General features: G+C 41.0%; 11 protein-coding genes and 1 long non-coding RNA gene across 21 annotated transcripts in view; 4 read left to right on the top strand and 8 right to left on the bottom strand.

Moving 5' to 3' along the window:
* The window catches only part of LOC124119082 (chitin synthase chs-1-like), a 40,896-nt gene extending 7,063 nt beyond the window's left edge, over positions 1 to 33,833 (bottom strand). The window contains exons 1-8 of one of the 3 annotated variants that reach the window (XM_046481486.2): positions 33,543 to 33,833; positions 14,420 to 14,666; positions 13,267 to 13,636; positions 11,314 to 12,320; positions 11,026 to 11,131; positions 4,172 to 4,308; positions 1,252 to 1,331; positions 255 to 363 (exon numbers count right to left, since the gene is read on the bottom strand). In XM_046481486.2, the coding sequence (XP_046337442.2) occupies positions 255 to 363; positions 1,252 to 1,331; positions 4,172 to 4,308; positions 11,026 to 11,131; positions 11,314 to 12,320; positions 13,267 to 13,636; positions 14,420 to 14,610 (2,000 nt within the window). In that variant the 5' untranslated portion in view covers positions 14,611 to 14,666; positions 33,543 to 33,833. Of the gene's footprint in view, positions 1 to 254; positions 364 to 1,251; positions 1,332 to 4,171; positions 4,309 to 11,025; positions 11,132 to 11,313; positions 12,321 to 13,266; positions 13,637 to 14,419; positions 14,667 to 23,202; positions 23,228 to 23,332; positions 23,483 to 33,542 lie in introns of those variants that run through there. The other 2 variants (XM_048389370.1, XM_048389371.1) reach the window with 2 other exon arrangements.
* Positions 33,834 to 38,377: 4,544 nt separating this feature from the next.
* Positions 38,378 to 61,054, bottom strand: LOC124119103. Of its 2 annotated transcripts, XM_048389186.1 has the most exons (17): positions 60,926 to 61,054; positions 58,519 to 58,829; positions 57,413 to 57,570; positions 56,664 to 56,916; positions 55,678 to 55,783; positions 53,470 to 53,566; positions 52,182 to 52,277; positions 50,586 to 50,636; positions 49,051 to 49,135; positions 48,405 to 48,464; positions 46,304 to 46,480; positions 44,499 to 44,640; positions 43,556 to 43,667; positions 41,501 to 41,573; positions 40,449 to 40,607; positions 40,003 to 40,145; positions 38,378 to 38,654 (listed from the first exon to the last, which is right to left on the bottom strand). In XM_048389186.1, exons 1-17 carry the CDS (start codon positions 61,011 to 61,013, stop codon positions 38,423 to 38,425), a joined length of 2,343 nt encoding a protein of 780 aa, XP_048245143.1. In that variant the 5' UTR covers positions 61,014 to 61,054; the 3' UTR covers positions 38,378 to 38,422. The 2 variants fall into 2 exon arrangements, with proteins under 2 accessions (XP_048245143.1, XP_048245144.1); XM_048389187.1 differs by lacking the exon at positions 55,678 to 55,783 and having other exon boundaries at positions 56,813 to 56,916.
* Positions 61,055 to 64,253: 3,199 nt separating this feature from the next.
* LOC124119104 lies at positions 64,254 to 88,946 on the bottom strand. The gene is made up of 10 exons (XM_048389229.1): positions 88,652 to 88,946; positions 80,289 to 80,373; positions 79,904 to 79,963; positions 79,503 to 79,679; positions 77,221 to 77,356; positions 74,732 to 74,840; positions 72,878 to 72,950; positions 72,646 to 72,792; positions 71,654 to 71,793; positions 64,254 to 64,518 (listed from the first exon to the last, which is right to left on the bottom strand). The coding sequence occupies exons 1-10, from the start codon at positions 88,780 to 88,782 to the stop codon at positions 64,254 to 64,256; spliced, it is 1,323 nt and encodes a 440-aa protein (XP_048245186.1). The 5' UTR covers positions 88,783 to 88,946.
* Positions 88,947 to 93,810: 4,864 nt separating this feature from the next.
* LOC124119084 lies at positions 93,811 to 155,007 on the bottom strand. The gene is made up of 17 exons (XM_048389188.1): positions 154,891 to 155,007; positions 154,216 to 154,532; positions 152,814 to 152,968; positions 151,359 to 151,611; positions 151,094 to 151,199; positions 149,507 to 149,603; positions 149,115 to 149,210; positions 148,501 to 148,551; positions 147,221 to 147,305; positions 146,843 to 146,902; positions 146,396 to 146,572; positions 115,999 to 116,137; positions 113,098 to 113,206; positions 111,204 to 111,276; positions 110,972 to 111,118; positions 109,985 to 110,124; positions 93,811 to 94,402 (listed from the first exon to the last, which is right to left on the bottom strand). Exons 1-17 carry the CDS (start codon positions 154,943 to 154,945, stop codon positions 94,171 to 94,173), a joined length of 2,292 nt encoding a protein of 763 aa, XP_048245145.1. The 5' UTR covers positions 154,946 to 155,007; the 3' UTR covers positions 93,811 to 94,170.
* Positions 155,008 to 158,626: 3,619 nt separating this feature from the next.
* LOC124119101 lies at positions 158,627 to 173,003 on the bottom strand. Its single transcript, XM_046481507.2, has 18 exons — positions 172,948 to 173,003; positions 172,632 to 172,694; positions 171,401 to 171,717; positions 170,250 to 170,404; positions 167,884 to 168,136; positions 167,467 to 167,572; positions 166,511 to 166,607; positions 166,178 to 166,273; positions 165,504 to 165,554; positions 164,396 to 164,480; positions 164,000 to 164,059; positions 163,477 to 163,653; positions 162,884 to 163,022; positions 162,215 to 162,323; positions 161,577 to 161,649; positions 161,312 to 161,458; positions 160,205 to 160,344; positions 158,627 to 158,905 (listed from the first exon to the last, which is right to left on the bottom strand). The coding sequence occupies exons 1-18, from the start codon at positions 172,955 to 172,957 to the stop codon at positions 158,674 to 158,676; spliced, it is 2,310 nt and encodes a 769-aa protein (XP_046337463.2). The 5' UTR covers positions 172,958 to 173,003; the 3' UTR covers positions 158,627 to 158,673.
* A 1,369-nt stretch (positions 173,004 to 174,372) lies between these two features.
* Positions 174,373 to 188,959, top strand: LOC124119081 (L-proline trans-4-hydroxylase-like). Of its 2 annotated transcripts, none has more exons than XM_046481484.2 (10): positions 174,373 to 174,465; positions 174,867 to 174,895; positions 176,220 to 176,298; positions 177,306 to 177,387; positions 178,928 to 179,038; positions 180,253 to 180,344; positions 180,863 to 180,953; positions 184,849 to 184,978; positions 185,773 to 185,924; positions 187,766 to 188,959. In XM_046481484.2, the coding sequence occupies exons 2-10, from the start codon at positions 174,883 to 174,885 to the stop codon at positions 187,865 to 187,867; spliced, it is 852 nt and encodes a 283-aa protein (XP_046337440.2). In that variant the 5' UTR covers positions 174,373 to 174,465; positions 174,867 to 174,882; the 3' UTR covers positions 187,868 to 188,959. The 2 variants fall into 2 exon arrangements, with proteins under 2 accessions (XP_046337440.2, XP_046337441.2); XM_046481485.2 differs by having other exon boundaries at positions 174,421 to 174,533.
* Positions 188,355 to 198,167, bottom strand: LOC124119080 (L-proline trans-4-hydroxylase-like). 4 transcript variants are annotated; one of them, XM_048389146.1, is made up of 10 exons: positions 198,062 to 198,167; positions 197,584 to 197,662; positions 196,609 to 196,690; positions 194,879 to 194,989; positions 194,596 to 194,687; positions 193,219 to 193,309; positions 191,827 to 191,956; positions 190,794 to 190,905; positions 190,597 to 190,636; positions 188,355 to 189,689 (listed from the first exon to the last, which is right to left on the bottom strand). In XM_048389146.1, the coding sequence occupies exons 1-10, from the start codon at positions 198,072 to 198,074 to the stop codon at positions 189,585 to 189,587; spliced, it is 855 nt and encodes a 284-aa protein (XP_048245103.1). In that variant the 5' UTR covers positions 198,075 to 198,167; the 3' UTR covers positions 188,355 to 189,584. The 4 variants fall into 4 exon arrangements, with proteins under 4 accessions (XP_048245103.1, XP_048245104.1, XP_048245102.1 ...); XM_048389147.1 differs by lacking the exon at positions 190,597 to 190,636 and adding an exon at positions 190,200 to 190,239; XM_048389145.1 differs by lacking the exon at positions 190,597 to 190,636 and having other exon boundaries at positions 190,754 to 190,905; positions 198,062 to 198,166.
* A 5,530-nt stretch (positions 198,168 to 203,697) lies between these two features.
* On the top strand, positions 203,698 to 211,439 carry LOC124119102 (lectin BRA-3-like). The gene is made up of 5 exons (XM_046481508.2): positions 203,698 to 203,846; positions 206,106 to 206,390; positions 209,319 to 209,477; positions 210,191 to 210,370; positions 211,243 to 211,439. Exons 1-5 carry the CDS (start codon positions 203,813 to 203,815, stop codon positions 211,332 to 211,334), a joined length of 750 nt encoding a protein of 249 aa, XP_046337464.2. The 5' UTR covers positions 203,698 to 203,812; the 3' UTR covers positions 211,335 to 211,439.
* A 2,691-nt stretch (positions 211,440 to 214,130) lies between these two features.
* LOC124119105 (C-type lectin lectoxin-Lio3-like) lies at positions 214,131 to 240,938 on the top strand. Of its 3 annotated transcripts, none has more exons than XM_048389685.1 (5): positions 214,131 to 214,286; positions 216,208 to 216,495; positions 219,122 to 219,277; positions 219,795 to 219,846; positions 220,545 to 220,641. In XM_048389685.1, coding segments are annotated over exons 1-5 (543 nt in total). In that variant the 5' UTR covers positions 214,131 to 214,240; the 3' UTR covers positions 220,546 to 220,641. The 3 variants fall into 3 exon arrangements, with proteins under 3 accessions (XP_048245642.1, XP_048245641.1, XP_046337461.2); XM_048389684.1 differs by lacking the exons at positions 216,208 to 216,495; positions 219,122 to 219,277; positions 219,795 to 219,846; positions 220,545 to 220,641 and adding exons at positions 236,339 to 236,626; positions 239,410 to 239,565; positions 240,066 to 240,168; positions 240,842 to 240,938 and having other exon boundaries at positions 214,140 to 214,286; XM_046481505.2 differs by lacking the exons at positions 214,131 to 214,286; positions 216,208 to 216,495; positions 219,122 to 219,277; positions 219,795 to 219,846; positions 220,545 to 220,641 and adding exons at positions 234,270 to 234,426; positions 236,339 to 236,626; positions 239,410 to 239,565; positions 240,066 to 240,168; positions 240,842 to 240,938.
* Positions 240,939 to 243,092: 2,154 nt separating this feature from the next.
* LOC124124973 lies at positions 243,093 to 257,043 on the bottom strand. The gene is made up of 6 exons (XM_048389543.1): positions 256,690 to 257,043; positions 248,990 to 249,077; positions 247,856 to 248,046; positions 246,223 to 246,308; positions 245,154 to 245,349; positions 243,093 to 243,551 (listed from the first exon to the last, which is right to left on the bottom strand). The coding sequence occupies exons 1-6, from the start codon at positions 256,981 to 256,983 to the stop codon at positions 243,429 to 243,431; spliced, it is 978 nt and encodes a 325-aa protein (XP_048245500.1). The 5' UTR covers positions 256,984 to 257,043; the 3' UTR covers positions 243,093 to 243,428.
* Positions 257,044 to 263,760: 6,717 nt separating this feature from the next.
* LOC124124967 lies at positions 263,761 to 270,152 on the bottom strand. The gene is made up of 3 exons (XR_006859579.2): positions 269,970 to 270,152; positions 264,634 to 264,807; positions 263,761 to 263,992 (listed from the first exon to the last, which is right to left on the bottom strand). It is a non-coding gene; the product is annotated as an uncharacterized LOC124124967 (long non-coding RNA).
* Positions 270,153 to 270,695: 543 nt separating this feature from the next.
* Positions 270,696 to 283,615, top strand: LOC124119092. Its single transcript, XM_046481499.2, has 17 exons — positions 270,696 to 270,842; positions 271,620 to 271,948; positions 272,302 to 272,456; positions 272,844 to 273,090; positions 273,423 to 273,528; positions 274,126 to 274,222; positions 276,911 to 277,006; positions 277,874 to 277,924; positions 278,047 to 278,131; positions 279,340 to 279,399; positions 279,771 to 279,947; positions 280,067 to 280,208; positions 280,512 to 280,620; positions 281,427 to 281,499; positions 282,310 to 282,456; positions 282,773 to 282,912; positions 283,300 to 283,615. The coding sequence occupies exons 1-17, from the start codon at positions 270,788 to 270,790 to the stop codon at positions 283,532 to 283,534; spliced, it is 2,304 nt and encodes a 767-aa protein (XP_046337455.2). The 5' UTR covers positions 270,696 to 270,787; the 3' UTR covers positions 283,535 to 283,615.
* The last annotated feature ends 4,743 nt before the right edge of the window (positions 283,616 to 288,358 follow it).

Genomic DNA, 288,358 nt, shown 5'->3' with positions numbered 1-288,358 from the left:
AGCGTGTTCGTTATAACCGTAGTTTACTGTAGGCTGATAAGAACTACAATCCTGACACATGCATCCATCTATTAGTCCGATTAGAACTATATATCTGACTCATGCATGCCTATTAGTCAGATTAGACCTATATACCTGACACATGCATACATCTATTTGATCTGTTTCTTGTGTGACATGCCACGAACTAAAAAGGCCTTCAGTCCACGGCACAGTCCTTCTTCACAAAACAAAAGCTGACTGTACACTCCTACCTCACTGCCTGATTGATGCAGCTGACAAAATCCTTCACCCACGTGTTCACCAAATATTTGTCTTCGCCATTACTTTGGTTGCCGAATGCATTGTCAAAAATGATATGAGCTAAAAAAAGAAAAGTACTGTATCAAATAAACAGTAAACACATCATGTGGAGGACATTGCCAAATTTGACACAAATGATGTCCTATGCAGTGCCCTATTTTGACTTTACCATATGTTCCCGTGTTTCTTTATGCGAACAATTGACTTGCCTTTGCGTGTGTTTATAACGAATTCCACCAGCGAATTCCACACTCACCTTTTGGCGAACTCCTAGTATCATCCCTATTTGATAGTGATTCATTAACACATGCTTATGAATCGTACAATGATTATAATAAAATGTTTTATTGAAATTGGAATTAGTCCTGATTCGTCAAATGTTAGTGAAACATTTCAGACTGGTAATAAATTCCCCGTTCCTGCATTACATGAGTTACTTAAGCCAAATATGGTCACATATCTAAATACTGGTTCATGTTCTTCCAGAAGGCACTTTTTTGTAAATATTTGTTACCCAGACGCGAAATGGGGGTATGAAATGGGGTTTAACGTCGCGCACAAGATTATTTCATTTCTATAACAACGTGTGTGTTTGCAGCTTGTGCTAGTAGGGCCTAATGCGGATTTGATAGCACTCGCCCACTGAGATGCCTTGCCGCAGTTTAATATGAATTCCCCGCTCAGACACAGTATACTGACTCAGATCCGACCAGTCTTTGTTTAAGCCCCTTCATGCCGAGACGTCAGACAGGGTAACAACAAGTACCATCTTTTTATGAATTTTGGTATGACGCAGCCGGGATCGAACCCCCGACCTTTCGCCCTCCAGGCGGACGCTCTACCATTAGACCACGGACCAGTATGTTCGACTTGTACGCAGCAAGCAGGTTCTTATATTGACTAGTATCATAAACAGTCGCTATACGTAATTCGTTATATTCTGGCTACCTTCCATATTGTAAAAATCAGTATCCGGTTCACCAAATAGTTGCTGAACATGCGCACGTGATGCGTTGTCGAGATCCATTCTGAAATGAGAAGTTTGGATGTATTTCTCCAGAATTACCACACAACTCTGTTTACTCTTTATCGCGCTTAACAGATATAAATATACTTGTCTAATAAACATTGGACATGGTGTTTTAAAGATAAGAATTGATTCTCGAGAAAACGTGATTATTTGACCGACATCTCGTCCACCTGAAAAGCCTTACACAGAGAACCCCACCCAAGTGTCTTTAGATATCATATGTATCAACAGTCCAGTCAGTAAAAGTTTAAAACTCCGAGATTTGATACATTTGATGTCAAAAGACACGGGGCTGAGATACTATTCTACCATGAATTTTAAAGTTATTCGATTCTGATTGGTCAATCAGATGTTGTAAAATATACGACTGTGACGTCATATCTTTTGCGTCACAATGAGCGATATGACGTCATAATGGTATCGAACGAAAGCTTTGCAAAGCTTGCTTAGTTTTCTAAAGGGGTGCCCACCTCATGCTCGCTTACCAAGTTGCCGTGCTTACATGCTTTCAATGCCTGTCATATGTTCGAGTGACGCATTACGGTGTAAACAAACTGCTTGAGCCATATTTTGTTTACAGGCTGTTGTCGGTGATTCCGTAATTCAGATCGACAACCCACTCAAAACACTGGACTCAATCCATGCCACTGCACTCAATATATTTGCTAACACCAAAGAGTTCGCGTTTTATATAGTCATGGTACATGTATGTAGTCCTATAGTCAGCGTGAAATTAGCGCGGTTAAATCTACAGGTAACCTAGCTCTACAGTGAAAACACAGTATGTATATTTCATAAGTGTAGCATTGTTCAACACTTGTGTCAATCCAGGAAAAGCCAAATCAACATGGTTCCATTTTCGTTCAACCACATCCGCCTTTGCTTTGTTAGTTTATATTCATACTTTGAAGTTTCTTTTATTTTGAGATAATAATAATAATGATAATAATATACTCAACAACAAAAGTTCTTATGACACCAATATTTTAGTGTATTTTTCAAAAAAGTAAAGTTTGTTTTTCAATATTGTAGTATATGTATGGAATCAAGTCACAAAAACGCAACTGCTACAGAAAAGCATGCATTCCAAGCAGAAGTTGACTTTTATGCAAACCCCATGTATTTCACTGCCAAAGAATGGGTATAAAAAAATGTGCGTTAACAGGAATCCATATGCATTGTTTAGCATCGTGCTGACAATAACCACTCAGAAAAACAACAAAATTACGCAATTATTCAACATTACGAAATGCGACTCCTTTCCGAAAATGAGCGTCTGCGAGCCATTGGTATGCTTGAAGCAGGATCGAGTCAACGTGATGTTGCAAGACGATTTAACGTCCACAGAAACACCATTTGGTGTTTATGGCAACGTTGGCAACAGACGAATGCAGTCAGAGACCATCCTCGGAGTGGCAGGCCACGCGTAACCAATAATCGACAAGACAACTGGATTCGAACAACACACCTACGATTCCAGCCAGCAACAGTGACTACAAGAAGCATCCCTGGCCTTCGACGAATATCTTGACAAACCGTACGTCGTCGCCTCAGATGTGCAGGGATTGTCGCCAGAAGAACCGCCAGACGTCCCATTTTGACAGGCAACCACCGTCAAGCACGTCTACAGTGGTGCAGACAGTGTCTACGCTGGACGGCCATGCAGTGGGGACAAGTTCTATTGACTGACGAGTCTCGTTTCAACCTCAGCCACAGCGATGGAAGGATTCGATGGTACCGACGTCATTGTGTCATGGAAGAAGATCGGTTTGGGGGCGGCAGCGTTATGGTATGGGGTGGGATTACAGCAAGACAGAGGACCCGTTTGATAGTGGTAGAGGGAAATCTCAATGGACAGCGCTACCGCGAAGAGATCATCGAGATCACCAATGCCCGAGGCATTACCTTTCAACATGACAACGCCCGGCCTCATATTGCTCGACTTGTTCAGGATTCTCTTCAACAAAACAAGGCGAATGTCATCCCCTGGCCGGCTCGCTCCCCTGATCTCTCACCAATCGACCACATGTGGGATGAGATGGATCGGCGCCTTCGACGTCAACCACGTGTTCCACAGACACTCCAGGAACTTCGAAACATGCTCCAGCAGATATGGACAGATATCCCACAGGACTGTGCGATGCCTGGTCCATTCCATGAGACGAAGATGTGTTGCTTGCATCGCAAGCAGAGGTGGACACAAACGCTACTGATTTGTAAATTGACATTTTGGCACGTTCATGTTTTTTTTTTATGAAATCACGTATTTCTGAAGTCGGTATGGCAAATTGAACCATTTGAACACTTACAGGGGTCTTTTATCTGTTGCAAACAGAAATTGTTTCAGATTTGGTAAAAAACGACTTTGCATTAAGCCTTATTCAATGTCACAGGAACTTTTGTTGTTCAGTATAAATGCATTTGCATAAGTGTTCTGTGCGCTGAGATCAAACTATACATTTACGCAAAACATATTGAAGAGTGATTCTGGGACCAAAGTTCTTAAATCATAATCAATTTCGCAAATAATACTGACTAATAGAGGGATGAGTTTGTTGCGGGGGGGGGGGGGGGGGGGGGGGGGAATTAAACATTTGAAAACTCACACTGCGCGTTCGGTTCCAAATTCAATTTGGTCGCGGTTTATTCTAAGTTAACCTAGCTCCACGTTGAAAACACAGCATGTTTATCTCCTAAGCAGCCAGCTTCAGTAGCAGGGGGGTCATTTGATTGTGACATCATGGTAACCAAGGACCTCACAATGGTCTGCAAAGTGATTCAATTTAATCCAACTGAATAATACATTGCAGAAACGTTAGTAGAAACACGCATTCTTACTTGAGTATCGACTTGAGGAGTTGCAGCATCTCAACCTTCGTTTCATGCCACATGGTGACGCAGATGTACACAAACGGGATTCTGCTGCTTTCCCGGTACAGATTCTGCTCCGGTGTATTGCTCAGGTATATCTTTTCCTGGAAGAGGAAAACATCAAATGCAGAGGACAAAGAAAGAATGTTTTTCACCTCGAATCTATTGTTACATAGAAACAATTATGGAAAAGAAGGTTCACTTGATAAAGAATGCGCCTTTGTATATCTTGCTTAACATTTCCTACTGGGACTTTTCTTTTTCACCCATAGTAAAAGAAAAGAGGTTTTCAGCTGGTGACGAATAGGCGCCTCGGCACTGTTGCTCACCTTGTTATTTTTATTTTGAAATTGAAGCAGTCGCTTTGCCTAACTGATGTTGTCCTAATGGTCAATCAAAGCACTATGATAATGTTCTTTGAAGCTGTAAACAACTGTATTATGACCATGCTGTACAGTCAAACCTCGCTGTGGTCAGATCTTCTCCAGGAATAAAAACATATTGTGACACGGGGAAAGAGATTTTCGAGGCCAAGTCTCTCCCCTTCAGGATTTCTTCAGATGAAACATTTTATTTCTCGTTTGGGGAAACTTCCTCTTTCTCTATTTATCTGAAAATATTTTAGATATTGTCCCACAATATTGAGAGGTTTGTGTTTTTATAATTATGGAATATGATCAATGCTAATTGATGATTGGCACGTGCACAGCTTCTCTACTGTAAGTGATATTCAGGCTGTTTCTAAAACGTTTTAACTCATTTTCTTCATAATTCTCGAATGGTTCAATTAAAGTACAAAAATGGAAATATAATGTAACTCATGTACAGGAGAAGTCTGCTTAAATACATATTTGTAGCGTGCTTTGACAAAGGAATATAACCACTAACTAGGTCATGAAATAAAGAGATTGCAAACAAATTAAATGTAAATCAGCAAAACCAGATTTTTTACTGAATTTCCCCCGTTTACTATGATGAAAATCCAGTTCGATATTCGTCACAATAGATATGTAGACATGGGTGGTGAAGAACTGGCCTCGGACACTCCCTCCCCAGGGAGGGTTTAGCCCATGCTATTTCGTCAGCGGGGAAGAGCTTTCGAAGACAAAACCATCACCGGGGAAGAGCTGTCCAAGACAAAATCATCATCGGGGAAGAGCTGTCCAAGACAAAATCATCACCGGGGAAACTGTCCAAGACAAAACCATCACAAGAGAAGAGCTGTCCAAGACAAAACCATCATCGGGGAAGAACTGTCCAAGACAAAACCATCACTGGGGAAGAACTGTCCAAGACAAAACCATCACCGGGGAAGAAGTATCCAAGATAAAACCATCACCAGGGAAGAGCTGTCCAAGACAAAACCATCACCAGGCGAAGAATTGTCCAAGACAAAACCATCACCGGGGAAGAGTTGTCCAAGACAAAAAACATCACCGGGGAAGAACTGTCCAGACAAAATCATCACCGGGGAAGAACTGTCCAAGACAAAACCATCACAAGAGAAGAGCTGTCCAAGACAAAACCATAACCGGGGAAGAACTGTCCAAGACAAAACCATCATCGGGGAAGAACTGTCCAAGACAAAACCATCGGCGGGGAAGAACTGTCCAAGACAAAACCATCACCGGGGAAGAGTTATCCAAGACAAAATAATCACTGGGGAAGAACTGTCCAAGACAAAAAACATCATCGGGGAAGAACTGTCCAAGACAAAACCATCATCAGGGAAGAGTTATCCAAGACAAAACCATCACCGGGAAAGAGTTGTCCAAGCCAAAACCATTACCAGGGAAGAACTGTCCAAGACAAAACCATCACCTGGGAAGAGTTGTCCAAGCCAAAACCATCACCGGGGAAGAACTGTCCAAGACAAAACCATCACCAGGAAAGAGTTGTCCAAGCCAAAACCATCACCGGGGAAGAACTGTCCAAGACAAAACCATCATCGGGGAAGAGTTATCCAAGACAAAACCATCACCGGGAAAGAGTTGTCCAAGCCAAAACCATCACCGGGGAAGAACTGTCCAAGACAAAACCATCACCTGGGAAGAGTTGTCCAAGCCAAAACCATCACCGGGGAAGAACTGTCCAAGACAAAACCATCACCAGGAAAGAGTTGTCCAAGCCAAAACAATCAACGGGGAAGAACTGTCCAAGACAAAAAACATCACCGGGGAAGAAATGTCCAAGACAAAACCATAACCGGGAAAGAGTTGTCCAAGCCAAAACCATCACCGGGGAAGAACTGTCCAAGACAAAACCATCACCTGGGAAGAACTGTCCCAGACAAAAAACATCACCCGGGAAGAATTGTCCAAGACAAAACCATCATCGGGGAAGAACTGTCCAAGACAAAACTATCACCGGGGAAGAACTGTCCAAGACAAAACCATCATCGGGGAAGAACTGTCCAAGACAAAAACCATCACCGGGGAAGAACTGTCCAAGACAAAAAACATCACCGGGGAAGAAATGTCCAAGACAAAACCATAACCGGGAAAGAGTTGTCCAAGCCAAAACCATCACCGGGGAAGAACTGTCCAAGACAAAACCATCACCTGGGAAGAACTGTCCCAGACAAAAAACATCACCCGGGAAGAATTGTCCAAGACAAAACCATCATCGGGGAAGAACTGTCCAAGACAAAACTATCACCGGGGAAGAACTGTCCAAGACAAAACCATCATCGGGGAAGAACTGTCCAAGACAAAAAACATCACCGGGGAAGAACTGTCCAAGACGAAACCATCACCTGGGAAGAACTCTCCAAGACAAAAAACATCACCCGGGAAGAACTGTCCAAGACAAAACCATCATCGGGGAAGAGTCATCCAAGACAAAACCATCATCGGGGAAGAGTCATCCAAGACAAAACCATCATCAGGGAAGAGTTATCCAAGACAAAACCATAACCGTGAAAGAGTTATCCAAGACAAAACCATAACCGGAAAAGAGTTATCCAAGACAAAACCATCATCAAGGAAGAGTTATCCAAGACAAAACCATTACCTGGGAAGAGTTGTCCAAGCCAAAACCATCATCAAGGAAGAGTTATCCAAGCCAAAACCATTACCGGGGGAAGAACTGTCCAAGCCAAAACCATAACCGGGAAAGAGTTGTCCAAGACAAAACCATCATCAAGGAAGAGTTATCCAAGACAAAACCATTACCTGGGAAGAGTTGTCCAAGCCAAAACCATCACCGGGAAAGAGTTGTCCAAGACAAAACCATCACCTGGGAAGAACTGTCCAAGACAAAACCATCACCTGGGAAGAACTGTCCAAGACAAAACCATCACCGGGGAAGAACTTTCCAAGACAAAAAACATCACCTGGGAAGAAATGTCCAAGACAAAACCATCATCGGGGAAGAGTTGTCCAAAACAAAACCATAACCGGGAAAGAGTTGTCCAAGCCAAAACCATCACCAGGGAAGAACTGTCCAAGACAAAACCATCACCGGGGGAAGAACTGTCCAAGACAAAAAACATCATCAGGGAAGAGTTGTCCAAGACAAAACCAAAACTGGGAAAGAGTTGTCCAAGCCAAAACCATCACCCGGGAAGAACTGTCCAAGACAAAACCATCATCGGGGGAAGAACTGTCCAAGACAAAACCATCACCTTGAAAGAACTGCATGAGACAAACCCATCATCGGAGAAGAGTTATCCAAGATAAAAACCATCACCGGGGAAGAACTGTCCAAGACAAAACCATCATCGGGGAAGAGTTATCCAAGACAAAACCATCATCAGGGAAGAGTTATCAAAGACAAAACCATAACCGGGAAAGAGTTGTCCAAACCAAAACCATCATCAGGGAAGAGTTATCAAAGACAAAACCATAACCGGGGAAGAACTGTCCAGACAAAATCATCACCGGGGAAGAACTGTCCAAGACAAAACCATCACAAGAGAAGAGCTGTCCAAGACAAAACCATCACCGGGGAAGAACTGTCCAAGACAAAACCATCATCGGGGAAGAACTGTCCAAGACAAAACCATCGGCGGGGAAGAACTGTCCAAGACAAAACCATCACCGGGGAAGAGTTATCCAAGACAAAATAATCACTGGTGAAGAACTGTCCAAGACAAAAAACATCATCGGGGAAGAACTGTCCAAGACAAAACCATCATCAGGGAAGAGTTATCCAAGACAAAACCATCACCGGGAAAGAGTTGTCCAAGCCAAAACCATTACCAGGGAAGAACTGTCCAAGACAAAACCATCACCTGGGAAGAGTTGTCCAAGCCAAAACCATCACCGGGGAAGAACTGTCCAAGACAAAACCATCACCAGGAAAGAGTTGTCCAAGCCAAAACCATCACCGGGGAAGAGTTATCCAAGACAAAATAATCACTGGGGAAGAACTGTCCAAGACAAAAAACATCATCGGGGAAGAACTGTCCAAGACAAAAAACATCATCGGGGAAGAACTGTCCAAGACAAAACCATCATCAGGGAAGAGTTATCCAAGACAAAACCATCACCGGGAAAGAGTTGTCCAAGCCAAAACCATTACCAGGGAAGAACTGTCCAAGACAAAACCATCACCTGGGAAGAGTTGTCCAAGCCAAAACCATCATCGGGGAAGAACTGTCCAAGACAAAAAACATCACCTGGGAAGAACTGTCCAAGACAAAAAACATCACCGGGGAAGAAATGTCCAAGACAAAACCATCACCGGGAAAGAGTTGTCCAAGCCAAAACCATCACCGGGGAAGAACTGTCCAAGACAAAACCATCACCTGGGAAGAACTGTCCCAGACAAAAAACATCACCCGGGAAGAATTGTCCAAGACAAAACCATCATCGGGGAAGAACTGTCCAAGACAAAACTATCACCGGGGAAGAACTGTCCAAGACAAAACCATCATCGGGGAAGAACTGTCCAAGACAAAAAACATCACCGGGGAAGAACTGTCCAAGACGAAACCATCACCTGGGAAGAACTCTCCAAGACAAAAAACATCACCCGGGAAGAACTGTCCAAGACAAAACCATCATCGGGGAAGAGTCATCCAAGACAAAACCATCATCGGGGAAGAGTCATCCAAGACAAAACCATCATCAGGGAAGAGTTATCCAAGACAAAACCATAACCGTGAAAGAGTTATCCAAGACAAAACCATAACCGGAAAAGAGTTATCCAAGACAAAACCATCATCAAGGAAGAGTTATCCAAGACAAAACCATTACCTGGGAAGAGTTGTCCAAGCCAAAACCATCATCAAGGAAGAGTTATCCAAGCCAAAACCATTACCGGGGGAAGAACTGTCCAAGCCAAAACCATAACCGGGAAAGAGTTGTCCAAGACAAAACCATCATCAAGGAAGAGTTATCCAAGACAAAACCATTACCTGGGAAGAGTTGTCCAAGCCAAAACCATCACCGGGAAAGAGTTGTCCAAGACAAAACCATCACCTGGGAAGAACTGTCCAAGACAAAACCATCACCTGGGAAGAACTGTCCAAGACAAAACCATCACCGGGGAAGAACTTTCCAAGACAAAAAACATCACCTGGGAAGAAATGTCCAAGACAAAACCATCATCGGGGAAGAGTTGTCCAAAACAAAACCATAACCGGGAAAGAGTTGTCCAAGCCAAAACCATCACCAGGGAAGAACTGTCCAAGACAAAACCATCACCGGGGGAAGAACTGTCCAAGACAAAAAACATCATCAGGGAAGAGTTGTCCAAGACAAAACCAAAACTGGGAAAGAGTTGTCCAAGCCAAAACCATCACCCGGGAAGAACTGTCCAAAACAAAACCATCATCGGGGGAAGAACTGTCCAAGACAAAACCATCACCTTGAAAGAACTGCATGAGACAAAACCATCATCGGAGAAGAGTTATCCAAGATAAAAACCATCACCGGGGAAGAACTGTCCAAGACAAAACCATCATCGGGGAAGAGTTATCCAAGACAAAACCATCATCAGGGAAGAGTTATCAAAGACAAAACCATAACCGGGAAAGAGTTGTCCAAACCAAAACCATCACCAGGGAAGAACTGTCCAAGACAAAACCATCACCTGGGAAGAGTTGTCCAGACAAAACCATCACCGGGGAAGAGTTGTCCAAGACAAAACCATCACCAGGGAAGAGTTGTCCAAGACAAAACCATCACCTGGGAAGAGTTGTCCAAGACAAAACTATCACCTGGGAAGAGTTGTCCAAGACAAAACCATCACCAGGGAAGAACTGTCCAAGACAAAACCATCACCGGGGAAGAACTGTCCAAGACAAAACCATCACCGGGGAAGAACTGTCCAAGGGAAGGTTTAGCCCGGTACACAGGGATCTTCAACAACCCATGTCTGTCGTAAGAAGCGACTAATGGGGTCGGGTGATCGGGCTCGCAAAGAAACAAACATTGCTTGATCAGACAAGATTTTCAGAATAAACATGCATTGGTATGTATGTAAAGTACTCAGATTTACACATATATTTACATAAAGCATGTCTTCTACGTATCTGAATTACAAAGATTAAGAAGCGTCTTTACGTAAACATAAATTGCCAATGCAAGAGATTAACCAGTCTTGATTATGCGCCGAAACACATTGCGTTTGGCGTAAAGCGTGCCAGAGCGTGCCACTACGTGCCACTACGTGCCAGTACGTGCCAGAGCGTGCCAGAGCGTGCCAGTACGTGCCAGTACGTGCCAGAGCGTGCCAGTGCGTGCCATTTAGTGCCAGTACGTGCCACGGCGTGCCAGTACATGTACGTGCCACTACGTGCCAGTAAGTGCCAGTAAGTGCCAGTACGTATTTTAATGAATTAAGATGTGCACATATTATGAGGTAAAACATACGGTCCTTGAATCGTTCTTTTGGATGTTGATGTTGTCATCAGACCTCCTGTTCATCATCAGCGAGGTATCGAAGAAGGCACCACAATAAAGAGGGCGGTTGAACAATCTACAAAAATAGACGAGCCACACATTTACTATTTCTATATCAATTACACAATCACTGACTCTCCACTTTCTAAGAAAACCTTTTTTTGTAAATATCATAATTATCAGCACATGTTATGAAAAGAATTAATATGAAGGCAAATTGTATATATAGAGGATAAAAGACAGACAAATGATACATACTTGTCAGTTGCCGCAACTCTGCCTGCCTTGGGAACCCATATATGAGCACACACCAGCAAAATCGACAGGAAACCGCCACAAATGATTGGAAAATAATAGCTTTCAGTGTCTTGCTTAAGGATTTTGAATAACTGGTTGTGTGAAGATATCCAAGCAAGGTCGCAGCCTATGTTTTCAATGGAGGTTGAAGATATCGTAGCCAGCAGCACCACACAGGATAGCGGCGTACACAGGGCCAGTGGAAGGGAGAAACACCACAACTGAGATCGGATCTTGCATGCTGACTTGGCCATTTTGTATCCAATTCCACTCAGTATTACGGACGAAGCAGCTACAATGTAGGGGGTGTAGTATCCACAGTCTGTGCTGAACTGGTTGACAAGCGTCAGATTTTTTAAGCCAGGGATCACGCCACATCCCACTCCGCTTTTGCTCTCAAACATTAACGTGTCCCAACACTCTCCTCCACTTGAACCGAACAATATAACTAGAATTATACACGTTAAAACTATTTTCCACACTGAAACCAACAGATCTATTTTAACTCTGTTTGTGTCGATGCGTTTGAGTAAATCCGTAAAGGATTGTGGTTTGTCGAATCGAGTAACTACTTTCTGTTTTTCAGATTTGGGGGTGACTGACTTCTTTCTCTGTATGAAGTTGTCCCACCATCGCATTGAAATCAGAACAAGAGACAACGGTAGCAAAATTACCGTCGCGGAAGGTCTAGCTGTTTTGACATATCCCTTCCAAGTTGACACACCTATGAAAACTCCTTGAAGTATAAAAGTTATTACAGATACTGACCTCCAAAATGGAGACGCAAATGCTTCGTGGCTATTTTCTTTGTTTGCATTTTCTTTTCGAGTCCAAAATATTTTGTTGAATGCGGGCACGAACCCCACTCCCTGACACAACAGTAAGACCATGACAGGATCGAAGGTTGGAGCAACCAAGAACACGAATATGCACAGACCGAGAGTGTGACAGGTCTCAAACAGCATGACCTGTTGCAAAAAAACGAAAAGAAATTGAGATCGATTGTACGTAATTGTACCAACTTTCATTTGCCAATATCATCTATACATACTTAATTGATCGGTTCTGCAGTGTTTCGGATAAATGCAGACAGACAAAATATTTCATGAGAGTGAGGTGAGGTGAAATTGGGTTTAACGTCGCGTCCAAGATAATTGCACTTATATAGTGACGTGCATGCACGTGTGTGTGTGTGTGTGCCTGCTTGTACTAGTCCGGACTGATGCCGATTTATAGTGCTAGCTCACTGAGAAACCATGCCGCAGTTTAACATGAATACCCCACTCAGACACAGTATACTGACTCCGAGCAGACCAGTCCTTGCTTTAGCCCCTTAATGCCGAGCGTCAGACAGGGTAACAAGTACAATCTTTTGGCAGACGCGGCCGGGGAGCGAACCCCGGACCTTCCACGCTCCGGGCGGACGCTCTACCACTAGACCACGGAGGCGGTCTCCATGAGAGTGAGTGAGCTGGGATTAAGGCCCCGAGAAACATAATTTCAGAAATATCAGGGCGTGTCAGATTGGTGTGGGAGGAAAGAAAGATGTAATGCAAATCTTACAGTTTTTCACTGTGGTAAAACCCCGGAGCATGAGTATGGTGTGGACAAACATAGAAACCTAATCATGACGAACGGGGCTCAAACCCAAGATCATGGCACGCCTTACGGACGGAACTTAAAGACGTCAAAATTGGCTCGACACAGGCTATTTTAATAGTGCATGAAGTTAACCACACCGGTATCGCTCCAAACCAGGCCACTGAGGCATTCTTGAATTGAATTTGGGTCAAGTAACCATTGAAAGAGACTTTGGCCCGGATGTTTTTAAAACCTTAATAGTTAATCTCAATGCTGACAATGGAGAGACTGCAAAACTTATCTACGATCTTTGCAAAATCAACATCTTCTCACCACAAGGAAGGGAATTATCTGCAGCTGCTTCTGCTTCTTGAAGATGACTCTGAAAATATTTCTCAAAATGGTGAAGACATAAGGCGCTGTGATAAGGATTAGCATCGACCAAATCCACGCTACTCTGACAGTCACGTCCTCTGCTGCACCTGACAGGGCGTCTCCCCCGGCGGCGTGGTGGTAGTTCATGTTGTAGGCAATGAGGAGGAAGCAGAGCTTGGTGAATGTCCCAGTACCCAGGACAAAGAGGAAAATAACACCGCATAATGTGATTCGGACACCCACATACACGCGGTTCCAGAAACGGAGATTGCGTACATGTTCTTCCTTCCGGGGCACTACCCGGAACACATCCCAGTTCATTTGAGACCTGCAACATAAGGGCATCAAAGATAAAAGTAAAATCAAACCGTTTAAATCTTTGAAATCTGACATACTTGCACATATCGATTAAATATTTAAAGCAGTACGAAAACACAAAACAGAAAATGTATAGATATATCCATGCATGACATACTGTCATCTTGTCACACACTAATACTTTATGTATACATGCTTTTCTTTTGTACTCTTTTGTACCAGCGACTGTGTTTTGGGGAGAATAAACTGTTTCTATTTCTAAAAAGCTTAGCTTCCGCGATGGTGCGACCGTCGAATGGGATGTTTTAATCAGAGAGGGGGTTTATTGTGATTTGATGACCTCTGTAATTGACCAATCAAAATCGAATATTTTCCAAATTCATGGTAGAATGTGTTTTAAATCATGGCTCCTTTGTCTTTGACCGAGCATATACCAACTGAATTGTTAGTAAACACACAACTTTTCATATTTTCCCCCTATCATTTACGTCGATGAACAGTTTCACGAAAGACGCTTGTCGCCAGCGGGATTCGAGCGAAAGAATGAGAACGAAAAGCTCAGCGAACACAGTTCACGTGCATCTCTTAGTATCGACCCACATAGTGTTAGCACAGTTAAGGATTGAACTCTTCCAAGCCATGAACCCCAACTAACAATTTCACCGATTAGGCCTCGTGCACTAGCCTATACATAATTTGAAATTGTGAGAAATTCTGTGAGATCCGGTATATTTGCAGGAAGGCTGCATGTACAAATGTCCGAGTCGAATGTGTTTCGAGAGCCACAACTTACGTCTCATGATCCTCCTCCTCGAGGTCATCATGGCTGACTCGGTCCTCCTCTCCCTCCTCCGCATCTTCATCAAACGTATCATCCAGTCCATGGTTACTCTCATCGTACGTCATGTCGCTGTCACAATATGAACGGTTATCGACCCCTTGGCCCGGGACATCCCCGTTCGGCAGATATGGTGCTCGGAACATCGTTAGTTCAGATGATATCTCTGGACAAGAACAGTGTATGGCTCCGTAGTAACCAACTGAAATGACACAGTACAAATTAATGGCAGCCAAAAACGAATTGAAATCTCTAAAAAGTCGGTTTAATTTGTTTCTTGTTAATGGTCGTGGTCAGCAATTTTCTTGTACTCACGAGGACCTATAATAAACATTAGACAAAAAATGGAAATGGTGTTTAAAGGGGAAGTGTACACGCAAAAATCATTTTCTTTCTTTTTCTAAACAAAACGCAATTTTAGAATTAATTAGTATCTGTGTTTGAAAATATACACTCATTTTTTTCACAGTGAAAGTAGGAAGCTCACAATAGTGTAAAAATGATATGCCGTTATGAGGCCTTCGTTTTTCGAGCTAAACAGGCCTGAGTTATCCCCCTTAGATTATGACGTAATTGGTGCCAATTCAACTGGGTCCCTGTCTATTCTCAACGCAAAAGATATCAAGTACCAGTTTGCGGTAAAACAACATGGCCTACGACACACTCCGGCGCAGTGGTGACTCAGCATAACACTATGCTGGCTGGCATCTGAGACGCTAGAATCACACACCTAGACCTACACCACGTGAAGCGGCTCTAACAAAGCATGATGACGTCATAATGTTTATCAATTGGCACCAATGACGTCATATTGCAAGGGGCATAAGCCATGGTGTTTTTGTTGTGGAAATAGAACACTTGGTAAAGGTGAAAAATATAAATCGTTTTAATGCGAAAAATATGTTAATTAATTGTGATATTTTTATATTTTTGTCTATGACACTTCTAGGTTAACACTTTTAATGTGGAAAAAGTACAAGAAAAATAGGTTAATTTCCGTGTGAACTTGCCCTTTAACGTCGGGTCCCAGATTACTGAACTTGTATAGCGACTTATGTGTGTGTGACTGCCTGTACTAGTCCGAGTGAGTGTGAGTGAGTTTGGTTTTACGCCGCTTTTAGCAATATTCCAGCAATATCACGGCGGGGGACAGCAGAAATGGGCTTCACACATTGTACCCATGTCGGGAATCGAACCCGGGTCTTCGGCGTGACGAGCGAACGCTTTAACCACTAGGCTACCCGACCGCCCCTGTACTAGTCCGAACTCATGCCGATTTAGAGTCCAACCCACTGGGATGCCATGCCGCAGTTTAACATGAATACCCCACTGAGACACAGTATACTGACTCCGAACCGACCAGTACATTAATGCCGAGTGCCAGACAAGGTAACAACAAGTACCATCTTTCAACGTCTTTTGGCATGAAGCGGACGGGGATCCAACCCCCGACCTTCCGCTCTCCGGGCGGACGCTCTACCACTAGACCACGGAGGCGGTGAATTAAAGAATAACATACAAAATACAATTATCATACCTCTATGTCAGAATGATGAGATCTGATTGGTTCACGTGATCTTGATAAAATAGTTTTTATCCCGCCTGAGCGGGAAATTATTTTCTCAGTTGAGAATAGATATAAATACTCAGCCACGAGCAAGTCAGTCCGCAGGTGGATTTGTGAGGCAGAATAAATCCCTTTTATCCTTTGAAACAGAAAGCCGCACGTCCCGGTCCGTGGTATAAACCCTAACGCGGGACGTATAAAAGACCCAATGTACCACGACTGGTTCTGCTACAACTTATATTGACGAAAGAACATAACAATTAAGAATAGTTCTGCACGCTATATATGATCAAGACAAAATTTAGCATGTCTTTCCACAGGTCAATACTATAAATGTAATAATCACAGAACGTGCGCGGACTTTGCTCTCAATTTGAACAATAATTCAAAATGATACTTTGTTTTGGGACTTGCTGATCAACTGCTAGATTAAAATAAGTGTTAGATATGGTATAAATGTCCAAACACACCCCTAAAGCACCGTGATCATTATATAGCTAAGGTTAAAAACAAGAAGAGGTATAAATGTTCAAATCGAACCCTGGTGATTCCGCCTTGGAGACAAATCAAGACATTCAGAGAATGACGAACATTAAACAACCAGTATAACATGCATTATAACAGTCCTTAAACACCGTGATGATTGTATGATTTAGTTTTAAACAATACACATTCCTAGAGCACCGTGATGCTTTATTTTTTTTTATTAAACAACACACACTGTGTTGATTGTTTAGGTATTTAACACACACCCCATAAGCACCGTGTTGATTTCGTGAGTATTTAACAAAAAACACTCCTTAAGCACTGTGTTGATTGTGTAAGTATTTAACAACACACATTCCTTAAGTACCTTGGTGGTTGCATACTATAAGTATTAAACAACACACATTCCTTAAGTACCTTGGTGGTTGCATACTATAAGTATTAAACAACACACATTCCTTAAGTACCTTGGTGGTTTCATACTATAAGTATTAAACAACACACATTCCTTAAGGACCTTGGCGGTTGCATACTATAAGTATTAAACAACACACATTCCTTAAGGACCTTGGTGGTTGCATACTATAAGTATTAAACAACACACACTCCTTAAGTACCTTGGTGGTTGCATACTATAAGTATTAAACAACACACACACCTTAAGTGCCTTGGTGGTTGCATACTATAAGTATTAAACAACACACATTCCTTCAGTACATTGGTGGTTGCATACTATAAGTATTTAACAACAAACACTCCTTTAGTACCTTGGTGGTTACATACTCTAAGTATTAAACAACACACATTCCTTAAGTACCTTGGTGGTTGCATACTATAAGTATTTAACAACAAACACTCCTTAAGTACCTTGGTGGTTACATACTCTAAGTATTAAACAACACACATTCCTTCAGTACATTGGTGGTTGCATACTATAAGTATTTAACAACAAACACTCCTTAAGTACCTTGGTGGTTACATACTCTAAGTATTAAACAACACACATTCCTTCAGTACATTGGTGGTTGCATACTATAAGTATTTAACAACAAACACTCCTTAAGTACCTTGGTGGTTACATACTCTAAGTATTAAACAACACACATTCCTTCAGTACATTGGTGGTTGCATACTATAAGTATTTAACAACAAACACTCCTTAAGTACCTTGGTGGTTACATACTCTAAGTATTAAACAACACACATTCCTTCAGTACATTGGTGGTTGCATACTATAAGTATTTAACAACAAACACTCCTTAAGTACCTTGGTGGTTACATACTCTAAGTATTAAACAACACACATTCCTTCAGTACATTGGTGGTTGCATACTATAAGTATTTAACAACAAACACTCCTTAAGTACCTTGGTGGTTACATACTCTAAGTATTAAACAACACACATTCCTTCAGTACATTGGTGGTTGCATACTATAAGTATTTAACAACAAACACTCCTTAAGTACCTTGGTGGTTACATACTCTAAGTATTAAACAACACACATTCCTTCAGTACATTGGTGGTTGCATACTATAAGTATTTAACAACAAACACTCCTTAAGTACCTTGGTGGTTACATACTCTAAGTATTAAACAACACACATTCCTTCAGTACATTGGTGGTTGCATACTATAAGTATTTAACAACAAACACTCCTTAAGTACCTTGGTGGTTACATACTCTAAGTATTAAACAACACACATTCCTTCAGTACATTGGTGGTTGCATACTATAAGTATTTAACAACAAACACTCCTTAAGTACCTTGGTGGTTACATACTCTAAGTATTAAACAACACACATTCCTTCAGTACATTGGTGGTTGCATACTATAAGTATTTAACAACAAACACTCCTTAAGTACCTTGGTGGTTACATACTCTAAGTATTAAACAACACACATTCCTTCAGTACATTGGTGGTTGCATACTATAAGTATTTAACAACAAACACTCCTTAAGTACCTTGGTGGTTACATACTCTAAGTATTAAACAACACACATTCCTTCAGTACATTGGTGGTTGCATACTATAAGTATTTAACAACAAACACTCCTTAAGTACCTTGGTGGTTACATACTCTAAGTATTAAACAACACACATTCCTTCAGTACATTGGTGGTTGCATACTATAAGTATTTAACAACAAACACTCCTTAAGTACCTTGGTGGTTACATACTCTAAGTATTAAACAACACACATTCCTTCAGTACATTGGTGGTTGCATACTATAAGTATTTAACAACAAACACTCCTTAAGTACCTTGGTGGTTACATACTCTAAGTATTAAACAACACACATTCCTTCAGTACATTGGTGGTTGCATACTATAAGTATTTAACAACAAACACTCATTAAGTACCTTGGTGGTTACATACTCTAAGTATTAAACAACACACATTCCTTCAGTACATTGGTGGTTGCATACTATAAGTATTTAACAACAACCACTCCTTAAGTACCTTGGTGGTTACATACTCTAAGTATTAAACAACACACATTCCTTCAGTACATTGGTGGTTGCATACTATAAGTATTTAACAACAAACACTCCTTAAGTACCTTGGTGGTTACATACTCTAAGTATTAAACAACACACATTCCTTCAGTACATTGGTGGTTGCATACTATAAGTATTTAACAACAAACACTCCTTAAGTACCTTGGTGGTTACATACTCTAAGTATTAAACAACACACATTCCTTCAGTACACTGGTGGTTGCATACTATAAGTATTTAACAACAAACACTCCTTAAGTACCTTGGTGGTTACATACTCTAAGTATTAAACAACACACATTCCTTCAGTACATTGGTGGTTGCATACTATAAGTATTTAACAACAAACACTCCTTAAGTACCTTGGTGGTTACATACTATAAGTATTAAACAACACACATTCCTTCAGTACATTGGTGGTTGCATACTATAAGTATTTAACAACAAACACTCCTTAAGTACCTTGGTGGTTACATACTCTAAGTATTAAACAACACACATTCCTTCAGTACATTGGTGGTTGCATACTATAAGTATTTAACAACAAACACTCCTTAAGTACCTTGGTGGTTACATACTCTAAGTATTAAACAACACACATTCCTTCAGTACATTGGTGGTTGCATACTATAAGTATTTAACAACAAACACTCCTTAAGTACCTTGGTGGTTACATACTCTAAGTATTAAACAACACACATTCCTTCAGTACATTGGTGGTTGCATACTATAAGTATTTAACAACAAACACTCCTTAAGTACCTTGGTGGTTACATACTCTAAGTATTAAACAACACACATTCCTTCAGTACATTGGTGGTTGCATACTATAAGTATTTAACAACAACCACTCCTTAAGTACCTTGGTGGTTACATACTCTAAGTATTAAACAACACACATTCCTTCAGTACATTGGTGGTTGCATACTATAAGTATTTAACAACAAACACTCCTTAAGTACCTTGGTGGTTACATACTCTAAGTATTAAACAACACACATTCCTTCAGTACATTGGTGGTTGCATACTATAAGTATTTAACAACTAACACTCCTTAAGTACCTTGGTGGTTACATACTCTAAGTATTAAACAACACACATTCCTTCAGTACATTGGTGGTTGCATACTATAAGTATTTAACAACAAACACTCCTTAAGTACCTTGGTGGTTACATACTCTAAGTATTAAACAACACACATTCCTTCAGTACATTGGTGGTTGCATACTATAAGTATTTAACAACAAACACTCCTTAAGTACCTTGGTGGTTACATACTCTAAGTATTAAACAACACACATTCCTTCAGTACATTGGTGGTTGCATACTATAAGTATTTAACAACAAACACTCCTTAAGTACCTTGGTGGTTACATACTCTAAGTATTAAACAACACACATTCCTTCAGTACATTGGTGGTTGCATACTATAAGTATTTAACAACAAACACTCCTTAAGTACCTTGGTGGTTACATACTCTAAGTATTAAACAACACACATTCCTTCAGTACATTGGTGGTTGCATACTATAAGTATTTAACAACAAACACTCCTTAAGTACCTTGGTGGTTACATACTCTAAGTATTAAACAACACACATTCCTTCAGTACATTGGTGGTTGCATACTATAAGTATTTAACAACTAACACTCCTTAAGTACCTTGGTGGTTACATACTCTAAGTATTAAACAACACACATTCCTTCAGTACATTGGTGGTTGCATACTATAAGTATTTAACAACAAACACTCCTTAAGTACCTTGGTGGTTACATACTCTAAGTATTAAACAACACACATTCCTTCAGTACATTGGTGGTTGCATACTATAAGTATTTAACAACAAACACTCCTTAAGTACCTTGGTGGTTACATACTCTAAGTATTAAACAACACACATTCCTTCAGTACATTGGTGGTTGCATACTATAAGTATTTAACAACAAACACTCCTTAAGTACCTTGGTGGTTACATACTCTAAGTATTAAACAACACACATTCCTTCAGTACATTGGTGGTTGCATACTATAAGTATTTAACAACAAACACTCCTTAAGTACCTTGGTGGTTACATACTCTAAGTATTAAACAACACACATTCCTTCAGTACATTGGTGGTTGCATACTATAAGTATTTAACAACAAACACTCCTTAAGTACCTTGGTGGTTACATACTCTAAGTATTAAACAACACACATTCCTTCAGTACATTGGTGGTTGCATACTATAAGTATTTAACAACAAACACTCCTTAAGTACCTTGGTGGTTACATACTCTAAGTATTAAACAACACACATTCCTTCAGTACATTGGTGGTTGCATACTATAAGTATTTAACAACAAACACTCCTTAAGTACCTTGGTGGTTACATACTCTAAGTTTTAAACAACACACATTCCTTCAGTACATTGGTGGTTGCATACTATAAGTATTTAACAACAAACACTCCTTAAGTACCTTGGTGGTTACATACTCTAAGTATGAAACAACACACATTCCTTCAGTACATTGGTGGTTGCATACTATAAGTATTTAACAATAAACACTCCTTAAGTACCTTGGTGGTTACATACTCTAAGTATTAAACAACACACATTCCTTCAGTACATTGGTGGTTGCATACTATAAGTATTTAACAACAAACACTCCTTAAGTACCTTGGTGGTTACATACTCTAAGTATTAAACAACACACATCCCTTCAGTACATTGGTGGTTGCATACTATAAGTATTTAACAACAAACACTCCTTAAGTACCTTGGTGGTTACATACTCTAAGTATTAAACAACACACATTCCTTCAGTACATTGGTGGTTGCATACTATAAGTAATTTTACAACACACACTCCTTAAGTACCTTGGGGGTTGCATACTCTAAGTATTAAACAACACACATTCCTTAAAGGGCAAGTAAATTGAAACAATTATTATTGTTATTATTATTTATCAATTTTCGTAGATGCATTTAGTTAGTTTCTGAGAAATTCATAATATTTATTTATTTAGTATTTAAATGTTCGAGTGAAAGTGTTGAAATCATACCTCTCGTAACTGGCTTCCAACTCAAAGCTATTTGGGGGCGTGGCCTACAGCTTCCGGCGCAGTGTTGACAGCTGTTTTCATTGGCTGATTTGTTTGCCGCGTTTATCTATTTATCTATATATTTTTCTATTTATCTATGTTGTGATTATCAGCCGTTATGCATATCATGTTTCTGCTATTTCTGTAAATCCCACAAAATAACTTTGATCCTGACATTGTACATAATTAAAATAACAAAATGACAATTAACAATCGGTAACTTGCGTTACTAACATCCTGTTTAGGTAATAAAAGACCAGATTCCCTCAGCCTGATACCACTCAATAAATGCCTGTCAGTGATTAATCCCCTGAGTAAACAACTGAAGGGATCTTCAGTGTTGTCACTGAAGTGATAAAAGGTGTGGACACGATAACAACTGCATAAGCAGACAGAAAAAAGGCGAAATGTATTAAAAACTCCGAAGCAGAAGCAGGCAGACTGGGCGTCATGATCACCGGAAAGTTGTGTTCACACCAGTAAGGGGATTCGTTACTGCCACTTGTGTGGCATCATATCAACATGCCACGACCTACCTGCGAGGATGAACAGGTTATATACTTGACCTGGCTTATAGTGATTCTGTGTGTCACTTAATCAATGCACAGCTGTGAAGTGAATAACAACGAATACAACACTGTCTATCGGGTGGGGAGACAGTCAACTGAGCCGTCAATCTACGTATGTCCAGATATCATGTTATCATACTTCTTTTATTAGTTCTGCGAAGATTTGTCTGAACTTGATCACTCTGTATCTCAGTTTCTTTATATATTAACCATTCTTGTGAAAACTTTTGTTTTGTGTGTCTTAAATTGAATGTTTTTATCAGATGAAGATTCCGTTAGCAGTCTGAAACTCGGCAAGGCTCCCGGGGAGTACGAAATACTACCGGATTTGAGAACATGGAAACAATGATTTGATTTTGGAATGTCAAACTGGTTCCTGCTCTAATTATTTGACTATTGATAATATGTACAATTTACGTTCATTGCTCTCGAACTGTATATAACAAACTGGATGGTGGCATTATGCTTTCATTAATTTCAAGAAAGCCTTCGATTTGGTGGATACAAATAGTTATGGTACCTACATGTACATATTCTTGTAAAGAATCGAGACCGGTGTTTCCGAGACCTTCGGGCTTTCCTCCTACATTAAGCTGACACGCCGTGATATAACTGGAATAATATTAAAAGCGGCGTTAAACCAAACTCACTCACCTCATGTTAAATAATACCCCTGTTTGTCGGTCTGTCTGATATGCCCCTCGTGTCAGGATGGTCTGGTGACGTGAAGTAGATGAGCTTTCAATCTACCGTGTTTCCAGATAGCACGTTATCATACTTCCTTGATGGTACTGATGTGCCTGGCATGACTCATACAACTCACGTTTGTACAAGTAAGGTGCTTGAATACATCCCACACGGTGAAATGATTGGGTCTGTCCGAGATATAGAGAGCTACAGAGTAGATATCATTGTAGGTTACATGCAGATAAAAGGGACAGGTAGACAAGATTAAAATATACTCTTAAAAAAAAGAAACTTGACACTGAATTTCAAAATGTAATATAATGCGATTGTTTCAAAATGGGACACAGAAACCATAATTGAAACACTGTTTGAAGATCAATGTACACAATGTTCAAAACATTAATCGTGTCACCTAGACAGACACTCGTACACGATACAGTTAATGTCATAGGGGTACAGAAAATGTCAGTATCGGTTGTGCCCACCACGTGCATCAATCACTGCTTGACACCGACGACCCATAGATGCAATAAAGTTGTCAATAACACGCTGTTGGATGTGCAGCCATTCATGCTGAAGTGCATCAGGAAGCGCCGGAAGTGTTTGGGGCGGTGGATTCCTTCTGCGAACGCGTCGATCCAACTCGTCCCACAGATGCTCAATCGGGGACAAATCTGGTGACCGGGCTGGCCAAGGTAATGTCTGGATGTTGTTGTGCTGTAAGAAGTCCTGAAAAACACGTGCAATATGCGCTCGAGCGTTGTCCTGCTGGAACTGTCCGCCATGAACGTTGACGTGAGGAAGAACGTAAGGCTGTAGGATCAAGTCTGTGTAACGCACACCTGTCAATGCACCTGCCACATGCACGAGAGGCGTCCTACCACCGTGATGAATTCCGGCCCATACCATGACACTCCCGCCGCCAAATAGGACAACCTGCTGCACACAGTTGGGGGCGTAACGTGCACCCCGACGTATGTTACACGTGCGCGCCCATCAGCACATGTGAGTAGGAAACGGGACTCGTCAGTAAACAGTACATTTCTCCAACTTGCACGTGCCCATCTAACCAGATGACGTGGGGTCAATACATGAGGTCGAACAGGGCTTCGTGCAAAAAGTCCAGCCTCCCTCAGTCTGTTGCGTACCGTTTGATCCGATATTCTGCGTACCCCAGTGATCTGTGTGGTTGTAGACGTGGCTGTGGTAGTGCGGTCTCGGAGGTGTCGCAGCCGGATGTAATGATCTTGTGCTTGGGTTGTCACCCTTGGTCTTCCTGACCTTGGTCTGTCGTCAACTCTGTTGGTGTTGTTGTATCGGGTCCACAGTGCGGAGATTGTCTGTCTGGATAGCCAAAGTGCCTGGCCACTTCTTGCTGAGTTGCTCCAGCTTGTAATCTCCCAATGGCGTTGTTCAGTTGAGCTGCATTCAGTCTTGGCATTCTGTCACCGCCTCTACTGCCGTTATAAGGACTGTATGAACAGCCGTTGATGTGGAGTTTTATACCCATTCAGCAGGGGGGCCTGCATGCCTAAATGCAGGATCCTGTGCTGCACGTCTTTTACAGGCGGTTGCGTTTGGATGAAGCTGTAAAATTGATCCCCAAACGCTACGTTTATGTGCTTTGCATGTGTTTTCGCGAATTATAGACACATCATCTTTCTGTTTGACTTTTTTGGTTCTCATTTAATGTAATTATTTTAGATATTTGGCAAAAAGTGGTTTTACATCTATGTCAAGTTTCTTTTTTTGAAGAGTATACATACATTTGAGTGAACTCCCCGTGTTTGTGATCTACATGATGGCAACAATACATGATACATACTGACCCGTGAAGATCCAGGGTAGAATAGGTCTTTCGTAACCAACACGTGTCGTAAGAGGCAACTAACGGGATCGGGTGGTCAGGCTCGCTGACTTGGTTGATCCATGTCATCGTATCCCAATTGCATGGGTTGATGCTCATGATGTCAATCACTAGATCGTCTGGTTTAGACTGATGGAATATTTCTGAGTGCGGCGTTGAACAACAAACAAACAAACAGATCTTATATACTGTTCTAATTGGTAACATGTATGATTAAAGAGGGAACCACTATGAATGTTGGTGACTGTCCAGTACAAGTGATACATGGGTTCTCTAGCAAGGATTATATTTTGACCTTTGGCTGTAGGTGAAGTCTTTCATTACAGTAACTACTATTCGAACATGACACGATGGACTGCATACACATCATGACTCACTTCAGTAAAGATAAACACAACTTCAGCTCCACCACTTGTTATATTGTGCCCTCTATCTGGGATATCTGAATGATTCATTTGATAAGCTGTATCTAAATATGTTAACGTTGCAGTTTTTGTAGTCAGTCATGATTTGAAAATGCGTGTACTTTGAAACGGGATTACCCAAAGAAAATTGCAAATGCTGCTTAAACTTAGTGATGATTCATCCCAATGACCACATCTTCCGATATTATACTGATTACATACATTTGTAAAATATGTACACGCACTGCATCTTATTCAATTATATAAAAAACCCAACAACATTCGTCTGTAATGTATATGAAATATGAAGTGTATTGAAATCCATCAGTTTTGTCAGTTATTGACCAGAAACCAGTTGACTTTGGTCATTATCTTATGTATTGAACATTTGCCGATTTTGCAGGTTTTCGTAACGAAAACTTATCTTGATGCCTGTCAAAATGTGTCATCTGAGTGAACTTGAATCAGCTATACAACACTTTCTCCATAATCTAAAACACACCCTTGCTATAAATAGAGTGGGTTGAACACGACGTCTCTGCAGCAATCATCAATGTCGACAGTTTAGAATGCACGTTCAGGCAGACATTTTACCACGTGACCAGACACTGATTGACTATCGAACTTGTGGTAAAATCGCCAAACGTGCATCTATCAATGCCATCTCTAATCTGAGACCATAGATTTGAACTGATTATAATTCTGAGTTACACGAGGGACTATTTTCACATCGACATAACCGGAATCACATATCTTGATGTTACCTGCCCCTATATAAGTAATTAAGCCATATACAGAAAACTACGGTTGTAACGAACACCCTTATAACGAACTTACGGATATAACGAACTAACTTTTTAGTCCCGACTAATTGCTGTAGTTATACTGTATATATGCTTATAACGAATTACGGTTATAACGAACTAAAATTAGTAGTCCCTTTGAGTTCGTTATAACCGTAGTTTACTGTAGCTCAATAAGAATCAGTTCATGTGTACGGGACATTGGGGGAACATTGACAACAAACGGCGAGTTAAGAAATAACATTCATAATCTACAAACTTGAACCCATTTGATACGTTTTTATTAACGAATGTATGCACGAGAAATATTCTTATGTGCAAGGCCACTGTCCTATGGACTAGTCGGAATGCAAGGACACAGAGTGTGACAGACGGATATTTTACCGTAACATTTCATTTCTGAGAGAGCACTAGCATTATGTGGGGGCACGGGTGGCCTAGTGGTCTAAGGCGCCGCGATTCGCTGTGCAGAATTGCGTCCCTTGGGCACGCCAGTAACCTATGATTGTAGGTTTGATTCCGGGTGGCCCCGATTATGTTTCTAGGTTTGTCAGCACCATACCCGTGCTCGTGGGTTTCACCGAAGTGGTAAACGTCTGAGACCTGCATCACTTCGGGCTTTCCTCCCACACTAAGCTGACACGCCGGGATATAACTGGAATAATGTTAAAAGCGGCGTTAAACCAAACTCACTCACCTCTTGATAAATAATACCCCTGTTTGTCGGTCTGTCTGATATGTCCCTCGTGTCAGGATGGTCTGGTGACGTGAAGTAGATGAGCTGTCAATCTACCGTGTTTCCAGATAGCACGTTATTATACTTCCTTGATCGTACTGGTGTCCCTGGCAAAAGCGGCGTTAAACACAACTCACTCACTCACTCACTAAAATTATGTACACATCATATCTTCTCCGTCTATTTAACAAACAACAAGCGTGCATCGCTGAAGTTATTATTTGTGTACTGATGTCACCGTTTGTATTTGAAATAGAACTGTTTTGGCAAGATTAAATATCTTTCTTTTTAAAATGTTGATATATATAAGCCTCTATTTCTAGAACCTATTGTACGATGATAGTTTTGGTAGAATTCAGCGGAATCATAATATCTTGCTAACGGTTACAATAAGCCGGTATATGTTTGACTGATGGACAACGGTTCAGTGCAGACTTCACCTTTCAGCTGCTGACCATGGACATTCGTGTACACGTTCGTATCCATCGAGGGGCGTGCTCATCGCAACTTGCGGGTTAGTGAAGGGGAGGCAAATTGATACAGGATGAAGTCCGAGGTCGCTGTTTCGTTTTTTGGGTACATAAGAAACCCAGATATTAGGGAACGTTTAGAATTCAGCACCACACCTTGTCGTAAGGAGAATCGCTGGCGTAGGTCACATGTCATTGAGAGAAGGATTCAGAATGGAATCTACAGTGAGACGGCCACAAATTTTAAGACACAGTAGGTTGATCATAATTCTACTATGACACTGAAAATTGCTTGATTATGATTGGTGAATGAGGAAATACCACTCAATGAAGCCTTTTCGTACACATTTTGCGTATGAACACATCGTGACCTACATATCGATCCAGACAAACCTGTGGGCCGATAACCCTGAGATACGTAGAGTGTATATCGATGTGATGTGTTTAGTGATGATTTTGATATCCTTGTCCATAACCCTAACGGGTTTGGTGATGAGATGACAAACCTAACGAACAAATACGCAAATGATAGCGTTCATAAAACGTTTCGGGACATTTTCGTCATTTTCTTATTGAAACAGACGATTTTAACAGCAAAATGTAACATTCGCAAAATGTGAAACAAAAATTTGTTCACAACAATATATTGTTAAAAAAAATTATGACGGATATTCAACGTCATATTGGTCAAACACTATTTAAGCGTCCATTCAACTTGGGCTAGCAATTTGCTAGCGCGAACAATGTCTTTCTGGGGATACTTCGAATGGTTTTTTTTAAAATTGGTATTGATGTAGTGACTCACTGAGACTGTTGCGGGGAAGGATTGGGTGAACATACGAAAGACTGATCAACAAATGATTTAGTTAGCCTTTACAAGAAGATTTGGCATTCGATGCCTGTATTTGATTTTGTTATTGTTATGTTCGTTTTTTTTTTGCACCGCACTCATCATATGTGTCAGCTATATGACGGTGGTCTGTAAATAGTCGAGTTTTGAGTATTAAACTGCTTTTGAGTATTACACCTTTATAAATAAATCTTTCGATTACATTATTCATCCGACATGCTTCTATTCTGTCATTTTCTTTGTTTTATCGACCCATGACCTCTTTTGCGTAATTTCACTTATCTGATCTCATTTGATAAAGCTTAACATCGTCAATGCGAGCTGACGTTACAGCACCCCGTCCGTCCCAGGACACAAACAAAAGGGGTTTCATCTTGGAAAAAAACCTATTTTAATCTCTTCTTTTCAAAACTTTTTTTCTTTTTATGACTTTTAACACAAGTCTCCTGAACATTATTTACACATGTATCTTCACAATAAAAGTGGGTTTTGAAGTTCTGTTTTTATTTAACTTTAATGGACAATCAGTCAAAAAGTGAGTCGTAATTTTCATTTCACACATTAAAAGTATTAACTGTTGTAGTTGTTATTCAATATACAAATGTGTTTTCAAACATTTGAATATTCTTTTAGAGAGTATAGACGGGGTGTGACTTTTCAAATAGTTTCTTTAATGGTGAGCACAGTGCAATACAAAAAAGCATCTTTGCTTCCAGTTTTGTTCATTACGGCGGTGTGGGCGAAGTCTCTTTTCTTGTCTGTTTCTTTCCCTCTGAAGTCTTTGTCCTCGTATGACTTTCCTAGTGATATCTGTGTCCTTGTCTCTTTCTTTCCTTCTGAAGTCTTTGTCTTCGTATGACTTTTCTAGTGATGTATGTATCCTTGTCTCTTTCTTTCCCTCTGAAGTCTTTGTCCTCAAATGACTTTCCAAGTGATGTCTGTTTCCTTGTCTGTTTCTTTCCTTCTGAAGTCTTTGTCTTCGTATGACTTTTCTAGTGATGTCTGTATCCTTGTCTCTTTCTTTCCTTCTGAAGTCTTTGTCTTCGTATGACTTTCCTAGTGATGTCTGTTTCCTTGTCTCTCCCTCTCCCACTAATGTCTTTGTCTCTGTCTTTTACACTTAAGTATCTGTACGTATTTTTGTCTTCCCCGCTGAAGTCTCAGGCATTGTCTCGGTCTTTCCCAGTGAAGTGTTTGTCCTAGATACGGTCGTTCCCACCGCTGTCCTTGTCGTTGTTTCCCACTTTAGTAGCTGTCCCCGTATGTCGTTCCGACTGGTGTCAATGTCCTTGTTCCATTGTCATTGTCGTCTCTTTGTCTTCGTCTTCGTCTCTGTATTTTCCACTGAGGCATCGCATTGTGTCTCTATGTCCTTGACTCTTTCGTTCCAACTGATGTCTCTCGGTTTTCGTGTATCCCCTCCCATCCGAAATATCTGTCCTGTTTTCGTGTATCCCCTCCCATCCGAAATATCTGTCCTGTTTTCGTGTATCCCCTCCCATCCGAAATATCTCTCCTGTTTTCGTGTATCCCCTCCCATCCGAAATATCTGTCCTCGTGTCGATCTGTCACTATCTGTCTTTGCCTCTACCTAAATATTAGAAGTATTTTGTCGTGTCTTTCCTTCTGAACTAGCTGTCCTTTTCTCTGTATTTCACACTGAAATGTCTCTCTTTCCAACCGAAATATCTGTCCTCGTGTCTACCTGTCTCACCATCCGTCTTTGTCCTTGCCACTACCTAAATATCAGCAGTATTTTGACGTGTCCTTCACACTGAAGTCTCTGTCCTTGTCTGTATTTCACACTGATATCTCTGTCCTCGTGTCTATCTGCCTCACTAAATTCTCTTTCCTTATCTCTATCGAAATATCAGCAGTATCTTTTCTTGTCTTTCCTTCTGAAGTCTCTGTCCTTGTCTGTATGTCACTCTGTCCTCGCGTCTGTCTCACGAAAGTTTCTGCCCTTATCACTACGCAAATATCAGCAGTATCTTTTCTTGTCTTTCCCTCTAAGGTCTCTGTCCTTGCCCTGTTTTTCCCATTGAAATCTCACGTTCAGTTGTATAATGATCATGACCGGATTACAATGTATGACAGTAAATGTTGACCACCAAAGATCTTATAGGACGACAAGGGTAGTGCGGGAAATTTCAAAGCTGGTATTTAGATAAGTAGCGCGTAATACAGCCACGAATTGTCAAACAAACGTGGTCGGCGACCTATGACGTTGACGCACACGCCCCCTATCATGTCCCATACGTGTTCAATTGGGAATGGTCTTGACTCATTGATGGCCATTGAATTCCATGGATGTTGTGCGGCTGGAGGTGAGTATTGGCGGCTCGTGCACAGTGAGCACGGGCGTTTTCGTCCTGAAAAAAACGTCGACCCACACGCCTTGCAAAAGGGACAACAAAGGGTGGTCAGTATGTTGTCCTAATAGTATTGTCCAGTGACGCTTCCTTGCATAATACGGAGCCCTCAGTCACAGTGATGTCACCCCACAACGTAACCGATCCAACGCGAAATCTGTCTTGAGATCTCAGGTTGACATTGGTTTGACGTTCATATCGACGTCGCCACACACGACTACGCCTATCACGGAAGTGTAAAGCGAACCTGGACTCATCCATCTTTCCGAGGCAAGAGAGTTAACTGACTATAAAAGTCCAGTTTCCACCCTTGCCGAACTAGGCTGGTATTATGGAGTTACATTTTGGCTGGACTATCGAGTCTTTGCATAGTCCTATCAAAATCGCGCACCGAAATCGAAATCCGGTTCGTAAACCGTCGGGCAGATTTCCGTCGATTGCAGGATTTGCATAGCATGCGCACCGCCAACTCGTTGTCAACAGATATTTTCCAAATCTTTTCAAGATTTTAATCAAGGTGATCACGTGATTTGATGCACTTCGCGATGTAAGACCCGTTTTCTCACAATATAGATCTTGATTATCAATCAGATCGCCTTGACTGGGCGCCGCCATTTTGTTTGAAGCAAATACAAGTGATACGAGAGGTGGAATCTGATTGGTCCATAGGAGAGGCATAGAAGGGACTAAACTCGTAACAGCCATTGGTGGCGCTACGATCGAGTCCAGGAATTCCAGCCTAGTTCGGCAAGGTGGAAATTACGATTTGTAAGGGGCGGCACAAAACGTGGACGTCGGGCATGGAGATGAACTGCATGGAAATCTCAAGTATTCCCATAAAAGTTTTCAGCAATTTGATTCGCTGTATGAGCTCGATGTCACAGAGCCTGGTTCGGATCAATCGATCCTGTACTCTTGTCGTTGACCTGTGACGCCCTGAACGGGATCGATCGTTAACATTTTGGGTTTCATGGTACCTATAAGTCTGGTTGTCTTCTAATCACAGACTGTGAATCATTGAACGATGTATCAATGCACGCTGACTTCTGCCATTCCCATGTTATGAGTCCATAGACGCTCTACGAGTTCATACACAAACAATGAATGAAACCAAGAAAATTCCAACTGAATGATAAGCAGAATCAATAAGCTTGACATAAATAATGATCCACAGATATTAATAGGCCTTCCTTGAAAGAGTCAAAACAGGAATGGCACCCTACGCACGTGCCTGACGTCGACGCTATTGCGTGAGGCACGTGCAAACTATCGGCTGTGTTTTGGTTTTAAGTTTTACAGACATAAACGTCCTTGCATAGGATGTTTGTCGTCAACCTATATCTTTGTTTTCCCTGATCCCCTACTTTTTAAGAGACGTGTAACCATACACTGACAGATAACTCGTGACATTGTTTCCTGCAATATGCAATGGCGACTCACACAGTATATAAAGTTAAAGAGTTTTGGTATATTTTTCGAATATTTCCTACAAAAGCCTTTACAAACTATGTCATATTTATCTGGAGTGATTGAACTGGGTTATCAATATTCCAGAAATATCACATCGGGGAATACCAGCAATAGGCCTCACGCAATATACGAGTTCCCCATCTACAGTCGTGGTTTCTCATTACGTATTCTCGATTGAAACCTAAACAGATGTACCATTCCTGTACCCTTACACCAGTCAATGTCTGAATATGCGGTATGACCATATGAAGACAGACACATGTTTATCTTATCAAAGAAATTGAATCACTTAACTGAAATGTATGACCTACTGTTAGTGTATTTCTTGATAATGGGCAAATAATTGGCCTCCTTCCCGATCAAAGGTCCTGCTCTTATTTTATGTCTAGAAAACGTAATTGTTATATAGGTATAATTTTCTCAGTTGACGACTTGCTTATATAGAACCATGTAAAACATTAGGATGTGTGTGATATGATGGCTGTAATATTGTGTTAAAATCGTGTTAAAACCATGTTTTCTTGTAGCGACTGTTTAAGCCACAAATCGTCTCGGCACTGACGGAACCAGGGTTACCAGATGTCAACACCTGTAACCTGTATCCCTACTATTTAAGAGACTTGTAACCATACACTGACAGATAACTCGTGACATAGTTTCCTGCAATATGCAATGGCGACTCACACAGTATAAAGTTAAAGAGTTTTGGTTTATTTTTCGAATATTTCCTACAAAAGCCTTTACAAACTATGTCATATTTATCTGGAGTGATTGAGCTGGTTTTTACGCCGTTGTTATCAATATTCCAGAAATATCACATCGAGGATACAGTCGTAGTTTCTCATTACGTATTCTCGATTGAAACAGATGTACCATTCCTTATAAGGTAATATCTATCTCGTCAATTAATTAAGGTAAAATCGCTTGTCGCCATCCAAAGATTTCATGCGCGAGATTTTTTCTCGGGTATTTGTATTCTTCACACATTTATTTGATTGATGTGGCCTTATCTCTCCCTCTCCCTCTGATGTCCTTTCATACTTGATGTAGTAAAAGGCTGGCGAGCTATAGACTCGTAATACGCACAAGCTGTTTATAAATGTTCAACAAGATGCAAAAAAAAATGAGTTTGCAGTACCAAACAATGACATAAGACTTTGACCATCACCCTTGATAGTCTTTAGCACTATGGTCACTATTCTTACCCTAAAGTTTGTAAAGTGGAGCGGACGTCCTCCCAGCTCGAGGTCTCTGCAGCTGCTTTGTGTAATCTGTGACACCGTCCAGAACAGAATGGCTGTTATAGCGATCGGTCTCCACTGTCGCTGACAATACCTCAGTCACAAAGTGGACTTTTGTCCAGATAACCCAGCGTTATATCCTCCTGAAGTGGTCACGAAGCACTACACTGATAATCACATTGTTACTCCCCTACTTACTCCAATGTTCCCAGATGACTGTATACCAGTACGCAATGCATTTAGACACGTGCGTGCATCACACCAGTCAATGTATGAATATGCGGTATGACCATATGAAGACAGACATATGTTTATCTTATCAAAGTAATGTAATCACTTAGCTGAAATGTATGACCTACTGTTAGTGTATTTCTTGATAATAGGCAAATAATTCGCCTCCTTCCCGACCAAAGTCCTGCTCTTATATCATGTCTAGAAAACGTAATTGTTATATAGGTATATTTTTCTCAGTTGACGACTTGCTTATATAGAACCATGGAAGGCATAAAGATGTGTGTGATATGATGGCTGTAATATTGTGTTAGAACCATGTTTTTTTTGTAGCGACTGTTTAAGCCACAAATCGACTCGGCACTGACGGAACCAGGGTTACCAGATGTCAAAACCTGTACCCGGATCCCCGCCTATGACGACACGCCCTGCCTCTTATACAAGATGCCGTATGCATCGTCGTCGGTCATTTAAAATTGAATTTACAAAATGGCCGACCCTTCACAAAGATTTATGTATCTTGAAATAAGGTCACACACAATGGCAGAGCCAAAAATATATCCTGTTGACAAGACTTAAATGCCTGCTGACATAAATAATGCATGATTATCTATCAGGCTGTGTAAATGAACACAGCATGATTATATATTATATTGCGGACATCACAGACACATGATTATTCACCAAGCCACTGACATCATAATAATAGACTATAAATGTCCACCCTTGCCGAACAAGACTTGCAGTTAGATCCGATATTTGTCGTAGATCTCCTAAAGCCAAGAGATGCAACAGCAAAGGCCAAACTGACTCTATTTCTGAGAGATAGACAGCTACTCGAACGTATATTAGTAGAGCAGCCAAAAATAAAAAAATGAAATTACATCAAAATACGAAAATAGAAACCATATCACTACAAAAACAGAAATTCTGTGAATACCATATCACAGTAGATACGTGTACCCTGCTCACACACATGAGTCCCAAAAAGGGACTGGTCAGCCGAAATTGCAAAGGCAGAAGGCGACCTCTTAAACACTTAAAGCAACAACAACAACGAACTAGGCAGGCAATTCCGAATTCGTCTGCTTCGGCTGGACTAACGAGTCTATGCATAGTCCAATCAAAATCGCCAAACGGAATCGACATCCGGTTCGTAAACAACGTTAACGCGGCAGATTTCAGTCGATTGAAGGATTTGCATAGAATGTGTACCATCAACTGGGCGTCATCAGATATTTTCAAAATCATTTAATATTTTTTATCAATGTACTCAAGTGATCTGATGCACTTCGCGAGGTTTTATTACGATATAGCTCTTAATTATCGATCTTGACTCGGAGCCACCATTTATTTTGTCTCAAGCAAATGCAAGTGATGTGAGAGGTTGAATCTGATTGGTCAGTAGGAGGGACATAAAAGGGTGGTAAGCGGACTTTTATAGTCAATTAACTCCCTTGCCTCGGGAAGAGGCGGCTGGTGCGAATAGCCATCATACTGTTAATATCACTGTTACATGACTATCTCTCAGACAGCTGAGTCCACTGATAAACAATTATCGCGTAGATGCTGACGTCACTGAGATTACATTGGGCTGCATTCGTGACCAAGCCAAATAGCTACTCGTTCTCATGTCGTGGTTGTTGTTATGACTGGGTTCCGTCTAAGCGCACCGGACATAGATGAAGATGTAATGATTTATGTATATCTCCCCCATATATCACGTATATCCCAGATGCTATTGAAAACACAGTGGGACTGACGGTATTATACAGTATTATTGAACACCGTAACCGTATCTTGGGTATATTTTAGATGCAAGACGTATGTAAAATAAAAACTTATTCACTGTTACCTGATTATCGATCGGGCTGCTGACGTTACTGTTATATGGTTATCCAATTGGCTGATGATGTCACTATGACATAATTATCCCTCGGGCTGATGACGCCACTGTTACGTGATTACCAATCGGGCTGCTGGTGTCCATAAAAAAGAGTACCGATTACGATTTCGATTCTGTTAATTGAATCCTAAATAAAACTTAATTAGCAAATTGTTCTCAATAAAATGATAAGTCATTTTAGCTTGAATCACATATTGTCCAGTCTATCGTATGTGTTACTGTTTGAATTGCATGGGGTAATTTGCATATTGTCTCTGCAGGGTAGTTAAAGTAAAGACAACATCTTTCATGGATGACATCTGATTTTATTCTTTTATGATGCGACGTTTCCCTATAGATCCTTATAACATTGTCCAGCAAGAGTGAAGTAAGACAGTACACTACAGGCTTATGAACGTTACAGTCAATGTTAAAAAATGACTGAAATTTTCTCTTAGGCAATTTAGCAAATGTCATTTAACTGCAACATATACATCTGGTAAGGAATAACAAAAACAATATCAGGGTATGCATGAAAGGAACTAACAACAACAATGGATAATGGTGGATTGATACAGCAACAACCATCTTCTCGAGGCAGGAAAGTTAACTGACTGTGGAGGTCCAGTTCAACCCTTGCAGAGCTGGGCCTGAATTTCTTGGTTCGATCGAAGTGGTTATTACCAGTTATGTTCCTTCTATGTCCCTCCTACTGACCAATCAGATTCCATCTCTCATATCACGTGCATTTGCTTCAAACAAAATGGCGGCGCCCAATGAAGACGATCTGGTCGATAATCAAGATCGATGTTGTAATTAAACGGGTCTTTCTTCGCGAAGTTCATAAAATCTCGTGAGCATTTTGATTATAAACATGAAAAGATTTGGAACATAGTTGTTGACCCGAAGTTGTCGGTACCCATGCTTTGCAAATCCTGCAATAGACCGCAATTTGCACGGCAGTTTACGAACCGGATGTTGATTTCGTTACGCGATTTTGAGTAGACTGTGCATACATTCTTCAGTCCAGCCAAAATATAACTTCATAATTCCAGCCGAGTTCGGCAAGGGTGGATACTGGACTATTATAGACAGTTAACTCCCTTGTCACGGGAACTACAGAATAACCAACTGTACATGACGGGGTACAGATACACAGTGCTGATAGGGTTATTAATTGTTTTATCAATTCGTTGTTGGCAGATTGGATGAGGTGTCCTGGATCCTTGTTTATTGAGGCTTGTGTCACCTGACTTGAACTATTCTACTAGTTTTCGTTTGGTGAAGTCATGGAGATTGTGTGATAGGATTTGTGCAAGGATTTGTGCTAGGATTTGTGGTTTATCCCACATGATATCATGATTAGAAGAGTTGATGATGTGGTTTGAGATGGCTGACTTTCGGTCTGACATAGTGGTAGATGTTTTATGTTATTTATTCTGACGTTTACGGGACGGGAAGTTTCACCTGCTTAGGCGTTACCGCAGTCAATTTATTTTGAAGACAATACCTTCAGGTTCTTGTTGTTGTGAAGGATTCCTGCCACTTGCTTCCAAACATGCCAATCAAACTGGATAGTGATACTTGACAACAAATTAATAAGTGAGAAATCAGATACTTATGCTGCTGAGAAACATCCCTCCCTGCCTTCCGAATGAAAAGAAAGTTTTTAGCTGAAAAGGCTTGAAGTAGGAAAAGTAAGTTCACAGGGGAGGCTGGACAGTGGAGTGCGTTCGGGCGCCTGGTTTCAATTCTGTGTTTAAGATTCGGAACAAAGTAGGAATTTGCACATTGTGTCAGCAGGATAAGTATCTAATATCATTAATATTAGATTGTCGAACATGTTTGTGTACCAGTGATTGATATTGTAAGCAAAGATCCTCTCCATCAGGGTAAGGTGACACACAATCAACCAAGTCACTGAGTCTGACCACCCACTTAATTGAGTCTCTTACGACCATCATAGGGTGCTGGGGACCTATAATCAGTTATTCTGACTCAGAATCGGAATTATTAGAAACAGATTGGCAATTCTCTGGTACAACATATAGTCATATACGGATATTTACATTCAATTACAGCATGAAAGGGTGTAAATGTTCGTCTGATGCTATAAAATATATTTAGAATGTAAAAACATGTTTATGTTCCAAGTAAGTGCAGATGTTTACTGGTCTGTCCCAATTTACATTGTCCTCGTCACATCCTGGTGTGAGGACAGGTGGCCCAGTCATCAAAGGCGCCGTCATTCGCTGGGCAGAGTTGTGTTCCTTTAGGCGTATCGGAGACCTTTGATCCATGGTTCGAATCTTGCTATGTGTCTTGGTTTGTCAACACCATACTCGCGCTCATGGATTTTACCAGTGTGGTAAAAGTCTAAGGCCTGCATTAGTTCGGTCTTTCTATTACATCAAACTGACTTTAATACTTTTCAAAGCCGCGTTAAACCAAATCACTTAAATACTCCTGGTGTATCTGTGTAGAGTAGCGTGTTTAAGTAGTTGATCCAGCCGATGGAATAACAATCAACATTTCAGTTGCCGATAAAGCAAATAACATGTTTTGTGTTTTTTGAAAAAAAATGTTTCAGACAGAATAGGGATTCGGTCAAAACTTCACATGTAATTCCCTACATCCAGCATCCCATACGAACAACTGGTTTTGTTTCTAAAACATGAGACAGTTTGGTTTCGGTAAATTCTCAATAACATTTTATTAGCAACCAAAGTTATTCGGGCGTACATTTGAGAGCCCTGGCGAGAATAGTAGCAAACCCTTTTGGGCCAAGGATGCATTTAACGGTGACTACTTGGTCATTAAGGCTGAACCAGAAGGTGACCACCTCACTGGGAGCACCGGTTATGCGGATACTGACATCAGTGTCCATTCTGATCCACACAACTCTCTGTGGAGACATCGGTACCCACTTGTCCAGTTCGCCCAGGACGACCACAACCGTGCTGGAAAAATGATATGAAACACTTCTATTACACACGTTATTCATGACAGGTATCGTGCACTCAACAACGCTGGACAGCCAACACTAAACAACACTGGGCATCCAACACTAAACAACACTGGACATCCAACACTCATCAGCACTGGACATCCAACGCTCATCAGCACTGGGCATCCAACACTCATCAGCACTGGACAGCCAACACTAAACAACACTGGGCATCCAACACTCATCAGCACTGGGCATCCAACACTCATCAGCACTGGACATCCAACACTCATCAGCACTGGACATCCAACACTCATCAGCACTGGGCATCCAACACTCATCAGCACTGGACATCTAACACTCATCAGCACTGGACATCCAACACTCATCAGCACTGGACATCCAACACTCATCAGAACTGGGCATCCAGCACGCACCAACACTGGGCATCCAACACTCATCAGCACTGGACATCCAACACTCATCAGCACTGGGCATCCAACACTCATCAGCACTGGACATCCAACACTCATCAGAACTGGGCATCCAGCACGCACCAACACTGGGCATCCAACACTCAACAACACTGGACATCCAACACTCATCAGCACTGGGCATCCAACACTCATCAGCACTGGACATCCAACACTCATCAGAACTGGGCATCCAGCACTCAACAACACTGGACATCCAACACTCAACAACACTGGATATCCAACACTCATCAGCACTGGACATCCAACACTCATCAGCACTGGGCATCCAGAATTACACAGCACAGGGCATCCAACACTCAACAACACTGGGCATCCAACACTCAACAACACTGGACATCCAACACTCATCAGCACGGGGCATCCAGAATTACACAACACAGGACATCCAACACTCAACAACACTGGGCATCCAACACTCATCAGCACGAGGCATTCAGAATTACACAACACTGGGCATCCAACACTCAACAACACTGGGCATCCAACACTCATCAGCACGGGGCATTTAGAATTACACAACACAGGGCATCCAACACTCAACAACACTGGGCATCCAGCACGCACCAACACTGGGCATCCAACACTCATCAGCACTGGGCATCCAGCACGCACCAACACTGGGCATCCAACACTCATCAGCACAGGGCATCCAGCACGCACCAACACTGGGCATCCAACAGTCAACAACACTGGGCATCCAACACTCAACAACACAAACGTGATCACATGCTAACCTCCTATATATTAAACAGACCTCAAATCAATGCACCGCCAACATTGTACCATAGGATAAAATTCCTACAATACTGAAAAACATGTCTAATTTCCAAACCCTTTTTTAATGAGATGCTTTATTCGACTTACTTGTCGCCCATGGCTATAGTAGGCGAGGTGTAGTGTAGGCAGTAGGCAACTGTTGAGCAGCCAGACAGAACCAGGGGGGTGTCATCAGTGAATATATCGATGCTGCTTGTACTGCTGTGTGAAAACACTCTGCTGGTCGGAAACTGCAGAAAAGAAAAACAATAATTTTACAAAAAACAATTATTTACTTTTTCCGTATTACTGTCTCAAGATACCTTAAGAGTTAAACTGTAGTTGTGTATCAACCGCAAGTGTTTATTACCTGAAGTTTACCAGTTATCAGTTAATGTGAATCAGCTGTCGTGGCCAATTTACCTGTAGTTGTGTTACCAGCAATTGGCAATTCCTTGTACTGGATCATCTTATGCAGTTGTGTATCAACCGTATTTGTGTATCACCTGTAGATTAATGCATGTAGATGTGCATGACCTTTGGTTGTGATTTACCTGTGGTAACTGTTGAAATCCTGCATCAGTTGGGGTTATCGTGTATCCTGCAAGGAGGTCGGCGGCCAGTATGATACCAAATTTCCACATTCCACCAAAGTCAGAATATGTTGTGTACACCTCCCCAGATGGGCCGTTGAAGTCAGCGCCAAACGCAAGCTGCAGTATAAATATGAATACTACGCCCTCCCCATTTGTACCAGTAAATCATTACCATAGAGCAGCAGGAAATACGTTTTAGAGTCATGTACTTTTTATTACTGTCATCTATAAAGCATCTGGCGCATGAAAACATAGCGTGGGAAGCCCTGTACATTGTCGTAGTAAGGTTTGGGGTATAATATTGATATATACTCTTCAAAATGTGAGACGCAATACGGATATTTTTGGCCATAAAAGCAAAATTAGCGGAGCAAGGGGTGCAAAATGAAGAGATTCATATTATTTAAGTGTCAGTGACAAATTTCCCGGATGAAAATGATCACAACAACATGAAAACCATTAGTCGGGAAACACCTACGATTCGGAAAAACGCCCCCAGTGCGTTAACAAAAGGACCTTGAGCTTCACGTTCTGTGCGTGCGGCAGCACAATGAACAGTATTAAAGTGACAGTTCAACAAAACTCAAAACCCGTCTTTTTACATTGTTGTTTGTGTCACGTTTTTCGACTTAAGCATGTCTCACATTCATTACCCGGGTCTTTTAGGATTGGCATCATTTCAACAGGGATAATTATCTATTAGTCCTAGCTTGTAGTCTATTGCAAAGTCTATATGTCGAACAAACAACAGAAATGTGGGATTGTCCCCGAGACTTACGTTCAGTGAGCACAGGCCTTTACTGTTAGCGAGACGCCTATACATAGTGTCTATGACACCATAATCTATTGTTTTCGACAGTGTGTTGACATGACGTCTTCGCAAACAAAAGTGTGTGAGACAATCAGCACGAAGCAAACATTATCATGCTCTTCAGAATTTCTGAAAATGGATTTGGACGATATTCTCGCTCCTTTATATAGAAGATAACTGATGCTGGGTCGTGAGTTACCCTTCGTATTTGGTTGTCTATGGCTGTGGCAGGCTTGGATGGTTTCAGTATCTTCCCGTCGGCATTGACACTCCTGCAAAACAACAAGGTACAGGCATCACACCCTTTGATTAACAAAAAATAAACGACAAAACCTTTTCAATCATAAAAGATATTAAACGTCAATCCAAAAGAATAGCCAATGCCGGCTGTCCAACGAAACAGATTCCATTCGGCGTGAAGGGCAATTGTACGATTCCGACTACATCATAGGCATGTGTTCATGAATCTCTACCAAATAGTGATGATACCAGGTGGTCGCGAAAAGGTCAGCTTATCATAACCCGCAGGTGGCACTGTCAAAAACACAAGAAAAGGCATGTTCACCTAAAAAAAAATGGTAATTGCTTTGGACATCATTTTTATCACTGATGCGTCAAATTGGGATATGACCTCCACGTGTCTACCATAGGAGGTCTGTAAAACTTTACTAAGGCCTTGAGACCGTCTCCGTGGTCTAGTGGTAGAGCGTCCGCCCGGAGAGCGGAAGGTCCGTGGTTCGATCCCCGACCGCGTCATACCAAAAGACGTTAAAAGATGGTACTTGTTGTTACCCTGTCTGGCGCTCGGCATTAAGGGGCAAAAACAAGGACTGGTCGGCTCGGAGTCAGTATACTGTGTCTGAGTGGGGTATTCATGTTAAAACTGCGGCATGGTATCTCATTGTGCTAGGACTATAAATCGGCATCAGTCCGGACTAGTACAAGCAGCCACACAAACACACACACGTACATGCACGTCGCTATATAAGTGCAATAATCTTGGACGCGACGTTAAACCCTGTTTCAACTCACCTTACTAAGGCCTTGAATGTTGAAACTATTTTGGAGCAAGAATCGTATTAAAAACAAAATCGTATTTCAACGCAATCCTTGCCTTTTGTTATTTAGGTGGGTGCCATTAATTTAATTCCAACATTGACGAGTGTTACTGTGATCCAGTTTCATATACTAATGTATGACATGGGAAATTTTAGAAGCACATAATTGACACTTCTTTTTTCTTTGAAGTTGTAAGTGTACAATTAATAAACATATTGATGAATATTAATATACATAGAAATGAACAAATTCATTCTAAAGGCATTAATGCATAGCTTTCTCATCAAGCAAAGCGTTTTTTAATCATATTGCACTTTCAGTGCAGTATCAATATTACATTGTGAACTAACACAGTCTTAACACAAAAGGTTACACGTGCATATAGACTGCCGGACAAAAGAAAGTGTACTCCCATGTTTCATGGTGACTTAAATGAAACAAACAAGAAATAGTTATTCGATATTGATGTACGGGTATCAAAGTGTGATTTAAACCTTCAAGCTATCGTGTTTCGGCAGTTTTCTGCCCAGTAACGTTATAATAACGTTTGTAATCTTAATCTTGCATCGCAACCAGAGGTGGACACACACGCTATTGATTTGTAAATTGACATTTTGGCATGTTCATGTATTTTTTATGAAATCACGCATTTTCTAAAATCAGTATGGCAAATTGAACCATTTGAACACTTACAGGAGTCTTTTATCTGTTGCAAACCGAAATTGTTTCAGATTTGGTAAAAAACTTATCTTTGCATTAAATTTTATTCAATGTCACAGGAACCTTTGTTGTTCAGTATATATACTTTCTTTGGCCCGCCAGTTAACACTGAACACAAAGTGTACATCACAGAACGAAGACCACATTTGGTGAGTCTGATGTCGAAGATGCAAGCATAGTAAATGCCATGAGACATCATGCTTAAATGATATAAAGTTTCGAACGTTGTCTGGTTCCATCCCCGAGATGTTCTGGCTTCTGAGGGATGCAACCCAACTCACTTTTCAGATTTCCAGCTGCTGTGTTCTTGAACAGTGAGAGGGGTTCGATTCCCGACATGGGTACAATGTGTGGAGCCCATTTCTGGTGTCCCCCGCCCTGTTATTGCTAGATAATTGCTAAAAAGCGGCGTAAAACCATACTCACTCACTCATACAGTGAGACATGTTTTGAGTACGTGGGGCATATTGCTTACTTCATTATTATAGATGCGTTGAAGGCCCCTATCATGTCCCCAGGTCCGACAGGGCCAGTGCTAAGGGTTGCTATGAGGGCATTCAGCTCCGTGTTCGGTTCTGACGTTCCTCCTGAAAAGATGAATATCTATGTGTGTCTGTCATCGTGACTGGGTGAGTAACTTCAAACAAAACCCACGATAAAGTCTAACAGAAGACTTACAGGATAACACAAACGTTGTGATAAAATAAATGTATTGATAAATAGTAATTGATTTAAAAAATGATAATTGCTATATAAGTGCAATAATCTTGGACGTAACGTTTAACCCCATTTACACACCAGACATATCAGGGTAGTGGGATACCCTTTTAATGAGTACCTGTCTTCAATTGCAAAGTCACACCTGAAATCCCCCTTTTTACCTGTTGTGTTATTGCGAGTGAAAATATTTGATTTTTTCACCATAACTTGTGCAAAAAACACACACATTGTGTGTCAGAATTCGAATTTGAAACTTTGAATATGCTTAGTTTTAATTAATAAAATGAAAAATGTGTGTAAGGTCAAAGGGGTCCTAACTCAAAGCAAAAGTACATATCGATACACTTATAACTTCAAAGAGGAGAATACTTCTGAATATCCACAGTATCATGTACATATACTAGTATATTAAGATACGGATAACATTACCAGTCGTCATATGTTTTTCATAACACAAAACATATCCATTTGAGTACCGCCCCTGATGTTACCTAATAATAAATAGCAGAAAATAATCTTTGAAAAGTAATCATTCTACTTTTTGAAATATTGGAAAATGCGTCACATATTTCTTTAGCTTGGTGTCGTTTGTTTGTAATTCAGAAACAAAGACACTTTGTCAGAGTAAACAGGCTGCGCGTAATATGACATCACTTCATTTGAGGAATGTGACGGGAACTTGTCCATTTTCGTCTTACCAATATATTTATTTCCTGGCTGATATCGCGTTGTCCAGAAGGTGTCCTTATATGGCCTGATTCCCATGGCGTGAGCGAATATTGATGAGACGCCGATCTTCCATTGTTCCAAGCCTGGGTGATAATCCATACTAACTCGAGCCTTTGGAAAACCAACAGGTACAATGAAACATATTGCTTAGATGTGAACTAACACAAAACATCATTTTCTACTAGAATATGAATGATTTTAAAGATAAAAGAACGAGGCAATATTATACTGATGGACTGAATACTACACAAGGTATATAAGACATGCAGCTTTCAAAGATAAAAGAAACGAGGCAATATTATACTGATGACCTGAATACTACACAAGGAATATAAGACATGCAGCTTTCAAAGATAAAAGAACGAGGCAATATTATACTGATGACCTGAATACTACACAAGGTATATAAGACATGCAGCTTTCAAAGATAAAAGAAACGAGGCAATATTATACTGATGACCTGAATACTACACAAGGTATATAAGACATGCAGCTTTCAAAGATAAAAGAACGAGGCAATATTATATTGATGAAATGAATACTACACAAGGTATATAAGACATGCAGCTTTCAAAGATAAAAGAAACGAGGCAATGTTATACTGATGGACTGAATACTACACAAGGTATATAAGACATGCAGCTTTCAAAGATAAAAGAACGAGGCAATATTATACTGATGGACTGAATACTACACAAGGTATATAAGACATGCAGCTTTCAAAGATAAAAGAACGAGGCAATATTATACTGATGACCTGAATACTACACAAGGTATATAAGACATGCAGCTTTCAAAGATAAAAGAAACGAGGCAATATTATACTGATGACCTGAATACTACACAAGGTATATAAGACATGCAGCTTTCAAAGATAAAAGAACGAGGCAATATTATACTGATGGACTGAATACTACACAAGGTATATAAGACATGCAGCTTTCAAAGATAAAAGAACGAGGCAATATTATACTGATGGACTGAATACTACACAAGGTATATAAGACATGCAGCTTTCAAAGATAAAAGAAACGAGGCAATTAGCCTTGAAGGAGTTACAACTGAACGTGGCATCGGCATTATTCAGCCATGTAGTGAAAAAGGAAGATAGGGTCCCCGAAAGATAATGGTGTCAACTAACTTTTATATAATCTTCATGGGGTCTAGCAAAATTAACTCTGATGTTCCCAAGGCGAAATATTCTCCCATGGCGTCCTTTGTCGGCCATTTTTGTCGGCCATATTGGATTTCCGACGATGTACACCATCGTTCGGCACATAAACACATGAGACCATTTGTGTGTGTAATGTGGACATGAGAAAGCTTTTGAATGGTTATTTCCCTGAATAAATTAGTCTTCAATCAAGGTGGGGACATTTATTTTTACTTTAATTTTGTATGGCGTGAACGGGGATCGAGACACCGAACGTCTGTTACCCGGGCAGATACGCTATACACTAGACCACGGAGGCGGTCTTCGTGATAGGGGGTAAGTTTGGTTTAACTTCGCTCAAACTGTATTTCAGTTATGTCGCGGTGTGTAAGCTGGATATTGGGCGAGGGGCTCAGGGAAACCCACGAGTTTCATAGACATATGAAGGGGTCGAATCTGGCCCAACGATCGTAGGTTTCTGTACAGAGAGTTCCGACGCCTTAAACGACCGGGCCTATATCGCCCCTTCTCGATACAATACATCGAGTCATCGAAGATACTATGACGATAAAGAAAGAGTCAGCCAAGGCAGGGAATGCAGGTATGTGCTTGTGACCTCACCTGTGTGACAGACGGGATCTCCAATGCTTGTAATATATGTCTTGAGTTGGACATGCAGTACTGGATGGTCACGTTGTTGTCTATACCTGCCTGGCCCATCTGCTTTAGCCACCTCTCCCCCAGAGACACATTGGTCTGCAGAGCTTTGACGTTCACAAATTCATGGTTCAGCCAGTCCTGGGGAATATTTGAAAAACGATCTGCTCAGAGACTAACACCCGAGTGTTTTTTATGTCAAATATTTTAAACGAGTCGACAAAAGTTTATCCACGAGTGGTGATATTTTTTTATATCAAACGACATGAGGATAAGTTTCTGTTTATCATCCAAAATAATTCTTCCATCTTTTTAAGTTTGTAATCAGTAATATGATGTGCCGTTCGGGTAAAAAATACAGCTGACCAGCGTCAGTAGCAGTGAAATTAGGGATGCCATCTTGGTTACCGATGACGTCACAATGGTCTGCATAGCAGTGTGATAAGATCACACCGAAACAATATCTCCTGGGGAAGCCAGTTTTGGAGGATAATAGTAAAAAACTCAAAGGGTGAGTGGGGGGGGGGGGGGGGGGGGGGAGGGTGAGGAAGTGACCTGCCTTTGCATGTGTTTAAGATAGGTGTCACCGGAAGGGCAGAATACACTCATCTTTTCGCGAACATCTAGCTATATAGTACTATCACTATTTGATAGTGATTTCAAAAACACATGTTCATGATTTAGACGGCGTCGTGTTTGGGAATTAATAAATCCGTTCATGGGAACACCCAACAATGTGCTGGATGATATACAGACACCGATGTAAACAATTTGCCATGACATCGTGTTACAACTGAAGGTTTCTCGACATGGTTTTCACCACAGTTAATAATATAAACACTGATTGGAGGCGAGGGTGCCCACTACATACACTCATCTCACCTCTTTTTGAGGAACTATTTTATTCTACGATGCAGCTGCTTGTTGTATGGCTGTCAGTGTAAACATGAAGTCAAAGGCACTTAATAAAATTGTGTATAGATCTAGACCTACACCCTTCGATGTAAAACACACTGATAAAACAAAATTATAAGAATTTACTTTCACTTTGTGTGAGTTTATTGGAACCTTCACTCAATGAAGGTTGATACTCCAATTAAAGTGAAAGTCAATTCAAGGGATGCTAATGCTTATCATTTCTCTGTACGCGAACAGGTGATAGTAAATGTGAATATTGACAGCACTGAATGGTCGGACATGAGGGTCGGAATGTCTAATATACTTAACATTTGAGTGAGTGAGTGAGTGAGTGAGTGAGTGAGTGAGTGAGTGAGTTGTGTTTAACGCCGCCTTTAAAAGTTATTCGAGTTATATCACGGCGTGACAGCTCAATGTGAGAGGAAAGCCCGAAGTGATGCAGGTTTCAGACGTTTACCACTTCAGTGAAACCCACGAGCACGGGTATGGTGCTGACAAACCTAGAAATATAATCGGGGTGAACCGGGATTCGAACCAAAAACATAGGTTTCTGGCATGCCCAGGGGACGCAACTCTGCACAGCGAATTGCGGCGCCTTAGACGACTGGGCCACCCGTGCCCCCTGCCGGCACGATAAACTTGAGGGGAGAGATTCCCGAAGCTGTAAATGAACCTGTTGTTATCATTGATCGGTTGGCCGATCATTGAAAGGTGATTATAAAAATGTGTCAAATATATGCGAACAAAGATTGATGTAGACTGTCACTGTCAGTCTAGCTTGATCAGATGGGTCGTAGCAAGGGTGTTAGTTAACGACCATGTAGTTAAACTCTCGGACGTTTTTCATTGTGTGCTGAAACGATTCAAGGTTAAAGGGTCCAAACGATCAGGAATAACGCCGCTGTTTGTATTCGTGCTTGGGAATTCCCGGGGGTTCCCACGGGAATGTGGAAGTAGTCTGTCGGTTTTTTTACGTCAGTTCAGGAATACCGTGTCGTGAAAAAGTATGGATGTCAAATTGTGTCGTTCTACGCTTATGATGTCAGTTCCGTTGTCATGTGACCTGCCTTTCGTCCATGGAAAAGCCGTATATCGTGCAAAGTTCACATGATAAGCTTACACCCTTCTACCGTTTGCTTCCACCTACCTGTTCATAAGTAATCAAACCCCATTCTCGTCCTGACTTAAGGAGATCGTCCCAAAATGTCTGCGGATAAAAATAATTATAACATTTAGATACGTTAAGTGAGTGAGTGAGTGAGTTTGGTTTTACGCCGCTTTTAGCAATATTCCAGCGATATCACGGCGGGGGACACCAGAAATGGGCTTCTCACATTGTACCCATGTCGGGAATTGAACCCAGGTCTTCGGCGTGACGAGCGGACGCTTTAACCACTAGGCTATCCGACCGCCCCTAGATACGTTAAGGATTTTCCAACATATTTTGTCGTTTCCCACCGCCTTACATGGCGGAAATATTGATACAAGAGGCTTAATAGCCTACTCACTCACTGACATACCAAGTCCAATATTATAACACTTGCACATGTCCCTGCATGTTCTTTGTATTAATTATAATCTTGTAAACTACGGTTATAACGAACTCAAAGTTAGCACTATCTTTAGTTCGTTATAACCATAGTTCGCTATAAGCATATATACAGCACATCTAAAGCACATATACAGCAAATTGACAGGGTCAAAACACATTTCGTTATATCCGTCAGTTCGTTATAAGCGTGTTCGTTATAAACGTAGTTTACTATATGTCCATATCTTAATGATCTTACTACCTGATCGTCGGGGACAGCTCTTGATCCTTCGATAATAAAGTTGTACTTTCCACCATTCTGTTTTGCATAAGTGGTGTCTCCTGACCTAGTCGAATAGAAATAGCCCCATGCTGAGTCTGTGACCTTTGGTGACTCTTAGATAATACATTGCAAAACGATTATGAGTGTTTGGTTGATAAAAGGCACATACTTGTCTCTCCTCGCAAATAATAACAACAGCAACAACAACGTAATACTACTACTACTACTACTACTACTACTACTACTACTACTACTACTACTACCAATAATAATGATAATCTCAATGTCGGTGTTGATTTTGTTGATGGTTCTGCCCTGCTGAACGGTACAGAAATGAGTGTCAACCAAGCGAAGTGCCATATTAAGGCGGCCCAGACTCAGATTTTCAAGGAGAGGCTTTCTGAACGACCACTGCATCGAGTTTCCTTCACCCGGATGAAGTCGGCTGGCCTGAAAAATGAAGCAGAAGGCTTTCTGTTTGCTGCTCAGGACCAGTCACTCCCAAATCGAAACCGTCAATGTGTGATTTTGCATTAAAGGGGGATATGAAATTTAGATCATGTAAAGAGACTGTCCAACACATTGCGAGTGGATGCCCAGCTTTGGCACAGACACAGTATCTTAAACAACATGGTGAGGTGGCTCGATCATTTTATTACCGTCTTCGCCATGCTTGTGGTTTTGACACAGAGATCCATCCATGGTACGACCCGGAATATGTGGAAAAATCCTTTGGAATAGGCCCGTATACAGCCTTAGACGTATCCAGGCCAACAAACCTGATGGTGTCCTTTTTGATAAATCCAATGAAATCATTTATATCATTGAATCTTCTGCCCCTTTTGACACCAATGTGATTGACAAGATTGGGGAAAAACATGGCAAATATGCAGACCTCGCTTTCGAAATGTCACGCTTGCATCCCAAGTACCAAGTTGTCCGACTCCCCATTGTTCTCGGTGCCTTAGGTTTGGTACCTCTCAATCTGTTGACTGACATCGGGAGAGTACCCGGGTTTGCTGCCAGGAATACGGCCCTTCTGACAATCTGGGTATTGCAGAAGGCTGCAGTGTTGGGGAGTCTCCACATTTTGCGAAAAGTTCTGGGTGGGTTTGACGCTTTGGGCGCTTCCTGGGAGAAGTCGCATTCGGTGTCTGGGCTGCGTGTAGAGGGGGCAAGGGCCCTGAGCTGATGATGAGCCTAACCAGCCTAACTGTGCTGCATTTTCTATTTTAATCTGCAACTACTACTACTACTACTACTACTACTACTACTACTACTACTGTCCATGGACCAAAATGTGGTCAATGCGTTGCGTGCCATCAGTCTATGTTCGTCTGTTCGAGTTTTGACCAAATGTTTCTAGGTTTGTAAGTACCACACTGAAGCTTGAGGGATTTCACAAAACGTACGCATTTCTCCCAGCTTTCCTACCACGTCAAGTTGACACACCATGATAACTGAAATACTGTTCAAAGCGGCGTAAATGCAAACTCACTCACCAAATCACTTACCAAAATTTATTGTGGGCTGACACCGGTAATCCAGTTTTATTGTACACCCATCTACAAAAAACCCATTCATTTGATAATTAGGAGCCAACATATTGAGCATGAAAATGAATTCTCAGCAGTCGTTATGGAGGGGTTGATAATGAGAAATAAAAGTATTCAGCAAACGTCTTTGGGGAGAACAGTTCAGGTGCATTTGGAATGAACCAGGTTATGCTCACAATGACTGCTACTTGTCACGTATTGCACGGGGACACGGGTGGCCCAGTCGTCTAAGGCGAGTTGTGCAGAGTTGCGTCCCTTGGACATGCTAGAAACCTATGATTGTGGGTTCGAATCCCGGTTCGACCCGATTATGTTTCTAGATTTGTCAGCACCATACCCGCGCTCGTCGGTTTCACCGAAGTGGCAAACGTCTGAGAACTGCATCACTTCGGGCTTTCCTCCCACATTATGCTGACACGTCCTTATATAACTGTAATACTGTTAAAAGCGGCGTTAAACCAAACTCACTCACTCACTCATGTATTGCACGTGTATGGGCTAAACCAGTGATCGCGATAAAAGTTTTGGGGTCGCCTTTTTCCATAACCTTTATTCCTGCACGTGTCATTGCCCTTGACAATCGCCGTCCATTGGTCCAGCTTCATAAAAGCGTCTAATCAGTGTGACAAAAGCCAAAACAACACGTTCTTCACCCGTTAATCACATTGTCAACCAACATTCAATAACGACGCTGAGTGTATCTAGATTATGCAGGTGATGGAAGGGTGTATATTGCAAAGTATTGAGGTGTTGGCTGGTGAAATTGGTCATCTAAAACAGGCGTTAATAGAAAACGTAAATGCCAGAGAATCACCAATCCGACGACAAAGGTTCCTTTCGGCGAAAAGGTTAAACAACGGTGATGTTTGTTCACTGGATCAGTGAAACTTACACTGGACAAAATATTTCTACCCCACAACTTTTCAATCTATCTTCATTGAATAAAGTTATTTCCGACCAAACATATATGTGAAGACATCCCAGAACAAAATGTATGGGTGCTTGTGACCGCCAACTCTGGGCAACTTCTGTTATCTTTTAATACAAATTGGAGTTAAATTGTGGTTATTGAGATAAATAAATATGGGTATTTTATTTTTACATACTCTTGTTATTGAATATCAGTAGGATTATATTTATATGCTCCGTTAGTGTCGTCGTACAGTTACCTGACACACACGGGGGCACGGGTGGCCCAGTGGTCTAAGGCGCCGCGATTCGCTGTGCAGAGTTGCGTCCCTTGGGCACGCCAGAAACCTATGATTGTGGGTTCGAATCCCGGTTCGCCCCGATTATGTTTCTAGGTTTGTCAGCACCATACCCGTGCTCGTGGGTTTCACCGAAGTGGTAAACATCTAAGACCTGCATCACTTCGGGCTTTCCTCCCACATTAAGCTGACACGCCGTAATATAACAAGAATACTGTTAAAAGCGGCGTAAAACCCAACTCACTCACATAGGAGGGACTGAAAAGCTTGAGGTAATCCCGCTGGGGCTGCTAATTGGCAAGCGGCCAGCCTCCTTTAATATACATCTTGTTGCTTGATAACTTACTGCATCCCATGGGGAAATACGTCAGGGCGGCCTACCCATGTCTTTACACCGTCCCCCAGTCCTTTGAAGTACCACCATGAATCATACTGTATGTATCTGGAAGATTTCAAATAACCTTTATGTTTATAGCAAAGTACAGATGAAATAAGATTAATATAATTTCTCCAATGGATTTATGTCGCCTCTGACGACCGTCATAGTATGCTAGGGATAAATTGTATCCCGGAATCCCGACGTTGATTCTGACGTTGGGGTTTCCATAACGTAAAAAACGTCATCGACCAACATGTATATGTTATACGAGCTGACACTCAATGATAAAACATATAAATTGTCAAGGCAAGAGGATAACCAGCCTATATTCTGCCGAGACAGATTCTACTTGGCGTAAAGGGCAAATAGCTGTGGTTGGTTTTGGTTGGTTGGTTTGTTGTTTAACGCCGCACTCACAATATTCCAGCTATAGGACGGCGGTCTGTAAATAATCGAGTCTGGACCAGACAATCCAGTTATTAATATCATGAGCATCGATCCACGCAATTGGGATCGATGACATGCATCAAGAAAGTCAGCGAGCCTGACCACCCGATCCCGTTAGTCGCCTTTTACGACAAGCATAGTCGCTTTTCACGGGAATAGCTGTGGAAATTATATAAAAGGACATGAAAATCAGGTAAAATGGTAAGTATGTCCTGTCCTTTTGGTGGCAGCCGCCATTCATACAATTTGCATGAAAAAGTAGGTATTTATTGCCTGACGCAGCACAGCTGTGCTCCTGCCTTGCGACGTCAGCCTCTAAACAAACCAGACAATCAAATGATTGATGAACCAAAACATCCAGGAGCACGACTTTGCTTGTTTGTTTGTATCTTGTTTCAACAATATTTCAACAGTATGACTGCGGTCTGTTAATAAACGAATCTGACCATCCGATCCCGTTAGTCGCCTCTGACAAGCACAGTCGCCATATACGACAAGCATGGGTTGCTGAAGACCTTTTCTACCCCGGATCTTCACGGGTCCAGTCACACGAGTATCATTACTGATTTTGTTTAACCTAATAAAAAAACGAGTGTTAATTTTTATTTATTATTCTGTGCTAATTGAACTGTTGTAATGTTAATTGAATTGAATTGTGAATTGAAGTGTTAATTTTTCATTTTGATTTTGATATTAATTTTGAAAAGGTAACACTTTAGTAATTTCGTAATCCAAACTGGATGGCTCATTATCGTGTACCTCACGAACGTTCGAATGTCATGTTTCTCTAGTCTTTACATGTACTTACTTGAATGGGATGCCTGTTTGTGGAAAATATGAAACGATGTCAAGCATTGTATCTTCATAGTTCTTCCCGGGCACAGTGTTGTAATAGTAGTAGGCCCCTGTGTAAACATAGGAATAGTCACAGGTAAATTGTGTTAAAACATCTACTTATGTACATTTACGGGTATGTTATCACAAATGTGAATTTTACGACAGTTCTACATCTTTTTTTAAAATAAATAGATAAACAGGGCTAAACAACATATTCATAAAATGTAAAGGGTGCTCTTATAGTCGTGATATGCTTGTTGTAAGAAGCGACTAAGGCAATCGGGTGGTCAGGCTCGATGACTTGGTTTGAAGCATGTCATCGATCCCAATTGCGTGGATCGATGCTCATGATATCAATCACTGGATTGTCTGGTCCAGATTCGATTATTTACAGACCGCCGTCAGATAGCTGGAATATTGTGAGTGCAAACACACAAACAAACAAATGATAGTCGTGAGGTTATTATGGTTGTCAATCGAGAGAGACGTGTTTATGGCCTTACAGTCACAATGAAGGAGCGGTTTGGTTGGAAGTCTAGTTATGAAAGTGTTCGCTCGTTACGCCAAAGGCCTGGGTTCAGTTCCCAATATGGTGCATTATGTGAAGCTCATTTTGGATGTCCTCCGTCGTGATGTTGCGTCTGATATTGTTCACATCGGTGTGAAACCAACCCACCCTCCCATGCACAAATGACGAAACCCATTGTCTACATTCACAAAGACGGTACTAATAATACTTTCTCCATTGTGTGTGTTGTACCGTTATCCGTCTGATAGTGTACTGGCGATGGGGTGTGTTGTACCGTTATCCGTCTGATAGTGTACTGGCGATGGTGCGTGTTGTACCGTTATCAGTCCAATAGTGTACTGGCGATGGGGTGTGTTGTACCGTTATCAGTCCAAAAGTGTACTGGCGATGGTGCGTGTTGTACCGTTATCCGTCTGATAGTGTACTGGCGATGGGGTGTGTTGTACCGTTATCAGTCCAATAGTGTACTGGCGATGGGGTGTGTTGTACCGTTATCAGTCTGATAGTGTACTGGCGATGGTGCGTGTTGTACCGTTATCCGTCTGATAGTGTACTGGCGATGGTGTGTGTTGTACCGTTATCAGTCCAATAGTGTACTGGCGATGGGGTGTGTTGTACCGTTATCCGTCTGATAGTGTACTGGCGATGGGGTGTGTTGTACCGTTATCAGTCTGATAGTGTACTGGCGATGGTGCGTGTTGTACCGTTATCAGTCTGATAGTGTACTGGCGATGGGGTGTGTTGTATCGTTATCAGTCCAATAGTGTACTGGCGATGGGGTGTGTTGTACCGTTATCAGTCTGATAGTGTACTGGCGATGGGGTGTGTTGTACCGTTATCAGTCCAATAGTGTACTGGCGATGGTGTGTGTTGTACCGTTATCAGTCTGATAGTGTACTGGCGATGGGGTGTGTTGTACCGTTATCAGTCCAATAGTGTACTGGCGATGGGGTGTGTTGTACCGTTATCAGTCCAATAGTGTACTGGCGATGGTGTGTGTTGTACCGTTATCAGTCCAATAGTGTACTGGCGATGGTGTGTGTTGTACCGTTATCAGTCCAATAGTGTACTGGCGATGGGGTGTGTTGTACCGTTATCAGTCCAATAGTGTACTGGCGATGGTGTGTGTTGTACCGTTATCAGTCCAATAGTGTACTGGCGATGGTGTGTGTTGTACCGTTATCAGTCCAATAGTGTACTGGCGATGGTGTGTGTTGTACCGTTATCAGCCCAATAGTGTACTGGCGATGGTGTGTGTTGTACCGTTATCAGTCCAATAGTGTACTGGCGATGGTGTGTGTTGTATCGTTATCAGCCCAATAGTGGACTGGCGATGGGGTGTGTGGTACCGTTATCAGTCCAATAGTGGACTGGCGATTGGGTGTGTGGTATCGTTATCAGTCCAATAGTGTACTGGCGATAGGGTGTGTTGTACCGTTATCAGTCCAATAGTGGACTGGCGATGGGGTGTGTTGTATCGTTATCAGTCCAATAGTGGACTGGCGATTGGGTGTGTGGTATCGTTATCAGTCCAATAGTGTACTGGCGATAGGGTGTGTTGTACCATTATCAGTCTAATAGTGTACTTGCGATAGGGTGTGTTGTACCATTATCACTCCAATAGTTGACTGGCGATGGGATGTGTGGTACCGTTATCAGTCCAATAGCCGATGTAGTTTACTGTGAGGTCAGACTTCACATAGCGGTCATCACGCCCGTAGTAGTGTTGCAGGAACGTGCCCCAGTCTTCCAAGGCCTGTGTTTCCATACAAAGATAACAGTACACTGTTGATATCAATGATTGGTGCACGAACGAGTGAGATAGATTTGACGATGATTTGAAAATTATTTCATTCATATATATCAGAACATGTCCACTCAGTGTTAAAGGGAAGTGCACAATGTCCCAAATCGGAGACGTTCATTTCTGTGATGTGTCTCAAAGGTCACATTATATAACATTACACTAATGGCATGACTTATTTGCATATCACGTGATTGGAATTGTCTCTTGTTTGTAAACAAACGCGCTTATTCTGAAATTAGAACAGAGAGGCAATTGAAAGCCTTTCAATGCGTTTTGCAGATTGTTTTGCTTTATGCTAGAGATATGCCACTTCTACCGCGACAGTGAGGAGTATGATCAAATATTTTTTCATATAAACGTGACCGTATCGATAATTCTCAATTGTGTTTTGATGTCTGCACGTACAACCATTGTAAGCAAAGGATAAATACGCAAATCCATATTTTCCTTTACAATTTCATAACATATTTTTGTCAACGTAAACAATGAACAACAAATGTGATGATTTGTGTGGTACAGGAAATAATTATTCGTCGATAAATAACCCAGAACATTTGCATCTACCACACGTATGATCAAGTTGGTAAACCAAGTTTCAATTCTATTTCAATCATAGAAATTTACAAATTCAAATTTTGGAAAAGAAAATTGGATAATAAAGATTATTGAGATAAACGTGTTCGTTTGTCACGCCGGATTCAATTCCAGAAACGTTTGCAGTTTGATGAGACTATGTTTGCAGCCTCTGGAGGGATACAGCTGGATATTGCTGAAGCAGCGGAATTGAAAACCCACTCGATCACTGAAGGGTCGTTATATTATTAAATACCTTGTTAATCCCCTGGCCCCCGCAATAGGCGATGGTCATCATTTCAAAGTCTTGGGGTACGTCGTCAACAGATCCTAGAAGTCCCCAGTGCGCTGCGCCCTGGACATTTAGCACTGACTTGTGCCACATCGATGCAATCATGAACTTACTGGCTGGAGAGATGACGAAAGTCGTGGCTGTTTGGTTTTTGTCAAATATTGCCAGAGGCCCATCTGTGATGCCCTGGTTATAATCAGTCATGACCTCTCCCCATCTGAAATAAAGTTCATCTCAAAGTATTCACTGAAATTCAAAACAGTTCTAATTGTTATATATGCAAAGTAGGCCGTTTTCTTAAGCTTTAGGTTGATAAAAGAATTGGTTTGTGTAATTGTCATAAGATGAGTGAGGTGAAATGGGGTTTAACGTCGCGTCCAAGATAATTGCACTTATATAGCGACGTGCATGTACGTGGGTGTTTGTGTGGCTGCTTGTACTAGTCCGGACTGATGCCGATTTATAGTGCTAGCTCACTGAGATACCATGCCGCAGTTTAACATGAACACCCCACTCAGATACAGTATTCTGACTCCAAGCTGACCAGTCCTTGTTTAAGTCCCTTAAAGCCGAGCGCCAGACAGGGTAACAACAAGTACCATCATTTAACGTCGTTTTGTATGACACGGCCGTCGGGCGGACGCTCAACCACTAGACCACGGAGGCGGTCTTTTCATGAGGTATGATATATAGTTCAGTTACGCAATACCAACTTCCCGAACTTCCTCCTCGTGTCCCCGGTCATCATGCCACCGTACGACAGGTAACCAAGGCCAATATCGGACTTGTCAACCACCTGGAAACTCGGGAACCCGGAAATTGTCTCATCTCTAAGCGTGGCACTTGCGTCATGCACGTCGTCCAGGTATTTCTGTAGAAAGTGAGAGTGAGTGAATGAGTTGGGGTTAACACCACTTGACGCAGTATTCCAGTTACATAACGGCGTGTCAGCTTAATGTGGGAGGAAAGCCTGAAATTATGCAAATCTTTGGCGTTTACCGCTTTTGCCAAACCCACGAGCACCTGTATAGTGCTGACAAAAACTAGAAACATGACAGGGGCGAACCAAGATTCGAACCCACGATCATAAGATCATGGTGTGCACAAGAGACGCCACTTCAGGCGCTTGCCCTTACATATATGTAGAGACATCATCTGAATATGACTATATATGTAAATGTTACGATACTGTACCCTTCTTCACGAACTATTAAAACATGGGCATAAGGTCACGGAGACGAAGGCTATATATACTATATCATATTCGAATTTTTAGATGATAAAGTACATTATTTGATATAATCGATTTGCGATATCAGTAAACATTTCATGATATAATAAAATCAAATCTGTGATATAAATTCATTCTTTGGTATCCATAAATGAATTATTGAAATCAAATAAGGAATAAATAGTCAAAAGGCGTCACGACACGATTGCATCACGGTTATAATGTTAATTGCTAGTCTTGTTGCTGCATCATAATTTCTTACACCATGAGTGGGTGAGTATGGTGTTACGCCGCTTTTAGCAATATTCCAGCAATATCACGGCGGGGGACACCAGAAATGGGCTTCACACATTGTACCCATGTCGGGAATCGAACCTGGGTCGTCGGCGTGACGAGAACGCTTTAACCACTAGGATACCCGACCGCCCTCTAACCATGAACAACTGTTAAAAATGAATATTGAACTATATGAATTTATAATTAACCATGAAATAATATCAACCCGACCTGCGTTTATTATTCTCTCTGTAACTATTATCGTTAACATGTGTCTACTTTTAAGTGTATATATTTATACCATACATCTACCTGTTTAAACAGCACCAGTGGGTAAATCGGCTGTATGTAATACATGACGCTTGTCTGCATCTGATGGGATCCTGCCTTGTACAGAAAGTCCACAGAATTCCATTGACCCATTCTATCCACGCCGCTCCTATTGGTGACGCTGATTAGGGTGAGCGTGCCCTCCTCCACTGAGAACATCCGGCCATCAGCCCTGAAGAACGTGCTCTCGCTGAACAACCAGGGCCGTCCATTGATATTTAGGTTATAGTCGTCATCATCCGTTATCGTCAAAGACAAGTCGGGGGATTTTGAAATCGGTATTGTGCGAGAAGCTGTAATAGAATACATTATAGCTAAAATGGATAGAATTATCATTAAACCGCCCGCACGTTATTAGAAATAAGCGGGCCACTGTAACTTGATTATGCCCTCATATTGCTTGACGACGGGCCATTATCAAGCCCGTTGTTCGGTGACGTCATAGGGTAGAGAAAATGACGTCACGTATTATAGTGACGTCATCTGGTTTGTTCTATGACGTTTCCATATTTGTAAAATGTGGTCAGTGACATTCGATTGCAGTAAATGTTTCAAAACTGATATTGTTGTTCTTTTAATTTGATAACAAATTCCATCCATTTTAGCTATAATAACGGTAACGCTCTCTTTCAGGGCATTATCACTGGCAGAAGCCCTCGTTCTTTTCAACTGCCCTCCTTCGTCGGGCAGTTAATGGAAGACCTCAGGCTTCTGCAAATGATAATGCCCTGAAAAATAGCGTTACCCTTATATTAGCAAGTTATTGAAACATTCTATGTGTAAGGGGCGTTATACTCGTTTCGCGGTTTCTGGAAAAAGAACGCAGTCCAAACAGTAAGTTAAACGTACGTTGTCGAGTCTTTTGTAACACAGCATGTGTATTTGTTGCTCCGAATGAGTGAAAAATAGTTCGCGGAACCCCCACCCCCACCACCAACAACAATAACATAAATAACAGACTGAATAATAATAATCTGAACGATCACTGGGTATGTGTTTTCAGAAGATCAGCAACCCCGCAGAGTCCTTCGCTTGGATGAAGTCGAGCGGCCTGCGAAGTGAAACAGAGGGTTTTCTGTTTACTGCTCAATACCAGTCACTTCCCACTCGAAACCGTCAATGTGTGATTTTTCATCAAAATGTAAATATGAAATGGAGATGCAATGAATTACATTGTCAGTGGATGCCCCGCTTTGGCACAAACATTGTATCTTAACCGACATGATGAAGTGGCTCGATCATTTTATTACCGTCTTCGCCATGCTTGTGGTTTTGACACAGAGGTCCATCCATGGTACGACCCGGAATATGTGGAGGGCGTCATGGATAATGATCAATACAAAATTCGTTCGAATAGGCCCGTATACAGCCTTAGACATATCCACGCCAACAAACCTGATCTTGTCTTTTTTAATAAATCCAATGAAATCATTTATTTTATTGAATTTTCTGTCCCTTTTGACAGTAATGTGATTGACAAGATTGACGAAAAACTTGGCAAATATTAAGACCTCGCTTTCGAAATGTCATGCTTGTATCCAAAGTACCAAGTTGTCCGACTCCCCATTGTTCTCGGTGCCTTAGGTTTGGTACCCCCCAATCTGTTGACTGACATTGGGAGAGTACCCGGGTTTGCTACCAGGAATACAGCCCTTCTGACAATCTGGGTAATGCAGAAGGCTGCAGTGTTGAGGAGTCTCCACATTTTGCGAAAAGTTCTGGGTGGGTTTGACTAGGCAGCGCTTCCTGGGAGAAGTCCCATTCGATGTCTGGGCTGCGTGAAGAGGGGACAAGGGCCCCGAGCTGATGATGAGTCTAACAAGCCTGACTGTGCCAGGATCACCCAAATACTCTTTGCTGCATTTTTTAGTTTAATCTGTAAATAATACTACTACTACTACTAATAATAATAGCAACAACAATCATTAGTGTTTCAGTTTCAGTAATTACAGTAAACTACGTTTATAACGAACACGCTTATAACGAACTGACGGATATAGCGAACTAATTTTTAGTCCCGACCATTTGTTGTATATATGATGTATGTATGCTTATAACGAACTACGGTTATTACGAACTAAAATTAGTGGTCCCCTCGAGTTCGTTATAACCGTAGTTTACAGTTCCTCTTTTGTGCTCGCCCTGACACTGATCATTGTCTCCCGACTTGTGATTCTTTACCCTGCCAAAGTGAAACGTATACGACATGCATCACTTTGACTTTTGTTCCACGTTGCGTAAAAATTAGCCAATGTGTCTAGGATAATCACGTACACTTGACGATGTAGGACTGACTCCCCTTTCTCAGCCTCTGTGCATTTCACATTTCTGGCAAATAGGTTTGTGTCGTCATTTGTTATAGAAATAACCATGCAGCATTATCACTTACCCAGTACGTAGCTGTCGACTGCGGTAATAAGAAGTATCGTTCGTAGAATAATGTGTCGGTAGGCGTCCATCTTGGCAAACCGTGGCATGTCATGTGTACACGGGTTATCAGAAGCCTGTCATTGATTGAGTCTTGACTGATACAGACCCTCTGAGGGCAGATCATGTCAAGAAGATGATACATGTCTGTGTAGCGTTATCAAAAGTGTTAACAGATAAACTTTATCACGTCGAGCAAGAAATATGAACTTTGTCCAGTAAGTATGTATAGCTGACTTCGTTGATCTAACGGTTATTAAAGGCACTTAGGACGCCCATCCATGTGAGCAGTTGGGACAACATTCAAGGCCTCAGCAAAGCTTTAAAAACATTTTATAGTAGACATTTGGAGGTCATTTCCACATAATGACGCATCAGTGACAAAAATAATGCCCGATGCAGCTACTTGTATTGACGTGAAGCCTATGTCCCAGTGTTTTTAAGGTGAACAATTGACTTGCCTTTGTATGTGTTTGTGATTGATGCCAAAGGTGGGGCAGGATACGCCAAATAGTGACAGAACTTAGACATTTCTGGTCCAGAAATAGTAGGTCGTGTATGATTTTCATAACTGTGCGTGTTCTGAAATGAATTTCATCAAGTTTCATAAGCTGTAACTTCAGTTTGGACATTGTTTTCGTGGACTTTCGAAGGGGAGTGTTTTCTGATGCACTTTCAAATCCCCTCCTGCCAAATTCTAACGGTGGTGGTTGACGGAGATGGCAATGGATATCGATCAGAAAAAGGTTTGTAAACACCATGTTGTCATGAATAAAATGTCTTCAAACACATTTTATTATGTTATATTTCACTTTCATTGTCGGTTGTTTCAATAATGAAATTACCTGTTCGTGGGTTTCAGAAAAAAGTTACCCAAAAAATGAACAACTATTATTTTCTCAACAAAATTTATTAGATATCACTCTTTCACTTATTTTGAATGTGTGAATCTTTGAATTATACCTCCTCCCCCTGAATTGAGAACCGTCCTAACGTGTCCCGGTTGTCAGTATATCTGCACTGAACTCTCAGTTATGGCTGCCAAAGAAATTGTTAACAGTAACAGTGCTGTTAAAGAATTGCAGGAAACCAGAAGACAACCCAGTACTGATGCACAGTGTGATGCTGTTCAACATTAACACGTTGACTAACTATCCCTGCTGGTGTGTTGTCAATTTTTTATAATGTTATATTTTACTTTCATTGTCGGGTGTTTCAATGAGGAAATAGCTTAAATTGTTCCCATTCTGGTCACCATAGAACATTTCTCTAACAGTTTCATAAACATTTCATTTGTATGCAAAAGATATGCCTTCGTTAAATCTTTTAATGTCATCATCGAAGTAGTCAGGGTTGCGGCCTAGATCGCCCCAAACATCCGATATCAAACTGCCGTATTTCCTCTATTTGACACTATACGCCGTCTATTAATTTCGCGAGAGCCCTTGACTCGGCGTGTATTAGAGACCTGGCTGGTGTTAGAGACCCAGCGTGTATTAGAGACCTGGCTGGTATTAGAGACCCAGCGTGTATTAGAGACCTGGCTGGTATTAGAGACCCAGCGTGTATTAGAGACCTGGCTGGTATTAGAGACCCAGCGTGTATTAGAGACCTGGCTGGTGTTAGAGACCCAGCGTGTATTAGAGACCTGGCTGGTGTTAGAGACCCAGCGTGTATTAGAGACCTGGCTGGTATTAGAGACCCAGCGTGTATTAGAGACCTGGCTGGTATTAGAGACCCAGCGTGTATTAGAGACCTGGTTGGTATAAGAGACCCAGCTTGCATTAGAGACCTGGCTGGTGTTAGAGACCCAGCGTGTATTAGAGACCTGGCTGGTGTTAGAGACCCAGCGTGTATTAGAGACCTGGCTGGTGTTAGAGACCCAGCGTGTATTAGAGACCTGGCTGGTATTAGAGACCCAGGGTGTATTAGAGACCTGGCTGGTATTAGAGACCCAGCGTGTATTAGAGACCTGGCTGGTGTTAGAGACCCAGCGTGTATTAGAGACCTGGCTGGTATTAGAGACCCAGCGTGTATTAGAGACCTGGCTGGTGTTAGAGACCCAGCGTGTATTAGAGACCTGGCTGGTATTAGAGACCCAGGGTGTATTAGAGACCTGGCTGGTATTAGAGACCCAGCGTGTATTAGAGACCTGGCTGGTGTTAGAAACCCAGCGTGTATTAGAGACCTGGCTGGTGTTAGAGACCCAGCGTGTATTAGAGACCTGGCTGGTGTTAGAGACCCAGCGTGTATTAGAGACCTGGTTGGTATTAGAGACCCAGGGTGTATTAGAGACCTGGCTGGTATTAGAGACCCAGCGTGTATTAGAGACCTGGCTGGCATTAGAGACCCAGCGTGTATTAGAGACCTGGCTGGTGTTAGAGACCCAGCGTGTATTAGAGACCTGGCTGGTGTTAGAGACCCAGCGTGTATTAGAGACCTGGATGGTATTAGAGACCCAGCGTGTATTAGAGACCTGGCTGGTGTTAGAGACCCAGCGTGTATTAGAGGAAATATAGATATGTTTTACAGTTCATATGGGGGTGATCGATCGGCAGCCATTTTCTGTGAATCGATATGTAGGCTATCTATGTATTCATACGCACATTTTTTTGTGATAAGGCTTAATATATTTGAAAGGGGTTTCCGTAGCAAAAAGGAAACCTCTTTTTAACCAATCAGAATCAAGCATTCATCAATGTCATGGTAGAATGTACTTTCACTGTCTCATGACAGCTCTTCAGTGTAACTGACAATGACATGTGAATGACGTCATGCTTATGATGACGTCATAATTACAACTGTGACGTCATAATGTAGTTACACAATCCAGCGACGACACCAAGTAATTTAACAATTGTAGGGAGACATTTGAATTCAAATATACAGTATTTGTAAAGTAGCAGTGTAACATTTACGATTGAAATGACAAATGTATTATAGTAAACTACGTTTATAACGAACACGCTTATAACGAACTGACGGATATAGCGAACTTACTTTTTTGTCCCGACTATTTGCTGTAGTTATACTGTATATATGCTTATAACGAACTACGGTTATAACGAACTAGAATTAATGGTCCCTTTGAGTTCGTTATATCCGTAGTTTACTGTAATACATTCTGGAGTTAAATTTGTGTTTCATCCATTGGATAAACATTTGTTCTTTTTCCAGTCTCTGCTGCTTGTTACTGGTATACAATCAATAAAACGCAAAAACACTACATTTCCCGTTTCCGCAATACTGTATATTTTAACTATTCTTGTTTTACTTTCTGATTGTAGATTTTAGCTCCGGTTTGTCGAACCGTAAATATAGGAAAAATTAAAATGTGGCTTCAAATATGGCTTCATTCTCCACGGCATGCTTGTTGACTGAAGCTGAGAGTGGCGCGGCCGCCTGGTCCGAGGGTGCAGGTCAAAGGGGAGGACGGTTTCTGCCGCTGCCCCTGTGAGGCTGATGAGGATGTCGTCCCCGATGCTGATGTCAGTCACTCTCTGCGGGGACATCGGGACCCACTTGGCCAACTCGCCCTGAACAAGCACCTTCTTCCTGTGATGATAAACCCACATCAGGTACTTGGGTCCACAGTAAGAGAGAGAGAGAGAGTGTATTTTATCTAAACTATTTCTTATAAACATTATTTTTGTCAAAATCAGGTTGTTGTACGAGCGAGAAATGCATGTCATGTTTCAAACTAGCATTCATTACTATGACAGCTGGGCGGTCAGGTAGCCTAGTGGTTAAAGTGTTCGCTCGTCACGCCAAAGACCCGGGTTCGATTCACGACATGCGTGCAATGTGTGAAGCCCATTTCTCGTTTCCTCCGCCATGATATTGCAGGACTATTGCTAAAAGCGGCTTAAAACCATACTCACTCACTCACTTCTATGACAGCTGCATACTTTGGTGAAAGAACAAGTTTTATACGTTTGACATTTTTTCACTTTAGAGTGGATTAAACGTTACTGGTAATACACAAGATGTCGACAGTCACTATTTGTATGTATTTAAAGGGGAGGACTGGGAGGGATTGGTTATTTACACCATCGATTTCAATAAGTCCTATATGAAGGTAAGGTGTTAATATGAGTGGGCGAATGTATGTGTATGTGATAAACAATTTGTGACAGGAGACACAGTTTTCTCATTGAAGCAAGTCCATGTTCATTATCAGATCCAATAACCTTTGTAATAACTTACGTTGATTTAATATCGTTTGTTAGTTTGTGTCACACCTCCGGACATATTAAATTAGGTTTGCGATTGCTTCTTACGCGAGCTTGTTGAAACCATTGGCTATATATGTAGACAGTATTCATGCGCATGTACTTTCATCAGACAAAAGTCTCTGTGTCAGACTGACTCGTATTGTGAAGATAGAAACAAGGCTCCCCAAAGAATAATGAACTCAACAACCAGTCCTGACACTGGAACAGATACAAATGAGGGTATATTCTCCCTTAGTGTTATTTATCTTATTGTATCCTTCCTGGTCATGTCCGCCAACGGAGTCGTCGTGCTCGTCGTCGCCAAGACAAAGGAGCTGCATATGCCAACGTTGTGGACCATCACTTGGATGGCTGTCTTTGATTTCTTCATGGGTCTGTATATCTTGGTTTTCGTCGTCCCCTCTGCTTTTCTAAACCGATTTGCCTACTCTGATACAATAGTCGGACTTGCTTCCTGTTTATTGACGTTTATAATTGGTCAAACGGTTTTCAACGTTGCCTTGACCGTCATGGAACGTTGCATTGCCGTGTGCTGGCCATTGAGATACATCCATATTGTCACGACCAAACGCTTCATCATAGCAGTAATCATCTCGATGTTCCTCAGTCTAATCCGTCTGGTCCTGATAACTGTGCCTGATGGGGATTTCTACTACCGCGAGGATGCTGCACTTTGTGTTGTTGACTTTAATACCGCTCCGTCTGTTTTGGCATCCATTGGATTTCCTATGGTATCACTGGCTGTGATTGTCATCTGTCTTGTGATGATTTTCATTAAGAAGCGACTCATGAAGAAGCAAGTAGTTCCTGAAGGTGTCTCCGTACGACAAGAGGTTCAGGTCAAATTTACAATGATGTGTCTGGTGTCTACAAGTGTCTTCTGCATTTCGTACGTTCCCTTTACATTTGGTATTATTACAAATTACATATCCGGAAAAGACAATGTACCCACCACCCTGGTTCGGATCCTTATGACTTTGCTTTTATCCAACAGCCTGTGGAATGTGTTCATCTATACTGCCACCTACCAGCCATTCAGGGAGGCTCTCGTCTACGTGTTCTGTAGGTCATACTTCAGAAGGAAAAGGCAACAGGAGATCATTTTAGTGCACTAATTACAATTTTAACGCTTATTCACTCGTTGTCGCGTTGTTATTGCTCTGTAAAGTTAAAATAATGCTGCAGAATAACTTTTAATTTCTTAAAGAGACTTTGAAATGTCCAATGTAAGTTTTTCAAATGCACATATTGTAGTCGACCAAAATGACTATTAATGATTAATGCTAATTTTATTCAGTTAATGATACGGTTATCAATTATAGCTCGATTTCCCAGGTGAACTGTGGTCTACAGCCCAAGAATTGGTATTATGTATTTGGTGATATGAAAGTGTAAAATGTCTTTACGTGAAAAAGGTGTCTACCAAAAGCACGTGCTAGTCTATGAAACAATAACGGCCTCTTATAAAGTGAAATACAACTAAGCGGCAATGTCCTCATCTGGGAGGGGCATTTCATCTCCAGGACAAAACGAACAAAAATAATTGCAGATACCATTTCCAGATAAATGGTAAATGCTTAAAAGGTGCAAATACATTTTGTTTTCCACTAGCTTAGTAAGCAACATGGCATGCTTTATGCAACGTCGTAGGCAATATTCAATGACATTGTTCTGTCTTATGCATGTGGCCAGCTAGACTGAAATAACTCGTTCATGTTGATAGATTAGCGTGTGATCAGCTGCCCGAATATACTAGTAATTAGTGTTTCCTTCTCCTATGTGGCATGTTTGTTACATTATTGGGTCCACATCTTCGGGGACACCAGTGAGAAAACAAGTCGACAACCAAGTCGAAGAAAAGAAAGGCCCCATGCTCTGCTGATACACAAATGAAGAATGTTGATGCTAACGAGAAGCATATTTCCAAATATACATGATCATAAGAAAAAGAAAAGTATGACTGCGTGAGAATAATTTTAAAACTCGTCATTCAGACTTTCTGTGGAAACAATTTGGACATCTTTCTCTATCGGGATGATCGGCGATATGTCATTGATAGCCTAGACATGAAATGTACTGACAACGTTGGAATAGCGAAGTCGATAAAGAGAAATCAACTGTCAACCCAACAACGAGGTTACATTGCAAGATACATTGTATAGGTTGAAAACAAGAAGGCTCCATGATCTGTAGTGGGGGACAAGCATTACGTTTATGGAAGTTGCACACTGTTGTGTGGTATATGCCCACACTAAACAGAAACTCTCAGTAAACTAAACTGATATTGCGCATTATCAGTGGTAGATTGTACATAGAATGGAGTGTAAAATGAAATATGAACCATACGGGCAGAACGACTTAGTCTTATAACTTAATTTTGTTTGCAGCGTGAATTTTTTCGATGCTCAATGCTGGTTGGTTAGTTAGAGCGATGTGACGTCATCAGCTGTTTATGACATCACAAATTAATAGTGTTTTGTCATATATCCGAACACAGAACACATCAAGCGTAATTACTCGTATGAGTTGGTTATACTTAGATGGTTGGTTATAGAAATTGCATAATTATTGCTCTTTCAGAAAATCCTTTTACTGGAAACCTAAACAGCCACACCCGAGGATTAGTTTGTACCACATTGAAATACTCAATGTTTGATATAAGTTTAGTTTGTTGACGACATGGAGGCACATTTTTCTGAATAGAAATTATGCTTGATTGTTCACCCTGATGTTTACTGATTGTATTGTGTTCAAGTTCAATCAATATTTTGACCAAGCCTTTCACATCATGTGTCAACGGCCGTATTTGTTCTCTCTGTCATGAGAACTGTTGTGGAAGTGATAGGGAACAGGCATATTTTGTTGGAGCTGAATATTGTTTTGCTGTGCATATATGTGCGTTGTACGTAGTTTTATCACATAATAAAAACTGTTAAATACCTTTTTTAAAGTCTTTCTTCAGATGAAATTTTGAGATGAGAACGAACGAATATTTTTGCATTCAACAGACGCTCATGGTATAGAGGCACAGTATAACTATCCGTGAATAATCGTACTATCAGTTACTTGTGAACACACTCATAATCAAAGTAAGATGATCGCTAATTTATTATAAGATTTTAAAAGAAAACAGAGACGGATCGAAACATGTATTTGCTTTATAAGGTATAAGTGTGTGTGTGAGTGAGTGAGTATGGTTCTACGCCGCTTTTAGCACTATTCCAGCAATATCACGGCGGGGACACCAGAAATTGGCTTCACACATTGTACCCATGTCAGGAATCGAACCCGGGTCTTCGGCGTCACGAGCTAACGCTTTAACCACTAGGCTACCCGACCGCCCCTTAAAAGGTATGAAGACTGGCTTGGTTGATAAGGTTTGTTTGTTTGTTTGTTTGTTGTTTAACGCCGCAATAGTAACATGAGATATAATGCCAGACATATAGTCATGTAACTTCAATTATTTGTCGATTTCTCATTGCCCTATCATAGCGTATCAGAGCATCCAGCCAGCAAGATGGCACACAGACATAGCTTTGACTTGGATGTACATTGTAGTCATGATATATGATCACCTTTTTGTGAGCACTATTTCTTGTAGATACATCTTACATATATGAGAAAAGAGGTAGGCAATAATGAGACGAGATCACTTACGTAAAAAGAGATTTCTGTGAACATATAGTGGTGATCATGTTCATGGCAATTCAGCTTCATTAAGTCTCAAGACACATTTGGCACAAGATGACCCTGAACTTTATGGAGGTGAGGTGAAATGGGGTTTAACGTCGCATACAAGATTATTGCACTTGTATAGCGACGTGCATGCACGTGTGTGTGTGTGTGTGTGTGTGTGTGTGTGTGTGTGTGTGTGTGTGTGTGTGGCTGCTTGTACTAGTCCGGACTGATAACGATTTTTAAGTGCTAGCCCACTGATATACCATGCCGCAGTTTAACATCAATACCCCACTCAGACACAGTATACTGACCCCGAGTCGACCGGTCCTTGTTTTAGCCCCTTAAAACCGAGGGCAAGCCAGGGTAACAACAAGTACCATCTTCTAACGTCTTTTGGTATGACGCGGCCGGGGATCCATCTACGTACCTTGCGCTCTCCGGGCGGCGCTCTACCACTAGATCACGGAGGCGGTCCCACTCTCCGGGCGGCGCTCTACCACTAGATCACGGAGGCGGTCCCACTCTACGGGCAGACGCTCTACCACTAGACCACAGAGGCGGTCCCACTCTCCGGGCGGCGCTCTACCACTAGATCACGGAGGCGGTCCCACTCTACGGGCAGACGCTCTACCACTAGATCACGGAGGCGGTCCCACTCTCCGGGCAGACGCTCTACCACTAGACCACGGAGGCGGTCCCACTCTCCGGGCAGACGCTCTACCACTAGATCACGGAGGCGGTCCCACTCTCCGGGCAGACGCTCTACCACTAGACCACGGAGGCGGTCCCACTCTCCGGGCGGCGCTCTACCACTAGACCACGGAGGCGGTCCCACTCTCCGGGCGGCGCTCTACCACTAGATCACGGAGGCGGTCCCACTCTCCGGGCGGCGCTCTACCACTAGACCACGGAGGCGGCCCCACTCTCCGGGCAGACGCTCTACCACTAGACCACGGAGGCGGTCGAACTTCATGGACGTTTCTAATCGCATACATTTGCATAACACATAATTACTTTGAAATAGGTCCGTTAAGATTATTAAGAAAAGGCCGAGAAGTGGGCCTTAATGACGGTTGACAGGAAGCTGCTGTATGAGGTAGACGTAGTAGAAATTGGTCAAATAAGTACTAGAATATGTACTTTACTAAGAAAGTATTATCCAAAATGTAACATGTGTTACTTTTTAAAAACTGTATCAATGACATTGTGTGTTCATTGCTATGGCAATTTACACATGTCAGAGGGGTACACAAAGTACGTGATCTTGACCACCAGTTATCGGACTTTCATTTTGTGGAAGCCTCGGTGGTTGGGTGGATTAATTGGCTGGACTTTGTGTCCTGGCGATTAGGTGCCTTACTTCTGTCAGTGTGGTTTCATATCCTGGCTGGGAAACTGTACTTTACAAAGAAATTGTTATCCGAAATATAACATTTGTTGCGAAAGTTAGTTAAGTCTCTGAAACGAAAAGATTTTGAAATTGTCTGTTAAATTGTATGTTAAATTATGATAATATAGAGCCCAGAGATTCCCTTCATTTTCAGAATGAAGACATCTAGACTTGTCTATGTATTCTAGACTTGCCTATGTATTCTAGACTTGTTTAAGACTATTTGCATGTTGTTGTTTAAAGGAGCAGGAGCCAGTTGAATTTCTAACTTCACTGAAGACATTGGGGAAGGATGGATGTCGTTGTTCTTAATATTTGTTTGAATAGAAGGCAACGGGGATCATTGTGTAACCAGCAGCTGTCTGGATGTAGGTCACTCACGGATGTTATTACCTAGTAATGATGTGACACTCAGAAGGGGGAGAAAGAGAGAGAAGGAAAGTTAGAAAAACGAAAGGGATAGATAAACAAAAACTAGAGAAGGTTTCAATACATATTCATACTGACTTCTAGTTCTTATTTGAAATATTTCTCTGGTTGAAGTGTTTGTTATATGGTAAACATTCCATGAATCGCGTCAACATGAATAACTTTGCTAATGACTATTTTTGCTCTTTAACCCGTAGGGCGCCGCGATTCGCTGTGCAGAGTTGCGTCCCTTGGGCACTCCAGAAACCTATGATTTTGGGTTCGAATCCCGGTTCGCCCCGATTATGTTTCTAGGTTTGTCAGCACCATACCCGTGCTCGTGGGTTTCACCGAAGTGGTAAACGTCTGAGACCTGCATCACTTCGGGCTTTCCTCCCACATTAAGCTGTCACGCCGCGATATAACTGGAATACTGTTAAAAGCTGAGTTAAACCAAACTCACTCACTCGCTCACTTTAACCCGTAGGACATTGTTCAGGTATAATTATTGACTTACTTTGATGCCCATATGATTTATATCATTTGCATCAAGCTGGAACGCGAGAAGGTCTTCAACACATAATTGTTTCAAGCGTTCGCTCGTCACGCCGAAGACCCGGGTTCGATTCCCGACATGGGTACAATGTGTGAAGCCCATTTCTGGTGTCCTCCGCCGTGATATTGCTGGAATATTGCTAAAAGCGGCGTAAAACCATACTCACTCACTCACTCACTACAATATGAAGCAAACAATAATGTTATTCGATGGTGATGTATTTGATACCAGTATCATAGTTGTGTCTTAAACCTTAAGTTGGCAGTGTGTCGGCCTAGTAACGTTTTGATAACGTTTGTAATGTTTTGGTCAAATCCAATACTTTCTTCTGCCCGGCAGTGTATTAGCGACAAACGGATATATACATGGCTATATACATGGATATATACATAGGCAACACTTCTGCATATTTGATATACGTACCCTTGAACTTGAAGGACAGGTGACACATAGAACAGACAGAAGTCCACTGTACCACAGCCAGTCATGGTAATGGGGTCAGCGTCTGTCAGAGGCTGGATCTTGCTGGGGTTGTTGTAAGGGAAGATCATGGAAGTTGGGAACTGAAACAGCAACCAGACATTTACACATGACGATCAACTATGCTTCCTGTTCGTTTCCAAATTTAGCATAGCCTTGCGCTTTAAGTGTGGATGGATGTAGAACGCATGTCACAGGTTGTGTTTGAAATACTGCAAGTATTTCACCGAGACAGCCAGAACTTATTTCCTTTTACGGTCAGGTTTTTCTTTCTCGTTTTAGGAAGATGCTTTAACGAAATTTATTTCTCTTCTTTCTTTATCTGCTTTACAGAATCACCATACAGTGATACCTGGCTCTTTCAAAGTAGGTCAAGTTATCGCCCTGAAACGTTGTGTGGTATCAATAACACTCCTTGTCCTGAAGCTATGCGTTGTTTGAGTACCACTAATGGACCACTAATGGACCACTAATGGACCATGGTGCCGATGATGACTGTGCCAGTACCAAGGTTAAGTCACTTATGACGCTTTTCATAAAATGAACCATGCGAGTTGGGGGACTCCAAGATTGGGCTTCACACATTACATCAATACTGAGAATGTCTAACCCACTTGCCTATCCCGCTATCCGTGTGACATGTTAATTGACGGTGAGGTGAAATGGGATTGAGTGTTCAAGATTAAAGATTATAGAGACGTGCAGGTATGTAGTGGTACGTGCGTGAATGCGCGTATGCGTGGATGCTGGTACTAGGTCAGACTTGAATGCCATGCCGTAGAGTTTAACAAAAGGCAGACTGGTGTCGCCCTGTCCTTGGTTTTAGTCTGACGTGGGGAAGGGGTCAAACTACCAGTTGTCCACTCTCTGGGCACTCTCCAGTACACCGAGGAAGGGGTCACATGTTAACTCATCAGTACACTGTGTTAACTTACTCCTTGGAAGCCAGCCATGCCGGGCGTCATCGTGTAATTACCAGTCAACTCCGCAGCAAGGATGATACCAAACTTGTTCTTCCCTCCAAAATCTGAATATGTTGACCACACCTCTCCGTCTGGTCCCTCAAAGTCTCCCCAGGCCATCTGTCAGGCAAGATCAGGTTTGTGACATATCTGACAAACGTTTATAGTTCATGATATATTTCTTCTGGACAAAATGGGAACTTACTCTTCGAATTGTATTGTCTATGGCAGTTGCAGGACGGGATGGTTTCAAAATAAGTCCGTCCGCATTTACGGATCTGTAAACATATGAAGAGGACAAGAGCGTTAGTTGCTGGGGGTGCAAGACAGTGTAGCTGTTATTGTAACTGTAGAGGACAAGAGCGTTAGTTGCTAGGGGTGCATGACAGTGTAGCTGTTATTGTAATCGATAGCCATATCAGTTTGTTCACATTTGTTTTCAATCTGGTGTCCTGTTCCAGATTGTTTGGTAACAGTGGAATATTGTTGACTGTGGCAACATTTGCACTGACTCACACGTGCTCTGTAGTGTGAAATACTGTTCATTGCGCTGTTAAGACAACTTACTCCCCAACCCTGTTGTGAGGTAAGACTGTTGCACTTACATAGCGCGCATGTTTGTGTGTGTGTGTGTGTATGTGTGTGTGTGTATGTGTGTGTGTGTATGTATGTATGTGTGTATGTGTATTTGTGTGCGTGTATGTGTGTGTATATATGTGTGTGCGTGTGTTTGCGTGTGTATGTGTGTGTATGTGTGTGTATGTGTATGTATGTGTATGTGTGCGAGCGTGTATGATTGTATGTAGGTTCATAACAATAACAATATATAAACAGTACGTACTTCATGCAAATACTTCACGAACATGAGCCTTGAAAGCTGACACGCCTGACATAACTGAAATACTGTTCAGAGCGCCGTTACACCAAATTCCCTTATTATGAATACGTCCCCGTCTAATTGTGAACGGATGTTGGCACATTAGGAATGTGTGGGTTACACTGTCCGTTCATTTACATTTAACTCGTGCTTGCTGTAAGAGGCCACCGTGCTTGTCCTTTAGGGGTGACTGACGGCATCGGGTGGTCAGGCCCACTAACTTGGTTGATGCATGTCATCATATCCTAATTGCGTAGATCGATGTTCATGATGTCAGTCACTGGATTGTCTCTTCTAGACCCGATTTTTTACAGACCGCTGTCCTTTAGCTGGAACACTGCTGAGTACGGCGTTAAACAAAAAATAAACAAACAAACAAACAAACAAACAAAACTGTCTGGATCCCTTGTGTCCCCTACTTGAACAGTTATTAGAAACTAAAGTACCCCATAAGTTATGTCATTATGGTGTCTTTTGTTGCCGTATACGGTATTATATTTAGTTAGCTCCAGCCTCGCCTCATATGATCCTGCGGGGGGCGGTCGGGTAGCCTTGTGGTTAAAGCGTTCGCTCGTCACGCCGAAGACCCGGGTTCGATTCCCGACATGAGTACAATGTGTGAAGCCCATTTCTGGTGTGCCCCGCCGTGATATTGCTGGAATATTGCTAAAAGCGGCGTAAAACCATACTCACTCACTCACTCATATGATCCTGCTGGCCTGACATGACACCAAATATGGCAACTAAAACACCATAATAAATGTATAATGCCGAAATGTTTTTACTGTCTGGTATCTCTGTTGTACATGTCAAAATAAATACTGGACACTTACAACTGTTGACGTTAAGGGTAATGGGAGACTACTCTTCAAACCTTGTTGAATTAACTGTAATCATGTATCAATAAAGACATGAAAGTTATTTCTTTCAAAATTAATGTCCTTGGACATCACGATTAATTATATAAAAACACAAAACAGTGTCGAATACCGAACTTTTGGACCAGACTTGTTGTGTGCAATATGTGAGGTGGGTTGAGATGGCTGTTGCTGCCGGTATAGGGTACAGGCCAGGAATACCAGCTTGGGTTTATACTGACGTCCTACGGGCACATGTGGGGTTAGTAGTTCTGCTTTCTGATTGGTCAATATCACTTTGAGGCATTATAAATTATATATATACTTCATGATCAAAGACTTGTTCGAGCCGCCGATCATATCACTTATCCCAACAGGTCCAGTGCTCAGAGTAGAGACGACTGCTAGTAGCGCTGTATTCGGCTCTGACGCGTCTGAAACGAAACATAGCACTTGAGAAAATGGGAAACTCGGGAAAAGAAAGGCTACTAAATTAGAACCAAATCTTTCCGTTGTATTTCTTGAAAACTGACAGGAACTGAAATTTATATTTAGAATTGTCCCCGGAAATACCAAATAAAGAGAACAAAGTGTTGTGAGTATTATTATTGTTATTACCGTAAAACATCCTACAAAGTGTGAAACGAAACATAGTACTTGAGCTGAATAATAAGCCACATTATACCCAAATCTACCTGTTGTATGTATTGACAGAAAATGAAAAGAATTAATATATAGTATTGTCTCAAAAAACACCAACTAAAGAGAACAGAATCTTGTCAGTATCAATATTGTTATTTCCGTAAAACTTGTAAACATCCTACAAAGTAGTTCATGAAAATGTACCACGGTAATGTGTTCTCCTACAAACTGTACACATAATGTCCTTCGTTTGTAAATTAGAAACGTCTCTTTTGCCTAGTGAATAGTTTGAAGATATTTCGATGAGGAGGTAATAGTAATCCTGAGTGCTGCTTCATGTAATGTATTGCCCACAACTGTTTTATGGCGACAAATAAAACAGCTTGAAATAGACAATAGACAATAGATGAGGCTATATGGCAAAAGACACGCATAAATGTCATAAGATGTTTCCGTTTCTGTAAGAAATTACAATAAAGGTTTCTGTTGTTGCAAAGGTCTTGTGACCCTGCATACAGATGATAGATTCCCCACGAAGCGTTCAATAGGCGATTTCACGCTTTTCAGACTTGATATATGAATATATGTTTGTTGCTAACAGTAGTATGTGCTGGTGTAATTTCGCAGTTTTCTTTTCTAACCAAACAGAATGGAAGATGCAGTCACATGAAACATATCTTGAAGGTACTGGTTAAATCGTTGTTCTAGTTCTCTCCAGCAACCAGTAATAACATCGCATTCGATAAAACATGGAACATATCTTGAAGGTACTGGTTAAATTATTGTTCTAGTTCTCTCCAGAAACCATTAATAACATCGCATTCGATATAAACATGGAACATATCTTGAAGGTACTGGTTAAATTATTGTTCTAGTTCTCTCCAGAAACCAGTAATAACATCGCATTCGATATAAACATGGAACATATCTTGAAGGTACTGGTTAAATCGTTGTTCTAGTTCTCTCCAGAAACCATTAATAACATCGCATTCGATATAAACATGGAACATACTTTTGCAAAAAGAAAACTTATCATCATGAACAAGTTTCATTTTACACAATTGCTTTTATGTATAAATAGTCTCTTATGCATAAATTTATACGGACATCATATAATTTTGTGTCTCGTGCACAAACTAAACTGTCTGTTGTCTTTGCCATGTAAAGCACACCCGGAGTACATTACCGGTTCTAGTTAAGATATCATGATATTGTCAACCTGTTTAACTTTAATTTTATGTTAATAATAGTGCCCGACATTTTCTTGGAACACGTATATGATAAAGGTTCATGTTGTGGGCGCTTTTATTACCTTGTCCTCCGTGATGGACGACATTTCCTAATCTAAAAACGTGCCCTTAATATTAAAGTTGTCCTTCAACTCCTGGAAATCCATGAAACCATTTTCGTTGCACGTGTATTTAATTTAATTTATCTCATTTTTTTTACCAAACTTTTTGTCTCAAAGTCGGAATCTTTAAAGTGATTGAAGTATTAAACCTCAGAGCTTCCACAATTATTTCATCAAAATCAGACACACCAGATAGTTCAGGCTTACTGTAGAACCTTACCCAATTATTTCAAATAGCTCTCTAAAATGGGTTAAAGAAATAATACTGCATATTGATACGAGCTCCATTATGTAAAAAAATGTGGAAATGGAAAATAGGATATTTTGTCTGTCTTTCCCTGATAACTCGTTTCAGAAATGACAATTTTAAAGAATGGTGAAAGGCATTGAGATATATCATTCGTGAGCCACCTTCTTCATGGGGCTTAATGAAATGTATCCACTTTATTTTATCAGGTTTGTCATTCCAGATGAAAACTATAGACATTATTATTTAGCGTTTTGTTGTAACTTTCTGGCGGATTCGTCATTGACGTGAAAACATGCACTATTGTTGACAAGGAAAGTGTTTTGATTAACGTAATTGTGTCAATTAATGTCTACTAATTCCATACATTTTTACATATTTGTCCGGGGATCTTTTGCGATACAAAAGTTGCGATAAGGCTATATCTTTGTAAATATACCGCAGTAAGTCGCAAACACAAAGTGGAAGCAGGAAAACGTGCAACCTTCCGCCATGCTCCTGCGGAACAGTACTGCAGTAACGAGGCAAACAGTCGTGACCAATACATGTAGGTGGTTTTAAAACGTTCCCTTACTGTATGTGTTGCCAGGTTGAACTGATGTCCAGAAATTGTCCTTATACGGAGCTACACCAATGGCCCAAGCCAAGAGTGATGACACGCCAATCTTCCAGTGGTCGTCGCCTGGGTGGTAGTCTCTGCTTACCCTTGCCTGAGAAAGTGAATAGTTATTCATAGCAGATGCATCAAATGCTGCTGTAAAGAGGGAAGTCGATGAGCACTAAATCTGCTAACAAGTGAGTTAAAATTACCATGTAAATGCACTTCTCGATGTCACTAAGGCAACATAGCTTCAATCTTACTCTGACTTATTATTGTTGGAAATGACCGCCTCCGTGGTCTAGTGGTAGAGCGTCCGCCCGGATAGCGGAAGGCCCGGGGCTCGATCCCCGACCGCGTAATACAAAAAGACGTTAAAAGATGGTACTTGTTGTTACCCTGTCTGGCGCTCGGCATTAAGGGGCTAAAACAAGGACTGGTCGGCTCGGAGTCAGTGTACTGTATCTGAGTGTTAAACTGCGGCATGGTATCTCAGTGAGCTAGCACTATAAATCGGCATCAGTCCGGACTAGTACAAGCAGCCACACAAACACACACACGTACATGCACGTCCCTTTATAAGTGCAATAATCTTGGACGCGACATTAAACCCCATTTCACCTCACCTATTGTTGGAAATTAAAAAAATCAAGAAAAGACATAGTTGTCAGTAACGGAGATAAGATAAAGTAACTTCGTCTGTAGTGTACCATATCATAAAAGAAACTAACTATCAATTTCGAAAATACGCACTTCTGAGTGTTCAATTAGAGGATTCAAATCAAATGAGCACTGATTGAAACGGCTGATTCGGAGTCTCCATCTCCATGCAATCTAACATTATTTTAAAATCTATAGAAATACTTGTACCGTAGTCGACGTAAAAAGCGCCCAGGGCGCACTCAAGTTAAGAAATAGGGGTCTCTTATTAGAATATGATTTTGTTGAAAGGGTTGAACGATCGTAAATTTCGTGGTTTATGCTGACAGTCAGAAATGATACAAAAGAAAGGTACATGTATGTGCGTATTATACACGACAGATATATTTTTCAAGAATTTAATTGCTCGTAATTAAGGGTGGATGTTGGTTACAAAATGCAGGTTTGGGGGTTACTGCAATTTTCAAAGTATGTGTGGGAATACATAAAGCACGATAGAAACCGAATCCTCGTGAGCGTTTTTCAAGTTTTAGGAACAATAGTTAACGTAACATTTTGGCGTCAAAATGGGCGTTTTTGGCGTTATTACTGTGACGTGTGATTTGGAACTAAACTAACTGAACGATGTTGAAGACTTGCATACTTTTCCTCAGACGCAAAGGGAAATATAAATATGTACACTTTGCATAGGGTTATTGCATATTTATCAAATGTCATTTTACGATTACAACTTCTTGTAGTTTTTGCGGTTGAGTCAGCGATCTAACCCATTCAGCCACCGAACCTTCCACAAAAGGAAGTCCTACAACTGGTTGTCTAGATCAGTACTTTGTGTACCCCTCTGACAAGTGTTAATTGGCACGCCTGCCATGACCGAAAGCAATGAAAACAGAATGCCATTTGCAAAGTGGACAGATGTAACAATTGTTATACTTGGGATTACACTTTCTCTGTAATCTCAGAGCGTTACACAAAGAACGTGATCTGGACTACTAGTTGTCGGACTTCCATTTTGTGCAAGCCTCGCTGGCTGAGTGGGTGAGGTCCCTGTCTTTATGTACTAGCGATTGTGTGCCTCACTTTGAGAGTGTGCCAGAGTTTGTACATACTAAGAAATGTAATCTCAGATATAACATTTGTTACATTTCTAAATAGCATTATGTGTTCACAAATTTTATCAACACTCTTTGGCTAGATACTGAACTGATTTCTTATCTCATTGCATACAACGACCAAATAAAAGAAGCATACCTTTGTTCAGTTCTTGAAGATTAATTTACTTTTCATAAAGAACAAGGTATTCTAAGCACCCTTTCAACCCTCTAGATTAGGCAGAAAATTGTGGACTCATCTAGTTAAGAGTTACGAAGTAAGTCTATGACCTGAGAGGACTTTTTAGGCATATGTGTTGAAGATTTAACCTGCATCTACATTGTCAAATATTAGAAAACGGTTAGGCCTTCTTGACACATTAAGCCCATCATTTTATGTTGCTATACTAAACAATCTGCATGTTTCAAATAAAATTATTTGATAAAATGCTTCTTGTTCTTTTCCTGTCACTTTGTTTTCATTAACTGACATTTGTGCACACCCACCTGTGTTACTACGGGAATTTCCAGCGACTGAAGGGCGTGGCGGGGGTAGGACATACAATACTGGATTCTCAAGCCATTCTTTGCTGCTCCATTACCCATCTCCTTCAACCACTGCTTGGCTAGATGCACGTCAGTGTGAAGCTGGGTCACCGAGTCAAACTGGGTGTCTAGAAAGTCCTGAAACAGAACGTGCTTCATTGAAGACATCTTGTATACATATATGAATAGGAACACACTGATACAGGTGCACAGTAAAAACTGTGACTTATGATTCACTAAAAAGAATATTAGAGTCAATTTTAATTCAATAATGATGGAATTCCTGCTTTAAAGTACTGATACCTGTAAATGTAAATTTTCTCAGAAAAATGTCAAATAGCTGCACTAAATGAAATGCGTACCTGTTCATAAACAAGCAGTCCCCACTGTCGCGCGGAAGACATGAGATCTGTCCAGAATCGCTGAAAGCAATGTGATCAGTTGTCATTAAAATTGATAATATAACATCAATATATAATTTGCTTGATTAAATCATGTTTGTGTTATGGGAGCCTGTACGTATCCCCATGCTGCTTCCGGGTTACAATAGGTCCCCAGCAAACTATGATGGTCGTATTGGACCGACTAACCGCTCAGTGACCTGGTTATATATTACATGTCAACGTATCCCGATGATGTTGATCGTTGCTCACGAGAGCACTAACTAGTTTGTCTGGTCCATACTCCGCTATGTAACTGGAATATTTCTGAGTGCAACGTTAATAAAAGAAGTAAAAAAGTGCTAACCTCTTCTGTTGGTAGTGCTTTATGTCCATCAATAATGAAATTGTAGTTTCCCCCATTCTGCTTGGCATATGTGTTATTGGATGACCTGGGAAAGGAAGTTAAAAGATTTTGCAGCTTCCTGAATGATGGGAAGACAAGGGTCTACATCCCTTCGAGCCTCACACGTCAAAGCTGTTCGAAGGTGTGTCATTTGTGATTTTTCACTCCAATTGTAAGTTATTTCGGCCACAGACTGTAATACAGAAGTTGTTCATCAATATATCGTATCCTTACTTATGCTGTTACACCTTGCTATTGTAAGTTGTTTACATCTTTCGTTATTTCAAGCAGATACTTACCAATTATGCTCGTGGGGTTATAGGGATGGACAATTGGTGCCATTATCCCATGCAGGTAACAACAGCCTGGTTGCTCTCATACAGCTAGATTATTCCTGGGTGGTTATGATTAATATACATAATCCAGATTGGTGAATGACTGATCGAACGCAATTTTCTATAATCGAACACTAATGATTTCGATTTCTCTCTCAATCCTGAGGAACATATGTTTACGGAGAAGAAACTCTGTAATTAGTGACTAGAAATGTGAAAATGCGTCGGTTTTTAAAGATAAAGATCTAAAACAATTATTTGTGTTTGTTTTTCTTAGGTGTTATCTGGTGTCACTGATCGCAAGATCAAATCAAATCTGTGATATAAATTCATTCTATGGTATTGAACAGAAGGATGACAAATCATTCAGAAACATTCGCGCGAACGCACCACTTGTTAAAGTATGGTGTTCTGGACAGCACGTGGCGCACGGGCTGCATGCGCAAATGTGTGCGGCGGGGAACTCTGTCCCTAGCTCTGTCACTTGTACAGTCATGCTTGGTAGAGAGCAGCCATGTAGACGGTGGCTGCCTCTGACAGTGTCAAATCAGGGCACAATGGTCGGAATTAAAGTCAAATGAGGACTTTAATAAAACCAAATAAGGGTTTTTTCGTAGTCAAATAAGGACTGAAATATAGTCAAATAAGGACTGAAATATAGTCAAATAAGGACTAAAACATTGTCAAATAAGGACAAATCGTGGTAAATAGTTATTTTAGAAATTGTTTCTGAAATCGTGGGTCAATTCAAATATGGTGTAAATTTGTGTTTTACTTATTAAACAGACATTAACTTTAAGTTTTGTTGAGTTATAATTTTAGACTTCCACTGCGTATCAAAATGGTAGCAGAGCGTGGTTACCATACCAATAGTTGATAAATCACATGTTGATGTGATTTGAACAGACAGTTTAGTTTCATTGTACATAGTTTCGATATGGCACAGTCAACTGGAAATTGGTTGTATGATAAACCACAGGTGGTAATTCATAGTGTTTATCCAACAACCGTTACCATAGTATGTATACACTGTATGTTTAACCGTGTACATTAGCGTTGGGTATTATGTTGAATTTGTATCAGAAAACTTGATCACGTGTTAGCTTACAAACATGTCCCAAACTAGTGTAATCTCTCTCATAAAAGGGAAAATGGACAAAACAGAGCTTACACTTGATACAATTGCAGACATACCTCTGCCTGAGTCTGATGGTATTTCAAACAAAACAGATTATGAATCTACAATGAACTCTCTGAAGAGGCAGAAAATGATAGTAAAATCAGCTTTCACAAAATCAAAAAAATGCTTTGGAGAAGCTAGTTGATCAAGGAGATATTCCATCACGAATGGAAGTTCGGGAAGCTATAGACAAATTAAACAGTTGCCAGCTAAAGGCTTTAGAAGTTATTGTGAACCTGTCAGAACTGTTTGAAGCTGTTGGTGATAAAAACAATATGGTCAAGGTCACACAGGAAGGTGAATTATTAGAAGAGGTAGGTACTAAAGCTCAAGACGATGCACAGGACTATCTCAGAAATAGGTCTGATGCTATTTCCAAATATTGTCTGTCACAAATGTTTAATTCTGAAAAGAAGGTAGATGTGAAAGATGTTCCTGTAAAAAACGCTTCTTGTCATACGAAATCAGTCGGTGGGCAATCATGTTATCAAGTAGAACCACATCATGAACCAGTTCAGATGGTGAGGCAGCATTCAGATAGTTGTTACAATCGTAGGACACCTACACTTTCACACAGTTATGATATTGGTAAAGACATGTGGAAACAGTTGAAGCGTGTGTCCATCCCTGTCTTTACTGGAGATGTCAAATCATATGAAGCCTGGAAGGCTGCATTTATTGCTTGTATAGACAAAGCACCTGCCACACCAGAATATAAGTTGCTTCAGTTGCGCCAGTTTGTTAGTGGTGATGCAATGAAGGTCATTCAAGACTTAGGTCACAGCGCAGCAGCCTATGGTGTAGCTCTTGAGAGACTGGAACGTAAATTTGGAGGAGTGAGACGTCATATTGCTCTCCAATTGGAAGATATTTCATCCTTCAAGCCAGTGCGACCTGGTAATGCAAAGGACTTTGAACGGTTTGCTGATATGCTGGATGTTGTGGTTGTAAACCTAAGGGAGTCTGATAGGTTAGAAGAGTTAGGCAATGGATGTTTGTATGTACAGATTCTGAAGAAAATGACGGAATCCATGATCAGTCAATACCAAAGATGGATATTTGAAACTCAACGACAGGAGTCAGTTGAAGCATTGCGTGAATGGGTTTTAATGGAAGCAGAATTCCAGATCATTGCTTCAGAAACCATCAATGGGTTAGCTGTTAAAGGAAAGACAATATATCATAAAGGTCCAAACAAATCCGGGTCTTTCTTTGGTAACAAACAGTCTGAAAGAGATCACAGATGTCAGTTGTGTCACATGGACAACCATGACATTGTGACATGTTGGAAGTTTAAATCAATGACAGTTCCCAGGAGATGGGAAACTGTCCAGCAGTTAAACCTTTGCTTCCGTTGTTTTGGTTTCAGTCACTATGGCAGAACCTGTAGACGCAACACCAAGTGTGGTATTGATAACTGTCCTGCATTACATAATCAGTTACTTCATTCAAAAAGAAGTGTAGCTTATAGTAACAGTGACAATACTCAAACACCACAGCAAGCTGTAACAAGTATAGAACATGATCATGAAGTTCCAAAGTTCACAACAATGTCGTCCACAAAATCTGATAAGCCTACGCTCCTTTCACTTCGGACTGTACCTGTTGTTATTAAAAATGGACCAAACAGAATTGTTGTAAATGCATTGTTGGACGATGCAAGTACACAAACCTACATTAATGAAGATGTAGCTTCACAGTTGGGGTTAGTAGGTAAAAGGCAAGATGTCTCTGTCAATGTCCTAAATGGACAAAGTGAGAAATTTCAGACCACAGCTGTTTGATTTGGTCTTGAAAGTATGGATGGGTCAGTGGATATGACAATGTCTGCGTTAACTACTACTCGCGTCACGGGTCAAATGCAAGTTGTCAATTGGCAAAAACATTGCAAGCAGTGGTCACATTTGCAACATATTCAGTTCCCAAAGGTGAAAGCCCCTCACATTGTAGATTTACTCATTGGAATGGATTACCTGGAATTACATCGATCTTATGAGGATGTTCCAGGTGGTGATGGAGAACCAATAGCCAGACTCACTCCTCTTGGGTGGACATGTGTTGGATGTATTCCTAGAGATTCGGGACATCAGAGATCTTATAGCACTTACTTCTCAAATGACAAAGAGCTTGAACTAAACTATATGCTTCACAAGTTTTGGGAAGTAGAAGAGTTTCAGTCATCAGAACCAATCTTGACAAAGCAAGATGAATCGATTGTTGAGTTTGTGCAACAATCTTTCACTTATGAGAATGGACAATACCAGATAGGTATACCTTGGAAGGCAGATTTCAAGTGTCTTCCTGACAATTACAACGTGGCCTATAAACGCCTCTGTAATACAGAGAAGAAGTTGTCAAAAGACAAAGCTGTAGCTGAAGCTTATGATCAGACTATTTCAGACTACCCTGCAAAGGGTTATATTCGGATTGTAACTGCAAATGAAGATACCTCTTGCAGTCAGTGGCTCTTACCACACTTTCCTGTAGTACGGCCAGATAGAAGTACAACCAAAGTCAGGGTTGTTTTTGATGCTTCAGCGAAATGTCAGGGTATATCATTGAATGATATCATACACCAGGGACCAAAACTTCAGGGTGATTTGTTTGAGATACTTCTTCGATTCCGCAAATACAAAATAGCTTTGGTTTGTGACATTGCTGAAATGTATTTACAAATAGGAATTCCATTCAAAGACCGTTCATACTTTAGGTTCTTGTGGAGATCATTAAAACAATCAGAAATACCACAGATATATGAATTCCAGAGAGTAGTCTTTGGCATGAATGCTTCTCCTTTTCTGGCACAATACATTTCTAGGGAAAATGCAAGGAGGTTTGAGCATCTCTTCCCAAAAGCTGCAAACACTGTTTGTAAATCCACGTACATGGACGATGGTATGGATTCTGTTCCAGAAGTGGATGATGGTATTGAATTGTACAAACAACTTACAGCCTTGTGGGGAAAAGCAGGAATGCGATCCAGGAAATGGTTATCAAATTCTCCAGAGGTCCTCAGACACATACCAGTTGAAGATAGAACATCCGAGGTCAACTTGACAAAGGATGAGTTACCGTCAGCTAAAACATTAGGTCTTGTTTGGCTAGCTCAAGATGATGATTTCTGCTTTCACAGTCCTAGGGTGGGAGAGAACTTGATACTTACCAAGAGAGGGTTTCTTAGAGAGATAGCAAAATTGTTTGATCCCCTTGGTTTTCTTGCTCCATTTCACATTAGGGCAAAAATTACAATGCAGAAACTGTGGTTGTCAGGTATGGACTGGGATGAAGTGGTTGAACATGATCTCAAAAAGGAAGCATCACAATGGCTCACAGAGAGAAGTCAGTTAGATGGATTACGGTTTCCAAGGTGTTTGAACCTTGATGACAAAACAACAAAACTACATGTATTTGTTGATGCATCTGAGGATGCATATGGTGCAGTCTTATATTCTGTCAATCTTAATGAAAACGGTGACAATTCAAGCCAGCTGGTAGCAGCTAAAAGTCGGGTTGCTCCTTTGAAGTGTGTAACCATCCCTCGACTTGAGTTAATGGCAGCTGTGTTAGGAGTTCAGCTGATGTTGGCTGTTTCGCATGCCCTTGAAATTAGTAGTTCCAATTCAGTACTATGGACTGATAGTCTTAATGTGCTGTGTTGGATCAAAAATCACAGCCGTTATTTCAAGTCATTTGTAGCCAACCGTATTGCTTTCATACAGGAGCATACTGATACCTCTCAGTGGAAGCATGTTCCATCAGAACTAAATGCTGCAGATATTATCACCAGAGGAACATCAGTTCAGAAATTGTCCACTGCATCTTGGAAAAATGGACCCGAATTTCTGCAGTGTGATGAAAGCAAATGGCCTGAACAAACTGTGAACTTCAGGACATCGCATGAATCTGAAATGAAAAAGAAAGATACAAAACAATCTGTATCCCTTGTCACATTTGCTGATTCAGTTTGGTTACTAGAACCTTCAAGATTTTCCGACTGGAAAAGGCTTACACACAGTACAGCATGGGTGTACAGATTTATCAACAATGCTTCTGTTAAATCAGATGAAAGACAGCTGGGTTGCTTAACCACAGAAGAAATTGCTGATGCTGAAAAGCACATCATTTGTAATGCACAAAAAGATGCATTCTCAAAAGATTATTTGGCGATAGCAAATGGAAAGCATGTTTCCAAAGGTAGCAAACTCATTAATCTTCATCCTGTTGTGGATGATGATGGTCTCCTTAGGTCTGGTGGCAGACTCAAACATGCAGATTATTTGCCCTTCCAAACAAAATTCCCAATTATTCTGCCTAGAAAACACTGGGTAACGAAGCTGATTGTCAAGAAGCATCATGAAGATGGCAATCATGTTCTTGGAACAAACCAAGTGCTTGCTGTTTTATCCTCTCGTTTTTGGATAATTGCCGGTCGTGAAGAGATTCGTGAATGGGAACGAGAGTGTTCACATTGTCGTCGACAAAAGGCAAAGCCAGCAGCTCAAATAATGGCGCCACTTCCAAAGATTCGTTTGAGGTACTCTCTTAGAGCTTTTGAGCAGGCAGGTGTTGACTATGCTGGGCCATTTCTAACGATTCAGGGACGTGGAAAATCCAGACAAAAACGTTATTTGTGCCTCTTCACTTGCTTAGCAACACGAGCAGTACATTTGGAGATGTCATATGCTCTGGACAGTGATTCGTTTCTTAACGCATTCTACAGAATGGCGAGCAGACGAGGGCTACCCAAGGAAATCCTATCGGATAATGGCACTAATTTTGTTGGAGCTACAAATGAGCTGAAACAACTTGTTGCTAAACTAAATACAGATACTGTGAAGTCATCTCTGGCGAACAGAGGTGTGATCTGGAAATTTAATCCGCCACATGCTCCAAACTTTGGTGGAGTTTTTGAATCAATGGTTCGGGCTGCGAAGCGAGCAATATATGCCATTCTTGGATCTGGAGATATAACAGATGAGGAATTGATGACATCATTTGTTGGTGCTGAAGGACTTATAAATTCTCGCCCTTTGACATATCAAAGTGCTCACCCAAATGATGAAGTGCCTTTGACGCCAAACCATTTTCTACATGGTCAAATGGGTGGAATCTTTGCTCCAGATTCTGTAGATGTTACTCCTTTTAATCCAAGAAGAAGATGGAGAAGAGTACAGGAACTTGTACGTCATGTCTGGAAACGCTGGATGAAGGAATGGTTGCCTTCACTTCAGACGAGAAAGAAATGGTTTTCACCCAGCCGGGATCTACAAGTGGATGACGTGGTTATCATCATATCACCAGAAGCACCTCGGGGAAGCTGGAAGCTCGGGATCATCACGAGGACATATCCAGGCACAGATGGTCATGTGAGAGTTGTTGACATTAAAACAGACAAAACTATAATAATGAGACCAGTCACAAAAGTTTGTCCTCTGGAATGGACACAAGGCGACAGACGGGAACAAAAGACAGAAAAGGATGAAGAGGATGGGACAAACAGAAAAGAATGAAATGGGAAGGACAGATGAACAATACAGAGGACTGAACAGAAGAGGATGAAGAAATCAAAAGAAAACAGATATAGAAGAGGAACAAGGACACACGTGAGTGAAAAGGACATTCTGATAACTGACATTTACAGGAAAATGTTTGTGTTTCTCAAGGACTTCAGATTACATTTGTGATCGTGCGATTAAAAATTGTTTCTTTTTCAGGATGAACTTTAATTGAACTTTGAATTGTTTATTTTTCAGAAAATTGAACATTAACGTGTGATTGTTGTCAATGTTTATTGCTTGAAAATTGTACCATGATGATTATTGTAGAATTATGATAGACTTTGGACTATCATAGAGAGGGGAAATGAACAGAAGGATGACAAATCATTCAGAAACATTCGCGCGAACGCACCACTTGTTAAAGTGTGGTGTTCTGGACAGCACGTGGCGCACGGGCTGCATGCGCAAATGTGTGCGGCGGGGAACTCTGTCCCTAGCTCTGTCACTTGTACAGTCATGCTTGGTAGAGAGCAGCCATGTAGACGGTGGCTGCCTCTGACAGTGTCAAATCAGGGCACAATGGTCGGAATTAAAGTCAAATGAGGACTTTAATAAAACCAAATAAGGGTTTTTTCGTAGTCAAATAAGGACTGAAATATAGTCAAATAAGGACTGAAATATAGTCAAATAAGGACTAAAACATTGTCAAATAAGGACAAATCGTGGTAAATAGTTATTTTAGAAATTGTTTCTGAAATCGTGGGTCAATTCAAATATGGTGTAAATTTGTGTTTTACTTATTAAACAGACATTAACTTTAAGTTTTGTTGAGTTATAATTTTAGACTTCCACTGCGTATCAGGTATCTATAAATGAATTATTAAAATCAAATAAGGAATAAATAGTAAAAAAGGCGTCACGACACGATTGCATCACGGTTATAATGTTAATTGCTAGTCTTGTTGCTGCATCATAATTTCTTACACCATCAGTGAGTGAGTATGGTGTTACGCCGCTTTTAGCAATATTCCAGCAATATCACGGCGGGGGACACCAGAAATTGGCTTCACACATTGTACCCATGTCGGGAATCGAACCCGGGTCGTCGGCGTGACGAGAACGCTTTAACCACTAGGATACCCGACCGCCCTCTAACCATGAACAACTGTTAAAAATGAATATTGAACTACATGAATTTAAAATTAACCAAGGAAATAATATCAACCCGACCTGCGTTTATTATTCTCTCTGTAACTATTATCGTTAACATGTGTCTACTTTTAAGTGTATATATTTATACTATACATCTACCTGTTTAAACAGCACCAGTGGGTAAATGGGTTGTATGTAATACAGGACGCTTGTCTGCATCTGATGGGACCCTGCCTTGTACAGAAAGTCCACAGAATTCCATTGACCCATTCTATCCACGCCGCTCCCATTCGTGACGCTGATTAGGGTGAGCGTGCCCTCCTCCACAGAGAACATCCGACCATCAGCCCTGAAGAACATGCTCTCGCTGAACAACCAGGGCCGTCCATTGATATTTAGGTTATAGTCGTCATCATCCGTTATCGTCAAAGACAAGTCGGGGGATTTTGAAATCGGTATTGTTCGAGAAGCTGTAATAGAATACATTATAGCTAAAATGGTTAGAATTATCATTAAGCCGCCCGCACGTTATTAAAAATAAGCGGGCCACTGTAACTTGATAATGCCCTCATATTGCTTGACGACGGGCCATTATCAAGCCCGTTGTTTGGTGACGTCATAGGGTAGAGAAAATGACGTCACGTATTATAGTGACGTCATCTGGTTTGTTCTATGACGTTTCCATATTTGTAAAATGTGGTCAGTGACATTCGTGTCGATTGCAGTAAATGTTTCAAAACTGATATTGTTGTTCTTTTAATTTGATAACAAATTCCATCCATTTTAGCTATAATAACGGTAACGCTCTTTTTCAGGGCATTATCATTTGCAGAAGCCCTCGTTCTTTTCAACTGCCCTCCTTCGTCGGGCAATTAATGGAAGACCTCAGGCTTCTGCAAATGATAATGCCCTGAAAAATAGCGTTACCCTTATATTAGCAAGTTATTGAAACATTCTATGTATAAGGGGCGTTATACTCGTTTCGCGGTTTCTGGAAAAAGAACGCAGTCCAAACAGTAAGTTAAACGTACGTTGTCGAGTCTTTTGTAACACAGCATGTGTATTTGTTGCTCCGAATGAGTGAAAAATAGTTCGCGGAACCCCCACCCCCACCAACAACAATAACAATAACAACAATAATATAAATAACAGACTGAATAATAATAATCTGAACGATCACTATGTATGTGTGTTCAGAAGATCAGCAACCCCGCAGAGTCCTTCGCTTGGATGAAGTCGGTGGCCTGCAAAGTGAAACAGAAGGCTTTCTGTTTGCTGCTCAATACCAGTCACTTCCCACTCGAAACCGTCAATGTGTGATTTTACATCAAAATGTAAATATGAAATGGAGATGCAATGAATTACACTGTCAGTGGATGACCCGCTTTGGCACAAACATTGTATCTTAACCGACATCATGAAGTGGCTCGATCATTTTATTACCGTCTTCGCCATGCTTGTGGTTTTGACACAGAGGTCCACCCATGGTACGACCCGGAATATGTAGAGGGCGTCATGGAAAATGATAAATACAAAATTCGTTTGAATAGGCCCATTTACAGCCTTAGACCTATCCAGGCAAACAAACCTGATCTTGTCTTTTTTAATAAATCCAATGAAATCATTTTTTAAATTGAATTTTCTGTCCCTTTTGACAGTAATGTGATTGACAAGATTGTGGAAAAACTTGGCAAATATTAAGACCTCGCTTTCGAAATGTCATGCTTGTATCCAAAGTACCAAGTTGTCCGACTCCCTATTGTTCTCGGTGCCTTAGGTTCGGTACCTCCCAATCTGTTGACTGACATTGGGAGAGTACCCGGGTTTGCTACCAGCAATACAGCCCTTCTGACAATCTGGGTAATGCAGAAGGCTGCAGTGTTGAGGAGTCTCCACATTTTGCGAAAAGTTCTGGTTGGGTTTGACCTGGCAGCGCTTCCTGGGAGAAGTCCCATTCGCTGTCTGGGCTGTGTGAAGAGGGGGCAAGGGCCCCGAGCTGATGATGAGTCTAACAAGCCTGACTGTGCCAGGATCACCCACATACTCTTTGCTGCATTTTTTTGTTTAATCTGTAAATAATAATAATAATAATAATAATAATAGCAACAACAATCATTAGTGTTTCAGTTTCAGTAATTACAGTAAACTACGTTTATAACGAACACGCTTATAACGAACTGACGGATATAGCGAACTAATTTTTAGTCCCGACCATTTGTTGTATATATGATGTATGTATGCTTATAACGAACTACGGTTATTACGAACTAAAATTAGTGGTCCCCTCGAGTTCGTTATAACCGTAGTTTACAGTTCCTCTTTTGTCCTCGCCCTGACACTGATCCCTTGTCTCCTGACTTGTGATTCTTTGCCCTGCCAAAGTGAAACGTATACGATATGCATCACTTTGACTTTTGTTCCATGTTGCGTAAAATTGAGCCAATGTGTCTAGGATAATCACGTACACTTGACGATGTAGGGCTGACTCCCCTTTCTTAGCCTCTGTGCATTTCACATTTCTGGCAAATTGGTTTGTTTCGTCATTTGTTATAGAAATAACCATGCAGCATTATCACTTACCCGGTACGTGGCTGTCGACTGCGGTAATAAGAAGTATCGTTCGCAGAATAATGTGTCGGTAGGCGTCCATCTTGGCAAACAGTGGCATGTCATGTGTACACGGGCTATCAGAAGCCTGTCATTGATTGAGTCTTGACTGATACAGACCCTCTGAGGGCAGATCATGTCAAGAAGATGATACATGTCTGTGTAGCGTTATCAACAGTGTTAACAGATAAACTTTATCACGTCGAGCAAGAAATATGAACTTTGTCCAGTAAGTATGTATAGCTGACTTCGTTGATCTAACGGTTGTTAAAGGCACTTAGGACGCCCATCCATGTGAGCAGTTGGGACAACATCCAAGGCCTCAGTAAAGCTTTAAAAACGTTTGGAGGTCATTTCCTCATAATGACGCATCAGTGACAAAAATAATGCCCGATGCAGCTACTTGTATTGACGTGAAGCCTATGTCCCAGTGTTTTTAAGGTGAACAATTGACTTGCCTGTGTATGTGTTTGTGATGGATGCCAAAGGTGGGCAGGATACGCTCACCTTTTCGCGAACACCTGTGTCATCACTCTTGGTGGCTGATTCATAAACACATGACCATGATATCTTCGGAATCTTACAATGGAGACTTCTTTAGAGAGACTTCTTATGCCCATAGAAAGGGTTTCGTGGCTGTTACTTTTGTGAAAAAAGGGTGAGAGGTCTGTGCCATTTGATGTTTCAAGAATGTCAAGGCTGATGGAGGATACTCCAACCTGCAGATTTCTTATGAATATATACTAGGGGAATATATGTGTATGTGTATATATATACACACATACAAAAATGAGGTAAATGTTCACTCGGTCTACATGTTATGTTTAATAAAATATTAAAGCCCATGTTAGTCCAACATCTTCTTTATATCAGTTTCAGACATTTAGGAGATAAACCTACTGTGTTTTGAAATTTGATGTAGTCCCACTGTAGAATAGATACCTCTTTATTATAATTTTGAACTGAGCGCTTTATCTAGTTAAAAGAAGCAAGATGACAACCCCGATCTATGATGTGGTTCAACATTTACCTGTAGATTTACTGGGATTGATCGAGCCTGCGGGTACATCCATATGATTACTAATGGAACTGAGTATGACTGAACAGCCGCTGTTTAGCCTGCAGACGAGCCGGATATTTTGAAACGAGGAATCTGCATGGTGTGACCTGTCAATTTCAAATTTTCACGGATCCAAAGCCAAATAGCGACAGAACTTAGACATTTCTGGTCCAGAAATAGTAGGTCGTGTATGATTTTCATAATTGTGCGTGTTCTGAAATGAATTTCATCAAGTTTGATAAGCTGTCACTTCAGTTGGGACATTGTTTTCGTTGACTTTCGAAGGGTTGTGTTTTCTGATGCACTTTCAAAACCCCTCCTGCCAAATTCTAACGGTGGTGGTTGACGGAGATGGCAATGGATATCGATCAGAAAAAGGTTTGTAAACACCATGTTGTCATGAATAAAATGTCTTTAAACACATTTTATTATGTTATATTTCACTTTCATTGTCATTGTTTCAATAATGAAATTACCTGTTCGTGGGTTTCAGAAAAAGTTACCCAAAAAATGAACAACTATTATTTTCTCAACAAAATTTATTAGATATCACTCTTTCACTAATTTTGAATGTGTGAATCTTTCAATTATACCTCCCCACTCTGAATTGAGAACCGTCCTAACGTGTCCCGGTTGTCAGTATATCTGCACTGAACTCTCAGTTATGGCTGCCAAAGAAATTGTTAACAGTAACAGTGCTGTTAAAGAATTGCAGGAAACCAGAAGACAACCCAGTACTGATGCACAGTGTGATGCTGTTCAACATTAACACGTTGACTAACTATCCCTGCTGGTGTGATGTCAATTTTTTATAATGTTATATTTTACTTTCATTGTCGGGTGTTTCAATGAGGAAATAGCTTAAATTATTCCCATTCTGGTCACCATAGAACATTTCTCTAACAGTTTCATAAACATTTCATTTGTATGCAAAAGATATGCCTTCGTTAAATCTTGTAATGTCATCATCGAAGTAGTCAGGGTTGCGGCCTAGATTGCCCAAAAAATCCCATATCAAACTGCCGTATTTCCTCTATTTGACACTATACGCCGTCTATTTATTTCGCGAGAGCCCTTGACTCGGCGTGTATTAGAGACCTGGCTGGTATTAGAGACCCAGCGTGTATTAGAGACCTGGCTGGTATTAGAGACCCAGGGTGTATTAGAAACCTGGCTGGTATTAGAGACCCAGCGTGTATTAGAGACCTGGCTGGTGTTAGAGACCCAGCGTGTATTAGAGACCTGGCTGGTGTTAGAGACCCAGCGTGTATTAGAGACCTGGCTGGTATTAGAGACCCAGGGTGTATTAGAGACCTGGCTGGTATTAGAGGCCCAGCATGTATTAGAAGAAATATAGATATGTTTTACTGTTCATATGGGGGTGATCGATCGGCAGCCATTTCTGTGAATCGATATGTAGGCTATCTATGTATTCATACGCACATTTTTTGTGATAAGGCTTAATATATTTGAAAGGGGTTTCCGTAGCAAAAAGGAAACCTCTTTTTAACCAATCAGAATCAAGCATTTATCAATGTCATGGTAGAATGTACTTTCACTGTCTCATGACAGCTCTTCGGTGTTACTGACAATGACATATGAATGACGTCATGCTTATGATGACGTCATAATTACAACTGTGACGTCATAATGTAGTTACACAATCCAGCGACGACACCAAGTAATTTAACAATTGTAGGGAGACATTTGAAATCAAATATACAGTATTTGTAAAGAAGCAGTGTAACATTTACGATTGAAATGACAAATGTATTATTACATTCTGGAGTTAAATTTGGGTTTCATCAATTGGATAAACATTTGTTCTTTTTCTAGTCTCTGCTGCTTGTTACTGGTATAAAATCAATAAAACGCAAAAACACTACATATCCCGTTTCCGCAATACTGTATATTTTAACTATTCTTGTTTTACTTTCTGATTGTAGATTTTAGCTCCGGTTGGTCGAACCGTAAATATAGGAAAAACTAAAATGTGGCTTCAAATATGGCTTCATTCTCCACGACATGCTTGTTGACTGAAGCTGAGAGTGGCGCGGCCGCCTGGTCCGAGGGTGCAGGTCAAAGGGGAGGACACTCCGTCCACATTGAACCAGAAGACGACGGATTCTGCCGCTGCCCCTGTGAGGCTGATGAGGATGTCGTCCCCGATGCTGATGTCAGTCACTCTCTGCGGGGACATCGGGACCCACTTGGCCAACTCGCCCTGAACAAGCACCTTCTTCCTGTAATGATAAACCCACATCAGGTATTTGGGTTGCGACTGTATAAGTCCACAGTTAGAAAGAGAGAGAGTGTAATTTATCTAAATTATTTCTCATAAACATTTTTTTGTCAAAATCAGAACGAGAAATGCATGTCATGTTTCAAACTAGCATTCATTACTATGACAGCTGGGCGGTCAGGTAGCCTAGTGGTTAAAGTGTTCGCTCGTCACGCCAAAGACCCGGGTTCGATTGCCGACATGCGTGCAATGTGTGAAGCCCATTTCTCGTTTCCTCCGCCGTGATATTGCAGGACTATTGCTAAAAGCGGCTTAAAACCATACTCACTCACTCACTTCTATGACAGCTGCATACTTTGGTGAAAGAACAATTTTTATACGTTTGACATTTTTTTACTTTAGAGTGGATTAAACGTTACTGGTAATACACAAGATGTCGACAGTCACTATTTGTATGTATTTAAAGGGGAGGACTGGGAGGGATTGGTTATTTACACCATCGATTCCAATTAGTCCTATATGAAGGTAAGGTGTTAATATGAGTGGGCGAACGTATGTGTATGTGATAAACAATTTGTGACAGGAGACACAGTTTTCTCATTGAAGCAAGTCCATGTTCATTATCAGAATCAATAACCTTTGTAATAACTTACGTTGATTAATATCGTTTGTTAGTTTGTGTCACACCTCCGGACATATTAAATTAGGTTTGCGATTGCTTCTTACGTGAGCTTGTTGAAACCATTGGCTATATATGGAGACAGTATTCATGCGCATGCACTTTCATCAGACAAAAGTCTCTGTGTCAGACTGACTCGTATTGTGAAGATAGAAACAAGGCTCCCTAAAGAATAATGAACTCAACAGCCAGTCCTGACACTGGAACAGATACAAATGACGGTATATTCGCCCTCAGTGTTATTTATCTTATTGTATCCTTCCTCGTCATGTCCGCCAACGGAGTCGTCGTGCTCGTCGTCGCCAAGACAAAGGAGCTGCATATGCCAACGTCGTGGACCATCACTTGGATGGCTGTCTTTGATTTCTTCATGGGTCTGTATATCTTGGTTTTCGTCGTCCCCTCTGCTTTTCTAAACCGATTTGCCTACTCTGATACCATAGTCGGACTTGCTTCCTGTTTATTGACGTTTATAATAGGTCAAACGGTTTTCAACGTTGCCTTGACCGTCATGGAACGTTGCATTGCCGTGTGCTGGCCATTGAGATACATCCATATTGTCACGACCAAACGTTTCATCATAGCAGTAATCATCTCGATGTTCCTCAGTCTAATCCGTCTGGTCCTGATAACTGTGCCTGATGGGGATTTCTACTTCCGCGAGGATGCTGCACTTTGTGTTGTTGACTTTAATACCACTCCGTCTGTTTTGGCATCCATTGGATTTCCTATGGTATCACTGGCTGTGATTGTCATCTGTCTTGTGATGATTTTCATTAAGAAGCGACTCATGAAGAAGCAAGTAGTTCCTGAAGGTGTCTCCGTACGACAAGAGGTTCAGGTCAAATTTACAATGATGTGTCTGGTGTCCACAAGTGTCTTCTGCATTTCGTACGTTCCCTCTACATTTGGTGTTATTACAAATTACATATCCGGAAAAGACAATGTATCCACCACCCTGGCTCGGATCCTTATGACTTCGCTTTTATCCAACAGCCTGTGGAATGTGTTCATCTATGCTGCCACCTACCAGCCATTCAGGGAGGCTCTCGTCTACGTGTTCTGTAGGTCATACTTCAGAAGGAAAAGGCAACAGGAGATCATTTTAGTGCACTAATTACAATGTTTAACGCTTATTCACTCGTTGTCGCGTTGTTATTGCTCTGTAAAGTTAAAATAATGCTGCAGAATAACTTTTAATTTCTTAAAGAGACTTTGAAATGTCCAATGTAAGTTTTTTCAAATGCACATATTGTAGTCGACCAAAATGTCTATTAATGATTAATGCTAATTTTATTCAGTTAATGATACGGTTATCAATTACAGCTCGATTTACCAGGTGAACTGTGGTCTACAGCCCAAGAATTGGTATTATGTATTTGGTGATATGAAAGTGTAAACTGTCTTTACCTGAAAAAGGTGTCTATCAAAAGCACGTGCTTAGTCTTATAAAGTGAAATACAACTAAGCGGCCATGTCCTCATCTGGGAGGGGCATTTCATCTCCAGGACAAAACGAACACAAATAATTGCAGATACCATTTCCAGATAAATGGTAAATGCTTAAAAGGTGCAAATAGATTTTGTTTTCCACTAGCTTAGTAAGCAACATGGCATGCTTTATGCAACGTCGTAGGCAATATTCAATGACATTGTTCTGTCTTATGCATGTGGCCAGCTAGACTGAAATAACTTGTTCATGGTGATAGATCAGCGTGTGATCAGCTGCCCGAATATACTAGTAATTAGTGTTTCCTTCTCCTATGTGGCATGTTTGTTACATTATTGGGTCCACATCTTCGGGGACACCAGTGAGAAAACAAGTCGACAACCAAGTCGAAGAAAAGAAAGGCCCCATGCTCTGCTGATACACAAATGAAGAGGGGCGGTCGGGTAGCCTAGTGGTTAAATCGTTCGCTCGTCACGCCGAAGACCCGGGTTCGATTCCCAACATGGGTACAATATGTGAAGCCCATTTCTGGTGATTTCGCCGTGATATTGCTGGACAATTGCTAAAAGCGGCGTAACACCATACTCACTCACTCACTCACAAATGAAGAATGTTGATTTTAACAAGAAGCATATTTCTCAAATATACATGATCATAAGAAAAAGAAAAGTATGACTGCGTGAGACTAATGCCGACGTTTAAAACTCATCATTCAGACATTCTGTGGAGACAATTTGGACATCTTTCTCTAGCAGGATGATCGGCGATATGTCATTGATAGCCTAGACATGAAACGTACTGACAACGTTGGAATAGCGAAGTCGATAAAGAGAAATCAACTGTCAACCCAACAACGAGGTTACATTGCAAGAGAAGTAAACCGCTTGAAATGACAAAGTTGTCAGTCACATCACAGTTTACATTTCATGTTATCCTGAAAAGAGTAAATGGTTTGTGTTGATACATTGTAAGGTTGAAAACAAGAAGGCCCCATGATCTGTAGTGGGGGACAAGCATTACGTCGATGGAAGTTGCACACTGTTGTATGGTATATGCCCACACTAAACAGGAACTCTCAGTGAACTAAACTGATATTGCAGATTAACAGTGGTAGATTGGACACAGAATGGAGTGTAAAATGAAAAATGAACCATACGGGACGACTTAGTCTTATAACTTAATTTTGTTTGCAGCGTTAATTTCTTCGATGCTCAATGCTGATTGGTTAGTTCGAGCGATGTGACGTCATCCACTGTTAATGACATCGCAAATTAATAGTGTTATGTCATATAACCGATTTTCTCCATCCATTTTCATTGCTTTCACACAGACAACATGAAGCGTAATTACTCGTATGAGTTGGTTATACTTAGATGGTTGGTTATAAAAATTGCATAATTATTGCTCTTTCAGAAAATCCTTTTACTTGAAACCTAAACAGCCACTCCCGAGGATAAATGATTAGTTTGTACCACATTGAAATACTCAATGTTTGATATAAGTTTAGTTTGTTGACGACATGGAGGCACATTTTTCTGAATGGAAATTATGTTTGATTGTTCACCCTGATGTTTACTGATTGTATTGTGTTCAAGTTCAATCAATATTTTGACCAAGCCTTTCGCATCATGTGTCAACGGCCGTATTTGTTCTCTCTGTCATGATAACTGTTGTGGAAGTGATAGGGAACAGGCATATTTTGTTGGAGCTCAATATTGTTTTGCTGTGCATATATGTGCGTTGTACGTAGTTTTATCACATAATAAAAACTGTTAAATACCTTTTTTATAAAGTCTTTCTTCAGATGAAATCTCGAGATGAGAACGAACATTTTTGCATTCAACAGACGCTCATGCCGGTTGGTATAGAGGCACAGTATAACTATCCGTGCATAATCGCACTATTAGTTACATGTGAACACACTCATAATCAAAGTAAGATGATCGCTAATTTATTATAAGATTTTAAAAGAAAACAGAGACGGATCGAAACATGTATTTGCTTTATGAGGTATAAGTGTGTGTGAGTGAGTGAGTATGGTTCTACACCGCTTTTAGCAATATTTCAGCAATATCACGGTGGGGGACACCAGAAATTGGCTTCACACATTGTACCCATGTCAGGAATCGAACCCGGGTCTTCGGCGTCACGAGCGAACGCTTTAACCACTAGGCTACCCGACAGCCCCTTAAAAGGTATGAAGACTGTCTTGGTTGATAACGTTTGTTTGTTTGTTTGTTTGTTTGTTGTTTAACGCCGCAATAGTAACCTGAGATATAATGCAAGACATATAGTCATGTAACTTCAATTACTTGTCGATTTCTCATCGCCCTATCAAAGCGTATCAGAGCATCCGGCCAGCAAGATGGCACACAGACATAACTTTGACTTGGACGTACATTGTAGTCATGATATATGATCACCTTTTTGTGAGCACTATTTCTCGTAGATACATCTAACATATGTGAGAAAAGCGGTAGGCAATAATGAGAGGAGATCACTTACGTAAAAAGAGATTTCTGTGAACGCTCTCCGGGCGGCGCTCTACCACTAGACAACGGAGGCGGTCCCACTCTCCGGGCGGACGCTCTACCACTAGACCACGGAGGCGGTCCCACTCTCCGGGCAGACGCTCTACCACTAGACCACGGAGGCGGTCCTACTCTCCGGGCGGACGCTCTACCACTAGACCACGGAGGAGGTCCCACTCTCCGGGCAGACGCTCTACCACTAGACCACGGAGGTGGTTCCACTCTCTGGGCATACGCGCTCTACCACTAGACCACGGAGGCGGTCCCACTCTCCGGGCAGACGCTCTACCACTAGACCACGGAGGAGGTCCCACTCTCCGGGCAGACGCTCTACCACTAGACCACGGAGGTGGTTCCACTCTCTGGGCATACGCGCTCTACCACTAGACCACGGAGGCGGTCCCACTCTCCGGGCAGACGCTCTACTACTAGATCACGGAGGCGGTCTCACTCTCCGGGCAGACGCTCTACCACTAGATCACGGAGGCGGCCCCACTCTCCGGGCAGACGCTCTACCACTAGACCACGGAGGCGGTCCTACTCTCCGGGCGGACGCTCTACCACTAGACCACGGAGGCGGTCCCACTCCCCGGGCAGACGCTCTACCACTAGATCACGGAGGAGGTCCCACTCTCCGGGCAGACGCTCTACCACTAGACAACGGAGGCGGTCCCACTCTCCGGGCAGACGCTCTACCACTACATCACGGAGGCGGTCTCACTCTCCGGGCAGACGCTCTACCACTAGACCACGGAGGAGGTTCTACTCTACAGGCAGACGCTCTACCACTAGACCACGGAGGTGGTTCCACTCTACGGGCAGACGCTCTACCACTAGATCACGGAGGCGGTTCCACTCTCCGGGCAGACGCTCTACCACTAGACCACGGAGGCGGTTCCACTCCCCGGGCAGACGCTCTACCACTAGATCACGGAGGCGGCCCCACTCTCCCGGCAGACGCTCTACCACTTGACCACGGAGGCGGCCCCACTCTCCGGGCAGACGCTCTACCACTAGACCACGGAGGCGGTTCTACTCCCCGGGCAGACGCTCTACCACTAGATCACGGAGGCGGTCCCACTCTCCGGGCAGACGCTCTACCACTAGACCACGGAGGCGGTTCCACTCCCCGGGCAGACGCTCTACCACTAGATCACGGAGGCGGTCCCACTCTCCGGGCAGACTCTCTACCACTACATCACGGAGGCGGCCCCACTCTACGGGCAGACGCTCTACCACTAGACCACGGAGGCGGTTCCACTCCCCGGGCAGACGCTCTACCACTAGACCACGGAGGCGGTCCCACTCTCCGGGCAGACGCTCTACCACTACATCACGGAGGCGGCCCCACTCTCCGGGCAGACGCTCTACCACTTGACCACGGAGGCGGCCCCACTCTCCGGGCAGACGCTCTACCACTAAACCACGGAGGCGGTTCTACTCTACAGGCAGACGCTTTACCACTAGACCACGGAGGCGGTCCCACTCTCCGGGCAGACGCTCTACCACTACATCACGGAGGCGGCCCCACTCTCCGGGCAGACGCTCTACCACTTGACCACGGAGGCGGCCCCACTCTCCGGGCAGACGCTCTACCACTAAACCACGGAGGCGGTTCTACTCTACAGGCAGACGCTTTACCACTAGACCACGGAGGCGGTCCCACTCTCCGGGCAGACGGTCTACCACTAGATCACGGAGGCGGTCCCACTCTCCGGGCAGACGCTCTACCACTAGACCACGGAGGCGGTCCTACTCTCCGGGCAGACGCTCTACCACTAGACCACGGAGGCGGTTCCACTCTCCGGGCAGACGCTCTACCACTAGATCACGGAGGCGGTCGAACTTCATGGACGTTTACAAATCGCATACATTCGCATAACACATAATTACTTTGAAATAGGTCCGTTAAGATTATTAAGAAAAGGCCGAGAAATGGGCCTTAATGACGATTGACAGGAAGCTGCTGTATTAAATTGGTCAAATAAGTACTAGAAGAAAGTATTATCCAAAATATAACATGTGTTACTTTTTACAACTGTATGAATGACATTGTATGTTCATTGCTATGCAGACCGCCTCCGTGGTCCAGTGGTAGAGCGTCCGCCCGGAGAGCGGAAGGTCCGGGGTTCGATCCCTGGCCGCGTCATACCAAAAGACGTTAAAAGATGGTACTTGTTGTTACCCTGTCTGGCGCTCGGCATTAAAGGGCTAAAACAAGGACTGGTCGGCTCAGAGTCAGTATACTGTGTCTGAGTGGGGTATTCATGTTAAACTGCGGCATGGTATCTCAGTGAGCTAGCACTATAAATCGGCATCAGTCTTGTCTAGTACAAGCAGCCACACACACACATACACGTGCATGCACGTCGCTATATAAGCGCAATAATCTTGGACGCGACGTTAAACCCAATTTCACCTCACCTCACCTCATTGCTATGCCAATTTACACATGTCAGAGGGGTACACAAAGTACGTGATCTTGACCACCAGTTATCGGACTTTCATTTTGTGGAAGCCTCGGTGGTTGGGTGGATGATTGGCTGGACTTTGTGTCCTGGCGATTAGGTGCCTTACTTCTGTCAGTGTGGTTTCAAATCCTGGCTGGGAAACTGTACTTTACAAAGAAAGTGTTATCCCAAATATAACATTTGTTGCGAAAGTTAGTTAAGTCTCTGAAACGAAAAGATTTTGAAATTGTCTGTTAAATTGTATGTTAAATTATGATAATATAGAGCCCAGAGATTCCCTTCATTTTCAGAATGAAGACATCTAGACTTGTCTATGTATTCTAGACTTGCCTATGTATTCTAGACTTGCCTATGTATTCTAGACTTGTTGAAGACTATTTGCATGTTGTTGTTTTAAAGGAGCAGGAGCCAATCGAATTTCTAAATTCACTGACGACATTGGGGAAGGATGGATGTCGTTGTTCTTAATATTTGTTTGAACAGAAGGCAATGGGGATCATTGTGTAACCAGCAGCTGTAGGTCACTCACGGATGTTATTACCTAGTAATGATGTGACAATCAGAAGGGGGAGAAAGAGAGAGAAGGAAAGTTAGAAAAACGAAAGGGATAGATAAACCAAAAACTAGAGAAGGTTTCAATACATATTCATACTGATGTTCTAGTTCTTAATTTGAAATATTTCTCTGGTTGAAGTGTTTGTTAAAATGGTAAACATTCCATGAATCGCGTCAACATGAATAACTTTGCTAATGACTGCTATTTTTGCTCTTTAACCCGTAGGGCGCCGCGATTCGCTGTGCAGAGTTGCGTCCCTTGTGCACTCCAGAAACCTATTATTGTGGGTTCGAATACCGGTTCGCCCCGATTATGTTTCTAGGTTTGTCAGCACCATACCCGTGCTCGTGGGTTTCACCGAAGTGGTAAACGTCTGAGACCTGCATCACTTCGGGCTTTCCTCCCACATTAATCTGACACGCCGCGGTATAACTGGAATACTGTTAAAAGCGGCGTTAAACCCAACTCCCTCACTCGCTCACTTTAACCCGTGGGACATTGTTCAGGTATAATTACTGACTTACTTGATGCCCATATGATTTATATCATTTGCATCAAGCTGGGACGCGAGAAGGTCATCAACACATAATTGTTTCAAGCTTTAGGATTTGTCACGTGTCACAGAATTACGTATACGTATCTATGTATTGTCATCGTCAAGGAACTTGATCGAGGCATTTTTCCTAAAATGAAATATGGCCCGAGACTCTAATAGCGTCTACCGAGAAGATATCATCCATGTCCGATGGACCACATTCCTCTCCAAGTTCCACTAAACTGCTGGACATGAGAAAGAACACCTGTGTCTGATAGTGCCTACAATATGAAGCGGGCGGTCGGGTAGCCTAGTGGTTAAAGCGTTCGCTCGTCACGCCGAAGACATTGGTTCGATTCCCGACATGGGTACAATGTGTGAAGCCCATTTCTGGTGTCCTCCGCCGTGTTATTGCTGGAATATTGCTAAAAGCGGCGTAAAACCATACTCACTCACTCACTCACTACAATATGAAGCAAACAATAATGTTATTCGATGGTGATGTATTTGATACCAGTATCATAGTTGTGTCTTAAACCTTAGGCACTCGTGAAGAGCAACCTCCTCGTGGTGAGTGCTGGGTAGCGCTAATAGCTCTTCCCCCGTGTGGAACCGGGGTAGAATATTTCCACAGCCTCCCATTGCTGGTCGTATGAGGCGACTAAAATGGGCAACCTGTTTGCCGTGGGTTGCGTCCCTGTGTCGGCGGAGGACGGGAGTCTGGTAGTTGAGGGCACTGGTTCCTGGAACTGTGTTCCTTTGCCCAACACACTACTTCGACCCTTACTTCGCCTAGACGGGTGGTAAGATGGGCCCGGTCTTATCAATCGGCTGGTCATGCCAGGCCCTGTGCGTATTATTGTAAATGCACATCTGTGTTGTATTGTAATGTATATTTTGGCCTTGGCCGTCCATAACTTGTGTGTATTATCAATTTTGGATTGAATAATTTGCCTAGAGTCTTACGCCAGAAGGCGGTGGCTCATGGGCCAATCTGGTACTTTCGACCTCTGAGTTCTGTATGTCTTCAATTTCTTGCCATGGGCCGAACCAGCCTGACATTTTATTTGATAGACAAATACAGCTATTCATGTTGTTCTTACTGGAGTATAACACCTCTGTATCCCTGATGTTTGCATGTTGGAGATCCGGTGCAGGACAACATCGCTCTTTGTAGCACTCCATGGTGGGTGGGGAGCAGAGGTGCTGAATACATTAATTTCATCATGGCTCACAATCAATCTGGTTCGAACCGTTATGACAAGAAAAGACGTCTAGAAGCTGAGATTTTCTCGGCTGATGAAGATGTTTCTCCTTCACCAAAATCAAATTCTTGGGCTCGGTTTCTTGTAGTCGAAGCACGAAATGAACAACCATTAAAAATAAACCCTTTTGCCATATCTAAAGCCATTGAAGGTATTTGTGGTGAGGTAAAGAATGTTTCACGTCTCAGGAGCGGCTCTCTTTTGGTAGAGTGTGCACGGAGACAGCAGGCTATTAATCTTTTGCAATGTACAATCTTTGCAAACATGCAAGTTGCTGTCTCTGAACATCGAACTTTAAATTCAAGTCGGGGGATCATCCGCGACAGAGCACGTTGTCTGGCGGAAATGTCTGAAGAAGACATTCTTGAGGAACTCAAAGGACAAAGCGTCACGTCGGTGAAGCGTTTCACTAGAAAGGATGGGGAGAACATTGTTCCAACGAATACATATTTGTTCACATTTTCACTTTCAACCATTCCCCAGTCTATAAAGGCAGGCTATTTTAACATCGGAGTGGAGGTGTATGTCCCCAATCCACTCCGGTGTTACAAATGTCAAAAATTTGGACACGGCTCCAAATCATGCACTCGTCCTACTGTTTGTCACCGTTGTGGTAGCAATCATGACGGTTTAGTTTGTACAGCAGACCTCAAATGTATAAATTGTACGGGTCAACATGTAGCGTCATCCAAATCCTGTCCTTTTTGGAAACGTGAAAAAGATATTTTGACTATCAAATGTCAAAACAATGTTTCTTACCTTGATGCTAAAAAACTCTTTGAAAGCCGGACACCTTCATCAAAACAATCGTATGCTGCTGCTGCTGCTGCCGCTGCTGTTACGGTCTCTCGCCATTCAACCAGTAGATCTATAGAATGTCAGACTGACTTGACTTGGACAATTTCTGAGCATCCGGTTCCTCTGACTACAACATCCGAGAGTCAGACAAATCATTCTGTCAGTCCAGGTGCTATATCTTCAACATCTCCGGTTGTGACTCAGGCTGTGGCCCCATCACCGCCAACTCCGAAAATACCATCTTCTGAAATGTCAGCTCCAAACAAACCTTCAACGGACATGGCAAAAAAACAAAAGAAAAAACAAAGTAAAAAGATTACAACAAAGATCCCAACAGTCACTGAAACATCTGTAGATGTTCATAACTTTTTCGAGCCTCTTGAGATGGATGTTACCCCATCTTCACACCACAACAATAGTGGTGACTCATCTTCACATTCACGTGAGCGTTCTCCTATAGAACCACCATGAATCATTCTAGTCTAATTCAATGGAATTGCAGAGGGCTTAGGCACAACTTTAATGAACTACAGTTATTAACAACAGATTGTATTCCATCAGCAATTTGTTTACAAGAGACGTACTTAAAAAATACAGATAACTTTGAATTAAGGCAGTATAGTTCCTATCATTCTTTTTCTCCTCCAGGAGATAAAGCTACTGGAGGTGCTTCCTTGTTGGTGCGGCGGGGCGTTGTTCACAGTCCTGTTCCGCTTGACACGAATTTGCAAGCAGTTGCAGTTAGACTTACACTGCATATTGCCTTCACACTTTGCTCCTTATACATTCCTCCATCTTCAAATCTTCAGCGTAATGATCTACAAAAACTGTACGACCAGCTCCCAAAGCCCTGTCTCATCATGGGTGATCTAAATGGTCATAATCCTTTATGGGGAGGTTCTATCATTAATCAAAAGGGTAAAATCATTGAGGATTTTGTTTCTGATAATGACCTCTGCATCTTTAACGATGACTCGGACACCTACTTACACCCTGCAACTGGTACGTATTCATCATTAGATCTGTCTTTGACGGATTCAGTTTTGTTGAATGAATTCTCATGGTCCGTCCATGATGACCTATGTGGGAGTGACCATTTCCCCACGGTGCTTAAACCAATTAATCCCGCTGTTGATCCACCTTCACCTCGATGGAATTTTGTGAAGGCTGATTGGCTTTTATTTCAATCTTTATGCAAAGATAAATTACTACCTACGTCTTTTCAAAATGTTACTGACCCGATTCAGTTGTTCTCAGATCTACTGAATGAAATTGCTGATGAATCAAGTCCTCGATCAACCCACGTGTTCGTAAACCGTGGTTTGATGACACTTGCAAACAAGCTAGGAAATGTCGTAAGAAGGCGGAGAAGTACTTCCGTAAACATCCCACTGTCCATAATTTAAATATTGTAAAAATTTCAAATGCCAAGGCAAGACGTCTATTTAAGCAAAATAAACGTCAATCCTGGCGGACTTATGTCTCCAAAATTAACTCTCGTACCCCTATGTCCAAGGTATGGAACATGATTAAAAAGATCAAAGGCAAGGGATCAAATTCTACAGTTAACCATCTGAAGGATGGCGATACTATGTTAACTGATAAATCTGCCATTGCCAATAGCATTGGTGAAACTTTATCTCATCATTCTTCTTCATCTAATTACGCTCCTGAATTTCAAAAATATCAGCTTCAACAGGAAAAGAAAAAAGTAAATTTTACATCTGATAATGGTGAAGATTACAATGAGGTATTTTCACTACATGAGCTATATACTGCCTTAGGGCAAGCTCATGATACAGCAGCAGGCGCTGATAATATTCATTATCAGCTGCTGAAACACTTGCCCGAATCATGCCTTGAAACTATGTTAAATATATTCGATGATATTTGGACATCTGGGATGTTTCCACCTTCATGGCATAAAGCCATTGTTATCCCCATTCCCAAACCTGGGCGGGATCATTCTGATCCATCAAATTACCGACCTATCTCTTTAACTAGCTGTGTTTGTAAAACGATGGAACGCATGGTAAATAATCGATTAGTGTGGTACTTGGAAACAAATAATCTTCTTTCCAATATACAATGCGGTTTCCGTAAAAACAGAAGTACTATCGATCACTTAGTGCGTTTAGAATCGTTCATAAAAAATTCCATTGTAAATAGACAACATGCTGTATCAATCTTTTTCGACTTAGAAAAAGCTTACGATACAACATGGAAACATGGTATTTTAAAAGATCTTCATGATTTTGGATTAAGAGGCCGTCTGCCTCATTTCATATCACAGTTTTTAACAGACAGGCAATTTCAAGTCCGAGTGGGTACAACCCTGTCTGATCATTATAATCAGGATCAGGGTGTCCCACAAGGCAGTATTTTGTCTGTCACTTTATTCAGTATAAAAATTAACAGTTTGTCAAAAGTTTTAAATGATTCAGTTGATGGATCACTTTTTGTGGATGATTTTAATCTATCTTGTCGTGGTAAAAATATGCACACAATAGAAAGGCAATTACAATTATGTCTTAATAAAATTAACAAGTGGTGTCTAGAAAACGGGTTTAAATTTTCCAAATTAAAAACTAATTGTATACATTTCTGCAGAAAATATAAGCCACATAAGGACCCTGAACTATTTCTGAATGGCACTCCTATCAAAGTTGTTAAGGAGGCCAAGTTCTTGGGACTTATTTTTGATAACCACTTAACTTTCCTTCCACATATTAAATACCTAAAAGCTAAATGCCTGAAGGCACTCGACTTATTGAAAGTTGTTTCTAATTCAAAGTGGGGAGGGGATCAAACAACTCTCTTACACTTATACAGGTCACTAATCCGTTCAAAACTTGATTATGGCTCCATCGTCTATGGTGGAGCCTGTAAAAGTAATTTAAAAAAACTTGATACGATACATCATCAGGGCCTGAGGCTTTGCCTTGGTGCCTTCAGGACGTCTCCAATTCACAGTCTATATGTAGAAGCGGATGAACCTTCTCTTAAACAACGCCGTCTAAAATTATCTTTACAATATGTCACTAAATTATATTCTAATCAGTCCAATCCAGCTTTTAATTGCGTCTTCAATCCTCTTTACCAAGATATTTACAATAAAAAGTCATCTCTTGTTCCACCACTCGGAATCAGAATCCAGTCTGCCTTGTTTGCTTCCAATATTAAACTGCAAGATATAGCTCCTACTCAACAGTTTTCAACACCTCCTTGGCAAATGGTACGGCCAGAGGTTGACCTTACATTAACAAAATTAAAGAAATCAGATACTAACCAATTAATTTACCAACAAGAATACCACCAACTTAGAAACAATTATGACACTTATAAATCTTTATTTACAGATGGATCCAAGGATGGTGGCGCAGTTGCTAGTGCCACTGTCATTGGATCCAGAACAATATCTTCACGTTTACCTGATAACAGTTCCATATTCACTGCAGAAGCAAACGCCATTTTTACAGCACTTAAATATATCAGTAATCAAGCTAAACATAAACAATTCATACTGTTTTCAGATTCTCTTTCATGCCTTCAGGCGATTAAAAATATGTCATCAAAACATCCACTTTTAATCCAAATTCTCGAATTATTTAATGATCTTGCTACTGGCCAATATGACATCGTCTTTTGTTGGTTACCAAGCCATGTTGGTATCATTGGTAACACAATGGCCGATGCTGCTGCAAAAGCAGCCCTCAACAAATCTGTGACACCACTTCTGATCCCATACACTGATTTTCAACCCATGATTCGATCTTACATCAGAGATCTTATGCAACAGAAGTGGGACGCCCAAGTAGGTATCAATAAATTACATGAAATTAAACCAAATATCGGTTACACCTACTTGGGTTGTCAGTCCAGGTTTGAAGAGGTCATTATGCGACGATGTCGTATTGGCCACAGCAGATATACGCACGAATATTTATTACAAGGTGAGGATCCTCCGTTTTGTATCCCTTGTGATGTAAGAATCACGGTCAAGCATGTCCTGCTTGACTGTGTTGATTTTTCCATCACAAGGGATAAATATTTCAATGTAAAAACAATTAAGGACCTTTTTACTGATGTTAATTCTCGTTTAATATTATGTTTTTTAAAGGAAATAGAGCTTTTTCATAAATTTTGATGTGTTCAATGTATTATTTTAAAAATTGGTAGTGCGAAATTCATAACTTAGATTGTTAGTGGCTGTACCCTTGAGGGGGGTTGAAGTAGCGTAAAATTATTGTCCCCCTAAGAGGGTATGTAAGTCCCAAATCATTCGAAGTATTTTTCTGCGCACTAGGCTTTTAAACGTAGTATCTTCGTTATTTTAATCTAAGGCTTAACTGGTACACTGTCGCCAGTGACTGAAGGGATGATATAAATCCTGCCGGGGTCCATGCAGGAAGCAAAAGTACTGTAAGTCCCCATGGTCCCCAGTATGGTGATCTCCCTTCAGTTGCTGACGATTTCTAGCCCATTTTTAAATTGTGCTGTTCATTAATGCTTACTGCGTTTTAATATTCTCAACTAGTTTTAAATCAAGTCTGTGATATTCTAGTTATTCTACTGTCCTTCGTTGACAGCTTTTTATTCAGTTTAAATATATGTATCATAAATGTATCATAAATGTACTTTCTCGTCACGATCTGGCTGAAATATTGCCCATGTGACGTTAAATAATAACTCACTCACTCACTTAAACCTTAAGTTGGCAGTGTGTCGGCCTAGTAACGTTTTGATAACGTTTGTAATTCTTTGGTCAAATCCAATTTCCATGTGTATGCTTTCTTCTGCCCGGCAGGGTATTAGCGACAAACGGATATATACGTGGATATAAACATGGCTATAAACATGGCTATATACATGGCTATATACATGGCTATATACATGGATATATACATTGCTATATACGTGGATATATACATGGCTATATACATGGATATATACATGGATATATACATGGATATATGCATGGCTATATACATGGATATATACATGGCTATATACATGGATATATACATGGCTATATACATGGATATATACATGGCTATATACATGGATATATACATGGCTATATACGTGGATACATACATGGCTATATACGTGGATATATACATGGCTATATACATGGATATATACATGGCTATATACATGGATATATACATGGCTCTATACATGGCTATATACATGGCTATATACGTGGATATATACATGGCTATATACATGGATATATACATGGCTATATACATGGATATATACATAGGCAACACTTCTGCATATTTGATATACGTACCCTTGAACCTTAAGGACAGGCGACACATAGAACAGACAGAAGTCCACGGTGCTGCAGCCACTCATGGTAATGGGGTCAGCGTCTGTCAGAGGCTGGATCTTGCTGGGGTTGTTGTAAGGGAAGATCATGGAAGTCGGGAACTGAAACAGCAACCCGACATTTGCACAACATATCAACTATGCTCCCTGTTCGTTTCCAAATTTAGCATAGCCTTGCGCTTTAAGTGTGGATGGATGTAGAACGCATGTCACAGGTTGTGTTTGAAATACTGCAAGTATTTCACCGAGACAGCCAGAACAGTCAGGTTTTTCTTTCTCGTTTTAGGAAGATGCTTTAAGGAAACTTATTTCTCTTCTTTCTTTATCTGCTTTACAGAATCACCATACAGTGATACATGGTTCTTTCAAAGTAGGTCAAGTTATCCGTTGAGAGTCTAGGCATTTAGAAGTTGGATGTAGTCACGACAAGGAGATTGTGTACCACACCTTGTTTTTTATATACTTCTCAAAACATGTTAAAGAACACCTGCAATTGACACAAACATGGACTTTTTAAACTTCTTTTGAGTGGTATACATACACAACGTTATATGGCTAGTTCTTGTCCTTTCGTCAGGTGACTGACAGGTGGGAGAACATCCAGATGAAGCCAGTGATGATGTTACTGATGTTATATAACTACGGAGGAGTTGATGGTCGTGACAGTTGGTATAGGGGAGTTGGGGGGGGGGGGGGGGGGGGGGGGGGGGGGGGAGAAGTAGCCCTGAAACGTTGTGTGGTATCCATAACACTCGTTGTCCTGAACCTATGCGTTGTTTGAGTACAGACTTGAATGCCATGCCGTAGAGTTTAACAAAAGGCTGGTGTCCTGTCCTTGGTTTTAGTCTGACGTGGGGAAGGGGTCAAACTACCAGTTGTCCACTCTCTTTATCCACTACACCAAGGAGGGGGTCATATGTAAACTGAACAGAACACTGTGTTAACTTACTCCTTGGAAGCCAGCCATGCCGGGCGTCATCGTGTAACTACCAGTCAACTCCGCAGCAAGGATGATACCAAACTTGTTCTTCCCTCCAAAATCTGAATATGTTGACCACACTTCTCCGTCTGGTCCCTCAAAGTCTCCCCAGGCCATCTGTCAGGCAAGATCAGGTTTGTGACATATCTGACAAACGTTGATAGTTCATGATATATTTCTTCTGGACAAAATGGGAACTTACTTTTCGAATTGTATTGTCTATGGCAGTTGCAGGGCGGGATGGTTTCAAAATAAGTCCGTCCGCATTTACGGATCTGTAAACATATGAAGAGGACAAGAGCGTTAGTTGCTGGGGTGCATGACAGTATAGCTGTTATTGTAATCGATAACCATATCAGTTTTTTCACATTTGTTTACAATCTGGTGTCCCTGGTCCAGATTGTGTGGTAACAGTGGAATATTGTTGACTGTGGCAACATTTACCCTGACTCACGCTTTCTGTTACAGACGCAACACTCACACATGCTCTGTAATGTGAATAAGATACTGTTCATTGCGGCGTTAAGCCAACTTACTCCCCATCCCTGTTTGTGAGGTAAGGTGATTTGGGACTTACCGTCACGTTCAAGACTGTTGCACTTACATAGCGCGCGTGTGTGTGTGTATGTATTTGTGTATGTGTATGTGTGTGCGTGTATATGTGTATGTGTGTGTGTATGTATGTGTATGTGTGTATATATGTGTGTATGTGTATGTGTGTGCGTGCGTGCGTGTGTGTGTGTGTGTGTGTGTGTGTGTGTGTGTGTGTGTGTGTGTGTGTGTGTGTGTGTGTGTGTGTGTGTGTGTGTGTGTGTGTGTGTGTATGATTGTATGTAGGTTCATAACAATAACAATATATAAACAGTACGTACTTCATGCAAATACTTCACGAACATGAGCCTTGAAAGCTGACACGCCTGACATAACTGAAATACTGTTCAGAGCGCCGTTGCGCCAAATTCACTTATTCTGAATACGTCCCGTCTAATATTGTGAACGGATGTTGGCACTTTAGGAATGTGTGGGTTACACTGTCCGTTCATTTACATTTAACTCATGCTTGCTGTAAGAGGCCACCGTGCTTGTCCTTTAGGGGTGGCTGACGGCATCGGGTGGTCAGGCCCACTAACTTGGTTGATGCATGTCATCATATCCTAATTGCGTAGATCGATGTTCATGATGTCAGTCACTGGATTGTCACTTCTAGACCCGATTTTCTACAGATCGCTGTCCTTTAGCTGGAACACTGCTGAGTACGGCGTTAAACAAAAAATAAACAAACAAACAAACAAAACTGTCTGGATCCCTTGTGTCCCCTACTCGAACAATTATTAGAAACTAAAGTACCCTGTGAGTTATGGCATTATGGTGTCTTTTGTTGCCGTATTCGGTATTATATTTAGTTAGCTCCAGCCTCGCCTCATATGATTTTGCAGGGGCGGTCGGGTAGCCTAGTGGTTAAAGCGTTCGCTCGTCACGCCGAAGACATGGGTTCGATTCCCGACAATGAGTACAATGTGTGAAGCCCATTTCTGGTGTCCCCCGCCGTGATATTGCTGGAATATTGCTAAAAGCGGCGTAAAACCCCACTCACTCACTCACTCATATGATCCTGCTGGCCTGACATGACACCAAATATGGCAACTAAAACACCATAATAAATTTATAATGCCGAAATGTTTTCACTGTCTGGTATCTCTGTTGCACATGTCAAAATAAAAACTGGACACTTGCAACTGTTGACGTTAAGGGTAATGGGAGACTACTCTTCAAACCTTCGGGGCCAAACCTTGTTGAATTAACTGTAATCACATATCAATAAAGACATGAAAGTTATTTCTTTCAAAATTAATGTCCTTGGACATCACGATTAATTATATAAAAACACAAAACAGTGTCGAATACCGAACTTCTGGACCAGACTTGTTGTGTGCAATATGTGAGGTGGGTTTAGATGGCTGTTGCTGACGGTATAGGGTACAGGCCAGGAATACCAGCTTGGGTTTATACTGACGTCCTACGGGCACATGTGGGGTTAGTAGTTCTGCTTCTGATTGGTCAATATCACTTTGAGGCATTATAAATTGTATATATACTTCATGATCAAAGACTTGTTCGAGCCGCCGATCATATCACTTATCCCAACAGGTCCTGTGCTCAGAGTAGAGACGACTGCTAGTAGCGCTGTATTGGGCTCTGACGCGTCTGAAACGGAACATAGCACTTGAGAAAATGGGAAACCTGGGAAAATAAAGACTACTAAAATATAACCAAATCTTTCTGTTGTATTTCTTGAAAACTGACAGGAACTGAAATTTATATTTAGAATTGTCCCCGGAAATACCAAATAAAGAGAACAAAGTGTTGTGAGTATTATTATTGTTATTACCGTTAAACATCCTACAAAGTCTGAAACGAAACAGCACTTGAGCTGTATAATTAGTCACAAATTAAGACCACATTATACCAAAATCTACCTGTTGTATGTATTGACAGAAAATGAAAAGAATTAATATATAGTATTGTCTAAAAAAACACCAACTAAAGAGAACATAATCTTGTCAGTATCAATATTGTTATTTCCGTAAAACTAGTAAACATCCTGCAAAGTAGTTCATGAAAATGTACCACGGTAATGTGTTCTCCTACAAACTGTACACATAATGTCCTTCGTTTGTAAATAAGAAACGTCTCTTTTGCCTAGTGAATAGTTTGAAGATATTTCGATGAGGAGGTAATAGTAATCCTGAGTGCTGCTTCATGTAATGTATTTCCCACAACTGTTTTATGGTGACAAATAAAACAGCTTGAAACAGACACTGGACCATAGATGAGGCTATATGGCAAAAGACACGCATGAATGTCATAAGATGTTATCTGGAAGTAGTTTCCGTTTCTATAAGAAATTATGATATATGTTTCTGTTGTTGCAAAGATTTTGTGACTCTGCATACAGATGATAGATTCCTCATGAAGCGTTCAATAGGCGGTTTTACGCTTTTCAGACTTGATATATGAATATATGTTTGTTGCTAACAGTAGTATGTGCTGGTGTAATTTTGCATTTTTCTTGATAACCAAACAGATTGAAGAAGCAGTGACATGAAACATGTCTTGAAGGTTCTGGTTAAATCGTTGTTATAGTTCTCTCCAGAAACCATTAATAACATCGCATTCAATATAAACATGGAACGTATCTTGAAGGTACTGATTAAATCGTTGTTCCAGTTCTCTCCAGAAACCATTAATAACATCGCATTCAATATAAACATGGAACATACTTTTACAAAAAGAAAACTTATCATCATGAACAAGTTTCATTTACACAATTGCTTTTTTGAATAAAAAGTCTCTCATGCATAAATTTAAACTGACATCATATAATTTTGTGTCTCTTGCACAAACCAAACTGCCTGTTGTCTTTATCATGTAAGGCATATCCGGAGTACATGACCGGTTCTAGTTAAGATATCATGATATTGTCAACCTGTTTTACTTTTATTTTATGTTAATAATAGCGCCCGACATTTTCTTGGAACACGTATATGATAAAGGTTCATGTTTATTACCTTGTCCCCCATGATGGACGAAAGTTCCTGATCTAAAAACGTGCCCTTAATATTAAAGCTGTCCTTCAACTCCTGGAAATCCATTAAACCAATTTCGTTGCACGTGTCTTTAATTTAATTTATCTTCTTTTTTACCAAACTTTTCATCTCAAAGTCGGAAGTGATTGAAGTATTAAACCACAGAGGTTCCACAATTATTTCATCAAAATCAGACACACCAGATATTTCAATCATACTGTAGAACCTTACCCAATTCTGTAAAATAGCTCTCAAAAATAGGTTAAAGAAACAATATTCATACGAGCTCCATTATTTAAAAAAAATGTGGAAATAGAAAATAGGATATTTTGGCTGTCTTTCCCTGATGTCTTTTCCCGTTTCAGAAATGACAATTTTAAAGAATGGCGAAAGGCATTGAGATCTATCATTCGTTATCCACCTTCTTCATGGGGCTTAATGAAATATATCCACTTTATTTTATCAGGTTTGTCATTCCAGATGAAAACTATAGACATTATTGTTTAGCGTTTTGTTGTAACTTTCTGGCGGATTCGTCATTGACGTGAAAACATGCACTATTGTTGACAAGGAAAGTGTTTTGATTACCGTAATTGTGTCAATTAATGTCTACTAATTCCATACATTCTTTACATATTTGTTCGGGGAACTTTTGCGATACAAAAGTTGCGATATAGAGGATTCATCACGAGTGTTTTTTAATATGGGAAATATCAACCGAGTCTTAGTTAATCGGTATTTGCAGAGCCTTTGGCGAGGCAAATACCGATTAACGGGACGAGGTTGATATTTCCCATATTAAAAAACACGAGTGATGAATTCTATTTATCATTTTCACATTTTTGCTTCCCAATTAAGGAATAGTTGCATTAAACATTAACATCAGCAACTTGTCGAAATCTTACGTATAGATCGTGCGTAGTGATACATTTTTTCCATAGCCGTGTAAACCAAAATAAACAACCTCCTAACTCCTTTATGGCATATTCCTTCGCTGAGAAAAAAAGTTCCTCGGATTATTTTAAACAAAATACTTGAACAGACTTTTGCAGAATAATTGAAATAATGTCTCCAACATCAAAGGTATCCATGTTGTTTGTAAACACCTACTCACGTGCACCGGCGAAAAAAGTCCCACTTCCGGTTATCTAATTTGCATATCTAATTTGCATACGTATGTAATTGGGGTATGACATACATGTTTTTATGCCATAAGCTTATGTCATGGATAAATGCTTTAGTTAAATGATAAAAGGCTATATCTTTGTAAATATACCGCAGTAAGTCGCAAACGCAAAGTGGCAGCGGGAAAACGTGCAACCTTCCGCCATGTCTTTCGGAACAGTACTGCAGTAACGAGGCAAACAGTCGTGAGCAATAGATGTAGGTGGTTTTAAAAGGTTCCCTTACTGTATGTGTTGCCAGGTTGAACTGATGTTGTCCAGAAATTGTCCTTATACGGAGCTAAACCAATGGCCCAAGCCAAGAGTGATGACACGCCAATCTTCCAGTGGTCGTTGCCTGGATGGTAATCTCTGCTTACCCTTGCCTGAGAAAGTGAATAGTTATTCATAGCAGATGCATCAAATGCTGCTGTAAAGAGGGAAGTCGATGAGCACTAAATCTGCTAACAAGTGAGTTAAAATTACCATGTAAATGCACTTCTCGATGTCACTAAGGCAACATAGCTTTAATCTTACTCTGACTTATTATTGTTGGAAATGACCGCCTCCGTGGCCTAGTGGTAGAGCGTCCGCCCGGAGAGCGGAAGGCCCGGGGCTCGATCCCCGACCGCGTAATACAAAAAGACGTTAAAAGATGGTACTTGTTGTTACCCTGTCTTGCGCTCGGCATTAAGGGGCTAAAACAAGGACTGGTCGGCTCGGAGTCAGTGTACTGTGTCTGAGTGTTAAACTGCGGCATGGTATCTCAGTGAGCTAACACTATAAATCGGCATCAGTCCGGACTAGTACAAGCAGCCACACAAACACACACACGTACATGCACGTCCCTTTATAAGTGCAATAATCTTGGACGCGACATTAAACCCCATTTCCCCTCACCTATTGTTGGAAATAAAAAAAATCAAGAAAAGACATAGTTGTCAGTAACAGAGATAAGATAAAGTAACGTCGTCTGTAGTGTACCATATGGTAAAAGAAACTAACTATCAATTTCGAAAATACGCACTTCTGAGAGGTCAATTAGAGGATTCAAATCAAATGAGCAGTGATTGAAACGGCTGATTCGAAGACTCCATCTCCATGCAATCTAACATTATTTAAAAATCTATAGAAATACTTATACCGTAGTCGACGTAAAAAGCGCCCAGGGCGCACCCAAGTTTAGAAATAGGGGTCTCTTATATTATTAGAATATGATTTTGCTGAAAGGGTTGAAAGATCGTAAATTTCGTGGTTTATGTTGACAGTCATAAATGATACAAGAGAAGGCTTTGTGCGTATTATACACGACAGATATATTTTTCAAGATTTTAATTGCTCGTAATTAAGGGTGGATGTAGGTTACAAAATGCAGGTTTGGGGGTTACTGCAAATTTCAAAGTATGTGTGAGAATACATAAAGCACAATAGAAACCGAATCCTCGTAAGCGTTTTTCAAGTTTTAGGAACACTAGTTAACGTAACATTTTGGCGTCAAAATGAGCGTGTTTGACGTTATTACTGTGACGTATGGTTTGGAACTTAACTAACTGAACGATGTTGAAGACATGCTTACTCTTCCTCTGAGGCAAAGGGAAATATAAATATGTACACATTGCATAGGATTGTCATATATTTATCAAATGTTATTTTTATGAATACAACTTAGGCCTTCTTGACACATTAAGCCCATCATTTTATGTTGCTATACTAAACAATCTGCATGTTTCAAATAAAATTCTTGGATAAAATGCTTCTTGTTCTTTTCCTGTCACTTTGTTTTCATTAACTGACATTTGTGCACACCCACCTGTGTTACTACGGGAATTTCCAGCGACTGAAGGGCGTGGCGGGGGTAGGCCATACAGTACTGGATTCTCAAGCCATTCTTTGCTGCTCCATTACCCATCTCCTTCAACCATTGCTTGGCTAGATGCACGTCAGTGTGAAGCTGGGTCAACGAGTCAAACTGCTTGTCTAGAAAGTCCTGAAACAGAACGTGCTACATTGAAGACATCTTGTATACATATATGAATAGGAACACACTGATGCAGGTGCACAGTAAAAACTGTGACTTATGATTCACTAAAAAGAATATTAGAGTCAATTTTAATTCAATAATGATGGAATTCCTGCTTTAAAGTACTGATACCTGTAAATGTAAATTTTCTCAGAAAAATGTAAAATAGCTGCACTAAATGAAATGTGTACCTGTTCATAGACAAGCAGTCCCCACTGTCGCGCGGAAGACATGAGATCTGTCCAGAATCGCTGAAAGCAATGTGATCAGTTGTCATCAAATGATAATATAACATCTTTATATGCTTTGCTTGATTAAATCATGTTTGTTTTAAGGGAGCCGGTACGTATCCCCATGCTGCTTCCGGGTTACAATATGTCCCCAGCAAACTATGATGGTCGTATTGGACCGACTAACCGCTCAGTGACCTGGTTATATATTACATGTCAACGTATCCCGATGATGTTGATCGTTGCTCACGAGAGCACTAACTAGTTTGTCTGGTCCATACTCCGCTGTGTAACTGGAATATTTCTGAGTGCAACGTTAAAAAAAGAAGAAAAAAAGTGCTAACCTCTTCTGTTGGTATTGCTTTATGTCCATCAATAATGAAATTGTAGTTTCCCCCATTCTGCTTGGCATATGTGTTATTGGATGACCTGAGAAAGGAAGTTAAAAGATTTTGCAGCTTCCTGAATGATGGGAAGACAAGGGTCTACATCCCTTCGAGCCTCTCACGTCAAAGTTGCTCGAAGGTGTGTCATTTGTGATTTTGCACTCCAATTGTAAGTTATTTCGGCCACAGACTGTAATACAGAAGTTGTTCATCCATATATCGTATCCTTACTTATACTGTTTACATGCTTTTGTAAGTTGTTTACATCTTTCGTTATTTCAACCAGATACTTACCAATTATGCTCGTGGGGTTATAGGGATGGACAATTGGTGCCATTATCCCATGCAGGTAACAACAGCCTGGTTGCTCTCCTACAGCTAGATTATTCCTGGGTGGTGTTATGATTAATATATATAATCCAGATTGGTGGGTCCCAATGACTGATCGAACGCAATTTTCTATAATCGAACACAAATGATTTCGATTTCTCTCTCAATCCTGAGGAACATATGTTTACGGAGAAGAAACTCTGTAATTAGTGACTAGAAATGTGAAAATGCGTCGGTTTTTAAAGATAAAGATCTAAAATAATTATTTGTGTTTGTTTTTCTTAGGTGTTATCTGGTGTCACTGATCGCAAGATTGAAAAACAGCACAAGGACTCTAATTCATTCATGTCCATGACCTATCAATCGGGATCATCTGTTATCATGATTTTACAACCACTTCTCGACACAACTGACTATGGCGTAAAACAAGTTTCAGTCTCTTATAAGTCTTGCTTTGAAGTTGAAGTTAACTGATCCAGGTCAGAGGAAACACTATAAACGTTCATGGCTTTATTGGCATCTTTAAAACCGTCATCTCACCAGCAAAAAAAACGTCGTTTCTCTTTATGCACTTCTTCGAGTATAGTTTAGCTTACAAATGTTTGGGTGTGAGTGAATACCTTACCAAAACTTGCTGTGAGCCAGAACAGGAAGGTTCGTCTTGTTGTATAACCACCTACGTATCAAACCAAAAACAACATATGTATTTACAGGTTGTTGATGGTTTGTCGTTTAACGCCGCACTCAGCAATATTCCAGCAATATGACGGCGGTCTGTATAATAATCGAGTCTGGATCAGACAATCCAGTGATTGATATCATGAGCATCGATCCCAACAATTGGGATCGATGACATGTATCAACCAAGTCAGCGAGCCTGACCACCCGATCCCGTTAATCGCCTTTTACGACACGCATTGTCGCCTTGTACGGCAAGTATTGGTTGCTGAAGACCTATTCTATCCTGGAATCTTCTCGGGTCTCTAAAAAGGACTTTGTTCGATTCATTGCATGCATGGTTTGGACTAATGGCAACACTAAATGTGTAAACCGAGGTTGATTTTGGAGATTTTCAGGAAACAAATGGTAAATCTTTGTACAAAAATAAGTCTTTATCCCAAGCGTATATGCTTATGAGATGCAGACACAATAAACATATGATTAAAACATCAACCTTATGTCATGGACGTGCATACAGTTATAATTTCTCTTGAAGTGGAATAATTAGCCGTTTTCCCACATATAAGCCCATGCTGAAGAACACCTATAAGTTCCAAAAAAGGCAAACTGCTTGTTGTCAACTACTGGAACATGTCTGATAATTTGTAAAGTCACAGATTTCTGTAACTTAACATTTGACATTTACGTTCGGCCAAAATAAGCACCTAAGTCCTTTGAAATCGCAAAACGACCTTTGAAACACAGACGTTTTATATAAAGACATGTTGGATTGAAAGTACCAATTGAATAAACTCATGTTTATACAGCATGTACATTTTTGTCATGTCAGGCTTTCTTGTACAGCCTGTCCTTCAATGATTACATAAACATTCCTGTCATGTAATGCTTTCATATACATTCCTGTCAAGTACTGTTTTCTTATACATTCTTGTCATGTAAACCTTTCTTATAATTTCATGTCATGCAATTCTTTCTTGTTCACTACAATTATATAATGCCTTCCCGAAAAAGAGAACCATTTGACCATCACGATTGCATGTTTCCTACACGTACTCCATTCCGCTTGGAAACACATCACTCCGAGCCTTCCACTGTGTTATACCATGTTGGGAATCGACAGCATACCACCAATCGTCATACTGGAAATATCTGAAAAAGAAACAATGAAAAATGGTTATTCACAATTGTTGCTTTTTGTAACTGTTGATGTAAGCTGTAAATTTTGAAATACTGTATTTTTATTGTGAAATTCAACCTTTTGATGATAGTGTGTACTCTGTGTATCAATTTCGAACCTTCCCTAAAGATTTAAGCATTACTCTATTTTGAAAGATTTCGCAATCATCAAATTTTAATTTATATTTTTTTAACATTCTATATGATAAGAAATATTTATTTTGAAGTTTTAGTAAACATCAGAGCTGGTTTATCAACATACCTGACTGGAAGCCCGATCTGCTGGATGTAACTGGCAACATCCAGAACGGTGTCCTGGTAGTTTTTGCCTGCCTCGGTTCTTCTGTAATAATATGCACCTGTGAAAGGAATTTGCGTAAATTAAGTTCATCACCTTTGACAGAAAAGTCACAGGTATGAATTTGTAAGCGGGGAAACTTGGAATGAGGCCTATTTTCAATCTCGCATAATTACGAAACAAAAAGTCAAATAGGTTCGATTTTTCCAACAATATATTGCTTTGAAATTCGGCTATATGTAACTTTCATAACCTCATCTTGATATATTTGACATTGTGAGACTCTCGCGCGAGATTCTCAATGTGTTCTCCAAACGAAAGTATGTATATTTCCAGACTTGAATACATGGAGTAACCACAAATGCCAACCTATCTATAAAATGTTATGAGCCAATTAATCTGGAAGATAGTGCAAGGCACATATACCGTCGAGTTGGTGATGGTGCAATAAGCATAGCTATTCTGATTATAGAAATAAAATGCTACAGAGTTGTGGATGAACATCTAGTTACCATTGTCAGTCCAGTATCCAAGATAATTGATTGTCAAGTCAGATTTGACAAATTCGTCCTTATGCCCATACCACGTCTGAAGTATTTCTCCCCAGCTGACAAAGGCCTGAATTAATAAAATATATACTAGTAGCCATTTACGATAGCAAGAGCATTCCTTGTTGGGGAAATGCATTGTTATGAGTATACCAAAGGAGGCATGGGAGGCCAGTTTTGAGAGGAGAGATAGTTAGTGACTAAGGTTGAAAGCTGATTTTGCTCTCAGCGTCATATAGTCCTCATCCAGTCCTTGTCCGCATCCAGAGTCTTCGGCGTTATGCCATTTGATTTATTCCGCCTCTGCGTTTAGGGTTTAAGGTTATATTTATGAAATGATAGGTACATGATACTTACTTTGTTGATTCCTTGGTTACCACAGAACATTATGTAACTTGTCTCAAAATATCTCGGCACAGTGTTGACACCTCCCATGACACCCCAGAATAAGTTGTTAATGCCCTTTCCGTTGTTCTGGTGATATATTGATGACGCCATGAACTCACTTGCTGGAGTTATTATCAATGTGTTCGCCGTCTTAGCTCTGTCAAACAAGGCTAGTGGACCGCTTCCATGACCAAAGAGAACGTCAAAGGTGTGTGGGCCCCATCTGAAATCGACATTGTGAGCAATGATCAACGTCGTCGAGGTACGATGACACGTAATCAACCAGGTCACCGAGTCTGACCTCTCGATCCATTTGTCGCCTCTTACAACCAGCACAGGTCCTGGAATGGGACCAGTTCTAACCCGGAATCCCCAGGGGTTACAACTATATGTATTTACCGTAATACATAAATGTACATTAGAGTTAAGAACATCCCGAACTTACATGTAGCATAATGTCCAGGTCAATGATTTCTTGACCAGGGATCCTGGAGAATGTCACTAATCATTCAGTAATTAATATGATAGTATTCAATAAAAAATAATATTCATGTAATGTTCAAGCTTAGAGTATGCATTACTCGCAAACACTTTTGTTTGGAGGGGGAACGGTAGGCCTTGCAGTCGAAGGCACCATAATCCTTTGTGCAGACTCGCGTTCCTTGTGTGTGTCAGAATCAGAGTATGTGATCGTTGGTTCAATCCAGGCTTGCCCTGATTATGTTTTTAGTTTGTCTGCATCTAACACGTGTTTGTGGGTTCCACCACAGCTCAAACGGTTCACACGCCTGGATTGTTTAAAATACTTCTCAGAGCAACATTAAATGTATCTCATCTTCATGTGTCGCGCCGTTCATTTACCGATACCAGATGCATAGTGAGTGAAGGAGTGAGTTGGGTTAACGCCGCTTTTAACAGTATTCCAGTTATATCACTGTGTGTAAGCTTAATGAGGGAGGAAAGCCTGAAGTGATACAGGTCTCAGACGTTTGCCTCTTCAGTGTAACCCACGAGCACGGGTATGGTGCTGACAAACCTAGAAACATAAACGGGGCGAACCAGGATTCGAACCCTCATTCATAGGTTTCTGGCGTGCCAAAGAGACGCATCTCTGCATAGCGAATCGAGGCGCCTTAGACTTATGCCCCCCCCCCCCCCCCCCCCCCTGATGCACATAATCTCCTACACAACTTGAGTGCAATAATGTTAACATGTTCATAGCATTAATAATTACAGCCCACAACGCCCAACAACTTTGACATAATAGTTACACATTATTCAGGGATATTTATGACCATGACCTCCAGGTTTCATGGTCCGCTTCACTTCCTTCAGTGAATTCAACTTTAATCATTGCTCATTTTTTTCACAAATATCGGTGCATTGGAGTTACTTTCACTTCTAGAACTAATCTCTGTCTTCCAAAATATACCACAGAGGCGTGCAATTGTTTTACAAAAACCTAGACATCTGCTGTTTTACTTCACGTTTCATTATACACACAGCTTACTAGCATCTCAATTCATGTGCCCTACAGGGAGTGCGTTGCAGTGTTCATCGAACTTACTGGTTAGCTGTCAAATTCATGCTACCAAATTGACGTCCGGCATAGTAGAGGTAACCCAAGGGAACATCAACCTCTTCTAATGCAATTGCTGGAAAGCCAGACACCGTCTCAGAGACTGTTGAAGCTGCTGTGTTGTTGGACCCGGTGATGAATTTCTATGGCATAGCAATCACAGAATATTGCATGAAATGTGGCACAGTCATGATGCAGCATTGAATCTGCCTGAAACTAATGACCTCCAGAATTCAACTCTGATGTCAGCATCAACCTTTCTGGTACTTGTGCTAAACATGACACGTATGACAATCCGGAGTGTCTGCTGCTGATATGTCAAACAATATTTGAGCTTCATGGTTTTATGTTCATATACTTTCATAGTGTCAATGCTGTCATGTGTCGGACAGGGGACATGCGTAAGTAATTCATGGTGTTGTCATTTAAAGGCCATTGTAGTTTTATTATTTCTATGTGATTAATCCCAGGAGTCAAGAGTGTTTTACAGAATGATGAGAGATGCATTTTCACTATTAGTGAATGTCATCCACTGTCACCCGATGGGGGGCCGCGTTCTGAAAAGGTGAGGGACCTACGTTCATTTTAGGTATAAGGTCACAGTGAAGATCCTCTCACTAAATTGTTTGGTTTCTATCCTGGACAGAATGTTCCTGTAAATACCTCTCACTGATATTGAGGTAAGTTCACTCTCAAATACATACATTCAACCATGTATTAAAATCGCGACACCCCAGGAAGTGTTTTAATGTAGAAGGATGACAAATGATCATTACAATGGGAAATATATCAAGTGGGTGATTGACTGAACTTGAGTATTGAGGTAACTTGTTGCATATGGCTTTCTGATTTAAACATGTCTTGCACTTCACAATGTTTTACATACCCGTAAGTGCTCAAACTGTTCTTGATGTTGTAAGAGCTTGCGCTTTTGTTTTAAGCTCGTACTGCATAACACATGTACTAGTCCTAAATTCAGAAGTGTTGCGGTTAAACAGGAAGTGCTTATGACTTTACATTTGGAAAGCTAGAGGAGTAGAGCCAATTGTACCTCAATAGTCAACATAAGGAATCTTTTACATTGGTGAGGATAGCTGTCACCGCATTGGTTAAGTCAAAATGGTTCATGATATTTATTTCTTGTCGGAAAGGTTTGGAACATGTAGGAAATTGCGGGTATAGTGCTGCTTCTATTTTTGTATGAAACAGAAACATCATTTCTATTTTATTTCTAACACGACCTTATCGATCAAACATGAGTCGATAATAATTGCATTGCTTGAAAGCGTAAATCAAAGCAGCCAAACACTGTATGACCTATTTTCCCTCCAGGAACATGGATCACGACTCAGACTACATCTATCAGGTAACAGCTCACTTCAAGAATATGTACCTACATGTATATTCAACACTGGTTCCTTTCTGGAACTCTTTAGATTTTGGTAAACACATGCCAATTGCAGTGCAACTTTACAAAGTCCCCACAGTGTCTCTAATAAGACAGTTGTATGCACTTCCAAAGTTTTACATTAACTTTTTACAAACACATTAACTTCTGTGCTATGACCAGCCAGAACTTTTCAAATTGTAAGCAAAGGTGGAGAAACAAATGAAATTTTAAATATAGGCTGAATAATACTGGGAACAACTATTTAAATGACCTTGACACATCTAAAATGATCAGAAACCTCCAGTGACCATCTGAAAACTGATTCGATAACGACTGTGCCCTAAAAAGTATTGTTTTGTCTCTTTCAAGGCATTCATAATCAAGATACAAGGAAACATTTTATGCATGTATTTTACTTTCAATCCAATCCAGTCAGTTGTCAGCAAAAGTATATCAAGTAGGAACCTCTATGTTTTGTTATAAGCGCGTTGAGAAGTCTTGCGACGGTGGCAGTCAGTTTCGAACAAATATGCTTTATCTGACATTAGCTTGCCTATTCTCCATTTGAAGGTTCGTCCAATGTACATGTGTGTGAAAATGAACAAATAAATAGTCTTTATGTAATGTAGTGTCATACCTGTTTGAACACAACAAACGGTAAGGCTGGATCGTTGTAGGTGAATATGCCTGGATCTGGTGTGTACTGTACAATGCTGGCCTCGACCTGACTAGATCCTGCCTGGTACAGGAAGCTGTTGGCCTCCCACTGCCCTATGACGTCCACACCACTGGACTGACTGTGCTTGATCAGCATCAGCGATCCATCGGCAAAGGTGTACACATCACCATCAGCTCTGAAGAAATAGGGACCGCTCTCCAACCACACATCTCCCTGGACAATGACGTAGAAGGAGCCGCTGCTGTTGTCAACGTTCACCACAAAGTCCTGTTTTGCTGGAGAAGAAGTCATAATGTCTTGGGGAACTGACTGTAAAACTCAGCATTTAACAGTATTCGAGTATGCGTGTCAACATCATTTGGGTTGGGTGGTTTTTGTTTGGTTTGTTGTTTAACGCCGCACTCAGCAATATTTCAGCTATATGATCCATGACGGCGGTCTGTAAAAAATCGAGTCTGGATCAGACAATCCAGTGATTAATATCATGAGCATCGATCCACGCAATTGGGATCGATGACATGCATCAACTAAGTCAGCGAGCCTGACCACCCTATCCCTTTAGTCGCCTTTTACGACAAGCATAGTCACCTTTTACGGCAAGCATGGGTTACTGAAGACCTATTCTACCCCGGAATCTTCACGGGTCGCATCATTTGGGAGTGAAGCACAAAGTGATGCCTCGGACGTGTACGGAAAGACAGTAAACACTTAACAGTATGATTGTTTAATTAGCATATTACTTGGCGATATTCGCAACCAAGTTTCAGTGTTAATCAGTGAGTTATGAGAGATTCACGTCAGAGCGTGGAATAAATGATTATTTGTGCATGTCTCGAGTGAACTAGGTTTTCTGAAACATGCGGGTTTTTCTGATCTCAAGTGGAGAAGATGTCAGCTCAGCTGAATAACTGTTAGAACAACGTCACATAAGATCGTTCGCGAAGTTATAAACAATTTATGATGTCAACTTCAAATATTTGCGCCAACTATGATTTTTGTGTGCATCTTTTCATCTTAAGTACATTTGAGTACCATGAAGATGAGTATTGTAAGCACTTCGGCGGGGTATTGCTCCCTGATCTGAGTAAGTAAAATATGTCACACACACACACACACACACACACACACACACACACACACACACACACACGCACGTACGCGCTCGCGCGCACACACACACACTGTATATTACAGTGCATTTAATAGAACTTAGTTATCAGCTGGGCTATTATTATCATGAGCCAACATGCTTTCTACGAGCTACATATGCATTTATTTATCATTACCAATATCGATACTGTCATTTGCAATTTTTGGTGCAAAATGTTTGCTCACAATAAGCAATCAAGGCCGATTTATGTCATGCCATGTCACCTGAAAACACACGAAGAACTGCATATTACGGCAACAATCAGACCCGTTGCTCTAGCTCTGGCATCATCAAGATAACATCAAATCAGGTCATATTTGTCGCAGTTTCCATTAATATTACGTCAATATCTGACATAAGAATGGACATAGGGTTTAACGAATTTCTGAACTCCTTCGAACGTGTACATATTTACAATACATTTGAACTTACCTGTACAGACATTTGCTGCTGTAAGGATAGCAACGATCAACACCAGCTTCATAATTGTGTTGACTCTGAACAATATGAGCACACGCTGAGTGATATTATGTAAGACTTTGAACGATCTTACAGAAACCTTGAATCGTTATCTAACAAGGTTATATATTATCACACCATGCCTTTGTGTTATCAGTTTGTGTTCGATTCACCAGTGTGGCCTTGTGTGGATATGTAGACACCAGTAGCAGAATAATGTTGTTGATAACAACATGAATTCATGCAATACACAGACGTGTACTCCATCATCATCATCGTCATCATCATAATAATCATCATTGGTAGTATATTCAGATTAAAGTCAATAAATGAAGCAAAGATGGTTTGGGTGATCCTGGCACAGTCAAGCTGGTTAGGCTCATTATTAGCTCAGGGCCCTTGCCCCTCTACACGCAGCGCAGACAGCGAGTGGTACTTCCCCAGGAAGCACCGCCTAGTCAAACCCGCTCAGAACATTTCCAAGAAAGTGAAGAAGACTCCTCCACACCCTCTGCATTACCCAGGTTGTCTGGGCTGAGTTCCTAGAAGCAAACCCGGTTATTCTCCCACTGGCAGTCAACGTTTTGCAAGGCACCTTAAGGGGCATTCACACGGTACAACTAGTTGTATACAATTTGTTGCATGCAACACATTGCATCGTGTGAACGGGCAAGTCGGTCCAACTTTTGACGTATGCAACTTGTTGGACGCGAGTTGTACCAAATAGGACATGCTCTATTTTCATGCGACAAGTTGTATGAACGCAGCCAATCAAAACGCGTATGAAAATCACGTGACATTTACACGTCAATTTGTAAACAAAAATGGCGACTCCGATTCACGTCGGTAACCTCTGTTTTCGGTATCCTAAGTGTCACCACTCAATAAAGGACCTATGAAAAGTAGGTACGTAGAATACCACTGTACCAAATTATATATTTTGACATTTGCATCGATCTAATTCCCCTGGTTAACTGTTCATGGTGTTATTTGAAACGACGATGGCTATGTGACTGTTCACTGTAGTGTAGACCAAGATGAGATAAGGTCCATAATACGTTTCTAAAACTTAAAATACATCATACACACAAATACACGTCACAGTTTTAGATTCTGTGGAAAAGTATCTATAATATGATGCCATTAACAACTATTTTAGCCAAAGCATCTGTATCACTAACGACATCTGAAAATAGTGTACAACAAAAAAAATGCCATTTTCGCATTTTACCAATTCACTGTTCTAAATGTGATTATTTATTCAAATAACGTATAGCTACATGAGAAGTTCCATTACAAAACCATTGGGTGTCTGCTCTTTGTCAAAACACCAATCTTCATTCCGAAAAGACTCCAATAACCCTATATATTTGTTTTCGAAATATAAAAACTCTGGACCGAACCTCCATGTTGGATAGCGTTGCAAAATCACGGTTCTTTTCGCGTCAGGCGAGATGCCTGTCACATCACATGTATTTCACACTCAGCTACTATACATACATCTCTGAATTCATCATACCATTAAGAATCAATTGACATTTTGTCTAAGTCACTAATACAAACGGTCCAAATGAAATCAACCGCAATATTCAAGTGTGAAACCAAACCCTGTGCTCTGAAACCTACCAGTGGGCCTTCTCATTTAAAAATGTAAACAAAGCAAACTTCTAGTTTTACTTGACATTTTACTATTCCGAGAGATTCGGTCGTCAATTTGTTGCATATATTAGCTCAGTTTATTACGAATATGCTTGGGTCGATAATCGTTGCAAGAATTGAGGAATTAATAATTAGAGTCAAGATACTTATTTGGAAAAAGTCAACAGAAATCGTTCAACGTGCCGCCATGATTGACGCAAAATCACGCACACTGACGACGGTATTGGTCTGCCTTTCCACGTAGTATCAAGGCGAGAATGGAAACGTAATAACAAATAGAACTTGTTGATTTCAGATTGATTCTGATTACTTAACTTACATGACTCATTTATGTATGTATGTGATCCCAGCATCACGGTAAAATTACACCAAACATTCCGCGTACTGCTATCAGTGAACTCGCTAAGTTATGACGGAGGGTTACCGGTAGTGATGTCATATTAGTATACGTCAGCATCAACATTGTTGTACATATTTGTTATTTTCTTTGAGGTGCGGGTGAACTAGTACACAACGCATTCAGTTCATGAAGTAGTTTACTGTTTCAATCTTGAATTATAATTTGAATATCTCTTCAATATCGTTTCACCCAGCAAAATAATGCACTGTATGCAGTACTGTTATTAATATAATCTAAAATGCCATAGAATTTATAAAACTCATAATAATCAGCTGTTTGTTTGGTCATAGACATTCATCGTGTTATCCTTCCCATAAGGAGCTTTGTAAATGTAGCACACTGCAGCATATACATATTTCCTTTGGAGAATTGTTAAATATTAATTGTGGCAAATTTATATAGATAGGTTAATAAAACAGGCTCTTCATTTCTTAAGTTAAAGTAAATGTATACCTGAAGGAAATTCGCCACGTTATATTTTTATTAATGTATAACTCAAGTGTGGACAACTACTTGTCTTACATTTGGATTTTAACGTTTAATTGGCGGAACATTGACAGCTAAAGATTGCATCAGGTGCGCGTTTCAAAATAGGGGCCGACCATTTGAGATTCATGGGTGGAGGTGGGTCATGGTCTGTTGGGGTTTGGGTGTGCGTTGCTGGGGGGTGGAGGGGTTGTGGAGCTGTTGTAGTGATAAGCCCAACATTCTGTTCTTTTAATCGAAATTTTCCATACTATACCCGAATATAATTGGTAATATACTGTTACTTTTTTGTGTTACCGATTCCAACGTTTCTTATAAATTGGGAAATAAGCTAAAAGTATCTGATTTCAACTGGCCAAAGGGCACTTTCAGGATTTTTATAGATCATTCTTCTATATCATAACAAAATCTGAAATATGTCTTCAGGACATTTTGGATGACAATCATTCAATGTCCCAGAAAAGGAACCGATGCGGTTATTAAAATCGATAGCTGTGTGGGAACTTTGTAGATACACATAAACAAAAAGATACTAGAATATACACTACTGCCTAGAAGTTCATTCCCCTTACACGCATGGGCAACGCGTTACGCAACCAGTGTGCATCGGGTTGGTCACGCGTGTGAGACCCGTGTGCAACGCGTTGCACACGGGTGTGCACCCCGTCCGCCACTCGTGTGCAACGCGTGACACACTCATTAGAGGGGGAACAAACTTTTGACCAAAGGAGGACCCGTCTTAAGCTGAACCTGGAGGTGGTAACAAGGAGAGAAAATTTGGTTATCCTGACGAAAAATGATAATACACATGTATTTCCTAATGTCTCCTTTCTTTATGTGATTTTGTGGGAATAACATGAATACTGTTGCGATTAAATAGATCTGTTTTGTTTTATACGACCATTGCTTCTAAATCCGATGGTGTTAATTAAGAGAATACATGGTCCTGGAACATGTTATTGCAATTGAAATGCTTTTATTGTGATTTGACATTAACCGTCTGTAGTACGACTTTCAGTGATAATATGTATGAGGTTTGGCGGCGCATTGTTTTTATTGGACCCTGATTACTTTATGATGACTTGGACTCTTTATCACAGCTCCATAGCCGTGAGGCTGGAAAAGAGCAGCATGTAATTAATGAGGGTGGGTTATATCATTGAGGATACACTTGAGGGAGAGAATACTAATTACCGTACTACAGGAAGAGACCTGTAGACGTAAGCGCGGGGTTGTGTTTTAGCTGGCCGTTTGATAATGGCCGCCAGGAGAAGTGAGCTTTGCCTGCATCATCTAAAATAAATAATAAGATACAGCAGTGTTATTTTCACGGTCTGTTGAATAAACTCCCAGCGCAACGGTCAATGTATCTTCTACTTGATCCTTGATACATCATTTTGTCTTTCACAATATATAGTATTTCAACGTACAAAGGACACTGATCTAAAGCAATTCCGCGGGAGTAGTTGTTACCTGTGCATTACTGTATTTTCCCAGTGAGTACCCGGATGATATAGCAGAAATCTAGACTTGTTCGCGACCTGTGCTCGCCATTCGTAAGCGCATTTTAATTGAAAGTAGAAGGACGTATGGTCACACTGATCAACAAAAATGAAATACAGTTTTTGAAATGTAGGTATATTTGTGGGGAGCATCGGTAATGGTGATGCAGTTTTGATAAGTCACTTGCTTAGTAATTGTGCAATCTTCGTGTACACTATTTTGACTTGCAACACAGAGTAAATATTTCACTGAACATTGCTTATTTTACCGTGTGTATATGTTTACATTCAAAATGTAAACAGATTTCACTAAGGAAATGTATTAAAACGCCTAAATATTCAGTTTATTTCACAAATTAACTGAAAAATATGTCCATCTTTATTAATATGATAACGAATTCCAAATATGTTTAATACCATCACCAAGTACAGTTCTGTATTGTTTGGCTTCTTTTCTTAGCATAATTAATATATTGTGATGTGTTTAAGCTCTCTTGGTCGTCTTTATCATTTTTAGTCAGTCGGTTAAATAAATGAATGGATTATTCAGTCAATTTGTAAAATGACTGAAATATTTAGATATTTAATAAATTGCCTGAGTGAATCATATTTTACACATTGACTGTAACATATACACGCTTACAAAAGAAAATACTTGTGAAAACACCGTCTATCGCGCATCGAAAAACTTCCCAACCAAACGGAAAGGAACAAGAATGATTCTGTTCAAAGCTGCAGCGAATGAATGAAAACAAAATGCAAATATCATTATAACAACCTACCAAAGTTATAATGTATCCGGGAATATCAACATACAGGAACAATATCCATTGCGTCTGCAGCTGTACAAAAATACTTATTCGATGTAAAATGTCTATGTGAGAATCAAATACTTTAATAATAATTATTTGTAAACAATATTTGGAAACAATATTTGGAATATATATGAAATATATTAAAATATTTAAATATATCGTTTTTAAACGTTATTTAAAGGTATCGAATAGTATAACCCGTGTTTGTTTCTTAACTGATCACTTATTTTGTTTCAATTGTTTCACATAGGTGCCAAGTTAGCTGAGAAAGCCCACGTGACAACTATTTTTATAATGTCCACGGTTCTTAAAAACATACATTGAGTTAGATAACAATGAACAACTAGTCAGTGTATTATCGGTTACCCTTTGAACAAAGTACATTCGATGGTCCTTCAGCATCAACATTGTCGAGGTGTAATTTCATTTGTTTCTTATAATAAAGCTTGAAATTCTTTATGATCCTGGCATCTAGTGTTAATTGTTAAAGTTAATCTCTGCAGCCGGTGCGTGTCAAAACACGGGGTTGTGTACTCGCGGGCAGATGACCACGGAGTACGCTGACCACTGTGTCGGATTAACGAGACTGATTAATGAGTGATTTCAGTAATTCGTTGCAAATTAGGTGTGTCGGAGTCGGAGTGCGAGAATGTCGGATTAACGGGACTAAATAGCGCTGAATCAATCGGTTCCCATCATTTGTGTCGGATAAAGCCGAGCGTCGGATTAACGAGTGTCGGATTAACGAGACTTGACTGTATGTTGTTTTTACATCTGTACTTCACGCCATGATATGAGTATTCCCTAGGTTTAGTAACCCTACCTTCACATGTAAACACTTACTTTTGACGTATCCACTGTGCAAGATAACAGTAATTAATCAATCAACGTATTTCCTGTTGATCCTTTGATGTCTGGGAATGATCAGTTGATTTACAAAAAAAGTAAAGCAACTGATCATACATCACTTGCTGGGCTGCGACGTGCATAACTCACATTCCACCTCACTTCAAACCTGGATTTAGATTAAATAATTACCCCACGTACAAGAAAGACCAAATTTGAACCTTTATCGGGTAATCTGAGTTGTGCTACAACTAAGTATACATGTTATAAATTCATTAACTGAGCAGCAAGTGAATTACGACAAATACACAAGTGTAGGGTTATACCAGAAAATGTGGATGACAACAAGGGAGTAGTAATTGTATCATCCACGCAATCCGAAATCCGCAAATGCTTTCACTCAGGGATACTTTTTTATTATCAAACTGTAACAATCAGGGGTATTTCCAAATGACGACATCCGATGAGCTTTCGCCGTTATTTGTCTGTTTGTTTAGGCTGAAGAAATTAATTACCATGCGCCCTTTGTTGAAATCTTCAAAGATCACGGGTAACCAATCAGTTTTCAAAAATGCGTAAGTTTATTTAGCTGTCCTTGCAGACTGGTAGCCCAGTCTCTTGTCACGCTCGGTTGCGTTAACGAGCAAATTGACTCACGGCAGCTAGTAAGCCCAAGCGGAAATCCAAAGGTCGTGCTACCTGAAGAATCAACCTTCATTTGCGAAATATCTACTGCTCTCAAAATCAATATTTCTCCCAATACTAAAAGTCAGAACTTTCTAACCAAGGAGTACCAGTTGAAACTGGTCGATGGCTGAACATTCCCAGGGAAGACAACCAGTGTCCACTCTGTGATTCTATCGCCGTGGGAGATGAATTGCATTACATCCGATGTGAAGCTTTTCACCAACGGCGATATGAACTCTTAAATAAGCAATATCTTAAGTTTCCAAACATTTAAGAAAATTATGACCACTAACAGTGTAAGAAATCTTAAAGGCCTATCTAAATTCCTTAACAATGTGTACAATACAATTGGTAAATTGTATTAGTATCCACGTATCCTATTTTTATTAAATTGTACATAATAAAAATTGTAGATAATTGTATGTCATGTTATTCTAAGAATAAATGAGTTTGAGTCCGACACCCGAGAAGAAGCCAGAGATTAGTGCCCCTTTTTGAATAGTTTACAATCATGTGTTTTACCGTTAGCTGTGTTGGCTTAAACGTATTTTTATTTCAAAAGAAATCTGTATCGGTAAAAAAGCAAAACATGCTTATGTAATACCTCTCCAGGTAACAACTTAACAACCGCTGGATATATATAAGAGAGTGATGAACATAAACATACAAAATGCACAAATGAAAGCAAGCAAGTGGTGTCTTTGAAATAAGGTAATGCAGTTTTCCTTTACTACATGCATAAACTTAAGCTACTCAAACCTTTTGCTTTTGACAATGATGTCATGAACTGATTTAAGAAGAGTCATGTTTGTAGAACTGCTTAACTACTGCCATGTAATATAATTTTTAGACCATACCCATGTGTGTAGAAATACACAGTGTTTCTGATATTATCGTATTTTTTAACAGTTATAGAAAAAGTGAATTGCATCTTCAAGGTGATATCCACAAGTGCAGTCTGGTATGTCTGATACATGTCGTCTAAACTTATCAGCGTTTAAGTCACTGCAGCCGAGCCTAAGGCGACAGTGGACAATTTGGCATGATCTATGAAAATATTTGAAGTCAAAATTATTAATAATTGCATCAGAACGATTAATTAAGGATTTGATTTCTTTTAATGAGCAAGCATTAGTTACTTCATCGGATAGAGGGTTCCGCAGGTTGATCATATCCAGAAAAAATGATAATAAGCATAGGACTGTGTTCTACATTTGATTGTTTGTATGTTGAATCTTTTCCTAAGGTTATATTTCCTGTTATCAGAGAATTGAATATACACTTTTCAAATAATTTGGCTAAGCAACTTGTGAGTGCTACAAGTCTATAATTTGAGCATTCATGTTCATCGCTGACACTGACACCGCATCAGCCCGGCAGTGGACTTGACACAATTATTTGCGCACCGATTATATAACTCCTACAGACAGGTGGGGTGGTTGTTCAAAGCGAAACGGACGACCCCGTCTGTTATCTAATAAATGCTGTGCGGCGCCTTTGATCTTGCCTCCAACCATACACCTTATAGTAGTAAACGACGATCAGGATGGCCTGGAAATAAACACAATTCTGTCTGCCCGGTGCATCCACAATTAACTAGAATGCTTCATATCTACAAATATATATAGAAAATAGATTGCACTTCTTTATTTAATCATTACCCTTTTTTACCCTAATAGTACAAGTGCTTCCCCGTGTGCGAGATAGGCTTAAGTCGGAAAGCGCACGTTATATCTCCGAGGTACCTATCTACCAGAACTCTATTTGCTGTTCTGGCCATACATAAATATATGTAAGTTACGTACATGGGGAGGCTAGATTATTTACAGCTTACAGCAATATAGTGCAAATATTATGTTCAATAAAAGAAAACGTTGATAGATCTATAACACACTTTTTGTACTATTAAACCAACTGTGGACTTTTAAGACATTTTCGCTTATTGTAATAACATCTAGCTAACCAATCATGTCTATCTCTGAAATCCACAAGCATAGTTGCTGTCAAACCTAAAAAACATATTCAGGGAGGTCAGTTTTGATTTGCCAAGCACCTTAAGGTGAGTTTATTTTTAAACTGTCAAAAGCGATTGTCCCTTCAATACTAGTATATGTCTGGAAGCTGTCTCTCGGACTGTTATGGGTTATGATGTATTTTATGATATAACTGGGGAATGTTCAAATTAGTTACTGTCGTTTAATCCAACGTTCTAACTGTCAACTGTCTCAACAGGATCATAGGTTTGGTTATATATCTCCTCCCTGTCTCTATGTCTTAAGTTGTTAATCGGTAACTGCGGTCCAAATGTATCAACTTATTCATCTATTGTTGCAAACTTGACTGATTTAAACATATCTTATTGATCATGAACTACTCAGTCAGTCAAGCACCTGTATCAGAAATGTAAAACCAGCCATGTTTCATGTAGTCCCAATATCACTGAAAAATGCCGATGTAACGTGACAAATAAATTTACTCACAGGCAATATATTTTTCGTGAGAGTGAAGCACAATTTTATTAAAGTTTTATTAACAATTTCATAAACTATAATAATATTAATATTAAAATTCATCATCACTTGCCAAGTTTATGAAAATGTCCCCATTTGGGAGATGTCACATATAAACAAGGATTCGAACTAAGTTTGATCGTCTTTGACACTGAGGTTTATCCCCACTTTGCCAGCAAACTGCAGAAGATTAACAGTGAGTGAGTGAGCATCGTTTCTATGTTTATACAAGAAAAGATGTCATGCCAAAAACGCTCACAGTAGTTAGTAAGTAAACTCACGACCTATCATGACCTGGTTGAGTGACTTCCTCAAATGAACGTGAAAGGATTACCCACAGAGAAAGAAAGGATTAAAGTCACCCATAAATCTTATCCTAACGTAGTACTCCAACTTCTAAATGCCTCTCAAAGAAGGATTAAAATCCTAAAGATATCCTATCTACGTGGTATAGGTACTCACAACCTCTAATAATAAACTGTTACGTTTGGTATCCCCAGCAATACTCACTATGGTAATTGGGCAAATGTAAAAATCACAAACCCTAACGAGATTCTGTCTACATGGTCACACCCGGTGATTGTGAAGATCTCAAATTTTATCAACTGTCAGACAGCATGGCTGTTCATATTCATTTACAACATCCTCTTATAATTAGTATAAAAGTGTCCCACACAAAACCTTCTTTTATTTATTTTTCAAAATACAACACAGAAAGTTGGGTGTGGGGAAATGGGACATATTCCTACGTGAAATAATAAGACATTAGTAGTGGTGACGGCTATGTCATAATTGAACTGTCTAAAGCATAAATTTGGCGAACGAAAAACGTTATATTTGCAATCAAATGGAATGACTCGTGTGGGCAAATGAATATGTTCGCAATCCACAAACAATTATTTTATTAATGGCGAACATTTACCAACCCGCGACAATCGTGTCAACACGGGGGTTTCTTAGCAATAAACTCGCATCTAAATTCACTACTGTTCTACTGTCGGCTAGCCACAATGGCTAGACTGGACCCTAGTGGAATGGTTCATGCCATAAAAGTCTAGCAACCGAACACTAATTAAGATGGGCCGACCTTGTATTTACGGTCTGGTGAACACAGCTCAATGGCCGCTCATTAACTCAAATTTCACATCTCACTGTTTTGTTTTATTTCACTATTCATTTGATAAATTTGTCAACTTCAACTGGAACCCGGTCCCGTGTTACACGCGTGGCACACGCGTGTGCAACGGGTTGCACACGCGATTCACACCCGTTGGACACGGGTGTGCAACGGGTGTGAATCGCGTGTGCAACCCGTTGAGCACCCGTGTCACATGCGTGTTACACGCGTTCTCAACGCGTGTTAGGGGAATGAACTTTTAGGCAGTAGTGTATTGTCCTGAGCCAAAGCAGATGCTCACCACGGACATGACGGATACTGAGTTTTGCAATGACTAGGAATTGCGTTGTTTTTTTTGTCTTTGTACATGTGGGCATCGCCCCCGTGTTTTGACGTCATGTAACGGAAAATTTGTTTTCGACACAAAACAAGTACGTTTTCGTATCGAATGTGTCACGTTATACATTTAATTTTCCATCATGGGGTTAAAAATTCAATATTATACAAGTCCGTTAAATTGCAAAGTCAGAGGTTGGTCCAGTACCGCGCGACCGCAATTCTCGCACAGCGTTGATTTTTCAAAGCAATGCGTCTGAACATTAACTCGGCAACCAAGATTCCAGCGATAGTGTAGTCAATCACAAGCTTTTTGTCAGAGATCTCGCGAGACCCGAGTTGTATGCAACTCGCCGCCGTGTGAATGCCGAGTTGTATACAACTTTAGTTTGTGCAACTAATTGCATACAACAAGTTGTATACCACTAGTTGTATCGTGTGAATGCCCCTTTACCTAGGGCACCAAGAACAATGCGGGGTCAGACAACTTGGTATTTGGGATAAACATGATCTCATTGGATTTATAAAAAAGATCAGGTTTGTTGGCCTGGAAAGGTCTGAGTCTGTACACGGGACTGTTCCACAGAATGTTGTATTTATCACATTCCATGACGCCCTCTACATATGTTGGTCGTACCATGGATGGACCTCTGTGTCAAAACCACAAGCATGGCGAAGACGGTAATAAAAAGATCGAGCCACTCAGTCATGGCGCTTACGATACTATATTGATGCCAAGGCTGGTTATCCACTGACAATGTGTTGGACGGTCTCATTAAATTCTTTGCAAATTCTACGTTTCATATTTACATTCTGATGCAAAATCACACATTGACGGTTTCGAGTTAGAAGTGACTGGTCCTGAGCAGCAACAGAAAGCCTTCTGTTTCACTCTTCTGGCGGGGTGGGGTTGCGGCCCTTCTAAATGCATTGCTCATTAACTCGATGCAGTGGTCGTTCAGCTAACCTCTCCTTGAAATACTGAGTCTGGGCTGTTTTGATATGGGACTTTTCTTGGTTGACACTCATTTCTGTACCGTCCAGCAGTACAGAACCATCAACAAAATCAACACTGACATTCAGGTTATGTTCCCCCTTCCTTTGCTCGTTTAAGAAAACTGTGGAATATCTTGTCTTCATAATGAGTCTTGACATGCTTCTCAAATGGATAATCAGACAAGTAAAGGTCGCCCTTTTAAAAAAGGATTAGTTAGCATAGGCTTCCCAATAAGAATAGTGTCGAATCCCATCTCTTGTGAACATCTGCCTGTCGTCAGCTTGTTGCCCATGGTGGGCATACACGATACTGACTGACAATTGTGACATACTGAGAGATTAAAGGGAGGTCTGTGAGCTGATTTCAGTCCTGATCGATTATTAACTGACATCATCCTCCAAACTGCGGAATATACCTTCATTATTTTTATTCACGAGATAACTTGTAATGATCTTGATAATTCATGTTGTTTGACAAAACAGGTGTCTTCATGTACTGTTTTCAGGGACAAACAATGCTGGTTTGAAACGATCATTTTGCTCGAATTAACAAATTTTATTTATATTTATTATATATGTATTCCCTAAATGAGTATTTCACATCACAGACAACAACTGTTTCAGTCATATCTCAGCGGTTCAAGTGGGGAGTCAATACTCCTACCCAACACAGTGACTTATATTCCATTATAAATGGAAGAATTTTGAAGTGATTATTAATAAATACGTGTCACAGACATACTACCTGACATACTCAACAAGCGTTGATCACGAGATAAGAAATTGCATATATGAGAATGACCATAATGTTGCCGAGACTTTGTATCTAGGGAGTGATTTTTTCTCAAGCAGATGGAGGCCGATTTGTCTTATTTACACAGATTATCAGCTTTTTATTTCAAACGGTTTGTTTTGTCATGTGTTATGGGACTAAACATTCACTATCATCACTTACCCAGTACCTAACTGTTGACTGGTAGTGAGAAGTATTGTTGGAAGAATTATGTGTCAAAAACAGTGTCATGTCATGAGTAATTGGATTATCAGAAACCTATCATTCACCGGTGTCTTGACTGTCTAAGTAGCGTTATCGAAAGTGTTCACATAATTGAACCAGATAATTAAACATTATCACATGATTCACAATAGAAATATGAACTGTGTCCAGTCAACATGTATAGCTGTGGTTCATTGATCTAACGGCTGTTAATGGCACTCGTCACGTCCATCCACGTGTGCAGCACTTGCTCAAGGTCAATCCAGGCCTCCGCAGTTTTGAAACAGTTCTATGGTAGACATGTGGAAGACATCTCCAAATTTGACGCATCAGAGACCAAATCATGTTCGATGCATTTCCCTGTCTTGACTTGTATCATAGATATGATCCCGTGTTTCTTCAGGGAAAGAATTTGTTTGTCGCTTTTCATTTATGTTCATGAAAGAGTTTTGTTGCTTTTATCATTGGAAACAAAAGGTAGGGAGACTTGTACCATTTCGTTTTTTTCAGCTATGCCTATGCCGATGGGAGGATACACAAACCATAAGATTTCGAATAAATGTGGAAAGGGATTCTGGGTACATTAGGTCCCCTTTACACTATGTGTGTCGTATGAAGGTGTGGTCATGTGCGTTCATAGCGTGACATTGTGCCCCGAGTACTGAGTCCTGCGTTACCTTACAAGCAATCAGACTCCTTTCCTTTTGGCTTGAAACCCGTGGGGACTCAGGATTAATAAAGCTACTTGAATGTTGAGGTATCTTGGTGACTTGGTTGTGTGACATGTGTCGCAGTCGTGTGTGACGTTGAGCATCATATGAATGACTGGTTTAGTACAGCCCGCCGTGATATAGCGTGAATATTGCTCAATGCGACGTCACACAACAAACAAACAAAACCAATAGTTATAGCTATAATAATGAAACACACTGTTAGGACAAATATCAATATCGCATTTTGAACCCCACTGGACAGGTCAAATGCCATCTACTGATTTGGCAGAACAAATTAATAAAAATCTTAAGCACAGCTAGACATCAGAAGACATAAATCATACATGTATATGTTTACATTGTGCTAATTCTGGAGTTGTTAACGCGGATGCACACTTATTCATTCAAAAAAAATTCAACATAAATAAATAACTGTTTTGAAAATTCGATATCATTATTCATACACCGTGAACACTATCCAGTTTACATGATACCAAACAATCAAACACAAACTATATCTAAGTATTATCTTGAAAAGGAAGCCATTCGAAGCCGTCACTAAATAGCTTTTGTGCACAAGAAAAGTTTAGATTGAATGTGTTTTTCCAATCAGTGTCATTCCTTTGAAGGGGTTTGAAAAAGGTAATCCTTTTGATTTAATGGTTTACTGATGTTTCATGCTATTACTTTGTTCGGTCGATAAAGGAATAAATGTATTTCTTGCTATAGCCAGGTAAAAGCTGTTTGGGTTGGTCAGTCAAGAGGGGAAAATGAAAGCTACGACCACTTCTTGTGCAGTATATTTATTTTGTATATACTGAAGTGTGTATCTACAGAGGTATCTACTTCTCTTTATAAGAGGATTGCTGCAGCAAGAGACTGCGGACAATGCACAGGAACAGTTATTACTGCTACTTTAATCTGGTATAATTGTGAATCTGCAACATTTTAATTTGTAAACCATGGAAGATCGCACAACTGGGCAAATAAAACAAACATTAACTATTTATATTTTATTTTCTGATTGTAGATTTTAACTCTGGTTTCGTTGAATCATAAATTTAGGAACATATATCAGTGTCGCTTCAAACATGGCTTCATTCTACACGACATGCTTGTTGATTGAAGCTGAGAGTGGCGCGGCCGCCTGGTCCGAGGGTGCAGGTCAAAGGGGAGGACACTCCATCCACATTGAACCAGAAGGTGACGGATTCTGCCGCTGCCCCTGTGAGGCTTATGAGGATGTCGTCACCGATGCTGATGTCAGTCACTCTTTGCGGGGACATCGGGACCCACTTGGCCAACTCGCCCTGAACAAGCACCTGCTTCCTGTAATGATAAACCCACATCAGATATTTGGGGTGCGAATGTATCTAACAAATATGTTACTACGATCATGCTGTTATTATTGTGATAAGAAATAGCCTTAGCTCTTAAAGTTGTGAAAGAAAGAAAGAACGCCAAAGAAGGTTTCAACACATGTTCATAATGGCTTCTGGTTTGCTAATACAATCAATTTTGCCAATGATTATTTTCTTTGCTCCTTACCCTGCATGACATTAAGGTATAATTGTTGACATACTTTTAGAGTCACAATATTCTGTACAACACGTCCAGTTCTGATGTGGGAAAGGTATTAACAAGTAGCTGTATCAAGCGTCAGGATTTGCCACCGAATTACATCAATGTATGTTATACTGTGTCTTTATATGGTCACAGTAACGGAACTTGATCGAGGCTCTTTGTCCCAAATTAAATATGGCTTGAGACACACACTGAATCTACTAATAGCATCTACATGCATGGAACACATGTTTCTCTCAGTTGTCCTTTACTTCCGGGCAAAAGAACGTAAACACCATAGTTTCATGGTGGCTAAAACTGAAACAAACAACAAATGGTTACATCATCGTTGTGTTTTGAACCTTACCTTTGCAGTCTTTCGGCGACTGTTTTCAAGACAAGTACTACTGTTGAAACTTTTTTTGATAACGTTTGAGGTTGTGGGGTGTATTCTAATTTCAAGTGTATGCTTTCTTTTGCCAGGCAGATTCAAAGATATTTACGCCAAGAGTGTAATATGCAATGCCAACAATGTAGGGGATAGTGGGTATCATCAAGACTTATCTTCTGATCTATATGGTATTGGCAAATGTAAATGATATGATCATATCTGCTGGGGTGTAGGAGATAAGATCTAATGGCTACTAAAGGTTGGTTTGATGTGAAGAGGTAGTAGGTCAAATTCGAAGCATCTTGAAAGGAGAAACTTTGGTCATCACGTTGTACAAATGGTCAATTTTCATGTGTATACTTTCTTTTGCTCGGCAGTTTATTAGCGACATGAATATATACATATGCAACACTTCTGCATATTTAATATACATACCCTTGAACCTTAAGGACAGGCGAGACATAGAACAGACAGAAGTCCACGGTGCTGCAGCCACTCATGGTAATGGGGTCAGCGTCTGTCAGAGGCTGGATCTTGCTGGGGTTGTTGTAAGGGAAGATCATGGAAGTTTTGAACTGAAACAGCAACCAGATATTTACACATGAAGATCAACGATGCTCCCTGCCCCTACTTCAGCATAGGCCTTGTGCTGAAAGTGTGGACGAATGTAGAATATAAGTAAGAAGGCAAACTAGTTGTTTGGATGACTGTGCTAATATGGCATGTGACGTATCAACTCATTACCTTTGAATGTCAATAACGTTCTAACTGGCTTCATCTGAATGTTCTCCCGCCAGTCATTCACCTGACGAAAGGGCAAGATCTAGCCGTATAACGTTGTGTATGTATACTACTCAAAAGAAGTTAAGAAGACTTGTTTCAAGTGTGGGTGTTCTTTAACTTTTTTGAGTTGTATATGACAAGGAAGTTGTTGTACACAATACTCCTTGTCATGAGTACATGCAACTTCTAAATGTAAACTGAACAGAACACTGACAGAACACTTACTCCTTGGAAGCCAGCCATGCCCGGCGTCATCGTGTAATTACCAGTCAACTCCGCAGCAAGGATGATACCAAACTTGTTCTTCCCTCCGAAATATGAATATGTTGACCACACCTCTCCGTCTGGTCCCTCAAAGTCTCCCCAGGCCATCTGTCAGGCAAGATCAGGTTTCTTACACATCTTTCAAAAGTGGAGAGTTTGTTCGATATTATTTTCTCCAAAAAAGTTACTAAACCCTTTCCAAATCTCTGCATGTGTGAACTTACTCTTCGAATTGTATTGTCTATGGCAGTTGCAGGGCGGGATGGTTTCAAAATAAGTCCGTCCGCATTTACAGATCTGTAAACACATGTAGAAGACATGGATTAAGTTGCTGGGAGTGAATTACTCAACAGCTGTTATTGTAATTGATAATGATATTAGTTCTCACTGTTTTACAATCTTGGGTCCCTGGTCCAGATTCTGTGTGACGGTGGAATATTGTTGACTGCGGCAACATTCGCAATGACTGTTACTCACTATTGCAGATGCACAGACTCCAACACGCACCGTGATATGAAACACTAAATAATTATTGCGTTAACCAAACTGAGGTGAGGTGAAATAGGACTTAACGTCGCGATCAAGAATATTGCACTAATAGAGCGTCGTGTACGTATGTGTGGGGGGTTTAGTGTGTGTGGGTGTGTGTGTGTCTACATGAAAGTGACCTTCATCACTTAAGGCTTTCCTCCAACATACAGCTGACACGCCGTGATATGACGGAAATACTGTTGAAAGCGGCATTACAACTAATTCACTCCTTACTTAGTTTAAATACATCCTCGTGTTATTGTGGATGGATGTTGGCACCTTAAGAAGGGTGTAGGGTTATAATGTCTGCACATTTACATTTAACTGTCTGTAGACAATTAGTTATCCCCCGCCGCGCGAAAGCGCGAAGCGGGGGATATAGTATTCACGACCGTCCGTACGTCCGTCCGTACGTCCGTCCGTCCGTACGTCCGTCCGTACGTCCCACCTGTTTGTTGCCGCGATATCTCAAGAACTAAACACTGGATTGTCTTCATGTTTGGAACTATGGTGTATATACAGACACCGCAGACACCAGTCGGTTTTGGTGACCTTGACCCCATTTTCAAGGTCACAGCAGGCAAATCTGCTTTTGGAGTTGGAAAACGGTGTTGCCGCGATATCTCAAGAAGTAATCGCTGGATTGTCTTCATATTTGGAACTATGGTGTATATACAGACACCGCAGACACCAGTCGGTTTTGGTGACCTTGACCCCATTTTCAAGGTCACAGCAGGTAAATCTGCTTATGGAGTTAGAAAACGGTGTTGCCGCGATATCTCAAGAAGTAATCGCTGGATTGTCTTCATATTTGGTACTATGGTGTATATACAGGCGGGGGACATTTCGTCACTTCTGTGACAAATACTTGTTGAAACTGAGGTAAATTATACATATACTTCATGATCAAAGACTTGTTCGAGCCGCCGATCATATCACTTATCCCAACAGGTCCAGTGCTCAGAGTAGAGACAACTGCTAGTAGCGCTGTATTGGGCTCTGACGCGTCTGAAACGAAACAAAGCACTTGAGCTGTAAAATTAGCCAAAGTGTGTTTGTTGAACTGATTTCAGATTTGAAAAATTAAGACAGCTTAAATATAACCAAATCTTACTTATAAATCTGAAATATAAACAAAATGAAATGCATATATATATTTGGCATAGAAACACCAACTAAAGAGAACAGAATCTTGTCAGTATTATTATTGTTATTTCTGTAAAACTAGCAAACATCCTACAATGTAGTTCATGGAAATGTACCACGATTATATGTACTCCTACATACTGTATACAGAGTATCGTTCTTTTGTAGCTTTGTGAATAGCTTGAAGCTATTTCAGGGAAGAGGTAATTATTATCCTGATTGCAAATGCACTTAAAATTATTGTCCACAACCTTTTGTCCGAAATTGTCTGGTGGTCATTTGTGACACTAGGCAATTATTCTGTAAATGTACCGCGGTAGGTCGCACATGCAATGTGGCAGTACGGCAGAGTGCAACCCTACTCGTACGGAACTGTATTGCAGTAAAGAGTTAAGCAGTCGCAATCAGTCGTAAGCAGTGGATGTAGATGGTTTGAAAGTGTCCCCTTACTGTATCTATTGCCAGGTTGAACTGATGTTGTCCAGAAATTGTCCTTAAACGGAGCTAAACCAATGGCCCAAGCCAAGAGTGATGACACGCCGATCTTCCAGTGGTCGTTGCCTGGATGGTAGTCTCCACTTACCCTTGCCTGCGATGCATAACTCTTTCATCAAATACCTGCTATAAAGAGCTAAATTATTGTGAGCAGTAGTGTATTAAGACACAAAATCTGCTAACAAGTGAGTTAGAATTACCGTCGCATCATATAAATGTACTTCTGGATGGCATTCAGACAACATAGGTGTACCGCTCTGACTTTCAACACCCTTTTGACTATTAAATTTCAATAAATATAAACTTAAAGAAAAGATCAAGTTGTAAGTCACCAAGAGAAGATGAGGTAATGGTTTCTATCTGCTCAGATTGGTTCAGTCAAAGCAAGGTAAGTTTAACTTCAGTTTCATGATCAGGTAAATCGATGATCGGACGCAGTTCAATAACAATCAAATAGCTAATTCCCTTCCACTGATTTACAACTGAGACCCCCTTATCTGTTTCATATTAGATCTATGCAAAAATATTCTGTATGACAAAACATTCTCCTCAACACTGTATGACAAGAGGGATGACTTCAAATTTCCAGAAGCCAACTTTCCCTTCATGCCGTGCAATGTTCCTGGAGCTCCAGCCCTTGGTGTTTACATTTCAACTTTTGAGGTACAATCGAGCACCCTCTTATTACCAAGATTTCAAAGAGCGCAATACGACTCTTGCTTAGAAAGTATATGATCACCCATACCACAGTCAAGGACTTGGAAAAACTTGCAAAAAGTTTTATGGTAGACATGTCGATGAAATTTCCAAATTTGATGCATCAGTAACAAAATGATGCCCCATTTGCTAACTCACTCAGTAAACTCACAAAACAGTAAAGACTTATTGTATAAAGATAGAATTGATCATGGTCTTATGTCAGACAGCAGGCCTTCTATACACATTTAGGCAAACGTTTTATGTATAATATCTGTTTCAAAAATAATTTTAACAAAAATATGCAGTATCTTGTGCTCCAGAAAAAAAAGTTCTTATCATACCTTGTACGTTTCTTGTCACTATCTTTTCATCAACTGACATTTGTGCACACCCACCTGTGTTACTACGGGTATTTCCAGCGACTGAAGGGCGTGGCGGGGGTAGGCCATACAGTACTGGATTGTCAAGCCATTCTTTGCTGCTCCATTACCCATCTCCTTCAACCACTGCTTGGCTAGATGCACGTCAGTGTGAAGCTGGGTTACTATGTCAAACTGCTGGTCTAGGTAGTCCTTAAACAGAACAACGTGTTGAAGTGAAGTCATCTTGTATACATCTTTAAATAGTAACGCATTGATGCAGGTTGACTATAAAAAACTGTGACTTATGAATCACTTAAATGAATATTAGAGTCAACATTTATTTGGTAAACTTAGGATAAGCTTTTTGAACTGTATGTTACTGCACAAAGTCTTTCTACACAGTATTGATATCCGTGAATCTTTTTCAACTTAGGTGTTCTCAGACAAACGTGAAATAATTGTACAAAAGGAAATTTGTACCTGTTCATAGATAAACAGCCCCCACTGTCGTGCAGAAGACATAAGATCTGTCCAGAATCGCTGTAAACAACGTGATCGGTTGTTCATAACACGATAATATAGCAATAATATATAGTTTGCTTGATTAAATCATATTTGCTTCAAAAGCGCTTGTACCAAATCCCTGTGTTGATTCAGGGAATTGAATATCTCCCTAGCAAGCTATGATGGTCATATGGGACTTAATGGATCGGGTGGTCAGGCCCATTGGCTTGGTTAATAACCTGTCATTGTAACCCGACAATATCAATGACTGGTTTGTCTGGCTCATATTCGATGATTTAACCAGATATTTCTGGGGGCAGCATTGAACAACAAAGAAACAAGACATATGCTTACCTCTTCTGTTGGTATTGCATTTTTTCCATCAATAATGAAATTGTAGTTTCCTCCATTCTGCTTGGCATATGTATTATTGGATGACCTGAGAAAGGAAGTTATAAGATTCAAAACTCCAGCTTCCTAAATAGTGGGAGGGCAAGGTTTGCCCCATCGCCGTATTAAGGTACCGAACAGATTTACTCTGATTACATTTCTTGGTTTGCTGGCGCCAGAGCCCTGCTTATTGATTTCAGCGTGGTAACAGTATAAGACCTGCATCCCTTTGAGCTTTCTTCCAACATTAAAGCTGTTTTTGAAGTCTTTTGATTGTAGTTTCTTCACATCATTCGTTATTTTGATCACAGATTTACTAATTATGCTCGTGGGATTATAGGGATGAAGTTTTGGTGCCATTATCCCATGAATGTCACAACAGCCTGGTTGCCATCATACAGCTATATAAGTCCTGAGTGCTGTTCTGATTAATTTAAATAATCGAAAACAGATCAGTAGGTCCAAAAGACCGCTCGAACACATTTTTCCATAGTCAAACACAAACGAGTTCGGACCCTCTCTCAATCCTAACATACCTTTTTGCGTACCTTCTAACGTCAATAACAGTGTTAGAACCAACACTGAAACTTCGCTCCTAATTGTAACACAGAAGTTGTTCATCCACATATATTATCCTTACTTTTGCTATTTATGCCTTTTCACTGCTGCTATTGTAAGTTGCGGTCATATAGCTAGATTATGCCTGACTCAGTTGTGTTCTGAGAAATATAAGTAATATGATTAATCAAAAGGTCCAAATAACCGATCGAATGCAATTTTCCATAATCGACCACCAACGATGGTGAGGTACTTTGTTTTCTAAGAAACTTCACTGTGAATGTTAAAAAGTATCAGGCAACACTTTTTTATTAAAAATAAAGTCCTGAAATAAGTATTTGTGTTTGTTGTTGTTAGGTGCCATCTAGTTGTTCTGCACGTAACAGGTTATTTCTTCATATCCATGAACTATCGGTTGGGATGATCCATCGTCGACGATGATTTTAGAACTATTCTCAACACTATTGACTATTGCGTAAAACAACTTTCAGTCATTCACAAGTCGTGCTTTGAAGTTGAAGCAAACGTATGCAGGTAAGTTGAAACTTTATACAATATAAATCTTCATGGCTTTACTCAAGTCTTTGAAACTATCACCTCACTTGCAAATCAACGTCGTTTCTCTTTTATGTAAATGTACTAGTATCTTTAGCTTACAAATATTTTGATGTGACTGAAAATCTTACCAACAATGGCTGTAACCCAGAGCAGGAAGGTTTGTCTTGTTGTATAACCACCTACATATCAAACCAAAAACAACATATGTATATAACGGGCATTGTTACAAGCACTTTGTTCAATTCATCACATGCATGGTTTGATTTAAGACAACACTAAATGTATGCATTAACCTCAACTGTGGGTGATTTTAGAGATGTTCATAACATACGTATATACATATACCACGCTTGCATGGTCTAGTGGATAGAGCATTTGCCCGGAGAACGGAAGATAGGTGGATCGATCTCCGTCCACGTCATACCAAAAGGGGTTGAAAGATGGTACTTGTATGTACAAAGACTGGTCGGCTCAGAATCAGTATACTGTGCCTGAGTTGGGTAATCATGTTAAACCGTGGCATGGTATCTCAGTGGGCTAGCACTATAAACTCGGTATTAGTCTGGACTAGTACAAGCAGCCACGCCCACGCGCGCAATGATCTTGAACGCGACTTTAAACCCCATTTCACCTCATCCTCTGACACATTCCTTTCATGTCACGTTTTCTTATACAATCCTGTCATGCATCCCCGAGAAAGGGAGCCATTTGAGAAGCACGATTACACGCTTCCTTCACATACTCCATTCCGTTTGGAACCACGTCAGTCATGGCCGTCCACTGCACGATGCCACCATGGGAATCTTTATAGTACCACTCTTGGTCATACGCGAAAAATCTGGAAAAGAAAGAATGAAAACTTGTTTATTTTCTCAGATGGTTTAAGGTATCCATCAAATATGGTGTTTACTATTTTCGGTTGGTATTTGTGGATGTATCAGGTTTTTTTGGTTTGAACTTCCAGGTTTTGCTAGTTTGGGAATAGTAGTGTGTGCTCTTTATAATATCAAAGGCATTTCTTAATCTACTAAACGATTCTATTAATTTCGATCCCATAGATACAGATATAAATATTACCTTATTTTATAAAAAAAATAAATCTCACAAAAATCATGGCAGGATTTATGGACATACCTGACAGGAAGACCAATCTGTTGGATGTAACTGACAATATCCACGACAGTGTCCTGGTAATTTTTGCCTTCCTCTAGGTTCTTGTAGTAATATGCACCTGTCAAGGGAAATTGAGTAAATACATGATTGCGTTATACATGATATCAGAAATGTTACAGGTATGTACACTGAAAGTAGGTGTATTTTCAAACTTGGGAGCAATTGGAAATGAGTCCTAATTCCAAAATTGATTTTGGATCACAAGTACAATTCTCTATTCGTCTGGAAATCCATATGTATAAACTATACAAAAAAAGTAGGGGATTCACGGAACTAACTTCAGTTAGTGTCTAGTAATAGTTGTATGATAATAAAGAACGAATGGGACATATTACTACCAGTAGCGAAGTATGACATTAAAAGTTAGGATTGCCAACGATTTTGATCTAGGGGTAAGATGCGAAATTTCGTTTTGAGATCAGTAGTGCATAATACCGCAATGATTTGTCAGCCATTCATTCATTCGATGAGGCATACAGTGTATAATTCTCCCCATGGCGATTTGAGGGAGTCTGTCCTCATTCCTCTTGCAACGCCTGGCCAAGTTCAGCCGACGTGTTCAATGGGGAAAGCTCTGGGCTCATCGCTAGCCATGGCATTCTATGGATGTTATGCTTCTTGAAGCGCGCATTAACGATTCGAGGACAGTGAGCACGAGCGTTGTCATCCTGAAAGACGGAACGTTGAGCCACGCGCCTTGCAAACGGGACAACAAAGGGTGTCAGTATGTAGTCCCGATAGTACTGTCAAGTGACCCTTCCGTGCACCATATGGACTGGGGTTTGCTGTCATAGTGATGCCACCGCTTGTCATAAGCAATCCGCAAAATCTTGTCTCATTAAATGAAGTCACAGGCTCATATTGGCTTCATCTTCATTTCGATGTCGTCAGACACGAACACGCCTATCAAGGAAGTGCAAAGAGAGTCATGACATGTGACCAGCGACGACGTTGTACACACCATTAACATCTGTTGGCAATATGATGATTTGTAAGGTATGGCACAACACGTGGCAATAAGCTGATCCGTAACTCTTTTGCAGCCATTTGATTCCCGTTTGAGAAGCATTTCGTAGAGCCTGCTTTCAGATCACTCGATCCTGTAATCTTGTAGTTGATTTGGGACGCCCTGAACGGGGTCGATCGCCAACGTTTTAGATCTGTTGGTACCTGTTCCATAGTCTGCTAATCACAGACTGTGAAACATTATTGGTCACTGCATGCTGTGTTCTGCCAGATCCAACATGCCTGTAGACACTCCGCATCATTCCTGCATTAAGACTTATCTTTGTTCTAATACTTCCAGTTAACAATTATAACTAATTATTCCCTGCTGTGTTAATGATATATTTTCATGTTTTGAATATCTGGAGTAACCACTAATGTAAAAACATCCGTGAAGATGATGCTATAAAACAATTAATCTGTAGGATAGTACAGGGCACAGGGCACATATACCGTCAAGTAGGAAATGGTACGATAAGCATAGCTATTTTTGATTAAATATTTCAAATGCCACTACAGAGTTGTAGATGAACATCTAGTTACCATTGTCAATCCAGTAACCAAGATAGTTGACTGTCAAATCAGATTTGACAAATTCGTCCTTGTGCCCATACCACGTCTGAAGTATTTCTCCCCAACTGACAAAGGCCTGAATTAAAGAAATATATATAGTCATTTACGATAACAAAGAATTCCTTGATTAAGTGTTGCCATCCAGAGTTTTCGGCTTTATTCCATTTGATTTAGTCCCCCTCTGTGTTTAATGTTTAAGGTTATATTTAAGAAATGATAGGTACATGATACTTACTTTGTTGATTCCTTGGTTACCACAGTACATAATGTAACTTGTCTCAAAATCTCTTGGCACAGTGTTGACACCTCCCATGACACCCCAGAATAAGTTGTTAATGCCCTTTCCGTTGTTCTGGTGATATATTGATGACGACATGAACTCACTTGCTGGAGTTATTATCAATGTGTTCGCCGTCTCAGCTCTGTCAAACAAGGCTAGTGGACCACTTCCATGACCAAATTCAACATCAAAGGTGTGTGGGCCCCATCTGAAATTTACTCACAAATTGATCATTTTATTAAGTATGAATGTTATTCCGAATGAGAGTCATATCCTGTTATGGTACTTCAAAATGTTGTTGTTTTTTGTTCTTGTGTATATAATTATATTCAGCAATATGTCAGATATCTGGATCAGACAATCAAGTGACAAAAAGCACAGCTTAAAATGTTGTGTTAATACAAAAATGGGCCTCCATAAAGTTGGAAAAAAATTCAGACTCAATAAAAAGTCTCGATAAAAAGGCCATCCTCATCAATACGGAGGTTTTCGTGAGACATGACCATGATTATCATTTCAAATCTTCGATTTCAAGAGGCCATAACAGTTGTTGATGAAAAGTTTATGGTGTCATCTACATATATTAGTTACATTAGTTCCCCCCAAATTCTATCTCCTTTGTCTGTTCAATGTTTACAGCAAACACTCATCGTATCCCCCCTAATCATATGCCCCCTCTGGGCAGGACCCCTAATCCCCAGCGCTATCAATAAATGTTAATTAACACCTCCATATGGGCTTATGTATGTACAAGTACTTGGGTCACTGCACCACATCAACAAGCAGTGTAAAATGCAACGTACATTCCTCCAGTAGATGTGAGTATAATCATGTCAATTTGAAGAAAACATAACACTTGGTTTTGCTAAACATGGTCTTCTATTATATAAAAATGTTTTATACTGCTATTTTCAGTGTTCTGTTTTAAAATCAATTACATCTGTACAGTTATTATGCTTTAGTGAACGGTGAGAACATTTTTGCATTCTTTCTATAGGTTGAATTTTAAATGTGTCATAAAAAGAAAAATCCCAGCTCTCTTTAAAGAAAAAAACCCATCTCAGCCCCTAAAAATGAAAAAAAATATAACATAACTCTACCCTCAAAAAACGGGACGACCCTACCCCCACCCAACCCCCCTCCCTAAATATCAAATGGTCTGCCCCTTATTTGTTATTTTATTTCATGTTTCATTCTACATACAACTAACTACACTAACGACTTTTGAACTCATTACTCATGTACTACACTCGTGTTCATTAGATACCAGTTATATTACAATGCGCATATTTAACACGTGATTGATCGATACAGTTTGATATGCACTGCTTGTAATACACATGCTCGCAGTAATCTCTACTCAAGTACGATAAAGATCAATTATTATACATAGGGTGCGGTTTAACTTACTGGTTAGCTGCTAGGCTGAGGGTACCAAATTGACTTCCGGCATAATAGAGGTAACCCAAGGGAATATCAATGTCTTCTAATGCAATTGCTGGAAAGCCAGACACCGTCTCAGAGACTGTGGAAGCCGCTGTGTTGTTTGAGCCGGTGATGAATTTCTACAACATCGCAATTACTGAATATTGCATGAGATGTGGCATAGCATTGATGAAGCTTAAACCTGTCTGAACTAATAACCTCCAGAATATAACTCCGATGTCAATATAAACTGTCTCGTACTTGTGCTTGAGTACCCATATCCTTTCATGGTTTCATAGAGGCAGTCAAATATTTGTCAGAATTCGACCGCCTCTGCAACACATAGATTTTGCAACCAAGTTACGGTTGGACATGACATATATTTCTGGTGGTAAAGGTCTGCAACATGTGGGAGTAGGGCTGTTTCTGTCTTTGTATATAACGCAAACACCTTTCTGGTCTGTTACTAATGTGACCTCATAGATCAAACATGAACTGATAATATTTGCGCTGCATGAAAACAGAAATCAAAGCAGCCCAAACACTGTATGACCTATTTTCCCTCCAGGAACATGGATCACGATTGAGACTATATCTGTCTATCTCATTTCAAGAATGTGTATCTATATTCAACACTGATTCCTTCTAGGATAACCTTAATTTTGGACAACGCATGCCCCATGCAGTGGAATTTTACAATGTGCCACTAGTTACTTTACTTTACTAATACCATTGTCTGCTCTGGAACGTCTTCACATCTGTGCTATTACAGCAAGCGAAGTAGGTGATACAAATGAAGTGTATTTTTTATTATGAATATGAGCTGAATACTACTGTTACCGACCTTCCACGTTACTCTTGATAACACCCCAGGGAACATGTATGTCAAATTTGGCCACTTTATATTTAAAATACTTTTGAATTTTGGATAGAAATAGTTATGATGACGTTTCCAGTAGAAAATCTAGTTGCAAATATAAATTTTTTTCAATTTGATATGTTGACCTTAAATGATCCAGAATTTCCAGTGACTATCTAAACACTGATGTGACGAACCCGCACAAGAAAGTATTGTTTTGTCCATTTTAAGTCATAAATAATTAAGATTTCTATAATCAAACCTTTTACACCTTAATTTTACTTTCAATGCCACCCAGTCATTTGTGAGGAAATGTATATCATCAAGGAACCCCTACTTTTTTTAAGTGAGTTGAGAAATCTTGCAATGATGACAGCAATCAGTTTTGATAATTTCTTTAACCTAAGACGACCTTGCGAGGTAGCATACTGGCAGAACCTATTCTCCAATTAAAGGCTCATCCAATGCACATGTGCGTGAAGAAGTGAATGAAGAAATAAATAGTCTCGATATAATGTTGTGTCATACCTGTTTGAACACAACGAACGGTAAGACTGGATCATTGTAGTTTAATATGCTTGGATCTGGTGTGTACTGTACAATGCTGGCCTCGACCCGACTAGATCCTGCCTGGTACAGGAAGCTGTTGGCCTCCCAATGCCCTATGACGTCCACACCACTGGACTGACTGTGCTTGATCAGCATCAGCGATCCATCGGCAAAGGTGTACACATCACCATCAGCTCTGAAGAAATAGGGACCGCTCTCCAACCACACATCTCCCTGGACAACGACGTTGAATGAGCCGCTGCTGTTGTCCACGTTCACAGCAAAGTCCTGTGTTGCTGGAGAAGAAGTCATAATTCCTTGGGAAAATGAGTGAGTGAGAATGGTTTTATCCCTTTTATCTATAACTCCTTTTTAAACATTCACACTATATGTTACATTGTTAACGTTTGTGTTTAAATAAAAGCCTTGTATCGGAAACATATGTCATTTATACTGGTCCTGTCATATACAACCTTTGGTGTAAAATGCTGCTCAAAATAAGCATTCAAGGACGATTTATGTCATACGACGTCACATGAAAATACACACAATACGACCTGTGAGCATACTCATCCGTTGGTCTAGCAAATGAATTTCTGTTTTCCTTCATATGTGAAACAAACATGTACATATTTATAATACATTTAAACTTACCTGTACAGACATTTGTTGCTGTCAGGATAGCAACGATCAGCACCAGCGTCATCATTGTGGAGACTCTGAACAATGTGAAGACACGTTGAGTGATATTATGTAATACTTTGAACGATCTTACAGAAACATTGACTCATTATCTGACAAGGTTATATAGTATCACAACATGACCTTGTGTTATCACTTAATGCATCGATTCGATTTACCAGTGTGACCTAATGTGTACACGTGGGTACCAGCAGCAGAATAATATTGTTGATTACAACATGAATTTATGACATACAAAGACGTTTACTCAGCATCTGTAGTATTGCTATTATATTTAGATTAAGGGCGGTCGGGTAGCCAAGTGGTTAAAGCATTCACTCGTCATGCCGAAGACCCGGGTTCGATTTCCGACATGGGTACAATGTGCGAAGCCCATTTCTGTTGTTCCCCGCCGTGATATTGCTGGAAGCGATGTAAAACATCACACACACTCACTCACTATATCCAGATTAAAGAAAATAAATGCAGCAAAGAGGGTTTGGGTGATCCTGGCATAGTCATGCTGGTTAGGTTCATCATCAGCTAAGGATCCTTTCCCCCTCTACATGCAGCTCAGACAGCGAATAGGAAGCGCTGCCTGGACGAACACACCCACAACTTTTCGGAGAATGTGAACATTCTTAAAACATTTGGCATTACCCAGACTGTCAAAAGGGCTGTATTCCTCGCAGCAAACCAGGGCACTCCCCCAATGTCAGTCAACAGAATGGGAGGTACCAAACCTAAGGCACCAAGAACAATAGGAAGTCGGACAACTTGGTACTTTGGATGCAAGTGTGATATTTCGAAAGCCAGGTCCGCCTAATTGCCATGTTTTTCCTGACTCTTGTCAATCACATTAGTGCCAAGGAAACAGAGAATTTAATGACATAAATGATTTCATTGGATTTATAAAAAAGGACAGTATTAGGTTTGTTGGCCTTGGTAGGTCTGAGGCTGTATACGGGCTGATGAAAAATATTGTTGTAGTTATCTTTTACCATGAGCCCCTCTACATATTCTGGGTCGTACCATGGGTTAGATGAACCTCTGTGAAACTACAAGCATGACAAGATGGTAATAACATGATCGAGCCACTCCATTATGTCGCTTAAGGTACTGTGTTTGTGTCAAAGCTGGGTATTTTCTGACAATGTGTCTAATTAAATACTTTGCACAATCTACATTTCTCAATTACATTTCAATGCAAGCTCACACATTGACGATTTCGAGTGGGAAGTAACAGGTCCTGAACAGGCCAGTCGACTTCATCCAAGCTAAGGACTCTGTGGGGTTGCTGATATTCTCAACACACTGCATATTAACCTGATGTTTCAGTCATATCTCAGTGGGACAAGTGTGGAGTCAGTTACATTGCCCGAGGTTACAACACAGTGAGGTGCATGATGTGGTCTCTTGAAATGGAAGATTTGAAATGACTATTAATAAATACGTGTTTCAGACATGTTACTTGACATGCTCTTGTCTCGATGTTAAAGGCAGGCTTTGCTCATGAAATAAAAAATGAATTGATGAGAATGACTGTATTGCGGTCATTACTATTTATGGATGATGATAATCTTTTTCGAGCCGATGGAGGCTGACTTTTTTATTTACACAGAATTACCAGCTGTGTATTTGAAACGGTGTGTTTGTTATGTGTTATGGAAATACCCATGCATCATTAGCACTTACCTAGTACGTAGCTGTTGACTGAGTGAGAAGTATTGTTAGAAGAACGATGTGTCAAAAACAGTGTCATGTCGGGAATACATAGGTTATCATTCGCCAGAGCCTTGACAGATATAAACCTTCCAAGGGCAGATATTGACGATGATACATGTCTAGCGTTATCAAAAGTGTTCGCGATATTGAACCAGACAGTAAAGTGTGTCCAGTCAGTATGTATTGCTGTGGTTCGTTGATCTAACGGCTGTTAAAGGCACTCATCACGTCCATCCTTGTGTGCAGTACCAGCTCAAGGTCATTCCAGGCCTCAGCAAAGCTTTCAAACAGTATTATGGTAGACATTTGGAAGAAGACAAAAACTATGTTCGATGCAATTCCCTGTTTTGACCATAGATATGTTCCCCTTTTTCCTCAGGGGAAAACTTTTTTTTGTCGTTTTTCATTTATGATTCTGGAAAAAGTTGTTTTTACCATTGTCACGAAATGGGAGTGAGTTCTGTACCATTTCGTTGATTTTCAGGTGTGTCAAGGATACTCAAATCATCAGATTTCTTAGGAATGTGGAAAGAATTTTGTTGCTTTTCTTTATTATTTGTAATTTAAATGTATCCTAGGTGCATTCCTGGCATTAATCCTATCAGGTGTGTATTCTGAGTTACAATAGGTCCCCTATTATCTATTTGTGTCGTATGAAGGTGTGGCAAGGTGTGGACAGGTAACTTGCTTCATAGCGAGACATTGTGCCTCAAATATTGAGTGCTTCGTTGCATTAGAAGCAAAAAAACTCCTTTCCTTTTGGCTTGAACACCGTGGGATTAATGAGGGTCCTTGAATGTATCGGGTACCTTGGCTCGGTGACTTGGTGAGCCAGGCGGTATGTGACATTGCTCATAATATCAATCAATCGTTTAGTCCAGGCCGTCGTGATATAGCATGAATATTGCTGAATGCGACATCAAAGAACTAACAAACAAAATCAATAATTATAGCTATTAATCACACACGAAAGACAAATATCAATATCTTATTTTGAGTGAGTTAGTGAGTTTGGTTTTACGCCGCTTTTAGCAATATTCCAGCAATATCAGGGCGGGGGACACCAGAAATGGGCTTCACATATTGTACCCATGTCGGGAATCGAACCCGGGTCTTCGGCTTGACGAGCGAATGCTTTAACCACTTGGCTACCCGACCGCCCCTATCTTATTTTAAACCCCACTGGACAGATCACATGCTGTTTACTGATTTGGCAAGCCAATTGAAAGAACAAATTGAAAAAAATCAAGAGAAAAACCAGACATCATAAGATAATAACCACACACGTTTGTGTTTACATTCTGATAATTCACACACTGATTCATTCCCAAAGGTTTCAACATATCCAAATCCAAATTATGATGTTTCAAAACATAAAAAAACATAATTCGAAAGTTTGATCATCTCATTATTTATACACCGTAAACACTATCCAGTTTGAACAATCAAATACAAACTACATCCAAGTTTTATCTTGGACATGAAGCCAATCGACTTGCGGACAAATATGCCATCACTCAACAGCTAGTGTACAAGACCAGCTTAGAATGCACGTTTATTCAAATTTCTTTCCAAGATTGGAAAGTTACCTTTTCTTTCAGTTATCATTCCATTGAAGGGGCAATCCCTTCGATTTGATGGTTTACCGAGTTTGCATCTTATACATGGGTCGGTCGAAATACAAATAATTGGTGGCTTTTTGTTGTAGTTGGCTTGAAGCTGTTTGGATTGGTGGGTTAAGTGGTGAAAACGAACGCTACATCAACTTCTAGTGCAGTATGTTTACTTGGTATTATACTGTAGTGTGTATCTACAGAGATATCTACTTCTCTTTATAAGAGGACTGTTGTCACAAGAGACTACGGACAATGCACAGGAAAAGTTTTTACTGCTGTTTTAATTTTGCACAGTTGGGCATAAAAAACAACAAAATTTAGGTATTTACATTTTATTTTGTGATCGTAGAATTTAGCTCCAGTTGGTCGAAGCGTGAATTTAGGAAAAAATATAATGTAGCTTCAAAGCATTGTTTCATTCTACACGGCATGCTTGTTGGTTGAAGCTGAGAGAAGCGCGACCATCTTGTCCGAGAGTGCAGGTCAGAGGGGAGGATGCTCCATCCACATTGAACCAGAAGGCAACGGATTCTGCCGCTGCCCCTTTGAGGCTTATGAGGATGTCGTCACCGATGCTGATGTCAGTCACTCTCTGCGGGGACATCGGGACCCACTTGGCCAACTCGCCCTGAACAAGCACCTGCTTCCTGTAATGATAAACCCACATCAGATATTTGGGTCGTGAATGTAACTGACAAATATGTAACTCGATCATGTTCTTATAATTGTGATTAGTCACAGCTTTTAAATTTATGAAAGAAAGAAAGAAAGAAAGCTGAAGAAGATTTCAATAAATATTCATAATGGCTTCTAGTTCTTGACATAAAATATTTCACGAGTTGAAACTTTTGTAATGATAGAAAACAATCCATGAATCGTCTCTCAATGACTTTGCATTTTGCTAATATAATTAATTTTGCTGATGATTGTTTTCTTTGCTCGTCACCCTGTAGGACCTTGTGCAGGTATAATTGTTGACATACTCTCAGCGTCACAATATTCTGTACAACACGTCCAGTTATGATGTGGGAAAGGTATAAACAAGTAGCAGGGACACAGGTGGCCCAGTCGTCTGAGGCGCCGCGATTTGCTTTGCAGAGTTGCGTCCCTTAGGCACGCCAGAAACCTGGCTCGAATCCTGGTTCGCCCCGATTATGTTTTTAGGTTCGTCAGTACCATACCCGTGCTCGTTGGTTTCGCCAAAAGAGGTAAACGTTGAAGACCTGCATCGGGCCTTCCTCCCACATTAAGCTGACACGCCGCAATATAGCTGGAATACTGTTAAAAGCGTCGTTACACCCAACTCACTCACTCACTCACTCACCCATTAAAAGGTAGCTGTATCAAGTGTCAGGATTAGTTACCTGCCACAGAATTACATCCATGGTCATAGTCACGGAACTTGATCGAGGCTCTTTGTCCAAAATCAAATATGGCTTGAGACACACACTGAATCTAACAATAGCGTCTATTGGGTCGACAACATGCATTGGTAACATACTTCGCTCACTTGTACAAAAGAAAGTAAACACCATAGTTTCATGGTGGCTGGCAGTCTGCAACCGAGTTCATGACGCCATGGTTCTGACTAATCTGTCTTGGGCCTGAGTTGATGCCCTTGTCTGAATGACAATGACAATCTGGTATATCACCGAGGCTGTCCGAGGTCACATGCTTCAAGACTGTCACAATGTTGTGTTTGGGAGCTTGATGTCGTCGGAAATGTTCTTGCCATAAAAAATCATTTACTTTAATTTCAAGACATTTGTGTATATTTCGGTAGTTTCAACTGAAACCAAAATATCCCCTACTTCTTTGCATGGTATATAACAAGTACAGAACATTTATGCGTGGTATGACAAGCGGCCGCTTTGATATGCGGATGATTAAAGTGTACATTACCAACGTCAATAATGAATTCATTGTGTAATATGTGATGTACGTACCCTTGAACCTTAAGGACAGGCGAGACATAGAACAAACAGAAGTCCACGGTGCTACAGCCACTCATGGTAATGGGGTCAGCGTCTGTCAGAGGCTGGATCTTGCTGGGGTTGTTGTAAGGGAAGATCATGGAAGTTGGGAACTGAAACAGCAACCAGACATTTACACATGACGATCAACCATGCTCCCTGCCCCTACTTCAACATAGGTCTTGCGCTGAGAGTGTGGACGAATGTAGAATATAAGTCAGAAGGCAGACAAGTTGTGTTTGGACGACTGCAAGTATTTCACGAAGTCTGACTGAACCTGCTTCGTTTTAGGGTCAAAAGATTTTTCTTTCCGGTTTTAGGTAGATGCACTGACAATACTTGTTTCTCTTCTTTCTTGATCTGTTTACAGAACCACCATACAGTGACACCTTGTTCATTCAAAGTAGGTCAAGTTATTCGCTGAGAGTCTTTATATATATTTAGAAGTTCGATGTACTCAGGACAAGGAGTATTGTGAACAACAACTTCCTTGTCATATACAACTAAAAAAAGTAAAAGAACACCCACAACCCAAACGAGTCTTCTTAACTGCTTTTGAGTAGTATCCATATACAACGGTATGTGGCTAGATCTTGCCCTTTCGTCAGGTGAATGACTGGCGGGAGAACATTCAGATGAAGCCAGTTAGAACGTTAATGACATTCAAAGGTAATGAGTTGATACGTCCCATGCCTTATCAGCACATTACATCTACAATCTAATAACTGTGTCTCCTGGCAACACACTAAAGTCCCCTGTACAGACATTCACAACTGGAGGAAGCTAAAGCTCCAAGAACCATAAACCAATCAATTTTAGAGCCAGGTCATGTTCTTCCACGTGCGTGCATGCGTGCATACGCGTATGCGTGGCTGCTGGTACTAGTTCAGACTAACGTTAGTTTTATAGTCTCAGTTCACTTCGATACCATGCTGTAGAGTTTAACAAGGGTAGACACTTTTGTACTGACACAGAGATCGGGATCGAACCACTAATTTTCCACTCTCTGGGCATTCGCTCTATCCAGTACACAAAGGAGGGGGTCACATGTAAACTGAACAGAACACTGTGTTAACTTACCCCTTGGAAGCCAGCCATGCTGGGCGTCATCGTGTAATTACCAGTCAACTCCGCAGCAAGGATCATACCAAACTTGTTCTTCCCTCCAAAATCTGAATATGTTGACCACACCTCTCCGTCTGGTCCCTCAAAGTCTCCCCAGGCCATCTGTCAGACAAGATCAGGTTTGTGACATATCTGGCAAAGGTGGAGAGTTCGTTCGGTATAATTTTCTCAAAACATAAGTGACTAAACCCTTTCCAAATCTCTGCCTGTGTGAACTTACTCTTCGAATTGTATTGTCTATGGCAGTTGCAGGACGGGATGGTTTCAAAATAAGTCCGTCCGCATTTACAGATCTGTAAAAATATGTACAACACATGGATTAAAGTTTCTGGGAGTGAATTACTCAACAGCTGTTATTGTAATTGATAATCATATTAGTTGTCACTGTTTTTACAACCTGATTTCCCTGGTCAAGATTCTGTAATGCACGTGGAATATTGTTGACTGCGGCAACATTCGCAGTGACTGTCACTCACTATTGCAGATACACAGACTCCAACACGCACCGTGATATGAAACTCTGTTTATGGCGTTAACCAAACTGAGGTGAGGTGAAATAGGACTTAACGTCGCGTTCAAGAATATTGCACTAATATAGCGTCCTGAATGTGTGTGTGTGTGTGTGTGTGTGTGTGTGTGTGTGACCTGCATCCCTCCCACATACGCCGTGATATGACTGAAATACTGTTCAAAGCGTCGTTAAAACTAATTCACCTCTTACTTATTTTAAATACGTCCTCGTGTTATTGTGGATGGATGTTGGCACCTCAGGAATGTGTAGGGTTATACTGTCTACACAGTTACATTTATCTGTATGTAGACAATCAGTGGAAACTGAGGTAAATTATTTATATATACTTCATGATCAAAGACTTGTTCGAGCCGCCGATCTTATCACTTATCCCAACAGGTCCAGTGCTCAGAGTAGAGACAACTGCTAGTAGCGCTGTATTGGGCTCTGACGCGTCTGAAACGAAATATATCACTTGAGTTGTAACATTAGCCAAAGTGTGTTTGTTGAACTGATTTCAGATTTGAGAAATTAAGACAGCTAAAATATAACCAACTGTTTCTGCTGTATTTATTGATAACTGACGGGAAATGGAATGCATTTATATTTGCCATAGTCTTTAGAAACACCAAATAAAGAAAACTGAATCTTGTCAGTATTATTATTGTTATTTCGGTAAAACTAGTAAACATCCTCGAAATTAGTTCATGAAAATGTACAACGATTATGTGTACTCCTCCAACATAGTGTCGTTCTTTTGTAAATTACATGCGTCTTTTTAGCTTCGTGAATAGTTTGAAGCTATTCCGGTGATGAGTGCAAAGTGCACAGTATTGTCCAAAGCCTTTTTGCCGAATAGTGTCCTTTGCGACGAAAAGTTTGCTGGAAGGTAAATATTCCGTAAATATACCGCGGTTGGTCGCACACACGATGTCACAGTACGGAAACTCATACAGAACAGTACTGTATTAATCAGGTAAGCAGTGGATGTAGGTGGTTTGAAAGTGTCCCCTTACTGTATCTGTTGCCAGGTTGAACTGATGTTGTCCAGAAGTTGTCCTTATACGGAGCTAAACCAATGGCCCAAGCCAGGAGTGATGACACGCCAATCTTCCAGTGGTCGTTGCCTGGATGGTAATCTCCACTTACCCTTGCCTGAGAAAGTGAATAGTTATTCATAACTCCTCTATCAAAGAGCTATGTTGTTGTGAGCAGTAGTGTATTTAGACTCTAAATTTGCTAACAAATGAGGTACAATTACCGTCGTGTCATATAAATGTACTTCAGGATGGCATTCATTGACAAAAATGATGCCCAGTTCACTCACTCACTCATATTGGACGTCGACGAGGTAATCTAAGGGCCCTTTCGGCCCCCTTGAAATGACAAAAGAGTAAGGACTTATATATTCAGGAAATTATTTCTCATGGTCTAATGTCAGGAAACAGACCAGCCTTCTTGACACATTTAGCCAAGCATATAATATAGCTACATATATAAGCATAACACAAAATATGCAGTATCTAGTGCTCCAGAAAAAGTGTTCTTATCATACCTTGCTCTTCTCCTGTCACTTTGTTTTCATTAACTGACATTTGGGCACACCCACCTGTGTGACTACGGGTATTTCCAGCGACTGAAGGGCGTGGCGGGGGTAGGCCATACAGTACTGGATTCTCAAGCCATTCTTTGCTGCTCCATTACCCATCTCCTTCAACCACTGCTTGGCTAGATGCACGTCAGTGTGAAGCTGGGTCACCGAGTCAAACTGGGTGTCTAGAAAGTCCTTAAACAGAACGTGTTGCATTGAAGACATCTTGTATACATCTATGAATAGGAACACACTGATACAGGCGTATTGTAAACACTGTGACTAAAATGAATATTGGAGTCAATTTTCATTTGAGTAAATTTAGGATAAGCTTTTTGAACTGTATGTTACTGCACGAAGTGATACAGGTGTACTGTAAACACTGTGACTTATGATTCACTAAAATGAATATTGGTGTCAGTTGTAATTTGGTAAATTTAGGATAAGCTTTTTGAACTCTATGTTACTGCACGAAGTCTTTCTATACAACTTAGTTGTTCTCAGGCAAATTTGAAATAATTGTACAAAAGGATATTTGTACCTGTTCATAGACAAGCAGTCCCCACTGTCGTGCAGAAGACATAAGATCTGTCCAGAATCGCTGAAAATAATGTAATCAGTTGTTCATAGCACCATAATGTAGCAGTAATATATAGTTTGCTTGATTAAAGAGTTCTTGTACGAATCCCTGTGTCGATTCAGGGTTAGAATATCTCCCCAGCAGGCTATGATGGTCGTTTGGGACTTGAAGGATTGGTGGTCAGGCCCATTGGCTTGGTTAATAACCTGTCATTGTACCCCAACGTTCTTGGTCGCTTGTCACAATATCAATGACTGGATTATCTGGTCCATACGCGATTATTTACAAGCAACCTCCATTTAACAGATTATTTCTGAGTGCAGCATTAAACAACAAATTAACAAAACAAGTGCTTACCTCTTCTGTTGGTAGTGCTTTTTGTCCATCAATAATGAAATTGTAGTTTCCTCCATTCTGCTTGGCATATGTATTATTGGATGACCTGAGAAAGGAAGTTATAAGATTCAAAACTGCAGCTTCCTAAATGGTGGGAAGGCAAGGTTGGCTGCATTGCCGTATTAAGGCGCCGAACAGATTTACCCTGATTAAAGTTCTTGGTTTGCTGTCACCAAAGCCGGTATCATTGATTTCAGCGTGGTAAACGTATACGACCTGCATCCCTTTGAGCTTTCTTCCAACATTAGGCTGTTTTTTAAAGTCATTTGGTCGTAGTTTCTCTACATCATTCGTTATTTTGATCACAGATGTACTAATTATGCTCGTGGAATTATAAGGATGAAGTAATGGTGCCATTATCCCAAGCATATCACGACAGCCTGGTCGCCATCATACAGCTATATTAGTCCTGAATGGTGTTCTGATTAATTTAAATAATCGAAAACAGATCGGTAGGTCAAAACGACCGCACGACCGCAATTTGGAACACAAGCGAGTTTGGCCACTCTCTCAATTCTAACTTTCTAACACTGTTAGAACCAACACCGAAACGTCGCTACTAATTGTAGTACAGGAGTTGTTCATGCATATATCTTATTCTTTTTTTTTTGCTGTTTACGCCTTTTCACTGCTTAAGTCAATTTTCCATAATCGACCACAGACGATCGTGCCCCCTCGTTAACTGAGAGGCAAACTTAATTCATTGTCAGTGTGAGAAAGTATGATGCAAGCATCTATTTTATTAAAAATAAAGTCCTAAAATAAGTATTTGTGTTTTGTTTTTGTTAGTTGGCATCTAATTGTACTGCACATAACATTGTAAAACAGAAAGTATTTCCTATTCCTTCATATTGGTTGGGACGATCCATCGTCGACGGAGATTTTAGAACTATTCTCAAGACTAAGCAAACGTTTGCAGGTAAGTTAAAACTTTATACAATAAAAATCTCCATGGCTTTGCTCAAATCTCTAAAACTATCATCTCATTTGCAAATCAACGTCGTTTTTCTTTTTGTATATGTACGAGTATTTTGTACCTACAAATGTTTGGATGTGACGGAAATCTTACCAAAACTTGCTGTGAGCCAGAGCAGGAAGGTTTGTCTTGTTGTATAACCACCTATGCATCAAACAAAAAACAACATATGTACATAACGTGCATTGTCACAGGTACTTTGTACAATTCATCACATGCATGGTTTGATTTAAGACAACACTAAATGTATGCATTAACTTAAACTGTGGTTGATTTTGGAGCTTTTAATAACAAATGTTTACGTATAAACACATACCACGCCTCCGTGGTCTCGTGGATAGCGTGTTTGTTAGGGGAGGAAAAGGTCGTGGGTTCGATCACACGTCGTCACACGTAAAGGCGTCAAAAGATGGTACTTGTTGTTACCCTGACGCTCGGCATTAAGGGGCTATAACAAGGACTAGCGGCTAGGAATCAGTATACTTTGTCCGAGTTGGGTGTTCATGTTAAACTCCTGTGGTATCTCAGTGGGCTAGCACTATAAACTCTAGTTTATGACTAGTATATGCAACCACACCGACGCGCTATAAAAGTGCAGTAATCTTGAACGCGACTTTAAACCCCATTACAGCTCATCCTCTGATTCATTACTGTCATGTCATGCCTTCTATACAATCCTGTCATGTATCGCTTTCTTGTTCATTATGATATTCACTGCCATTCTCGGGAAAGGGAGCCATCTGAGAAGCAGCGGTTCCTTAACGTACTCCATTCCGCTTGGAAACACGTCAGACATGGCCGTCCACTGCACGATGCCACCATTGGAATCTTTATAGTACCACCAACCGTCATACTGGAAATATCTTGAAAAGAAAGCATTAAATATGTCGTTTAAAATGTTTGGTTGGTATTTGTGGATGTGTGATGTATTTTAGTTTAAAACTTCCAGGATTTGATAGTTTGAGATTGATAGTTTGTTCCCTATGTAATTTCAAGTGCATTTCTTAATCCTCAACTCGATTCTGTTAATTTCGAACCTTCCCTTAGGGTGTAAGCATTACCTTATTTTACAAAAATCATGGCAGGATTTATCGACATACCTGACTGGAAGTCCAATCTGCTGGGTGTAACTGACAACATCCACGACCGTGTCCTGGTAATTTTTGCCTTCCTCTGTGTTATGGGAGTAATATGCACCTGTGAAGGGAAATTGCATTAATAAACGATTGCGTTATACATGATGTCAGAAATGTCACAGGTATGTCCACTGAAAGTAGGTGTATTTGAAAACTTGGGAGGAATTTGAAATGACCCCTTATTCCAGCCTAGCATAATTAAAAACCTTCGAAAGGTCAAACGAGGTCAAACAACATCAAATGATATCACTTATCTATCTACCACTGAGCCTGTATTTGAACTATAACATTTAAGACACTGTTTCTCTTGTTTACAAAAAAAGAGTTGCATGTACGGTTTTGGATGACAGATTTAATCTCATGCCTCGGCTACTTGTAACTCGGAATTGTGCAGTCCCGGGTATCAAGCGCCTCAGCGCTGGCTCATACACAAGCAATGAATGAAAATCAAGTAAATCACACCTGTCTCTAAAGCAGAAGCAATACTATTGACAGATATAATCGGCCACAGAGATTAATCCAACCTCCTTGAAAATGTCAGAAAATAAGAAAAGGCGCCCTGCGCACTTGTGTGGCGCTTGCAAAGTATATGTGTTTTGATGTCCTGTTTTACAGACATAAATATTCTTGCATCAAGACTTATTTTTGTTCTAATACTTATTAAAAGAGTATATATACTTTATATTTTGAATATGTGGAGTAACCACTAATGTACAAACATCCTTGAGTGAAGATGATGCTATGAAACAATTAGTCTGTAGGATAGTACAGGACACAGGGCACAGAGCACAGGGCACAGGGCACAGGGCACAGGGCACAGGACACATATACCGCCAAGTCGGAAATTGTACGATAAGCATAGCTATTCTGATTAAATATATCAAATGCCACTACAGAGTTGTAGATGAACATCTAGTTACCATTGTCAGTCCAGTATCCAAGATAGTTGACTGTCAAATCAGATTTGACAAAATCGTCTTTATGCCCATACCACGTCTGAAGTATTTCTCCCCAGCTGACAAATGCCTGAATTAATAAAATATATAGTCATTTACGATAACAAATAATTCCGTGATTAAGAGTATGTGTACCGTTTCAGAAATGTATTGTAATGAGTATACCACAGGGGGCAAAAAAGGCCAATTTTGAGCGGAAAGATAGTGAGTGACTAAGGCTGTAAGCTGAGTTTGCTTTTTGCGATATCCTGCAGCGTTATACATGTATAGCCCCCATCCAGTCCTAGTCCTCATCCAGAGTCTTCAGCGTTTTGCCATTGGATTCCACTCCGCCTCTGCGTTTAGGGTTATGTTAACGAAACATAAGTACATGACACTTACCTTATTGATGCCTTGGTTGCCGCAGAACATAATGTAACTTGTCTCAAAATCTCTTGGCACAGTGTTGACACCTCCCATGACACCCCAGAATAAGTTGTTAATGCCCTTTCCGTTGTTCTGGTGATATATTGATGATGACATGAACTCACTTGCTGGAGTTATTATCAATGTGTTCGCCGTCTTAGCTCTGTCAAACAAGGCTAGTGGACCGCTTCCATGACCAAATTCAACATCAAAGGTGTTTGGGCCCCATCTGAAATTTACTTGCAAATTTATCTTCTTTTTTTAGTATGAATGTTATTCAGAATAGGAGAGTGAAATCCTGTTTCAGTACTTCAGGTTTTAATAATTACAAAAAAAGTTTTTTTTTTTTGGTTGTGCTTATAATTATAATTAGCAATATGTCAGCTATCTGGACCAGACAATCAAGTAACAAAAAAAACACAATAAAAACACAGCTTATAATTTTGTGTAAATACGAAAATGAGCCTCGATCAACTTGAAAAAAAAATCAGACTCAATAAAAAGTCTCGATAAAAAGGCTTTCCTCATTAGAACAGAGTTTTTTCGTGAGCAAAGCCATAAACTTTGACAGAGAGACATGACCATTAGACAGAGTGCCTGTAATCCTTATTTTTTAATAACCATTTCAAATCTTCGATTTCAAGATGCCATAACAGTTGCCGACGTCACCTGTTTCTATTTCGTAATAATGTAAGTGAATGTGTCCTAATTCTGAACAGTCTGAGTAAAACGATTTTGGGGACAAAAGCATCATGTCGTTCAGCGTATTGTTATGGTGCCAACCACTACAACAAATGTCCTCAAAACTTCATTTATCTAAAATACCCAATTGTTTCAATATGTTTCCAAAGTGCATCGAAATTCCATCTCCTTTGTCTGTTCAATGTGTACAGCAAACTCGGCGTATCCCCTCTAATCATGAGCCCCCTCCAGGCAGGACCCTCAATCCCCTGCACTATCAATAAGTGTTTCCCTATGTTGACGTAGCTTTTGTATGTACAAGTTCTTGGGTCACTGACCTTGCACCACATCATCGACTAGCTTTGTAAAATGAAAAGTACATTCCTCTAAAGTACAATCGTGTTAATTGGAAGGAAACTTCACACATGGTTTTGCTACACGTGGTGTTGTGAAAAATGGTATTTTCTTACATAAAAATGCTTAACACTGCTATTTTCATTGTTTCTAACCAGCTACATCTGTACAGTCAATGCTTTAGTGAACAGTGAGAAAAGTTTAACATTTTTTCCATAGGTTGAATGAAGAGAAAAAGCATGACCCCTTCCCCCTTTGATATAAATATAAATGTGCCGCCTCTTTTTTGTTATTTATGTCATGTTTCATTCTACATACAACTAACTACATGTTCGTGACTTTGAAACTCATTTCTCACGGTACACCCGTGTCCATTAGATACCGGTTATATTACAATGCGCATATTTAACAATTGTAATTGACTCACATGTGATGGATCGATATCAGTTTGATATGCACTGCTTGTAATACACACGCTCGCAGTCATCTCTACTCATGTACGATAAATATAGAATACTAAACGAGCTCCTGTGTAATACCAATTTTATGAAACGAGTGAATAGTTCTGGTATCTGACGAGCGAAAGCGAGTCAGATACCACAACTATTCACGAGTTTCATAAAATTGGTTTTACACGAGAGCGAGTTTAGTATTTTATTTATTACTTGTCATTTATAATGTTTTTAGAATTATACTTTTGAGTGTAAATAGGCTGACACCTACACGATCCATGGCATAATCCAATTGAGTTTAACAGAATAATACTTCAAACACGTCAAAAGTTGAAACGTATGAAATTAATATCATACAACGGTCCAGCTTTAGAATTCAGGCGTTCGTCCCACAAAATTATCGTAGTGCTAAGGCTATCACAACTCACATAATTTAACTTAGACCAACGACTGTCGTTGCGCTAGAGTACGATCGCCTTGTGGAACGGGGCCTTGCACCTCAAAGTTTACAATCACGTCACAATACCCGATGACGTAATTTGTTGAATTTTGTTGCAAGATCCATCGGCGAAACAATGCCATGTGTCGTCAGCCTAGCAACAAGGTTGCTGGGGGCATCGAGTGTGCATAAGCTCCTCCCAGTGATCTATCATCTCCACACACAATGTCGTTGAATACGCCAAGGGATGTTGAGAGCTTTCAATATTTGTTCGTGAAACGTGTTCCGAGAGTACATAAGCACGCGTTTTGGTATTACACAATGTGTAATAAAGCTGTATGTTTATTAAACGGGTGATCTCTTCACGGGCAAGTAATAAAGATCAATTATTATACATAGGGTGCGGTTTAACTTACTGGTTAGCTGCTAGGCTGAGGGTACCAAATTGATTTCCGGCATAATAGAGGTAACCCAAGGGAACATCAATCTCTTCTAATGCAATTGCTGGAAAGCCAGACACTGTTTCAGAGACTGTGGAAGCCGCTGTGTTGTTGGAGCCGGTGATGAATTTCTACAACATCGGAATCACAGAATATTGCATGTGGCATAGCATTGATGAAGCTTTAAACCTGTCTGAACTAATAACCTCCAGAATATAACTCTGATGTCAGCATCAATCCGTCGTACTTGTACTTTAATATTCATATCCCTTCATGGTTTGCCACGGAATCGTGCTGTAAATGGGGAAGCGTTAAAGTTTGTAGGAATTTGACCACCTCCTCAGCGCATAGATTTTGCAACCAGATATTGCTACGGTTGGACATGACACATATTTCTGGTGGTAAAGGTTTGCAACATGTGGGAAAATGTTGGGATATGGCTGCTTCTGTGTTTGTATATAACGCAAACACCTTTCTAGTCTGTTACTGATGTGACCTCATAGATAAAAAATGAGCCGATAATATTTGCACTGAATGAAAATAGAAATCAAAGCAACCCTAACACTCTATGAACTATTTTCCTTCCAGGAACATGGATCATGATTAAGACGACATCTGTCTCTCTCATTTCAAGAATGTGTATCTATATTCAACACTGATTCCTTCTAGGAACACTTTTAATTTTGGACAACGCATGCCCAATGCAGCGGAACTTAACACTGCCCCACTTTACTAATACCGTTGTCTGCTCTTGAACGTCTTCACATCTGTGCTATTACAGCAAAGGAAGTAGGTAATACAAATGTAGTGTATTTATTATCTTAAATATAAGCTGAATACTACTGTTACCGACCTTCCAAATTACTCTTAACACCCAAGCGATCACGTATGTCAAATTTTGCCAATTTTTTAAAAACACTTTTTGATTTTAGCTAGAAATACTAATGATGACGTTTCTAGTCGAAAAATTAGTACCAAATATATATTTTTGTAATTTGCTTTTTTTATTTTTATCTAAAATGATCCAGAATTTCCAGTGACCATTGAAAAACTGGTGTGATCAAGAACCCGCACAAGAAAGAATAAATAGAAGATATAAATAGTCTCGAAATAATTTAGTGTCATACCTGTTTAAACACCACGAACGGTAAGGCTGGATCGTTGTAGGTGAATATGCTTGGATCCGGTGTGTACTGTACAATGCTGGCCTCGACCTGACTAGATCCTGCCTGGTACAGGAAGCTGTTGGCCTCCCACTGCCCTATGACGTCCACACCACTGGACTGACTGTGCTTGATCAGCATCAGCGATCCATCGGCAAAGGTGTACACATCACCATCAGCTCTGAAGAAATAGGGACCGCTCTCCAACCACACATCTCCCTGGACAACGACGTTGAAGGAGCCGCTGCTGTTGTCCACATTCACAGCAAAGTCCTGATTTGCTGGAGAAGAAGCCACAATTCCTTAGGAAAATTAGTCAGTGAGTGAGCGAGTGAGAAGAAGTCATAATACATTAGGAGGTAGTGAGTAAGTGAATGAGTTTGAATAAACGCCGCCTTTAGCAGTATTCAAGTTATATCAGGGCGTGTCAGACCTCAGACGTATACAGAAAGACATTAAACAATTATGAGTTTTTCAGCACTATACACAACCAAGTTTCAGTTTTTATCAGCGAGTGATGAGAGAACTACAAATAGGAAGGAATTATTGATTGTTTTTCCCCAGTGAACAAACTTTTCTGAAGTAATATTAAAACATTATTTCAAGTGGAGATAGCTCAGTTGGCCAATTGTTGGAACGACACCACATACGATTGTTTGCGAGTTTTCTCGTTACTTCGAATTTTTCTCGTTATTTCGAGCTTTTTCTCGTTATTCCGATTAGTTTCTCGTTAATTCAATTATTGACACGCAGTTATGAGTTCTTTCTCGTTATTACTATTATTTTCTCGTAACTTCTATTATTTTCTCGTTCTTTCTAGTTTCTTTTCCAAAACTCGTAATTACGAGAAAATAATTGAAATAACGAGAAACTGTTCGAAATTTTGAGTATTTGAGATAAACTTGAAATAATGATAAAATAGTCGAAATAACGAGGAAAAAATCGAAACGAGAAAATAATTGAAATAACGAAAAGATAGTTGTAGCAACGAAAAATAATTTTATTATTTCGACCTGTAAGAATATTAGGACATCATTCTTACCCGTTGTTAAGATAGAATCAGGTCATACTTGTCGCAGGTTCCATATTTGTTACGTCAGTGACATTTTTAAACAGATGTAGGGTTAAGACATCATTTGAATTTCTGTTTTCCTTAAACGAAGCATATACATGTTTATAACATATTTGAACTTACCTGCACAGACATTCACAACTGTTAGGACAGCAACGATCAGCACCAGCTTCATCTTTGTCGAAGCTGTGAATAATGTGAGCACATGTTGAGTAATATTATGAAAGACTTTGAACGATATTACAGAAACCTTGAATCAGTATCTAGCAAGGTTATACATAATCACACCATGACTTTGTGTTATCACTTCATACTTCGGTTCGATTTACCAGTGTGACCTTGTGTGTACATGAAGGTACCAGTAGCCGACTAATAATGGTAATGCATTGTAACAATGAATTTGTCTTCCAGTCGTTATGAAATGTGGCTCCTCATCTACCTGAGCGCATCAATTGCAGCTAATTCTTTAAAGAGCAATTCGTTGAATGGTGCAGGGGCAGGTATCTCTTATTTGTATTTGGTTTTTTTCTGTGTACGACGATACGCTATCACCGACCCTGAACACCTGATCCATTTGGTCGCCCCGTACTATCAGCATAGGTTCAGTATATGGAATCCTTGCGGGTCGTCCGGATTAACGTAGTGATATGTAGTGTCCTCTTTTTCTTTATTTATACGCGTCACAAAATAAATGTCACAACAAAAGACATTAAAAGATTGAAAATGTTGTTTCCCTTTCTGACGCTCGCTCGGGGTATACTGTGTCTGAATGGGGTGTCTGGCTGAATACTGTGTCTAAGTTGGGTGTCCAGCTGTATACTGTGTCTAAGTGGGGTGTCCAGCTGTATACTGTGTCTGTGTGGGTGTCCAGCTGTATACTTTGTCTGAGTGGGGTGTCCAGCTGTATACTTTGTCTAAGTGGGGTGTCCAGCTGTATACTGTGTCTAAGTGGGGTGTCCAGCTGTATACTGTGTCTAAGTGGGGTGTCCAGCTGTATACTGTGTCTAAGTGGGGTGTCCAGCTGTATACTGTGTCTAAGTGGGGTGTCAAGCTGTAAACTGTGTCTGTGTGGGTGTCCAGCTGTATACTGTGTCTGAGTTGGTGTCCAGCTATATACTGTGTCTGAGTTGGTGTCCAGCTGTATACTGTGTGTGAGTTGGTGTCCAGCTGTATGCTGTGTCTGAGTGGGGTGTCCAGCTGTATACTGTGTCTGAATGGGTGTCCAGCTGTATACTGTGTCTGTGTGGGTGTCCAGCTGTATACTGTGTCTGAATGGGTGTCCAGCTGTATACTGTGGCTGAGTGGGTGTCCAGCTGTATACTGTGTCTAAGTGGGGTGTCCAGCTGTATACTTTGTCTGAGTGGGTGTCCAGCTGTATACTGTGTCTAAGTGGGGTGTCCAGCTGTATACTGTGTCTGAGTGGGGTGTCCAGCTGTATACTGTGTCTGAGTGGGGTGTCCAGCTGTATACTGTGTCTGAATGGGTGTCCAGCTGTATATTGTGTCTGTGTGGGTGTCCAGCTGTATACTGTGTCTCAGTTGGTGTCCAGCTTTATACTGTGTCTGTGTGAGGTGTCCAGCCGTATACTGTGTCTAAGTGGGGTGTCCATCTGTATACTATGTATGTGTGGGTGCCTAGCTGCATATTGTGTCTGAGTGTGGTGTCCAGCAAAATAGCTACAGCAGCGCCCCCAAGCGATAGCTGCCGTCGCTACCGAGGCTGCATATTCACCTCGTCGAGAGTCGATATTCTAGGTCAGTGTCAGTGACATGATTCGGGGTCGACCTTGACATGTGTTGTTTCATCACGTGGTACGAATTAACCAATGGAACTGCAAGATTCTCCATTGGGCTATGCAAACAGCCGGTGACAAGCTGACTCTATCTTTGTGATTAGATAAAGGGTGACTGACCTTGTGACAAGTGGACACAACTCCACACGCCTTTGTTGGAAAAGGGTAAGTTATTTGTTGGCATGGAAAACTGGTGTGAAATGTAACACAACATGGGACCCGTGAAGATCCAGGTTAGAATTAGCCTTCAGCAATCCATGCTTTGATCAAATTCGCTCACTAAATTGAGTGCGTAGATCGATGCTCATGGATCGTCTGATCCAGACTCGATTATTTACACATCGCCTTCATAGAGCAGAAATATTGCAGAGTGCGGCTTTAAGCAACAGACAAATAAGCGTTATAAGATGCTTTGTGTCACGTAACTGTTGGTCATAAGTGGTTAAACAATACCTCCATGAGAACGCTTGAGTATATATTACATGTATAGGCCTAAGCTATTTGTATCGGGATCAAAGTACTACACTCTAATATACATCAAGATAACCATACGGTGTCTGTTGCAGGTCGTTCTCATCAACCATGGCCTGCACAGGTAAGTTGTGATTTCCTTTCTCGTTCGTAATGACTTAGTTGATCGTATGTCCATGCACCCCTATGACACAGATCGTTGCTCCCAATATCAATCACTATGGGGGGCACGGGTGGCCAAATCGCTTCAGCCGCGCTTCGCTGTGCAGAGTTGCGTCCCTTGGGCACACCAGAAACCTATGATTGTGGGTTCGAATCCCGGTTCGCCCTGATTATGTTTCTAGGTTGGTTTCGTGGGTTTCACCGAAGTGGTAAAACGTCTGAGACCTGCATTACTTCGGGCTTTCCTCCCACATTAAGCTGACACGCCGTGATATAACTGGAATACTGTTAAAAGCGGCGTTAAACCTAACTCTCTCATACAATCACTATGCTTGATCTAGATTAAATTATTTACAGTCCGCTGTCATATTGATGGAAAAGAGCTGAGTGCGGCGTAAAACAACATGCAAACAAATGAATTAGTCAAATTTACAAATAAAAAAAAGAAGCTCGTCATTACACTGGTAAAAAAAATCCTTTCAATCACCATCCGTTAAAAGAGTAGTGTTCAGGTTTGCTTTTATGGTAGACGTATGGAGAATATTTTGTGACCACAATGCCCAATGCAATTCCCTGTTTTGAATTTGTGTTTGTTCAGGTGAACACGACTTGCCTTTGCATGTGTTTGTGACGGGTGCTAACGATAGGGAGGATGCACTCTTTTTTTTACGAGAATTCCTCGTGTCATTTCTGTGTGATCGTGATACGTAAGCAGACGCTCATGAGTGGGTGAGTGAGTGAGGTTTTATGCCGCTTTTAGCAATATTCCAGCAATATCACGGCGGGGGACACCAGAAATGGGCTTCACACATTGTACCCATGTCGGGAATCGAACCCCGGTCTTCGGCGTGACGAGCGAACGCTTTAACCGCTAGGCTACCCGACCGCCCTCATGATAAATACGAAATCGTACCATGCAATCTGTGCGTATAGTGTTACGCCGAGTTTAGCAATACTCCAGCAATCTCACGGAATGGCACACCAGAACGTGGCTTCACACATTGCACCCATGTGGGATTCGAACCCGGTCCTTCGGCGTGACGAGCGCAGGCTATAGCTACTAGGCTACTCCACCACCCAGTTTACGTTTGTTTGTTTTTTGTCACAGTGGGTTGATTATTTTTAACATCAATATACACATCATTTTTGTGTTGGGGATATTTATTTCATTGTATTTGTTATTTTTACCATTACTTATTAACGTAAAACAAAGTCATCTATTATAGACTCTCATTTCATTTCTGTGTAACTGCATGAACAATGTTGTGATCCCGTTATTATTTCAGACTTCCGGTACACATGCCCATTTGCAGCGACGGATGATATGAAACAAGGTTTTGACGAGGCCGGGTTCGTCATTATCCGGTAGGTCTTACACCTCCTTAGCATTACAATAGTATTAGTCATAGAAGATGCTTGTTTTTATAGTATTATTTCATTGTCTTTTGGGCTACTGGTGTCAATGCGACCTCAGTCGTGCCAAGATCTGTTGATAACGATCATCGGTCTGTGTTATGACGATAATGGGTCTGTGATCATAACGATGATTGGTATGTGTTGATAACGATCATTGGTATATGTTGATAACGATAATTGCTCTGTGTTGATAACGATAATTGCTCTGTGTTGATAACGATGATTGGTCTGTGTTGATAACGATCATTGGTCTGTGTTGATAACGATAATTGCTCTGTGTTGATAACGATAATTGCTCTGTGTTGATAACGATGATTGGTCTGTGTTGATAACGATCATCGGTCTGTGGTGATAACGATCATTGGTCTGTGATCATGACATCGATTGGTATGTGGTGATAACGATCATTGGTCTGTGCTGATAACAATCATTGGTCTGTGATCATAACGATCATTGGTCTGTGCTGATAACGATTATTGGTCTGTGATGATAACGATCATCGGTCTGTTTGATGACGATAATTGGTCTGTATGAGAAGGTTTTAGGTCTACTTTTGTTGGAACAGTTGTGACCAGCCAATCAAGTAATTATGAACAGCGATCCACGCCGGCTAGATACGCTGCCACACAATCAGTTTGGCCGCTCGAGCCAGTTAGTTTCCTCTTTCGGTCTCTTGTTTCTTTGGAAGTATTCTAAACCGGAATCCCCCGGTGTTGTCGCAAACAAATATCATCACGATACATGTAGAATAGTTTATGACATATGTGTTCCAATTACAGATGGGCGGTCGGTAGCCCAGTGGTTAAAGCGTTCGCTCATCACGCCGAAGACCTGGGTTCGATTCCCGACATGGGTGCATTCTGTGAAGCCCATTTCTGGTGTCCCCCGCCGTGATGTTGCTGTAATATTGCTAATCGCGGCATAAAACCCAACTCACTCACTCACTCACATTACAGAGGCCTGCTTGACAAGGACGAAGTCGGTAAACTGACAAAGGCAGCGGAGACGAACACAGCCTTCTCGCAGCACGCCTTCAATGTAGGTGATGGAATCATACGGTTTGCTTGTAATGTTTTATTCCGCTCTACATGACAGCGGTCTGTACATAGTCGAGCCTCGAGAAGAGATACCAGTGATTGATAACAACGACCCATGCCTTCGTAGTACGATGACACGCAATCAACGAAATAGCCCAGCCTGGCCACCAGCTCCATCACATCGCCTTGGGGATGCTGGAGACCAATTGTAAATCGGAATCTCCATGAGATCACCCAATACATCGTTATATGCTTTCTGACCGCCTCCGTGGACTAGTGGTAGAGCGTCCGCCCGGAGAGCGGAAGGTCCGGGGTTCGGTTCCCGGCCGCGACATACCAAAAGACGTTAAAAGATGGTACTTGTTGTTACCCTGTCTGGCGCTCGGCATTAAGGGGCTAAAACAAGGACTGGACGGCTCGGAGTCAGTATACTGTGTCTGAGTGGGATATTCATGTTAAACTGCTGCATGGTATCAGTCCGGACTAGTACAAGCAGCCACACAAACACACACACGTACATGCACGTCGCTATATAAGTGCAATAATCTTGGACGCGACGTTAAACCCCATTTCACCTCACCTTATATGCTTTCTCAACCCAACTTCTTGAGTGTAAAGAAATGTTGAACTAACTTGCAATGAAGTGAAGACATTTCATATAATGATAATATATTTTTTCTAAAACCCAACAACCATTAATCTTTCGGCTTTTGGTTCATTATCGAGCTTGAAACGAGGCCAAGAGGATCAGATCGTGAGAACATGGATGAACATCGTGCCCAGATGGCGTGCTTGTTTGGTCACGATTCCGTCACCGGTTTGTCAGCCATGATACAGCTGCAATATTGCTGACCGTGGCGTTCAATACCAATCAGTCCCGTACAGCCAGGATACCCCATGTCGATGCTTGATGTTTTTTTGTTTGTGTTTATTTGTGTTTTTGTTTTGTTTAATGCTGCACATTGTTCTAGATAAATGATGACATGAACATCGTTGCACGCAGCTAGGATACGACACATGCAATTAACCATTTTCTTTAACCTGACAACCCGATACATTCATCGCCTCTTACAACATACACGGTTGCTCGGATGGTTTACATCGTATGTTGAGAAAGGAGGTCCAAAGTGTACTATCGGTTTCATATAGTTGACCGCCCGGAGAGCGGAAGGTCCGGGGTTCGATCCGGGGTTCGGGGTCAAAAGACGTTAAAAAATGGTACTTGTTGTTACCCTGTCTGGCGCTCGGCATTAAGGGACTAAAACAAGGACTGGCCGGCTTGGAGTCAGTTTACTGTGTCTGAGTGGGGTATTCATGTTAAACTGCGGCATGGTATCTCAACGGCTGGCACTAAAAATCAGTCCGGACTAGTACAAGCAGCCACACACACTAACACACACGTGCATGCACGTCGCTATTTAAGTGCAATGATCTTGGACGCGACGTTAAGCCCCATTTCACCTCACCTCGTGTAGTTGACTTTCCTTACTTGAATTTGAATTGAGACCAATGAGTATGACAGCTGTACTCTCTCGTTCTAGTTGGACGACAGCGAGGGGCGGAAGAGCAGGATGGTGGCCTGGGATCACCCCGGGGATGACGTCACTGGTATACTGTCCAGGAGCGCTAGAATAGTCAGGACTTGTGAAAAGGTATGTGTAGTATTTAGAATATACTCAACAAAAGTCCCTGTGGCATCAATATTTTAGTTCATTTTCAAACAAGTAAAGTTTGGTTTTCAATATTGTAGTACCTGTATGGAATCATGTCACAAAAACGCAACTGCTACAGAAAAGCATGCTTTCCATGCAAAAATTGACTTGTATGCAAGCCCGATGCATTTCACTACCCAAGAATGGGTATAAAAAACATGTGCGTTAACGGGATTCCATATGCCTTGTTTAGCATCGTGCTGACAACAACCAATCAGAAAAACAACAACATTACGCAATTATTCAACATTACGAAATGCCACGTCTGTCCGAGCCATTGGTATGCTTGAAATAGGATCGAGTCAACGTGATGTTGCAAGATATTGTAACGTCCACAGACGAAGGCAACAGACGAATGTACTCAGAGACCATCCTCGGAGTGGCAGGCCACGCGTAACTAATAATCGACAAGACAACTGGATTCGAACAACACACCGACTCAGGAAGAATGGGCTGCCATTCAACAAGGTGTTATCTGCAGGCTCTCATGGGCAGGAGGTGCCAGGCAGTGAACCTGGCCAATGGTGGACACACAGTACTGGACCTTACGACTGCCGTGATTGAGATAATGACAACAATTTTGTAATCTTACAAATACACACACACTCACACGCACACGCACACACGCACACACACGTATCACATTTAAAGCCTTGATGATGTCACAGAATGAAGCTCCTAAAAATCACCTATGCGTTTCGTTTTGGTTGAAATATGTATTACCATATTACCGACTAATATGTTATTCACATATTCACAAACCCAGATTTTCTACAGTCCTGTTGCGATTATAACGCTGCGATATGTATTTTAGCATATGGGGTGTTCGATAACGTTGTGCAAACGACTATTGAAGAACAGAGCTCTTTGTTGAGACACACTGTCTGGGACATCCATCCGCAAGGGAATATGTATGTCTTCACCGTGGTTGTAATAATATAGGCACTTTACGTTATCTACCGTCTCATTTGTTAATTATTGGGTGTTGATTTGATATATCTGTATTGGACACCACAAGTGATGAAGATATGGAACACAGAACAGTAAAGGTACAATGCCCTCTAATTTGTAAGGGTCCAAATGTTTTGGCCAAGTGTACCCCAGCGTTTACCAACAAGGGCTTGCTTTAAACAATTTCTTCGAATTCTCTTCAGCTCTTAGGGGACGAAGTGTACCACTACCATGGGAAACTGATGATGAAGAACCCTCAATCTGGAGGAAAGTTTGTCTGGCACCAGGACTACGGGTAGGTACTGAAACATCCACCGTCTTTAACTAAACATGTATCTTTTCTGGATGGAACTATCGTTCTTGAAGAAATGTCCACAATTTACAACTTTTGAGGTACAAATTAGCATGCTCTTTATACGACTATGTCTTAGAGCTGCATGTCCCTCATGGAAATGCGCATGCGTATGTTCCGATCCAGCTTTCAACCATCCGGCGCATGGTTTGCTCATGCCATCTTCCATTAGTTTGTCTGGTGCAGACTGCATCATTTATAAGCTGCCGTGCTACAGCTGGACTATAGCTGAGTGCGTCGCTACATGACACAATCATGAGTAAGTGAGTATGATTTTACGCCGCTTTTGGCAATATTCCAGCAATATCACGGCGGGGGACACCAGAAATGGGATTCACACATTGTACCATGTGGGGAATCGAACCCGGGTCTTCGGCGTGACGAGCGAACGCTTTAACCACTAGGCTACCCGACCGCCCACAAACAATCATGATGTTAACTAACGTGTCATTTCCTATCAGATACTGGTATCAGAACGGCAACCTCTTCCCCGACATGATGAGTGTCTTCGTTGCCATTGATCAGTGTACAAAGGAAAATGGATGTCTTCAGGTACCGTTTCACATTTTTACAATATCATGAGTTTTCATGAACAACATACTGTAGAGAATGAACATGCATTGTAGGCACAGATACTAATTTAGCACACTGGCTAAACATACACAAAACTATGTTGCAAATATATCAAGGAAAGACGAGGTTGATGCCGACCAATCTGACTTTGCTCATACACTTTTGTTGTATTACTTTGATCCTTTCAGAGTTTAACCAACTTCACAACTTATGACATAAGGATTTCCCTCACTCTTATGCATTGTAAAATCGTTGTTCGAGACGTGATATTCGTTCATTGAAATAACTTTACAAACCGCAGCCCTATGAGTCGATAGAACATATACCCATTTTTCAACGCCTTTCAAATCCTACAATCGGACATAGTTTTGCAAATCCGTGGGCATTGCATCATTAAATGGAGCTTATATCAAGTAGTTCTTGATGGTCAGTCCGTTTGCATTGTAGATGTATGCACGAAACGACACATTCACAATCTTCAAGGTTTATTCCTTGCGAAACTTGTACACGAATTGTAACCTGAGATTGACCAACATAAACAAACAATAATGACTTGAAACGTTTTCGTCTTGTCAGTTAATGCAACCACAACTTACTTATGCATTTATATATGCAAAAACCACCATTGATAAATGTAGGTTATAAATATCCTTGCATTACAGTTGTATGAAGTACTATGTATAAGGTTTTTGTTCTCAATGTTGTTTTATATGCTGAGGGGCAGTCGGGTAGCCTAGTGGTTAAAGCGTTCGCTCGTAACGCCGAAGACCCGGGTTCGATTCCCGACATGGGTACAATGTGTGAAGCCCATTTCTGGTGTCCCCCGCCGTGATAATGCTGGAATATTGCTGAAAGCGGCGTAAAAACCATACTCACTCACTCACTCACTTGTATATGCTGGTGCAATGCTACATACATCAACAGCGAACGAACTCAGGCGACATCAAACATCGACGAGCGCATGTGTTTACGAGCAGTGTAGAGTTACCTACCCTGGTTAATTAAATTAGCAGCGCTTGCACACCGCTAAAGATATCTTTATACTGTAAACTACGGTTATAACGAACACGCCTATAACGAACTTACGGATATAACGAACTTAGTTTTTTGGTCCCGACTATTTGCCGTAGTTATGCTGTATATATGCTTATAACGAACTAGGGTTATAACGAACTAAAACTAATAGTCACTTTGAGTTCGTTATAACCGTACTTTACTGTACATACCGCCGACAACATTCAAGATCCGACATTAATATCTATTACATCATGACACTATGTTTTTCTGACTGGTTTCGTGTATTATACGATACAACTGCCATGTTATACAGGTACTGAAGGTTATCCCTCATTATACGATACAACTGCCATGTTATACAGGTACTGAAGGGTCCCCGCATTATACGATACAACTGCCATGTTATACAGGTACTGAAGGGTTCCCGCATTATACGATACAACTGCCATGTTATATAGGTACTGAAGGGTTCCCGCATTATACGATACAACTGTCATGTTATACAGGTACTGGGGGCGGTCGGGTAGCCTAGTGGTTAAAGCGTTCGCTCGTCACGCCGAAGACCCGGGTTCGATTCCCGACATGGGTTCAATGTGTGAAGCCCATTTCTGGTGTCCCCCGCCGTGATATTGCTGGAATATTGCTAAAAGCGGCGTAAAACCATACTCACTCACTCACTTATACAGGTACTGAAGGGTCCCCGCATTATACGATACAACTGCCATGTTATACAGGTACTGAAGGGTTCTCGCATTAAATGATACAATTGTCTATTATACAGGTACTGAAGGGCTCCCACATTATACGATACAACTGCCATGTTATACAGGTACTGAAGGGCTCCCGCATTATACGATACAACTGTCATGTTATACAGGTACTGAAGGGCTCCCACATTATACGATACAACTGTCATGTTATACAGGTACTGAAGGGCTCCCACATTATACGATACAACTGCCATGTTATACAGGTACTGAAGGGCTCCCACATTATACGATACAACTGTCATGTTATACAGGTACTAAAGGGCTCCCACATTATATGATACAGCTGCCATGTTATACAGGTACTGAAGGGCTCCCACATTATACGATACAACTGTCATGTTATACAGGTACTGAAGAGCTCCCACATTATACGATACAGCTGCCATGTTATACAGGTACTGAAGGGTTCCCGCATTATACGATACAACTGCCATGTTATACAGGTACTGAAGGGTTCCCGCATTAAACGATACAACTGCCATGTTATACAGGTACTGCAGGGCTCCCACATTATACGATACAACTGTCATGTTATACAGGTACTGAAGGGTTCCCGCATTATACGATACAACTGTCATGTTATACAGGTACTGAAGGGTTCCCGCATTATACGAAGGGTTCCCGCATTATACCATACAACTGTCATGTTATACAGGTACTGAAGGGCTCCCACATTATACGATACAACTGCCATGTTATACAGGTACTGAAGGGTTCCCGCATTATACGATACAACTGTCATGTTATACAGGTACTGAAGGGTTCCCGCATTATACGATACAACTGCCATGTTATACAGGTACTGAAGGGTCCCCACATTATACGATACAACTGCCATGTTATACAGGTACTGAAGGGTTCCCGCATTATACGATACAACTGCCATGTTATACAGGTACTGAAGGGTTCCCGCATTATACGATACAACTGCCATGTTATACAGGTACTGAAGGGTTCCCACATTATACGATACAACTGCCATGTTATACAGGTACTGAAGGGTTCCCGCATTATACGATACAACTGCCATGTTATACAGGTACTGAAGGGTTCCCGCATTATACCATACAACTGTCATGTTATACAGGTACTGAAGGGCTCCCACATTATACGATACAACTGCCATGTTATACAGGTACTGAAGGGTCTCAACATTCTACGATACAACTGCCGTGTTATACAGGTACTGAAGGGATCCCGCATTATACGATACAACTGTCTATTATACAGGTACTGAAGGGTCTCCACATTCTACGATACAACTGTCTATTATACAGGTACTGAAGGGTTCCCGCATTATACGATACAACTGTCTATTATACAGGTACTGAAGGGTTCCCGCATTATACGATACAACTGTCTATTATACAGGTACTGAAGGGTTCCCGCATTATACGATACAACTGTCATGTTATACAGGTACTGAAGGGTTCCCGCATTTTACGATACAACTGCCATGTTATACAGGTACTGAAGGGTCCCCACATTATACGATACAACTGCCATGTTATACAGGTACTGAAGGGTTCCCGCATTATACGATACAACTGCCATGTTATACAGGTACTGAAGGGTTCCCGCATTATACGATACAACTGTCATGTGATACAGGTACTGAAGGGTTCCCACATTATACCATACAACTGTCATGTTATACAGGTACTGAAGGGCTCCCACATTATACGATACAACTGCCATGTTATACAGGTACTGAAGGGTCTCCACATTCTACGATACAACTGCCGTGTTATACAGGTACTGAAGGGATCCCGCATTATACGATACAACTGTCTATTATACAGGTACTGAAGGGTCTCCACATTCTACGATACAACTGCCGTGTTATACAGGTACTGAAGGGATCCCGCATTATACGATACAACTGTCTATTATACAGGTACTGAAGGGTTCCCGCATTATACGATACAACTGTCTATTATACAGGTACTGAAGGGTTCCCGCATTATACGATACAACTGCCATGTTATACAGGTACTGAAGGGTTCCCGCATTATACGATACAACTGTCATGTTATACAGGTACTGAAGGGTTCCCGCATTATACGATACAACTGTCTATTATACAGGTACTGAAGGGCTCCCATAAGTGTGGGCGCATTGACCACTGTGCTGTTGGGGGCCAGACTGGGGCAGATGGAGAAAGAGTCAGCCAACTGAAGACGGTTTGCCCCCTTGTGTTTGTGGAGCTGGAGCCTGGTATGTTAGCTCTCATCACCACTGATTGTCAGGTATTCATTTGGCCGAGGGGGCCCAGTCGTGTAAGTCGCAGTTCGCTGTACAGTTGCGTCCCTTGGGCATGCCAGAAACCTATGATTGTGGGTTCGAATCCCCGTTAGCCCCGATTATGTTTCTAGGTTTGTCAGCACCATACCCGTGCTCGTGGGTTTCACCGAAGTGGTAAACGTCTGAGATCTGCTTCAATTTGGGCTTTCGTCCCACATTACGCTGTGATATAACCGGAATACAGTTCAAAGAGGCGTTAACCCAACTCACTCACTCGCTTGGCCGAGGCACTTTTCAAACTTGACAAAATCAATTTTAGTCTCCAAACTACCTTATTTTCACACTTATTATAATGGTATTGTATACCTTATGAATTACCATAATAATGACACTGAATATTTCGACAGCGGAATTCAGCTGTATTAGTTTTAAAAAGTAGAATATGCAACAATGATGCTGTAAATATCAACAGATATATTACTGTCATAAGGTTTGCATGAATACAATGACCGTTACAAATAGATAAAACTGATAATAATTTTGGATAATTTTGGATTTTGGAAATACTGAAGAGGACATTCTCGCAATCTCGCACTATCGCACTTTTGGCATATTTAGCTCGTTTCCAAAGGTCGAGATAGCGAGGTTGTCCTTACAGTATTCCATACTTCTATAAGAATTCCCCTCACGGCTGATTGTCTCCCTTTGTGAGCGAGGGAGATGATGTTTGTTTAATGCATACATACATGATACTTTGATATGCCAAGGGGACGCCCTATTCTTCCACGCCAACCTGCTGCACACGAGCAATGCCAACACGAGTGACAGAAGACGTTGGGCGTTTATAATCGCCATCAACACAAAACACAATGACCCCGTCAAGAAGCATCACCATCCACAGTATACTAAACTGAACGTTGTAAGTATAATGTTGAACGATAACCTTCACGCTACGGAATGAGATGAGCTGCCGGGCCAACGAAAGTATACACTATGTTCAATGTTGGCTAGAAATAAATCAAACAAGGAATGCTGATTTGAGAGAGTATTATAGTTGTGTTGTTGGACTTAGGTCGTCTATATCAGCCTTGTAACATTTTGATAACGTTTTTAATTGTTTGGTCAAATCCAATTTTCAAGATTATACTCTTTTTTTGTCCAACAGCTGAGTTTAGTAAATCCCGAGGCTTGGCGAGGATCATTCAACAGTAATATATGAAGGACAGAATACTTCTTAAACCGAAATGCATAATATCGTTACTATGGTTTTAGTGTAAAAGAACATTTGGAAACATAACGGTTTTGTAGATGATACAAAGATGCATCAGCTTAGTCAACCTTTTAGCTAACGCCGTCATATATACCCGAAAAAACTTTCTGATAGAACGTCCCCGTTGCTAGGCATCCGTTTCGCAAACGGTCAAAACAATGGAACAATATGCGTAAGTCGGTGTGACGATAAGATTCCTGATTATCTGTGGGAGTTACTGACGTTAATTTCCCGATAACTTTCCCAAAATTGAAAATATCTATATTTTGTTTGTGTTGCGTAAATATACATCGATATGTTTCGGATAAAACTCAAGGGTAGTTTGTACAATATTGCGAGAACAGATGTTCGCTCCTTGGTCATATCGTATTTTTGTACCAGTTGGAGCCAAACCTGTACATCCATTCTACTATCCAAATTATACTATCCATAACTTTGATATGCTATTGGTTTGTTACAGTAAGGACAGTGACATCAGCTTGGCTTAATGTGAACGTTGTTTTCAATACTTTTGAAAATGAGTGTCACGTCTCCCGGTCAATAAGCTCTTTTGTTGTTTAACGCCGCACTCAGCTATATCCCAGCAGTATGTCGGCGGTCTGTAAATAATCGAGTCTGAACCAGACAATCAAGTGATTGATACTATGAGCAACATCCCCACCGTCGGGGTATGAAAGCAAGAATTCTAACGCAATCAAAAGTACAGTAGCTGACACCATGAGCATCGATCTACGCAATTTGATTACGACGAAATGCATCAACCAAGTCAGCGTGTCTGACCACCCGATCCCGTTAGTCGCCTCATACGACAAGCCTGGGTTGGGTAGACTAATTCTAACTGGGATCATCACGGGTCCCGGTCTACAAGACCAGCTAAAGGTCATCGTTATGAATTCATTTAATGTACTCCGTCTACAAAAGAAAGGACAGTCTGCTCGTGAACAGATGTCATGGTATTTCGATGACGTCAACTACCCATGTATGTTCTGTTGTTAAGTTTTTAGTGTTACTTAATATGTTTTTTTCATATTTCAAATTTTTCAATTGACCAGTGAGGATTCCGGGTAACACTATCGGAACCCAGCAACCTCCGTTAGCCGCAAGAGGCGACTAAATTAATAGGGTGGTCAGGCTCTGTGACTCGGTTTATTGCATGTCATTGTGTCCCATTTGCGTGGATCGATGCTCATGATGTCAATCACTGTGTGTCTGGTCAGAATCAATTATTTACAGACCGCTGTGATATAGCTGACATATTGCAGAGCGCGGCCTCAAGCAAAGAAAACTTGATCCGCCTTCCGTGTGGAGTTGTTCTATAATTGTACTCCTTCAGGCATCCTGATCAGAATGGCACCAATGGTAAGAAGGTTCTTGCTGGTTTGGTTTCATCGAACCCGATGACAAATAACATTGATCATGTTTCCAGTTATGTTTTTGTCCTGGTTAGGACTCGTTTACTTACGGCCATCATGTTCTTATACCTTTCTGAGGTTGACGATTCTGCCCTGAAGGCTTGCGAAAACTACTACGACATGGCTGGGAAAGATTTCATGAATGCTGCAACTTCAAAAACGATCAAAGCCGAACCTTAAGATCACCAATACAGGCAACCTCTGTTATCTGGTATGTGTTCGGGACAATCCAAAAGACTTAAAGCTGGAGCAGGGACTTGATATCGCTGCTGCCAGTAATTAAGCTCGAATTTTGGAAAAGTAGACAGAACTATTATTGATAATAATTTGGTTAAACTGTAATAGCGACGTTTTAGCAGTCATCCTTGTACCGTGGTCAAGCAAGTCTTGCTTTTCTGACTACTTTGTTATCATCCAATTTGTAAGAAATGCCTCTCAAACAATTGAATTTTGAGAAATAACAAATAACAATGCATTATTACTAATTCAAGGCATTGTAATCTCTCTATAATTGCACACTGAGATTATAAGCGATTTTAGTCAAATGGTTAAAATAAGCAAACCCGATATGTTTGTAAGAATAGTTGTTATATTTGATAGGCAAATATAGATCATAAATGTGTTTTCCATGCTTTTCACTCTTTCCCCAATAAAGTAGAATATTGAGTTGTTTTTAGTGATTATTTTATTGCATATAATATAAATAAGCATCTCCGATGTCTACCACATTTGTGAAACCCACAAGCATAGATATGGTGCTGACAAACCTAGAAACATTATCAATCTGGGATGTTCATCCACGTTCATAGGAGTCACCCATCCTTTGTGAACAACGCCTTATGTTATTGTGACAACTTTATTGTGAATATGTATTATGATGAATGAGAGAGCTGGGTCTGACGCTTCTTGAACCCTACAGCTACCAGTCTTCTACCACAGTGTCTGGAGGACGCAATCAGTCATCAACTCATCAATACGGATATGGTGCAAAGAAATAAAGGATCCAAATATTGGATTCGAACCCACTTCATAGATAAAAATTCATAATGAAATGAAACCAGTACCCGCGTGCACGTCACCCACTCTGCCATGACGACATTCTTGAAATATAATTCAATGGTACCGATTCGCTTGCACGTCAACAACTACAACTATTACGACTTGACTATAACTACACACGTACAACAGGCGGAACGACTGTCAATAAAACATTTGCAACATGTGTATCTTGAATAAACTCAGAAGTTGGAGCGGAGATCTGTGCAACAACAATTCAGTTTCACGAAAACATGAACATCAGAATACACACAAAAAACGTTCTGAATACAGCTATTGCTCGTCGGGGCGGTCGGGTAGCCTAGTGGTTAAAGCGTTCGCTCGTCACGCCGAAGACCCGGGTTCGAATCCCAACATAGGTACAATGTGTAGAGCCCATTTCTGGTGTCCCCCGCCGTGATATTGCTGGAATATTGCTAAAAGCGGCGTAAAAACAATACTCACTCACTCACTCACTCACTATTGCTCGTCACAGGATCTTTGAAATAATATAAATGTGTTCTCAGGTAAACAATTGTCTTGACATGACGTGTGTTTGTGACGGTGTCACCGGTTGGGCATGGTACGTCATCACTATTTGGTTGTGAGTTATAAACACATGCTTATGATATAGTCAGGTCGTACAATGAACACTGCTTGTAGCAATATTTCTCATGAAAATGAATTTTGTTGTCACTTTATTGTACCCTTTGTAGCCATGTTACCCGAATCAGAATACGTTAAACAGACCTTTACTGTGGGAGTGCAGTCCTCCACCTATTCAATGGAAATATAACGTGTCAAGAACTCAACTTTATAACGTATTGTCAGACACGAATAGCCACAGGTCACCCAAGCCAGACTAAGTCCTTACAACTCGGACAGTTTTATCGTTCCGGAGATCAACAAAGGACTTTCCCGAGACGTCGGTGTAGTTGTTGCAGTCCCTGATGGCGGTGTTAGGTACCTGTCAAAAACAACAACGAATGTGATGATAACGTCACAATAGCTTTGATGTCATTTATAAGCATATTTTGGTATTCAAAACTGTTTCTACTAAAATTTGTATTCCTTCACTTTATTTATTCATGAAGTACGCATAACGTGATTATATAAACATTTGAGATTAATATTATAAACATACTCACGTATTAATCTATATGGACATGAAAGTAAATTATGGTATCTAGGTAAAAATGAATATATTGTTCAGTTTAGTATACTGTGGGTACTCGTTTTCATACTTTGTTCAGTCCAGTATACAGCGGGTATTCGTGTTCAGACCTTGTTAAGTTTAGTATACTGTGGGTACCCGTGTCATACCTTGTTCAGTCAGTGTACTGCGGGTACTCGTGTTCATACCTTGTTCAGATAGTGTACTGTGGGTACTCGTGTTCATACCTTGTTCAGATAGTGTACTGTGGGTACTCGTGTCATACCTTGTTCAGTTAGTATACTGTGGGTACCCGTGTCATACCTTGTTCAGCTTAGTGTACTGTGGGTACTCGTGTTCATACCTTGTTCAGTTTAGTGTACTGTGGGTACTCGTGTTCATACCTTGTTCAGATAGTGTACTGTGGGTACTCGTGTTCATACCTTGTTCAGATAGTGTACTGTGGGTACTCGTGTTCATACCTTGTTCAGATAGTGTACTGTGGGTACTCGTGTTCATACCTTGTTCAGATAGTGTACTGTGGGTACTCGTGTTCATACCTTGTTCAGATAGTGTGCTGTGGGTACTCGTGTTCATACCTTGTTCAGTTAGTGTGCTGTGGGTACTCGTGTTCATACCTTGTTCAGTTAGTGTACTGTGGGTACACGTGTCGTACCTTGTTCAGTTTAGTGTACTGTGGATACTCTTGTCATACATGTACCTTGTTCAGTTTAGTGTACTGCGGGTACTCATGTTCATACCTTGTTCAGTTAGTGTACTGTGGGTACACGTGTCGTACCTTGTTCAGTTTAGTGTACTGTGGGTACTCTTGTCATACCTTGTTTAGCTTAGTGTACTGCGGGTACTCGTGTTCATACCTTGTTCAGTTTAGTGTACTGCGGGTACTCATGTTCATACACCGGGTTGTTGGTGGCCTTGTTGAAGGCACAGATGAGGACCCAGCGTCGCATGGTGCTGTTGTTGATGCCGCTGCTGTGTAGAAGGTTACAGTGGAAGAAGAGGGCGTCACCTGCAAAGAACGCGTTTGTAGAGCAGAATGGTACTTTTCATCGATAACTCGAAGATACAATCAGCGTTTACTACTTGTACGGTGAAGTGCTCTCAGCGAGGTACGGCTTCTGTCACTGTTGGCATGTACCTTGGGGATTCTACCCATCCATATCTAAAAAATATACATGTTCCCATATATATATATATGTGTGTGTGTGTGTGTATGTGTGTGTGTGTGTGTTGTATGTGTGTATGTGTGTGTGTGCGTATGTATGTGTGTGTATGTGTATGAGTGTGTATGTTAGTGATGTATGTGTTTATGTGTGTGTGTGTTGTATGTGTGTGTATGTGTGAATCTGGTGTGTATGTGTATAAGTGTGTATGTTAGTGTTGTATGTGTTTGTGTGTGTATATGTGTGTGTATGTGTGTATGTATGTGTGAGTATGTGTGTGTATGTATGTGTTTGTGTGTGTATGTGAGTATGTGTGTGAGTGTGTGTGTGTGTGTGTGTGTGTGTGTGTTGTCTTACGCTGCACACATACATATTACAGCTACATGTACATGTGCATATGTATATAACGGGGGCCTGTGCTAATTCGAGTCTGGACAAGACAATACAATGATTGATATTATGAGCAACGATCAATCAAGTATTTGAGCCTCATCCCCCGATCCATTAAGCAGCCTCTTGCATCAGCATAGGCTGCAGGGGATCACGTCCAACCCAGAATCCCCACGGGGGGAATGGAAGATTAAGAACATGTATTCATGAAAAGAAATGTATATTCTATTCAGTAAAGATCTCAGTCATATACTTTCTCATTGTAGATATATTGAGAGCCTAGCGTGTTATCTGCACGTTGTCTACATGTCGGCAGCTAAGTAAAGCAAACGTTTTTCACCACTTATCAAGAGCTGATTACATGTATATCTGATCACCTGGCTCCATCTCAACATATCTGTGTGGACACCTCTTCTTGATCTCCATCACTCGCTTCATATCAGCCCCTGTCTGGCCCCCCACCATCAGATGGTCGACACGTCCACATCGGTGGGACCCCTCCAGGATCTGACATTGATAGAAACAAAACAATTATAATGGAATATGGAGTACATGACACTCTTCCATAGATTGCAACTTCTTTTATTCTTTGTACGACGTTTCAGCGAGCTACTGTGTGCTTCATCAGGTTAAAGTTGTTAAAAGGTTAAAAGAGTAATGTATTCATGTCCTCCCAACTTCTAAATAACTATCAAGACTTCATAACGGAATACACTGTATCCAGGAAGATCGCCTTTAAACAGTTACGGGATTTTCTTTCAGATCACGTATAAATACTCAGTTAATCACTTAACGTAATTACCAAAACAAATTAAGCGATAAAAACACTTCAATAATCAGAGTGTGTGTGTGTGTGTGTGTGTGTGTGTGTGTGTGTGTGTGTGTGTGTGTGTGTGTGTGTGTGTGTGTGTGTGTGTGTGTGTGTGTGTGTGTGTGTTTGTTGTTTGACGCCGCACTCAGCAATATTCCAGCTATATGACGGCGGTCTGTAAAATAATCGAGTCTTGACCAGACTAACCAGTGATTGACATCATAAGCATCGATCCACGCAATTGGGATCGATGACATGTATCAACCAAGTCAGCCAGCCTGGCAACCCGATCCCGTTAGTCGCCATTTACGACAAGCATAGTCGCCTTTTACGGCAAGTATGGGTTGCTGAAGGCCAATTCTACCCCGGAATCTTCACGGGTCTCAATAATCAGAAACAAACTTCCAATACAATCAAAGTTCATTGTATGATTCCGACTATATAATGTGGATGTGTTCATGAATCACTATCAAATAGTGATGAGAACATCAGAAGACAATGGCCAGAGTGTTCATGTTACAACAGGTTATTATTGACATACGATGGAGATCTACGAGCGCTTCAAACACTGCGTATTTCGCCCAAGGCGAAACTGATTTTCACCGAAGCCCGTTTGTTTACTGTGGGAAAAGACGTGATACACCAGCTGGAGCTGACCTACGAGGTACGTGAGTCACGAGCAGGGTATACTGTTTTTTTTCGAGCTGATTGTGCTATTCCGCCTTAGGTCGAAGCTCGAGGAATGCACACGAGCGTTTTCAGCTCATACAATCACGTCCACTCCGCTTGTATCGAATTAATCATTTCCTGTTCAAAAGTTACATGACTTTGTTTTAAATATGTGTGTGTCATTTAAATCACGACCTTCACTGTATCGGTCTTGGGTTACCAGACTACAGGACTCGACACAACGAGGATTCGTTTTCCTCTTACCTCGAGACAACCGTTTTCCTCTTACCTCGAGACAACCGTTTTCCTGCACACACCGATCAACGGGGATGAACACACTCAGCATGTCGGGGAACAGACAGCAGTTCTTATACCAGTAACTGTTGACGGAAAATGACGGAAAATGGTTAAAAATTCGAATTCTTTCTCGTTTCTCTGATTATTTTCGTTATTTCAAATATTTCCTAAAAATTACAAGTTTGTTCTCGTCACATCGAACATCTTCGCGTTATTTGAAGTTTATCTCAAAAACTAGTAATTTCGAAAAAGTCGAAAAAGTTCTCAGTATTTCGATTATTTTCTCGTTATTTGAAGTTTATTTAAAAAAAGAAATTTTGAATTTTTAACATAAATTTCAATTATCATCGATCAAGGGGGTTGAACATATTCAGAATGTGGGGGAACAGACAGCAGTTCCTATACCAGTAACAGTTGACAGAAAATGACAGATAATGGATAAGGGTTTGGTCGAGGGGCGGTCCTGCAGATCGTAAAATCGTAATCTCAAGGGAGTGAGGTGGGAGGTGCCCTGAGCAATAGGCTTCGCCCATTTTACCCATGTCGGGGAATCAAACACAGGCCTTGAGCGGGCCAAGCGAACGCGTGATATAGATTATATATTTATTGTGACTGGTGAATCAGATTGCTGGAGTGTTTGAAGAGTAACTACATAAGTTCTTCTGGGTTTTACAATAGTGATTGAGTGAGTGAGTATGAGCTTTCAGCAAGGTTTTAGCAATATATGGAAGTGGGGAGAATCGAACCTAGACCATCGGCATGGCGAGCGAACGCTTTTAACCTCTGCTGTTCAGGTAAAGTTAACACCTACGAAAGTCTAATGGTGCCATGTTGGAAGCAAAACTTCAACTTTTATCGACATTTCTGGTTACTTTAAGTCTTTTTCTGGTAAGTTCGAATATGTTCTCCTTATTTCAAGTTTATCTAAATCATTTTACTGGAAATTTCGAAATTCTTTTCTCGTTACTTCGAATATTTTCTTGTTATTTTAAGTGTATTTAAAAAAAATTAAATTTCGCATATTTTGTCTCGTTGTGTCCTATAATTTCCCGTTATTTCGACTATTTTCTCGTTGCTTCGAGTTTTTTCTCGTTACTGAAATTTCGAATTTTTTAAATGAACTTAAATTAAGAGAAAATTATTGAAATTGCAAAAACAAAAATTTGAAGTAATGAGAAAAACTGGAAAATTCGAAAAAAATTGGAAATAACAAATTTTTATTCAATTACTTTTCTTTCTTTTTTTGTTACTTCCATTATATTAATGGAAGTAACAAAAAAAGAAAGAAAAGTAATTGAATAAAATTAATCTTCGATTTAATCAAAAGTAAGTGTGCAACAAAGTGGCACAATTAGGCTTTCGTAATCACCCATAGTCTTGATGCCAGAGGTGTTTTCCTCCAGTGAGGGGTTCCTTCATCATCAGTTTGCAACTATACATGTAGCCTTCACCGCCAAGCAACTGCAGAAACAGAACAGACGTGCATTGTAGGATTAGCATCACACTGTGGCAATGTATCGTGTGTGTGTGTGTGTGTGATTGTGTGTGTATGTTTGTATGTGTGCGGGGATTGATTAGAGCAGCTATCTCCGCCACCGCAATTCATAGTATTGAAGGAACATAATTATAGATGAAAGAAAGAAATGCCTGACCTTTTCACTAAATCCAGCCACCTTTTCGCTGCGAACCACCATCCCCGTGACGTCACTTCCGGGATACCGCCATATGGCCAGTTTACTTTCCCTCTCTCCTCCATCTGAAATCTGTGAAATATTTGATTTAAAAAGTCAACCAATGTCACCTTTTAACGGTAATGTTTTCGAACCGGCCCTGTTTTTGACACATCGACTCCATGCATCTAGTCTTTTACTTTAATTACTTTTCGGTGCTAACGCCACACTCACCAATATTTCACCAACTGACGAGCAAAAGAAAGAATACACTTGAAAATTAGATCTGAGCAAGCAATTATTAACGTTATTCAAACGTTACGTGGCTGAAACAGTCGCCCAAACACTACAAACTTACGATCCAATACAAAACTATGATGGCTGTATCAAATACATTACAATTTAAGCAGAATTTCCTGTTTATTTCATTTCATAGCCACCATCAAGCCACCATCAAGCCACCATCAAGCATGGTTGTATACTTTCTTTGGCCAGGCAGTTTTTTAAATGAAAGATCACGGTGGATTTTTATGTTCTTGGACATCATCACAGTTATATCGTGGACACGAGTGCCCAGTCGTTTAAAGCGCTGTACAGTATTGTCACTTTGGCTCAAAACCTCTGCGTTGGTATGTCAACTGCTACAACCATAATAATGCGATTTCACCTACTAGTTTCTGAATACGCTGAATCAACATGAGATCCAGTACAATACCTCTCTGAATGAACATCTGAGGACACCGCCATAAAAAGTCATGCCAGGTGAACATTCTAATCAGCCAATCAGCGTCATGTGTTCTAAATTCAAATACGTCAGACCATACGAAACCATCAGACCATCATATTTTATTCCCGCATTCCGATAACGAGCAAAAACGACATTTCCTAATCGTCCATAACGAAGTTGCGCTCTTATTGTTGTTGATATTTAATAACTGACGAAGAAATCTGGAGACATGTCCATTCCTCTTCTGTACTGGATTCCAAAGCTTCATACAAATCCGTGCAAAGAAATATATTTCTGGGTCCAGCAAATGTTGCACCAAATCCCTGTTTCAACGATCAGCCAAGATACATAATACAATCAAGGAAGGACTTTCTTTTTATTCAAAGAAACTATTTGAGACAAGTGAAATTAATACCATTGTGGATTCTCAAAAACTCAAAGGATTTGGTTTCTATTTACAATCTCAGAAAAGAACCAGGATCAACTCTGTCAAAAACACATGCTCATGAGATTTCTGAATATGAATATGGAAATGGCTTTGTTATTATTTGATATACCCTGTCGATTCTGGGCTCAACCCAAACGGATACCATGTGTCTTGCATTGGTTTTCTTTTGCTGAGATTCCCGACATAGGTACAATGTGTGAAGCCCATTTCTGGTGTCCCCCGCCGTGATATTGCTGGAATATTGCTAAAAGCGGCGCAAAACATACTCACTCACTCTTTTGCTGAACTCGAAATTTGAGAATCGTTGTGGAGACATGACGCCAAAATGAAAGCTGACATCTGATTGGCTCAAGAACCCACAAATCCTTCTTTTGATTGGGCGCTCAAAGGTCGCTCAGGGCCTACCTACCTTGACCTTTTATTTAGGTGTCCTCAGATCTAACGCAGGGGGGTATGATAGCGGAGTAAAATGATTAATTTGAATGACATTGTTGTATTGTCAATGCATTGCAACCATTTACAGAAGAAAGTACATACCCCTTGTGCATTCTTAGTAATTGCATCCGATTCTTCCAATGTCTTCTTCACTTGGGATACCTCTTCTGCATCTAACAAGCCCCTGCAAAATCCACAGTTAATATACTCTTAAAAAGGAAGCGATCTTCGGAAATAACTTAAACTTCCAAAAGTGTAGATGTTAGTTTGTAGTTATATGGTAATATTTAACGAACTGGGAACACATTACAACCGGTATTGAAGTATGACCGTAGATGTTATGACCGCCTACAAAGAAAGGAAGTTGACGTTTAAGGATCAGTCGTGCATAATACCGTCACGATTTGTCAAACATTCATTCACTTGACGGGGGCGGTCGGGTAGCCTAGTGGTTAAAGTGGTTAAGTGTTGGCCTATTAACTATTAAGTTACCATGGCAACATTCAACATATGGAGATAACAAATACTATTATAACCAATTAACGACGCCTTTTAATTAATTAACAGTATAGGTATAACATGTCCTTTTTATGAGAACAAGGTACGTATGGATACATGTGTAAATTCGAAAACACAGAGGCGTATCACTTCCCATGATTTCATCGTTGTTGGTGAGCCAGCAGCGACTTTTGACAAGAAGCCATTATCAGCGTGTGACCAGATAAAAGTTGAGTTGAGTTGGGAAGGTTATCCCTCCCCTCTGACCTGAATGAATACACGATAGTTCTTATTACAGCCTCATCCCCATCGGTATGGCCCAGTTATTGGCGCTGACAAACCTAGAAACATGATCGGGGCGAACCGGTTTTGGAACCCACAAGCATAGGTTTCTGGCATGCCCACGGGACGCAACTCTGCACAGCGGATTGCGGCGCCTTAGACGACTGGGCCACTCGTGCCCATCCATGCAAGTGTTATGACACTTCACTGAAGATTTGTGTGATACCTTTACGTAGAACTAAATGGGTAAACATAATAAATAACATGTTTACCTGGTGAGTCAGTAATTATACTTACCTGATGAGGATGTATCCTCGTTCATCATATAACCTTTTGACATCTTCCGTGATATCAAACGATTGATCGAATTGAAACTCTTCATAATGGAACAGAAAAAAATAATATTTATTTCACCGAATGACATAAAGACGTTATTTAGAAATAACGTGGTTTCACTCATGACAGTCATGTGTCACCAACGTGAATAGAGTTATAAACAACCCTGTAACAAAGTATTCACACATTCGCCCTGTCCGGGAGATATATCCCATCCGCTATCACCTACCTGTCTCATAGCTCGAGATAGCAGTTACATATATTTATAGCTCGGACATTGTGACCTTACGCGTTGTCGTTCACTTGGCGTCTAGTACAACCTGTTACTTCCTTGAATTCTGAATTACTGCAGTTTGATCACACTCTTTTAAATGTCACTATGTTCAGGTTGATATCAGAGTGTTAGTTAGCCTTGTACTTCGGTGGCATGTCCACGTACCTGCTGAAATCATAGTCGACCAGCAAGCTTCCACGGTCCACGTTCAGGCGAATGTGTATCTGCTTTATTGAGTACAGGGTTGGCCCAGTTCACCCGATTGGCAAATATTTATAGCGTTTGCCCGTTCTACAAAGACATATGTGCTGGAAAGTAAATACCGTCGTATGCGGTTGGTTTGCCTGTATTCAGGTCGTTATGTTTGAGTGGGTCGCCTGATGAAACTGGTCTTTGGTTGTATGTTTCACACACACACACCCCCCCCCCCCCCCCCCCCCCCCCCTCCCACCCGACACACACACCCCTGTGTGTAGAATTCAGTCAAGCCCGACAAGTCGTCATTTGGGAATTGTGTTGGGTGAGGTGTGGAGAAATAGGGCTTAACGTTGCGTTTAAGGTTTGTGCGACATTGAGACGTGTAGGCACTTGAATGCCACCTGTGCAATGCCGTTTGGCCTTAAACACCGAAAACAAACTATCTGTATGCACTCGTGTGTCTATTCATGTGTGTGTGTGTTTGTGTGTAAGTGTGCATGTGTGTGTACTTGTCAGCATTCTTGTTATACCGGTTGTATATGACAAGCCTACTAAGATATCATGCAGCAGCTGGGCACCTCACTCAGACACAGTATAAAGCTAGACAACTCACTCATACACAGTATACAACTGGACACCCCACTCATACACAGTATACAGTTGGACATCCCACTCAGACACAATATACAGCTGGACATCCCACTCAGACACAGTATACAGCCGGACACCTCACTCAGACATAGTATACAGCTGGATACCCACTCAGACACAGTATACAGCTGGACAACACACATAGACACAGTATACAGCCGGACACCCCACTTAGACACAGTATACAGCTGGACAACACACATAGACACAGTATACAGCTGGACAACACACATAGACACAGTATACAGCTGGACACCCCACTCATACACAGTATACAGCTGGACAACACACATAGACACAGTATACAGCTGGACACCACACTTAGACACAGTATACAGCTGGACACCCCACTCATACACAGTATACAGCTGGACAACACACATAGACACAGTATACAGCTGGACAACACACATAGACACAGTATACAGCTGGACACCCCACTCATACACAGTATACAGCTGGACAACACACATAGACACAGTATACAGCTGGACACCACACTTAGACACAGTATACAGCTGGACACCCCACTCATACACAGTATACAGCTGGACAACACACATAGACACAGTATACAGCTGGACACCACACTTAGACACAGTATACAGCTGGACACCCCACTCATACACAGTATACAGCTGGACAACACACATAGACACAGTATACAGCTGGACACCCCACTCATACACAGTATACAGCTGGACAACACACATAGACACAGTATACAGCTGGACACCCCACTTAGACACAGTATACAGCTGGACACCCCACTCATACACAGTATACAGCTGGACAACACACATAGACACAGTATACAGCTGGACACCACACTTAGACACAGTATACAGCTGGATACCCACTCAGACACAGTATACAGCTGGACACCCCACTCAGACATAGTATACAGCTGGATACCCACTCAGACACAGTATACAGCTGGACAACACACATAGACACAGTATACAGCCGGACACCCCACTTAGACACAGTATACAGCTGGACACCCCACTCATACGCAGTATACAGCTGGACAACACACATAGACACAGTATACAGCTGGACAACACACATAGACACAGTATACAGCTGGACAACACACACAGACACAGTATACAGCTGGACAACACACATAGACACAGTATACAGCTGGACAACACACATAGACACAGTATACAGCTGGACAACACACATAGACACAGTATACAGCTGGACACCCACTCAGACACAGTATACAGCTGGACAACACACATAGACACAGTATACAGCTGGACAACACACATAGACACAGTATACAGCTGGACACCCCACTCATACACAGTATACAGCTGGACAACACACATAGACACAGTATACAACTGGACAACACACATAGACACAGTATACAGCTGGACACCTCACTCATACACAGTATACAGCTGGACAACACACATAGACACAGTATACAACTGGACAACACACATAGACACAGTATACAGCTGGACACCTCACTCATACACAGTATACAGCTGGACAACACACATAGACACAGTATACAGCTGGACACCTCACTCAGACACAGTATACAGCTGGACACCACACTTAGACACAGTATACAGCTGGATACCCACTCAGACACAGTATACAGCTGGACACCCCACTCAGACATAGTATACAGCTGGATACCCACTCAGACACAGTATACAGCTGGACAACACACATAGACACAGTATACAGCCGGACACCCCACTCAGACATAGTATACAGCTGGACACCCCACTCATACACAGTATACAGCTGGACAACACACATAGACACAGTATACAGCTGGACAACACACATAGACACAGTATACAGCTGGACACCCCACTCATACACAGTATACAGCTGGACAACACACATAGACACAGTATACAGCTGGACACCCCACTCATACACAGTATACAGCTGGACAACACACATAGACACAGTATACAGCTGGACAACACACATAGGCACAGTATACAGCTGGACACCCCTCTCAGAGACAGTTTGACGTGCTTGACGGTGGTTTCTGTCAAAATGGGACGTCTGGCGGGTCTTCTGGCGACAATCTCTGCACATCTGAGGCGGCGACGTACGGTTTGTGAAGATATTCGTCGAAGGCCAGGGATGCTTCTTGCAGTCACTGTTGCTGGCTGGAATCGATTTCGTGGGTGTGTTCTTCGATCCAATTGTCTCGTCGAGTATTGGTTACGCGTGGCCTACCACTCCGAGGATGGTCTCTGACTGCATTCATCTGTTGCCAACGTTGCCATAAACACACGTTAAATTGTCTGGCACCATCACGTTGACTCGATCCTGCTTCAAGCATACCAATGGCTCGCAGACGCTCATTTTCGGATAGGCGTGGCATTTCGTAATGTTGAATTATTGCGTAATTTTGTTGTTTTTCTGAGTGGTTGCTGTCAGCACGATGCTAAACAATGCATCTGGAATCCCGTTAACGCACATGTTTTTATATCCATTCTTGGGTAGTGAAATGCATGGAGCTTGCATAAAAGTCAACTTTTGCATGGAATGCATGCTTTTCTGTAGCAGTTGCGTTTTTGTGACTTGATTCCATACATGTTCTACAATATTGAAACCAAACTTTACTTGCTTGAAAAATACACTAAAATATTGGTGTCACAGGAACTTGTGTTGTTGATTATATGTCACATTCAGACATTGACAATTACACTCTTGACTCGCTCGGTGTATCATCAGAAGATACTCGCAGAGATGACATAACATCCTCTATATCTGAAGACTTTGTCTACAAGTCGGGTCCTTCCGATCCTCCTTCAGGCCCCATGGGCTTTACTATAGGAACAGATCTTGATGATCAAGACTTGGCAGAAAAGCAACGTAAATCCACTGACCTTCGTCAAATCATGGACTACATTGAAAAAGGTGAAATTCCTTCCACCTATACAGATGTTCAAGTCAAGGGTCTAACGGGCCTTGCTCAAGATTATGACATACGTGATGGTACTCTGTAACACTTCTATCATGCAAAGCATCAGGTTGAGAAAACAACCGCCCTCCTATGGTAACACAGCTAGCTGTCCCTGTCTACTGTCGCAAAGAGCTTCTTTTTGTCTACCATGATTCCAAGGCTGGTGTTTGCCACTTTGCACGAGATGCCACATGTCAAACAGTACTCACAAAGTATTACTGGCCAGCCTTATACCAGGATACTGAAAATTATGTCAAGTCCTGTGATGACTGCCATCGCTCCAAAAGAAGGACAAATGCCAAGCAAGCACTAATGGTGCCCATGCCTACATTCTCTCGTCTCCATGTTGACATCCTAGGGCCATTGCCTGAGACTAAGGAAGGTTATAAGTATGTTCTCCTTGCAGTTGATTCCTTCTCACGCTGGACAGAAGGTTTCCCTAAGCGAACTCAAGAAGCCGCTGAGGTTGCGTCTATCCTGTTCACTGAGGTCTTTTCTACGGTGTGGTGCTACCCGTACACTCCTTACTGACAGAGGTACCATCCCCAAACTGATGTGTGAAAGGAGGAACAGTGTCATAGAGCAGGCTCTCCGAACATATGCTGACCCTGATCTGACCAATTGGGCCAACCTCATTCCATGTGTAATGATGGCTATGCGCAATGGACCTTGTCAATTTGACCCCCAGCAAGGCTGTCTTAATACCAGGCCGCAGTTTAATATGAATACCCCACTCAGACACAGTATACTGAATCCGAGCTGACCAGTCCTTGTTTTAGTCCCTTAATGTCGAGCGTCAGGCAGGGTAGCAACAAGTCCCATCTTTTAACGTCTTTTGGTATGACGCGGCCGGGGATCGAACCCGGACCTTCCGCTCTCCGGCAGACACTCTACCACTGGACCAAAGAAGCGGTCTACATAGTATGAAAGTAAGACCAACTCTAACCCGGATCTTCACGGGTCGTATGTTAAGTTTTGTTTGTCTGTTGTTTTATCAGCACTCAGCAATATTTCTGCTCTATGACGGCGGTCTGTAAATAATAATCTCTGGACCAGACAATCCAGTGATTGACATTATGACCAACCCGGAACTTACCCAGGATCTTCATGGGCTCAAACCTCTTGTAGCGAATGGGTGCAGGATGTATATCAGAAAAGAGTGGAAATGTGATACGCTGGATTGTCTAGGGTGGGTTTTGTTTCACATGATACACAATGCCGATTCTCATAATATGTGAAGTGTTTATTTGAATAGAATGACATATCTGATTATTCCTGATCAAAAAGTGAGTAGATTATATTATTAAAGAGTGGTAACTTTTTCTGAAAGTATTTCCTTGGTAATTTAGTTTTTAATTCATCACCCGCATGGAATGCTTATCGTAGGAGCGACAAAATATATCAGGTGCTCATAATATCATCCCCTGGTTTGTCAGGTCCGTACTCGATTATTATACAGGCCTTAGTCATGTGATTTGAATTTTGCAGTGTGTTGCGTTAATCAACAAACGAACACCAAATTCCATGAGTAACTCCATAGATGTAAGAGTTGAAAAAAGTTGTTCGTCTTGACATGAGCCAAGATAACTAGGCGCAAATGTTAGTCAATTGACCAATACAAATGAATGTGTTTGAACGTGCGTGCGTGCGTGCATGCGTGTGTGCATTCGTTTGAGGTTGCTTGTACTAGTCCGGACTAATGCCGATTTAAAATTGCTAACCCAGTGAGATACCATGCCGCAGTTTAACATGAATATCTCACTCTGACACAGTCTCCGGGCCGATCAGTGCACGTTTTATCCCCTAAATACCCAGAGCCAGGCAAGGTAACAACAAATATTTTAACGTCTTTTGGTTTGACGCGTCGAAGATCTAACCTCCGACCTTCCGTTCTCCGGGCAGACGCTCCATCCACTAGACCACGGAGGCGGTCACTTAATTACAGGAGAATAAGACAACCAAACGGGAATTCGCGACAGCAGGTACTTGTCATGATCAAGTACATGTGGGTCAGCCTAAACTGACATGAATCTTATATCAAGGGCGCGATATCCTTATCTTTAACGACTTAAGAGTTTTCTGATTTCAAAAATGCATGTTTATTAACAACAATGCTCTTTGTTATAGTACTGATCTTCATTTCACGTAAGTATATGTATAAATGTTTCCATTTCTGTTGTAGTGCGGCATGCATTTTGTCCAATAACTTGATCAGGGAACAGTGTCTAAATAGACAGACACGACCGACGATGTGTGTACCGGATCGCACCTAAGGGTTGTGGACGTGTGTTTATCTCTACAACAGCGTCATAGCTTTACGGCTGTAGGAAATCTATGTCTGTTAAAATAATAAAAATACGTTTAGTCATGATGTTATTTTTTTAACATAGCCGAGGACTTAAATACTTTTAGTTTGTTTAACCTTCGTTTGTTTAATGTATACTACTCAAAAGAAGTTAAGGATCACCTGATTCTTTCATATTACAATAGTTAATCTCTCATGCCATGACAGATTAACATTACCAATATGAAAGAATCGGGTGATCCTTAACTTCTTTTGGGCAGTATATATAGACACCACCATTCGCCGTAGAGGTTTGCTTGTTTCTTGCTTTCTTTGTTGCACTCTGCAATAGTCCAGCTATATGACGGCGGTCTGTGAATAATCGAGTCTGGACCAGACAATCCAGTGATTGACATCATGAGCATCGATCCACGCAATTGGGATCGATGATATGCATCAACCAAGTCAGCGAGCCTGACCACCTGATCCCGTTAGTCGCCTTTTACGACAAGCATAGTCACCTTTTACAGCAAGCATCTTCTTCACGGAATCTTCACGGGTCAGCTATATGACGGGGATGGTTATATAATCGAGTGATTGACTCATGAGGATGGTTATATAATCGAGTGATTGACTCATGAGGATGGTTATATAATCGAGTGATTGACTCATGAGGATGGTTATATAATCGAGTGATTGACTCATGAGCAACGATCCATGGACCTGCGATGCGATGACATACAATTAAATCACTTACTTTCTTTGACGATCCATATAATGCGTTTTAACATATTATGGAAGCCGTGTTCATTTGGTGTCACTCATGTTTTATGAATTGAAGAACATGAAACACAAACAGATGTATAACTTATTTCAGTGGCATTTAGAAGTTGGTGTGATGATCACTTGCTTGATAAAGGTGTTAGGATCTACACCGAAACGTCGCACTAATTGTAATAAAGAAGTTGTTCATCCATAGAACTCGTCTTTCTTCAAACAGATGTAAGTACCAATTATTTATATATTAGACATCAAGTCAATAAGTGCAGTTATTCAGAAATTCCTCAACACATCCTAACATGGATGTATAGATATTTGTCGAAACTAATGAAGTCACTGAACTAACATTAATTTTACATGTAAGTGGGCTATGATTACAACAGCCTGAAAAGATTTAGAGGCCACTTAAGGGATCGGGAGGTCAGGCTCGCTGACTTGGTGGATGCATGTCACTGTATCCCAATTGCGCGGATCGACGCTCATGTGGTCATTCACTGGATTGTCTGGTCCGGACTCGATTTTGTTTTTACAGAATGCCGTCATATGGCTGGAATATTGTGAGTGTGGCGTTAAACAACAAACAAAGAAATCAGTGTTACTATCTCGTCCAATACAAAGAAAATGAGAGAGATTATTTAGAATTCTAAACCTGCCCATTATTCGCTGATCCTGACTTCGTGTTTATCACTAGGAAAGGTACCTACCCTCGCAGCACCTTGTCCCGGCATGTTCCTCCGGTCCGGGGGCGGTCGGGTAGCCCAGTGGTTAAAGCGTTCGCTCGTCACGCCGAAGACCCGGGTGCGATTCCCGACATGGGTACAATGTGTGAAGTCCATTTCTGGTGTCCCCCGCCGTGATATTGCTGGAATATTGCTAAAAGCGGCGTAAAACCATACTCACTCACTCACTCACTCCTCCGGTCCGTTTGAATACTGCAAGGGACATTCTCGCGATCTCGCATTCTCCGGATTCGACTTTTGGTAACGAGCCAAATATGCCCAAAACACGAGAAAGCGAGATCGCGAGAACGCGAGATTGGACATGATGCAAAATCTTGCAATCTCGACTTGTCAGATTAGCCCACAAAAACTCAAAATCGCGGGAATGCGAGAATGCGATATTTCATTTTCTCGCGATCTCATGTTCTCGCGTTTTTGACGCTGTCCGTGCACATGCCTAATATCATAAGGTCAAGGCGCACGCGCACGTTAGTTGTCCCGTAGTTACACTTCTTTCATGATTGTGTTTGTTCTGATTGTCTTTTTCGAAGTTAAATATAATCATATTTACAGGATAACAAACGAGTCTTCTCTCTTGTCAATGGTCTTACTGAATTTCAGCTTTATTCGCTGACGACTTCAGCAGGTGCCCCGCCTCCGTCCAACCCAACCAGTACTTCCGTACATTCAGAGAACGATGCTATGAGTTCGCCATCTACCGAGAGGTGTACTGGGAGGAGGCCTCCAAGGAGTGTTCCCACAAGGGCGGTTCATTAGCGACTGTCATCGACCTGGCCACCCAAAAATTCTTCGAGAACTCGCTTTCCAGTCTAAAATCCACGAAGCACGGCATCTGGATTGGTTTGAATGACAGAGCTTCGGAAGATCACTACACTTGGGTGTCAGGTCAGGTCAGCTGTCCAGATTGAGGAGCGCATGCTTCGTCAGTCATCATTCTCCACTTAGGAGATAAACCTACTGTGTTTTAAAATTTTAAAACACAGTAGGTTTATCTCCATTCTACCATGATGGCAACACCGCTGTGAAAACGGCGCTCTCTTGCAACGCGTAATAACACAGGTGCACAGGTCCGCAATCTTAGAACGTTCCGAAAAGTGGTCTCAGGTAGTTATATATGTAACAATTATTACTAAACGGCGCTCTCTTGCAACGCGTAATAACACAGGTGCACAGGTCCGCAATCTTAGAACATTCCAAAAAGTGGTCATAGGTACATGTGTAGTATATATGTAACACTTATTACTAAAGTTCAAGATTAAAAACACCATAGTCGTGAATAGTTCATAATAAGTGTTCAAAACACATAGTTCTTCAAAAGAAGTTGACAAATAACACTCCTAACTTAGTCCAAAGAGAGATGTTTTACTTTCCACCAAACTGTTGTACACTGTTGTACACTGTGGACTGGCTGTCATTTCTCGGAATTTTGTGAGAGAGGTCATTTCTTGAAAATCGAACATGTCATCATTTTTATTGTAGAGGTGATGGGTAAGAGAAAAAGGTTTTAAAATGCTAAACGAATATATTTCTACATCAAACTTAATGAATTAACATTCTATTATACATTTAACATGTGTAAGTGTTATTAGGTAGTTAGCAATAACCCCCAGTAAATAATAATAAAAACAAAATACGTGCCTCTCCACCCCGAACTTGGATGTGGCAGAACTTGACCTACATCACGGTTACTCACACCTCGCAGATGTCAATGGCTGACAATCAGTGTTTACATTCTCCGTAACGTGTTATAGAAAGAAGCAAGATGACAACCCCGATCTATTATGTGGTTCAACATTAACAGGTAGATTGGGCGGTAGATTATCTGGGATTGATCGAGCCTGCTGGTACATCCATATGATTACCGATGTGACTGAGTATGACTGAACAGCCGCTTTTTAGGCTGCAGACGAGCCGGATATTTTGAAACGAGGAATCTGCATGGTGTGACCTATTAATTTCAAGATTTTACGGATCCAAAGCCAAATAGTGACAGAACTTAGACATTTGTGTCCCAGAAATAGTGGATCGTGTATAATTTTCTTAATTGAGCGTGTTCTTAAATAAATTTCATCAAATTTGATAAGCTGTCACTTCAGTTGGGACATTGTTTTCGTAGACTTTCGAAGGGGAGTGTTTTCTGATGGACTTTCAAATCCACTCCTGCCAAATTCTAACGGCAATGGTTGACGGAGATGGCAACGAATATCGATCAGAAAAAGGTTGTAAACAACATGTTGTCATGAATAAAGTTTTTTAAAACAATTTTATAATGTTAGATATATATTTTACTTTCATTGTCGGGTGTTTCAATGAGGAAATAGCTTAAATTGTTCCGATTCTGGTCACCATAGAACATTTCTCAAACAGTTTCATAAACATTTCATTTGTATGCAAAAGATATGCCTTCGTTAAATCTTTTAATGTCATCATCGAAGCAGTCAGGGTTGTGGCCTAGAACGCCCCAAACATCCGATATCAAACTACCGTATTTCCTCTATTTGACACTACGCCATTTATTAATTTCGCGAGAACCCTTGACTCGGCGTGTATTAGAGACCTGGCTGGTATTAGAGACCCAGGGTGTATTAGAGACCTGGCTGGTATTAGAGACCCAGGGTGTATTAGGGACCTGGCTGGTATTAGAGACCAAGCTGTATAAGTGGAAATATAGATACGTTTTACAGTTCATATGGGGTGATCGATCGGCAGCCATTTTCTATGAATCGATATGTAGGCTATCTATATATTCATACGCACGTTTCTTTGTGAAAAGGCTTAATATATTTGAAAGGGATTTCCGTAGCAAAAAGGAAATCTCTTTTTAACCAATCAGAATCAAGCATTCATCAATGTCGCGGTAGAATAACCGGTAACCCCTTGTCTAAAATAAGTAAAACTCTTAATAATGCTTCTTTGTCAGTTAGAGATAGAATATCCTAAACATACATTTTATTTCTCTGAAAGGAGCAGAACCAATTCAGGACATAGTTTGTCCAGCTAACACCCGGTGTCTTGAGTCTTTATGATGTGTTTTCGCGAACACCTGGTATCATCACTATATGATAGTAATTCTTGCTCATGATATCGTCGGAATCGTACAAACGAGTTTTAGCAGAGATTTCGTGTGAATATGGAAATGGATTTCATAAGTCATATGTTTAGCTCACCTGACTTAAAATCAAATGAGCTTATGTCGTTACCTGTTTTATCCATATCCACGCAAACCGCTGGCACAAAAGCTGAAACCTCACTCATGGTCCCAACAATTGTGACATCACAATTACTTTGAGTGGTTCGAATCCTATGAAAAACCTTTTGACGACCATTATTGTTATTTTTAGTTAAAATGTTATAATAGGGCATATGCTTAGTTTGTAATGGGCCTCGACATATTTAACATTTGTCATCCTTTTGATCTTCGCGTTTGGACAATGCTCACACCCACACAACACCACACCAACACACAAACCTCCATGGCGGTCTAATTGAAAAATATTTGTGGCCATTGCCAGTTTTGATAAAAATGCAATGACATTAGTGTTATATATGTAAAAGTATAGTCTAGTTAGTATTTTGGCTCAACACATACGTTCATATTTTCGCAATAATTTAAATTTAGACCTGGATTTCGTCATGCTCGTACACACTTGGTTCTGAGAACATCTGAGCACAAACTATTTTATCAATGCTACATCTAATAAAGTTTCAAACTCTGACTCTATACCCAGGTACATGTGTTTTTAAATCTCAGATTACCGAAACCGTTCAAGCCCACTCGTGTATAACATTATGTTTATTGATTATTACATGCAGGAGAGGAAACTCATTTCACCTACTGGGCCAGCGGCGAGCCAAGCTCTGTGTTGCATAGAGTGGAGGATTGTGTCATAATGAGAAATTCTAAAGCTTACCATTGGGAGGACCAACCCTGCAACCTCTGGCCGAGACATTACAGTTATATATGTCAGTATGGTGAGTATAGAAATCCTCTGAAAACAATTATTACCGCGTGAAGAATCCTGGTACGAGTGTAGGTCCCCCGCAACCTGTGTGCTGGTCGTGAGAGGCGACAAAACGGACAGGGTGTTGACTTAGTTATTGCACGTCATCGTATCCCAATTGTGTGAGTCGACATTTGTGATGTCAGTCACAGGATTGTCCGGTCCAGTTTCGATTATTTACAGACCGCCGTCATATAGCTGGAATATTGCTAAGTGTGGAGTAAACTTGCAACAGACAAACGAAACACATATTGCTTAACCTGTTTCGTCAGCGTTTGAGAGAGTTTGGTTTGTGGACGTTAGTATGACATTACTGCTAAGTCTAGTAAGGTGTATGAACACGTTGTTTTGTTAGCTCTAGTTCTACATGTCATACATGTGTACACTGTAATATTTTGTCACAATTCTTATTGATCATTGCCTGCGAAATATGTTTTAGTTTGCCATTGCATACACGTGTGTCGTGTTCTTAATTTGTCGGTGTCGGCCTTAATCGCAGTGGACCTATGATACCGTTACTTGATCTGGCTGGCTGACCATGCCCCCCCCCCCCCCCCCCCCCCCCACACACACACACACACCCCACCCTACCCATCTCGAATTTGGCTACAACGGTCCCGTTAGGTTCCGAATACTGGGATCCGAATTTGTTTACTAGATAAACACCTATACCGTATGTTTCAGACATGTTGCCGACCACCACTATGACAACAACAACGACAACTACAACGACATCTACTCCAACGACAACACCAACCACAACACCAACCACTACAACGACGACAACCACAACACCAGCCACAACAACGACGACAACCACAACCACATCACCAACCACAACTACTACAACTACAACTACTACCAGTTTGTAATATTTATAAAGTCAAGTTTCAGGTGCATGTGCGTCTCAGAATAAGGGCCCGATCATTTGATTATTCTAGGTGTGGTGTGGTGTGGTGTGGTGTGGTGACGTGTTTGTGTTTGGTGAGAGTGTGTGTGTGTGTGTGTGTGATTCGTGTGTGTGTGTGATTCGTGTGTGTGTGTGTGTGTAGAGTAATACTGAGGCCTTTCAGACATTAAAACGCACCAAAAGTTAAGTATATGTTCACTGTAACTGGCGGCGTGTTAGATGATGGACAACATAACTTGGCCTCATCTTCCTTCGTAAATAAGCATATCCTTTTAGATTTGGACAAGAATAGATCAGAATAAACTGTTTCTTCATATTCTAAATACGAGAGATAGAAACTTATTTTTGGCATTTGGTATTTTTCATTACATACATGTATATTCATTATATTAATAACAAAATATAATAACAAATTTGACATGACTTCATGTTTCATTGACTTCAATAATAGCACCGTGGACCCCTCTTAAGTGAGTGAGAGAGTGAGTGGGATTTAACGCCGCTTTTAACAGTATTCCAGTTATATCACGGGGTGTAAGCTTAATGTGGGAGGAAAGCCCGAAGTGATGCAGGTCTCAGACGTTTACCACTTCGGCGAAACCCACGAGCACGGGTATGGTGCTGACAAACCTAGAAACATAATCGGGGCGAACCGGGATTCGAACCCACAATCATAGGTTTCTGGCGTGCCCAAGGGACGCAGCTTTGCACAGCGAATCGCGGCGCCTTAGACGACTGGGCCACCCGTGCCCCCGGATCCCTCTTAAGAATATAGTAACAAAACGTTGATATGTTGAAAGTAAAAAGCTTGCATTTTTTCTCACAGCACCCTGTCAACTGCTCTCTTGTACCCTGGACTGCTCTCTGAATGGCTTCAAGACTGACCCTGACGGATGTCCAGTGTGCACGTGCGACTGACGGGACCGAAAAGACGGTTTTTTACATCCGTTAAATGGTTTTGGTGTTGCTGGTGATCAGATGATCGTGATTAACTTTTGGAAATAAAACTGAGGTTCAGGTCCATTTAGTATTTAGTTGTGGTTTGTTTAGAGATGAGAAATAATTGATGCTTTTCTGAAATATATTCTAAAATGGTGTGTTTTACACCGCACTCAGCAATATTCCAGATATATGACGGCGGACTTCGGTTCTGACCCAGAACATCCAGTGTTGATACGGTGAGCTATGATTCGGATACCTTGACAGACGGTCAACTCCGTCACCGAGTTTGCCATCTCATCCTTTCAGTCTCATCAACAACCGGGTGGTTAGCCTACTGGTTAAAGCGTTTGCTCGTCACGCAGAAGACCCGGGTTCGAACCCCATATGGGTAAATGAGGCGTAAAACCATACTCACTCAATCGCTCACTCATCAACAACCAGGGTTATTGGGGACCAACACTAACCCGGAAACCCCTTTCAGGCAAGGTGAGCTAACAGGCAAACTATTTAAAACTGTTTCCCGATAGTTCATAATGGATCTTTCCAACTTTCTCTCTGTGAATCATAATTCCTTTCAATTGCAAGTTCCACACAGTCAACCCACATGACACCAGGTGTTTGAGAAAAGTGTAAGCAGGCCCTGGTCTAACTTTAATATCGTAAAAATAGAATAGCAAGGTCCAGAGGATCCACACAGCGCAAAGAATGGTTGTAGCATACCTACCTATTGCTGCAAGTACCTATGCTGAAAGCGCACATGTGTAACACAGAAGATGTGGTACCTTCAGAATCAGGAATGAGAATATGGCACCTTTCAGTTCTAGTCATATGTGTTCATAAGTATGACCTCCTGATATTTTTGTCATTGTGTTCAAGAAACAAGGAGTATAATGTTGACATAAACATAGTTGTATACATGACGCTGTTGACATTGATATATCTACAGTGTAACGTTATTGGTATTTTTTTTAAATGTAATCTTTTCAAAGTAATAATATATATACGTTGTTGTAATATTGTTTTATAATGAAGACGATCGGTGGAGGCATGTTGATATTGCTAAAATTAAAAACCCACAACGTTGTGAGTGCGTCTGTTATTTTTAACTATAAATATACACTCTTCAAAAAAATGAAACGCACAGGTAGTATGTAGTTCATTGAAACCTGACTGCACAGAACACGCTACATAAATTTGATGTTATTGGAAAATGTTATTTGCATGCTATTTGACAAACGGTGCGTCAAAACGCAGCCATTGTCGATTTGCAATGTCCTAAAGGGCATTTTTTCACACTTGTTAAAAACGTCATGGAGAAAAACAGTAAATCAAAATGCCGATCGGAACACCGCCATAGGACGTATCCAAAGAGCGAAATTGCAGTCTAATGTTTCACGCCACTTCAACGTCCACCATAGCACCATTTGCCGCCTTCAGTTCAATTCCACTGCAGACCGTCTGAGAACCGACCAAGAGTTACCGCCCCTGCAGAGGATCGCTACATTCGACTGTTCCACCTGCGTCATCGTAATGTCACTGCTACGGAGACGACAGGACGCATCCCTGGTTTGTGGAGGATATCGGACCAGACTGTCAGGAACCATCTTTGCGAGGCTGGAATCCGACCCAGAAAAGCAGTTATCGTCCCTGTTTTGCAACAAATCCATTGACAGCGACGCTTGTGTTGGTGCCATACATTACAGCCTTGGAATTCGAGAAACTGCAGACGAGTGTTCTTTAGCGATGAATCACAATTTCTTATTCACTGGCGTGATGGAAGACAACGTGCTTATCGTCGTCGAAATACGCGTTTTGCCCCACATTGTGTATATGAATTCGACAAATTCGGTGGCGGTAGTGTCATGGTCTGGGGGGCATATCCTACACCACGAGACCTGACTTGGTTACATGAATCAAATTCTTCAACCTCACCTTCTTCCAATCATTGACCGCCAGAGGGAGCTGTTTCAACAGGACAACGCTCCACCGCACACAGCTCGTGTCACGGTAGACTACCTTCATAATGCCAACATCAACGATTTGCCCTGGCCCTCGAGATCTCCAGATCTCAACCCAATCGAACACCTCTGGGATGAACTCGATCGACGTGTACGTCAACGTCAGAACACGCCCAAGACACTCCCACAACTGGCCAACGCGTTACAAGCAGAATGGCGAAGAATTCCACTGGACAGAATTTGTACACTTATCCAGTCAGTGCCGAGAAAATGCAGAGCCGTGATTGCTGCCCGAGGCGGTCACACGAGATACTGTGTTTAGCGCAACCTTGTGGCCTTATGTGACACGACAAAGAACAGTTTTCAATGCCTTTGTACAAAGACAACATGTGACTATCGAGTCCAAAATTTAATATGTGTATCTATGATATTAAATTAAATATATCAATTTTATTAGGTACAATACATTTACTAAAAATCTACCTGTGCGTTTCTTTTTGTGAAGAGTATACTGTACGTCTCTATGAGAGTTACCAACAAAGGCTAATATGTTAACTTCTGTAGCCCGACTCCTTAATGATTACCATAGATCCACGCAATAGGGACACAGTGACATGCATCAACCAATCCCCTTGTCGCCAAGCATTGTCGCCTTTTACGGCAAGCATGGGTTGCTGAAGATCTATTCTGACCCAGATCTGTTCTGATAGTGCGGAGGGCCACGTTATGCAGAGTTGCGTCCCTTTGGGATTTAGCACGTTTTGAAAGTGCATTAAAATAAAGGTCGTTTGAGGGTTATCTGTTCCAGGCTCGAGACGTGCATGTGTACATGCTCAGCTGTCGTCCTTATCACTATCTTCAACCACCTAAGGAACTGTGTCTATATATACATACAGAAATAGAGTAAAAACTACAGTGAGAAGCATGAGTCTCGTTCAAGGAATACTTCTTTCGTGTCTCGTCCTGTCTGGTGAGTATGTCAGTAGAAATTTAGAAACTGATGTGAAATAATCGACGTGACGAGAGAATACTTTAACCACCAGGCTACCCCCTGCCCCAGTTTAAGCAGATGTTCTCAGTTGTTCGTGCGGTTCACCTGGTAGGATGACGTTCCTCTGACGTCTATAATTTACCAGTGCTTCTGATATGGGTTTGGTTGGCTAAAGGAGTAATAAAGCGCATTGAGAAACTATAAGTGGAATTTTGTATTTTTAAATTTAACTTTACATGCATGTACATTCGAAGATCGTTGTGTCGAACTTGGATGTGTCGAATTCCCGGTTGTCTTGAACTCACATAACGGTCCCCCTGAATTCCTTGCATATTTATCATCAAATATAGTGGTCATATGTCATATTATATATTCGCGCACTTCACTCTTCTCTGGAATGGAAAGTAGGAGGGCGTTAAAAATACTGGAGTTACTGTTGCATTGTCCTTTATATCTACTTGGCTGGAATCCTGTAAAAACACACAGTTCCACAGTCACAAAGACCATTGCGTTCAGGCTGATATTCTTCTTCCTCTGTTATTGATTTTCTGTACCGTAATACGATAAGCAAACGTTTTTATGACATATCACAATTTCTTTTCCAAGTATTACGTTCACAGAAATATCCCGAACACAAAAAACTACTTTAGAAAATTAAACAAATATATTGAGACTGACCAAATAGAGTACCGCTAAGAAAAACCTGATCACGTGACAATCCCGTGTCTTCGCTAGATATTGGCGGTGAACCCATATATTGAACTGTACATTTTTATTTCATGATCTCGCCTCATCTCCGACCAGTTTAAATGTAATTGAGACATTTGAAATGTCCATGTTGAACAAAGTTCAATTTGTCTTCAATTTGCCTCTTCATAAGACGTCGTTCTCTAAAACAGTCATTGTGACGTCATCACTTTATGTGTATACACAATCAACGGAGATTTAGCAATGCGCGAAAACTGTGCGCGTAAACCGATAACCGGAGGAGATAAATAGCACCTTGGCGATTTGTTCACCTGTCCATGTATTGTGATATGTCGCAATATGATCTTGACCTTTGTAGATATATGAGGTTTGGTAGCCCAGATACTCACTCACAGATATGTGTAGACACGGCTATGTTGGTTGTGGGTAATGGTGCTCAACATTGTTCTAATGTTGTTGACTGTAGTGTTTAGTTGGGACCTTAATTACACTTCATATATTTACATGACGTTACAACCATCAAACTTTGTGAGAAAATCAGGACACAATATCAGTTCAAGATTTCGTACATCTTATTACCGTATAGTATAAAGCAGATGTACAGTCAGTTTTGTGTGGTGGAATTGACAGCGTTGGCCATAAATGTATATCAATATATATAGTACTTTTGTATTTTATTCGTGAGTGATTCGGGTTTTGCGCCGCTTTTAACAATATTCCAGCAATATCACGGCGGGGGACACAATTTTTGGGTTTCACACGTTGTACCCACGTGGGGAATCGAACCAGAGACTTTGGACAAGATGACTCTTTAACCTCTAGGATACCCCCATCGCCCCTATATTGCACCGCGTGAAAGTTGCAGACATTTGTTTAGATGAAAAATTGGTATACATTTATATTGTTATTGAATGAGTATAAATAGCAACGACAAAACCTGCCAATCACAATCACAAAAATGCCCTATTCCGACAAAACACTAAGAAAGTGGTGATGCTACCTGGTGTTCGAGGAAAGGTGAACTCTCACATTTTAATATCAAGAATGTACATGTGGATTGATATAATCATGTAGCGATTGTTATCCTGGTCTCTGTTGAGTTATACAAGACGTTAAAGTCACCACAACAGACGCAAATATTTATATTTAGATCGTTTGTGTTTTATCTAACTGTTGCAATATTCCGTTTAAGCTTTGGCAGAAGAAGAGGAGTTCAGCAAATGTCCCTCGGCTATCCCAAGGAACCAGTACCTGACGACATTCAGGAATCGGTGTTATGAGTTTGCCGTCTACCGGGAGACATACTGGCCAGACGCAAACGCTGAATGTCAGCGCGAGGGCGGCTCTCTGGTCAGTGTTAATGATGCGGAAACCCAGGTCTTCCTCATCAAGACTCTGGTTGCTTTGAACTTCGCCAAGCACGGCATATGGATTGGCCTAAACGATCAGAAAACTGAGTCCAGTTATGAATGGGCCTCGGGTAACTTTCTTTTAGTAACATTCAAACTTCAGTACAGTGATGCTAATTTGTGTTTGTCACGAAAGGCAGCTTTCCAAGAATATATTCCATTTAGTATCAAACAATAGTAAGCAGTTTCATGAAAATGTGGTAGTGTTAACGTTTTACCGACTTTAATCGTATTTGTATACGTCGTCACGGTGCAGTGGGAACAGGGAGATGGCAAAATAGTTGTATGGTAGCCGTCAAAGCACGACGTCAGTTGACGTTATCCATTCACATTACCGATGCCCAAACCTTCTCTTTAGAACTCCTGTCAATGTTGCTGCATCATCCAAGTACCATATCTTTACTTTTCGTGACCGCCTCCGTGATCTAGGGGTAGAGCGTCCGCCCGGAGAGCGGAAGGTCGGGGTCTATCCCTAGCGGCGTCACGTCAAGAGACGTTAAACGATGTCGCTTGTTGTTACCCTCCGCGCGCGGCATTATGGGACTAAAACAGGGACTGGTCTGCTCAGAGTCAGTATACTCTGTCTGAGTGGGGTATCGAAGGTGAACCAATTCATGTGGGTTAGCATCATGTAACCGGCATTATTCCGGACTTGAACAAGCATCCACCCACACGTACACAAACACACACATCTACGTACACAGACACAGACAGATACACACACAAACACTCATCCACGTACACACACACCCATACGTACACACACACGTTCACACACACGCGCGTACACACACAAACAGACACTTGACATTTCATTTATTAATACTTGGCACATTATTTATCCATATACTGAACCGCAAAAGAAACGACACCATGGATAGATATATGAGGAACCTTATTTGACCAAATACTATAAACATACTTTGAGACAGATTCAAAAGATGAAGCTTGGCAAAACTGATTATCAAGGTTGAAATGAAAGTGTCAAATGTTCTTAAAGTGAAACACAACACTAGTCTCTGAGAAAATGGCAGCACAAGTCAGTATCTCGGGTTCCGCCATGTGCATTGATTACTGCCGTGCAACGTCAATACATGGAATGGATGAAGTGGTTGATGAAGGCCACAGGCACTTCAGCTGCAGCTGTCGGCCTTGGTCGGACGTCATTCAGCCGTCTTTGAATCTCGCCCAACAGGTGCTCAATGGGATTTAAATCGGGACTGAGGGCAGGCCACTGCATGGTTCTGATGCCATTCTGCTGGAGAAATCTCCTGTTGCTCTCACAGTGTGGGTACGGGCGTTATCATGTTGCGGCGCCGTGCCAAATGAGGTTTGGCGTGTGGTCTCAAGACTTGATCAATGTACCGAGCTGCTGTGACACCATTGTCTCTCGCTGGACCGATGTTCTGGGCCCTCTTCAAAAAGACCAATTCCACCCCACACCATGATGCTCGGACCACAACAACTCAAGCATCCGAATAAAGTTCCCAACGGCGTCGCCAGACTTTCCCTCTCTGCCATCTGCTGTTGAGATACAGTAAAGGCTCTCCTCTAAGAAGAGGACTCTTCTCCACTGCTGATGGCGCCAATGCTGGTGCTGTGTTGCCCACTGAAGACTGTCCCGGCAATGACGTGGTGTCAGAAAGGGTCCTAGGTGTGGCCTGTAACAGTGGAGGTGTCTGCTCGTCAATCATCGACGAACGGTGTCCGCACTAATGTGTCGCTGGTGTGTCCCCATGGTCTGCCGAGCAGTTTCCGCAGCAGTAACAAAGCGATCTTGAAGATGCTGTCGCACAATCTGACGATCCTGACGTCGGGTGGGGAACCTTGGTCTTCCACTACGTGGTCGGTCATCTCTAGTGTTGGTGGTCTGGTACCGTTGCTTCAGCCTGTATATGGTCCTTACGTGGACATTTAAAATGCATTGGCTACTCGCCGGACGGTTTGTCCAGCTTGCAATCGTCCAAGGGCTTGGTGTCGCCGATTTCTTGTCAATTTTGGCATGTGGTAGCACTTCAATAACGAATAAATGTTATCCGATCTGGGTGGATTTTTAAAAACCAAGAAATGGGGGAGCGCATGTGCTTTTCCATTTGCACGGAACTCACGTGCATCGGGTTACCATGGCCGTTGCCGTGATACGTTTGGGCGATCGGTTTTATTGTCATCTGCTTTGTTTTTTTATCCTCAAATTTCATTTTTCCGGACAAAGTAATGTTAATTTTTAGAAACTTTGAAAAAAATACCCAGATATTTGAATAACAACTTTTCATGCAATGTTAGCATGAGCCGACATTTTTTTTTGCGGTTCAGTATACTTGACATGTTATTTAGCAATCATTTCATAATTGACATTAATCTTTAATACTTGACAGATGATTTATTAATGTATGACATTATATATTAATACTTAACATATTATTAATTAATATTTGACAGAATATTTATTAACACATGACACACTATTTAGTAATACTTGACATATTATTTTGTAATACTTGATATATCATTTAGTAATACTTGACAAATTATTTAGTAATACTTGACATATTATTTAGTAATACTAGACATATTATTTAGTCATGCTTGACATATTATTTAGCCATACTAGACATATTATTTAGTAATACTTGACATATTATTCAGTAATACTTGACATATTATTTAGTAATACTAGACATATTGCTTGAATGTCAGGTGATAACGTCACGTTTACCGACTGGGCAAGCGGGGAGCCTAACTTTGCTCACGGCGTGGAGGACTGCGTGCTGATGAAGAGCACCAAAGCGTATGCGTGGGAGGACCACCCCTGTCATCTGTGGCCCCAACACTATTCCTACATCTGTGAATACGGTAAGTCCCCACACTGTACGGGCCGTCAAATATACAACGTTGATATTAAAACAAACAAACAAACAAACATAGGCTTTAAGAACTGGGGCTAACCAATTGTGTGCACTTGTGATACTTCCAATGATACATTTGCTATTGTTGTACAATGAGTTTTTCACTTTGATGGTATGGCGTCAACCTCTTTTTTCCTCACAGGACGAATTCCTCTTGTTCTGGGAGACCATCTGTCATTACCCCCTGCTATAAAAAACAGGCAGACCGGTTCTTCAATAACGAGGGGTTTTTCGATACCAAACATGGGTACACTGCATGGAGCAATATTTCATGTATCGGTGGCCCTGATATTGATGGAATATTGCTAAGGGTGGGGTAATGCTCACTCACTCACTCACTCACTCACTCACTCACGCACTCACTCACTCACGCACTCACGCACTCACTCACTCACTTGGTAAAACAAACATGTTCTAGTGCGCTGTCGTTCAATAATTTAAATATATCAAATCCGTTTCAACAGAGATGTCCGGATCCACAACAGCACCCGTAACCACAGCACAGCAGTACATCTGGTACGAAAAAATATATATTCCATACATATTTCATCCCCTGAGGGGAGTCAAGGTTAGAACTGGGACTCCGGTAGTCGTACGAGATGACACAATGGATCCTGTGACCATTCTCGGTGACGGGTGCTTGTGCACCATACCCTGTACCCCGACGACGCGGAACGTTGCTCATAGTGTCAATCACTGGATTATCTGGTTCAGACTCGATTATTTTCGGGCTGCCGTCATATAGCGGGGATATTGGCGTGTACGACGTTAAACAAGCAAAACAAAAATATTTCATCATACCAATCTAAGCTCATTTTAACTTCTTGTTTCCTATAGTTAACTAAGATCTCCAAAAATAGTATTGATAACAACACTTATAAATAATACATATTTATGTGGAGTATATAATTTTGATATGTTTTTTATCAGGATATAAAATGATAGTGATGAAATGGATCTAGTGGACAGGCTCGAAGGCTTTGTTTTGATTGTCTGTCCTCGAAACATGACGGCGTGTCACGTTGCTCACACTATCAATCACTGGATTGTCTAATCCGAATTCGATTATGAAAGACCGACGTCATATGGATGGAACATGTTGCTGATTGAGGCGTAAAACTAGCAACACGAAAATACAGTGCCTAAAATTAATATAACATATATTATTATTGCTATTATTATTACTCATCACTGCCTTGTGCTTTTTTTTTCAGAGAGAAAATTTGGTGATTGATGAATTCCAACGATGCCGGATTTCCAAATGAGATAAGATTGACTGCATGTAAATAAATCATCGATGATGTTAGGTGATGAAAGTCTCGGTTAAATTTCTTACTGATTGTCCTGTTTTCACGGTGGCCCAGCCAGCTAAGTCCCTTGGGCACTCCAAAAATTAAGATTGTGTTCGAATCCCGGTTCGTCCCAATCATGCTCGTGGGTTTCACCAAGGCGGTAAAACGCCTGGAACATGCATCACTTCGGGCTTCCCTCCCACATTAAGCTGACACGCCGTCAATATAATTGAAATAATGTAAATAACTCACTCACTCCTTCCTGCTCTCACAGTGACATTAACGGAGGTACATGCTCAACACAAATAGTCGCCCATCCATTCAGCCGCCGGCTTATATATTCAATTTTAGCCAGCAATTAAAGCAAACAAATATTCTACGAATAAAATGGCTTACTTTACTTTGCATGATGTGGAACTTATGTACCCCCTTATGGGGATAAAAATCAAAGATGATTATAAATAGAATACGAAAAACATAGTGACCTACCATTAGTACCTTACACTGTCATTACTTGTTGATATGCATAAGTCAAATGGCACAACCACTACATGCACAGACTTAAATATATGTAGAAAAAAGGCAACTTAGTGAAAATAGCAAACATAATTTACGAAAGTCCTTTTGCGTGACCTTGATCTTTCACATTGGTCGTTAAAGTTTCCTAAAACTTTATTAAAAACCTTCTGGATTTGGCTTTTAGACCTTTTCTCAGACTATGACCTTGAGGTTGATTCATGTGCCCAAAACAAATGCCATAGCCATAAATAAGACATGACATGATGTATACACATATGATATCTCTGAGATCTCAATGCACCGCTCAGTTTCAATACATTATGTTACATGTTGCTAAAAGAAATAAGGTTACCGTGACTTACTTCTGATAAAACTGTATCATCACTTGCAATGCATTGACTGCCTCCGTGGTCTGGTAGGAGAGCGTCCGCCCGGAGAGCGGAAGGTCCGGGGTTCGATACCAAAAGACTTGTAAGGTACTTGTTGTCATAGTGACCAAACCCTGTTCCCCCCTACCCCACCCCCCTTAAACTGTCATAGTGACCACACCCTGATTCTCAACCCGTCTGAATTGTCATGACAATGACGCCCTGATTCTTGGCCCCGGGAGACCGCCTCCGTGGTCTAGTGGTAGAGCGTCCGTCCGCGCATGTACGTCGTCCCTCTGATGTGCAGGGATTGTCGCCAGAAGACCAACCAGACGTCCCATTTTGACAGAAAACCACCGTCAAGCACGTCACAGTGGTGCAGACAGCGTCTACGCTGGAAGGCCATGCAGTGGGGACACATTTTATTCACTGACGAGTCTCGTTTTCACCTCAGCCACAGCGATGGACGGATTCGAGTGTACCGACGTCGAGGTGAACGTTACGTCAATCATTGTGTCATGGAAGAAGATCGGTTCGGGGGCGGCAGCGTTATGGTATGGGGTGGGATTACAGCAAGACAGAGAACCCATTTGATAGTGGTAAAGGGAAATATCAATGGACAGCGCTACCGCGACGAGATCATCGGCCCTGTTGTGCTACCGTTTTGCGTCGTCATGGGCTAGTCATTACCTTTCAACATGACAACGCCCGGCCTCATATTGCTCGACTACTCCAGGATTCTCTTCAACAAAACAACGTGAATGTCATCCCCTGGCCGGCTCGCTCCCCTGATCTCTCACCAATCGAGCACATGTGGGATGAGTTGGATCGGCGCCTTCGACCTCAATCACATGTTCCACACACACTCCATGAACTTCGAAACATGCTCCAACAGATATTGACAGATATACCACAGGACTTTGTGCGACGCCTGGTCCATTCCATGAGACGAAGATGTGTTATTGCATCGCAACCAGAGGTGGACACACACGCTATTGATTTGTAAATTGACATTTTGTCATATTCATGATTTTTTTTATGAGATCACGAATTTTCTGAAGTCAGTATGGCAAATTAAACCATTTGAACACTTACAGGAGTCTTTTATCTGTTGCAAGCCGAAATTGTTTCAGATCTGGTAAAAAACATAACTTTGCATTTAATCTTATTCAATGTCACAGGAACTTTTGTTGTTCAGTATATAAGAGTACTTGTACCTGACCGTTGGAATAGAATGACCCTGACAACACAAAATCAATAATCACAAGATTTTTAAGAGCATCTTTATGTGTTAAATAATTCACAATACAGAATATATAAATTTTACATATAAATTGTAGAGTAGGGTAGTGGTGTACAAAGTTGAAAATTAAAATGTTTTAATAAAATTGATCTTGAACTTTGACTCACATTTCATAATATTACTGGGTACAACTACAAACTTTCCATATGGGGCAGCCACACAGATGCTTATATTTTTTAGATATGAATATTAATTCATGTAATATTATAATCCACATATGTAGCTCTGGAGCATGGACTTTGCCATTTCAGCAAGCATGTGCGAATGAAGTTTTGTTTCACTAGATAGTACCAGATCACAACGTTACACATTTCTAGTGTAGAGCACTGTTTGCACTGATACGTCTAACTTAACTTCAGCTATATTTGGATTTTGTCCTGGATTGTGGTCCGTATAGCCTCCAACAAACGTGCCATTGATAAATACCTGAAATATAAGAAAATATAATAATGCCATTTGTGACATCAAGAATGTTGGTCGATAGTTAGATGGGTGCATAAATATTTCATTGACACAGTATAATGTCTTATTGATATAATGCACCCACGCAGCCATTTTATCTGAAGGAAATGTTCGATCAATATTTTCGTGAGTTGAGTGTTTAGCATCCAAACAATCATACAAAGCAATACAACAAATACAAAGCAATACAACAAACACAAACACTACAAAGCAATACAAATCAACAATTTTTAAATTTGCAGTTTACGCGATACACGGCTTTTCCATTGGTAGAGAGACGTTCATACGTTTTTCACGAGACTGTATTCTTTATAATGATTTAAACACTGACGGACTTCTTCAACATTCCCGGGAAACCCATGGGTATTCCCTAGCACGAATACATAGAAAAGCGTTCTTTCTGCTCATATTGACCCTTTAAACTTGACGTCAGAGAGCTTGACTGCATGATCGTTCACGGATACCCTCACTACGACCCACACCAGTGAGCAGAACGTAGAAATGCACATCCACTGTCGTATTGACTCGATCCATATCTAGACTGATTCTTACAGTCAACCGCAATCTATGACTTAGTATTTTTGACACATGTTTATAATCACCTTTAAATGAACAGCTAGTCGATCTAAGATGACTAACACATGTAACCGCCACAGGTTCATTAACAACTTCGGATATCTCTTCCGTCACGGTTATCGTGTCGGCCATATTGACGTCTTGTTCTTGATGTAAATGTATTACTACGCGCTGTCATTGTGACTGACTTAATGAGGTAGTTCTTAACAAACTTTTCTCACCCAATGATGATAAAACATGAAAACATGTCTTGTATACAAACTACAACCATGGTTCCTGTTAAGCAAGTTGAGCATACAGACGCTCATGGCACCTCTCTTTTTGAGGCACTATCTTATTCCACTATACAGCTGGTTGTTGGCTGTCACTGTAACCATGAAGTCACACCCAGACATCTAGCGCTACATCCCTTGAGATATAAAATAGTTACGTTTATACAGTTTGACCCTCACTCCATGGAGGTGCATACGGCAATGAACGCACACAAAAAGTAAATTCTTAAACAAAACAATACAAAGCAGTACAAAAGAATATAAACATAAAAAAATAAAACAAATAAATACAAGCATTTCTAAAGTGAAATATTCTTCAGAATTTTAGTTCAGGAGATGTTTGTGTTATCTTTTAATGAAAACATTCAGTCACCTAACTAAAAAAGCATTGCAGCTTAACACGTGATCTGAGTCAACGCAGATCTGAAGAATGAGTCTATGAGTGAATGTTGTTTAACGCCACAGTGAGTTATTATATATCTATTCACGCCAGCTTGTAAATAATCGTCAGGGTCAGGCAATCCAGTGATGAAAGTATGGCAACCCATCAACGCCATCGGGGCACGGGACCTCGCAAGAAATCGATGTCAACGTAATGTGTCTGGCTATTTGATTACCATGAGATAGTTAGGCTCTGTTTTTCTTTGAATCCCTACGGGATGGGAGGAATACTGATAGGGTAAGTACGCATACTATGCCAGTCTGTTGTAATACCTAGTAATCTGTGTCAGTGTGAACCAAATCCATCGTGAAGGTCTGGCCAGTAATGAACGGGAACTCATTGATAAAGGACGCTGGAATAGTGCTGTCGCCAGTTGAGAAGACAATTTTCCGAATGGAGTTCCCGGAGTTGAAGCGAGCGTCGACCTGGAGGAGTAGCGCAGTGTCCTGCTTCAGATTAATTGCAAATCTGAAATTTAGTAGATTATATTTAGGAAATAAAGAGCATCATCCCTTGGACTTGGAGTTTATGAAAATTCGAAATTATGAAACCCTCTGCTAATGCTGGAGGTTGATATCCGGAGTTGACAGTCAGTTTATAGTGGCTGTGGATCGAATACTAAATAACACCTCCTAAGACATAATTGTAAATATTACTTAGACGTTATTGTTCATTTTCCACATTCTACTTCTTCATTGTGTAATAAAGTTGTTGTGACATCGGCATGATATCACTCGCTGTGCCAGGGGGACACGGGTGGCCCAGTCGTCTAAGGCGCCGCGATTCGCTGTGTAGAGTTGCGTCCCTTGGGCACGCCAGCAACCTATGATTGTGGGTTCGAATCCCGGTTCGCCCCGATTATGTTTCAAGGTTTGTCAGCAACATACCCGTGCTCGTGGGTTTCACCGAAGTGGTAAACGTCTGTGACCTGCATCACTTCGGATTTCCTCCCACATTAAGCTGACACGCCGTGATATAACTGGAATACTGTTAAAAGCGGTGTTGAAACCCAACTCACTCACTCACTCACTCTGCAGTGCCATGGTGTGACGATTGTAGACGACTTCTCTCAACTGCACGGCGCACGGCGCCATTTTAACCACTGTGCCACCTTCCCACAGACTCTGTTTCGCAGACAGGGTATTCTCTGACAATGACGTTTTTTTATAATTGTGTAAGGTGTGTAATTAAGACAAAATGCATATTACCTAGTAACTACATGTGTGGTGCCAGTATTGAGAGGCCCCAGTTTATTCAGTCCTTTTGATTTTTGTCAAATGAAACGTGTTTGCAGCGTCGATACGGAAAATAGACACGTGGAACACCTGGAGTATACTTACCATGTTTCCGCGAGAGGTTTCCCGACAATTCTTAGATTGTATTTATCTGTGAACTCGCAAGGTAGGGGCTCAATAAACGGAACTTCCTGGAAACGGAATGGACACAGTTACCATGGTTACATGTAAACTGAGGAGCTTATTTGATTTTCAATTAAAAATAGTTGAAGTTCGCGATATTATATCCGGGAAATAGCTGCTCTGGCGTTTCGCCAGCACTCAAAGAATACTTCTTCATGGTTTTATTATTTTTAAATATAATTTGATTTAATATTTTAAAAATTCTAAACGATAATAATACACGACTGCTGTTAATGTTAGACATCTTATCTTTGAAAATTTGTAAATTTATATTTTTCTGCACACATTTACAACATTTCAAACAGGGTATCAGGGTATGTGTCATGTGGCTGCAAATGCAATACCCAAAACTGGCTCCCACGGGTGATGTTGCCGGTTCGACCCGATTATGTGTCAATGTCCGTCAGAACCATACCCGTGCTCATGGGTCTCACCAAACGTCTGAGACCTGCAGAATTTCGGGTTTTTTTGTCCTCCCACACGAAGCTGACACGCCGTGGAATCCGTGGAACACTGTTTAAAGCGGCCTTAAAACCAAATCACTCGCTCCAATTAACCGGCCAATTGACATGGCCAACGGGTAATGCGAGGACAGGGGCGGGGGGAGCCTAGTGGTTAAAGGGTTCACTCGTCACGCCGAAGACCTGGGTTCGATTCTCTACATGTGTACAATGTGTGAAGCCTATTTCTGGTGTCCGTGATATTATTGGAATATTGCTAAAACGGCGTAAAACCATACTCACTCACTACATTAACGGAAGGTGTAGGTAGTTTTCGCCATATATCAAATATCAATATTGTTGCAAAAGTTGAAATAATTATGTCTGAATGTTTTTAAAGTTATTATAGTATCAGTAAAAATATCCATAATTGTCAGAGTGAGTGCAATATTCCAGCAATATCACGGCTGGGGACATCAGTAATGGGCTTCAAACATTGCACCCATGTCGGGAATCGAGCCCGGGTCTTCGGCGTGACGAGCGAACGCTTTAACCACTAGGCTACCCGACCGCCCCCATAATTGTCAGAAAGCGGCGATGGACAACAGTAATGACCCCGCGATCCATCACTGGCAGGGAGGCTGTATTTAGGCTTCACAGCTGCGTTCACATGTGGATACGTCATGCTTTGTTTGTTTGTTGTTTAACGCCGCACTCAGCAACATTCTAGCTCTTTAACCGCGGTCTGTAAAAATTCGAGTCTGGACCAGAAAATCCAGTGATTGATATTAACGATACACATGTCCAATGAGACGCTGTCATCAAGACACCGAGCGTGACCAGCTCTCTATTTAACGCCCATTACGACAAATACAGGTTCCGACGACCAATTCTTTCAATTTAATAACTGCTTTCAATTAACACTATTAATTTTCAATGGGTATTTCATTCACTTAAGGGGATTATTCGATCATGAGCTGGTACCACTTTACTTACAGGATCTGTTCAAACTGTTCTTCCACACGTGCCCGCGGTACCATTCCATTGACCGGAAGTGTCACATCGTAGCTGGTGGCCAGTTCCGCAGAACATATGGCTGGGTTTGCAAATATAAGACGCTAACGCTCCAACATGGTATTCAGCTACTGTCAACACTGCATTGTCCAGATAGGGTGGATTTTCACATTCTGTAAAACAAAGTTATAGTTATCACACACCACATACACTGGAAACAAGTATCACCTAAAAACAATTGATACAAAAACATATGAAACCCCATCCCGTCGGGTTAAGCTACCCGCAATTATACGACCTCTTCTAACCTGGGTCTCTTCGCGATAGTGTTGTTCAGTCAACCATATTATTCCAATAAATAATCATAATCAAATGGCTAAACATTTGAGCCGTTGGTTGGTTGGCTGGTTCGTCAGACAATACAGGACCAGGCAATCCAGTGATTAACATCATGAGCATTGACACTTAAACTTATGACAGTAGAAACAACAGCTAAAGGGTCGTCAATGTTTTGAGCGATCTTCTTAACTGCATCAGTAAATTGTTCATGATAGTGTCACGTGTACGAGATATATAGTGCATAAAAACTATTTATTCTAAAACGTTCCACATCCTGAAAATCAATGCACGTCTATAAGACACTGGCGCACACGTGTCTGCATACAAGAACACCCACACTCACGGGCATACTACCCACAGTCAGATGCACACGTCCATAAACATTGACAGACACATATGAGCATGGAACATTATCCACTGGCAAACATAAGTATATGTACACTGACATACAACTGTAAACACATGCGTATATGAGTTAACAGCAATAGGCACAGAGACCCGTGAAGATCCGGGGTAGAACAGGTCTTCAGCAACCCATGCTTGCCCTGAGAGGCGACTACGCTTGTCGTAAACGGCGACTAATGGGATCGGGTGGTCAGGCTCGCTGATTTGGTTGATGCATGTCATCGTATCCCAGTTGTGTAGATCGATGCTCATGATGTCAATCACTGGACTGTCTGGTCCAGACTCGATTATTTACTTGACCGCCGTCATATAGCTTGAATATTGCTGAGTATGGCGTTAAAATACAAACAAACCAACAAAACAAAGATCATATTTAACCATTTATGCCTTATGCATTTGGATATTACCGTGTATGCAGGAAGCCTGGTTCAGTCTGTTAACTCTGCAGACCGAGAGCTCCGGACACATGAGGGATGCACAGGGGCCTGCAACGTCCTGCAAACACCAAACAAATAATGTTAAAACTTACAATATAACCTTATGTAATATCTACACCTGAAGTTGTGCTGCTGTACAGGGAATATACACCTGCAGTGGTGCCGCTATACGGGAAAATATACACCTGCAGTGGTGCCGCAATACGGGAGAATATACACCTGCAGTAGTGCCGCAATACGGGAGAATATACACCTGCAGTGGCGCCACTATACGGGAGAATATGCACCTGCAGTGGTGCCGCTATACGGGAAAATATACACCTGCAGTGGTGCCGCAATACGGGAGAATATACACCTGCAGTGGCGCCACTATACGGGAGAATATGCACCTGCAGTGGTGCCGCTATACGGGAAAATATACACCTGCAGTGGCGCCACTATACGGGAGAATATGCACCTGCAGTGGTGCCGCAATACGGGAGAATATCCACCTGCAGTGGTGCCGCTATACGGGAAAATATACATCTGCAGTGGTGCCGCTATACGGGGACATACACACCTGCAGTGGTGCCGCTATACGGGGACATACACACCTGCAGTGGCGCCACTATACGGGGAAATATACACCTACAGTGGCGCCACTATACGGGGAAATACACACCTGCAGTGGCGCCACTATACGGGGAAATACACACCTGCAGTAGTGCCGCTATACGGGGAAATATACACCTGCAGTGGCGCCATTATCCGGGGAAATATACACCTGCAGTGGCGCCGCTATACAGGACATACACACCTGCAGTGGGGCCACTATAAGGGGAAATACACACCTGCAGTGGCGCCACTATGCGGGAAATACACACCTGCAGTGGCGCCACTAAACGGGGAAATACACACCTGCAGTGGCGCCACTATACAGGACATACACACCTGCAGTGGCGCCACTATACAGGAAATATACACCTGCAGTGGCGCCACTATACGGGGAAATACACACCTGCAGTGGCGCCTCTATACGGGGAAATACACACCTGCAGTGGCGCCACTATACGGGGACATACACACCTGCAGTGGCGCCACTATACGGGGAAGTTTACACCTGCAGTGGCGCCACTATACGGGGAAATACACACCTGCAGCGGCGCCACTATACAGGACATACACACCTGCAGTGGCGCCACTATACGGGAGAATATACACCTGCAGTGGCGCCACTATACGGGAGAATATACACCTGCAGTGGCGCCACTATACGGGGAAATACACACCAGCAGTGGCGCCACTATACGGGAGAATATACACCTGCAGTAGTGCTGCTATACAGGAAATATACACCTACAGTAGTGCTGCTATACAGGAAATATACACTTACAGTAGTGCCGCTATACAGGAAATACACACCTGCAGTAGTGCTGCTATACAGGAAATACACACCTGCAGTAGTGCTGCTAGACAGGAAATATACACCTACAGTAGTGCTGCTAGACAGGAAATACACACCTGCAGTAGTGCTGCTATACGGGGACACCCAGCAGTGTGGATTGATTTGTCGATTGTTTAGGTAATCAGATAAAAATGGAATATTTGAAGACAATGCAGTGGACATCTTGCGTCTTGTTCTCTTATTCGATTTCAAATCGATGCACTATGTAAGCAGACGCTATATCGACCATTGTTCAAACAGAATCTCTTTGATATCCTGTTTTCGTTTCTGCTGAGATCGTTAAACAGTGACCATTTGTTTACAGGAATATGTGTGAACCCTTTTCGTGACATACTTTTTTCCATAAAGTATGAAAATAAGCAGACAAAATATCCTGAAAATAATTACATAATGACACTGTTCCATTTTCTCTTTCATAACTGACGACAGAAGCAGTTTGAAGTGTGAGGGAAATATGTTTATCCATTTCCTAAATGTTTATAACGTAAAAGATACACACTCTAACATGTGCTTGGGAGGAGACACGTGGTACTAATACAAGGATTGTACAAAGTTATGACATGGACATTTATAAGCTTTGCACGACTAAACACATCAACTACGTCGGCGGGCAAGTGCATCTGTCATGAGTGACGAGTAAAACAAAGCACAGCTTGATATCTCGAGACAATTCGTCACGTCATTGTATCATGTGCTTGTAAAGAAGTACGCTCACGTCACATCGTTGTATCATGTGCTTGTAAGGAAGTACGCACACGTCACATCATTGCATCATGTGCTTGTGAAGAAGTACGCTCACGTCACATCGTTGTATCATGTTCTTGTAAAGAAATACGCTCACGTCACATTATTGTATCGTGTGTTTATATAAAAGTACGCTCATCTTACATCATTGCATCTTGTGCTTATAAAGAAGTACGCACGCGTGACATCATTGTGTCATATGCCTATTAAAGAAGTACGCCCACGTCACATAATTGTATCTTGTGCTTATAAAGAAGTACGCACGCGTGACATCATTTTATCATGTGCTTATAAAGAAGTACGCCCACGTCACATAATTGTATCATGTGCTTGTAAAGAAGTACGCCCACGTCACATCGTTGTATCATGTACTTGTAAAGAAGTACGCCCACGTCACATAATTGTATCATGTACTTGTAAAGAAGTACGCCCACGTCACATCATTGCATCTTGTGCCCATAAAGAAGTACGCACGCGTGACATCATTGTGCCATGTCCCTATTAAAGAAGTACGCCCACGTCACATAATTGAAACTTGTGCTCATAAAGAAGTACGCTGACCGTGACATCATTGTATCATGTGCTTGTAAAGAAGTACGCCCACGTCACATCATTGTATCTTGTGCTCATAAACAAGTAAGCGCACGTGACATCATTGTATCATGTGCTTGTAAAGAAGTACGCGCACGTGTCATCATTGTATCATGTACTTGTAAAGAAGTACGCTCACGTCACATCGTTGTATCATGTGCTTGTGAAGAACTACGCTCACGTCACATCGTTGTATCATGTGCTTGTAAAGACGTACGCTCACGTCACATCGTTGTATCATGTGCTTGTGGAGAAGTACGCTCACGTCACATCGTTGTATCATGTGCTTGTAAAGAAGTATGCTCAAGTCACATCATTGCATCATGTACTTGTTAAGAAATACGCTCTTGTTACGTCATTGTATCATGTGCTTGTAAAAAAGTACGCTCACGTCACATCGTTATAACTAATGCTTGTAAAGAAGTACGCTCACGTCAAATTGTATCATGTACTTGTTAAGAAGTACGAACACGTCACATCATTCTATCATGTGCTTGTAAAGAAGTACACTCACGTCACATCATTGTATCATGTGCTTGTAAAGAAGTACGCCCACGTCACATCATAGTATCATGTGCTTGCAAATAAGTACTCTCTAGTCACATCGTTGTATCATGTTCTTGTAAAGAAATACGCTCACGTCACATTATTGTATCATGTGCTTATAAAGAAGTACGCTCACGTGACATCATTGTATCATGTGCTTATATAAAAGTACGCTCATCTTACATTATTGCATCTTGTGCTTATAAAGAAGTACGCTCACGTCACATCATTGTATCATGTACTTGTAAAGAAGTACGCTCACGTCACATCGTTGTATCATGTGCTTGTAAAGAAGTACACTCACGTAGCATCATTGTATCATTTGCTCATAAAGAGGAACGCGCACGTCACATCATTGTATCATGTGCTTATAAAGAACTACGCACTCGTTCATTGTGGGGGCAGAATTTGTCTTGTCTTGTGAGACGAGGCGACACAATTCGGTGTGCACAGTAACGTCTCTTGTCTGTGTGTGGATCCGCTTCTTGTAGGTTCGAATCGCAATGATTATGATTATAGTTTGTATTATTCAGGTGACCTTCAACCCCACTGACTTTAAATAAAGTATGAACAGCCTTTATGCATTGGTCAAAGAAGAAAAAATATTCGAATACAACTGGAGTGTGGATTAAAAGCTCTGAGTAATGAAACTGATTAACCATTTTACCTTCTGAGGGACCGCCTCCGTGGTCTAGTGGTAGAGCGACCGCCCGGAGAGCGGAAGGTCCGGGGTTCGATCCCCGGCCGCGTCATACCAAAAGACGTTAAAAGATGGTACTTGTTGTTACCCTGTCTGGCGCTCGGCATTAAGGGGCTAAAACAAGGACTGGTCGGCTCGGAGTCAGTATACTGTGTCTGAGTGGGGTATTCATGTTAAACTGCGGCATGGTATCTCAGTGAGCTAGCACTATAAATCGGCATCAGTCCAGACTAGTACAAGCAGCCACACACACACACACGTGCATGCACGTCGCTATATCAGTGCAATAATCTTGGACGCGACGTTAAACCCAATTTCACCTCACCTCACCTCCACAGTCAACCCACATGACACCAGGTGTTTGAGAAAAGTGTAAACAGGTCCTGGTCTAACTTCAATATCGTAAAAGAGAATAGCAAGATCCAGGATCCACACAGTGCAAAGAATGGTTGCGGCATACCTACCTATTGCTGCAAGTACATGTACCTATGCTGTCTGAAAGCGCACATGTGTAACACAGAAGATGTGGTACCTTCAGTGTGAGTGAGTGAGTGAGTATGGTTTTATCGCCGCTTTTAGCAATATTCCAGCAATATCACGGCGGGGAACACCAGAAATGGGCTTCACACATTGTACCCATGTCGGGAATCGAACCCGGGTTTTCGGCGTGACGAGCTAACGCTTTAACCACTAGGCTACCCGACCGCCCCGGTACCTTCGGAATCAGGAATGAGAATATGGCACCTTTCAGTTCTAGTCATATGTGTTCATAAGTATGACTTCCTGATATTTTTGTCATTGTGTTCAAGAAACAAGGAGTATAATGTTGACACAAGCATCGTGGTATACATGACGCTGTTGACATTGATATATCTACAGTGTAACGTTGTTGGTATTTTTTTTAAATTTAATCTTTTCAAAGTAATAATATATATACGTTGTTGTAATATTGTTTTATAATGAAGACGATCGGTGGAGGCATGTAGATATTGCTAAAATTAAAACCCCACAACGTTGTGAGTGCGTTTGTTATTTTTAACTATAGATATACAGAATTCGTACACTTATCCAGTCAGTGCCTAGGAGATGCAGAGCCGTGATTGTTGCCCGGGGTGGTCACACGAGATACTGAGTTCAGCGCAACCTTGTGGCCTTATGTGACATGACAATGAACAGTTTCCAATGCATTTGTACAACAACATGTTACTATCGAGCTCCAAAATGTACTATTTGTATCTATGATATTAGATTAAATATATCGACTTTATTTGGTACAATACATTTACTAAAAATCTACCTGTGCGTTTCTTTTTGTGAAGAGTGTACTCTACGTCTCTATGAGAGTTACCAACAAAGGCTAATATGTTAACTTCTGTAGCCTGACTCCTTAATGATTACCATAGATTCACGCAGGTGGGACACAGTGACATGCATCAACCAATCCCCTTGTCGCCAAGCATTGTCGCCTTTTACGGCAAGCATGGGTTGCTTAAGATCTATTCTGACCCAGATCTGTTCTCATAGTGCGGAGGGCCACGTTATGCAGAGTTGCGTCCCTTTGGGATTTAGTACGCTTTGAAAGTGCATTAAAATAAAGGTCGTTTGAGGGTTATCTGTTCCAGGCTCGAGACGTGCATGTGTACATGCTCAGCTGTCGTCCTTATCACTATCTTAAACCACCTAAGGAACTGTGTCTATATATACACAGCGAAATAGAGTAAAAACTACAGTGAGAAGCATGAGTCTCGTTCAAGGAATACTTCTTTCGTGTCTCTTCCTGTCTGGTGAGTATGTCAGTAGAAATTTAGAAACTGATGTGAAATAATCGACGTGACGAGAGAATACTTTAACCACCCTCTACCCCGTGCCCCAATTTAAGCAGATGGTCTCAGCTGTTCGTGCGGTTCACCTGGTAGGATGACGTTCCTCCGACGTCTATAATTTACCAGTGCTTCTGATATGGGTTTGGTTGGCTAAAGGAGTAATAAAGCGCATTGAGAAACTATAAGTGGGATTTTGTATTTAACATTTAACTTTACATATACATTCGAAGATCGTTGTGTCGAACTTGGATGTGTCGAATTCCCGGTTGTCTTGAACTCACATAACGGTCCCCCCGAATTCCTTGCATATTTATCATCAAATATACTGGTCATATGTCATATTATATATTCGCGCACTTCACTCTTCTCTGGAAAGGAAAGTAGGAGGGCGTTAAAAAGACAGGAGTTACTGTTGCATTGTCCTTTATATCTACTTGGCTGGAATCCTGTAAAAACACACAGTTCCACAGTCACTAAGACATTTGCGTTCAGGCTGATATTCTACTTCCTCTGTTATTGATTTTCTGTACCGTAATACGATAAGCCGTTTTTATGACATATCACAATTTCATTTCCAAGTATTACGTTCACAGAAATATCCCGAACACAAAAAACTACTTTAGAAAATTAAACAAATATATTGAGACTGACCAAATAGAGTACCGCTAAGAAAAACCTGATCACGTGACAATCCCGTGTCTTCACTAGATATTGGCGGTGAACCCATATATTGAACTGTACATTTTTGATTTCATGATCTCGCCTCATCTCCGACCAGTTTAAATGTAGTTGAAACATTTGAAATGTCCATGTTGAACAAAGTTCAATTTGTCTTCAATTTGCCTCTTCATAAGACGTCGTTCTCTAAAACAGTCATTGTGACGTCATCACTTTATGTGTATACACAATCAACGGAGATTTAGCAATGCGCGAAAACTGTGCGCGTAAACCGATAACCGGAGGATATAAATAGCACCTTGGCGATTTGTTCACCTGTCCATGTATTGTGATATGTCGCAATATGATCTTGACCTTTGTAGGTATATGAGGTTTGGTAGCCCAGATACTCACTCACAGATATGTGTAGACACGGCTATGTTGGTTGTGGGTAATGGTGCTCAACATTGTTCTAATGTTGTTGACTGTATTGTTTAGTTGGGACCTTAATTACACTTCATATATTTACATGACGTTACAACCATCAAACTTTGTGAGAAAATCAGGACACAATATCAGTTCAAGATTTGGTACATCTTATTACCGTATAGTATAAAGCATATGTACAGTCAGTTTTGTGTGTAGGAATTGACAGCGTTGGCCATAAATATATATCAATATATATAGTACTTTTGTATTTTATTCGTGAGTGATTCGGGATTTACGCCGCTTTTAACAATATTCCCGCAACATTACCGCGGGGGACACAATTTTTGGGTTTCACACGTTGTACCCACGTGGGGAATCGAACCAGGGACTTTGGACAAGATGACTCTTTAACCTCTAGGATACCCCACCGCCCCTATATTGCACCGCGTGAAAGTTGCAGACATTTGTTTAGATGAAAAATTGGTATACATTTATATTGTTACTGAATGAGTATAAATAGCAACGACATAACCTGCCAATCACAATCACAAAAATGCACTATTCCGACAAAACACTAAGAAAGTGGTGATGCTACCTGGTGTTCGAGGAAAGGTGAACTCTCACATTTTAATATCAAGAATGTACATGTGGATTGATATAATCATGTAGCGATTGTTATCCTGGTCTCTGTTGAGTTATACAACACGTTAAAGTCACCACAACAGACGCAAATATTTATATTTAGATTGTTTGTGTTTTATCTAACTGTTGCAATATTCCGTTTAAGCTTTGACAGAAGAAGACGCTTTCAGCCAATGCCCCTCGACTATCCCAAGGAACCAGTACTTGCGGACATTCAGGAATAGGTGTTATGAGTTTGCCGTCTACCGGGAGACATACTGGCCAGTGGCAAAAGCTGAATGTCGGCGCAAGGGCGGCTTTCTTGTCACTGTTAATGATGCGGAAACCCAGGCCTTCCTCGTCAGCTCTCTGGTTGATTTGGACTTCGCCAACCACGGCATATGGATTGGCCTAAACGATCAGAAAACTGAGTCCAGTTATGAATGGGCCTCGGGTAACTTTCTTTTAGTAACATTCAAACTTCATTACAGTGATGCTAATTTGCGTTTGTCACGAAAGGCAGCTTTCCAGGAATATATTTCATTCAGTATCAAACATAAGTAAGTTTCATGAAAATGTGGGTGTATTAACGTTTAACCAGACTTTAATCGTATTTGTATACGTCGTCACGGTGCAGTGGGAACAGGGAGGTGGCAAAAGTGTTGTATGCTAGCCGTCAAAGCACGACGTCAGTTGACGTTATCCATTCACATTACCGATGCCCAAACCTTCTCTTTAGAACTCCTGTCAATGTTGCTGCATCATCCAAGTACCATATCCTTACTTTTCGTGACCGCCTCCGTGATCTAGGGGTAGAGCGTCCGCCCGGAGAGCGGAAGGTCGGGGTCTATCCCAAGCGGCGTCAAGCCAAGAGACGTTAAACGATGCCGCTTGTTGTTACCCTCCGCGCGCGGCATTATGGGACTAAAACAGGGACTGGTCTGCTCAGAGTCAGTATACTGTGTCTGAGTGGGGTATGCTAGGTGAACCAATTCATGTGGGTTAGCATCATGTAACCGGCATTATTCCGGACTTGAACAAGCATCAACCCACACGTACACAAACACACACATCTACGTACACAGACACAGACAGACACACACACAAACACGTACACACACACCCATACGTACACACACACGTTCACACACACGCGCGTACACACACACACAGACACTTGACATTTCATTTATTAATACTTGGCACATTATTTATCCATATACTGAACCGCAAAAGAAACGTCACCATGGATAGATATATGAGAAGCCTTATTTGACCAAACACTGTAAACATACTTTGAGACTGATTCAAAAGATGAAGTTTGGCAAAACTGATTATCAAGGTTGAAATTAAAGTGTCAAATGTTCTTAAAGTGAAACACAACACTAGTCTCTGAGAAAATGGCAGCACAAGTCAGTATCTCGGGTTCCGCCATGTGCATTGATTACTGCCGTGCAACGTCGATATATGGAATGGATGAAGTGGTTGATGAAGGCCACAGGCACTTCGGCTGCAGTTGTCGGCCTTGGTCGGACGTCATTCAGCCGTCTTTGAATCTCGCCTTATAGGTGCTCAATGGGATTTAAATCGGGACTGAGGGCAGGCCACTGCATGGTTCTGATGCCATTCTGCTGGAGAAATCTCCTGTTGCTCTCACAGTGTGGGTACGGGCGTTATCATGTTGCGGCGACGTGCCAAATGAGGTTTGGCGAGTGGTCTCAAGACTTGATCAATGTACCGAGCTGCTGTGACACCATTGTCTCTCGCTGGACCGATGTTCTGGGCCCTCTTCAAAAAGACCAATTCCACCCCATACCATGATGCTCGGACTACAACAACTCAAGCATCCGAATAAAGTTCCCCACGGCGTCGCCAGACTTTCCCTCTCTGCCATCTGCTGTTGAGATACAGTAACGGCTCTCATCTAAGAAGAGGACTCTTCTCCACTGCTGATGGCGCCAATGCTGGTGCTGTGTTGCCCACTGAAGACGGTCCCGGCAATGACGTGGTGTCAGAAAGGGTCCTAGGTGTGGCCTGTAACAGTGGAGGTGTCTGCTCGTCAATCATCGACGAACGGTGTCCGCACTAATGTGTCGCTGGTGTGTCCCCATGGTCTGCCGAGCAGTTTCCGCAGCAGTGACAAAGCGATCTTGAAGATGCTGTCGCACAATCTGACGATCCTGACGTCGGGTGGGGAACCTTGGTCTTCCACTACGTGGTCGGTCATCTCTAGTGTTGGTGGTCTGGTACCGTTGCTTCAGCCTGTATATGGTCCTTACGTGGACATTTAAAATGCATTGGCTACTTGCCGGACGGTTTGTCCAGCTTGCAATCGTCCAAGGGCTTGGTGTCGCCGATTTCTTGTCAATTTTGGCATGTGGTAGCACTTCAATAACGAATAAATGGTATCTGATCTGGGTGGATTTTTAAAAACCAAGAAATGGGGGAGCGCATGTGCTTTTCCATTTGCACGGAACTCACGTGCATCGGGTTACCATGGCCGTTGCCGTGATACGTTTGGGCGATCGGTTTAATTGTCATCTGCTTTGTTTTTTTATCATCAAATTTCATTTTTCCGGACAAAGTAATGTTAATTTTTAGAAACTTTGAAAAAAAATACCCAGATATTTGAATGACAACTTTTCATGCAATTTTAGCATGAGGTGACATTTTTTTTTGCGGTTCAGTATACTTGACATGTTATTTAGCAATCATTTCATAATTGACATATTAATCATTAATACTTGACAGATGATTTATTAATGTATGACATATTATATATTAAGACTTAACATATTATTAATTAATATTTGACACAATATTTATTAACACATGACACACTATTTAGTAATACTTGACATATCATTTTGTAATGCTTGAAATATTATTTAGTAATACTTCACATATTATTTAGTCATATTATTTTATTGATACTTGACATATTATTTAGTAATACTTGATATATTATTAAGTAATACTAGACATATTATTTAGTAATGCTTGACATATTATTTAGCCATACTAGACATATTATTTAGTAATACTTGTCATATTATTCAGTAATACTTGACATATCTAGTAATACTTGACATATTATTTAGCCATACTAGACAAATTATTTAGTAATACTTGACATATTTAGTAATACTTGACATATTATTTAGTAATACTAGACATATTATTCAGTAATACTTGACATATTATTTAGTAATACTAGACATATTGCTTGAATGTCAGGTGATATCGTCACGTTTACCGACTGGGCAAGCGGGGAGCCAAACTTCGCTCACGGCATGGAGGATTGCGTGGTGATGAAGAGCACCAAAGCGTATGCGTGGGAGAACCACCCCTGTCATCTGTCGCCCCAACACTATTCCTACATCTGTGAATACGGTAAGTCCCCACACTGTACGGGCCGTCAAATATACAACGTTGATATTAAAACATACAAACAAACATAGGCTTTAAGAACTGGGGCTAACCAATTGTGTGCACTTGTGATACTTCCAATGATACATTTGCTATTGTTGTAGAATGAGTTTTTCACTTTGATGGTATGGCATCAACTGTTTTTTCCTCACAGGACGAATTCCTCTTGTTCTGGGACACCATCTGTCATTACCCCCTGCTATAATAAACAGGCAGACCGGTTCTTCAATAACGAGGGGTTTTTCGATTCCAAACATGGGTACACTGCATGGAGCAATATTTCATGTATTGGTCGCCCTGATATTGTTGGAATATTGCTAAGGGCGGGGTAACACTCACTCACTCACTCACTCACTCACTCACTCACTCACTCACTCACTCACTCACTCACTCACCCACCCACCCACCCACCCACTCACTCACTCACTCACTCACTCACTTGGTAACATAATCCGTTTCAACAGAGAAGTCCACAACAGCACCCGCAACAACAGCACCCGCAACAACAGCACCCGAGGCAACAACGTCTTCGGGACAATCTACAATGGTTTCACAGCAGTAGATCTGGTACGAAAGTATATATGCCATACATATTTCATCCCCTGAGGTGAGTCAAGGTTCGAAATGGGACTTCACCTTATGGTCGTCGTTCTCGATGACGGGTGATTGCGTTAGAAGTCTTGCCATCATACCCCGACGGCGCGGAACTTTGCTCATTCACTGGATTATCTGGTTCAGACTCCATTATTTTTGGGATGTAGCGGGGATATTGGCGTGCGCGACGTTAAACAAGCAAAACAAAAATATTTCTTACCAATCTAAGCTCATTTTAAATTCTTGATTCCTATAGTTAACTTAAATCTCCAAAAATAGTATTGATAACAACACTTATAAATAATATATATTTTTTCGGAGTATATAATTTTGATATGTTTTTTTATCATGATATAAAATGATAGTGATATATTAAAAGCGATGAAATGGATCTAGTGGACAGGCTCGATGGCTTTGTTTGATTGTCTGTCCTCGAAACGTGACGGCGTGTCACGCTGCTCACACTATCAATCACTGGATTGTCTAATCCGAATTCGATTATGAAAGACCGACGTCATATGGATGGAACATGTTGCTGATTGAGGCGTAAAACTAGCAACACAAAAATACAGTGCCTAAAATTAATATAACATATATTATTATTGCTATTATTATTACTCATCACTGCCTTGTGCTTTTTTTTCAGAGAGAAAATTTGGTGATTGATGAATTCCAACGATGCCGGATTTCCAAATGAGATAAGATTGACTGCATGTAAATAAATCATCGATGATGTTAGGTGATGAAAGTCTCGGTTAAATTTCTTACTGATTGTCCTGTTTTCACGGTGGCCCAGCCAGCTAAGGAGAGTTGCGTCCCTTGGGCACTCCAAAAATTAAGATTGTGTTCGAATCCCGGTTCGTCCCAATCATGCTCGTGGGTTTCACCAAGGCGGTAAAACGCCTGGAACATGCATCACTTCGGGCTTCCCTCCCACATTAAGCTGACACGCCGTCAATATAATTGAAGTAATGTAAATAACTCACTCACTCCTTCCTGTTCTCACAGTGACATTAACGGAGGTACATGCTCAACACAAATAGTCGCCCATCCATTCAGCCGCCGGCTTATATATTCAATTTTAGCCAGCAATTAAAGCAAACAAATATTCTACGAATAAAATGGCTTACTTTACTTTGCATGATGTGGAACTTATGTACCCCCTTATGGGGATAAAAATCAAAGATGATTATAAATAGAATACGAAAAACATAGTGACCTACCATTAGTACCTTACACTGTCATTACTTGTTGATATGCATAAGTTTTCAAATGGCACAACCACTACATGCACAGACTTAAATATATGTAGAAAAAAGGCAACTTAGTGAAAATAGCAAACATAATTAACGAAAGTCCTTTTGCGTGACCTTGATCTTTCACATCGGTCGTTTAAGTTTCCTAGAACTTCATTAAAACCCTTCTGGATTTGGCTTATAGACCTTTTCTCAGACTATGACCTTGAGGTTGATTCATGTGCCCAAAACAAATGCCATAGCCATAAATAAGACATGATATGATGTATACACGATATGATATCTCTCAGATCTCAATGCACCGCTCAGTTTCAATGCATTATGTTACATGTTGCTCAAAGAAATTAGGTTACCGTGACTTACTTCTGATAACATAGTACCATCACTTGCAATGCAATGACTGCCTCCGTGGTCTGGCAGGAGAGCGTCCGCCCGGAGAGCGGAAGGTCCGGGGTTCGATACCAAAAGACGTTTGTGGAAGGTACTTGTTGTCAAAGTGACCAAACCCTGTTCCCCCCACCCCATCCCCCTTAAACTGTCATAGTGACCACACCCTGATTCTCAACCCCTCTGAATTGTCATGGCAATGACGCCCTGATTCCTGGCCCCGGGAGACCGCCTCCGTGGTCTAGTGGTAGAGCGTCCGTCCGCGCATGTACGTCGTCCCTCTGATGTGCAGGGATTGTCGCCAGAAGACCAACCAGACGTCCCATTTTGACAGAAAACCACCGTCAAGCACGTCGAGTGGTGCAGACAGCGTCTACGCTGGAAGGCCATGCAGTGGGGACACATTTTATTCACTGACGAGTCTCGTTTTCACCTCAGCCACAGCGATGGACGGATTCGAGTGTACCGACGTCGAGGTGAACGTTACGTCAATCATTGTGTCATGAAAGAAGATCGGTTCGGGGGCGGCAGCGTTATGGTATGGGGTGGGATTACAGCAAGACAGAGAACCCATTTGATAGTGGTAAAGGGAAATCTCAATGGACAGCGCTACCGCGACGAGATCCTCGGCCCTGTTGTGCTACCGTTTTGCGTCGTCATGGGCTAGGCATTACCTTTCAACATAACAACGCCCGGCCTCATATTGCTCGACTAGTCCAGGATTCTCTTCAACAAAACAACGTGAATGTCATCCCCTGGCCGGCTCGCTCCCCTGATCTCTCACCAATCGAGCACATGTGGGATGAGTTGGATCGGCGCCTTCGACGTCAATCACATGTTCCACACACACTCCAGGAACTTCGAAACATGCTCCAACAGATATTGACAGATATACCACAGCACTTTGTGCGACGCCTGGTCCATTCCATGAGACGAAGATGTGTTATTGCATCGCAACCAGAGGTGGACACACACGCTATTGATTTGTAAATTGACATTTTGGCATATTCATGATTTTTTTTATGAGATCACGCATTTTATGAAGTCAGTATGGCAAATAAAACCATTTGAACACTTACAGGAGTCTTTTATCTGTTGCAAGCCGAAATTGTTTCAGATCTGGTAAAAAACATAACTTTGCATTTAATCTTATTCAATGTCACAGGAACTTTTGTTGTTCAGTATATAAGAGTACTTGTACCTGACCGTTGGAATAGAATGACCCAGACAACACAAAATCAATAATCACAAGATTTTTAAGAGCATCTTTATGTGTTAAATAATTCACAATACAGAATATATAAATTTTACATATAAATTGTAGAGTAGGGTAGTGGTGTACAAAGTTGAAAATTAAAATGTTTTAATAAAATTGATCTTGAACTTTGACTCACATTTCATAATATTACTGGGTACAACTACAAACTTTCCATATGGGGCAGCCACACAGATGCTTATATTTTTTAGATATGAATATTAATTCATGTAATATTATAATCCACATATGTAGCTCTGGAGCATGGACTTTGGCATTTCAGCAAGCATGTGCGAATGAAGTTTTGTTTCCCTAGATAGTACCAGATCACAACGTTACACATATCTAGTGTAGAGCACTGTTTGCACTGATACGTCTAACTTTACTTCAGCTATATTTGGATTTTGTCCTGGATTGTGGTCCGTATAGCCTCCAACAAACGTGCCATTGATAAATACCTGAAATATAAGAAAATATTAATAATGCCATTTGTGACATCAAGAATGTTGGGTCGATAGTTAGATGGGTGCATAAATATTTCATTGACACAGTATAATGTCTTATTGATATAATGCACCCACGCAGCCATTTTATCTGAAGGAAATGTTCGATCAATATTTTCGTGAGTTGAGTGTTTAGCATCCAAACAATCATACAAAGCAATACAACAAATACAAAGCAATACAACAAATGCAAACACTAGAAAGCAATACAAAACAACAATTTTTAAATTTGCAGTTTCCGCGATACACGGCTTTTCCATTGGTAGGGAGACGTCCATACGTTTTTCACGAGACTGTATTCTTTATAATGATTTAAATTCTGACGGACTTCTTCAACATTCCGGGGAAACCCATGGGAATCCCCTATCACGAATCCATATAAAAGCGTTCTTTCTGCTCATATTGACCCTTTAAAATTGACCTCAGAGAGCTTGACTTGACCCTCACCACGACCCACACTAGTGAGCAGAACGTAGAAATGCACATCCACTGTCGTATTGACTCGATCCATGTCTAGACTGACTGTCACAGTCAACCGCAATCTATGACTTAGTATTTTTGACACATGTTTATAATCACCTTTAAATGAACAGATAGTCGATCTGAGATGACTTACACATGTAACCGCCACAGGTTCATTAACAACTTCGGATATCTCTTCCGTCACGGTTATCGTGTCGGCCATATTGACGTCTTGTTCTTGATGTAAATGTATTACGACGCGCTGTCATTGTGACTGACTTAATGAGGTAGTTCTTAACAAACCTATCTCACCTGATGATGATATAACTTGAAAACACGCTTTGTACACAAACTACAACCATGGTTCCTGTAAAGCAAGTTGAGCATACAGACGCTCATGGCACCTCTCTTTTTGAGGCACTATCTTATTCCACTATACAGCTGGTTGTTGTATGACTGTCAGTGTTAACATGAAGTCACACGCAGATATCTAGCGCTACATCCCTCGAGATATAAAACAGTTACGTTTATACAGTTTGACCCTGACTCCATAAAGGTGCAAACGACAATGAACGCACACAAAAACTAAATTCTTAAACAAAACAATACAAAGCAATACAAAAGAATATAAAACATAAAAAAATAAAACAAATAAATACAAGCATTTCAAAAGTGAAATATTCTTAAGAAATTTAAAACGTATTCGAGTTCAGGAGATGTTTGTGTTATCTTTTAATGAAAACATTCAGTCACCTAACTAAAAAAGCATTGCAGCTTAACACGTGATCTGAGTCTATGCGGATCTGAAGAATGAATCTGTGAATGAATGTTGTTTAACGCCACAGTCAGTAAGTATATATCTATATCACGCCAGCTTGTAAATAATAGTCAGGGTCAGGCAATCCAGTGATGAAAGTATGGCAACCGATTAACGCCATCGGGGCACGGAACCTCGCAAGAAATCGATGTCAACGTAATGTGTCTGGCTATTTGATTACCATGAGATAGTTAGGCTCTGTTTTTCTTTAAATCCCTACGGGGTGAGAAGGGTACTGATAGGGTAAGTACGCATACTATGCCAGTCTGTTGTAATACCTGGTAATCTGTGTCAGTGTGAACCAAATCCATCGTGAAGGTCTGGCCAGTAATGAACGGGAACTCATTGATAAAAGACGCTGGAATAGTGCTGTCGCCAGTTGAGAGGACAATTTTCCGAATGGAGTTCCCGGAGTTGAAGCGAGCGTCGACCTGGAGGAGTAGCGCAGTGTCCTGCTTCAGATTAATTGCAAATCTGAAATTTGGTAGATTATATTTAGGACATAAAGAGTATCATCCCTTGGACTTGGAGTTTATGAAAATTCGAAATTATGAAACCCTCTGCTAAAGCTGGAGGTCGATATCCGGAGTTGACAGTCAGTTTATAGTGGCTGTGGATCGAATACTAAATAACACCTCCTAAGACATAATTATAAATATTACTTAGACGTTATTGTTCATTTTCCACAGTCTACTTCTTCATTGTGTAATAACGTTGTTGTGACATCGACATGATATCACTCTGCATTGCCAGGGGGGCACGGGTGGCCCAGTCGTCTAAGGCGCCGCGATTCGCTGTGCAGAGTTGCGTCCCTTGGGCACGCCAGAAACCTATGATTGTGGGTTCGAATCCCGGTTCGCCCCTATTATGTTTCTAGGTTTGTCAGCAACATACCCGTGCTCGTGGGTTTCACCGAAGTGGTAAACGTCTGAGACCTGTATCACTTCGGGATTTCCTCCCACATTAAGCTTACACGCCGTGATATAACTGGAATACTGTTAAAAGCGTTGTTAAAACCCAACTCACTCACTCACTCACTCTGCAGTGCCATGGTGTGACGATTGTAGACGACTTCTCTCAACTGCACGGCGCACGGCGCCATTTTAACAACTGTGGCACCTTCCCACAGACTCTGGTTCGCAGACAGGGTATTCTCTGACAATGACGTTTTTTATAATTGTGTAAGGTGTGTAATTAAGACAAAATGCATATTACCTAGTAACTACATGTGTGGTGCCAGTATTGAGAGGCCCCAGTTTATTCAGTCCTTTTGATTTTTGTCAAATGAAACGTGTTTGCAGCGTCGATACGGAAAATAGACACGTGGAACACCTGGAGCATACTTACCGTGTTTCCGCGAGAGGTGTCCCGACAATTCTTAGATTGTATTTATCTGTGAACTCGCAAGGTAGGGGCTCAATAAACGGAACTTCCTGGAAACGGAATGGACACAGTTACCATGGTTACATGTGTTTGATTTTCAATTAAAAATAGTTTAAGTTCGCGATATTATATCCGGGAAATAGCTGCTCTGGCGTTTCGTCAGCACTCAAAGAATACTTCTTCATGGTTTTATTATTTTTAAATATAATTTGATTTAATATTTTAAAAATTCTTAACGATAATAATACACTACTGCTGTTAAATGTTAAACATCTTATCTTTTTTAAAATTTGTAAATTTATATTTTTCTGCACACATTTACAACATTTCAAACAGGGTATCAGGGTATGTGTCATGTGGTTGCAAATGCAATACCCAAAACTGGCTCCCACGGGTGATGTTGCCGGTTTGACCCGATTATGTGTCAATGTCCGTCAGAGCCATACCCGTGCTCATGGGTCTCACCCAACGTCTGAGACCTGCAGAATTTCGGGGTTTTTTGTCCTCCCACACGAAGCTGACACGCCGTGGTATCCGTGGAATACTGTTTAAAGCGGCCTCAAAACCAAATCACTCGCTCCAATTAACCGGCCAATTGACATGGCCAACGGGTAATGCGAGGACAGGGGCGGTCGGGTAGCCTAGTGGTTAAAGGGTTCACTCGTCACGCCGAAGACCCGGGTGTGATTCTCTACATGGGTACAATGTGTGAAGCCCATTTCTGGTGTCCGTGATATTATTGGAATATTGCTAAAATGGCGTAAAACCATACTCACTCACTACATTAACGGAAGGTGTAGGTAGTTTTCGCCATATATCAAATATCAATATTGTTGCAAAAGTTGAAATAATTGTGTTTGAATGTTTTTAAAGTTATTATAGTATCAGTAAAAATATCCATAATTTAAATAATTTACCACCTCGTAAGCTCAGTCGCCTCGTACGACAAACAGGGGCTGCTTCGGACCTGTATTTTAACCCCGAATCCTCTTCGGGTATATAGAATGAACTGAGTGAGTGAGTGAGTATGGTTTTACGCCGCGTTTTGCAATATTCCAGCAATATCACGGCGGGGGACACTAAATGGGCTTCACACGTTGTACCCATGTCGGGAATCGAACCCGGGTCTTCGGCGTGACGAGCGAACGCTTTAACCACCAGGCTACCCGACCGCCCCCATAATTGTCAGAAGGCGGCGATGGACAACAGTAATGACCCCGCGATCCATCACTGGCAGGGGGGCTGTATTTAGGCTTCACAGCTGCATTCACATGTGGATACGTCATGCTTTGTTTGTTTGTTGTTTAACGCCGCACTCAGCAACATTCTAGCTCTTTAACCGCGGTCTGTAAAAATTCGAGTCTGGACCAGACAATCCAGTGATTTATATTAACGATACACATGTCCAATGAGACGCTGTCATCAAGCAGCCGAGCGTGACCAGCTCTCTATTTAACGCCCATTGCGACAAATATAGGTTCCGACGACCAATTCTTTCAATTTAATAACTGCTTCCAAATAACACAATTAATTTTCAATGCGTATTTCATTCACTCAAGCGGATTATCCGATCATGAGCTGGTACCACTTTACTTACAGGATCTGTCCAAACTGTCCTGCCACACGTGCCCACTGTACCATTCCATTGACCGGAAGTGTCACATCGTAGCTGGTGGCCAGTTCCGCAGAACATATGGTTGGGCTTGCAAATGTAAGACGCTGACGCTCCAACATGGTAACCAGCTACTGTCAACACTGCATTGTCCAGATAGGGTGGATTTTCACATTCTGTAAAACAAAGTTATAGTTATCACACACCACATACACTGGAAACAAACATCACCTAAACACAATTGATACAAAAACATATGAAACCCCATCCCGTCGGGTTAAGCTACCCGCAATTATACGGCCTCTTCTAACCTGGGTCTCTTCGCGAAAGCGTTGTTTAGTCAACCGTATTATATCAATAAATAATCATAATCAAATGGCTAAACATTTGAGCAGTTGGCTGGTTCGTCAGACAATACAGGACCAGGCAATCCAGTGATTAACATCATGAGCATTGACACTTAAACTTATGACAGTAGAAACAACAGCTGAAGGTCGTCAATGTTTTGATCGTTCTTCTTAACTGCATCAGTAAAATGTTCATGATAGTGTCACGTGTACGAGGTATTTTTGCGCATACAAACTATTAATTCTAAAACGTTCCACATCCTGAAAATCAATGCACGTCTATAAGACACTGGCGCACACGTGTCTGCATACAAGAACACCCACACTCACGGGCATACTACCCACAGTCAGATGCACACGTCCATAAACATTGACAGACACATATGACCATGGAACATTATCCACTGGCAAACATAAGCATATGTACACTGACATACAACTGTAAACACATGCGTATATGAGTAAACAGCAATAGGCACAGAGACCCGTGAAGATCCGGGGTAGAACAGGTCTTCAGCAACCCATGCTTGCCCTAAGAGGCGACTACGCTTGTCGTAAACGGCGACTAATGGGATCGTGTGGCTGCTTGGTTGATGCATGTCATCGTATCCCAGTTGTGTAGATCGATGCTCATGATGTTAATCACTGGACTGTCTGGTCCAGACTCGATTATTTACTTGACCGCCGTCATATAGCTGGAATATTGCTGAGTGCGGCGTTAAAATACAAACAAACCAACAAAACATTTATGGCTTATGCATTTGGATATTACCGTGTATGCAGGAAGCTTGGTTCAGTCTGTTAACTCTGCAGACCGAGAGCTCCGGACACATGAGGGTTGCACAGGGGCCTGCAACGTCCTGCAAACACAAAACAAATAATGTTGAAAACTTACAATATAACCTTATGTAATATCTACACCTGAAGTTGTGCTGCTGTACAGGGAATATACACCTGCAATGATGCTACTGTATGGGAAATATTCACCTGCAGTTGTGCTGCTATATATACGAGGAAATATACACCTGCAGTAGTGCCGCTATACGGGAGAATATACACCTTCAGTGGTGCTGCTATACGGGAGAATATACACCTGCAGTGGTGCCGCTATACGGGAGAATATACACCTGCAGTGGTGCCACTATACGGGAAAATATACACTTGCAGTCGTGCCGCTATACGGGAAAATATACACCTGCAGTGCTGCCGCTATACGGGAGAATATACACATGCAGTGGCGCCACTATACGGGAGAATATACACTTGCAGTGGTGCCGCAATACGGGAGAATATACACCTGCAGTGGTGCCGCTATACGGGAGAATATACACCTGCAGTGGTGCCGCAATACGGGAGAATATACACTTGCAGTGGTGCCGCAATACGGGAGAATATACACTTGCAGTGGTGCCGCAATACGGGAGAATATACACCTGCAGCGGTGCCGCTATACGGGGACATACACACCTGCAGTGGTGCCGCTATACAGGGAAATATACACCTGCAGTGGTGCCACTATACGGGGAAATAGACACCTGCAGTGGTGCCGCTATACAGGAAATACACACCTGCAGTGGCGCCTGTATACGGGGAAATACACACCTGCAGTGGTGCCGCTATACCGGAAATACACACCTGCAGTGGCGCCACTATACGGGGAAATACACACCTGCAGTGGTGCCGCTATACAGGAAATACACACCTGCAGTGGCGCCACTATACGGGGAAATACACACCTGCAGTGGTGCCGCTATACAGGAAATACACACCTGCAGTGGCGCCACTATACGGGGAATACACACCTGCAGTGGTGCCGCTATACAGGAAATACACACCTGCAGTGGTGCCGTTATACAGGAAATATACACCTACAGTAGTGCTGCTATACAGGAAATACACACCTGCAGTAGTGCTGCTATACAGGAAATACACACCTGCAGTAGTGCCGCTATACAGGAAATAAACACCTGCAGTAGTGCTGCTATACAGGAAATATACACCTGCAGTTGTGCTGCTATACAGGACATACACACATGCAATAGTGCTGCTATACAGGAAATACACATCTGCAGTAGTGCTGCTATACAGGAAATATACACCTGCAGTAGTGCTGCTATACAGGACATACACACCTGCAGTAGTGCTGCTATACAGGAAATACACACCTGCAGTAGTGCCGCTATACAGGAAATATACACCTGCAGTAATGCTGCTATACAGGAAATATACACCTGCAGTAGTGCTGCTATACAGGAAATACACACCTACAGTAGTGCTGCTATACAGGAAATACACACCTGCAGTAGTGCTGCTATACAGGAAATACACACCTACAGTAGTGCTGCTAGACAGGAAATATACACCTGCAGTAGTGCTGCTAGACAGGAAATACACACCTGCAGTAGTGCTGCTATACAGGAAATATACACCTGCAGTAGTGCTGCTATACAGGAAATACACACCTGCAGTAGTGCTGCTATACAGGAAATACACACCTACAGTAGTGCTGCTAGACAGGAAATATACACCTGCAGTAGTGCTGCTATACAGGAAATACACACCTGCAGTGGCGCCACTATACGGGGAAATACACACCTGCAGTGGTGCCGCTATACAGGAAATACACACCTGCAGTGGCGCCACTATACGGGGAATACACACCTGCAGTGGTGCCGCTATACAGGAAATACACACCTGCAGTGGTGCCGTTATACAGGAAATATACACCTACAGTAGTGCTGCTATACAGGAAATACACACCTGCAGTAGTGCTGCTATACAGGAAATACACAACTGCAGTAGTGCCGCTATACAGGAAATAAACACCTGCAGTAGTGCTGCTATACAGGAAATATACACCTGCAGTTGTGCTGCTATACAGGACATACACACATGCAATAGTGCTGCTATACAGGAAATACACATCTGCAGTAGTGCTGCTATACAGGAAATATACACCTGCAGTAGTGCTGCTATACAGGAAATACACACCTGCAGTAGTGCTGCTAGACAGGAAATATACACCTGCAGTAGTGCTGCTATACAGGAAATACACACCTGCAGTAGTGCTGCTATACAGGAAATACACACCTACAGTAGTGCTGCTATACAGGAAATACACACCTGCAGTAGTGCTGCTATACAGGAAATACACACCTGCAGTAGTGCTGCTATACAGGAAATACACACCTGCAGTAGTGCTGCTAGACAGGAAATACACACCTGCAGTAGTGCTGCTAGACAGGAAATACACACCTGCAGTAGTGCTGCTATACAGGAAATACACACCTGCAGTAGTGCTGCTATACAGGAAATACACACCTGCAGTAGTGCTGCTAGACAGGAAATATACACCTGCAGTAGTGCTGCTATACAGGAAATATACACCTACAGTAGTGCTGCTTTACAGGAAATACACACCTACAGTAGTGCTGCTAGACAGGAAATATACACCTGCAGTAGTGCTGCTATACAGGAAATACACACCTGCAGTAGTGCTGCTATACAGGAAATACACACCTGCAGTAGTGCTGCTATACAGGAAATACACACCTGCAGTAGTGCTGCTAGACAGGAAATACACACCTGCAGTAGTGCTGCTATACAGGAAATACACACCTGCAGTAGTGCTGCTAGACAGGAAATACACACCTGCAGTAGTGCTGCTAGACAGGAAATACACACCTGCAGTAGTGCTGCTATACAGGAAATACACACCTGCAGTAGTGCTGCTATATAGGAAATACACACCTACAGTAGTGCTGCTATACAGGAAATACACACCTACAGTAGTGCTGCTAGACAGGAAATATACACCTGCAGTAGTGCTGCTATACAGGAAATACACACCTACAGTAGTGCTGCTATACAGGAAATACACACCTGCAGTAGTGCTGCTAGACAGGGACACCCAGTAGTGTGGATTGATTTGTCGATTGTTTAGGTAATCAGATAAAAATGGAATATTTGAAGACAATGCAGTGGACATCTTGCGTCTTGTTCTCTTATTCGATTTCAAATCGATGCCCTATGTAAGCAGACGCTATATCGACCATTGTTCAAACAGAATCTCTTTGATATCCTTTTTTCGTTTCTGCTGAGATCGTTAAACAGTGACCATTTGTTTACAGGAATTTGTGTGAACCCTTTTCGTGACATACTTTTTTCCATAAAGTATGAAAATAAGCAGACAATATACCCTGAAAATAATTACATAATGACACTGTTCCATGTTCTCTTTCATAACTGACGACAGAAGCAGTTTGAAGTGTGAGGTAAATATGTTTATCCATTTCGTAAATGTTTATAATGTGAAAGATACACACTCTAACATGTGCTTGGGAGGAGACACGTGGTACTAATACAAGGATTGTACAAATGTTATGACATGGACATTTATAAGCTGTGCACGACTAAACACATCAACTACGTCGGCGGGCAAGTGCATCTGTCATGAGTGACGAGTAAAACAAAGCACAGCTTGATATCTCGAGACAATTCGTCACGTCATTGCATCATGTGTTTGTAAAGAAGTACGCTCACGTCACATCGTTGTATCATGTTCTTGTAAAGAAGTACGCGCACGTGACATCATTGTATCATGTACTTGTAAAGAAGTACGCCCGAGGCACATCATTGTATCTTGTGTTAATAAAGAAGTACGCGCACGTGACATCATTGTATCATGTCCTTGTAAAGAAGTACGCCCACGTCACATCATTGTATCTTGTGCTCATAAAGAAGTACGCGCACGTGACATCATTGTATCATGTGCTCATAAAGAAGTACGCACGCGTGACATCATTGTATCATGTGCTTGTAAAGAAGTACGTGCACGTGACATCATTGTATCTTGTACTTGTAAAGAAGTACGCGCACGTGACATCGTTGTATCTTGTGCTCATAAAGAAGTACGCGCACGTCACATAATTGTATCTTTTGCTCATTAAGGAGTACGCGCACGTGACATCATTGTATCATGTGCTTGTATTGAAGTACGCTCAGGTCACATCGTTGTATCATGTACTTGTAAAGAAGTACGCTCACGTCACATTATTGTATCATGTGCTTGTAAAGAAGTACGCGCACGTGACATCATTGTATCATGTGCTTGTAAAGAAGTACGCCCACGTCACATAATTGTATCTTTTGCTCATAAAGAAGTACGCGCACGTGACATCATTGTATCATGTGCTTCTATTGAAGTACGCTCAGGTCATATCGTTGTATCATGTTCTTGTTAAGAAATACGCTCACATCACATCGTTGCATCATGTGCTTGTGAAGAAGTACGCTCACGTCACATCGTTGTATCATGTTTGTAAAGAAGTATGCTCAAGTCACATCATTGCATCATGTACTTGTTAAGAAATAAGCTCTTGTTACGTCATTGTATCATGTGCTTGTAAAAAAGTACGCTCACGTCACATCGTCATATCTAATGCTTGTAAAGAAGTACGCTCACGTCAAATTGTATCATGTACTCGTTAAGAAGTACGCACATGTCACATCATTGTATTATGTGCTTGTAAAGAAGTACGCTCACATGACAGCATTGTATCATGTGCTTGTAAAGAAGTACGCTCACGTCACATCGTTGTATCATGTGCTTGTAAAGAAGTACGCTCACGTCACATCGTTGTATCATGTGCTTGTGAAGAAGTACGCTCACGTCACATCGTTGTATCATGTGCTCGTAAAGAAGTATGTTCAAGTCACATCATTGTATCATGTGCTTATAAAGAAGTACGCTCACGTCATATCATTGTGTCATGTGCTTGTAAAGAAGTACGCTCACGTAGCATCATTGTATCATGTGCTTGTAAAGAAGTACGCTCACGTCACATTGTTGTATCATGTGCTTGTTAAGAAGTACGCTCACGTTATATCATTGTGTCATGTGCTTGTAAAGAAGTACGCTCACGTAGCATCATTGTATCATTTGCTCATAAAGAGGAACGCGCACGTCACATCATTGTATCATGTTCTTATAAAGAACTACGCACTCGTTCATCGTGGGGGCAGAATTTGTCTTGTTAGACGAGGCGACACAATTCGGTGTGCACAGTAACGTCTCTTGTCTGTGTGTGGATCCGCTTCTTGTAAGTTCGATTTGCAATGATTATGATTATAGTTTGTATTATTCAGGTGACCTTCAACCCCACTGACTTTAAATAAAGTATGAACAGCCTTTATGCATTGGTCAAAGAAGAAGAAATCTTCGAATACAACTGGAGTGTGGATTAAAAACTCTGAGTAATGAAACTGATTAACCATTTTACCTTCTGAGGGACCGCCTCCGTGATCTAATGGTAGAGCGTCCGCCCGGAGAGCGGAAGGTCCGGGGTTCGATCCCCGGCCGCGTCATACCAAAAGACGTTAAAAGATGGTACTTGTTGTTACCCTGTCTGGCGCTCGGCATTAAGGGGCTAAAACAAGGACTGGTCGGCTCGGAGTCAGTATACTGTGTCTGAGTGGGGTATTCATGTTAAACTGCCGCATGGTATCTCAGTGAGCTAGCACTATAAATCGGCATCAGTCCATACTAGTACAAGCAGCCACACACACACATGCATGCACGTCGCTATATAAGTGCAATAATCTTGGACGCGACATTAAACCCAATTTCACCTCACCTCACCTTCTGAGACCAAAATGCAAATTCTTCCAAATACGTTCTATTTTGATAAATGGATAAACATATACAAGTGTGAGCGTTTCCACACACGATTGTGGTAGTTGCATGGAACGGCAAGTTGAGTGAGTGAGTGAGTGAGTTTTGTTTTACGCCGCTTTTAGCAATATTCCAGCAATATCACGGCGGGGGACACCAGAAACGGGCTTCACACATTGTACCCATGTCGGGAATCGAACCCGGGTCTACCCGACCACCCCGGCAAGTTGAGTGAACCAACACGGGAACACATGGTACAGGTCAGTACAGGGGGTTTCATCAGACGTTTTGGTCAATAAATGTACTAAAAATCTACCTGTGCGTTTCTTTTATTTTTGGAGAGTGTATTGTTCAAAACGGCGTTAAACCAATCTCACTCACTATAAAAGACAAATGGAAATCTCAAGATCCGCCGGCCTTCGTTTCAAGGTGCGCTGGCAACACTTATTGATTATCGTATTATGCTCACAACTAAAATTAACGGTGATCATATAAAGTATTGATTGTTGAAAACTAATACTTATGATGATATTGACCAGTTGGCTCTCCAGATTGATAGGTCTCCTGACACAACAAACACCTGTCTAGAGGGTTTGTGACTTAAGGTCGTTTAAATGTAATTTTGGGGTATACAGAGAATCAAACATATGTATGTCACATTTGCTTTCCATTTCAAACTGCTATACATCTCTATACAACTGCTATACATCTCTATACAACTGCTATACATCACAATAACACATTAAAGAACTCGATAACACATGTAAAGAATACAAAACACAATAACACGTGTAAAGAACACAATAAGACGTGTGAAGAATACAATATCACGCTTAAAGAATACAATAACACGTGTAAAGAACACAATACCACATGTAAACAACATAATAAGACGTGCAAAGAACACAATACCACATTTAAAGAACACAATAACACATGTAAAGAACACAATACCACGTGTAAAGAACACAATAAGACCTCTATAGAACTCAAAAACACGTTTAAAGAACAGGATAACGCGTCTAAAGAACACAAAAACATGAGTAAAGAACACAATGACACGCGTAAAGAGCACAATAACACGTCTTAGGAACTCAAAACCACGTTTAAGGAACACAATAACACGTGTAAAGAACACAATAACACATGTAAAGAACACAATTACACATGTAAAGAACAAAATAACACGTGTAAAGAACACAATTACACATGTAAAGAACACAATAACACATGTAAAGAACACAATTACACATGTAAAGAACACAATAACACGTGTAAAGAACACAATTACACATGTAAAGAACACAATAACACGTGTAAAGAACACAATAACACATGTAAAGAACACAATAAAACGTGTAAAGAACACAATTACACATGTAAAGAACACAATAAAACGTGTAAAGAACACAATTACACATGTAAAGAACACAATAACACGTGTAAAGAACACAATTACACATGTAAAGAACACAATAACACGTGTAAAGAACACAATAACACATGTAAAGAACACAATAACACGTGTAAAGAACACAATTACACATGTAAAGAACACAATAACACGTGTAAAGAACACAATTACACATGTAAAGAACACAATAACACGTGTAAAAAACACAATTACGCATGTAAAGAACACAATTACACGTGCAAAGAACACAATTACACATGTAAAGCGTATGAACACAACAACACATGTAAGTTTAATTTAATTTAATTTAGAAAGATGGTTTTAAAGATCACAGTGCATGAATATCAGAAACCAGCGAGTTAAAATGATAAAACCTGTTACTCACGTTAGGCCATTGATCCACGTACATGCACCCCTCTGTGGGACCACCTTCGGCCGAAGAGGGCGTTGTTTCCCTTATCAGTTCGCACATTCTGGTCTTCAAGCAATAGTTGAATGATGTGCACTTTGACGTTGATGTACATTCAGCTGCGCAAGGGTATAGCCCAGTCATGTGAACCTTCTTGAACGCGTGCAGCCCGACACCTGTAGGGAGGACCATGCTGCCAATGTCAGCACACAGTGAGGCCGTTATAACATCAACACTCAAACCACAGGTGACAAGGAACAGAGCCGACATGACGCCTTGCTCGCTGTAATTCACACAGTGAGTGACGACAACGGTGTGGGGAACGTCTATTGTAAGCATACGCGTCCAATGATTGATTTCAGAAATTATTTCCTCTACACTTCACTTACATCAAATGTTTATCAGTAATGTGTTTCGTCAGTCACATTGATCAGACTCAAGCGTGTTTCCATCCACGGTATTTGGTTGTTATTTGCCCTTTGCAAACAATGGAGGTATATTTCTATCGCCGGATTGTTATGACATGTGGACATAAAGGCGTGACATGTTTCTCTATTTCAGTTTGTGTTATTCATATATAACCTTATAAAACACGTGGTCGATTTTTGATGGTTTTTCCAAATAGCTAGTCATCATATAGAAGTTTATATTCGATATCTAAGCCTTGCGCCATAGAACAAGTCTTCTTAGATATGAAACTCAATGGTGTCACATTGTGTAAGGTAAACGAATAACATATTGCGCTAAAATATTATTTCAATTTTTTTTAAAAACTACAACCCGATTTCATGTTGTTCCGGAAACACCGGACCCTTAGTGAATGTTCTTGATACCACGTGACTTGACGTCATAGGCGCGAATCCTGTGTATTTAGCGCAATCGTTTTGTAATGCTAACAGAATCGAAACTACAAACATACACAATCTTTATTCAGCCTTAGAGTCCATGTGGCCTAGAGTACAAGCGATGTGTATGATATATACACATATATTACAATTTTAACAAATGCAAAGTATATCAAAGTAAGATTTATTTTATAAGACCGATAAATTACCTTGTACCCTTTTAATTTCAATCAAAGCTCGAAATCTTTATGTCGACGGAAACGAAAATATTTCGATGTGATACATTTTTCTCTACCCTCTATCAAACAATAAACTATATTTTTTTTATTTACACACTTTTACAAAGAATCTGATCAGATCCTAACGTTGTGAACAGCTGTTATCACTGATCAAGACTATTTTTCTTTCCGTGTTTGTTTCAGATCAAGCTTTGAGAAAAATCTTCGTTCGTTCGTTCGTTCGTGGGGGCACGGGTGGCCCAGTCGTCTAAGGCGCCGCGATTTGCTGTGCAGAGTTTTGTCCCTTGAGCACGCCAGAAACCTATGATTGTTGGTTCGAGTCCCGGTTCGCCCCTATTATGTTTCTAGGTTTGTCAGCACCATACCCGTGCTCGTGGGTTTCACCGAAGTGGTAAACGCCTGAGACATGCATCACTTCGGGCTTTCCTCCCACATTAAGCTGACACGCCGTGATATGACTGGAATACTGTTGAAAGGGGCGTTAAACCCAATTCACTCGTTCGTTCGTTCGTTTCGTTTCGTTTCGACTTCTTGAAAGTTTAACGTAGAAAATGATACCCTCCCTAATAATCAGCCTTGTCACTGAGCTTGACCACCCCATACGCTCAGTCGCCTCGTACGACAAACAGGGGCTGCTGTGGACCTGTAATATCCCGGAATCCTCTTCGGGTTTATAGAATGAACTGAGTGAGCGAGTGAGTGAGTATGGTTTTACGCCGCTTTTAGCCAAATTCCACCAATATCATGGCGGGGACACCAGAAAGGAGCTTCACACATTGTACCCATGTGCGAAATGAAACCCGGGATTTTGACAAGACAAGCGAACACTTTAACCACTAGGCTACCCAACCGCCACTTACAATGAGTGAGTGAGTGAGTATGATTTCACGCCGCTTTTAGCAATATTCCAGCAATAACGGCGGGGACACCAGAAATGGGCTTCACACATTGTATTATGTCGAGAATCGAACCCGGGTCTTCGGCGTGACGAGCGAACGCTTTAACCACTAGGCTACCCGACCAACCCCCCCCCCCCCCCCCCCCACACACACACACACACTTACCATGAGTTGATCAGAAGCAACATAGGGATATCATACAAATATAGCGACACAATGACACCTCAGGAATGAAAACCTATATGTATTGAACGTCACTTACAAACTGCGGTGACGAAGTTCGCGTTTGAGAAATCATTGCAAGTTTTTGTAAATAACTTCCTATCGATTACATGACATGAACACTTATCTATCAGATTAGAGATAAGGCAACATGTTCGTGTCAAAGAACGCATAAAAAATGATTGACAACACTGATCTTGTTTGTTTTGTTAATATGAACTCTGTGTAGTACTCAGACAAATCGATGAATATTTTCAAAACATGTTTACTTAATGTTTGAGAGAACTACCCTCATGAACGTAGGCTTCTATATCTGGATCTTCTCGCATAAAGGATGACATCGGCGTCACTGAAAATCAATGGTCGGTGTGGTGCAGATCTCTTCATAAACATGTTTTAATTAAACGGGGTCTGACACGAACACGGGAACCCTCATCTCTTTTCTTCCATAAAAAATGCAAGCAAATCCTCTCATGTACAGGTTTTATTATGGAACCCGATGAACACATGTACACATGCTCGATATATCCAATGACGTTACGAAACGCCTGATAATGCCATATGGATGGTTAATCTGATGACTGAATCTGTATGTCTCATTACATCGGGTGATCCTTCTTTCAATACCTTCCTTTACTAAACTACAGTAAACTACGTTTATAACAAACACGCTTATAACGAACTGGCGGATATAACGAACTGGTTTTTAGGTCCCTGTCATATGCTGTCTATATGCTGTTTATATGCTTATAACGAACTACGGTTATAACGAACTAAAAGTGTGGTCCCTTTCAGTTCGCTATAACCGTAGTTTACTGTATAGGAAGCAAGTGTGTGTGTGCGTGCCTTAACTGATAGTATGACTTAACTGTCAGTATGACTTAACTGATAGTATGACTTAACTGACGGTTTGACTCAACTGACAGTATGACTTAACTGATAGTATGACTTAACTGACAGTATGACTCAACTGATAGTATGACTAAACTGATAGTATGACTTAACTGACAGTATGACTTAACTGATAGTATGACTTAAATGACTGTATGACTTAACTGACAGTATGACTTAACTGATAGTATGACTTAACTGATAGTATGACTTAACTGACAGTATGACTTAACTGACAGTATGACTTAACTGATAGTATGACTTAACTGATAGTATGACTTAACTGATAGTATGACTCAACTGATAGTATGACTTAACTGACAGTATGACTCAACTGATAGTATGACTTAACTGATAGTATGATTAAACTGATAGTATGACTTAACTGATAGTATTACTTAACTGACTCTATGACTTAACTGACAGTATGACTTAACTGATAGTATGACTTAACTGATAGTATGACTTAACTGACAGTATGACTTAACTGACAGAATGACTTAACTGACAGTATGACTTAACTGACAGAATGACTTAACTGACAGTATGACTTAACTGAAAGTATGACTTAACTGACAGAATGACTTAACTGACAGTATGACTTAACTGACAGTATGACTTAACTGACTGTATGACTTAACTGACAGTATGACTTAACTGATAGTATGACTTAACTGATAGTATGACTTAACTGACAGTATGACTTAACTGACAGTATGACTTAACTGATAATATGACTTAACTGATAGTATGACTTAACTGATAGTATGACTTATCTGATAGTATGACTGAACTGATAGTATGACTTAACTGATAGTATGACTTAAATGACAGTATGACTTAACTGATAGTATGACTTAACTGACAGTATGACTTAACTGACAGAATGACTTAACTGACAGAATGACTTAACTGACAGAATGACTTAACTGACAGTATGACTTAACTGATAGTATGACTTAACTGACAGTATGACTTAACTGACAGTATGACTCAACTCACAGAATGACTTAACGGGTGGCGGGTTGGGGGTTCCAATGAGACGTGAGCCCCTGAACAAGATGATCTCATTACATTAAATGCACAACCAAAAGATTCAATATCAATATCAATGGAGAATTCTGTACAAAAACTACCGTTAAAACCCGGCTCTACGCAGCCCTCGTGAAAACTGCTTATTATATGTATTGAAAACTACGTATTATGTGTATCGAAAACTACGTGTTATGTGTATTGAAAACTACGTATTATGTGTATTGAAAACTACGTATTATGTGTATTGAAAACTACGTATTATGTGTATTGAAAACTACGTGTTATGTGTATTGAAAACTACGTATTATGTGTATTGAAAACTACGTGTTATGTGTATTGAAAACTACGTGTTATGTGTATTGAAAACTACGTATTATGTGTATTGAAAACTACGTATTATGTGTATTGAAAACTACGTATTATGTGTATTGAAAACTGCGTATTATGTGTATCGAAAAATGCGTATTATGTGTATCGAAAACTACGTATTATGTGTATTGAAAACTACGTATTATGTGTATTGAAAACTACGTATTATGTGTATTAAAAAATACGTATGGTGTGTATTGAAAACAACGTATTATGTCTTTTGAAAACTACGTATAATGTGTATTGAAAACTACGTATCATAAACTACGTATTATGTGTATTGAAAACTACGTATCATAAACTACGTATAATGTGTATTGAAAACAACGTATTATGTCTTTTGAAAACTACGTATTATGTGTATCTGCAGTACAATAAAACAAAACTAAATAAAAAACTAAACCTGCATGCATTCTTAAAACAAGAGTCAGTTACAACATAAGTATTTTTATTCAATATCGGTGAACTTGGACATAATCTTTAGTTCACTGTTGAGGTTTTTCACAAATGATATTCCCTCTGTGGCAAGGCGTCGTGCCTATGCAGTAACCGATTTTTTTCCGGTGTCGTTTCAGTGCAGGGCAGCCCGAACGGTGTGAATACCCCGGTCCCGAGCACCAGAAGTTATCATCGATCTCCACCCCGTTGGACCAGTGATGTGTCTTCACGCCGTACTGCCTGCGTAGTCCAATATAAAATTCTTTCCCCTCATCTGATAAGAAAAGTCAAGTATGTCCATATACTACAGTATATCTATTACACACCCACTTCCATACGAGGATGTGGGTCTGTATTGAAGGCTTCTCAGTCCGATATTGTCTTTATAATCCCGAACTTTAACAATTATAACTAAATATATAACTTAATATTCCAGAATTAATTATATTGACGAGTACATTTTTGTCAAAAATAATATCTCACTTTCTTTGAGGTAGCAAATGACATGCTGTTGACGAGCGTAACCGTGTCACAATGACCGTGTCACAATGACTGTGTCACAATGACCGTGTCAAAATGACCGTGTCACAATGACCGTGTCACAATCATGCTACACTGACAGTATTGGATCACAGTACATGGACTCCATGCCAACCACTCCTTGTTTTAGGCCCTGAATGCACAGCGCCAGACAAGGTAACAACAAGTATGAGGAGGCAACATTGCACAGTGAAGGGTTTATTCGCCCGGGACTTAACTGAAAGTATGACTTAACTGACAGAATGACTTAACTGACAGTATGACTTAACTGACAGTATGACTTAAATGACTGTATGACTTAACTGACAGTATGACTTAACTGATAGTATGACTTAACTGATAGTATGACTTAACTGACAGTATGACTTAACTGACAGTATGACTTAACTGATAATATGACTTAACTGATAGTATGACTTAACTGATAGTATGACTTATCTGATAGTATGACTGAACTGATAGTATGACTTAACTGATAGTATGACTTAAATGACAGTATGACTTAACTGATAGTATGACTTAACTGACAGTATGACTTAACTGACAGAATGACTTAACTGACAGAATGACTTAACTGACAGAATGACTTAACTGACAGTATGACTTAACTGATAGTATGACTTAACTGACAGTATGACTTAACTGACAGTATGACTCAACTCACAGAATGACTTAACGGGTGGCGGGTTGGGGGTTCCAATGAGACGTGAGCCCCTGAACAAGATGATCTCATTACATTAAATGCACAACCAAAAGATTCAATATCAATATCAATGGAGAATTCTGTACAAAAACTACCGTTAAAACCCGGCTCTACGCAGCCCTCGTGAAAACTGCTTATTATATGTATTGAAAACTACGTATTATGTGTATCGAAAACTACGTGTTATGTGTATTGAAAACTACGTATTATGTGTATTGAAAACTACGTATTATGTGTATTGAAAACTACGTATTATGTGTATTGAAAACTACGTGTTATGTGTATTGAAAACTACGTATTATGTGTATTGAAAACTACGTATTATGTGTATTGAAAACTACGTGTTATGTGTATTGAAAACTACGTATTATGTGTATTGAAAACTACGTATTATGTGTATTGAAAACTACGTATTATGTGTATTGAAAACTACGTATTATGTGTATTGAAAACTGCGTATTATGTGTATCGAAAAATGCGTATTATGTGTATCGAAAACTACGTATTATGTGTATTGAAAACTACGTATTATGTGTATTGAAAACTACGTATTATGTGTATTAAAAAATACGTATGGTGTGTATTGAAAACAACGTATTATGTCTTTTGAAAACTACGTATAATGTGTATTGAAAACTACGTATCATAAACTACGTATTATGTGTATTGAAAACTACGTATCATAAACTACGTATAATGTGTATTGAAAACAACGTATTATGTCTTTTGAAAACTACGTATTATGTGTATCTGCAGTACAATAAAACAAAACTAAATAAAAAACTAAACCTGCATGCATTCTTAAAACAAGAGTCAGTTACAACATAAGTATTTTTATTCAATATCGGTGAACTTGGACATAATCTTTAGTTCACTGTTGAGGTTTTTCACAAATGATATTCCCTCTGTGGCAAGGCGTCGTGCCTATGCAGTAACCGATTTTTTTCCGGTGTCGTTTCAGTGCAGGGCAGCCCGAACGGTGTGAATACCCCGGTCCCGAGCACCAGAAGTTATCATCGATCTCCACCCCGTTGGACCAGTGATGTGTCTTCACGCCGTACTGCCTGCGTAGTCCAATATAAAATTCTTTCCCCTCATCTGATAAGAAAAGTCAAGTATGTCCATATACTACAGTATATCTATTACACACCCACTTCCATACGAGGATGTGGGTCTGTATTGAAGGCTTCTCAGTCCGATATTGTCTTTATAATCCCGAACTTTAACAATTATAACTAAATATATAACTTAATATTCCAGAATTAATTATATTGACGAGTACATTTTTGTCAAAAATAATATCTCACTTTTTTTGAGGTAGCAAATGACATGCTGTTGACGAGCGTAACCGTGTCACAATGACCGTGTCACAATGACTGTGTCACAATGACCGTGTCACAATGACCGTGTCACAATCATGCTACACTGACATTATTGGATCACAGTACATGGACTCCATGCCAACCACTCCTTGTTTTAGGCCCTGAATGCACAGCGCCAGACAAGGTAACAACAAGTATGAGGAGGCAACATTGCACAGTGAAGGGTTTATTCGCCCGGGCACTCCCTGTCGCTTGAATCATTAGCTCTTCCGAAATGTAGATGAAAATAACATTTACAAGGTGTTACAAGGGACAGGGCTATTTTCCAGGTATTTATGAATACCAAATCTACTTTCTTGAATAATAAGGACATGATCTACTGAACGCGTTTCCTATCAATGCCTTAACGCTACTCACCCATGTTCTTGTTCAGATAACCCTGCATTGCTTCATACTTTTGCTTCGTGTCCAGGACAATTAGTCGCCCTCCTTCAACGAGTTCAGCACAGCGGTGTTCCATTTCCGAAATCTTCACGGTCTTCATAACCAGAGCAAAGGATAGACCCACCTTGTCAATATTTGTGAGGTTTCCTTGAGAGATGGGAAATGAAAATTACGAGTGGTTGTCAACGGTGTAGACATAATTAACACGTGGTATTCTATTCATTAATGTCTATTGACAAAAGTGACAAATACTTTTGGCAAACGTTTGGGCTGAGATTATTAATAAGATTCCCTTGCTAAGAGACTTTATACCCGAGATATTTATATGTATATGATAGAAACAGTAGCAGTAAATATGTCTCCAAAAGTAATATTCTTCCACTGTTGTTATAAATAATAAATTCTGTATGTATGACAATTTAATGTTCTGCTTAAGGACAAACGCAGTCAGCATATTATTAGTGATTACCATATTTTTGTATGTACTTTGTTAAAAATATAATAGTTTCTGTGGCGAATAGTATGTATTATAAAAGAGCGATTGCTTTTTCAACTTCCTAAGGCAAAAACACGACCGCTACCACGTATCACCGGATATAGCTTGTCAACAAAATGATCTTACGCCAATTAGTTCCATTATATTACGGCAATATAACACTATGTTGCATCAAACAAAGTTCAGCGTGTTTCTGGCTTTCCATGAGCTATTTGCACCGCTCCGGAGGTCATGAATGAATGAGTGATTTGGGTGTAATGCCACTTTGAAGAGTATTCCAGTTATATCACGGCGTGTCAGCTTAATGTGGGAGGAAAGCCCGAAGTGAAGCAGGACTCCAATGTTTACCATTTTGGTGAAACGCACGAGGACGGGCATGATGCTGACGAACCTAGAAATACTAGCGGGGTAAACGGGACTCGACCTATGCTCGTTTGGCGTGCCCTAAGGACGCACTGGAGCATTGGCGCCTTGATGTGAACCTCAGTCGTCATAAATATAATTACGCATTGCTGTGCAAGCGACCTTACCGTCATGCTGCTCCGTGACGACCTCCCTTGCAGTCCCTAACATCTTATTTGATACCAGGGAACCACTTGCACTTTACCAGGTAGACCCTTATGTTTCTCGGTGACGACCTCCCTTTCAATCTCTGGCATGTTATTTGATGTTTGATACCAGAGAACCCACATAGACATTACCGTGTTGGTGAGCCTCAGGTTCCTCAGTGATGATCTGCCTTTCAATCTTTGACATGTTATTTGATGTTTGATACCAGAGAACCCACATAGACATCACCGTGTTGGTGAGCCTCAGGTTCCTCAGTGACGACCTCCCTTTCAATCTCTGACATGTTATTTGATACCGCAGAGCCAACTTGGACTTTACCGTGTTGGTGAGCCTCGGGTTTTCCAGTGGTTACGGCCTTAGCTTCCATCTGTTGCAGCTTTTCTTCAATGTTTGACAAACGGGACTTCTCTTCCTGTTGTAATGCATGTATCTGTGACAACAACTGATCCAGTGATCCATGTGCTTTCCTTGGTCCTTTTGTTGTCTATCTTGATCCTTCAATGATTTCTCTTGTTGGTCCAGATGCCTTCCCAGCTTATTCAGAAGTTCTGCTTGCTCTGCAATCAGCTCTTCTTGTTTCTCGAGGCGACTCCCTTGTGCCTTTAGATCACTTACGACCTTCTTAACCTCTTTGTCCACAGTTGAAGGAGGATTGAACTGACTTGGATGGAATGTTGGAGACCAAATTCTTTGAAGCGCAAATGCAGCTGTTATGTGTATGACAGTTAGGAATACCAAACTCAGTTTTGCCATCATCTTTTGCAAGTGTTGTCTTTACGAGACGACGCAGTAACTTCTCAAACTGAATCAGGCTCTTTTATAATGACCCATGGCAAAGGATCTGGCATAATGAGTTGCTGTCAAGTGATAAACTAACCTGGCCATTCGTGTTCCAGTGATATACTAGATTCGCAATCAGTTATTACTTTGGTCACCAAATGCCTTGGTTGCTTTTCATGCACAAGGCTTAATGTATATTAACACGTGTGTGCATGTGTAGGGTAATGTGATATAAAAAATGAAAGTAACATCAAACGTAAGGCGGCAAACGTAGTTCGCGTTCAAGAAATCATTGCAAGTTTTTGTTAATAAGTTCCTATAGGTTACATGACATGAACACTTATCTATCAGATTGGAGATAAGGCAACGTGTTCGTGTCAAAGAACCACTGACCTTGTTTGTTTTGTTAATATGAACTCTGTGTAGTATTCACATGAATCAATGAATATTTTCAAAACATGTTTACTTAATGTTTGAGAGAACTACCCTCATGAACGTAGGCTTCTATATCTGGATCTTCTCGCATAAAGGATGACAACGGCGTCACTGAAAATCAATGGTCGATATGATGCAGATACAGATGGTTTGAAATTTGCAAACAAGGTAATTGACGCTATACAATGTAAGTTACATTCTCAGACACAAAGCTGTTTCCCAAAATGTCCCATTTTTTCAAATTTCAGGAATCACCAACAATTTCATACAGGTGGTTCAAATATAGGGACGTGTTGCTGAAAGTGGACTTGGCAGCTCATGATGTAAATTCCACTTGTTGCTGCCAAGACTCAGCATTCTGCCATCAACCTGTCGGTCATATAATCACAGGTGCCTTCTCTCTTGTTGACTCTTCTATTGACAATAACAACCTTCGTCAGTTATTCAGCTATGGACCAAAATACCGTAAACAACCTCCTACTGATTGGGATCAGAATTTTAAAATAATAATGGATGCTCTTGAAGGATATTCCAAAAATGGGCAAAAAGAGAAGAGGAACCTGTTGAATGGCTTTCAGGGTGGGTTAAGTCAGTGCGTGGTGTTGTCATAGGTAGAATACACAAACTCAAAAAGAAGAAACAGAATTGGAATAAACCCATTCTGTCCCAGCCAGCCGTCATCCAACGTCTGGCTGCCCTACATACGAAGGTCGTAGTTGTTCCCACTGACAAGGCCTCAAATAACATAACCATTATATGTAAGCATCACTTCATTATTTGTTTGATCAAAGAACTTTCTATAAATGACAAATCAAATAATGCCACGTATAAGGTCAGTTTGTTAAACCATGCATCAGACTATCAACTTCTGACTTGACTCTAAAACCTGAACACATATCCATTCCTCTTTTGTACTGGATTACAAAGCTCTATAAAAACTCTCACAAAGTGATTTATATTGCTGGGTCCAGAAAATGTACCACCAAATCCCTGTCTCGAAGACTGACCATAATCCTTTACACAATCACGGAAAGACTTTCTATATATTCACAAAATATTTGCGACAAGTGGAATCAATACACAGTGGATTCTCATCAACTCAAATGATTGGCCTGATTTTTTTTCAAAAACAGAAGAACCATTCTGTCAAAACATATGGCCACTGATACAGTTACGTATCAATACGGAACAACAAAAATTCCTGTGACATTGAATAAGATTTAATCCAAAGTTATGCTTTTTACCAAATCTGAAACAACTTCGGTTTGCAACAGATAAAAGACTCCTGTAAGTGTTTAAATAGTTTAATTTGCCATACTGACTTCAGAAAATTCGTGATGTCATAAAAAAAAATCATGAACATGCCAAAATGTCAATTTACACATCAATAGCGCGTGTGTCCACCTCTGGTTGCGATGCAAGCAACACATCTTCGTCCTCATGGAATGGACCAGACGTCGAACAACGTCCTGTGGGTTATCTGTCCATATCTGCTGGAGCATGTTTCGAAGTTCTTGGAGTGTCTGTGGAACACGTGATTGACGTCGAAGGCGCCGATCCATCTCATCTCACATATGCTTGATTGGTGAGAGATCAGGGGAGCGTGGCAGCCATGGGATGACATTCACGCTGGGCCATGACGACGCAAAAACGGTAGAACAACAAGGCCGATGATCTCATCGCGGTAGCGCTGTACATTGAGATTTCCCTCTACCACCATCAAATGGGTACTCTGTCTTGCTGTAACACCATACCACAACGCTGCCGCCCCCGAAACGATCTTCTTCCATACCACATTGACGTCGGTACACTCGAATCCGTCCATCGCTGTGGCTGAGGTGAAAACGAGACTCGTCAGTGAATAGAACTTGTCCCCACTGCATGGCCGTCCAGCATAGACGCTGTCTGCACCACTGTAGATCAGCTTGACAGTGGTTTCCTGTCAAAATGGGCCGTCTGGCGGGTCTTCTGGTGACAATCCCTGCACATCTGAGGCGACGACGTACGGTTTGTGAGGATATTCGTCGAAGGCCAGGGATGCTTCTTGCAGTCACTGTTGCTGGCTGGAATCGATTTCGTAGGTGTGTTGTTCGAATCCAGTTGTCTAGTCGATTATTGGTTACGCGTGGCCTGCCACTCCGAGGATGGCCTCTGACTGCATTCGTCTGTTGCCAACGTTGCCATAAAACCAAATGGTGTTTCTGTGGACGTTAAATTGTCTTGCAACATCACGTTGACTCGATCCTGCTTCAAGCATACCAATGGCTCGCAGATGCTCATTTACGGACAGGCGTGGCATTTCGTAATGGTAATTAATTGCGTCATTTTGTTGTTTTTCTGAGTGGTTGTTGTCAGCACGATGCTTAATAATGCATATGGAATCCCGTTAACGCACATGTTTTTATACCCATTCTTCGGTAGTGAAATGCATGGGGCTTGCATAAAAGTTAAATTTTGCATGGAATGCAAGCTTCTCTGTAGCAGTTGCGTTTTTGTGACTTGATTCCATACATGTACTACAATATTGAAAACCAAACTTTACTTGTTTGAAAAATACACTAAAATATTGGTGTCACAGGAACTTTTGTTGTTATATATACTATAATGTTATATAGTATATAATATAGTATAATATTAATGTACCCTGTTCATGTAATCTGTCACAATTGTTTATATATGCACATTTGCCCCCCCCCCCCCATCACCATAACACTATGGCAACCGAATTTGTCGATGTTTTCACAATGTTGGGGCAAAACGCTTATTTCGACGACGATAAACACGTTGTATACCATTTCGCCGGTGAAGAAGAAATTTTTTGGCTTATGTTTGTCTTTTTATAGCCACTACGCGAGTTACGAATGCCATAATTTGCACGTGGATTTTGCTTTACTGTTTTCCTCTTACATTTTTTAACAAGTGTGAACAAAATGCCGTTTAAGACATTGCAAATCGACAACGGCTGCGTTTTGACGCACAGTCTGTCGTATAATAGCCCACCAAGAATTATCAATACTTTTCATCATACCTGTGCGTTTCTGTTTTTGAAGAGTGTATTATGGGAAGGCTCTCAAACAATTAGACTTTAGCATACTGATAGACGCTGAGGAAGATCTGGACTACGATTGTTCCCATATGCTCCATCCGTACACAGAGTGGTACAATACTAGTAGATATCTGGCGTGATGAGATTGTACCAAGGTCGAAAACGTCGTTCTTTTTAGTTCACCTGACTGAAAGGTTATCTAAGTTTGTGATGATAAGATGTGCTGTCACGTCCAATGAATGTCTATCACAGCTGTTTACGATCATAACATCCACATCAGCGAAATATGTTATTGGAGGACAAATGTTGAAAAAAACTGATTTGAACAGGATGTGAATAATGCGAACAATATGAAACAGGAAAAGAATGGACTAAAATAGAATGGGGTTTCAACTAAAAAATCGTATGAGTACGGAAGCGTAGTGGGGCTAAGGTGAAATGTTTTTGTCTAAGTATCTCCTACGAAGGACGTATATGAGTACCGAAAGGGGTTTGTCATAACAATAACATAACAATGACTTCTTAAAGAAACAGTGAAAATTGTTTGGAGGTGGAGGGGAACCATTAGTGTACTGACAGTATAGAAGTTTGAGATGAGGTGTTCCATGGTGAGTGGGGGAGTATGGTTAAGTGTAATTGGCATTTGACCAATATAAACGGGGTTAGGTGTAATCATTACATTGCAGATAAGTCTAGGAATTCCAAACATACTTCGTGGGTGAAGGCCGACGACAAGGTAGAGATAATGCTGAGGCCAGTAAAGATCATCTGATCTTGTACCACTGCTGTAGGTGTCAGTAATGGAGATGGATGTCGGTGTCCTTCTCGCCGTTCTGGTTCTAATTTATTCTGCAGGTTGGTGTGATATAGTCCTTTAGACTCTTTAGTTCATGAACAGTTATAAACATTTTCTGCAGAATGTTCACACATTTAAGATATAACTCTATAAAATGAGATTAATGAATATATCAATAGGGGCCAACTCAACAGTATCTTATAATACATGTTCTCCTTAGGTCTTCTAAACAATGTTGAAACTTAGAATACTACTCATGCATTCGCAGAACAACATTTCACCAAAATATATAACTGCATGTGTTGTATAATTAGTTAATCTTACAATGTCAATTCAGAACAGCAGTATCATGGTATTCTCCAGACCGTAACAAAAAATGGTTATAAAAGTAATACTATATACTCTTAAATTGAATTGTTGTGTATGTTTAGAAATCACAAAGACGTAGCTTGAATGGAATGGAAAACAAACAAATCGGGAAGATTCACTATTGACAGCAATAGAGGTATTTCGAATATGTATTGTGGGCCCTGGCAATACTTCACAGTCCATGTATTGAAAGTCACACTGGAAAGTTGTGTTATCTAAAAATGCACATGACTCAGATCAATGTCTTTGTTCATCTGCCAGCAAAGAAAGGATTTATCACTTATACACCATGATTGGAAAGAAAGATATTCCTGTATAAATTAGATTTGGTCATACACACCTCACCCCCGCCCCTCCATCCCCGTTCACCGCCTCAAAACACCTCCAACAACATTTATATCATTTTATATTCATAATATATTACATAATTATGATACATGTTCATAATTGAATCTGCAATTGCTCAGCTAGTACACAGGGTGGTGGTGATAGCTTCACCGTCACCGTCAACACCAACGGTAGTTACAGCATCGCCGTCCAGGGAAATATCTGGCTCAAAAGCGCACCGACTTTCGTCAGAGCCAACGGGCAGATTTACAGCACCGCAGATGGCTCCTTGAAGCTTCTACAGACCACTGGAACATCTGGTACCGACTTCATCGGGAAATGGCAGTCCACTAGCTTCCTCTACCAAGCCGACACGTGTCGCTTCTTAGCCAGCATTTACTTCTACACGCCAGACCCAAGTATCTTCTCATATAACAATCCTCCTGAACAATTTCTGCTCTTCAAACAGGTTTGACTTTAACTTGTTAGCTTTTTTAAAATATTCACTACAAATGCAAATGACTTTACATACATAGTAGTCCACATGCATGTAGATACTAAAATAACTTCTTGAAAGAAATGCGTTAAAAGTGTTTGTTGGAGCTATCATCTTGTGCAATCAGAGTCAATATTGTATTATGTTTACTCACTAATGCGAGATATATATGTATAATGCGACAATAAAGCACCATGTTCCTTTCCTAATAGCAATGCAACCCATATTTTCTTGAAAGGAATATTGTATTAATATGAAAAACGGATAACAGCGTCTCCTCATAGACATCATGTAAATGTGTTTTCATTTGTGTTTTTTCTCCATAGACGTACTTAACCCAAACGAATGGCACAAAGGCACGGAGCGTTGATGAAACCATAGCTGGCTTCCCCGGGTTTGTTGTGAAGGAGGCGTCGGTCCCGCTTGGCTACTTGTCCTACGGCGGTGGTCAGTTTGGATATGGCATGAAAACATTTGGACAGTAAGTAGAGTTGTGTAGCCTGAATGAGTGAGGAGGTTGGTTTAGTGCCATTGTTTACGGTTTTATATCCAGAAGTTTAAAAGGTCGTAGGCGTTTACCATCTTCCTGAGGAAACCAAGGATTCAGATCCTGGTACCAGGAGGAAATGCAATTCTGAACAGGGAATTACCTTTCACCAATGGCCCACTCAAGTCTCAAAAGGACAATCTAGGTAGCATTTACTTTTAAGAAAGAACATTGGTATTTGATCAATTTAAGAAATGATTTGAAAAGATAGATATAATAAGAAAAATTACCGACCACACAGAAATAATTTAACCGAGTTTGTTGAAAATAAATCTGTTTTGGTTAAATAATATATATTTGAAATATCGCTTTCTTTTTCAGATTTGGACCAAAACTTAACATTTCTTCTGGCATCGAAAGTGGTCCCCTGTCTATATTTGACCGGGTCAAGACACCCAATACCCTCATCCTGTCCCCTGCAAGTTCCTTCATGTCCGCCAATCTCTGGCGCCAGAACACCAGCACCGGAAGCAACCTCTACTGGGGAACAATGGGTGGCGTTACAGATGTCCCTGCCAACTTTGAAACCAGCACCATCCTCTTCTTCAGCAACCAAGGTATCAACAAGGTGCGTTAGTAATGACTGATACAACGCTTTTGAGAATCATTTTGACGTGTCTATCTACGATGAGGAACTAATTGAATGTATTCCAAGTTGCAACAAACAAGCAGGACTTTCATGTATATGTCTGGCATTTCGTAAACAGTGATCAAAGAGTATAATGTGATATATTTCATCACTGATTTTCAGTGATCCATTCATATCATTTTCACCTCTACTTTGCCTTATAAGTCCACTTAAATCTGAATACGACAGTCGAGACTGGTTAGTCTCTGGCGTTGACGTTTTGTTTTAAGTAAGTAAAATGTTTCATTTAACCTTACGTATCTGAATGACAGGGATTCGTTAGCTGGGGTCAGATTCTACAGAAATGGTACGGAAGAGACAACAGTTTTGTGAAGTCAGATTTTACCAGCAACTATCTGGGGTACTGGACAGACAACGGTAGGGAAACCACACGAACTTGCACTCCTTCTCTACTCTATAATGTGTTTGGTACTGTTACATTCGGCCCGACCCTGTGTTAATTCCAAGTTAGAATTAGTGCCAAGCAGCCTATGGGTCGGATGGTCAGGTTCGGGGCTAGGTGTCATCGTACCCCGACTGTGTGGACCATTGCAGATAATAGCAATCCCAGGATTGTCGATGAGTGCAGGTTGAGAACACAAACCACCACATGCTCATCCGATCCCTGAATGACCTATTTCACAACTTGTTTACGGACGTAAAAGTTAATTGTAATTATGTTTGCTCACATTTAAAATATCGACATTTATTGACATTGAGATACAATATACTAGTATCAGTCTCCCTGCACGGTGTGCAAGAATCATACGATCATTGGTTCAAATCCAAGATTCATGTTATAAAGAACCTGGGTGTATCAGGTCTCTACCTCAGCTCATTGGTTTGTTTGGACGTTACTACAACAATCACAAACTAAAATGTCATTTTAATGACCTTGCACCATTTCAATCACTCTTGTCAAGCACTTAATTCTGTTACATTCGTGTTGAAAATTCAAGGAATTCTGTTTTGCAGGCGCCTATTACTATTACCACACAGAACCTAAGAAAGATTACCAAGACACCATACTGGACATTGTTACCTCCATCAAGGACACAGGTATTCCCTTCAGGTAGGTGGTCACTTGTAGGTGCGTTAAAGACACAGGTATACCCTACAGGTAGGTGGTCACTTGTAGGTGCGTTAAGGACACAGGTATACCCTACAGGTAGGTGGTCACTTGTAGGTGCATTAAGGATACAGGTACAGTATTCCCTTCAGATAGGTGGTCACGTGTAGGTGCGTTAAGAACATAGGCATGCCCTTCAGATAGGTGGTCACTTGTAGGTGCGTTAAGGACACAGGTATACCCTTCAGATAGGTGGTCACTTGTAGGTGCGTTAAGAACATAGGCATGCCCTCCAGGTAGGTGGTCACTTATAGGTGAATTAAGGGCACAGGTATACCCTTCAAGTAAGTGGTCGTTTATAGGTGCATTGGGGATACAGGTATTCCCTTCAGGTAGGTGGTCACCAGCTGCTAAAAGGACACAGGTGTTCCCTTCAGATACCTGTCCACCTGTAGTTTCAACAAAGACACAGGTATACCCTTTGCGTCACCTTTAGCTTCATCAACATTTATCATTTGGGTTACTTGTCATAAAAAGTCATGTATACGCCCCTTTTGGTTTTCGCCTGATGATCTACACGGTACATCCCACTTTTGCCCTGATAATATATCTATCAAGGTCAGCTTACACTCAAGCTGGTCTGCCTCTTGTTCTGGATGGTTGACATTTCTAAGCATTGGTATATGCAGAAATGTGGCGATACGTGGTCCTGTGGAAGTCATAGAGGATTCATCACGAGTGTTTTTTAATATGGGAAATATCAACCGAGTCTTAGTTAATCGGTATTTGCCGAGCCTTTGGCAAGGCAAATACCGATTAACGGGACGAGGTTGATATTTCCCATATTAAAAAACACTCGTGATGAATTCTATTTATCATTTTCACATTTTTGCTTCCAAATTAAGGAATAATTGCATTAAACATTAACATCAGCAACTTGTCGAAATCTTACGTATAGATCGTGCGTAGTGATACATGTTTTCCATAGCCATGTAAACCAAAATAAACAATTCGCTGAGAAAAAAAGTTCCTCGGATTATTTTAAACAAAATACTTGAACAGACTTTTGCAGAATAATTGAAACTTTAATAACGGTAACAACAACGATTCTGTGTAATCTGATTATACCTCTGGTGTAACTTCACTTATAATATATAGTTTCAAATCAAACCGCTCGCTCTTCCGGTTATCAATTTGCATATCTAATTTGCATACTTATGTCCTTGGGGTATGACATACATGTTTTTATGTCATAAGCATATGTCATGGATAAATGCTTAAGTTAAATGATAAACACGGGTATCAGATCAACCGAAGTTGGTCGCAAAGAGTCCTTGGGAGGGGGATCGTGTTCTGGTGTTTGGTTCCTGAGAGTTTCTTGGGCTTCCATCCTCAACCTGGCACCTTTGGTGTTTCCTTGGCGAAGTGACTTAGTTCGTATTATTCCCTCTGTTCATCCAGCAGAGAAACGGGTACCCGGTAGGATGAGATGATAATGTTACTGTTCACCTTCTGGCGCCTCACAGTGAACTGAGAATGAGAAATCCAATGAAAACTGATACACTGACCAGGCTCAATGATAATGTAGCGCTTCAAGTAAACATTGCGTGTGGAGTTTTTTCTGTGCATGTTTTTTGTTAGCTCTTAGTGTTAGCTTTGCAGTGAGTGTTATTTAAATAGATGGTTATATTGTGCGTGATGCTATTCTAATTGGGGGGCACGGGTGGCCCAGTCGTCTAAGGCGCCGCGATTCGCTGTGCAAAGTTGCGTCCCTTGGGCACGTCAGAAACCTATGGTTGTGGGTTCGAATCCCGCTTCGCCCCGATTATGTTTCTAGGTTTGTCAGCACCATACCCGTGCTCGTGGGTTTCACCGAAGTGGTAAACGCATGAGATCTGCATCACTTCGGGCTTTCCTCTCACATTCAGCTGACACGCCGTGATATAACTGGAATACTGTTAAAAGCGGCGTTAAACCCAACCCACTCACTCACTCACTATTCCATTTGGGCTGAGAAAGAATCTGTGAATCTAGCGATTTGCAAAGAACAGGTAAACTGTCAACATTATATACCTCAAGCAAAATATAACCAATATTTCTCCAAGCAAGACGTTAACCTATTTCGGGTATTCTGAAACACGCACAACCTTGGCATGGCTTTGGAAGACACGGAGTTCATATCGGAACATCGTTAATATCTCCCTCTTCTCTATCCGCTGGAGGCTCTGTGACGGAATTCGTTGTGTATATTTGCGTCTGTTAATAGTAACAGGATCCGATAATCGTAGGTTTCTATTCCCTGATTCATTCTATTTATGATCCTTGGGGTCCCCGGCCGCGTCATACCAAAAGACGTTAAAAGATGGTACTTGTTGTTACCCTGTCTGGCGCTCGGCATTAAGGGGCTAAAACAAAGACTGGGCGGCTCGGAGTCAGTATACTGTGTCTGAGTGGGGTATTCATGTTAAACTGCGACATGGTATCTCAGTGTGCTAGCACTATAAATCGGCATCAGTCCGGACTAGTACAAGCAGCCACACACACACACACACACACACGTGCATGTACGTCGCTATATAAGTGTAATAATCTTGGACGCGACGTTAAACCCAATTTCACCTCACCTCACCTATGATCCTTGGTTTGTAGGCAGCATACCGTGACGTAACTCCCGCCATTATCCTGCTTTAGGTACCTGCAGTTCGACTCCTGGTGGTACTACAAAGGTGCAGGGAACGGCGTCAAGACATGGGAGAGCACCCCTGAAGTATTTCCGGACGGCATGCAGTAAGTGATAGGATTTGAATTTCTGATCACAGTCAAACGCTAAACCCTGAATCATTCGTGAACTGTTTGTTTGTTTGTTGTTTAACGCCGAACTCAGAAATATTCCAGCTATATGAAGGCGGTCTGTAAATATTCGAGTCTGGACCAGACAATCGAGGGATTAACATCATGATTTGTTTGTTTGTTGTTAAACGGCGCACTGGGCAAAATGACGGCTGTCTGTAAATAATCAAGTCGGAACAGACAATACAGTGATTGACATCATGATCATCGATCCACGAAATTGGGATACAATGACATGCATCAATGCAACCAAGTTAACGAGCCTGACCACCCGGTCCAGTTAGTCTCCTCTTACGGGTCCGTTTGTGAACTGATCCGAGGTGTACATGATATATATCACAGCACACACTATTTCACACACAAAAACTAGATTTAGTTTTTTTGGCATCGGGCAATAAATACTTCCTCTTTTATGCAAATTGTGTGAATAGCGGCTGCAACTGCTAGGGCAGGACATGCTTACCCTTTTCGTGAACACCTGGTGTCATCGCTCATTTACTGTTGTCCATTTTCATACTTTCACAGCTGTTTCGCCTTTTACGCCAAATGGAATCTATTTTGGCGCATAAACAAGACGATGATTCTCTTGCATTGGCGTTTCATATCGACAGTGAAAACTCATTAATTTCGGAAACAATTGTTTTCAATGTAACGTTCGGATAACAAATGTCAGAATCGACAAAACAACATTGTTTTATGGATCTGAAGACTTTCATTGGTGACCATTGTTATTGTATGCATGTGTGTGTATATCAATGTGCATATACATGTATTGTGACTGTATTTGTTTTATATCAATTCTAGGTGGCTGTACAATAAAACAAGATTCCCAATTTCAGCCCATAACAGATACTGGTAAGTGTTTCACGTGGAGCGTTAATGATTACTAAATGAGGAAACGACTCTTATGCGATTTGAAATGCTAAGTTGTATTCTAGTATTGCATGTTGTACAGTATCAACTCTGTGTAATTGCAGGGCAAGCGACACAACATATGCCAAACAGAATGGTGGTCAATATTCTTTCATTGTTGAAGGTACAAAAGCTCTTCCGCTTGACCAGGTATTTATAACACATATATACACGTTCATATTGTTCTGATTTAACTGTGTCGTTACCGTGTGAGAGTGGATTAGCAACGTTGTGTTCCCTCCATAAATACACCTTAATGAATTCTACTCACATCCTGCATGTTTTGGAGAATACTTGGTTTGGAATTAATCTTCTTCTAATAAAAACAACTGTTTGACTGATGATTTTCTTTAGAAATTCAGTTCCGTTATAATAATATTAATACTCATTAACGTTTGATGTATTTAACACCAACATTCCGATAAAAAGCATCCATATTACTCAATGCATCAAGCGGGTAAATATTAAATTAAAACAATGACTAAAACGTTTTGGATAATGCTTCTTCTGGCTGCAGCATCTTGTTTATTTTTTAGCAATATTTCTTTATAATAATATCGAGTTCCTCCATGTAAACTAATAGGGCACAAAACGACAATAATATTGATGTATTCAGCACTATCAAAAACACGGATATCAATCAAATCGTCAAGCAGGAAAATATAAAATATGGAAAAAGGATCTCCATAACTTTAATTTGGTTATAGCAATGACCTAACATGATCTGTTAACTTACTGATCTTTTAATTACTAACACCGGGTGGTGATGAGTTCTGATGGTAGCAGCTATCGCATGGTGAGTGAGTGAGTGAAGTGGGTTTAACGCCGCTTTTAACAGTATTCCAGTTATATCGCGGCGTGTCAGCTTAATGTGGGAGGAAAGCCCGAGGTGATGCAGTTCTCAGACGTTTACCACTTCGGTGAAACCCACGAGCACGGGTATGGTGCTGACAAACCTAGAAACATAATCGGGGGAAACCGGGAATCGAACCCACAATCATAGGTTTCTGGCGTGCCTAAGGGACGCAACTCTGCACAGCGAATCGCGGCGCCTTAGACGACTGGGCCACCCGTGCCCCCTATCGCATGGACAAATCCGTGCTAATGTTGTGAACCGTAGTTCCTTACACCTGAGATCTGATACGGACATACTATCCTTGAAAAGAACAAACGTCTTCACATGCTGCCTCCTTTTGTAAATAGAATAAAATCGTGGTATTTTTTATTACGATAAATATTTGTATTAATTGTAAATCAGGTAAGATCGCTACTTGCAAATGAAGTAAATTTCATCAACTGATAAATGGTTGCTGCAAAAGACACTGCCGTTAATATGTCTTACGCTTTTCTGCTTTCAGATATTCTGGGACGACCTTCTCTCCAATGGTCGAAAATGGGGTTTAGTGACATATGAACAGGTAGACACATTATGAGACATTTTCCACATTTACATAAAGGATGTTAGCCTGTAAATGGTCAAACACTTCAAAAACGAAATGAATATTGAATGAATTTATTTTTGACTAATTTTTCGGAAGCTCCCAGGCCTCCGTGGTTACGTTGACAAAAACACCTGCTGGAAGAGTGGAAGCTCCCCATCCTCCGTGGTTACGTTGACAAAAGCACCTGCTGGAAGAGTGGAAGGTCCCCAGCCGCGTCACGCAATAAAGACGTTAACAGATTGAACTTGTTGCTACCCTGCCTCACGCTCGGCATTCAGAGAGAAAGTTAAACCTCATTTTACCTTACCTCATAGGATGGTCACAATGCATTTCGTTTATAACTTCAGGACTGGCTGCAAGGGGAGTTTGGCGGAGTTCCTTCTCTCACTGAAGATGTCTACCTGGCAGAGATGTGGCTCAATCAGATGGGACGTGGAGCTGCCAAGAATGGTCTGACCATCCAGTACTGTATGGCCCTCTGTCGACACGCACTTCACGCGATTTCCATCCCCGTCGTGACACAGGTTGTATTATTGAACATGTTGATACCACAGTTGTCATTGAAATGTACATTTGATAATATTTATGTTTTAATAGGTTAACTGGGTGTCTAATTTGAAACATGATGTGATTTGTTTGCCAGGTAAGAGCTAGCACAGACTACCACCCTGGACGTCAACAATGGCGTATCGGCGTGACGTCCATGTTAGCCTGGGCTATTGGCATTGCTCCTTTCAAAGATAACTTCTGGACCACAACTGTTCAGCCGCGAGGTCGTAATACAGGTTAATGATTTACACATGTGAAAATACCACAGATACTATATCCTCTAATCCCGATGGAACCTGATTAAAACATATGCATTTCGTAAGAAGCGACTTCATGTGATCAGATTCGATGATTTGGTAAATTTTTGCTATCACTTCTAAATCTGACGCTGCTGCTACCTCCGAGCCACCATGGCAATTGGTAGAAGTAGATGATCCCAACTTTTGCCTTGTCGATTAATTTGGTGTGTGTGTTTTGTCATCAATGTTCTCCAGAATATGTCTTCTAGTATCTGACAGATATACACTTCTTCAATACAGACAGAACAGAACCGTACCCGGAATTGAACGCTCTGGTGGCCACCCTCAGCACAGGGCCTGTCGGACCAAGTGACATGATCGGCAAATTCAACAAGACAATCATTATGAAGTATGTAGGCAGGGTTAAATTCTTACTGTGCATTGGATTTGGTTGGTTTGTTGGTTGGTTGTTTAACGCCTCACTCAGCGATATTCCTGCTATATGACGGCGGTCTGTAAATAATCGAGTCTGGACCAGACAATCCAGTGATTGACATCATGAGCATCGATCCACACATTTGGGATCGATGACATGCATCAACAAAGTCAGCGAGCCTGACCACCCGATCCCGTTAGTCGCCTCCTACGACAAGCAGCGTCGCCTTTTACAGCAATCATGGGTTGCTGAAGACCTATTCTACCCCGGGTTCTTCACGGGTTCTGTGCTTTGGAAAATATGTGTTTACTTGATAGGACTGTTTGACCATTCAGTTCTATCTGTTCTTTGAATGCAACGCTGCGAGGTACAAACATTCAAAATGGTGAAAACTCAACAAAACTAAAAATTATGATATTTTTCTGAACACTGCACATCCGAAGATTACTTAGGGTAACATTGATATGAGACTGGATATGAGACTGGATACCAGGCTCTTTATAAAGAACATTCGAACATGCAATAAAAGCTTCATTTAATTGCCCGTGTTTTTTTCGAGCTGTTCAAAAAACATTACCCTGGTTCATATCCACGTCACAATAACTTTTGTGTTTGAGTACAAAATAATCTATGAACTATCAATAAACGTACATGCCTAAAGATGTAAACAAATTTACATTTAAATGGTTTTGTAATATATTTCATAACAAGACCTGTCATTGACAATTTCTATCTATTTCATAGTTATTTACTGACATAACCAAAAACACTGATTGTAGGAGCGCGAATTCTGAGGGACTGATCCTGAAGCCATCAAGACCCGCCACAGCTATTGACAACATGATCAGAAGGGTAAACACACGATCAGCGGCATAACTCATCCAAAGAACATAAACTGATGATATCCGGAGGCTTTCATATACTGACACAGATTTAATGGCTGCGTATTATCACTTAAAACGTCTTTGGTCATTGTAATTTTTCTCAAAATTTGCAAACCGAAAAAAAAGTTTTTCAAAAATTCATCCCATTGTTATTACCTTTATATTTTATATAAATACACTCTTTCAACGGGGTCATATTATATACCAAACACACCCTATCTTATTCATTGAGGCCCACCTTTTCCCAATCGTTTGTATTCACAGGTATGTTTCCAACAACAACGCTCAACATCATAACAGTGCTTAACTGTTCCATTATTGTTTTTTTCATATTTTCAAAATATTTGGAGATCAAAGTTTACATTCATTTCACCATTTATTGTGTCATTAGGAAACTCTGTTGATTAATGCATGATCACATGTTACAGTGTTGTAACTGATCTTCAAACATTATATGATTTCGCATCTACGATATATGAGACATATATATATTTTCTTGGAATGGAGGAGCACACACACTTTGTTGAGATCCACATTTTGGTCAGCACCTACGACATGTCCACTGAAGTGTTACATTTGAGTAGTAGTACATGGTCCTCAGTTGATCCAGCATGTTCAGTGAATAATTACATTCTAACCCAAACCCTAGACCCTAACCCATTCTTTGTGTAAAATCGGAGGGCACATCCTATGTTTTTTAAATGTTCTGGATTAAATTATAAAATTTAAAAAATCAAGTGGATGTCCTTATGTATGATCCAATCGTAATTATTTTCAGCTGGCATGGAACGACTTTGAAGGCCCAGATGGGGAAGTATGGTCGACGTATTCTGACTTTGGTGGAAGCAACAAATATGGCATAGTGCTTGCTGCGGACCTTCAAGGGAACTACACCATGACGCCGTGTATGGCTGGGTTCCAAGGGGTAAGAGTGGGAGAAGCGAGTTTTCACACATCAGTGAGCTCAAGTCAGAATTAATCATAGTGATATGTATGTAATCGTTCCTGGACGAGGGAGAAGGGGTTGGAAGTATGAGCTCAGGCCATCAGACTCTTTCTTTATTCTGGTCGGTTCTTACAAGCAGGAAGAGCAGGACAACATTCAGAACGGGAATCCCAAATACTAAGAGAATCAAACTCACTGTAAAGATTTAGTATTTTTTTAGGCATTGGATGTTCTCCCATCCCTTCCTTTTTGGGCAGTCAAGTATTGGTAACATTGAACAACTTTATGCTTCCAGTTCCCCAAGTCTATGGTGTTCCCTGCGAAAGACCCCAACAAGGTCCAACTGCTGACAGACCCCCAGCCTCTCCAGATGAGTGGCTGTACCATGGTGGACTTCTGTCTGTACTATGTCTCGCCCGTTGTAACATTTCAAGGGTGAGAGTCCAAAGGCAAACTTTTCCCTCAGTCTAAGACTTTGAAACAGGTGATGTTCTATGTTGGGACGTTAGCTCATAGTTAGCTGCCACAGCATGATGAGGTTTACTGGCATACATGCTTTTGAAAAGGTTCAGACTTTGACAATGACACAGGTGCCACAACGAAGAGACATGTCCTCAGCATTGCCAGGTTCCGTAAATCAAGTGTTCGAATCTCATATTGAACTTTGTCATGAATCATGATTAGTCAGCTCAATTCCTGTGTATTTCACCAATGGGGTCTGGACTTTCAACTCACACTATTGGAATCTGACACACTGTAAAAGGGATTGAAGGACATTCTCTATCTCTCATTAACTAAAGTTCACGAATTTCTGTTTTGCAGACATCAGGTCTTGATTCAAGGAGAACTCGATAAGTGGGTGCCAATGTCACCACAGAGAGTTGTCGACATCAACGTTGACGTCAGCGACATCAACGTCCGTATTGCAGGAGGGGCTAATGAAATTGTCAACTTCTGGTTCAACACCGACGGAGTGTCAAAAGGTCTCACGTGTGACATCAATGACTCTGGCTTTGCTTCTATTAGTTACAAATCGTGGGGATGTACATCTGAATAGAATACAAGAAAACATCTCAGTTTATGTTATAACTTGTATCAATGAATACCGTCATAGAAATAAATGGTATTATGTATAAAATCTGTTGGTATCTGGTGATGTGTCATTTTAAAAGGTGAGGTGAGGTGAAATGGGGTTTAACGTCGCGTCCAAGATGATTGCACTTATATAGCGACGTGCATGTACGTGTGTGTATGTGTGTTTGTGTGGCTGCTTGTACTAGTCCGGACTGATGCCGATTTATAGTGCAAGATCACTGAGATACCATGCCGCAGTTTAAAATGAATACCCCACTCAGACACAGTATACTGACTCCGAGCCGACAAGTCCATGTTTAAGCCCCTTTATACCGAGCGCCAGACAGGGTAACAACAAGTACCAGCTTTTAACGTCTTTTGGTATGACGCGGCCGGGGATCGAACCCGGACCTTCCCCTCTCCGGACGGACGCTCTACCACTAGACCACGGAGGCGGTCCATTTTAAAATGCATTGAACAAAACAGATTATGCATGAAAAGAGAAGGAGTGGACAACAAAATGGTTCAGCACTGGGGGGGGGGGGGGGGGGGGGGGGGGCTGTTGATTCCATCCAGTAGGCTGGTTGTTTCTTTGTTTGTTGGTTAACTCAGCAATATTCCAGCTCTATGACCGGTGGCCTGTCAATATAATCGGTTCTCGACCACACCGTCCGGTCATCGGTATTGTGAAGAACGATCAACGCTTTCGGAGAACGGTGTCTGGCAATCAGCAAAGTCACCGAGCTCGATTTGCCCTCCTTTTATCAATTGGCATTTGCTTGACACCGATGCTTAACCAGATCCCCAGGGTGTCTGTAGAAGTATATTGTATATTGTATAATGTACATTGTGACATCATCTTTGAGTATAATAAGTGACACATCCATCTCAATCCCTGATCAATTACTTAAACACACCATTTCTCTCGCTATATTTTGTGTGTGTGCCTGGCTATCTTTCATCTCATTCGTCTAAGGCAGTGTTTGGGTCCATTTTTTCACCATAAGAAAATGGAGATAAAATGTCCTTGGTATTCAAGGTTGTCGTGCCATATACTCTATACAACCACCGCAAATGATTGAATTCATCAAATGAAGCACACTGGTTGAAATGTATTTTCTATCAGAATGATTGACACGGAATATTGATGTACATGCGTATCGTTCTGTTGTTAAATTGAATGTTGCATCAATAGTGCATGCATTGACTATGCAAGGATTCGCATTTGTTCGTCAGACCCGCACTCATAGCATGATCTTTTTAAATACTGTTTAAGACCTGTAGCACTCCATTTAACAGAGGAAATGATGATCAAAGTGTTTGTACATATCACAACATTTAAAACCTACATAATCTTCGCTGACATATTCATTGAAAACACACCAGAGAGTTTGTTCAAATTATCATAGGAAATGCGTTGGTGTTTCTGTTGGATTGCTTGGATTTTGGTACACGTATGATGTGCGCTGATCACAATTATAATTATTCGTAGTCTTTGGTCCTGTCCAAACTGCCTCTGTTCATCCAGCAGCGAATGGCTGTCCGGTTGCATGTGCTGGTAATCAACGAGTACACATGCTCTCATCATTAGTCAACTGCTATTTACGTAGAGTTATATTCCAGCAGCTCCAGCCTTGTGGGGGGCCTTGTGGGGGCCGTGATATTACTGAAATATTGCTAAAAGCGGCGTAAAATCAAACTCTCTCACTCACTCACTCACCAGCCTTGTGGGTATACATTTCCAAACTTGTCAGTTACACCCGAGCATGCTCATACGAATATTTCAAAAACCCTCACGCGCCGAAACGTTACTTGATCAGGGTATGGAGAACATTATTCAAATGGAAATGACGCGGACTGTCTCCTTGGTCCAATGGTAGAGCGTCCGCCCGGAGAGCGAAAGGTCCGGGGTTCGATTCCTGCCCGCGTCATACCAAAAGACGTTGAAAGACGGTACTCGTTATCCTGTCTGGTGCTCGGCATTAAGGGGCTTAAACATGGACTCGTCGCCTCGAGGTCAGTATAATGTTTCTGGGTGAGGTATTTATGTTCATGACATCTCAGTGACTAGCAGCATCAGTCCGGACTTGTACAAGCATCCACACAAACACACACACGCACACGTGCATTCGCGTCGCTATATAAGTGCTATAATCTTGGACGCGACGTTAAACCCCATTTCAACTTACCTCACCAAATGTGCCACATGTTCCCGCATTTGTTCAGGTGAACACTTGACTTGCTTTTGCATGTGTTTGTGACCGCTGCCACCAGTGGGACAAGATACGCTTATTTCGCGAACACCTTATACACATGTATATGTAGATATCATAAATTACAATACGAATGTTTCTAAGATTTATTAACATCGTAAACATTCTACTAGGTTGTTTGGAAAATTAAATTACTTTAACGGGGACGAGTGTATGACAACAATGACATTTTGTAGAAAGATCCGACATAGGTGTACAGACAAATGCCACATATTTTAACTAAAGGTTCGTTATTACTGATTAAGTTTTTATCAAGTATAAATTGTGCAAACATTAGCATAACAATAGCCTCTATTTATAAATGGAAATGTATCAATTTATTGTCTTCAAAACAAACTCCATCTCACGTCTTGAGGCACATTGGGGACACGAACTAACAGTAAACGATATCAATTATGAACTTAAACTCTGCTAATGATGCTTAATAAACTGGTCGGCAAAAGAAAGTAGGTCGAGTTCGATGATCGATAAAAAAATAACAAGAAGAGGGGAAACAAATGATGGATCAACCACAGTTTGAATAAAATTGTGCAATCACGGGTAATGTAAGCTCAAGGTAGACAATGGTGGGGTAAGAAATTTCATTTTCAAAAGTTATCTGAAATGTCACCAAAAATTGTCAGACACTCTACAAGTTCATTGTCGACACAGTTGCCTTCAATATTGTGTATGACCTCCAGCTGCCTTAATGCATGCTGTGATACGCCGCCTCATCGATATGACGTCAGTCTTCTGATGACGTGGACTGGAATCTCAGGGCCTGCTGCAATTCTTGTCTGTTGACGGGAGGCTGATGGCGTGCTCTAATCTGTCTGTCAAGATGGTCCCACAGATGTTTAATAAGATTCATATCGGGTGAGTGGGCAGGCCAGGGCAAAACGTCAACGTTGCGTCTTGCTGTATGGGACCTGGCATTGTCGTGTGTCCCCTGCTGTTGGTTTTGTAAGAACGGAAGCACAACTGGCTGCAACTGGCTGCAACACTTGGTCTCTGTACTGCACAGCGTTCAGGTTTCCCTGTATAATCACCAATTCAGTCTTCTGATCTCAGCAAATAACGCCCAACCTCATGACACCTCCCCCGCCAAATGGATGGACCTCTCGAATACACGCCGGAGCTAAACGTTCCCCTCTACGTTGATAAACTCGTTCTCTGCCTTCATTTCGAAACAAGTTAAACCGACTTTCATCAGTAAACAGCACTCGACGCCAATTTCTCACTTGCCAGCGTCGAACCTGCCTCGCCAATCGCAGTCTCTCAGGCGTCGATGTTGAGCAGTCAGTACCACCTCGGAAAGGACGATACGCTCGGATTCCAGCAGCACGAAGTCGTCGTAGTACTGTACGTTGGCTAATGGGATGTCCCAACGCTGTTGCTGCCGTCGCCGTTACGAATCTGTTTTGCAGGCGAATGAGCCGTATCTGACCGTCTACCTCCCTGTCTGCCTGTACCGTTGAATAAGCCTTGCTACTGTCAATGGTGTACAACCAAACCTTCTGGCAATTTGGACCTGTGTTGCCCCCATTTCGGCCATACCGATAGCTCTCTCTATCTCTCTGCTACTGTGACAAGTCGTGGCATTTATTTTGTGTGCTTTTATCACGTGTGGTAATACCCTGCAGACGAACGCATTTATACAGCTAACATGCACGTGCAATTTATGCCACAGGCGGGAAACCTGTTTCACCATTTTTTTGTCACCGCACGAGCGCAAAGGTGGCGCGTTCGGGTGAGGTGTTTTTTATGTACCTGTTCCTGGGCAGTCATGTGCCCAATTCCCACGTTACACTAGTTATCGCTGTTTTTTGGAAAATTACAAATTGCCAACCTATCCTTTCTTTTGGCGCTTAGTTTATATACTATTGAAATGTTCATGTTTGATTGTGTGTTCCAGTATGGTTGTGTATTAATTGATGAATGCATTGTAGGCGTGTGTGGTTGGTGTTGTGGGATGTGCTCGAATGACACATTCCCACCCCCGATGTTGCTGTATCGCCTTCACCCACATATGCATCCTATGTAACAGTGATGGATAGACACATGATGATGATATAGTCTGTACTGAACAATGGTTTGTCGCTTTTATTTAAGAAATTGTACAACTTCTTGAACCAACTTTAGTGTGGATTTTTTGCCATGTTTATGGGCTTTTTTATTTATATTTTATTTCAGCGTGGAAATGATTTTATTGCATATACCTTTCCTAGCGTGTGTGTATATATACTGGCCAAAAAAAGAAACGCATAGCTGAAATTTGTTTTTCAAACTTGACTGTTATTAAAAATGAAGGCTTGAACTCAATATAAATGTCATTGCTATCTGTGAATATTATCCTTACACTAATGTATTGCATCCGAACACAACATTTGGTGACTTGTCGCCAAAATACAGCATCTTGAAACCAAACTGGGAGAAATTGCATGGAGAAAAGGCTGTAAGCATGCTGCACGTGCAAATACGGCTACTTAACTTTTATACCGATCGGTGTAAACATTTGGCAGTCCGAATCACTCTCCGATGTTCTGTATACGTGA

This window comes from Haliotis rufescens, unplaced genomic scaffold, assembly GCF_023055435.1.
Source record: "Haliotis rufescens isolate VD_foot unplaced genomic scaffold, xgHalRufe1.0.p SCAF_8, whole genome shotgun sequence".
NCBI classification, from domain to species: Eukaryota; Metazoa; Mollusca; class Gastropoda; order Lepetellida; family Haliotidae; genus Haliotis; species Haliotis rufescens.
This window is presented reverse-complemented; position numbering and strand designations above follow the sequence as displayed.

Bases quoted from the DNA above. Each gene is read 5' to 3' on its own strand.
- LOC124119103 (XM_048389186.1), bottom strand. From the start codon at position 61,013: ATGCCACGGTTTGCCAAGATGGACGCCTACCGACACATTATTCTACGA. The intron at 46,481-48,404 runs GTAGGTGGAAGC...AATATTCCCCAG, and splicing joins GTTTGATTACTTATGAACAG to GACTGGCTGAACCATGAATT. The intron at 44,641-46,303 runs GTGAGGTCACAA...GGTTTTCCAAAG, and splicing joins AGATCCCGTCTGTCACACAG to GCTCGAGTTAGTATGGATTA.
- LOC124119104 (XM_048389229.1), bottom strand. From the start codon at position 88,782: ATGGGAGCGGCGTGGATAGAATGGGTCAATGGAATTCTGTGGACTTTC. The intron at 72,793-72,877 runs GTAAGTTCCCAT...CTTGCCTGACAG, and splicing joins TAGACAATACAATTCGAAGA to ATGGCCTGGGGAGACTTTGA. The intron at 71,794-72,645 runs GTAAGTTAACAC...TTGCTGTTTCAG, and splicing joins GCATGGCTGGCTTCCAAGGA to TTCCCAACTTCCATGATCTT.
- LOC124119084 (XM_048389188.1), bottom strand. From the start codon at position 154,945: ATGATGACGCTGGTGCTGATCGTTGCTATCCTGACAGCAACAAATGTC. The intron at 147,306-148,500 runs GTAAGATTTTCA...TTCCTTTCTCAG, and splicing joins CTGGGTTACAGCCATTGTTG to GTCATCCAATAATACATATG. The intron at 146,903-147,220 runs GTAAGCATATGT...CGTTGTTTACAG, and splicing joins ATGCAATACCAACAGAAGAG to CGATTCTGGACAGATCTTAT.
- LOC124119101 (XM_046481507.2), bottom strand. The intron at 166,608-167,466 runs GTAACTAGATGT...TTCCCTTCACAG, and splicing joins TGGATACTGGACTGACAATG to GTGCATATTACTCCCATAAC. The intron at 163,654-163,999 runs GTACAAATATCC...GTTCTGTTTAAG, and splicing joins GACTGCTTGTCTATGAACAG to GACTTTCTAGACACCCAGTT.
- LOC124119081 (XM_046481484.2), top strand. The intron at 176,299-177,305 runs GTAGGTCTTACA...CTCACATTACAG, and splicing joins GCCGGGTTCGTCATTATCCG to AGGCCTGCTTGACAAGGACG. The intron at 185,925-187,765 runs GTAAGTATAATG...TACCTTTCTGAG, and splicing joins AGTATACTAAACTGAACGTT to GTTGACGATTCTGCCCTGAA.
- LOC124119080 (XM_048389146.1), bottom strand. The intron at 190,906-191,826 runs GTGATCAGATAT...CGTTCTTTGCAG, and splicing joins ATATGTTGAGATGGAGCCAG to GTGACGCCCTCTTCTTCCAC. The intron at 190,637-190,793 runs GTATGAACATGA...TAACTGAACAAG, and splicing joins AAGGCCACCAACAACCCGGT to GTATGAACATGAGTACCCGC.
- LOC124119102 (XM_046481508.2), top strand. From the start codon at position 203,813: ATGCTCTTTGTTATAGTACTGATCTTCATTTCAC. The intron at 206,391-209,318 runs GTCAGGTCAGCT...TATTACATGCAG, and splicing joins TCACTACACTTGGGTGTCAG to GAGAGGAAACTCATTTCACC. The intron at 210,371-211,242 runs GTTTGTAATATT...TTTTTCTCACAG, and splicing joins TACAACTACAACTACTACCA to CACCCTGTCAACTGCTCTCT.
- LOC124119105 (XM_048389684.1), top strand. From the start codon at position 214,241: ATGAGTCTCGTTCAAGGAATACTTCTTTCGTGTCTCGTCCTGTCTG. The intron at 236,627-239,409 runs GTAACTTTCTTT...CTTGAATGTCAG, and splicing joins CAGTTATGAATGGGCCTCGG to GTGATATCGTCACGTTTACC. The intron at 239,566-240,065 runs GTAAGTCCCCAC...CCGTTTCAACAG, and splicing joins TTCCTACATCTGTGAATACG to AGAAGTCCACAACAGCACCC.
- LOC124124973 (XM_048389543.1), bottom strand. From the start codon at position 256,983: ATGTCGGCTCTGTTCCTTGTCACCTGTGGTTTGAGTGTTGATGTTATA. The intron at 248,047-248,989 runs GTAATATCCAAA...TTTGTTTTACAG, and splicing joins CCAAGCTTCCTGCATACACG to AATGTGAAAATCCACCCTAT. The intron at 243,552-245,153 runs GTATTACAACAG...CTTATATTTCAG, and splicing joins ACACTGACACAGATTACCAG to GTATTTATCAATGGCACGTT.
- LOC124119092 (XM_046481499.2), top strand. From the start codon at position 270,788: ATGGAGATGGATGTCGGTGTCCTTCTCGCCGTTCTGGTTCTAATTTAT. The intron at 279,948-280,066 runs GTTGTATTATTG...TTTGTTTGCCAG, and splicing joins CCATCCCCGTCGTGACACAG to GTAAGAGCTAGCACAGACTA. The intron at 282,913-283,299 runs GTGAGAGTCCAA...TCTGTTTTGCAG, and splicing joins CCCGTTGTAACATTTCAAGG to ACATCAGGTCTTGATTCAAG.